At 38.6% G+C, this 288,358-nt stretch overlaps 3 protein-coding genes and 1 pseudogene across 5 annotated transcripts in view; all 4 read left to right on the top strand.

The window, feature by feature from the left end:
- The window catches only part of OSBPL11 (oxysterol binding protein like 11), a 91,964-nt gene extending 77,544 nt beyond the window's left edge, over positions 1 to 14,420 (top strand). For both annotated transcript variants that reach the window (XM_024754761.1, XM_024754760.1), the window contains exons 12-13: positions 8,043 to 8,196; positions 12,718 to 14,420. In XM_024754761.1, coding sequence (XP_024610529.1) covers positions 8,043 to 8,196; positions 12,718 to 12,783 — 220 coding nt within the window. In that variant the 3' untranslated portion in view covers positions 12,784 to 14,420. The remainder of the gene's footprint in view (positions 1 to 8,042; positions 8,197 to 12,717) is intronic.
- A 10,600-nt stretch (positions 14,421 to 25,020) lies between these two features.
- Positions 25,021 to 84,553, top strand: SNX4 (sorting nexin 4). The gene is made up of 14 exons (XM_024754766.1): positions 25,021 to 25,180; positions 36,560 to 36,681; positions 41,729 to 41,864; positions 41,942 to 42,091; positions 42,556 to 42,603; positions 49,518 to 49,573; positions 52,942 to 53,014; positions 58,911 to 58,972; positions 69,570 to 69,635; positions 73,357 to 73,446; positions 77,230 to 77,329; positions 79,125 to 79,270; positions 80,543 to 80,657; positions 83,403 to 84,553. The coding sequence occupies exons 1-14, from the start codon at positions 25,040 to 25,042 to the stop codon at positions 83,448 to 83,450; spliced, it is 1,353 nt and encodes a 450-aa protein (XP_024610534.1). The 5' UTR covers positions 25,021 to 25,039; the 3' UTR covers positions 83,451 to 84,553.
- Positions 84,554 to 96,092: 11,539 nt separating this feature from the next.
- On the top strand, positions 96,093 to 98,058 carry LOC112406090 (nephrocystin-1 pseudogene; annotated as a pseudogene).
- Positions 98,059 to 152,338: 54,280 nt separating this feature from the next.
- On the top strand, positions 152,339 to 278,702 carry ZNF148 (zinc finger protein 148). 2 transcript variants are annotated; one of them, XM_024754737.1, is made up of 9 exons: positions 152,339 to 152,606; positions 183,209 to 183,289; positions 191,285 to 191,420; positions 200,957 to 201,305; positions 227,577 to 227,702; positions 236,750 to 236,873; positions 238,069 to 238,152; positions 271,008 to 271,126; positions 271,451 to 278,174. In XM_024754737.1, the coding sequence occupies exons 4-9, from the start codon at positions 200,973 to 200,975 to the stop codon at positions 273,047 to 273,049; spliced, it is 2,385 nt and encodes a 794-aa protein (XP_024610505.1). In that variant the 5' UTR covers positions 152,339 to 152,606; positions 183,209 to 183,289; positions 191,285 to 191,420; positions 200,957 to 200,972; the 3' UTR covers positions 273,050 to 278,174. The 2 variants fall into 2 exon arrangements, with proteins under 2 accessions (XP_024610505.1, XP_024610506.1); XM_024754738.1 differs by lacking the exon at positions 152,339 to 152,606 and adding an exon at positions 158,008 to 158,032 and having other exon boundaries at positions 271,451 to 278,702.
- Positions 278,703 to 288,358: the final 9,656 nt, after the last annotated feature.

The following is a 288,358-nucleotide window of genomic DNA, read 5'->3' as shown; positions in this document are numbered from 1 at the left end:
CTAGGCATGCTCCCCCCACTGATCCTCCGAGCCCCCGCGTGTCCTTTCAGGAGTGGGAACCCCTCCACAATTCCAGCCACCCCTCAGGTGCCTGGTGCTGTCTAGACTCTACCTTTCCTCCCCCCAATGCAACCAAAAATAAATAAATAGATAAGTAGATTTATTTTTAAAAAAAGAAGACTTTAAAACAGGTGCCCAGTGCTGTCTAGACTCTACTTTTCCTCCTCCCTTACTCCTCCCCTCATCCTACCTGGTCACTCGGGTTCCTCCCATGTCCTTGGGTGTTGAGGTCCCCCACCAGCATCTGCCAGGCACCCTAGTTGTGGGGAGATGCAAACTCTGCATCCTCCCCTGCCACCATCTTTGACTCTGCCCTGACTTACTGGTTTCTTAGTAGCATGTTATTTAATCTCCATGTAACCTCTTGTTTTTTCTCATTTCTCTTTCTGTGGTTGATTTCTAGTTTCATGATGTTGTGGTGAGAAAACATGCTTGAAATTATTTATTTATTTGCTTGTAAATTTATTTATTTTTTGGCTGCGTTGGATCTTCGTTGCTGCACGTGGGCTTTCTCTAGTTACGGCGAGCTGGGGCTACTCTTTGTTGCAGTGTGCAGGCTTCTCTTGTTGTACAGCACAGGCCCTAGGTGCATGGGCTTCAGTAGTTCTGGCCCATGGGCTCCATAGTTGTGGCTCATGGGTTCTAGAGTGCAGGCTCAGTAGTTGTGGCACACAGGCTTAGTTGCTCTGCAGCATGTGGGATCTTCCCGGACCAGGGCTTGAACCCGTGTCCTCTGCATTCATAGGCAGATTCTTAACCACTGTGCCACAAGGGAAGTCCTTCAAATAATTTCTTTACTCAAATTTGTTGAGGTTTGTTTTGTTTCCTAGTATGTGGTCAATCCTAGAGAATGTTCCATGTGCACTTGAAAAGAATATGTATTCTGGGTTTTTTTGGATGAAAATATCAATTAAGTCTAACTGTTCTATTGTATCATTTAGTATCTCTGTTATGTTATTAATTTTCTGTCTGGAAGATCTGTCCACTGATGTGAGTGAGGTGTTAAAGTCTCCCACTATTATTGTATTCCCGTCAGTTTCTCCCTTTATTTCTGTTAATATTTGTTTTTTGTATTTAGGTGCTCCTATATCACATGCATATATGTTAACAAGTTTAATATCCTCTTCTTGTATTGATCATTTTACCATTATGTAGTGTCCTTCTTTTTGTTTTTTTATGGCCTTTGTTTTAAAGTCTTCTTTTTTAAAAAATAAATCTACTTATCTATTTATTTATTTTTGGTTGCATTGGGTCTCCGTTGCTGTGTGTGGGCTTTCTCTAGTTGTGGTGAGCGGGGGCTACTCTTCATTGTGGTGTGCAGGCTTCTCATTGTGGTGGCTTCTCTTGCTGTGGAGCACGGGCTCTAGGCACATGGGCTTCAGTAGTTGTGGCCCATGGGCTCAGTAGTTGTGGCTTGCAGGCTGTAGAGCGTAGGCTCAGTAGTTGTGGTTCACGGGCTTAGTTGCTCCGCGGCATGTGGGATCTTCCTGGACCAGGGCTTGAACCCATGTTCCCTGCATTGGCAGGCGGATTCTTAACCACTGCGCCACCAGGGAAGTCCGAGTCTTTTTTGTCTGAGTATTGCTCTCCCCGCTTTCTTGTCATTTCCATTTGCATGAATTATTTTTTCCATCCCCTCACTTTCAATCTATGTGTGTCCTTTGCCCTAAAGGTGGTCTCTTGTAGGCAGTATATTATAGGCTCTTGTTTTTTTATCCAATCTGCCACTCTGTCTGTTTTTTTTTTCCCACTCTGTCCTTTTTTTTAAATTTTTCCTGCACTGTGCAGCCTGTGGGATATTAGTTCCCTCACCAGGGATTGAACCCGCACACTCTGCAGTGGGAGTGCGGAGTCTTAACCACTGGATCAACAGCAAAATCCGCATTGTGTCTTTTAATTGGAGCATTTAGTCCATTAACATTCAAGATAATTATTGATAGATATGTATTTATTGCCATTTTGAACCTTGTGTTCCAGTTGATGTTGTATTTCTTCTTTGTTCCTTTTTATTTTTGTGGTTTGGTGGTTTTCTTTTGTATTATGCTTGTGTTCTTTTTGGCTTTTGTGAATATATTGTATGTTTTTGATTTGTGGTTACCCTGGTTTTGAAGTATGTTAGCCTATTACTATATCTACTTGCTTTAGACTGGTAGTCATATAGGCCCAAACACAGTCCTTAAAAATAAAAAATATGCATTTTCTTACTCTCCTCTCCCATATATTATGATTTTGATGTCCTCTTCTACATCTTCATGTTTATCCTTTTGCTGTTCATTGTAGTTATCATCGCTTTCCAAAAAAAAAATCTTTTAAATCTGTGTACTGGCTTATTTAAGTGATTTACTTTCCAATTGTGATTTTCTCTTTACTGTAGATTCTTGCTGCTTTTCTATTTGGAGATGATCTGTCAATAGTTCTTTTAGGATAGGTTTAGTATTACTGTATTCTTTTTGTTTTTGATTGTCTAAGAAATTCTTTATCTCTCCTTCTATTCTAAATGATAATCTTTCTGGGTAGAGTATCCTAGGTTGCACCTTTTTCCCTTTCAAGACTTTGAATATATCTTGCTACTGTCTTCTGGCGTGCAGTGTTTCTGTAAAGAAATCAGCTGATAGCCTTATGGAGGTTCCCTTGTTAATTAACTGTTTGTTTTTCTCTTGCTGCCTTTAGAATCCTCTCTTTAACTTTTCCCATTTTAATTATAATATGTCTTGGTGTAGGTCTGATTGGGTTCATCTTGTTTGGGACCCTCTGTGCTTCCTGTACCTCAACAACTGTTTCCTTCTTTAGATTAGGGAAGTTTTCAGCCATAATTTTTTTTTTTTTTTTTTTTTGCTGTACGCAGGCCTCTCACTGTTGTGGCCTCTCCCGTTGCGGAGCACAGGCTCTGGACGTGCAGGCTCAGCGGCCATGGCTCACGGGCCCAGCCGCTCCACAGCATGTGGGATCTTCCCAGATCGGGGCACGAACCCACGTCCCGTGCATCGGCAGGCAGACTCTCAACCACTGCGCCAACAGGGAAGTCCCATAATTTCTTCAAGTACATTTTTGATCCCCTTTTCTCTTTCTTCTCCTTCTGGGATCCTTATTACACGTAGATTGGCATGATTTGTATTATCCCTTAGGTCTCGTATATTGCTTTCATTTTTTTTTTAAATTTGTCTTTCTGTCTGCTGTTCTGATTGGGTGATTTCCATTATTCTACCCTCCAGATCACTTATTCGTTCTTCTGAGTTATCCAGTTTGCTATTTATTGCCTTTAAGCTCAGCTTTTGTCTTGGCAAATGAGTTTTCTAATTTTTTTTTTGAGTTTTCTAATTTTAATTGGTACCTCTTTAATAGTTTCTAGTTCCTTTTTACAGTAATCTGCACTTCTATCTATAGCCTTTCTTAATTCCTTCAGTATTTTCATTCTCTCCTTTTTGAACTCAGAATCGGGTATACTGGAGATGTCGGTCATCTTTAGGGGAATTCCCTTGATCTTTTAATTGAGAGCGGTTCCTCTGCTTCTTCATTTTACTTGTATTTCTCTGACTGTGAGTTTAGGAGAAACAGTTAATCAACTGTGGTCTTGAAGGGCTGTTTTTCTGTGGGAGTGTCCTGGTGTAGCCTCTGTGAGTCTAATATTTTTGGGATAAGGGCTGTCTTTAGTATGTATGACTGCCACATCTTTCCTCAGTGTGTGTTGGCTGTTTCCCATTGATAGGGTGTGTGATTGTTGTGGTGACCAGAGCCTGCAATGGATGTTGAGCAGGGTCTCCTCTTTGTCACAGCCCTGTTGGGGGCAGGGCCTGCTCCCCAGTAGTTGGAGTAGACACCCCCAGATCTGTTTCTGATCTGTGGTATGAGGTAGGAAGGACTGGAGCGTGTCCTCTGGGAGAGGAGCCACTCAGTATTCCTCCGTTGGAGCTGTCCCCTAGGAAGTGAGCTCTGTGGTGTTGCCTGTCACCCATTGTGCAGGCTCACAGAGTACACTGTTTTTGGCACTGCCCTCAAGCCCTGCCTCAACCATGGGAATTCAGGCAGTCGGCCATCCAGGCCAGTTGGTCCCTCAGGCTCTGTGCTCACAAAGCCACTAGCACAGATCCATTGGTGCAGAACTGCTGAAGTCAGGCACCAGCACTGCCATAGTCGCACACCTAGACCCACCATGGGAGCTACTGAGTCAGCCCAGATCCCTGGCCCCACCCCTGGTGTGTACCTGCAGAGCCTGCAGCTGCTGTCACCAGACCCACCCTGGCCATGGATGCACCAGTAATCTTCTCAGATGTCCCACAGGCACTGAGTTTACAAAGCCACCCATAGCACGTAAATCTGCAGATTGCACAGCTGCTGGGACGCTCAGATCTCAGCCCTGCTTCTAAAGTCATGCAGTCCCTGGGCATTGGCTCGGATTTCAGCCCCACCTCCTTGTGTGGTTATGTGCTCCCAGAACTCATAGAGGCAGATCCATCCTGCTGTGAGCACACTGAGGATGAGGCTGCTATGACAGGCCCCACCCCTTCCTTTGCACGCATATGTTAACAATGGGGCTTCAGTGGCAGACCCAGGCTCTCCTCTGCACACCCCTGGTTGTGGCTTGGGCCTCACTCCTGCCCCTTCACGCTGTCTCTGTGTAGCTATCCCCAATCCGCTCCCCCGGTCTGTCCTCTGAAGCCTGAGTTTCAGCACCCAGCTCCTGCACACACCAGCAGACATGCGTCTTGGGCTGGGGAGTGCATGGAGTTGGCCAGGACCTTCTGTGCAGGTCTCTCTCTGTTCTGCATGCCACAAGCTGGCTACTGCACTCTCCTTCAAGCCTCTGAAACTCTCTTTCCATCCCGGCTGATCTCCCTGCCAGTGAAGAAGTTTCCCAGGGTGAGGGAACATTTCCTCTTTAACAACTCCCTCCCAGGGGCACAGGTCTTGTCCTGATTCCTTTTTTTTTTTTTTTTTTTTTTCTTTCGTCCTGCCCAGTTACTTAGTGATCTTTTTTTTTTAATGTTTGAATTTTATTTTTTTATACAGCAGGTTCTTATTAGTCATCAGTTTTATACACATCAGTGTATACATGTCAATCCCAACTACTTAGTGATCTTATTTTGCAGCTTTGGTTGTATGAGATCTCTGCCAGCATTCAGCAGGTATTCTGTGAGAATTTTTCCACATATAGGTGTATTTTTGATGTCTTTGTCGGGGGAGGTGACCTCCATGTCCTTCTATTCTGCCATCTTGATCTGGCCTCTACCTTTTGAACTTTTTGATATGTGTTTTCTGATTTCCCTTGTGGGTTTTTCTTTCTCTTATTTTTTTTTTTGGACTTGAACTTATTGAGTAATGTGTTGTTTAATTTCCAAATATTTGGAGCTTTTCCAGATATCTTCTCAGGATTCATTTCTAATTTAATTTCATTTTGGTAAAAGAATGTGCTTTGTGTGGTTTTAATCCTTTAAATTTATTGAGATTTGTTTTATAGCACTGAATGCATTCTATCTTGGTAAATGTTTTGTGTGCACTCGACAGGAATGTGTATTCTGTTGATGTTAGGTGAGACTATTCTGTAAATGTCAATTAGATCAAGTGGATTAATCGTATTTTTCTAGTCCTCTGTATCTTTACTGATTTTCTGTGCACTCTATCAGTTGAAAAGAGGTATTGAGATCAGTTACTGAAATTACCAATTTTAATGGAATATTTCTCTTTATAGTTCGATTAGTTTTTGTGTCATGTTATTTGGACCTCTGTTGTTTGGGCCATACACATTTAAGATTATATGTCCTTTCCTCAGGAATGGTAACACAGTTGTTGGAAACATCCTCAAGCTTCCTGGCAAATAGGAACCACACTCTGTTTCTCCAGAATGCTGACCCTGAAAAGATTGCACATCCTCTTGCTGCATTGCCCCCAGCCCTTGGCCATTATGAGATGATCCTCCATCCGTGGTCATAGTTCTTGCTTTGAATTCTACTTTAATATTAAAATTGCCACTTAAAAATATTATTGAGATATATTTTACACATCATAAAATTCACCTGTTTTAAGTGTACAATTCAGTGATTTTAGTAGCTTTCCTTAGTGGTACAGTTTTTACCGTTAATTAGTTTTAGAATCCTTTGATCCTCCTATAAGATCCTTCATGCCCATTGATAGTTAATCCCTGTTCCTGCCCCCAGTCCCAGGGAACCTACTTTCTATCTCTATAATTTTACGTTGTCTGGACATTTCAGATAAATGGAATCATACAGTATGTGATCTCTTATGCCTAGCTTTTTTCACTTAGCACGTTTTTGAGGTTCATTCATCGTACAACACGTATCAATATTTCATTCCTTTTTATTACTGAATAGTACTCCATTATGTGATACTACATTTTGTCTATATCCCTTCACCAACTGATGGACATCTGCAGTATTGGACTATGATGATTAATACTGCAGTGAACATTCTTGTGCAGATCTTTGTGTGGACATGTTTTCACTTCTCTTGGGTAAATACCTACGAGTGGAATTCCTGGTTTGTGTGGTAGTTTTATGTGTAACTTTTCAAGAAAGTGCCAAACTATTTTCAAAACTGGCTGCACCATTTTACATTCCTGCCAGAAACCTATGAAGGTTCCAGTTCTCTTCATCTTCATCAACATTTGTTATTGCCTGTCTTATTTAGTATGCCCATTCTAGCTGGTGTGAAATAGTATCTCATTGTGATTTTAATTTTCATTTCCCTAATGGCTAATGATGTTGAGCATGTTTTTATGTTCTAATTAGCCATTTGTATATCTTCTTTGTTAAAATGTTTGCTTATAAATTTCACCCATTTTTTAAATTGAATTGTTTGTTGTCTTATTGTGTTATAGGAGTTCTTTGTAAATTCTGGACACAGATCCTTTATTGGGTATGTGTTTCGTAAATATTGTCTCCTGGTCTCTTGCTCATCTTTTCATTTTCTTAATGGTGTTTATTTCAGTAATCAGTTTTTATTTGATGAGGTGAGATTATCAGTGTTTCTTTATCTTCTAAGTTTTATTGTGAGGTGAGAGCCTAAAGTCACCTTTTTGCATGTGGATATCCAGCTGTCCCAGCACCATTTGTTGAACAGACTATACTTTCCCCAGAGAATTGTCTTGGCAGATTTCTTTGGCTTGGAGTTTGTTGAGCTCCCCCCGCCCTGCCCCCGTGCTGTGCCTGCAAGCTCTCTAACTCGTCAGTTGGAGCACTCATAGGACCCCCTCATTCGTTTGCCTGCTCTCAGGAGTCACTGTCCTCTGCTGCCTTTTGTTTGACATCTGAAAACCATTGTTTCATTATATTTTGTCTGGTTCTATAGTTTATTAAAAGCAGGAGGGTAAATCTGGTGCCCATTATTTAATCACGTCCAGAAGCACAAGTGGTCTCTTCTATTTCAGCTTTTTAAAAATTTATTTCTCGGGCTTCCCTGGTGGCGCAGTGGTTGGTAATCTGCCTGCCAATGCAGGGGACACAGGTTTGAGCCCTGGTCTGGTAAGATCCCACATGCCGCGGAACCACTAAGTCCATGAGCCACAACTACTGAGCCTGCGCGTCTGGAGCCTGTGCTCCGCAACGGGAGAGGCCGCGACAGTGAGAGCCCCACTCACTGCGATTAAGAGTGGCCCCCGCTCGCCGCAACTGGAGAAAGCCCTCGCACGGAAACGAAGACCCAGCACAGCCAAAAATAAATAAATAAATTTATTTAAAAAAATTTATTTCTCCTTTTGCTTATTGTTTCCTAAGTTTCTTAAAAATAAAAATCTTGGTTATATAACTTGGGAAAATATAAATTACTTTTAATTTAAAAAGCAGAAGCAGCAGCATCTTGGACATTAACATCAGCAACATAGCGTCAGCATTCTTGTAACTCATAGGCATGAAATTTTAGATCTGATTCAGGAAATGTAATTTATTAAAATTACTGTTAATTTTGAGGGTATCAGTTCTATTTAATTATCTTTTTTGAAGAATGTAAAATGTGTGGTTTTCGGATTTCAGGCGATTGTGGAGAAATGTGACAGACTCTCTGAGGGAATCTGATATTGATAAGGCCACAGAGCATAAACGTACCCTGGAAGAACGCCAGAGGACTGAAGAAAGGCATCGTACTGAAACAGGCACACCTTGGAAAACCAAATATTTTATTAAAGAGGTACATGTCCTACATGTCTTCAGACTAAAACTCATTATCTACTTAGTGAGAACTTTAGCTTAGTAGGCTTTCTTGAATTATCACTTATATAGCTTTATTTCTGAAAATCGTCCAGCTTAACCATGAGCTTTTTCATGAGCTTTTCACAGTTTGTCAAAGTAGAATAGTTTACCAGCAGTTCAGATGAAATAGATTTGGGGATTTAGATTGGCCACAAAATACCGACATTAATCTTTAATCTCAATAACAGAATATGCAACTGACAATTTGTTGCCTTTTGTACCACAGTGAAACTCTTTGTTCACTTCCAGAGACCACATTTTAAGGATGCATGAAAAACTTAAATGGCTACACAGAGGATAGTGAGAAGTGATTAGAATCTTTGCATTGTTTAAGGAAAAAAGAGTGATGTGGGGGGTACTTAGGCTGGAAAACAGATAATTGGAGCCATTCATTATAACTTTCTTCAAATATAGGTTAGGCTTATCACGTAGAAGTTTCTTATCATCTCCAATAGCAGACTTGAGCTAGGCTCAGAGTACCAGGAAGCATTTTGAGCTTAACATAAGAAGGAATGTATAACAATAAAAAATATTCGGGTTCGTGTCCCGGCCCGGGAATATCCCACATGCCACAGAGCGGCTAGGCCCGTGAGCCATGGCCGCTGAGCCTGCGCGTCCGGAGCCTGTGCTCTGCAACAGAAGAGCCACAACAGTGAGAGGCCTGCGTACCGCAAAGTAAATAAATAAATAAAACAATAAAAATTTTTTAAAAATCCAATAATGACAAGTGTACATTTTATAGTAATGTGTTCCTCATCGCTAGACTCATGTAAGAGACCATGGCTTATGTAGAAGTGTTTAATTCACTAGTTTTGCAGGTAAGACAAAATGATTCCTAAAAGTCTTTTCTAAATTTAAAGGTTTTGTTTTATTTTGTTTATTAATTTCTGGTAGAACTCAGAGTAAGGTGAATAATGGACCAGAGCTGATGCCAAGAAAAGTTTTCTTGTCCATAGCCAAGTCTAAGGAAACTCATTGAATTTTAATATTGGTCTGTCAGGAAGAATCTAGAAAAACAGTTTGTGAATTTTGCATAGTTATTACCCTTAAAAGCCCACAGTTTATTGTAGTAGTTTCATTGCTTTAATTTTTCTCATCTTTGGGTGTGAAATATAAATGCCAACTGTTTTCTTTCTTCCTTCCTTCCTTCCCTCCCTCCCTCCCTCCCTCCTTTCTTTCTTTCTTTTTCTTTCTTTCTTTCTTTCATTTTGGCTGCATTGGGTCTTCGTCGCTGCTTCCTTCCTTCCCTCAGTTGTAGTGAGCGGGGGCTACTCTTTGTTGTGGTGCATGGGCTTCTCATTGCGATGGCTTCTCTTGTTGTGGAGCATGGGCTCTAGGCGCACGGGCTTCAGTAGTTGTGGCACATGGGCTCAGTAGTTGTGGCGCACGGGTTTAGTTGCTCCGCGGCATGTGGGATCTTCCCGGACCACGGCTTAAACACGTGTCGCCTGCATTGGCAGGTGGATTTTTAACCACTGCACCACCAGGGAAGTCCCCCAAATGTTTACATGGATAGGAATTCAAGGAAAAGTACTTTACATCTCTTCATTTTTATATGAAAAGATAAACCTTTGTAACTACTATGCAAAATTATAGTCTTGTAACCTTAGATTTTTTTTCATTTCAAGCTCATTAAGATAGCATACCAGAAGCAGATTCTAAAGAGGAGAATTTTTCTAAGGGAAGGCTTCTATAAATCATTAAAAATGAACTCTAGGGGCTGAGAGCAAGAAGCTGTAATGGGTAAAAGATGCAACCGATTTTAAAAGATAGGCCTCCTGGTTCTTGCAACTAACATGACATGTAAACATGCTACTTGTCATGTATTCTTTATTTGACAGATATTATTAAGAACCTACCACTTAATCCCTTTATTATACTTTGTGATGTTGGATAGACAGATGTAGAAAGTGATAGCAAGATAGGGCAGTTGTCTAATAAAGTAGTGAATTTCTTTCTGCCTAGATAGTCTTCACTAACTGCCTGATGAAACAGTAGATTGGAGATGCTGGCTCAGGTTTGGGCCTCTTTAGTTGGTAAGATGTAAGATGGCTTTCTAAATGGTATGCCATGACACAGTGGTACAACAATAGATGGGTTAGATTTGTGTCATATACTGATTGCCTAAGCCCATGGGGCCGTCGCGTCACATCCTGTGTGTGACAGGACCGTGGACTGTGCTGTAAGAAGCACCACAGAGTAGAGGTGAGGCTGATGAGGATGGTAGTTAGCTGACACTGGTACCACGAAGTTCATAACAACTTTGGCGCTATTGCCATCAGGTATGGCTCTTTGCTAAGAAGAATCCTACGTTATTGAAAAGTCAATTTTGTCTCCCCTGTGGTCCTAAACACAGTGCTGGGCACTTAGTAGATATTTCATACATATTGTTATGAGTGACAAGAGCTTTTCCACTTGTTTCGTACTTTCATTATTGCTGTCAAACCAACAGACCGGTTTGGAGTTGGCTTTAGTTAGATGGAGGAGTAGAGTCACTTGATATAAAAAGAGGAGGTAGAGTGACCTGAGAAAGTATAGATGAACTTAGAGTGTTTCTAGTATCATTTGATAATACCTACCTTCTTTTCCTGACCATTTCTCATTGACGTTTAATTTATTAGATCTTCCATTTCCTCCCTTTTGCGATTATCCATCAGGATAATTGGTCCATCAGGATCTATTGGTCATATCCTCTTGAGTGGATGTTTAAAATTGCTTAAGATGTATATAAATGCAAGCAGGAAGGCTTTTGCAGAATAATGGACCATATTGGAGTCAGATGTGCTAAGCTTGAACCTCAGTCATACCTTGGATAGTTTATTTACCACTTCTAACTTTGGTTTCCTCATCTGTAAAATGTAGGTAATTATATAGAAGGTGCACTGAAAAGAACTCTGCCCCTTCCTGGGTGAAGTTGGACAACTCATTTCACTTCTCGGAGCCTCAGTTTCTTCATCTGTGAAGTGAGATGGTCAGGTGGCACGCCTTAACTTCTAAACCTAGCATTCTGTAATGTGGTTAGGAGACATCTTTTGTGTTTTGTGATAATTATCAACCAGGTGATTTAATTTAAACAACATAATGGTTTCTGTTGTTAAAGAGAAATTATTCTGACACTTATTAAAAATGAAAAGGAAGACTTTATTCAAGAATATTGCAGTAGAGGAAAAAGGTTGAATTCAACTCTGAATGTGTTGATAAGTGGGAATTTATAGCCAATGGGCAGGATGAGGGAGTAGATGGAAGATGACTAAGAGGAACTTGGTCAGATGTCAAGGATGGTGGGTCGGGGGAGGCACATGATTAGATCAAAAGTGTGAGGAGAAGAGTTTCATTGGATATCAAAGATGAGAGAATTCTTGATAAACTAGTTCATCAGGATTTTTTTTTGCTGAAACTGAGTTTAGCAGGCCTAGGATGAGGCTTAGTCAAGAAGAGAGACAGAGGAGTCTAACTTTTAAAGTTTGGTCAAGGAGAGAGTCCTCGTCACTATGACCCACATAATTGCTGGGTGTAAGCCATTTTTGGAGTAAGGTAGGGTAAATATATATTTTTAAATATTTTTTTGAAGATTTTTTTTTGATGTGGACCATTTTTAAAGTCTTTATTGAATTTGTTACAATATTGCTTCTGTTTTATGTTTTGGTTTTTTGGCCATGAAGCGTGTGGGATCTTAGCTCCCTGACCAGGGATTGAACCCACACCCCCTACATTGGAAGGTGAAGTCTTAACCACTTGACCACCAGGGAAGTCCCTAAAAAATTTTTTTTAATGCAAATAAATTGAGGGCGATATAGGGGTTACGGACAGAGGTTCAAATCTGACTTCCTTCACCTAGTCACATAAACACTGAACTACAGTCTTAGCTACTGTGACCTCAGCTCTGCCAAGCTCTCACCCCAGTATGCTGCTTCATGCATTTGCTGCAGCACTTTTTTCCTCACTCGGTCTTCTCCTGTCTTTCTTTCACTCTTTGACTAACTTTATCTCCTTTTGGTATCCTTCTATTCACAGAAACCAGGGAAAACTAATAGGGTAGAGTCAGAAAAGAACTAGGAAACAATACTCAGATCCTAGAGATGCCAGCTGAGATGCAGAGAACAGTTCGTACCTTGGTGACCATTTCCTATGCTCCACCTGCTGTCTGTCACTCCATCAGTGGGGCTCAATCTGCAGCATCTTGGCAAAATTGGCAGAATTGCTACAAATGACTTCTGCAAAGTAAAATATTCGTGGAGCACAAACTAGGTCTTCCCAGACCAGAACTTCTCACCTAATCCTAGCTAAACCACACATATTTTTTGGTGTCTTAAGCACCGAGGCTTTTTCTTCACAAACTCTTGTTTTTAAATGTGAGAATAGAATTCCATTTCAATGAAGGCATTGCATCTAGTTTTGGTTACTGATTCTGAAAATAATAAAGGAATGGTTCTTTAATTTATTTTTCTACTTGTTTCAGGGAGATGCCTGGGTTTATCACAAACCCCTTTGGAAAATAGTTCCAACAGTACAACCCGCAGAGTGACACACACTATCTAAGACTCGACCAAATGAACTTCTCTATTTACCCTAAACTCTCTCAGAATGGAGTCATTGCACTGAGTGACCTGCTTCCTGATTGCACAGACTGAAACTAACTACACACGAATGTACCAATTAGGGCACCATAGAACTGCAGCAAGACCAAAGTGTTGAAGAAGCACGATGGACCTCTCACCAAGCCGTTCATGTGATGTGAGCAATATCATCTGAAGCCCTTTCACCTGAATTATTAGATGATTAATCTTTTATCCAGTTCCTGCTCCAAAAGCTAAGTTTGAATCCCCTCTTTTTGCATGGGGGCCGCAGATAAACACAACAGTGAGAACTCAAGTGATTTTGATTTCTTTGTAGTGAAAATTGAAGTCTCTTTCAGAGTTTGTGCTTTGCTTTCTGTCAGTAACTGAAGTATTCACTACTCTTACAACAAATCAAGAGGAGGAAGAAGATGACCCAGAAGTGGCTTCAGCCATTGTGCCTGAAATCAGTGTTAAAAAAAAAAGTCAACCAGGTTGTCATAACAAGGCATTCTGTTCCTTCAAAGAGACTGTGTGCCTGTGTCTGAGGAACTTATCCATTATCCACCTCTGTTAGAACTCTCTTTTAAAAAGTATATTTATAAATTGATTAGAATTATAACCATGGAGAATTTTTTCTTCTGAGCATTTTAATATACTTGAAAACAACATCGACTTGAAAAATTTCAGAGCATTTTTCAATACCTAGTTTTATTAAATATTATACTTGAGAGACAGTTTTTAAAAATGTGGTCATGTCAGTATGATGAGATTTTGGCCCTTCTCAAGAACTGAGGCATTAAAGAACAAGCAAATATTAAAAAATAAGACTTACTGTTTTCCTTACCTTTTTTTCACTTGTAGGTTAATATCCAATATTACGTGCTATCCCTCTGGATAAGTATGCTTTATCTTACCTCTGTTCACTCAAAATTTAAAACAACTATTCATATTTGTCAGTAATTCAGAAGTTATATATGTGACTAAGTGCATGTATGGTATGTTTTGTTTTTTTAAGGAAACGCAAATGCTGAAGAAACAGTATGAAATAAAAAGGTATCAGGAAAAAAGATATCAGGAAGTTATATTCAGGTACAGTCTTTTTTTTTAATAAGTATTTTATTGAGGTTGAAGAATTGCTGGCAATTAAAAGAATAGTGCTAATTATGGCTTTCGTCGTTCATTCAAGTATTTATTTAGCACCTACTTATGGTGCTCAACACTTGTTACTTCAAGCTACCTTAATTTTCCAAGAGTTGTGCCTTACTCTGTTTCTTCTGATGTGGTCTTCCAATCAGTGTGTGTAACATACACCTGTTATTCATCAGCCATTGTAAGTGGCTGTATCTGTTGCATCATCATAAGAAGCTTAAGCTTTGTGCTCTGATAAATTGTGTTTTATTGAAGGGGGCTAATAGGATGAAAACAGCAAAATAATAATTTTTTTCAACAAATTGTAAATTATAAGAAGATAATTGGTTAATATACAACCATTTTAATGATTCCCTTGTTCATTTTTGCTGTGAAATGCACTGAAAAAATCTCAAAATGAGTTATAGTTCATGTGTTGGGAAGATTAAAAAATAATAAAACTAGAGAACAATGATGCCTTTGTCTGTTTTATGAATGGAGAGAAATAGAAAGTTTATATTTAGCGGAGTTATTGCCCTGTTCATTCGAGAAGGACATTGATTTTAAATCCTTACCTTCAGGAATCTCTTAGGGAAATAAGGGAGTAAATTTAATAACAAGTTTTTAAAATTAAAATGTTATAATTTTATGACTTTTAAATAAACTGGAAATAGAGCAAGAATATAAAATGAAACTAGGGGTTTTTGTTTTGTTCTTTGAACCGTTTGAATGCCCATTTATTTCTTTGAATTTTTGAACCATTTTAAGAATTACTGAAATATGATTTTTAAAAATTCTTATTAAAAGTACATTTATGAGTAATTGAAATCTCCCCGCCTTGACAGGAGTGAAATAATACCACTTTAGGGTAACTGTTTTACCTTGTCCTTGTCTTCTTGACATCTGCTGCATCTTATTCACTTAACAAAAGGTACAGGCCTTTTCTGGTTTTTGTTTTTGTTTTTGTTTTGTTTTGTTTTTTAATCTACACCTTGTTAATATTTGGCCAGGGAAACAAGTCTTTGTAGCAATTGTATCTCTCTCTTTTGGGCCAAAGTTTTAAATGTACACTTTCCTTCTGGCTATTAGGAATTGTATGTTAAGAAGTCCAAGACTAGAAGTGAAAAGAAGAGAAAATTCTGGCCTTTAGATTGTGTTTTGGGAAAGGTATGGCATTTACATATTGATTCACTGAATTCTGCAAGTTGTAACCAACATCACCTCTAATACCTACTTGTTGCCAAAAATAAGAAGAAGAAGAAGAAGAAGAAAAGTATTGAGTCCCTTCACTCTACAACAGCCCTGTGAAATTGGAAAGTCAGGGATGGCTGTTCAAACTTTACAGATGAAGAAATTATTGCTCAGAAAGTTTAGTGCTCACTTCAACTCACTTAGCTAGACCTTAGTTCATTCAACAGATATCTGCTGAGTATTCCTTTGGGGCTGGGTGGTGCATTGGACTCTGATGTGGCAAATACTCTCCCTATCCTCAGAGACTTGGATGAGGGAAGAAGCTAAAACTTAATTCCTGAGAATGGGATGTTGACACAGGCAAGGCTGTTGGTCTTTCCAAATCCCAGAAAAGCATCAGTGATACCTAAGTAATGTGGAAGGCAGAGTTGAGCAGTGAGCTGAAAACAACAGGGTTGGTTCAAAGTCTGCATAAGAAGCCCCAAACAATGCATCCAGGTGACTAACCCTTGTTCCACCCTACAAGAGACTCTGGAGAGATTGAACCAGAACAAATTGGTTCTGATTGAACCAATTCAGATCTTTCAGCCCCTTCCCCTATCCCATTCCCAAAATATTGGCAGTCAGGCTTATACCCTTAGGCGAGAGATTAAAAGATCCCTTTTAGGAGAACAACTCCAGAAAAAAAAAAGTCCTACAATATATTTGAAGGGTCCACCAGCAAAAAGCTCAGCTGACAACCCTGTTAAGTACTTTACAGTAAAGCCAAGTCAGCAGTTCCTCCAACATAACCCTCCACCCTCTCACCAATACATTACACATATCCATCGTCCACCACACTGTATATATAGACAACATATCATGACTCGTTTTAATAGCTAAGGATCAGCAGACGTTTGAGGAAAGCTTCCAACATGAATAAAAGAGAGATCAACACAAACAGGAGAAAAGAAATTAGAGGAAGCAGATAATTCAGGAAGTCAGGGGAAGTAACTTCAGAAAAAATTAAATCTTCAGGCAGATGAGATGATATTGTTTCCACGAAACATTAACAAAATGCTATTTTTAAAATGGACTGTTCAGAGAACAAGCACAGGTCTTGGAAATTTAAAATATGATAGTTCAAATTAAATACTCAATACATGGTCTAGAAGTTAAGTGAGAAAAAGCTCTCAGCAAATAGAACAAAAGAATGAACAATGGACAATAGGAGAGAAATGATACGGAAATGAGAGAAGCAATCCAGGAAGTCTAACATGTAACTAGTGGGGATTCCAGGGAAAGAAAACCAATGGAAGGGATGATACTATTTTGATATATGAATACGTGTGTATGATGTGTATGTATATATTTATGAAAATTTCCCAGAGTAAATGATGGGAATCCATTTGAAATGCCATGAATACCCTGCACAATAGAGAAAAAATAAAAGCCCAAGCCAAAGCACATCACGGTGAAATTTCATAACACTAAAGATAAAGAGAAGATTCTATAAAGAGAATGGCATCAGCCTTCTCAATAATATCCCTGAAAGCTAAAAGACAAAAGAGCAATTTTGTCTAGCATTTTGTCCCCAGCCAAAAGACAAATCTGACATGCAAGATTTCAACAAACGTTTATGCCAGCATTTGCTTTTCTGGAAGCTATTAAAGTACATGCTCCAGCAAAACATAAGAAGAGGGAGAAAAAAAGCAACAACAACAGGAATTGGAGAAGATAAGAGATCATGAAAAACAGAAGATCCAACAGAAGAAGTCAAAGAGGGGCATCAAAATCTATCTCACTACAAGGATGTCATTGGTCTCAGTTCTAATGAAGTTCATATAAGATGAGAATGTTCTGTACATTGCAATACTTAATATATTTGATTACTTTATATATTAATATATATATCAGTCATCCGAATTTTAATATTCTGGGGTTATTCAGCTGTTCTTCATATGTTGGTGTTTCATCTCATGATCAGTTTTCTGAGAATGCACCACATATCAATGTTATGTGGACTACTTCCAAAAAGCCAGAATATTGCGAGTGGAATCTTGTTTTAGACCCATGGATCTTTCATCTTTTTAAGTTTTGTTAATGTATAATGGACTTAAAGTATACAATTTGACAAGTTTTGACATATGTCTCCATCCATGAAACATCCTCACAATCATGATAATGAAAATATTTATCATTCCCAAAAGTTTACTCTTTACACCTTTGTAATCTCTCCTTCCCACCTCTCCCCTCTCTCCACCTCTTTCCCATTTCCAGGGACTACTTGTATTGGTATCCTCTTATAAGGACACTTGACACTGGATTTAAGGCCCACCAGGATAATCCAAGACAATGATCTCATCTCAATATCCTTAATTACATTTGCAAAGACGCTTTTTCTAAGTAAAGTAACATTCACAGGTTCCAGAAGTCAGGACGTCACCAATCACCAGTGGTGATTTTTGGAGATCACCATTCAACCCACTACCTCACTAATCTGCTTTATGTCACATAAATTAGTTCGAGTTTTCTAGAATTTTATATAAACAATCAAACAATATGGTCTTTTGGGAGGGCATCTGGCTTATTCCATTCAATACAATTATTCTGCGATTTATCCATGTTGATTCGTGTATCAATAGTTTATTCTTTTGTATTGCTGAATAGGAATTCATTGTTTGGAATATACCACAATTTGTTCATTCATTCACTGGCTGATAGATACCTGTGGCTATGTCCCCAGCACCTCATCCCTCCTCAAGTGGAAAAGAAAAAACTCCCCCCTCCTCCACCCCTCCAGGCAAGGAAATGGCTGTTCCTGTGAGAGAGTTCACCTGGCCTTCAGAAGAAGCTGAATCAGGCACTCTCTGCCCCTCAGTCAGAGTTTGGGACCAGAGCTGTGTCCCAACCACCTTCTGCTACTAACTGGTTGTTAGCAGTGACTGTGGGCAAGTTGAACTGCCTCTCTGGGCTTCTCTGTCCTCATCAGAAAAATGAAGGGGTTGGATTAGAGGATCTCTGAGATAATATCTTACCTATGATCTCCAGTTTGGGTTATTTACACAGGAAAAAAAGAAAAAAAAAAAACCCTCCTCTGCCATTCCCCTCAGGGCTGAAGTTGGTGGTTTCTGGGATTAATCAGTTGACTCAGATCTCTGCAGTGTCAGCGCTTTTCCTTCCTAACAAAGGGGAGAGGTGAGGATGGTAGGGCGGCTCAGAGACACTCCTGGTAGAAGCAGAGATCTGACTGATTAGGGCCCAGCTGCAGACAGGGACACAGTGACTCCTGCTGCTTGCCTCTCAATCTCAAGGAAATGATTCTCAGGGTCCAAGCTGGGGTCCTCACAGGACCAAGCCCGTGGGGAAGGGGCTAGGGAGGAGGGCCCACCTTGGGATTGGGGAAGGGATGCAAGAGGAGACAGCACTGGCCAGCATTCCACCCGTAACCATTCTACCATTCTTACCTTCCCCCTTCCTTGCAGTTTCAGGGAGAATTCCTGTGTGAGGAGTTGCCTGCAGAAGCTGGATGGGCTTTCTTTTGGCCTGCTTGGTACAGTGAGAGCTAGGGTAAGCAGGCCTGGCTGGCTTTCATAAGTAAAAGTGTGGTTGGCTATTGTTTGTTTACTTGTTTTGCCTTGTATGCTGCGCCCCTCCCACTCATTCACTAGTTCAGCAGACCTATATGCTGAGTGCAGGGGACACAGAGACGTGAGGCATGTCCCACCCCATTCTTACTGCTGAGTTCATTAGCCCAGAAGAGGAGACAGACAGAGCTAGTAAACAAGATGAGAAGTGCCAGAACAGAAAAAAGACAGCCTTCAATGAAGAGGGTTAATGAGTATGTGGGAAGGAGGTCATGGAAAAATCCCAAGTCGAGAAAACAACCAGTCTAAACACAGGGCAAAGTACATTCAGTATAAATTTACTTACTTACAATTATTTCTCGTTTTTGGAAAGTCCTTTATTCTATAGATTCAATAAAAAGGGCAAAATAGTTTAGGGAGAAACAATTTAAAAGCTACCCAAAGGTCATCGGTCACAAAAGCGTACATCCCTTGCCTGTTTCTTGCTCACCTTTCTGAATGTGTGTTGCACAGGATGCTTCTCAGGCAGAGGGAAGATCCCAGATGCTGCTCCCTGTCTCCTGTGTCCTGCCCTCCCTTAATTCTGCTCCTGAGTGTCCGCATTCACAGCCATGCCCCTCCCCTTGCTTTGCTACCCTGGGAACCACTGCTCTCTGAGGAGGGGTTGGCCAGTTGGCTGAAGAAGAATATCCCCCTTAGGAGGGCTGTGCCACTGATAAATGACAGCGAAGCGTTCCCGTGTGGCAGTCCACACAGCATGGGGCAAATGATGCCAGAAGTTCCAAGTAGAAGATTCCATGCAAGACATAAATGTTTTAAACTGATTGATGGTAATTTAAATTTTCTCACAAATGCAGCCTTCCTCTCCCCCTTCCACTTACTGTCTATAAGAGAAACTTTAAATAAAGACACAGATAGGTTGAAGATAACAAAATGGAAAAAGATCTACCATGCGAACAAAACAATAAGCACTATATAGCTGGTGTGGCCATATTGATATCAGACAAAATGGGCTTTAAGAAAAAGAGTAGCAGCAGACAGACGGAGACGCTTCACAATGATAAAATACCAATTCCATTAGAAAGTCATAACAGTCATGAGTGTGTATGTACCTAATATACATCTTCAAAATACATGAAGCAGATGTCACCCACACCGACACTAAAATGAGAGATGGGGTGGGGTTGGGGCTGGTTGCTGGTCAAGGCGAAGGGTGTAGTTTCAGAGCAAGAACGTGACCTTCCCAGACCCTGGGGGGCCAGCCAGACACAGGAGGAGAATCCTGGGGAGGGGAGACAGAACCTGGGTGATGGGGAGCAGAGAATGGGTGTTACATGGAGTTTCTAGGCTAACACAGGAGCTCAGTAAATATTCGTTAAACTCATGACGAAATGGAAGCCTAAATCATGCTATTCAGATATAAGAGACTGAAGTTCCTCTGGCTGGATGAGGTGGGGAAAGTGTCCACCCAGGAGGCGACTCAGCCTTAGAGCCGCCCTGGCCGGTCACCCCTGCTCCTGAGACTTTTCCCACTGAGGCCCTCCCCCAGGGGGATGCTGGAGTGGGTATCCTTCTCCTGTCTGAATCAGAAGAACAGAGAGCATCTGTGTTGGAAATCTCCATGGAGTTGGCTTTGGGCTTTCCCAGACTTTAGCCAGTGAAGTGACTTTGCCTTCATAATCCAAGGAAATGTTCTTCTCTCTGGGTTTTCAGGTGAGGAATGAACCCTCGATTTCTGCCAATTGCCTCCTTTTCCAGAAGAATCTCTCTTCTTCCTCTCCCCCATCCAGATCAGCATGGCCCAAGAGCTTGGATACTGGGTATCCTATAAATCTGGGTTTGAATCTCAGGTCTTCCCCTTATTTGCTGGCTATGTGTCCTTGTCAAAGGACAAAGAAGCCTGCTTCTTCCTCTGTGAAATGGGGAAAATAATGCCTGCCTTGCAGGGGCATTTCATGAAAATGTATGTAAAGTGCCAAGCACATAAAAACTTCAAGATAGGGTGTCCAAAAGATGGACCCATTAAAAAGCTCGAGATACCGTTTCTTCTCCCACCCCAGGCTCTTAACATAAACACTAGTTTTGTCTCTTTATTAAAAAGAATTTCTTGGGAATTCCATGGTGGTCCAGTGATTAGGACTTGGTGCTCTCACTGCCAGGGCCCCGGGTTTAGTCCCTGGTCGGAGGACTAAGATCCTGCAAGCTGGGCAGAGCAGCCGGCCAGAGAAAAAAAAAAAAAAAAAAGTTAGCTTATAGGCAGCCCCAAGGGTAAGATGTATTATCTAGTGGATACAAATATCAATTTTTTTAATAATTAAAAAAAATATTTGGCTATGCCAGGTCTTAGCTGCGGCATGTGGGATCCTTGCTGCCGCGTTTGGGATCTCTTTTTTTTTAGTTGCAGCATGCAGGATCTAGTTCCCTGACCAGGGATCGAACCTGGTCCCCCTGCATTGGGAGCGAGGAGTCCCAACCACTGGGCCATGAGGGAAGTCCCACAAATGTCAATTTTTAAGAAATATATTATTTTGTAATAGAGCAGAGATAATTCCTCAGGTACTATCAGAGCTTAAATGAAATTTTCTGTAAATCTTCCAATGCCTGTTTAGCCTAAGGAAATAACTGGTTGGGTACTCAAAGATGTTATATAAAAGGATGGTCACTGCAGTGTTGTTTGTAAAAGTCAAGCTTAGAATCAAATTATAACTATTGAGGATTATAAGATAAAATAAGTTATAGTAATTTTTTACAATACAAAATTTTTTACAATTTTTTACAAAAGTGTAACCTTTAAGAAGATTCTGTAGAAATATATTTAATTGCATGGAAAGGTGTTCTTACTGTACTAAGTGAATAAAATAAATTATAAATTAGCATTGTAGTGTGGTTCCATTTTTATTATATATGTGCATGATATTTGAATGGATATATGTTAAATGTGAAGTGTTTATCTCTGGGTGTGGGAGCATGGATAGATTTTATTTTTATGCATAACTATCTTCTAATTTTCCCACAATGAACATGTATTATATGTATATGAGATAAGGGAAAATGAACATGGAATCCTTTTTATCCTTATTTTAGACCCTTCAACACCCTTTTGATTTTTCAAATTTGGTTTCTTCAAGGCCATTCTTAAGAAGATGCAGGAACAAAGTTATATCTAGGTGAATGACTTAAAATGGATATCAAAGGCAGTCTTTTTTAAAAAATATCTTGTTAGATATTGGTTTGTTTTGTTTTTTTTTTTGCGGTACGCAGGCCTCTCACCGTTGTGGCCTCTCCTGTTGCAGAGCACAGGCTCCGGACGCGCAGGCTCAGCGGCCATGGCTCACGGGCCCAGCTGCTCTGCAGCACGTGGGATCTTCCCGGACCAGGACACGAACCCATGTTCCCTGCATCAGCCGGTGGACTCTCAACAACTGCGCCCCCAGGGAAGCCCTTTTTTTTTTTTTTTTTTTTAACTTATTTATTTATTTATTTTTGGCTGTGTTGGCTCTTTGTTGCTGCATGCGGGCTTTCTCTAGTTGTGGCGAGCAGGGGCTATTCGTTGTGGTGCATGGGCTTCTCATTGAAGTGGCTTCTCTTGTTGCAGAGCATGGGCTCTAGGCACGCAGCCTTCAGTAGTTGTGGCTCGAGGGCTCTAGGGTGCAGGCTCAGCAGTTGTGGCACATGGGCTTAGTTGCTCTGCGGCATGTGGGATCTTCCCGGACCAGGGCTCGAACCCGTGTCCCCTGCATTGGCAGGCGGGTTCTTAACCACTGCACCACCAGGGAAGCCTCTCAAAGGCAGTCTTGAATTTTTTTTTTTCACACCAAAAAAGAGGTGTGAATGAAGGGGAAACAGATGTTCCTACTCTGTTTTAGTATTATTGTTCGTTTGGTTTTTTTTAGAAACCACAGATAGCACTGTGGCCTCCCCTCAGGTGATTGCTTTGTAAAGTCCCGAGTCCCCTTCCTTGTTCCAGTTGTTTAAAACAAGACAACAGGCCCCAAATGGAGTCACTTATGCTAACCACACATCACCAAACCGGGACTTAATATTTAACTTAATTATAGTTTCAGCTCTCCCCGAAATGGAATCTTAAACCAGTCAACCAGGAACTACTTGGTCAGCACTAGTGAGGTAATCTGTTCGTTAGAGCCCTGCCGTCCCCTAAAGGAAAGTGTCCTTGCCACAGCCAATACATTTTTTGCTAGTATAACTTCCTTGCCCCCATTCCCTCCTATAAAAGTTTTTCATTTTGTACAGCTCATTGGAATGCCTTTCTATCTGCAACATGGGATGCTGCCTGCTCCATGAATTGTTGAATAAAGCCAACAAGATCGTCAAAGTTTACTCAGTTGAATATTGTTTTCTAACACTACTCACTGCAGAGTGAGATGCTCAAGTCACCAGCACAGAGCACTTATCCCAATGGCTCTAGGACTTAGTTTCCTGGGTATCTCAAAACTGGGAAAAGGGCACAGGATAACAGATACATATCTGTCCCCGGAAAGAAGATATCTATTTCTCCTATAATAAATTAATAAAATAGTCTTCTGATTTAAAAATGGTTCCTGGGAATTCCCTGGTTGTCCAGTGGTTAGGATGCTGTACTCTCACTGCCGAGGACCCGGGTTCAATCCCTGGTGGGGGAACTAAAAAAAAAAAAAAAATTCCTGAGAATTTGCCTAGCACGGATATTCCCTGAAAAACTGATTGAATGCCTTTAAACATTTATTGAGTAAATGTCCTAGGTTTGGTAAGAAAAAAATAATAAAATAGGGTCCTTTCCTTAAAGGAGTCTGAAGCCTAGTTGGGGCAGACCGACATATAAGTAAATAACTGTAAAAAAAAAATATGAGAAAGGTCATAACCGATTTTTTTTTTAGCGATACACGGGCCTCTCACTGTCGTGGCCTCTCCCGTTGCGGAGCACAGGCTCCGGACGCGCAGGCTCTGTGGCCATGGCTCACGGGCCCGGCCGCTCCACGGCATGTGGGATCTTCCCAGACCGGGGCACAAACCCGTGTCCCCTGCATTGGCAGGCGGACTCTCAACCACTGCGCCACCAGGGAAGCCCCATAACCGATTTTTGAACAAAGTGATAATAGCACTTGGACATGATAACTTGAGGTTTTAGGGATGAATGGGAAAAATCGCTACCAAGCCAGAGGAAGTATCAGGAGGAGGAGAAAATTGTGTGTCACAGCTTTGAATAGCCAAGTTATTTGGGCAGAAAGATCAGTTTCTCTCCTTGAAAAATTGATGACCAGACTTTGTGTACAGGGTACTTCAAGGTACCACAGTCTGGTACACCCAGTGAGTGCTTCCCATCAGGGTACCATAGTGAATGCTTGTCTAGGAAGCAGGTTCGAAAATTCAACTGAGGTGTTTGTAGAAAATTATCAGATATCTCCAGGGCTGCAAGAAACACTTAAAATAGAACTCAAGTATGGCTTCAGCCAAGTGCTTAACTTTTCTCAAACACTTAAAAGCGTTACCTTTTGCTAATTGTGTTACTCAACCTGCTGACAATTTATGCGGCTCGGATCTTTCCGGGTGTGTTGCGGGGGTAGGTGGAGCGAGGAATGGAAAAAATAATGGCAGGCAAGATAGAGGCCAAGAGGGAGACGTCAGATTGCAACCTTCAATTTCTTTTTTATTTATTTATTTTTGGCTGCGTTGGGTCTTTTCTGCTGCCCGGGCTTTCTCTAGTTGCCACGATCAGGGGCTACTATCACACTCTTTGCGGTGTGCGGGCTTCTCATTGCAGTGGCTTCTCTTGTTGCCCAGCCCCGGCTCTAGGCGGGCGGGCTTCAGTAGTAGTGGCACAAGGTCTAAGTAGTTGTGGCTCACAGGCTCTAGAACGCAGGCTCAGTAGTTGTGGCTCACGGACTTAGTTGCTCGGACCAGGGCTCAAACTCGTGTCCCCTGCGCTGGCAGGCGGATTCTTAACCACTGTGCCACCAGGGAAGTCCCAACCTCCGATTTCTTTTGAGTTTCAATTTTTCTTTATGTGATCACCGACCTGAATGGTTCCAGTACCTACTCTGATCTTAACCTTCCTCTTGACTTTCTCTCTCTCAACCAGTTCTCCCGGATTCCTGGGTCTCCTGGCTTAGCAGCTGACCACTTCCCTTGTAGGTCCGCCCTTCTTTCCTAGCCCGATCCCCAATTTCAGCCCTCACCCAGGAGCCCTCTCTGCCTCAGCGGCAGCCGCGAGCGAGGCCAGGCCAGGTGGGGAGGCCGCATGCCTAGGGGGCGGGGCCTGGCAGCGGCCGCGGGTGGAGGGGCGGGCTCGGCTAGGCGAGGCGGCGCAAGCGCACTGTGTCCGCCGTGCCGAACCGCAGCTATGGAGCAGGCGGTTCCCGACCCCGAGCGGCGTTTGCAGCCTGCGACCCTAGAGCCGCTGGGCCACCCTGACGCTGGGCTGGAGTCTGCGGTCGGTGAGGAAGCGGAGGGGGCCCGGGACGAGGGCCCCGGGGACGGCACGGTGAGGAGAAGAGGCGGCAGAGGTCGCCCGGCCTGGGTCGGGGCCTAGCGGGCAAGGCTGGGCTGGTCTAGCCTGGCCGGGGCCGGTGGGCTCGGCCGAGAGGCCCCGCGGTGACTGGGAAGCGGGGTGGAAAAGTCGGGCCACGGGTGCAGAGTGGGGGTTCTGAGTAGGGGGCGAGCGCCGGGCGCTGCAGGACCACGGGAAGGGTGAAGGGGGCGCGGCGGAGGGCTTTCTGTGGGTGCGGCTCGGCGGGCGTGGAGATGGGGCCCGGGAAGCGCCAGGCTGGCGTAGGTGCGGTTTTCAGGGTCGGGGAGCCTGGGAGTTTGGACCTGAAGAGGAACGCAGATGTTTCTGGCATCTTGTAAGGGGTTGTGCGGAGAAGGCTTAACGGAGGCACCGTGGGCAGTGGCAGCGGTGTTTGAGAAGGGAGAGAATGGGGGACTTGCAGAACAAGTCTGGGGCAGTAAGGGTGGTTGGCTTGGTGTCACCATCAGGAGATGGAGCAAAGTGTTAGAGTCATGAAAAAGTACAAGTGAAAAAGATTTAAAAGAAAACTCCTTGTTTGACTGTAATTTCTTCATTTGGGGTCGGTGCTGTATCTCCCAGTGGAGACATGTCATGGATATCCCATGTATCTGCTTTGAGAAGCTCCTTTGGTAATTAGTGATTTTCATTTGCTTGAGGAAAGGAGAAAATGCATCAGTTTATATTTGTAATTGCTTTCATTCCGAAGTGTTTTCATGCATAATGCAGGATGAGTAGACCAGGTTGAACTGAAGCGATTCAGAAACTCAGTGGAGTACTTCTCATCAGACCACCCTAATCAGAGTGTGCATTGCTCGTCCATTTTGCTTCTTTTTTTCTGAAACAGGTGTTAGTGCTAATGCAAAACTGCCCATCCTTATGGTCAATGGATAAAGAAAAGTTAAAGTTGTTTGCTGACTGAAGCTAGAAAGACTTAACTAGCTAGGAACTTCAACATTGGAGTTGAACGTTTTGCCTACTTGGGGGAAATGTCGAGATATATAGGATAGCATGAAGACTTTTATGGGTGAATTTTAAGTTTTTCATTTAATTTCTTCCCAAATTCTAGAATTATTTGTGGAGAAGTCAGTATCTCATACGAAATGTGAGAAAAGTGTGTGTATTCTGTAGTGCATAAACTTGGCTCTTAAATGATTTGCTTTTTTAATGAAGATTCCCATCTGTGACTTAGTTTTTCTGTTCTCTTAAAAAGAAAAGAAGGGAGGGAGGGAGGGAGGGAGGAAGGAAGGAAGGAACTTTTATCGTGAAGTATACCATTAATGCAGAGAAGGGTCTCACAAAATAATTATCAGTTCCTTTGAAGCCTCCATATATTCTCCTGGGTTACATCCACTCCCTCCACCACAGAAGTAATCTATATTCTGAATTTTGTATTAACAATTCTCTAGCTTTTTAAAGACAATCTTATGGTAAGTGTCCCTAAACAATATGTTGTTTAGTTTTACTTGATTTTGAAATTTACATAAGTGGACTAGTTTTACTATGACTTCCTTTCTTTGCTCTATAATGTTTTGGGGATTCATTGAAAATGTAGCTTAGTTCATTTATACTCATGGCTCTTTAGTATGCCATTTTATAGATATTCTATAGTTGATTTCTCTTTTCTTCTGTTTACAGACACTGGCGTTGTTACAAGATTCTTGCTATTTCTAAGTTACTACTACCATGAACTTCTTCCTGCATATTCTTGGTGCAAATGTCTCATATAAACTTAACAGTGGAATTGCTGGATTATAGGGTGGTAGCATAGGATATAGGGTAGTAGGTAGTGCCAAATTGTTTTTTAGAGTGAATATACCAATTTGTGTTCCCATTGGTAGTGCCTCATGCTCTCTGTCCTTATCAACACTTAATATTTTCAGACTTTAAATTATTTGCCAATCTTGTGGATATGTGTTAAAGCAATTTTAGATTGTTTCCAAAGGTAAGAGTCATATATTTTGTTAGCTACATCATGAGTTTAATTTTGATTATGACTCATGATGAACATTTTGGTAATTTTTTTGTGAAAGCCTTTGGATACTTAATTAACTAATATGAAGTTGCAACTATAATATAAAATCCATTTATGTTTATTTAAAAGTGTTTATAAATATCTCATTAAAAAAAACCTATGTGTTCAGTTTAAGATATTTGAAAACCCAAATATGCAATTGTACAGTAAAAGTTGTAGTTACGCAGTATTACCTGACTCTTCAGTAAACATGTGTTGCAGGAGACCATTCATTATTGCCCAAACTTAAGAGTTCCTCAAACAACTCTGTAATTTAGTAATTTATAGAGATATAAGCCATTTGGACAAATATTTCAGAATCACCAGGAGTTTAAAAACACACATTCACATGCACTGTGTACGTTGTTCCTCCTCCTAAAAGATTCCCCAGTCTCCTCCTTAGAAGGTCTGCTCGTCCCTCTTCCTATCCCCTCTTCCACTCCAGTCCATCCCCAGTTGAGAAGTATTGCAGTAACCACAGCCAGGCTGCTACTGTTACTGGTAGATAGGAATGTGGTCTGGGCAGACATGTAAGTTACATTTGTTGTTTGTGCTAGGCACAGTAAGGCTCTACTTTTCATTTAATTTTCAGAAATTAACCCCCAAAAGACATATAAAGATGAGGAAGCAGAGGCACAGAGAGAAGTGATTTGGCCAAAGTCACAAGCTAGTCAGTGGCATGGCTGGGATTTGAGACCAGGTCTGCCTGGTGTTGATATCAGTGCCTTGTTCATTAAGGCATGCAGCTTCATTCCAAAAAAAAAAGTTAAAAATAGTCTTGTAAATTGTAAAATACTGTACTTAAAATTTTTTCCTTTAGTTAAGATTAAGTTGTTATGTTAAGAAGAAAAAGAGGTGTAAACGATGTGTTGATTTATCAATCAGTTTTTCACCACAAAGATACCTATGCAGATAGTGGGCAGAGATGGCAAAAAGCCTCATCAGCCTTATTTTTGACTGCACATTTTGGTTGGAGAGGAAATTGTACCAGTTGCCCTACACCTAGGGGTAGTGGAAAGAAGCACTGTCTAAGGGTTGCAAATCTTTTCTGGTTTTAAACGTCACTAATTAAGATTCTTTAAATTCTGTTGTAAACTCTTTTTCTGTATTCTCTTATTTTTCTTTCTGTGAGTCTTCATCCTCTTCCTTTCCATTGTCTAATTAGAAGTCTCCTTTCTTTTCATACTTTTTCCTTATAAGGAAGAGTATATTTTTTTTTAAGTATTGTCAGTTTTATTTAAAGTAGTTTAGAATATGAAAAATGAGAGATGAATTCAGTCTCCAAGAGAGTAGTAATTAGTCCTGGCAGAAGAGAGAGGAAATAGCAAGGGAATGGATGTAAAAATACTTTTTTAGGCTGGAAGATTCCATTGAGTTGGCAGTTAACAGTATTTGCTCAGAGAAGAACCACTGCCTAAGGGATGCATAATGATTTTTGTAGGGAGAGGGGTCTAGGCCTAGCAGTGCTGGTCACGGCAAGCAACCGATGCTTGAAAATGCCTATACACAATTAGCACCTTCACAGATTGGCAGCACAGAGCTGAGTGGAGGAGGCCAGAACTGTGGGGAAGGTTTGGGGCGTTTGTGGGTGAAGATGAGCGTTTGTGGGTGAAGATAACATGAAAAAGGAAAAGAAAATGTATAGGCATAGTTACAGAATTTATCAGTTCAGTAGCAGATAATTAAGTCATTCTCAAGAATGTTTTCCTCATTTTCTACCTTGGCAGCTCTCAGATTTTTTTGAAGGCGACTCACAGTACAAAATACATTTTTAGTCATAGTCAGTATACATATACTTGTATACATAAGCGTTGTTTCAGGAAACAATACTTAATCATTACTTCACGTAGTGCCCTCTTATATTTCTCTCTTCTTTTTCTTTTTTTAATTAATTAATTAATTATTATTATTATTTTTGGCTGCATTGGGTCTTTGTTGCTGTGTGTGGGCTTTCTCGAGTTGCGGCGAGTGAGGGCTGCTCTTCGTTGCAGTGCAGTGGCTTCTCTTGTTGCGGAGCATGGGCTCTAGGCACGCGGGCTTCAGTAGTTGTGGCGCATGGGCTCAGTAGTTGTGGCTTGCGTGCTCTAGAGCGCAGGCTCAGTAGTTGTGGCACATGGGCTTAGTTGCTCTGCGGCATGTGGGATCTTCCCGGACCAGGGCTCGAACCCGTGTCTCTTGCATTGGCAGGCGGATTCTCAACCACTGCGCCACCAGGGAAGTCCCTTCAGTTTGGGTTTGCCTGATGTTTTCTCATGATTAAATTCAGGTTATGCTGCTTTGGCAGAAATTGCCACTAAAGTGATGCTGTGTTCTTCTAATTGCTTCTTACCAGTCTGCACACGATTAGATTTGGTCACTTTTTCTGCCAGTCTTCTCCAATATAAAGTTACTCTTTTTCCCTTTGTAATTAATTTTTTGTGGACATAATTTTTTTTCTTCCAGTTTTATTGAGATATAATTGGCATACAGCACTATATATGTTTAAGGCATACAGCATAATGATTTGACTTGCAGTATTCATGAAATGAACATCGATCAGCTCATATAGATAGAAAATTTAATAAATAGAAAAGAATTTTTTTTTTCTTGTGATGAGAACTCAAAGGATTTACTCTCTTAACGACTCTCATAGGGGCTTCTCTGGTGGCGCGGTGGTTAAGGATCTGCCTGCCAATGCAAGGGACCCGGGTTTGAGCCCTGGTCTGGGAAGATCCCACATGCCGCAGAGCAACTAAGCCCGTGAGCCACAACTACTGAGCCCACCCGCCACAACTACTGAAGCCCATGCACTCTAGGGGCCCACATGCTGCAACTACTGAGCCTGCATGCTGCAATTACGGAAGCCAGTGTGCTTAGAGGCTGTGCTCCGCAACAAGAGAAGCCGCTGCTTGCAGCAACTAGAGAAAGCCCACGTGCAGCAAGGAAGACCCAACGCAACCAAAAAGAGAAAAGAAAACAACCCTCATAAATAACATACAGCAGTGTTAATTATATTTATCATGTTGTATATTCCATCTGTAGTACTTATTTATCTTATAACTGGAAGTTTGTACCTTTTGACTGCTTTCATCCAGTTCTTTTTCCCCCCATACCTCGCCTCTGGTACCACAAATCTGATCTCTTTTTGTGGGGACATACTTTGAAACTATGAAAATATCTTGTTCCTCATCAAAATTTCTCTTTATTTGTCTGTTTCATTATGGACTCATGGATTTTATTTTATTTTTTAAACTTTATTAAGGTATAGTTTATATACCGTAAAATTCAGCCATTATAAGTATATAAATTCAGTAATTTTTAGTAAATTTGCAGAGTTGCACAACCATCACTGCAACCTAGTTTTAGAACATTTCTGTCATTCCCCCAAATTCCTTCATTCCCCTTTGTAGTTAATCCCCCTTCCCACCCTTAGCCCTAGGCAACCACTGTCTGCTTTCTTTATTAATTTGTCTTTTGGGTATTTCATATAAATGGAATCATACACTCTGTTGTCTTTTGAGTCTGCCTTCTTATGTTTTTGAGGTTCATCCATATTATAGCATGTATTAGTCATTTCTTTTTGTTACTGAATAATATTCGATTGTATAGATACATCACATTTTGTGTATTCACCATTTGATGGAAGTGGGGTTATTTTCAGTTTTTAGCTATTATGAATATTACTGCTATGATGAATATTTATTCCTGTGCAAGTCTTTGTGGGGATATATGTTTACAGTTCTCTTGAGTTAGACTTGTAGGAGCGTAATTGCTGGGTTATATGGTAAGTTTATGTTTACTTTTTAAGAAACTGCCACTGTTTTCCAAAGTGGCTGTACCATTTAGCACTACCACCAGCAATTATGAGGCTCACATTTCTCCACATCCTTGCCAGCACTTGGCATTGTCTATCTTTCTGATTTTGGCCATTCTAGTGGGTGTGAAGTGGTTTTAATTTGCATTTTTCTAATGACTCCTGGTGTTGAGCATCTTCTCATGTGCTTATTGCCATTTGTATGTCTTCTCTGGTGAAATTTTATTCAGATCTTTTGCTTATTTTACAATTGGGTGGTTTTCCTTTTTACTGAGTTGTATATACGTGTTGTTCAGGTATTCTGGATACAAGTTTTTTCTTTTTTTAATCAGTTAATGAGATTCTTTCCCCCCCTAGGCTGTGGCTTTTTTCTTTTTCTTAATGGTGTCTTTACAAGAGCAAAAATTTTTAATTTTGACAAAGTCCAGTATATCAATTTTTTTTCTTTTATAGGTTGTTGTTTTGGTATTGTATCTGAGAACTCTTTGTTTATCCCAAGATCACGATGATTTTCCCCTTTGTTTTCTTCTAGAAATTTCAGTTTTAGGTTTTTTTTTTTGGCCATGCCGAGCAGCTTGCAGGATCTTAGTTCCCCGACCAGGGATTGAACCTGGGCCCTCGACAGCGAAAGTGCAGAGTCCTAACCACTGGACCACCAGGGAATTGCCCAGTTTTAGCTTTTATATCTGAGTACGTAAGCCATTTTGAGTTAATTTCTGTGTACTGTGTGAGTAAAGGGTCTACTTTTTTTTTTTTTTTTGCCTGTGGCTATTCAGTTGTCCCTGCACTGTATGTTGAAAAGACTCTCCATTCGCTGTTGACTTGCCTTGGTGTGTTTATTAAAATCAGTTGATCTCAAATGTAAGGGTTTATTTCTGGATTCTCAGTTCTGCTGCATTGACCCATTGATCTCTATGTCTGTCCTGCCAATACCTCACTGTCTTGATTAGTTTAGCTTTTCAATAAATTTTGAATAGTGTAGGTCCTGCAACTTGTTATTTTTCAAAATTGTTTTGGCTATTCTAGGTCCTTTGTATTTCCTTATAAGTTTTAGGAACAGAGTATCAGCTTCTACAAAAAAAAACCCTGCTGGGGTAAAGTATTTTTAAAGGAACAGTATGTTAGTATGTTTTATAATATTTCAAGCATGTCCTGTATGCGTGATGCTTCTTTGTCATTTGGACTTTATTATTGTGAAATCTAGGACAAATCTGGTCTTTATTCTTTTATAGTGGTCTTGTTTTTTATTTTTCTGCCTTAATCTTCTACTTAGGTTGCTTCCATGTCCTGGCTATTGTAAATAAAGATGCAGTGAACATTCTGGTACATGACTCTTATTTAATTATGGTTTTCTCAGGGTATATGCCCAGTACTAGGATTGCTGGGTCGTGTGGTAGTTCTATTTTTAGTTTTTTTTTTTTTTGCAGTACGCGGGCCTCTCACTGCTGTGGTGGCCTCTCCCATTGTGGAGCACAGGCTCCGGACGCGCAGGCTCAGTGGTCATGGCTCACGGGCCCAGCCGCTCCGCAGCATGTGGGATCTTCCCGGACGGGGGCATGAACCTGTGTCCCCTGCATCGGCAGGCGGACTCTCAACCACTGTGCCACCGGGCAAGCCCATATTTTTAGTTTTTTAAATCACCATTGAGAACTATGTTTGCTGTGGGTTTGTCATATATGGCCTTTATTTTGTTGAGGGAGGTTCCCTCTCTGCCTACATTCTGGAGGATTTTTATCATAAGTGGGTATTGAATTTTGTTGAAAGCTTTTTCTGCATCTATTGGAATGGTCTAGGATTTTTTTCTGTATGCTGAAGATATTTAATTTTCTAAATCATTATACGTGGACCACATGCCTTTCAGTTTGGAGCTGTAGAAAAAATTTTTTCAATCCAGAAAGGATTTTTTTTGGTTTCCTTTTTAGTTATACAGATTATTATCTCTGTTCTGTTTCTTCTGATTTCTTCTTCAAGAACTTCTATTATTTAAGCATTGGTTCTTAGTTTTCCTTTTTTTAAAATCATCTTTCATCATTTTCACTTTTTGTGGGTCTTTTTTTCATTACCATTTTGGGAGAGCTTACCATCTTACTGTTTTGATTTTTTTGCAGTGTCAGTTTTACAGCCTAGAATTCTATTTTATTTTTTGCTATTTATTTTTCTTTCTTTGCATTCTTATTCTTCTGAGTTAGCTCCATGCTCATCTCCATCTGCCTGTTTTTTGTTTTTTGGACTGTTTTAATTTTATCTTTTCCCCATAATTTGTAGTATAACAATGAATGTGATATCTTTTCTTTCTTGTGTGATTTAAATAAGATTAACTAAATGAGTGCTATAGATACACCAACTCTTTTCATCTACAGTCCTGAAAGTTGTTATATTAAGGTTGTCATTTGTCTTCATTTTGTCTTTAATCCTAAAGGACGCCACAGATGAACATTAGCTACTAGATGGTGAGAATTCCTCAGGCAAGCAGTGAACCACTGAACTCAGGCACCTTTTCCCAGTTATCTTCCCATTCCTAAGGACTGTCATTGTATTGATAGATACTCAGTAAATATTCAGTTATTGAATTAATAATTTCTTATTGTTCCTTTTATCACTGTTATCTGTTTTATGCTTGCTTGTACTGTTTCACTGTTTGCAACATTTTTAAAACTTAAAGTAGATTATATTCATTTTTACTCACTGAATTGAAAATAAAGAATTTCATCAGCCTTTTAAATATGTCCATCTTCTATATTTATTTGGTCTTAAGTTAGGTAGAAAGTAGTGATTCGCATATCAAGCATCTACATTTGGGATGTTATTCCTTTGAATGTAAGTGTAGGATGTGAGTGTAGCATCACTCTTTAGTGATGTTCTTTAATGAGAAGTCCACTTTTAATACATCTAAAATGTCATGTCTCACTAGCACACATTATAAATCAACTATACTTCAATTAAAAAAAATAATATATTATGTCTCTCTTTAAAACACAGTCCCGGTCCCATCTTCCAGTTACCAAGTTTATCCATTTCTCAATATTTTGAATGTGTCCTTTTAACAATTATGGTATTAGTTGTGTTATTCTTGGCATTGTTTGTACTTTAGTAGGACAGGATAAGCAATTTTATATCATCTCCCAAACCGTGCTGGTATTTTTGTATGCCAGTCTTTAGTTTTTATGATAGTTGATTTTATTCTTTTATTTTTTCCTTCTGTGTAATTGGATGGCATAATGGGGTAAATTTATGACTCACATGCATTATATTTTTGGCTGGGAAATAACTTGCTTTATCAGTTATGTGCTTCCAGAGTTCAGAGAATTTTTCACTGGAGTACGTGATGGTAAATCAGTGCTTGGCTGTGGGCCCAAATTTTTTATATGTATAATCTCAACCAGTGAGGGCTTCATAACCCTGACGTTGAGTGGTTTGTGCTTATGTAATTTTTTGAGCTTTCTTTTAATTGAATGATTTTCTCCTGTCTTATTTTCTCTTTTAGTACATAAACATAAAACTTATATTTTATAAAAGTGTCTTGTTTGACAGCAGAGTGGTTTTTGTTTTCGTTTTTGTTCTGTTTTGGGTTGGCTCTTCTCTGTCCTAATTTTAGCATTTTTACCTCCTCCATTTTTCTTTAACATTTTTGGCGGTACATCCTAAGTGTGTCATCTTTATTCATCACTGATTTAATTTTGTGTACTGTCACATAGCTTATTTTCTCTTCATAGTACACAGGTTTAATTTTCTGTATAGAGTATCATCATGGGTTTTACTGCATGCATCTTTTTCTTTAAACTTTTGGTGTATCCATCTTTTGACTTATATCTCTTCTTCACAGACTAACCCCAGTTATAATATAGTACAGAGTTTTTAATTAAAACCAACTGAACTTTAAAAGTGAGCAAGGGAGAAAAAAACCAAAGCATAGCAGTTATCGCATGGTCTCACTGTGTCTTTCTTGTTTAATTTGGAGTTACTTTGGATATATTCAAGACCCTTCTTCAGTGGCACACTTCCTACAGAAAAAGCCTGTGAACCACCTGTGATGTCTTTGTCATTTTCTTCGGTGCTTTGATACAGACCTTGGGATGATCTAGCAGAAAAGAAAGAAGTCTCCTGTTGATAAAACCTGCTGTCTCAGATAAACAAGGTCCTACTGTATATAGCACAGGGAACTATATTCATTATTCTCTAATAAACCATAGTGGAAAAGAGTATGAAAAAGAATATATATATAACTGAATCACTTTGCTGTACACCAGAAACTAAAACAAGTTTGTGAATCAACTATACTTCAATAAAAAAATGAATAAATAAATAAAAGCAATATTTAAAAATAAAATAGGAAAACCTGCTTTCTCACAGTGGAGCCTGTTAATCACTGCCAAGAAGTTTAGGCAGGGACTTCCCTGGTGGTGCAGTGGTTAAGAATCCACCTGCCAATGCAGGGGACATGGGTTTGAGCCCTGGTCCAGGAAGCTCCCACATGCCATGGAGCAACTGAGCCTGTGCACCCCAACTACTGAGCCTGTATGCCACAACTGCTGAAGCCCGCGCACCTAGAGCCCATGATCCGCAACAAAGAGAAGCCACCTCAGTGAGAAGTCCGGGCACTGCAACAAAGAGTAGCGCCTGCTCGCTGCAACTAGAGAAAGCCTGCACACAGCAATGAAGACCCAATACAGCCAAAAATAAATTAAAAAAAAAAAAGTTTAGGCAAATTTATGGTTAAATATGTGACAACTCCTGCTTTTTTTTTTTAACCTGCCTGCTAAAAATCTCACATTTTGCCATATATGTAGTATTTTATATTTGAGATAGAGATTTGCCTTTGGTAAAATAAAAAGATTAGATATCAGGGACTTCCCTCGTGGTCCAGTGGTAAAGAGTCTGCCTTCCAGTACAGGGGACGCAGGGCAACTAAGCCTGTGCGCCACAACTGCTGAGCTTGCGCACCTCAACTTAGCCTGCATGCTGCAAACTACAGAGCCCACGTGCTCTGGAGCCCACGCGACAACGAGAGAGCAAAACTAGAGAGAAGCCTGTGCATCGTAAGGAAGAGCCCATGCACCTCAAGGAAGGGCCTGCACGCCACAATGAGCACCTCAACAAAAGATCCCACGTGGCTCAATGAAGACCCGACGCAGCCAAATAAATAAATAAATATTAAAAACAGATTAAATATCAGTATTGAGCATCATTTGTCTTTGTATATAGTATTTTTAGATTTTTTTCATGTGTATTTCTGTATAGGTTTATTCTTGGTTACTGTGTGAAATGTCTACATTTTATCTTAATTTTTTTTCTTATAATCTTGCCTACATTTTAATAATTAATATGGCACTTGTTAAAATAGCTTCTGGAAAAGTTTAATGTGCTACAGTATGCTGATAAAAAGAGGCATGGCATTTGCTGATATCATTTAGCAACCCCTAGCAACTTAAGAGATATAAAAAAGTAGCCCGAAATATGTACTAATAATGGATTTTATTAAAATAGCTAGGGTGTTTTCAATATAATTTTAAAGGTTTTTTGTTGTTGTTCTTCCATTATTTTTATTCAGATGATGGAAAATAATTTTTGGTTGAAGAAGATAGAAATTAGTGTTTCAGAAGCAGAAAAGCGAACTGGGAGGAATGCCATGAACATGCAAGAAACATATACTGCTTACCTCATTGAAACAAGGTGAGTGATGAGAATTAGGCCTAGGTTTAGATAGAAAAAGCTTTGGTAGCTATTGATGCAAATTCTGTTGTATAATGGAATTGTTTACAGGTCATTGTCTTTTTAGGGATTTTTGCTGTTTTACTTTTTAACAGGTTAACAGGTGTGTCTTTTACTCTGGTACTCTTAGTAGCTAAGTTCTAATGTACTTGTTTTGGAGGGAGAGGGAAGGTTATTGGAATACTTTTGGGATCTGGAATGTTACTTGACACATGCTTTAGTGGAGTTCTTGTTGTTAGATACAACCCTTTTGTGATTTGGGGAAAAGTTACCAGGTTCTCAGAGATATATGAAGTATTAAGCGGACTTAAGTAAGTGGAGATGGTTAACAAAGACGTCTAGGAGGAGAGAATACAGTCTAAGTCAGTTTAGGAGAGTTGGGAGTTACAGAGAAATTAAAATCCCCCCTTTGCCCCTGCCAGCTGTGCAGCATGCAGGAGGACCTTAGTTCCCTGACCAGGGATGGAACCCATGACCCCTGCAGTGGAAGCATGGAGTCCTAACCACTGGACTCCCAAGGAATTCATTTTTAATCGTTTTTTTTTTTTTTTTTTGGTGAGAAATTAAAGTCAGTTAAAAATTGATTGAGACTGGAGCTTTAGACCTTGGGGTAAAATTGAAAAGATAAAATAAATCATGGTGTAATCGAAAAAAAAAAGGAAGAAGATAAAGTAGCTCATGGTGTAATCACAACTCACCAGAAAAGTCTTACCTCATAAGGAAGAAGTTAAAGGAATTAGATTGTTTTGTCTAGAGCAAAGCAAGGGAAGACTCAATTTATTTTGCCAATTATAAACAGTTTATGTAAAGACTATACTGACAAGGTCTTCTCTCTGTGGACTGAGCAGAAATACTTTCAATTAAAGCAAGTAGAGGGAGGTCTTGCCTGGTGGTGCAGTGGTTAAGAATCCACCTGCCGGTGCAGGAGACATGGGTTCGAGCCCTGGTTCGGGAAGATCCCACACGCCGCAGAGAGGCTGGACCCATGTGCCGTAACTACTGAGCCTGTGCTCTAGAGCTGCGAGACACAACTACTGAGCCTGTGTGCCACAACTCCCGAAGCCCGCATGCCTGGAGCCCGTGCTCCACAACAAAGAGAAGCCACCACAATGAGAAGCCTGCGCACCGCGATGAAGAGTAGCCCCCGCTCACCTCAACTAAAGAAAGCCTGTGTGCAGCAATGAAGACCCAACACAGGCAAAAATAAATAAATAAATAAATCTATTTGAATAAATAAATAAAACAAGTAGAGGGACTTCCCTGGCAGTCCAGTGGTTAAGACTCCCTGCTTCTGGTGCAGGGTGTGTGGGTTTGAACCCTGGTCAGGGAACTAAGATCCTGCATGCTGTGTGGCACAGCAGGAAAAAAATAAATAAATAAATAAATAAAACAAGTAGATATGAGAGAACTTTCTGATAACTTCTAAAATAAAACAATAGAACTACCAGACCTAGTTGATAAAGTGTTACAACCATGTTTTAATATGAATACATTAAAAGTTTTTTTTTAGTCATTTTCATTGGCTTTACCACACCGTCACCAAACTAGCCTTAGGGCTGAACCCTGTGCCATTTTCAGGGTTTTCTCCAGGTCTGTGGTTCTACCCAAAATGAAAGTTAAAATCATGGTGAAGGTTATTTAGTTTACAAATAATTCTGGTAATCCTTTCTTTAACTATAGTCTTCCTTCTTACACACACACATACATACACACACAACAAGCAACGAAAACAAAACAAGAAAAGAAAAAAAGAATCTTCCAAAAAGAAGAGAAAATTTGTGTATGATAGGAATTTGGGGAAAAGAACTAAGGTGGGTCTTTTAAAAAATAGATTGTTTTGGGGCATGCATATATACATGTATGTATCAGAGAGATTTTTTAAGGTAATTAAAAAAAATTATGGTCCCATGAGAGAGTTTTTTTTTTAAGTTAAATTAGCCACTTTAAAAAATCATACTTTAGGGGACTGCCCTGGTGGTCTAGTGGCTAACACTCTGAGCTCCCAATGCAGGGGGCCCAGGTTTGATCCCTGGTCAGAGACCTAGATCCCACAGTCATGCTGCAACTAAGAGTTTGCATGCCACAACTAAAGATTCTGCATGCCGCAACTAAAGAGCCTGCATGCCGCAACTAAGGCCCAGTGCAGCCTAAATAAATAAATAAATAAATCATACTTTAGAAATTCGTGGCTCTAACTTTCTAAGTAAATTCTTAAATTTAAAACTGTAAAGGATATTTTTATTTTATTCTATTTTATTTATTTATTTGGTTGCCCCGGGTCTCTTAGTTGCGGCAGGCAGGCTCCTTAGTTGCGGGAAGCAGGCTCCTTAGTTGTGGCTCGTGGGCTTCTTAGTTGTGGCTCGCTGAAAAAGGACATTTTTAGTATGTGCCTATTTCTTCACCCAATTGAACAATGAAATTAGCTGTTGACTAGTTTTACTGCTGGAAGAGACTTGATTTGAATAATCTGGAATGATTTATAGTTTACTCTTGACTGAAATGAACAGAGTATAATAATTTGAAACTTGGAGTTAGAAGTGACCATACACGAGTAATATAGCTAGACTCTGGATAAATATTTAAGTGGATCATCAGTAAATGTGTGGTGCACAAAAGGATTATTGAGTTGACTTTCACAATTGTATTTCATTTATTTTAAAACAGTGATTCTCAAACTTTAAAATGTATAGGAATCACTTGGAAATTTTGTTAAGCTGCAGAGTTTTGGGTGGGGTCCAGGAATTGACACATTTTAAGCAAAATTCCAGGTGTTTTTGAAGCAGATGGACCATAGTTTTATCACGTATAAAGGCTTTACATTTTAAGATAGTTAAATTTATCTGTCTTTTTTCTTTTATGATTTGTGTTTTCCCTCTCTTAAATTCTTGCCTACCCCACATCATGTACATATCCACTTTGAGAAACACTGCTTTTAGATAGATTATTTTGAAAGTACTGTACCCCTAAGGCTAACTTTCCTTCAACAACCACAGAACCCTGGAATTTATTAATTTAATCATGAAGGATTCTTGCTGTAATTCAGTATTATTCAGATAGTCTTGGACAATATGAGTATTATTGAGCCTTGATATTGACTAAAAGTTGAACTTTAACATATAGCTTATCTACCTACTCTTTGGACACAAGTAGAAAGTCCATTTAGCAATTGCCTATAGTGTTACAGTTTAATAGGCTAAGAATGAATAAGGCTAAAGTCATTGATTTTAATTTCTCCAGAGGTGTTTATGCTTTCCTGTTCATAGAGTATGAACCCTTTTAAAATAAAGTATACTGTACATAGTAATAGGTAAGAATTCCTCATTGTCTTGGGAGGCTATATGATGTCTTCACTTAATTCCTCTAATTTGTAAAACAGGGCTGATGATCCTATCTACTTTATTGTGAGGGTTAAATTAAATGTTGCATGTAAAACCAATTATGTGCTATTAAGTATTTGTTAAATGATTGGATAAATGGGGTAGTTTTGTGGTCCAAAGAAAGTCTTCCCTATGCTTTTAGGTGTTTCCAGTTGTTAGACCCTGCCTTTTGTGGCCTTTAAAACAAAACAAAAAACAAAATCAACTTGTAAAAGATCTTCTAACAACCTTTAGGTGTACTGCTTATAGGCTATATTTATTTGCTTATTAGCAAGATGTGGGTTCTGTTGGTCATGATTTTAAATAATTTGAAACTTGATATTAACCTAAGATATTTTTTCAGCTGAAGTTGAAAATCGGAATTAGAATAGTATTAGTCATAGCTAATGGTTAGGTCAACTCTTTAAAATGAATTATGATTTAATAATCCTATATCTTTGCCATGGGAGCCATTTGTACATTTTGAATTTCATATTATGCTTCCTTTTCTGTTTCCTTTCTATTATGTTTCCTTTTCTAATATATAATGCAATGAATAAATTTAGTGGCAAACAATATAAAAATTATTTTTTAAGTATAATAAATAATAAATTATTTTATTTATTTATTATTAAAATGCTTGTGTTGAGCATGACACAGTATATATATCTTCTCAAGACTTTACTTTATTCTAAGACTGATTTAGCCTCTGTGCCTTTATGCCATAACGTACAGATGCACACTTTGGTTATGTTTCTTGGAGGGCCTATAAGTTATTTTCAAGCAAACAATTAGAAAATGGGAAGGTTCTGATAATGTTTAGAAGACTAATGTTTTCTAACAGTGATTATGCTAGCAGAAATTGTAAATAGTCAAAATAATTTCAAATATTCTTTATATGATTTTACCCAGCTTTCCCCCAACTTGAACTTTTATATGGATGAGACATGGCATTGCCTGCAGCTCTTTATATTAAAGATAAGACTAGAATTGAATTTTTACATCCCTTCTCCCCACTGTTTCAGAGTTAATTGACATTTTGCTTTTGTGGGTTTTTTCAGGTACTTGGATGCATCTGATTCGTTTATAATGTTGAATCGAGGGTTTTTTTGGTGTCATCGTCTTTGGCATGAATATTATTCCCTCTTTGTGGCAGGAGTTGTTCTCTCATTGTGGCAGTGAAAAATACTTTTTCTTTAATGAAACACTGGCTAAGCCAGACTTTACTATATTGGAAAGCCAGCTGTTATACATTAACCAAATTATTTTATATTGAGGCTTTTAGAATGTTCCTAATATGACTATTTCTCTTGAGTTCAAATAGGTTTTCTATAACAGAAGAAAGTGGTTAGGAGTGAAAGCTTGGGAATCAGATGGATCTGAGTGCTCTACCCACAGATCTTTGTGATTGTAGGAAGAGCATATACTGTGCAGCTGCTTCCTCATCTGTGAAATGGGGACAGTAATCCCTGCTTCACCAGGTTTGTTGTAGGGATTAAATAATACATGAAAAATTCTCTACTCAGTGTCTGGTTCATTCAGTAAATGGAGTTATCAGTTTTAAAGGAATGGAGTTATCAGTTTTAAAGGAGGTCGTGTGCATGCATTTGTATTTTTAAAAAGCACTAGAAATCTTATTCTGTCTTTTTCAGGTCAGTTGAACATATTGATGGTCAGAGTGTCCTAACAGACTCACTATGGAGGCGGTATAGTGAATTTGAGTTGTTGAGAAACTACCTTTTAGTTTACTATCCGCATATTGTTGTGCCACCTTTACCAGAAAAAAGGGTAAGAAGTGAAATGGCAGTATAGTTCAGAAGTATTTAGCATTGAGACTATTCTTCATGGTTGTTTTGTTTATCTAGGCAGAATTTGTTTGGCATAAACTCTCTGCTGACAACATGGACCCGGATTTTGTGGAAAGACGTCGAATTGGTTTAGAAAACTTCCTCTTGAGAGTTGCTTCACATCCCATCCTTTGTAGAGACAAAATCTTCTATTTGTTTTTAACACAGGTATTTTTCTTTTATTTAATCTTCTAAAAAAATTCATTTGACTTGGGATCTTTTAAATTTTAAATCGTGGAGTGCTTATTCTTAAGGATCCTTTTGGAGCAGCTTTGTTAATTTATATGCATTTCGTGGTTTGTTCTGTTTTGAATTTCCAAAGTAAATTACATCATTCTTTTGGCTAACATTTTTATACTTAAAGATACTAAAGATGGTACTTTTGGGTATCACTTAAATGGTATCAGAATTAGCCTTTAGTTTTTTGAAGCCCAGGTCTATAAAATCTTGAGTCCATCTTTGGTAATCTTTTGGAATCTGGATTGTATGTTTAATTTTGCAGTGAAAGGAATTCTTTTTTAACCTTTCTCTTCCATCTCCCCTGAAAGAAGAACAGAACGATAGATATTTAATTTGGAATATTCCCTATGGGCTGTTGTGCAATGACATCTAAAATTAACTTTAATTTTTAGGAAGGTAACTGGAAGGAGACTGTGAATGAAACCGGATTTCAGCTGAAGGTAAGGATAATTGCATGAAATAATTTGTTACATTCCTTTACAGTTCCTAGCACAGTGCCATGCACTTAATGGGTACTTGCTGTTTATTGAATGAGCGAATATTGGAAATTGGCCTTGCATCTAATATCATTGGTAAAGTTTTTAAAGAAACAATGCAGTGTATTTTTGATTGGTGTAATTTTTGTTAATAGTGAGACTATAATGGGCATATTTATGAGTTTAGTTCTATTGGGAAAGAAGATTTTGAAGCAGTAATTTAGGTACAGGCTATAGATTTTTCCCACAGTTTAGTCATATTATACATTGTATATTTTTTTCTTCCCTCTGTCCTTATCACTGCCACTATCAGTGGTGCCCCCAAAATTGGTCACTCTATTAAATAGGAAAGACACTTCTGAAGAATTGATCTTGGGTTTTCCAGTCTTAGCAGACTAGAAGATGAACCATCAGTCATGCTTCTTCTGTCTACTGGGACATGGCCAGTTTTGAGTGGGCATAGGATTCATTTTGTATTAGCATCTGTTAGTAATACAGGCCTAATTAGATTTTGACCGCTTTTCATATTCGGTCATTAGAATTAGTGTCTGGGAATGGAACTGTTATCTAAAAATTAAAGAGCATGTTGGTCATAAGATGGCCACCCTAACTCCAGTCTGCTCTCCCTCTTGTTCCCAAAAGTAATTTAACACTGGTGCTTGCAGATTTTTTAAAGTTTTCATCTCTTGTGTAAACTGAATAGGTAAGAAGAAAAAGTAATATAAATTGATATAATATATAAATTGATCAACAATTCACATGATAATGCAGTAACAAAATTCAGTAGGTCTAGGCGACAAGAACAAAATGTCTTTACAGTAATTTTAAGAACACCCCCTAGAGATTTATGCATTGGTATATAGGTATTTTAATTTTAACATAAAAAGACAAGAGAAAATTTTTTGTCTGCACAGAAAATATAATCAAGTATCTAATTCTGTCATAAACCAATTTTAACTTATAAATATATTGTTGGCAGATAACATGAAAAAATTAGTATTTTCTTGGCTATAATTCATTATGGTGCTCAGAGAGAATGCTGGAATTTTGGTTTAGAGATGGTTTGAAATAACTCTAAACTTTAAAAAATTATTTATATTTTGATAGAATTTTCTGAGAACTAGTCCAAGATTTCTTAGGAGCCAGTAATAAAGAAAAGAGCAAACTAAAATATATATTTTTTAGTGATATCTCTTTATATAAAAAGAAAATTTTAAAAATTTTCATCGTTGATTTAGTCATTAGTTTAGCAACTGGTTATCAGTTGTTTGTCCTTAACTCAGTTTTTGGCCATAACTTGGGTGGCCTTGAGAAAACTCCTAAATTTCTCCATCCATATAGACTATGCTCTTTACGGAGTGCTTTGAATCTTGTGTGTAGGTGCTATTTAAGTGTTTAGATACAATGTTTTGTATTTGGGTAGCCTTACGGTGAAATCTTAGTTTCACTTTCATAAAATCTTTGAAAGGTAATACTCTGTACACAATAATTTGAAAAGTCAGAATTTAAATGAAATGGACCAGACATAAAATGTATGGGGAGAATTTGGAGACCCATGCAAGGAATTGGGACTTATTTTTAAAGAAGCAGGGTTTTTTAAAAAAATATTTATTTATTTATTTGGTTGTGCTGGGTCTTAGTTGCGGCACATGGGCTCCTTAATTGTGGCCCATGGGCTCCTTAGTTGTGTCTCACGGGCTTCTCAGTTGCGGCTCGTCGGCCCCTTAGTTGTGTCATGTGAACTCTTAGTTGTGGCATGCATGTGGGATCTAGTTCCCTGACAAGGGAATAAACCTGTGCCCCCTGCATTGGGAGCATTGAGTCTTAACCACTGTGCCACCAGGGAAGTGAAATGGGACCTTTTAGGACTACACATACACACACGTACGTGCATGCATACATACAAACGTATGTGAGGTTGTCCGAGAGATAGAGAGAGAAAGACACACAATTCACTTATCTGGAGGTCATGTATTTGGCAGTTACAACTAACCCAATCACAGTTGAAAGGGGGTATTTAGAACTGACTTCTGAGATGTTCAAATGGATGTAACATAGCTTACTATAGTACTTACAGATATACTTTGGTCCTTTCAGATAGTACCCACTTAATTTTTTTTTTTTTTTTTTCCGTACACGGGCCTCTCACTGCTGTGGCCTCTCCCACTGCGGAGCACAGGCTCCGGACGCACAGGATCAGCGGCCATGGCTCACGGGCCCAGCTGCTCCACTGCATGCGGGATCCTCCCAGACCGGGGCACGAACCCGTGTCCCCTGCATCGGCAGGCAGACTCTCAACTGCTGCGCCACCAGGGAAGCCCCCCACTTAATTTTATTATAGTTATTCAAATAAACTTGGCTATCTGTTTTCTAGGCTACAGCATATTAGAAGAAAATTTAAGAGGTCTAAAAGTGAATACTGCTGGAGACAGGCACACTGTTACAGTAGTGAAATTGACAGCTGAGCCTGCTAGTAAAGGATAACAGTGATCTGAGAGTCAGACACTGCAGTATGGAGGCCTCTGGCATGGGGCCAAATCCCCACACACCTATGTAACCCCTAGGGCTTCATTGTGTCACAGGTGAATTCAGTATTAGTTGTTTATAGTGGTTACCTTGAGGCTTCAAGAAAAGGTTGAATTGCTGGCTGAGTACTCATAATTCAGCGTTTCTTTCTTCTTTTTTTTAGCGTGGAACTAGTTTTTTGAAAAAAAAAAAATTTAATTCAGTGTTTCTTAAAATGTGGTCAGTTGGCTTCATGAGTCTCAATTTGCTGGGATTGTTTGTTCAAAATACTGAATCCTAGAGTTCATTCCAGACATATTGATTCCCACGAGCCTAAAACTTAAGAACCATTGCTGTAAGATGACAGATAAGAATATTTTTAGGGAAGATAATTTTAGAAGATTATCAAAATTGGTAAAAAAAAGAAAAAAAAGAAAAAAAAAGTTAGAACCTAAAGCAGTATCTTATCTGAATATCATTAACATTAAATGTTTACTATGTGCTTAAGCACTGTACTCTAATACATGGTCGTGTTTTTTTGCTGACAGTTGCCTCAGTACCTTTGAGGTTAGTTTAATATTATTCCAGTTTTTTAGATGAGGAACTCGAGAAAGTGACTTAATGGCGGTATAATGTTGATTGTTGTCAATTATTGTTTCAATTTGATCGCTGTCTACTTGAACTGGTCTACCCGACCGTGGAGCACTGTCCGGCAAGAAATCTCCAGCACACAACTTCACAAACCACTTTTGACACGTTCGATTAGTCACAGCACCTTCTCCATACACTGCACAAAACTTTCTGTGCGTTTCAGTTGCGTTTTTACCTTTCTTGAAATAATAAAGCATAATATGCTGAAAATGCTTTTTTCTTCCATCTTCAGTATTAAAATTGCTACACAAAAATTCACCAATTTTGTTGTCTTTTTTTAAATGCTTGCTGATATGACAGCTGTCACATACAGTCTAACAAAATTGTTTCGAATGAAGTTAAAGACAGCTAAGTGCTACTAGAGCCATCTTATGGAAAAGACCGAACAAAACTTTTGGCCCACCCAATACTTTATTATTTATTTATTTTAAAAAATCATATGGTATTTGTTTTCAGTTCCCTCTTTTTAAAAAAATTAATTAATTTTATTTTTGGCTGCGTTGGGTCTTTGTTGCTGTGCGCAGGCTTTCTCTAATTGCGGCAAGCAGGGGCTACTCTTTGTTGCAGTGTGAGGGCTTCTCATTGTGGTGGCTTCTCTTTGTTGCACAGAATGGGCTCTAGGCATGCAGGCTTCAGCAGTTGTGGCTCGCGGGCTCAGTAGTTGTTGCTCGTCAGGCTCTAGAGCACAGGCTCAGTAGTTGTGGCACACAGGCTTAGTTGCTCTGTGGCATGTGGGATCTTCCCGGACCAGGGCTCGAACCCATGTCTCCTGCATTGGCAGGCGGATTCTTAATCACTGTGTCACCAGGGAAGTCCTCCACCCAATACTTTAGTTTAAAGTAATATCATTTTAACTCAGTTCTCTCAGTAAGTTACTTACATGAAAGTAAGTGTCATCCATATGCCCAAACCTTAAATGATTTTAGGCTGACTCAGAAGAATCCAGAACCCTGTCTGTTGCTTGGAGCAGGGACTGCCAGAGAGATCTGGGCCTTTAGGATCTCTGCTAATCCTGGAGATTCCAAATGCTGGGTGCCTACAGACTGTCAGGTACCCTTCTAGGTGCTGTGGATACAACAGCGAATACGCTGGAAACATTCATTATCCCCATGTTCTTATGGAGTTTGTATTGTAAGTAGTTGGAGACTTTAAGTTAACATTTATTTAAGATACTTTGAAAGTCATAGGTGATATAAAGTGAAACAATCATTACTGTGAGAGATTATGACAGCAGGGATTTTTTTCTAGGGGTTATTTTGAGATAGGTGACAAAATTTATTGTTCAAATGGGGACACTTTTGAGAATAAAAAGGGGGTCTGCTAATAATTAGATTAGGGACAACAGGTGTAAGCCAGGACTGTCCTGGGAAAACTGCATCACATGGTTGAAGAGAGAACATTTGAGCTGAGACCTGAATAGTGAGGAACCTGCAGTGGAGTCAACCTAGCGGGTAAAGGAAGAATGTTAGAGAGAGGGCAAGCTGGTAATGGTTTACTAGACAAGGTTTGGGGGAAGAACCTGAAAATGAAATAAAGGAAAGACAAGGTCTAGGACAAGGAAAGTAAAGTATGTAATAGTAATTGGAAATGGAAGGAGAGGTGGGGATTAAAGAACATGGGAAAGGAAGTTAAGTTGGGGCTGTAGAATAGTCGGGGTTATTTTTTCATTCAGCCAATACTTATCGCATATTTTTCTTGTGCCAGGCATTGGGAGGCATTGGGGATACTGGAACGAACAAAGAAGATTAAAGTATTGTCGTGGCAGCCATTGTGCAACTCTAGGAGCCCCATTCACATTGTGCTTTTCTTGTGGCTCTTACATTCTAGTGGACAGCTAGGAAACAAGAAAACAACTCAGCGGATTTCAGATAGTGCTGTATTAAAGGAGATAAAGTAGGGTGGTATGAAACAATTATATAAGGGCTTCTTTAGATATTTAGTGGGGAACCTGATAAGATGGATGAATGGTAACCGTCAGATTTGGAACAGCCTAGGTAGGTGTTTAGAGATCTAGCTTTGGGGAGAAGTTTCTGATTTGATGACATTTTAAGCAATTTCTCTTATTATGGAATCTTGTGAAATGATGAGCAGGTTGAGTGGGGTGTTATGATGGACTGACCTGACAGAATGCTTGGTAAGCAAAGGTTAGGATGGTGATGGTTTACATTTTATATGCCTTCTATAGTGGTAAGATGGTAATATTAAAAGTAAAAAATAAATTAATTGGTAGTATTAAGTATGAGATTCAGAAAAAGATACACATGAAAATTTTCTTTTTTACTGATGGTTTTTATGTAATTTCATCCTTATTTAAAGAATCTCATTTGCATGTGACTATAAAGTCATTAACACGTTGATGTTTAGTGATTTGAATTCACTTAAAGAACATAAGGGAGTAATATTATATGCCTTAAATTCATAGTTGCTTTAATTGTAAGGACTTTCACATGCATTAGCTCCTTTGCCCTTGAGATGTAAGAAAGGTCAAGAATTGATAAAATACCCATTTTAGAAATAAGAGAATCCCCTGAATTCAATGATAAATTAAGCTTTAGATATTCTTGATAGCTCTTTGAATTGCTTTTGGTCTGAAGGTTTAGGAGGCTGGGTTTATGGAGTGGTGTATTTGTTGCATTTGTTTTTATTTCTTCAGCCATGTAATCTGGGGAGCCCTAGTAGTTTTGCTTTTGTTTGTTTATTATTTTGGGAGTATTTGTAATTAGGGCTTATAAGTTGGAATAATATAAAATATTCAAGCTGATTGGGATTTTCAAAACCAAACCACATCATGAAATTGATTACTGATTGAGCTACCTTCTATGAACTGTATCATTTTTGTGCCTTGGTCAGAAAAAATATATATATATATTTATTTATTTATAATTTTTTTATTTTAATGAGAACATATGATAAGAGGAGAGGATTTGGCTATATTAAGTATAAATTTATACAGTGAAATTATTATTTCATGTTGATCCTTCTGTCTCTCCTTTGAAATAAGTTAGGGTAGAAATAAGTAAAGGTAGTTAAATAGTTGTGTTGAAATATCTAGAAATAAGTAAAGGTAGTTAAAAAGTTGTAACATTTCCTGCCAGCTAGAAAGGAATTAATTTGATGTCATCTAGCTTGTTTTTTTTTGGCCGCACCTCAAGCATGTGGGATCTTAGTTCCCTGACCAGGGATCAAACCTGTACCACCAGGGAAGTCCTCATCTAGCTAGTTTTAATTTAGTACAGGCATTTCCATATTTCTTTATTTTCTAAAATACTGATTATGAAAATGAGAAAAACCAATGTACATTTGGTTTACATTCCACCTGAGAACGAATCTCAGTAATGCACAGGCTTCAAAGCAGTAGTTTTATTTAGTTTATATGTATAGATCATTGTTTTTCTTGATTTAGAGAAAAAGTAAACTACTTTTTTCACATGACCTATTTTGTTATAATATTGCAGAGCTATATGGTTGCTAGTGTACTGGTGTTTACAGTTGTTTTACTTTGGTATTACTGAATGCCATGTGTTCAGTTTAATTTATAAATATTTTTGTAGTGTTTTAAAAAATAACTACTAAACTGTTTTTTGGGGTATGTTTAATGTGTTTGACACAAATGATACGAAGAAAACTGTACTTGAGCATCTTAATTCTAAAGGGAAAATAAAACTGTTTGGATTTAAACCCTGAAATGTAATTGTATTAAGTGAATAAATTATTTTTTCCAGGCAGACTCCAGGTTAAAAGCGCTTAATGCAACATTCAGAGTGAAAAACCCAGACAAGTAAGGTTTTGTTTTAATAACAGTTACAATGTTGTTTTGAATGGTGCCTATCAATCTATTTAATTTTTCATTTCTGAATGTATGCACTTTATTTGCTAAATATTTTAAATAGTAATTCACGTTAGTGAAATCCTTTTACAGTCTAACACTGATTTTGAAATTTGGTAATTTAATTGGGATTAAGGTTGTAAGTAACTGAAGTTTTAGAAAATTAAACCACTGCTTTTTCCTAGAAGGATTTATTGAGTGTTGCTTAAGGTATCAGAAAAATGAGAAAAATAATTTAAATTTCATATAAAATAGTTTTTCTTATTAGACTTTGCTTGTCAGATATGTACAAAACTCAAGATAATATATTATTTATTTTAATAATAAACTATCTACTTTGAATAGCAAAAAAACTTGATAGTTGCATACTAGTATAATAATTTCGTGGAGATGTATTTATATGACAGTTACCTGACTTCATCAGTGTCACTTTGGTGTTTGTGAGAGCATTTCTATATTAAAGAAAACTGGTGTATTCAGAAATAACTTTCCTTAGGGTGGGATCTAAGTATTTAAGATTTGGTTTTGTTCATTCTCTGAATTTGGTGGATAATTCAGGCTCTTCATTATATGGACCTTTACCTGAAGCTTGCTTCGGCTATAACTTTCTAGGTAGAAATGTGCTTAGGTAGATGAGGCTTTTCCATATTTGGTGACTAAGTTTATGAGGTCTGTAAGAATTTCTCTAGTCAGGCCTTCAGCGTTAACTTCTACATAGTGTAAATTCTTAGCAGACAAAGGCCAAGTTTGCATAGTCTGATAGCCTATTGTGCTGGACTTTATAAACCATAACACATTAACATTGTGCCTCTGGTTTTTAGTATACATTTTGAATATAAAATACAAATAAATACTTTAAAGTTTGGTAATTAAGAAATTGTGATGGTAACCATTGAGGTTTTTATTTTATTTTTTTAATAGACTTTATTTCTTAGAGTAGTTTTAGGTTCCTAGCAAAATTAAGTGGGAAGTACAGAGCTCCCAGGTACCCTCTGCCGCTACACTTACACAGCTACCCCTAGAGATACAGAGCCACCCCCATTATCCCTTACCAAGGGATACCAATGGGAGCCACCCCCATTATCCCTTACCAAGGGATACCAATGGGAGCCACCCCCATTATCCCTTACCAAGGTGGTACATTTGTTATGATTGATGAACCTACATTGACTCATTGTTACCCTCTCGAAGTCCATAGTTTACATTAGGGTTTACTCTTGGTGTTACATGTTATATGGGTTTTGACTAATGTATAATGACATGTACGTGTCATTACAGTATCATAAAAAGTATTTTCACTGCCCTAAAAATCCTCTTTGCTCTGCCTATTTATCCTTCCCTCCCCATAGCCCTGGCAACCACTGATCTTTTTACTGTTCCCATAGTTTTGCCTTTTCCAGAATGTTGTATCATACAATACGGGGCATTCTCAGAAAGGCTTTTGCTTTGTAATATGCATTTAAGGTTCCACTGCGGTTTTTATAAGGGCTATAATGACATCCATGGTATATGAGATGTTCTCTAGGTTAAGAACTAAATTATGTCACCCTCCAAAAAAAGCTTTGGAAAACCTAAGCAGCAAAGTTTATGACATTGGTGAATGTACATTCATTAGAGGAGCATGTAGATGAGACAGTTTTTAAATTAATATTTAATATTATTGTTTTGTCAGTTGAATGTTTTTTAATTTAATGAAAAATATTTTGTCAACTGAATGTTTGTCTTCCCTTTTCTGACCTACCAGCTTTTCTAGATTGCTAAATTTTGTTTAATATTCTACATTATATATAGAATTTTAAATGTGATATGACCAATAACATAAACAAGGCAGTTTTTTGCTCCTAAGTTCTTGTTCAAGTATATAATTAATGTATAATTAGTAATAGAATTTGTTTGCCTTAAGTTTTAGATAAGAGAATTATCTATATCAGTCATTGTTGTAACAGATTTTTAATATACAGAATCCCTGTTCTATGTCTGTCTGGCCCAATAGATTAATTATTATTCATACCATTACTGAAATAGTTTATATCACTAAAATGCTTTAATTCCATTCTTTCTTAAAATGTAGAAAACCAGAAAGATTGTTTCAGAGGTTTCAAATGATACCTCTTCATGCATGTTTATTTTTATTCAAACTAGACTGTTAAAAGCAGTGAGGAGGAGGACCTTGAGTCTCTACTTTTTGTGGCAATACTTGGCTAATATTTAGGAGGTAGACTGAGTGAGTGGTAGAATGTATGGGATGAAAGAGAGGAGAAGGAAATACAGGTGGCACCTAGGTTTCATTGTTTAAACTGCTAGGGAATAGAGGAGAGAGATTTGATGGGATAGGGGAAGATAAGTTGAGCTTTGGATATGTAAACAGGTACAAATGTCTGCTAGTTAGTTGGCTTCATAGATATGGCTTTTAGGAGAGATTTGGGCTGGAGTTATATATTTGGAATTCAGCAGCATGTAGATTATAATTGTGAAGCTTTGTGAATAAGTCACACAGAGTGTGTAGATTGAAAGATTGGTTGTAAAATGGTTGAGAACCTAGGGCTGAATCCTAAAGAAGCCAGTGCTTGAAGGGCGTTTTCCAAAGTGTAATCTGAGGATTGCCAGCATCTGAATCCTGTGAATGCGTTTGTTATAAATTCAGATTCCTGAATTTATTCCTGTGTACAGTTGTGGTGGTTACTCATGCCCTCTTTTACTGAGAGGCCCTCAGTAGTGCTCTTAGCAAACACTTCAGGAGTCCTTTGCACACTAAAGTTGGCGGTATAAGAGATGAGTGAAGGGAGTGAGTCCTGCAAAGGAGACTTTAGGAATGACCAGAGAGTAAAAGGAAAACCATGAGAAATTAACACTGATGTCAGGGAAACAAATTTTTGAGGAGGGTGAGGTCAGGTGTTACATTGCTGGAAGAACGGTGGTAATAGAAGTTTCAGGTCTTATGGAGAACGGCAGACATCAGATTATAGAAACAAAGATTACTGAGCAGCATGAAGATTGTTAGAGACAATGAGTTTATGGTTGCACCATAAGATTTTCTTAGCACCATAAAGTTTTTCCTGTTTTTTTGTTTTCAAACTAACAAATATTATCTCTATCTCAGTTCCACAGTGTAAATTATGAAGTCTTTTCTTGGCTTTAAAAATATCTAGAGAAAATATGGTTATTTTGTTTTAGAACTTTCTGAGTTTGCATCGGTGTGTAAATGTTTAAGGCTAGCAAATAGTTAAATAGAATCAGTTTTATTATTCTCAGGAACTGCTATTTTGTCTTTCAGTTTTTGACTTTTCATGAGAAAAATGATGTTTTGTTTCCTGTTTCAGGAGATTTACAGAACTAAAACACTACAGTGATGAACTACAGTCTGTCATCTCACATCTTCTTCGAGTCAGAGCTGTAAGTGGTCCCCAAGAACTTTTTGACAGAGATTAAAAAGGAAGTGCTTGGGCTTCCCTGGTGGCACAGTGGTTGAGAGTCCGCCTACCGATTCAGGGGACACGGGTTCGTGCCCCAGTCTGGGAAGATCCCACATGCCGCAGAGCGGCTGGACCCGTGAGCCATGGCCGCTGGGCCTGCGCGTCCGGAGCCTGTGCTCCGCGGCGGGAGATGCCACAGTGATGAGAGGCCCACGTACCAAAAAAAAAAAAAAAAAAAAGGAAGTGCTTCTCATTTAATCGTTATGTTTTTAAGTAATGGAAGATATTTATGATGAATAACTGATTTTTATATTCAAATTTGGTGTGTTCATCACCTAAATTGCATTTTTTAAAAAAATGTGAAATGTTTTCTGGCGTAAATAACTGGAAGAATTTTAGCCTATAGTTTTCTCTGTAGTCTGTATATGGTTGTTTTGACATCTTATCGAAGGGCCTACCATTTCACTGTTGGAATATAATTAAGTGTGGGATTTTAGATCTACATATAATATCTTATTCTTTCAAGGTTTTTGTTTTTTTCTTTTTTGTGGTACACGGGCCTCTCACTGTCGTGGCCTCTCCCGTTGCGGAGCACAGGCTCCGGACTCGCAGGCTCAGCGGCCTGTCATTTTCTGTCATCACTGTTGTCTTTATAGCAACACTGACATTGTATTCTGTACTCATTTGTTAATTATCTCCTCTACTAGTGTATGTGAGCTCCCAAGAGCAGGAGTTTGTTTTCTCACTGTCAAATCCCTAGAATAATGCCTGACTCAGAGTAGGCACCCACTACATATTCACTGAATGGATGAATAAATGGATGTATGTGCTGACAGTTTTATGTTTAAAAAATCTTAAAAAGCAGTAACATAAATTACTTCTTGAATTTAATTATAACCAGCCAGGGAGAACTGGTTAGTAATGTATATTTGACAAGAAATATGACCTTTAAAGAAAAATGACCTTGTCATCAGAGAGCTTACAATACACAAGTAAGAGAATTCTGGGTATTGATACATTTACCCTAAACTTTATGAAAACAGGCTTCAGAAACTTAATTGACATAAAAGACAGCTTGAGCTCTTCAAAGGAAAGGCAGCACTTGTTCTGTGAGTGAAATTGAAATTCTGACTGTATGAATGAGATAAATGCCAATGGAAAATACAGAATAGCTAAAATCTTGATTGTTCTAAAATTAGGAGAAAGGCTGTTTAGTCATAGACAGTGACATAACAGTTAAAAATGGAAGGTTATAGTCCAACACTGACAGAAGCCTGCGAACAACACAGAAATCACCACAGTGAGGGCTTTTTTGTAGCATTCAGAGTGTCAGGAGAAGAAGGCTTAGACACTGTTTGATACAGATGATGAATTGTTAACAGACGAAGAGAAAATAGAATTATTTGGCTATCTTTTCTGACAAGGAGAATTCTTTTGAAAGTAGAAAAGGCAAAAAATAAATGACTAACAGGTTAAAGAGTTAATATTTAAGACGTCAAAACAGAACAACCAGAAAGGGCAGGTGGCCATAGACTGAGAGGAGCTGGATTTAGAACTTGTCTCTGGCATTTACCAGGTCCTTCAGGCAAATCCACTAACCTTTCAGAGTTTGTTTTCTTTGCTGGAAAATGGGAATATCTGCCTGGCACATAGTAGGTACTACATAAATATTTGTTATATGAATGAGTGTGTTATTCATAGAGTTGTGAGACTCAGATGAGATAATCTATGTTTTGTAAACTAAGACAAAAGGAAAATAATGCTAATCTAATATTTATTTACTGTTGTATATCAATCAGCCAAACATATTGTGTTATTCTTAACTAATTCCGATAGTAGCCCTTTGAAGGTAGGTGCTGTAACTGTCCCCATTTTATAGATTAGGAAGCAGAGGCAAATGAATTAAGTAACTTGCCTCATATTATACTATAAATAGATATGATGAAGCCAGAATTTAAACCTTTGTCTGACTCCAGAACCCATGCTCTTAACCACCTACAAATGGTATATTGACAGAGGACGTGAATTCAGGTAGATTGAGGGAGAAGAGAATTGATTTTCATTGAGCCACCTTGCTTATTGCCAGGTACCTTACAAATGTCATCTTCTTTAATCCTCAGTCATATGATGAGGTTCATTTCCACATTTCCAAGAGAATGATATAATACTAAGGTTAAGAGTAGTTTAATAAATGGCTCAAAAGTCAAACCCTAAAGTAAGAAGGAGCTGGATTTTTTCTTTTTAATATTTATTTATTTATTTTGGCTGCACTGGGTCTTAGTTGCAGCACTGGATCTTCGTTGCGGCACGTGGAATCTTTTGTTGTGGCATGCCGGCTCTTTGTTGTGGCTCATGGGCTTCTTTCTATGTGTGGTCCCTTGGCATGTGGGGTATTAGTTCCCTGACCTGGGATTGAACCCACGTCCCCTGCATTGGAAGGCATATTCTTAACCACTGGACCACCAGGGAAGTCCCAGGGGCTGGAATTTGAATTCACATTTGTCTTACTCCAAATCCCTTACTTCCTACAACCATATTTGCTGCCTCTTTAGGGGAAATCAAATTTAAAAGGGAGGGAGGAATGTTTAACTTTGCTAATACTCTAAAAATGTAAATTGAAATTATTGAGGCACTATTTAACATTTAATTTGTAGTCATATATAAAGATGGTAATATCTAGTGTTTGTGAAATATTTGGTGACAGTGGCATTGTGTAAAGTATTACATACAGTTCCTTTGGGAAAGATTTTGGCAGTAGTATCAGGAGTCCTAAATCTCATAATCATTGCCTCCTTAGGAGATAATTCAAAAGAAAAGCTATGTGTCCAGATTTTTCAAATAAGATTATCTAATAGACTGTCATAAGACTTTGTGTCCTTTTTAACATTTAACATTTAATCCCCTACTGCTTCAGTGAGGATAGAGAAGACAGTCTTACCATAGTTGCAAGTGATTCAGAACTGGGGAGGATGATAAGATGAGTCTGTCAAATTTCTTCTGTTGTCATATTATTTGCTAGGTGTCAGTCCTCCCCTGTCAGTTGTCAGATGATCACTTTTCAAAAAGAAAGGCTTGTCAACAGAATTGAAATTGAGTGGCAGTGTAGACTAAATCATTGTGTATAGCCCCCTTTACCTGGCACCATGATTCTTGCTTACCAATGACCACTGAATTAATCTGGTTTCAGGTTTTAATAATTCATGATTTATTTACCTGCCATTTTTGTCTTTACTTTTCTCTAGAAATGATATTTTTGGGTCTATAGTTTGTAATTTTTCCTCACTTCATCTTTTCTCTCACTGCCTGATGATCTAGATACTAATCATCTCATGTTTTGGTTGGCTAGAACAATTTGTTTCCATGAGTAGTTCATGCCAGAAACATTGCTGGTCCAGTAACAACTGCTGAGTGGCTCTTTGTTGCCTCATTCACCAATAGAGTAGTTCCTTGTGTGGTTGCTCACCTTTCTGGAGTCTGAGAACTCTTGCCTCTTTTTGTCATGTTCTGTGGACCAAAGTATTTTCCAGAGCTCTAATTATCATGGTAAAAGTTCCTTTTGTATCAGCTGCCAGGGGTGATAAAATTTAAAGAAAAAAAAACCACTTAAATACCGGGGATTCAGAAACTTTCTTTGAACAATTATTTTGTGTATGCATTTTGTATTTAAGTTGTTCTAGTTTTTATTCTTATGTGGTTATTTAACAAGTTCTTTCCCTCTCTTCTATACTTAATATCGTAGGTAGATGATAAAATGCTCAGCTGTCAGGAGGACGTTTGATCTTTAAAAGTATGAGGATCTAGGGATTTCCCTGGCAGTCCAGTGGTTAAGACTCCGCATTTCCACTGCAGGGGGCGGGGTTCGATCCCTGTTTGGGGAACTAAGATCCTGCATGCCATGCAGCACGGCCAAAAGAAAAAGGTACGGGGCTTCCCTGGTGGCGCAGTGGTTGAGAGTCCGCCTGCCGATGCAGGGGACACGGGTTCGTGCCCCGGTCCGGGAAGATCCCACATGCCATGGAGTGGCTGGGCCCGTGAGCCATGGCCGCTGAGCCTGCGCGTCCAGAGCCTGTGCTCTGCAATGGGAGAGGCCACAACAGTGAGAGGCCCGCATACCGCAAAAAAAAAAAAAAAGTATGAGGATCTGCAGAAGTTAGTACTCTAGAGTGACATTTTCCGTTTTATATTCTTTGGAATGCCATTCCTGTAACATGTTCCCTACTGCAAACCAACTCTCTCTCAGTAGTCCTGATTCGTATATAGTGTTAAAGTTCAAAAAAGTCCTGCAGAAAAAAAACCTGTTAAACATTTTAATCTCAGTATTTCCCAAACTTACTTGACAATGGAACCACTTTAAACAACCAACCAACCCTTTGACACTCTGTAGGGCTCTCAAAAAATAATTGGGAAATAACATCCCAGAGAAATTAGTTTAGAGGTCTGTGGACAGCCCTGGAAAGTTTCAGGCATAGTAAAGACTATGAACTTTGTCCTGAAATTGGAGTCTAGTACAGGGGTCGGCAAACTTTTTCTGAAGGCCAGATAGTAAATATTTTCAGCTGTTTGGGTCATATGGTCCCTGTTGAAGCTATTCAACCCTGCTATGAAAGCAGCCATAGACAGTGCTGATATGAGTGAGTATGACTGTGTTCCAATAAGACTACAAAAACAAGCTGTGGACCTGTAGTGTGCTGCCCTCTAGTCTAGCAGGTCAAGGAGAGATGGAAAACATTTTATGATCCTCCTACGCCTGCTCCAGGTTTTTACAATGTGGTTCATTCAGTTTAAGCTGAAGTATTGAAAGGTTTAAGAATTATTGTATGGTTAATGCCTAATTCCTCAAATTACTCATGTTTGAGTAAGGAACTAGAGGGGTTGAATGTAAATTCAGGGTTTACATTTGGAAATTATATACTAGGAATTCTTTTTTAGGGTTTTATGTGGGATTGACTTTTGATCTTCTAGTTCATGTCCATAATACTTTGGGGGAAAGTAAAGGAGATTACTGCATATGGTGTTTTATTTTGTCTTTTGTAAAATTTGTGTGAATGGCTAGGCAGTACATTATTTTGTTTTTGTAGTTTTTAAAAATACTTATTTCATTTATTTTAATGTTTGGCTGCGTCGGGTCTTGGTTGCAGCACTTGGGCTCTTTGTTGTGGCACGTGGGCTTCTCTCTAGTTGTGGCGCGTGGGTTTTTTTTTTTCTTTCTCTAGTTGTGGTGCATGGGCTCTGTAGTTTGCGGCATGCGGGCTCTCTAGTTGAGGCACTTGGGCTCAGTAGTTGTGGCGCGTGGGCTTAGTTGCCCCACGGCACATGGGATCTTAGTTTCCCAACCAGGGATAGAACCCACGTCCCCTTCATTGGAAGGCAGATTCTTTACCACTGGACCACGAGGGAAGTCTCTAGGCAGTACATATTTTATCTCAGTGACCTAAATTGTAATTCTACTGTTATTAAAATATCTAATGTTAGTTGGTTAGAAGGCATTAACTTGATAAAGTAGCACAGAGGTATATTGCCTGGGAACTTCCCTGGTGGTGCAGGGGTTAAGAATCCTCCTGCCAATTCAGGGGACACAGGTTCAAACCCTGGTCTGGGAAGATCCCGCATGAGCAACTAAGCCTGTGCACCACAACTACTGAGGCTGCGCTCTAGAGCCCGCGAGCCATAACTACTGAGCCTACGTGCCCTAGAACCCGGGTGCTGCAACTAATGAAGCACACGTGCCTAGAGCCCATACTCTGCAACGAGAAGCCACCTATATATATATATATATATATATATATATGTATTTTAAATGAGGATAAAATCTTTTTTTTAAGTAATCTTTATGTAACTTTGACTTCATAGCAATTTCTTTCGAATATTTATTCCAGAGAGTAGCAGACCGACTGTATGGTGTATATAAAGTACATGGGAATTATGGGCGAGTTTTCAGGTAAGCATTATGCAAACTATTATAATAAACAACAACTAGCTCTAATTAGCTTTTTGCCTAAGAACTATAATTCTTGAAAATACATGATTCTGGAAAGCAAAAGATTATTTTTTAAATGATGTCTTGTAGTAGTAGTCTTCAGACTTTTCACTGTAAAGCCTTTGTTTAAATAAAAAATAATAAGGGAGTCCAGTATATTGAGCAGATAAAAGATAAACTGCTCTGAAGCGGTGAGCGGTGTCTTTTACTTTCTTGGCAGAATGGCCAAGAAGATTCCTTTGGAAATCACTGTCATATAGAGTTAGCGATTTTCTTTTTCTTTTCTTTATTTGTGTCACTTTATAATTTCTGAAGGCTTTTGCAAGATGGATTTTTCAGTCTTGAGGTAATATTAGTGTAAATTAGAATATTTACTTGTGTAGATAACTTGCATATCTTGGTTATTTTTGAGCTTTTTCTTTTGTGAATTTTTGTGTGTGTTAATTATTTTAGTTGTGATATTTTAGAAGTTAATTATCCAAATCTTTTTGTAAGAAAAATGTCTTTGCTAATGTTCTAAGTCCTTTTGATTGAATTAATCAAAATAATTCATTTAACATATTTGAATAGGTAAGACATTCATATAGCACAAAATTCAACAGGAACAAAAGCTTATATAGTGAAAAGTCTCTTCCCTCCTGCCTGCCAACCACCCCGGTCTCCTCCTCTGAGGCAACTAATAGCAGTTTCTGAGTTACTTGTGTATCCTTCTAGTAACATGTAGCACCATAAATGTATATATTAACACACAAACAAATTCATTTCTCCCTCCCCCCCTTTCTAAAAAAATATTTATTTTTCAGCTGCATCGGGTCTTAGTTGTGGCACACGGGATCTTTCATTGAGGCATGCGGGCTTCTCTCTCTAGTTGTGGCACGTGGGCTTCTCTCTAGTTGTGGTGCACAGGCTCCAGAGCATGTGGGCTCTGTAGTTGTGGTGCGTGGGCTCAGTAGTTGCAGCAGACGGGCTCAGTTGCCCCTCGGTATGTGGGATCTTAGTTCCCTGACCAGGGATCGAGCAGGTGTCCCCTGCATTGCAAGATGGATTCTTAACCACTGGACCACCAGAGAAGTCCCCCCCCACCCCCATTTTTTTAAACATGGAAAGGGAGCATGTTTTATACATTGCTATGTTCCCTTGTTTTACTTTGCTTTTTTCTTACTTAAAAACAGCTCTCCAATATATATTGTTATCAGTAAATAACTGTATGGGGCTTTTTTTTTTTTTTTTTTTAATTTTTTGGCTGCATTGGATCTTCATTGCTATGTGCGGCCTTTCTCTAGTTGCGGTGAGCCGGGGCTACTCTTCGTTTTGGTGCGTGGGCTTCTCACTGTGGTGGCTTCTCTTGTTGAGGAGCACGGGCTCTAGGTGTGCGGGCTTCAGTAGTTGCAGCACGTGGGCTCAGTAGTTGTGGCTCATGGTCTCTAGAGAGTAGGCACAGTAGTTGTGGCACATGGGCTTAGTTGTTCCGTGGCATGTGGACCAGGGCTCGAACCCGTGTCCCCTGCATTGGCAGGTGGATTCTTAACCACCACACCTGCAGCGAAGCCCTTCTGGTGGTTTTTGATATACAGAAATACTCAATTTGTTAAATTCAGTTAACATGTAAGCGGTTAGATTTTCTCCTTTATAAAGTAATAGCCTCTGAGTTTTGTGTATATCTTAATAAGGTCTTCCCCACTATGGATTATAAAAAAATAGATTTTTCATTTCTTCTACATTTTTGTGGTTTTATAAATTTTTGATTCATATGAAATTTATTTGAATGTCAGGTGCGAGATATGGCTACATATTTACTTAATTTGAGTAACAGGTTATCTATATGTCTTGTTTGATCAAATGGAAGATGGGACAATATCAGCATTATATGATGTTTTTAATGAAGAGAAGCATATTAATATTGTGAACATGTAGACTCTTCATAACTACGATAGGAGTATATGTCTAAACAGGAATAATGGGAAGAAAGGCAAATTCAAGTCAGCTGCATGAAGAGCGACTTACCTGCTTTTAGATCTATGCGTGAGTCAGCCCTGATTTTAAGAATACTACTCAAACTGGAACTCTAGTTAAGCTTGGGAATATGCTCATATGATAATTAACGTAAATCAGACACTCTCAAAAGTAGTACATTTATTGTAAATAATAAATGGACTTGTGTTAATTTGAGAGGCAAGTGGATGAAAGGTCACTTGGCTGAATCAAATTGTAAAGAAAATTATTTGCATTAATGTCTCATGATAAATATTACACAGATTCGCCTTTCTGCTAACTCAGTAAATTAACAGAAAGTCATTTTACATCTAAAATATTTCATAAAAAGTGAGCCAAGGAGACCACAGGTGGTTGAAGTAATTTAAGCAGGTGATCAAGAGCCTGAACCAGAGCAATTGCCAGTAGGGACTATTAAGGAGACATAAATGACAAGATTTATCAATTGATTCTTTCAGTCATTCAGCACACATTTGCTGAGCTCCTGCTACCGTGGTGGGTGCTAAAGATACCAAAATTTCATTTGCAGGCAGCTGAATGATTAGGAGGATTGTGATAGAGAATGTAGGAAAAATAACAGGTTTGAGGAATGAATTAAAGGGTTCTGTTTTGAATAGATTGCATTTGATTTAAAGATTTTTATTAAGCAATTGGAAATTTGGATCTGCAGTGTAAGAGGCTGGTGAGAATATGAGTTGTATATAAAAGTTACATCCTAATAGAATGATATTTAATGTAGGGTTAAGGTGATAATGTTAGAGGGTTAGGGTAAGTCTGTGAGAGACTCAAGGGCGGAACCTTGGGGAATATCTGTGTTCAGGGGTCAGGCAAAGAAAAAGAACGTGAGGGAGACATTGGGAAATTGATGAGGAGTGCGCAGTGTCAAGCAAGTGAAGGGAGCACTTCAAGAAGTTGGAGTTATACTGTAGAGGAATTGAATTTAGTCGAAAGGAGCGGAAATGGGTGGGTAAACCTTCGGTGTTAATTTGGAGAGCAGTTTGGTTTGAGTGATATAATGCAGTGGTCCTAGGGATGACAGGAAAGGGTTAAGGAAGGAAAGACAGCAAGGTACTGATAAGTCTGTTAAGAAAAGTCTCTGAGGTTATTCTTGAAGGGGTATAGGGCCTCTTTGTGGTGGTGGTGGTGGCTTTTTGCAGGGGGAGCAAGGGTAGGAGGGTGGATGGGAGAGAAGATAGAGAGGAAGGCACAGAGCTGTCTTAAAGGAGAGGAGCAGTATGTGGCAGGAGGCCACTTTAGCTGGCCCCTGTCTTAGTAAAGCAGGTGTCTCTGCTGAGAACAGGTGGGTGATTCTGTGGTTAGGAAGCTTGAGGGGAGTGATATAGGGCAGTCTGTCTCAAACTAATGGAGAAGAGAGTTCTTAAACTGATACTACTGCATATCCTCCTTTATCTCCCCTTACCAGCTCCCTGGGGGATTGGCTGGAAGCAGCTGTGGCAAGTGCAGAATCTCTTTGAAGACTTGAGTTCTGTCAGTTTATTCAAATTTTACATTTTACTCTGTAGAGCATCCATGGTTATTTAAGCATATGTGTAACTTTCCCTGCCTCAAACTTAAAATCCGTTCTTCAGAAAAACTGTGCCATGCTTAGATGGCTTCAGATATCCAAGATGAAGTATCCCAGTTTGAGAAGCACTGATGAGGGTATCATTTAGGAATGTGGGAAAGGATTGCAGAGCAGTACCAATTGGTAATGAGTGTTTTTTATCTTTTCTTTTTGTTTCCTTTTTATTTTTTCATTACTCTTACGGTCAGTGGCACTACACTGACCATAAGAGTAATGAAAAAATCCAGGAAATTCCCTGGTGGTCCAGTGGTTAGGACTCGCATTTTCACTGCCGGGGCCTGGGGATTAAGATCCCGCAAGCCTTGCGGCGCAGCCAAAAAAAAAGAGTAATGAAAAAATCCAGAGCTTGAGAGTCACATAACTGGAAAAAAGTTTAATGTGTTTCTGTTCTTTGGTTTGGAATTTGAGAGGGGAAGAAATGTAAAGCTGATTTCATCAGCTTTGTCTCTTAATTTAAATGTTTTCTATATATATCCAATCACTTTGTAAAATTATGCCTTTTTGCTAAATGAGAGATTGAAGTGAGAGAATGGATTAAGAAAATGATTGAGCTATGAGTGGAAAAAGACTGTCAAAGAGGGAAGGAAAGGTGACAAGACTTAAACTTACTTGTAAGTAAGAAATGAGCAGGAATTAGATGCACAGAGAAGAAACAGGGAAGATTTTTGTAATATGTTCATGTTGCGTGTTGCTGGGTTTTTTTGTTTTTGTTTTTTAAAGTATGGGAGTTCATTTTTTGCTCTTCTTGAGTTCCTAGGCTTTTTGCAGCTTCCTCCTGGATATAGCACCTGATTCAATTTAGGACAGGCCAAAGGGTCATTCCATGTAGGTGCTTATAGGACTTGTCTATATGTTCACTAGTTTCAGGAACTTTTAAGATCTGCCTGTCAAGAATTGGACCAAACACTGTTGACTTGAAACAAATAGACTGCCAGATATTTCTCCAGCAAAGATTAGCAGCGAATTGCAGTTCCAGGCTGCAACAATGTCAAGGCTCATGCAAGTTCCCACAGGACAGGGGAAGGAGAAGGCTTTCATAGAGAGGAAAAGGAAGTTGGGAGGGCTAGAGTAAACAAAGAGTCTCCGTGGCTTTTCATTGGCTGAGACCTGGCCAGGAAAGAAGAGGAATCTTTCTTCTTTTTGGGCTCTGCTGTGGACACAGGGCATGAGAGCTCCGCCTTTTAGTCTTCCAACTCTATTTAATTGAGGTTTCTGTTTATTTTTTACAATACACAGGCAGGATCCACTCTGCAAAAGACTTAGAAAAAAGAGAGTTTTAAGTGCCAGTAACTAAAGTTTTTGAAGCAAATGAAAGCTGTCAGGAGCTAATAGCCTAAAATGTTATATTCTGTTAATTGAACGTTTTAAAATACTCATCTTAATTCATAGATTGTGAATCCATATAGAAGCAACCAAGGAAAAACATCTTTCCCAGATTCAGTTGGTATAATTCCTTTCAAGGGATTCCAGGAAACTGCAAAAGAAAATTTTTTCAGAGTCATGTGTAAACATGATCAGGGATATGCAAACCCTTGTCATATACCTCAGAGCTCAAAGACGCACAGGATGTATTTTGTTGAAGGATTCTATAATTTATTTTTTGGTCATGTGGTTGATGAGTGGCAGTGAAGAGCTTTTTTTTTTTTTCTTTTGGCCGTAACATGCAGCTTGTGGGATCTTAGTTCCATGACCAGGGACTGAACTGTGTACCCTGCAGTAGAAGCACGGAACCCTAACCACTAGACCGCCAGGGAATTCCCTAAAGAGCTCATTTGATTAAGAAAGCCAAAAAAAGGAAGTGAAGGTTGGGATTAGTAGGTAGAACACTCTGATGGCAGTTGATTCTAATCTCAGCTCTGCCTCTCATTGGATGCCTGACTTTTGAGTAAACCACGTTAGATCTCTGAGCCCAATTTTAAGTATCTGTTCAATTGTGGGGTTAAATGGGGAGAGTGATTTCCAAACCCTTTTTTAGCATGGAACTTTGTTTAAATGAAATGATATACGGAAGTATAAACAAATAAAACTTATTACTACAGACTTGCTTGGGGCTGGAGACTTTGCCTCACCTGCCTCTATCCCTGATGAACATCAGATTGGGCAGCTAAATTTAGTTCTGTACCTCTATTTTTGTTGTAATAATATTTTTATTCCTTTCCAGAGTCTTGACCCTTGGGCATTCTTGGAGTTCTTTCCTTTCTTTCTTAATGGAACTGTAAAATACTAGAGCAGGAGGAACCTTTGTGGTTTTATAGTTCAGATTCCTTAAGGTAGGAGATAAGGATGGACTTCAGATTCTCTGAAGTCTCTGAAATTACTTAAAGTTATTATGAAATATTGGCTATATTCCCTGTGCTGTACAATGTATCCTTATAGCTTGTTTATTTTACACATAATAGTTCGTACCTCTTAATTTCCTATCCCTATCTTGCCCCTCCCTCCTTCCCTCTTCCCACTGGTAACCACTTATTCGTTCTCTATATCTGTGAGTCTGTTTCTTTTTATTATATTCACTAGTTTGTTTTCTTTTAGATTCCATGTATAAGCGATAACATACAGTTCTCTGTCTGATTTATTTCACTAAGCATAATACTTTCCAAGTCCATCCATGTTGTTGCAGATGGCAAAATTTCTTTTTTGTGGCTGAGTAATATTCCATTGTGTGTGTGTGTGTGTGTGTGTGTGTGTGTGTATCTGTATATACATGCACATATATATACCACACTTCTTTATCCATTCGCCTGTTGGTGTCTGTTAGGTTTCTTCCATATCTTGGAAATTGTAAATAATGCTGCTGTGAACATTGGGGTGCATGTATCTTTTCGAGTCAGTGTTTTCATTTTCTTCATATTTATAACCCAGGAGTGGAATTGTTAGAGCAGGCAGTTAGCCAGATATGAGCAGAGAAGAGAGGCATGGGTCATATGACAGGAAACCATACATCTTGCAATGACAGGGTCCTAGAGGCAAAGAAAGGTGAGAACCTCTTATGTCTGAATGTAACTTTTTGCTCATTATACCCTCATTACAATAGAATTAGCATTGCAGCCAGAGCAGTACCCATCTTACACCTGACACCATGGCAGATCTGAGAAGACCAAGGACAAAAACAGCCCCTCCTCTCAGAAAGGTGGAACTTGGATGAAAGCCAGGAAGTTACCCCAAAGTCCCTCCCTCCTTGATGAATATTCCACCCATTTTCACACCCCGTATAACCAGCTTGCCAAAAGGAGCTAGGGGCAGCTGCTCTTCTGAGCTTGCCAGCTCTCCCTCCTGAGAGTATACTGTTGCTCAGTGAATCTTCACTTCGCTTACTTGGCCTCTGTGTCTCGTCTCTGAATTATTTCTGTGACAAAACAAGAACCTACCCTCCGGCAACAGAATTGCTGGATCATATGGTAGTTTTGTTTTTAGTTTTTTGAGGGCTCTCCATACTGTTTTCCACGGTGGCTGCACCAGTTTACGTTCCCACCAACAAGTGTACAAGGTTTCCCTTTCTCCACGCCCTTGCCAACATTGGGTGTTTGTGCTCTTTTTGATGATAGCCATTCTGACAGGTGTGAGGTGGTATCTCGTGGATTTTTTATTTTAATAATCTTTTTCAAAAAAATAAGTTTATTTGTTTATTTTTGGCTGTGTTGGGTCTTCGTTGCTGCACGCCGGCTTTCTCTAGTTGTGGCGAGCGGGGGCTACTCTTTGTTGCGGTGCTCAGGCTTCTCATTGTAGTGGCTTTTCTTGTTGCGGAGCACAGGCTCTAGGCACGCGGGCTTCAGTAGTTGTGGCACACGGGCTTAGTTGCTCCGTAGCATGTGGGACCAGGGCTCAAACCTGTGTCCCCTGCATTGGCAGGCAGGTTCTTAACCACTGTACCACCAGGGAAGTCTCTCATTGTGGTTTTGATTTGCATTTCTGTGGTGATTAGTAGTACTGAGCATCTGTATGTCTTTGGAAAAATGTCTATTCAGGTCTTCAGTCCATTTTTTAATTGAGTTCGGGTTTTTTGATATTGAGTTGTATGAGCTATTTATGTATTTTGGACATTATCAGTCATATCATTTGCAGCTATTTTCTCCCATTGCATGGGCTGTCTTTTTATTTTGCTGATGGTTTCCTTTGCTGTGCAAAAGCTTTTAAGTTGAATTATATCTCATTTGTTTATTTTTGCTTTTGTTTCCATTGCTTTAGGAGACAGATCCAAAAAAATATTGCTACGATTTATGTCAGAGTGCTCTGCCTATATTTTCTTCTAGGAGTTTTATGATTTCCTGTCTTACATTTAGGTCTTTAATCCATGAAGTCTCTGAAATTACATGGAAAATTTTGTTTGTGATTTTCCCTCCTTAGTGGAAAAGGTCCATAGTCTTCATCAGATGCTACAAAAGATTTATTACCCTCTTTGATCTGGTTCATCTGTGACAGTTATCCACCCATTAAGTACTTTATGATAGCAGTTAAGCCTCTTATAAAGTTGATGTTAAATCCTTCTATACTTTTTATTTTATTTTTTGGCTGCGTTGGGTCTTTGTTGCTGCGCACAGGCTTTCTCTAGTTCCGGTGAGCAGGGGCTACTCTTCATTGCGGTGCGCAGGCTTCTCATTGCTGTGGCTTCTCTTGTTGCGGAGCATGGGCTCTAGGCATGCAGGCTTCAGTAGTTGGAGGTATGCAGGCCCTAGAGCATGCGGGCTTCAGTAGTTGTGGCGCGTGGTCTCAGTAGTTGTGACTTGCAGGCTTTAGGGCACACGGGCTTCAGTAGTTGTGGCATGCGGACTCTAGAGCTCAGGCTCAGTAGTTGTGGCGCACAGGCTTAGTTGCTCTGCAGTGTGTGGAATCTTCCCGGATCAGGGATTGAACCCATGTCCCCTGCATTGGCAGGAGGGTTATTAACCACTGCGCTACCAGGGAAGTCCCTCCTTCTATACTTTAATAGTTCCTTGTTAATGGACCCCTCCTCTCCCTCCTCTCCCTCCTCTCCCTCCTCTCCCTCCTCTCCCTCCTCTCCCTCCTCTCCCTTCCTAAACTGGTTAACATTTTCTAGTTCCAATCCTCGGCATATACCTGGACCCCAATTAGAACCTTTTGTTTAGCAAATGCTTCTTAAATTGTAATAGGCATACAAGTCACCTGGAGAACGGTTAAAATGAATATTCTGAGTCAGTAGATCTGGAATGAGTCCTGCAAGTATGCATTTCCAAAAAGTTCCAGGTGTGATGCTGTTCATAGACCACAGTTTGAGTAGTCAAGGGCTAGACTATGTATATCTTGAGGGGAGAGATCTTGTGCCTAGTAGTAGTGGCTGATACATATAACCCAGTACATGTTTCCCTCCTCACATTTATTCATTTATCAGTTCATTCTTTCATTTTACCTACAACCTATAAATGCCAAGTATTTATCAGGCGCTAAATGACTTAATAGGAGTAAATAGATGATTAAGTGTAAGTCTTACCTTTCTTGAACTAGTTTTTAGTCTTGTTTGGTAAACAAAAGAATTAAATTTGGTTACCAAACCTTGAGTTGGTAGCACATTAAAAGGTGCTCAAAGATTAGATGGATGAAGTACCTGTGGAACATCCAATAGATAGTTGATCTGGACTGTCCATTAATTCTGTTGACGTGACCTATAGCTGTGTTAACTGTGATTGCTACATTACAGATTTGGCTAGTTATGCCTGTAATCTGCCAAAACCCCTAGACTTTGTTTTTCATGTGAAGAGCTGGGCTTTAGGTATGTTGAATTTGAAGTGACAGAAGTATATAAAAGCAGAGTTGTCTTGTAGGCATTGGAAGTGTGGCTTTAGATAATATAGCTAGAGATGTTAAAAATTCATTTTATAAACAGCAAAGCACTAAAAAAAGGTTAACTGTTGCTATTACTATTTTGAGAGTAAACATATGAGTAAAAATTGTCGGAAGGAGATATGTTTGTTTATGTTTGTTTTCCTTGACAGTTTTAAAAACCATGTACGGTTTTACCCTTCTAGTATTATAAGTGTATAATCTGATATTTTAAGAACAGTGTATAAAAACTACAGATTAACAGAACCATAGTGTTTTAATTTTTTCCCTTTTATGATATATACAATTGAAGGTGTTTATTATACATAGCAGAAAAATTGGAAACAATCTTGAATGATCAGGAACATGGTTAAAAAATTATGAGTTGCCATCTGAAATAATGCTGAGAACAAGTTATTTTAATAATGTGGGGAAATACTATTAATAGAAAGAGCATAATACAAAATTGCATATACTACATGATCTCAGCCATATTAAAATGAGCAAATAAAAAGAACTAGAAGGAAATATATCAAATTATGTCATCTCTTAGTATTTAGGATTTTAGATTTATTTCCCTCTTTATTATAATATACATATGCATCTTCCATAAAAAGGAATTTTTATTTCAAGAATTTTCACTGAAATGACAACAAAATGATCTGTGGTTTTAAGTAGACTTTGTCATGCAACTTTAGTGCAAGTTATCAAAGTTTTATGGTACACCTACTATTTCTGTACACTTTTTCTGTGACCTGTTAAGATAGTGACATGTAATCATGTGTGTTTATCAGACTCATCCATGTAGTAATTAAAAATATGCATGCCTCAGCTCTGTCCCCGAGATTCTAATTAAGTAGATCAAGAGCAGGGTAAGCATTCATAGTTTCTAAAAGCGCCACAGTTGATTTAAATAGGCACCCTAGCTGAGAAAGTTGTCTGTAAGCAGAAACTGTTTTGTATGATACTTTCTTTGTACTTAACAGCAGCAGATACAAACTTTTGAACTAATATGTTAAAGCCTTCACTTGCATTTAGTTGTTAAACTTCGGGGAAAGGAGCATGTTCAAGTCACAGAAAATAAATCCAAAATAGATACTATACATTGTTTAAAAGCTAGCTAGAAAACAACCTTGTAAAAGAGTCCATTTAATAATATTCCATATCTAATTCATGATGTTTTTGGTTTTATCTTTTTCTTCTTAGTGAGTGGAGTGCCATAGAAAAAGAAATGGGTGATGGACTGCAGAGTGCTGGTCATCATATGGATGTGTAAGTACCCAGAGAATTTAAGGTAGAACCTGAGGTGACATTAGTGGTGAAGTGTTAGTGATTCTTCTGTTCTTCTATTTTTATCAAGTTTGCTGGCATTTATATTGTGCTCTCTGTATATAGATTTGACTTAAAGAAGTTTATCTCAGGAATGCAAGATTAATTTAACATTCAAAAACCTTTCCGTTCAATTCACATATTAGCAGAGTAAAGAAGAAAACCCATGTGTTCATTTCAGTACATGTAGAAAAAGCATATCAACATCTATTCACAGTAAAAATTTTCATCAAACTAGGAATATAAAGAATTTTCTCAGTCTAAAACTTACAGGTAATACTGTACTTAATAGTGAAATATTGGTGTTTTCTCCTAAAATCAGGAACAAGGCAAGTTTGTCTGCTTCCACCACAACTAGTAAAAATGGTAGTAGAGGTCCTGGTCAGTGCAGTAAGATAAGAAAATCAAATAAGGTGCATACATCCTAGAAAGGAAGAAGTAAAACTCTCTTTATTTGCAGTTAACAGGATCTTTTATGTAGAAAATCATAAAGAATCAACCGAAAATATTATGGAATAGCTGAATTTAATGAGAATGCATGATACACAATGAATATATAAAAAAATTTGTTTTTACATACTAGTAACAACTGGAAAATAAAAACTTAAAAATGCCATTTATAATAGCATCAAAACAGAAGACTTACAGATTAATTTAATGAAATATGTGTAAGACCTCTACACTGAAAACTTTATATGTAAACATTGCTGAGAGAAAGTAAAGACCTAAATAAATGGTGAGACTAGACCATGTTCATAGATTGATTGGAAGACTCAGTAGTGTTAATATGACCATTCTTCCTAAATCACAGTCCCAATCAAAACTCCAGTAACTTTTTACTAGAAATTGATAAGCTGATTCTAAAATTTGTATGTAAATTCAAAGAACATAGAATAGCCAAAACAGTCTTGAAAAAGGACAAGCCTGGAATATATTACCTGATTTCAAGGCTTAGTATACAGCTATAGTTATCAGAAGGTATTGAGATAAAGAGATCAGTGGAATAGGTTGGAGTCCAGAAATAGATCCACATTTACATAGTTCATTTCAAGAAATGATTCTGGAATAACTGGATATCTTCATGCAAAAAAATGAACCTTGAGCTATATCTCACGCCTTACGTAAAAACTAATTCAATTTGGATGATACACATAAGTGTAAAAGCTAAAATTGCAGGTTTTATTTTAGTAGAAAACATAGAATATTGTTGCAACCTTCGAGTAGGCAAGATTTTTTAAAGCGGATATGAAAAGAAAAAAATATTTTAAAATGGTAAGTTGTTCTTCATCAAAATTAAAAATTTTGCTTATCAAAAGACACCATTGGAAGTGGAAGGAATGTGGGAGTACAGTTTTAGTTGGAGAAGATGAAAAGTTCTGGAGATGAATGGTGGTAATGGTTGCACAACCATATAAATGTACTTACTGCCACTGAACTGTACACCAATAAATTGTTAAAAAGGTGAATTTTACATTATATTTTACCACAAACGCACCATTAAGATAATGAAGAGGCAAGCCACACACTGGGAGTAAACATTTCCAACCACAATATATAAAGAACTCGTATAACTGAATAATAAAAAGACAAAAATATATTTATTTTATCTAAGTATTATTTTTGGGGGGGCTGTTATATAAGCTGACCGGCTGCTTTTCAACCATTTTGTTAAGTCTCCCTGCATTCTGTTGACTGGACATTTTTAGTATTTGCAAGAATTTGGGATTATCCCTTTACTTGGTTTATTTAAAATGTGAAAATTAATTTTAGTAATGATATCTAAAAAATCTTTACCATTTACCCTTTTCTACCCAAAGATGTGCTGCTTATCCCTACACTATGTTTCCTATCTTCAAGCCACCAATCTTCTTTTTTGTTTTCTTAACATTAACTTTTCCAGAATTGTAGATTTATGAACTAAAGGCAGTTTTTCCTACTGTTAACAATGATTCTCAAGATGTCTTTCAGTCACATAGGGGAAATTCCACACTCTAACAAATGTAAATTTATATTTACAGAATACATATTTTGCCTACTTTTATAAATACTGTAAACACATCACTTTTCAGTGAGCATTAAGGTCGATTTTTGTTTGTTTTTAGAATTCAGTAAACTTGTTTACTTGTCTACAGGAAGAGAACTTGGAGACATAAAATATATTTTTCTTTTATGCCCATGCTAGGGAATCAGAATTGATTTGAAAAAAGGATGCTTCTTATACCATACAGAAGTAGTAAATGACATAGCCCATGTCCTTAGGGAATTTATAATGTGATCAGAGAAAACCAACACAAGAGACATTTCTTTGATAAAATTTAAGTCCTCAATTTTTGATAAGAGATCAGAAGTAGAGTGATGACTAGGACTAAAGAAGTCTGGGAAGATTTCTAGAGGTGTTGAGATACGTATGGTAGGATTTGGAGAAGTAGTGTGGAAAGCCATCACATTTCTGTGCAACGAAAGACTCAAGGCCAGGAACAAGAGTGGCACGACAGTGAAGGGCTTGTCCAGATCAAAGCAGAGGTTGCTATTGAGAATTAGAATAAAATAAGGCTTCTAAAATTTTCTGTAATCTTTACTTGCTCGACTTTTCCTTTTGTAGCTTTGTGGCATTACTGTATGTAGTTGCTACCAGGAACACTAATGTACCAATTATACTAAACTCTTACTCTTTCTACAGATTTTGTAGCCCTTTCTGTAATATATTTGAACAAAAGATATTACAGTGCTTCTTAAGCTACCTTAAGAAGGACCCTTTTTTGTTTCCTTTGTTTTTCTATTTCGAAGACCTTGCTGATCAGAACACTTAGGTAAATTAAATAAAATTGTCATGGTAATTAAAGATTGCTGTAGGGGGGAGGGATAAATTAGGAGTGTGGGATTAACAGATACAAACTACTGTACATAAAATAGGTAAGCAACAAGGGTTTACTGTATAGCACAGGGAACTATATTCAGTGTCTTATAATAACCTATAATGGAAAATCTGAAAGAAATATATATATATAACTGAATCACTTTGCTGTACACCTGAAACTAACTAACATAATATTGTAAATCAACTGTACTTCAATTTTAAAAAGTCATTAAATGTTTCTAAATGCTTATTCTCACTTTGTGTACTTGCTTTTGTCACTCATGGGTAGCAAATGGTCTGCGGACCACACTTTGAATAGCCCTTCTTTAGAACTTCAGTACTTTGTGTCCTGATCAAGGTTACTCTATGCAATATTTTTTATTTTAAAAAAATGTTTTTACATCACATTTTTTTAATTCAAACAGAAAGTCACAAAAATTATAATCATCCTCATCAGTTCACTCAGTCCCATGTAATTAATTTTTTTTCATCTTGATCTTTTGTTAGCAATTTTATGAATTCATCAGTTTTCCATTAGAGTTCTGAAAATGCTTATTCATTCAGTTCAGCAGCATAGTCAGTGACCAGAAACCTGTACTTGTCAGTCTTTTCCTTGAATTCCTTGAAGATTATACCCTTTTATAGGAACATCATTTCAAAAGCATCATAATACACCCAGAACTATCTGTAAATGACAAAAGACTAAAAGTGACCACAGTTAAAGATTTGATGAAAGTTCATAATAATGCAATTGACAAGGAAATTTAGTTATTTCTGAGATATACATTTGCAATGTTTTTTAAATAGGTATGCGTCTTCTATTGATGATATTTTAGAAGATGAAGAACATTATGCAGATCAGTTAAAGGAGTATCTTTTTTACGCAGAAGCACTGAGGTAAGTATAATACATGTTCCAGATGCAGCCCTGTGGCTGGTCACCACTCATATACTACTCTAAAATAAAGATTTTTAAATGAGTTAATTCCCCCAGATATTGAATGAGGTCTCATTGTATTCCTGTGTGTTATAGAGTGCTAGACATAGCTGAGATGAGCCCTCTGCTTGAAGCATTATGTTGATAAAACCTGTTAGTCTCAGACTTCAGGTCTGTCTGTATGTTGTTCTACTTTTTCCAGTTTGAAGATTGGAAGCAAAGTACAGATTGAGTGTGTAGCATAATCTGTCGCTAGGTTGTGTATTACCATTTAAATTCTGTAATTTTTTCCATACCTGCATATTTTATCTCCTTAGTGAGGTTGTAAAACTTCTTAATGTCAAGTCAGGACTTTGTCTTCTCCTTTTATAGTATCTTCTACAGAGCCAAACAATTCTCTGGGAGATAGTCCAGTTTAGAAAAATGAATTGTTTTCCTATCACTTTTTTGGGGGCCAAATTATTATTATTTTAAAATTTGATTACAACCGATTTTGTTGGCATTAAAATTTTAAATTTGAATGGATATAAACCAAAAACCAGAAATTAAGTTTGGTAAAAATGGGAATAGGAGTTTTCTGGTAATTACAGATTAGAAGGCAGAAATCAATTTAGAGGAACATAGACAAACCCCATGTTTACAATGATTGTGCCACAGATTTAAACTGCAGTAGTGCATTAGTAAACTGTTCACACTGAGATCTTCACCTTGAGATTCGACAGCTGTTTCTTGAAAAATTATCTCAGTACCTTCTGCAAATAAATTGGCCTTTCATGTGCCTTAGCACGCTTAAAATTTCTCCATTGTATATATACAGAACACCTACCATTTGGGCAGGGCAAAATGCATACTTTAATAAAAAAACTATAATGTACCTCTCAAGTATGAACAATATACACGTAATACATGGTATACAGTATTTACAAAATATAAAATATAATACAAGCTGTTTGTAAATTTTTAAACTCATCTTTTGCCCTTGTATATTGCAACAAGGTAATTTTCCATTTCTGTACCACTGCTTTTCAAGAGTCCAGGGATTTTGGAAAAGCTGTGTTTTACATACATACTGGAATCTGAGATGTAAGTTTGAACTTTTAGGAGAGTTTTAAAGTGTACTGCCATCAACTCCCTATTTTGGTTGGAATTTTCAATGGTGCGTCCCATCCAGTGACTAGGAGGCTTTGGAAGAACACTAGGAGAAAGTGGATCACTAAACTTTACCCCAGCATAATTCTCCTTTTGGCTCACTTCAGTTAGAAATGATGATTTCTTCAAATGCTTATTTTTAATATTCTCAGTATTTTTAAAAGGCTTTTTTTCCTGCTTCTGAATTATATCAGATGAAACAGAATCCTGCCAAAAGTTATTTTCATTTCTTTTTGCAGAGGTGGTCTTGGTTAGTGGTAAGTTACATTTGCTTTTCTGTCTGTTTATCTTTGGTTGTTCACACAAGTGTATACCATGAACAAGCTGGCTGTGGGGAATGGCAGTTTTCTCTGATTTTCCCTTCTTTGATTTTAAAAGTACTTTCTATCATCTTGTCCAGTTATACATATAATACATAGAAGAAAATGGTTTCTGCCTGCCCCCTACTTTCTGTTTTAACAACTGCTTCAAGAATTTTACTGCCTTATTTCCAGTCACTTTCCTAGCTCAAGTGATCCTTATAGGAAGCCATGAGGAGATGGAAAGACAAGGTAATCTGTTAGATCACTGCCCTTTCAACACTTGTAATATGGTAGGGAAGCAGGACACAAATAGAAAGCCAGAGCACAAGGTAACATAATCCATGTCAAAAAGGGGAACTGCCAACAGAGCTCCCTGGTTTTAATAAAGTTCTAGAAAATAAAGGAATCTTACTAGGAGACAAGTACAAAAGCTCGCTTTTACATTATCACTAATATTACAGGAGAGCCATGGAATTGAAAGGAATCTATACAAAATTTAAGTAATCATGGTGGACAAATTTAATTTTTTGCAAGGCACAGCTAGATAAGCTGCAAATCTCTCAAACCAGTATTCTTTCAACAAATGTCAGTAACTTATTTTCATTAGTATTATGAAGGATTTTGAATATAAGTCAAAATGTTTTATTTTGATATAAAGGTTACTTTAAGTAATATAGCGATTTAATTACCGTTTAAGTTTTAATCAGTTTTATCCTAGTCCAGTGGCAACTGGGCAGCATATCATCAATTCAATTGGTAACTTTTCTTTCGAAAACGTCATCATTCTGGACACAAGTAATAAAACTACCTTCCATTAAGAAAGCCTGGCACAGTATACAGTGGGAATAGTTTAACAGTAAATGCCGTTCATCTGATAGACTAGCACAGAGAAGTTATCGCTTCAAAGAGGCAACAGCTCTGCTGTCGTTCCTGCCAACTTTCGAAGTTGAAAAGTACAGCTAAGTAGGTTGGCCCGGCGAGGAGCAGCGCCCCAGTTGGACTGGCGCCCCACACCGGGCACCTCATAACTCAGTAAAAAGCCAACTGGAAGTGGGCGGCTGCCAGCCCATGGCAAACCCCACACCAGGCAGCGAGAGACCGTATGCATGTCCTGACGAGTCTTGGCACTACCAACGGTCCCCTATCACTTTTAAAATCAGCCTAAGAATTCTGTTAATAAAACAGGAGCAATATTCCTTTAGTTGTTCAGTAGCTGGTATGAAAACATCACATTGTTAGCCTTTTTCCTTCTAGAGTTTTGAGTAGTAAGAAGTTACACTAAGGACTTCCCTGGTGGCGCAGTGGTTAAGAATCCGCCTGCCGATGCAGGGGACATGGGTTCGAGCCCTGGTCCGGGAAGATCCCACATGCCACGGAGCAACTAAGCCCACGTGCCACAACTACTGAAGCCCATGCACTGCAACAAAGAGTAGTCCCCGCTCACCGTAACTAGAGAAAGCCTGCATGCAGCAATGAAGACCCAGCACAGCCAAAAATAAATAATAAATAAAATAAATAAATAAAAAAACAAGAAGTTACACCAAGGTGTTTTCAAGTTACAGACCAAAAGAAAGTTGCTGAACACAGTGGAATTCTCTGCAGCTCTTAAAAGTTATAGAAAAGATTAATGTGTATTGATACAGAAACATATGTGTCTTTGGTATATAAATAGTTGAGAAAGAAAAGATGTAGAATTACTGGGGGTGGGTGGATATGTGTATTTGTAAATGCCTAGGTAAAGTCTGGAACGATATATACTATCTATTAACATGAATTATGTCTGGATAGTGGAACTGGGGAAAAGAGAGCATTCTTGAAACTTATTTTGTGCATTCCTGTATTAGAATCCTTTTTTTTCTTTTCAGTGAGCATGGATTACTTTTAGGAAAATAAAAACTAATAGAGGTTTCTAAATAAAAAGAAGAAAGCTTTGAGATAATGTCTTTTTAAACAATACTCAGTTGTTATGTGAGATTATAGCATTAGTTCCTATGTTATACAAAAGCTTTTTTTAAATGTATGTGATAATGGTGTGTTTATTGAAAAAAATGTTGCAAGTATCTGGAAAACAACCTTTTTTGTTTTAAGTATATATAAAGTTTTTATGCTTAGGTTCTGCTAGATTAAATTTTTGAGGTTGGGCTACTACATTTTAAACTTGAAAATTCTGTATATAAAAGTACCGACTGTAGTAAGACGTGGATGCCTCCCCTTTACCCCTGCAAAAAAATTTTTTAACACATTAATGGAGAAGCCACAAAAATTAAATGGCAGCACTTTCTTTCATCCCTAGGGCTGTGTGCAGGAAACATGAACTTATGCAGTATGATTTGGAGATGGCTGCTCAGGACTTAGCATCCAAGAAGCAGCAGTGTGAGGAACTGGCAACTGGGGTGAGTGGTGTTCCATTTAGGTCTCTGGTATTATTACAGCAAACCTTAAGTGGAATGGGCTGCAGGATGCCCGTAGCTTTTACAGGGAAATAATTTGTGGGCAACTTTATAATTCTTTTGTTTGTGATCTTGATATAAAAGGATGTAAGCCATTAAAACACGTATTATATAGTGTTGTAAGAAATTTTGGCAACATTGCTGTGTGTAATAAGAACCATCTCTTTTCTGATTAAGTCCAAGTGAAAAAACATTATTCTTTGGGATTGAAATAATAACCTTTGCCAGGTTTAATTTTACCTGGTATATTATAGAAATTTTAGTTAACTTTGAAAAACTTTGCCCTTTTAGAATCGGCGCCTCTCTCCTAACAGGGAGCTTTTTGTGTACTTTATTCTTGAATGCTTACAGTGAATACTTGTGAAGAAAATTCCTTATCTTATTGTATTGGACTTAGATCATTTTTATAATCAGCTTTCTACTGTCCAGCTATTTCATTGGAATAAAAAAGCCGTCATGGTGAGAGCACACAATCTGGAAGTAAAGAAGCAGTTACAGGGTTTCCCTGGTGACGCAGTGGTTGAGAGTCCGCCTGCCGATGCAGGGGACACGGGTTCGTGCCCCTGGTCTGGGAAGATCCCACATACCGCAGAGCGGCTGGGCCTGTGAGCCATGGCCGCTGGGCCTGCGCGTCCGGAGACTGTGCTCCAGAGCGGGAGAGGCCACAGCGGTGAGGGGCCCACGTACCGCAAAAAAAAAAAAAGGCAGTTACAATGCCACCATTTATGAATCATTTCATAGTTAACAAGTACTGTACTTGTGAAAGTGCTTGTGGGCTACTCACATAGAGATATGTGGGAAAAGACCTCTGACCATGAAACAGGTAGACACTGTCTTGATTTATTTTTAAAATCCAGGGGAAATTCCCAGTCCATTTTCAGGGAGCTTGGTTCTCTACTCCTAAATGTGTTTCCCTCAGTAAACTCCGGAGAATAAGGAAATGGTAAAGCAGTGAAGCTTGAGGCTTGGATTTAGGCATCCTGTTTTACTAATAGATACCAAGTTTTAGTGTGAGTTACACAGATTTTAAATAGTTTCTTTAGTTTATTTTCACTGTTGCCTGTTGAATTTTATCATTTTTTATATCACAGAGTAATTAGAAAAAATATCACTAACATAAAGAAGTAACTTGCCTAATACGTCACCTAGAAGTTTTCCATATGATGAAGAAGCTCGGTTAAAATTTTTCCCTTTTTGATTCTTCCATATTTTCCAGTGTTAGAAATCTTATTAGTTGCCCCCTGGTTGTAAGGCTTGTGTGGTGTTTTCTGTCTGAGCTAGGGAGGAAATGGCTCTTTCCCCTTTTTAGAAAAAAAATAATAACTGTGGTAAAATATCCAGAACATAAGATCTTTATCTTAACCAGTTTTAATGGTAAAGTTCAATAGTGGTAAGTACATTTACATTGTTGTGTAACCAACCTGCAGAACTGTTTCATCTTGCAAGATTGAAACTCTGTACCCATTAAATATCAACTGTCAGTTTCCCTCTCCACCCAAGCCCCTGGCAGTCACCATTCTACTTTCTGTCTCTGAATTTCACTACTTTGGATACCTCATATAAGTGGAATCATACAGTATTTGTCTTTTTGTGACTGGCTTATTTCACTTACCACAATGTCCTCAGGGTTCATCCATGTTGTGTAGCATGTGTCAGAATTTCCTTCCTTTTTAAGGCTGAATAATATTTCAGTGTATGTGTGTTGTTTATCCATTCATCTGTTTCTATTTCATTTTAGACCGTGAGAACATTTTCTTTGAAGGGAATGACTACCAAGCTCTTTGGTCAAGAAACTCCAGAGCAGAGAGAAGCCAGAATAAAGGTGCTAGAAGAACAAATAAATGAAGGAGAACAACAACTTAAGTCTAAAAATCAGGAAGGCAGGTAAAAATGCTGTGGTGTTTTAACATGGCTAGACATGTAGACTCTGTGACAGATTGTTTATAACCATTCCCAGCTTCACCAGTGTCCCTGGATGTAGCCTGTTCTTCTAAAATGCAGTGATTGAGTATTCCTAAGAAATTTGAGTAATCAAAAATCATGTTGCATAGAAACAGTTGTTTTAGTGTCAGGGAAAGAGGAAGAAGAACGTATCTAAGCTTCATAATATTATTTTCCTGTACTTTTCATGATTTCTGTCCTTTGCACATTCCCTCTGCCCTTTTCTGTCAGTTAAAAGCCTGATCATTCTCCAGTGCCAAGCTTTTGCATTACTTCTCTTGTGAAGCTTTCTCTTATCCTCACAGGCTGTCATAACACTTGGTTCATGCCACTATTGCATGGCAGTTTTGTATTGGGTGGTTGGTTGTCCAGTGTGACTGTCCCTGGCTAAATTACAAACCCTTCAAAGTCAGTGACTATGTCTCTTTCATCTTTATGTCCCAACACCTTGCATAGGGCTTGGAATGTAATTATTCCATAAATATTTTTAGAAATTCTGTTCTCAAAGGTCTGCCATGACTGTTGGGCTCGTTTTTCATATTGTTGTTTTCATCTGATAGTTGTTGAGTAGACCAAGGCAGACCAAGAGTGTATCACTGATTTGGAGGTGATTTTGTTAATTTTTAGAACTTCCGGCATCAAGTAAGTCAAACTAAACTCTCATGAATAGAGTTAAAAAGACAGTGGTTAAGATTCCACACTTCCACTGCAGGGTGTATGGGTTCGATCCCTGGTCAGGGAAGTTCCGCATGCCAGGCGGTGCAGCCAAAAAAAAAGACAAATTGCTCTCAGAATTTTAAAAACTGTAGTTGTCATTTAAAGTAAGCACATGATAAATGTGATACATAATCCATCTTGTTGAAAAGAATGTATGTTTTCCAGTGACCCCAGGAAGGCAACTTCATGTGGCATCTGTTAGGCTTATGTGCTGGTTCAGGGAGCCATTTACATCTGTTTTATGGGAATAATTTGAAGCTGGAATTCTTGTGGCAAAATAGAGATTATTAAAATGTAGATGAGTGTATGACTGTATGCTTTTTCTCCCACTGTAATTTTTAGGAAGAGAAAAAATAGAACTATCTTATACACGCAATAGCTTTTTCCTCTATATAGACAAAAACCCAACTCAAATGAGAAGTGGTTATTCAAATTTATAATATGTAGTTTACTTAATTTAAATAAGAATAATAATAATGACTATACCTTTTATTTCAGAGAATTTGTCAAAAATGCTTGGGCTGATATTGAACGCTTCAAAGAACAAAAGAACCATGATTTAAAGGAGGCCCTCATAAGCTATGCAGTCATGCAGATCAGTATGTGCAAAAAGGTAGGTTTTGGTTTCAGTGAAGGTACAAGTATATTCAGAAGTGCCTGCAAATTTCTTTAAAATCGGTTTCTTATTTGGACCAAAGTATTTATCATTTTCATTTTTAAGTCCATTCTTCTCCTCTTCCAGAATGTTCCCCAGTTTTTCTACTTAATTTTGAAAGAAGGGTCATAATCAAAATATCAATTACCGAGTCTCTACTCATCTAAAGTTCCAAATTTGTATGCCCCGTTTATAACTTGTATGTGAAAATATGTATGAACAACAGTACTTTGGTTATATGTCCCAGGGTTACTGCCCTTGGACAGGGCAGTACAGTACCATTCCTAACAGTGATATATACTTCGACTGGAAAATGGTTTCAGCGTTATTTTGGGAAACCGTGGCTTCATTATGGTTTGTTGTCAGAGTAAACCCTTCACGTAGTTGACATCTCAGTAGAAGGCAAGGACGTTGAAGCTTATTCTGGTTAAAATAAATGTTTTGGCAGTGATGGAGATCTTTCTAAAACGCTGTTGTAAGAACAAAATACAAAATATTCCTTAACCTCTTCTTCATAACCCAGGATCTGCCTGTGCGACCACCAGTCATTCCCGCGCTTTACATTTCTCTAGCACTTCGCAATTTATTGAGCGATTTAACATGCTTTATCTCAGTATATCACATAGTAAGATGGATTCCCATATTTATTAAGACATTCTTAGAGGGAAAAAAATCATACTCATACAAACACTCTTATGCTTTAATTTGTCCAAAGTTTGTATTTTCTGGCTTGGAACTGTCACTTTCTTAGCCCTTTTTACTTGTATGACGAGAAATAGCAGTAGACAACAAAGATGTTTTGAGACAGAAACAACAGACTCACACATTAGTCATTGGGCCAAATTTATAGTTATGCCTCAATGAAATTGTAAGTTACTTCATGTTGTAGATCTTGGGGTCACTTGAGGGAAGTTAAAACCATGACTGATCAATCTGCAAATGCTGATGCTTGAATATATTGTAGTCTGGGGTGTTTTTGTCTCTGCTGCTGTCATCCCATCAACTCCTGCTGCTGCTTCACATTTACCGTCTTTCTAATCTGCCTTTTTAACTCTTTGGTGGTCTGAAAGATCAGAAAACAAAGGTTTTTAGAGTGGTTTTGTTTTGTTTTATTCCTATAAAAGATTCATTAATAGGTTCCTGTGATCTCCCATTTGCTTCTTTTCCAAGAATGCAGATTTTGTGTAATGGCTCAAAGGACTTTCCCCCTGCCACTTTGCTTAGGGTGAGCGGGTTGAGGGGTGCTAAAAAGTAATCTCTGGATAAACAAGATATTACTGTAGGTATGTGCAGACACACTGTTGGGTATCTGGTGTATCCTGAGATACGTGAGATTAGTAAGAGTGTATGTTTACCTTATTTCTTAGGAACAGTATTACAGTGTTTCATGTTTTATTTTCTTGCCTAAGTGGAGTAGATTCTTATATATGAAAATCTACAGTGCTATTTTCTTTAGAAACTTAAAATTAAGTACGAGAAGTCAAGATAAACATCATCTTTTTTTGGTAAATGTGGGTATCTATATATTTCAAGTTATTTTATCTTTTTAGATTAAAAAAATTATACAAATAACATATATGCTCATTGTAAAAATTTCAAATAAGCCAGAAGCATATTAAGTAAAAATTCTCCTCCTCCTTCCCCAAATCCCTTTCTGAAAACCCAACACTGTTACATCTTCATGTTTATCTTTTCAGACTCATTTGTACTTATATAGTCATTTAGAAAATAGACACTTTCCTTTCCCACAAAAACAGGATTGCATTATATGTGCTAGTGTGTGGCTTTTGTGTTTTCATTTGCCGTCTTATGGATGTCTTACTGGGACAGTGCACATGAGATCTATCTTATCCATTCCACCAACGAATACTCCATTAGATACTACTTTATCCAGGCAATCGGGGACATTTTTAAAGATTTTTGTGGGGTTTTTTTTTTTTTTTTGTATTCCATCAGGGAGGAAAAAAAGCTAAAAAGATTAATTTTTTTTCCTATTGTTTGAAGCCTCAATAAATATTGACAAACTTTAATGCTTAAATATTAAAGAAAATATTCTTTCTTCATAAATTAGCAGTTATTGGCAAATATATATCTTGTTTTTTGAAAACATACGTTTATTTCTACCACTTTCTAGATTTTACTGTTACATTTTTACGAACATGCACTTTTTCCCAGTTTCAAACATGCATTTTTGTTTAAGCGTGTTAGTTATATTATAGCATATTAGTCTTTTGCTAAATTGCCTGCTATAACCATTGAAAGGGAGTTGATAACTTAGTACTTAATTATCAAAATATTGATTATTAGACTAATAAATTAATAATTCATTAATTTATATTTAATTATTAGACTAATACGTTTTTTCTTTTGTTTCAAATATTAGAGAACTTGTTTGGTTTATAAATAGAAATGATATGAATAGAGTAAATGAGTTTTTCAAAAAGAAGTTGTAGGAGTTCTTTCTGTTTTGAAGATAGGCTCAAACAAATGATTCTATTACTTTTTTCAAAAGTATTTGACATTGACTTATATTAGGTATTGCCAGAAGAAGTGTCCTATTTGCTGGACTTGTTAATTATCCCAAAAAGTAAAACTTAGCATACCAGTAAGCCAAATACTTGGGCTTTCAGAATTCTTCCAAAATCACATTTTAAAAGTTTTTTTGTTTTGTTTTTGTTTTTTTTGATTTGTTTGTTTTTAAAGGGAATTCAAGTTTGGACCAATGCTAAGGAATGCTTTAGCAAGATGTAATCCTGTGAAATGAGTTTCTCTTCAATCAAAGTGCCCCAAAACAGAAGCACAAGTAAATAAAAAAATTTAAGTTGCTACCAGTATACACAAAAATATAATAAGTTGAGTAAATTCAGCTTTCTTTAATTTGATTGTAGTGTTAATATAGCACAAAAGGGTGTATTTTAGTGAAGATTAAATATTATAATTTGAGGTTTTGGGGACTGGTGCTGATTCTAAAAATGTTAATTAGATAAAATATACCAACAAATTGTCAGGCTTCTGAACCAATGACTGAATATCAAGATGTTAGGTAATTTTTAGATGTTCGTTTTAGTGCCCACTGTTTCAGACCTGCTTATGTAGGGAGTTTTTTCCTAAGATTGAATTCTTATCTTTATTTGGTAAGACCCACTAATCTGTTATAGGGGGTTAATTTTCCTTGCCTTATAGTTGAGCTGTTTGGTTTGACAAACCTCAGCAGAAACTTAGTGTGTAATCTAAGAATTTCTTCCACATTCTTTAATGCCCCCAAACATTGCATACACTAGAAAATGCCTTCAATGTGTGTTTTACCAGAATTTTGATACTAGTCAAAAATTTTACACTGCCAACAAAGAAGACACAACTTCTCAGATATGTGATCTAGGAATTGGTATATAGCAAGGTTTCATTGAGTATGTTACATACAAGCATTAAATGCTCAGATAATTCTTAACCTCAGTGATGAGCCTAAACTGATTGACTCTGCTCGGCTCTCTACACATGGCATTTCAGGGTACAAAGTGTAGCATTTCATGGTATAAGATATAGGTAGTGAACATACGTGTTAGTATCTTCATTATTAACATTCTTTTTTATTGCTTGGCTGTAATTTTTGTAAAGATAAATTATATTGCTTTTGTGTGTGTGTGTTTGTGGTATATGTTTAGAAGCCAAGCACCCTTTGTATTTTGCTAGCTTTGCAGAACCCTACATGTGTACTCATTATTACTAATTACGTAAAAAAAGATTTCCAGTACTGTTCAGCATTTGACTTTTTTACATGTTTAAAATGTTGCTGAAGTTTTGTGCTCTTTGCCAAACTTATACAATAAATAAATGAAGTATTGTGTTGATTTTCATATGATTTTTGTTATTTTAACAAAGTACCTATTAGCATCTGATGCCCTATGGAAAAATAATATATGCCATATTATATTTTGAAGTGTTTAATTGTATAAATTTGTCTTATGCCAAAGTGTTGGGTTTTTAAAAAATAAGATGCTGAAATGATGTATGATTTTAAAAATTCTCCCTTTTTTTTTCAAAAAAAAGATAAAATTGTTAGAAGCAAAAGTCATCTTGATAGGTACACATTTCATTCCATTGAATTGTATCATCTCTTGGCTCATGAAATAAAGTAGCTTGGCCTTTAAAAATCAAAAGCCTTTTCTTCCAGCCTAACCTTAGACTAAATATAAAATGTATTAGATTTTTTTTCTACTAGCTAACTTAATTTGAAAAGGCCACTGATACCTATGTTTTAAAAGATGGTCTTCTCTGAAATATACAAATATTCACTTGGTTGTATGTATATTTAAGTAGGAATTTCTTGATGGGTTGATTTTGAAAGTTTCATTTGATAGCACAATAATTCCTTAAAAAAGAACTCTTAATGAAATTTTATGATGGAAATCATTTTTAGTACTATTCATAATAAGTATAAAGAAAATCTATATGCATTAACCCTTTTCTGTATTTAAAAACCAGAACTCAAAATGAATTATTTAAAGGGTGAGTTAGATCTCCAAAGATAAATATAAAAAGATAATATAAGCAATAACTAAAGAAAGAAGACTCATTACATAAATGTAAATACTTAGTAACAGAGGAAAATTTCATCTTGACGGTGTACTGGTGATGCAGTTAGTGTGGTCAAAGCATTAAAATTAACTGAAGTTATACCTAGCCTTCATTTACATCCAAAAACTTGATGAATGAGTCACTGGTAATTACAGCATAGTATCCAACAAAGGAACTGGGGATTCTTAAAATTCAAGCATCTTTAGAATAAACACACACCCAGCTTGGAATGGAATGAAAAACCAAGAGTTATGTAAGAGGAATGCTAGGCTTTTTATAGCCTTATAATCATTTTTTAGATATATATGCTTACTCTCCTCCAGGGTAGAATTTACTGATTCTCCTGAAAATTTTTCCCTAAAAAAATTTAGGAGTTTCTTTCAAGGTTTAGTAACCCCGAAAATTAAAATAACAAAAGGCCAAATCAGAAAAATTGTACTTGCTTCCTAAATTATATAGCTTTAAATGTTTATATATTTGAAAGGAAGGAAGGGACTAGGGGGGAAAGGAGCAAATTAAATTCAAAGTAAGGACTTCCCTGGTGGTGCAGTGGTTAAGAATCCACCTGCCGATGCAGGGGACACAGGTTCGATCCCTGGTCTGGGAAGATCCCACATGCCGTGGAGCAGCTAAGCCCATGTGCCACAACTACTGAGCCTGCGCTCTAGAGCCCGTGAGCCACAACTACCGAGCTCACACGTCACAGCTACTGAAGCCCAAACGCTTAGAACCCATGCTTTGCAACGAGAAGCCACTGCAATAAGCCCACACACCTCAACGAAGAGTAGCCCCTGCTCGCCACAGCTAGAGAGAGGCTGCGCACAGCAATGAAGACCCGACGCAGCCAAAATTAAATAAATAAATAAATTCAAAGTAAGTAGAAGAAAGAAATATTAAAAGTAAGAGCAAAAATCAGTGATACTGAAAACAGGTAAATCATAGAGTTAACACAGCCAAAAGTTCGTTCTTTGAGAAGAGTAATAAAGTTAAACCTCTAGCAAAACTCAGTGGAAAAAGAAAAAGCACAGATTATCCCTATCAGGAATGAAATTGGGGATGTTATTATAGATCTTACAGTCATTAAAAGGATAATAATGGACAAATTTTAACCAATAAATTAGATGAAGTCATCAAATTTCTTGAAAAATAATAGCTTTCTAAAACTGATATGAGACAGAAAATGTAAATAGCCTTATATCAAAGAAATTTATTATCAGAAATTTTCCTGCAAAAGAAATTCAGGTCCACATGGCTTTATTGGTGAATTCTATCAAATATTGAAGGAAGAAAAGCTTTAATTCTACATAACTTTACAGAAAATAGGGAAAAGGGAATACTTTTTGAAAAAATGAGAACAAGTATTACTCTAATACCAAAACTGGTGAAAGACATTTCAAGGAAAGAAAGTGACGTATCAATATATATCATGAACATAGATGCAAAAATCATTAAACTATTAGGTAATTGAATCCAGCAATATGTAAAGAGCATAATACCTTATGAGCAAGTAGAGTTTATTGCAGAATGAAAGGTTAGTTTAAAATTAAAAGTCAATAACTATAAGCACCATATTAACAGAATAAAGGAAATACTTCATGATCATTTCAATACGTGTAGACAAAGCATTTGACAAGATTCAACACTGATTCATGATAAAACTCAGGAAACTAGGAATAGAAGGAAACAGTCTGATAAAGGGCATCTGTGGAAAACCTCCAGCCATCATCATACTTAAAGTTGGGAAAGTTAAATCCATCACTAGACAATTGCCCTCTAGACAATATCTGTCCCCATTTCCCCCTCTCCTCCCACCAATGCTGAAATTCCTCTGGCTTTCTCCCTTCACCTATCTCCCTCCCCTATTGTTCCCTGTGCTCATTTTTCTCAGAATATTTGTTGAACCTTGAAGAAGATGGATCCCTCATTCTTAAAGCTCTAACAGGAAGTATGTTCACTTCCTGGGCACTCCACAAGTCCAAAAGGTTTGGGGAATCTGTTGATTCAGCAAATATTTATAAAATCATACCCAGGTGAAGGTGGAACCAGTTGATTCAGTAGCAAAAGTCCAAATGAATAAAACATCCTTTCACACACCTGTGTGATAGAAGCACCATCAGCAAAAGATACGGAGAAATTCCTAAATATTCAGTTGTTAAGGCCTTGATTTCAGAGGATGATAGCTAACATGCATTAAATCCTTATTACTACTACACCTGAAACTGAGGCACAGTGCAGTGATGTGCTTGCCCAAGGTCCCACAGCTTGTAGCTACTAGAGCTGGAGTTTAAATGGACCCCAGTAACATGGCTCTAGAGCGTGTACTTTTCGAGGCTTGTCCCTTTCGGAGGAGCAGAGACCTGGAGGAGACCCTCTGGGACAGACCCGTGAGGATGGGGGAGGGATAGAAAAGGTAACTTTCATCATACTCAAGTTGTAAGACATTTAAAAGGAAAATGTCTTGGGTACTTCTGGGAATGGGAGCAAGAAGGGGAAACCTGAGAGAGGGGCACGCTATGGTGAAATACTAGATTAGTTTTCCAACTTTAATGTGTTTGTGAATCACGTGGGGATCTAGTTAAAACACAGATTCTGATTTGATAGAGTGGAGCCTCAGAGTCTGCATTTCTAACTAGTTCCCAGATACTGTCAGTGCTACTGGTTACACTTTGAGTAGTGAGGTGTTAACGAAATATATATATTTATATAATGTGGAATATTACTAGCTATTAAGCCAGTGGCCTGGCCAAACATCTATTTTGGTACAGTTATTTAGAAAATATACAAAAATTCAGCAGTTATACAAAAAAAGGGAAGGAAGGGAGGGAATTAGGTAATACCAATTTCTTAGTACAATTTCAAGTTTGCAAGTTTATAGCAAAAGCAAATTTTATGTTAAGCTTTAATGATAAAGAGTATATGGATAATTATGCAGAAATTAAGATGGAAATTCAATAATATGGTAATAACAAAAATAGCATTAATGAGGCTTTCATCAAATATTGTAGATTTCCTATTAAATAACACTATAGTGATTTAGACTGTGCTTTGGGTTTATCTTTGTACCTTCTCAAAATTCCTCTAAAATGGCAGTAAGGAAAAAAATATTTTTTTGAGTACCATTAAAGACAAAGGAAACAAGAGACGCTGTGTACAAGAAATGTTCACAAAATTTTGGAAGATAAAAAGATGGAGGAGTATTCATTGAATAAGCAAAACGGTGGCAGCTCAAACTTATGTGCCTATAGCTGGGGCTACTAATGAGAAAGCAGATTTGCACAGCAGAATCCAAGAAAGACTCAGGAATTAGAGGAAGCAGGTACACTGGTAAGAAGGAACAGGTGTGGAGTTGGGTGTGGGGAGGGGCTGGTGCAAAGTCCATACGAAGAGCAGTTAGATGCCCGGGTGCAAAGTCCATACGAAGAGCAGTTAGATGCCGGGTGCAAAGTCCATACGAAGAGCAGTTAGATGCCGGGTGCAAAGTCCATACGAAGAGCAGTTAGATGCCGGGTGCAAAGTCCATACGAAGAGCAGTTAGATGCCGGGTGCAAAGTCCATACGAAGAGCAGTTAGATGCCGGGTGCAAAGTCCATACGAAGAGCAGTTAGATGCCGGGTGCAAAGTCCATACGAAGAGCAGTTAGATGCCGGGTGCAAAGTCCATACGAAGAGCAGTTAGATGCCGGGTGCAAAGTCCATACGAAGAGCAGTTAGATGCCGGGTGCAAAGTCCATACGAAGAGCAGTTAGATGCCGGGTGCAAAGTCCATACGAAGAGCAGTTAGATGCCGGGTGCAAAGTCCATACGAAGAGCAGTTAGATGCCGGGTGCAAAGTCCATACGAAGAGCAGTTAGATGCCGGGTGCAAAGTCCATACGAAGAGCAGTTAGATGCCGGGTGCAAAGTCCATACGAAGAGCAGTTAGATGCCGGGTGCAAAGTCCATACGAAGAGCAGTTAGATGCCGGGTGCAAAGTCCATACGAAGAGCAGTTAGATGCCGGGTGCAAAGTCCATACGAAGAGCAGTTAGATGCCGGGTGCAAAGTCCATACGAAGAGCAGTTAGATGCCGGGTGCAAAGTCCATACGAAGAGCAGTTAGATGCCGGGTGCAAAGTCCATACGAAGAGCAGTTAGATGCCGGGTGCAAAGTCCATACGAAGAGCAGTTAGATGCCGGGTGCAAAGTCCATACGAAGAGCAGTTAGATGCCGGGTGCAAAGTCCATACGAAGAGCAGTTAGATGCCGGGTGCAAAGTCCATACGAAGAGCAGTTAGATGCCGGGTGCAAAGTCCATACGAAGAGCAGTTAGATGCCGGGTGCAAAGTCCATACGAAGAGCAGTTAGATGCCGGGTGCAAAGTCCATACGAAGAGCAGTTAGATGCCGGGTGCAAAGTCCATACGAAGAGCAGTTAGATGCCGGGTGCAAAGTCCATACGAAGAGCAGTTAGATGCCGGGTGCAAAGTCCATACGAAGAGCAGTTAGATGCCGGGTGCAAAGTCCATACGAAGAGCAGTTAGATGCCGGGTGCAAAGTCCATACGAAGAGCAGTTAGATGCCGGGTGCAAAGTCCATACGAAGAGCAGTTAGATGCCGGGTGCAAAGTCCATACGAAGAGCAGTTAGATGCCGGGTGCAAAGTCCATACGAAGAGCAGTTAGATGCCGGGTGCAAAGTCCATACGAAGAGCAGTTAGATGCCGGGTGCAAAGTCCATACGAAGAGCAGTTAGATGCCGGGTGCAAAGTCCATACGAAGAGCAGTTAGATGCCGGGTGCAAAGTCCATACGAAGAGCAGTTAGATGCCGGGTGCAAAGTCCATACGAAGAGCAGTTAGATGCCGGGTGCAAAGTCCATACGAAGAGCAGTTAGATGCCGGGTGCAAAGTCCATACGAAGAGCAGTTAGATGCCGGGTGCAAAGTCCATACGAAGAGCAGTTAGATGCCGGGTGCAAAGTCCATACGAAGAGCAGTTAGATGCCGGGTGCAAAGTCCATACGAAGAGCAGTTAGATGCCGGGTGCAAAGTCCATACGAAGAGCAGTTAGATGCCGGGTGCAAAGTCCATACGAAGAGCAGTTAGATGCCGGGTGCAAAGTCCATACGAAGAGCAGTTAGATGCCGGGTGCAAAGTCCATACGAAGAGCAGTTAGATGCCGGGTGCAAAGTCCATACGAAGAGCAGTTAGATGCCGGGTGCAAAGTCCATACGAAGAGCAGTTAGATGCCGGGTGCAAAGTCCATACGAAGAGCAGTTAGATGCCGGGTCCTGGTCCTTTCAACGTATGCTTAGGAGACCACTGCACATCACCATGAAATTTCAGATGAATAAAAGTCGCCAGGAAAACATTTAATATAGAAATGCCATCAGAACAGCATCAGGCTTCTCAATAGCAAAATTTCTTGGATGCCAAAAGAGAATAGAGTAATCCTTCAGAATTCTGGAGAACAGTTATTTCCAACTTGACAGCCAAACTGTCAATCAAGTGTGAGGCAGAACAAAGACATTTTTGGATATGCAGTCTCAAAAAATTATCTTCCTATACACTCTGTCTAAAGAAGCTATTGGAGGGGCGGAGTCAAGATGGCAGACTAGGAGGACGCGGAATTGGCCTCTCGGCACAACTAGGGCACCTACCAGGCACCAGCGGGGGACCACAGACACCTAAGGGTCCCCTTAGGAGGAACCCTCAGCAACTGGGTAGGACAGGCAGGGTGGGGTGCAGTGAGGGGGAGGCGAAGTGGAGGCAGGACAGGACTGGCGCCCCTGAGGGGTCGCTGGGGGAGGGGAAGGGATCCCACGTCCAAAGGGGGAAATTGGGGGACCATTGGGAGGGCAGAGGATCAAAAGGGAGCATGGCCAGGTTTCCCCTGCCCACTTGGGCCCCCGGGAGTCTGCTGAGATCCCAGGCCTGATCCTCTGTCCATGGGTCCTGAGGGAGTGGGAGGGAGGGATGGGGAGCAAAAGTAAAGGCCGGACCTACGGGACCGGCACCCCGACAGGTGGCTGGGGGAGAGGAGGAGTTCCTACACCCAGTGGGACCCACCCACGGTTAGGGGTCCAGCGGGGATGGGGGAGACCGTGGGGGAGACAGTGGGGGAGGGGCGTGAAGGAATGGAAGGGAACGGGGCCAGTGCTTTCCCTGTCCCCTTAGGCACTGGGGAGCCTGTTGGTCTCCCGGGCCTAATCCTCTGCCCTTGGAGCCTCCCTCCTGCTGTGCAGAGCCCAAGCTCCACCCCTACACCCGTACCCAGGGCCCTACCTCTACGCTCGGAGACCCCCTCCAACCGTGCTGGGCCTAAACCACACCCAGACAACCTCACGCAGGGCCCTACGTCCAAACTCCAGAACTTCACACTCCAGAGGCCCTCCTTTGGACGTGCTGCCTGTCCGCTTTGGCGCAGGTCCTAAGTAGAGGCCCCGCCCCACACTTAAACATTGCCCTGCGTAAGCCCCTGGCCCCAAGGCCTTTTCCAGCTGCTTAGGTCCTGAGCCTAGGCCCTGCCCCATGCTCAAACGTCACCCCCCACCCGCCTAGGTCCCACCCACCCTAAACACCGCGCCTGCATAAGTTCCCCGCCACCTAAACTCCAACCCCCATAGCCAAGGCTTTTCTTTTTTTTTCTTTTTTTCTTTTTTCCTCTTTTAGACTGGGGTTCTATTTTACCTTGTTGATTCATTGTTGTTGACTCATTTATATTTTTATTTTTTCTAATCTTTTATTTTTCTAATTTTATTTTATTCTTTATACTTTGTTATTTTTCTGCTCCTTTTGGCTTGTTCCTTTACAAGTAATGAAATTGAAACTGTGATTAAAAATCTTCCAACAGGGCTTCCCTGGTGGCGCAGTGGTTGAGAGTCTGCCTGCAGATGCAGGGGACACAGGCTCGTGCCCCAATCCGGGAAGATCCCACATGCCGCGGAGTGTCTTATAGTTTTCTGCATACAGGTCTTTTGTCTGTATGCAGAGACATACCACTCATGAAAAGATGCTCAACATCACTAATCATTAGAGAAATGCAAATCAAAACCATAGTGAGGTATCAGCTCACACCGGTCAGAATGGCCATCATCAAAAAATCTACAAACAACAAATGCTGGAGAGGGTGTGGAGAAAAGAGAGCTGTCCTGCACTGTTGTTGGGAATGTGGATTGATACAGCCACTCTGGAGAACAGTATGGAGGTTCCTTAAAAAACTAAAAATAGAACTACCATATGACCCAGCAATCCCACTACTGGGCATATACCCTGAGAAAACCATAATTCAAAAAGATACATGTAGGACAATGTTCATTGCAGGTCTATTTACAATAGCCAGGACATGGAAGCAACCTAAGTGTCCATCGACAGATGAATGGATAAAGAAGATGTGGCACATACATACAATGGAATATTTATTACTCAGCCCTAAAAAGGAACGAAATTGAGTTATTTGTAGTGAGGTGGATGGGCCTAGAATCTGTCATACAGAGTGAAGTAAGTCAGAAAGAGAAAAAAATACCATATGCTAACACATATATATGGAATTTTGAAAAGCGGTACTGATGAACTTAGTGGCAGGGCAGGAATAAAGACGCAGATGTAGAGAACAGACTTGAGGGCACAGGGTGGGGGGGGGACGGGGAAGCTGGGATGAAGTGAGAGAGTAGCATTGACGTATATACTACCAAATGTAGAATGGATGGGTAGTGGGAAACTGCTGCATAGCACAGGGAGATCAGCTCGGTGCTTTGTGACCACCTAGAGGGGTGGGGTAGGGAGGGTGGGAGGGAGGCGCAAGATCGAGGGGATAATGGGATATATGTATATATATAGCTGATTCACTTTGTTATAAAGCAGAAACTAACACAACATTGTAAAGCATTTATAGTCCAATCAAGATGTGAAAAAAAAAAGAAGCTATTGAAGGATGTGGTTCACCAAAGCAGGAGCATTGATGAAAAATCAGGACAACATGGGATACAGAAAAAGAAGATCCAGCATAGAAGGGAGATGACAGGTACACCCAGGATAAGGTCAGAAGGAGTCCTGGGAAGGCAGTATCCAAAGGTGAGCTAGAGATGGGGAGCTCCAGGAGGCAGAACACCTGAGAAAAGTTGGAATTGTAGGCTTCTGTATAGATTTGACAAGTGTGGAATGTTGTATTTGGAGGCTATTGGAGTGGGATGTTTTAGCCGTAGCTAGAAAGAAAAATAAGCAATAAAAACAAGTCTTTTATAATATTCAGGAGAAAAAGAAATGTTTTGTAAGAAGAGAATCATAATCAATATACTACCTGGCTCTGAAGTTAAAATATTTACATGATTATAATAATGGAAATAGGACACTCAGCTTATCCAAACATGGTGCTAACAACTATAGCAGTTGTTTGGGAGGTCAGGTTAAGAGAGCAGATACTCATCTAGTATGTCTTGATAAATCAAGACATAGTACCAGAAGCATTGTTAAGAAATAGAAAGATAAATGTCCAAAGAAATGGCAAAAAGAATTGAAGGGACTGAGGAATGGGGAATAGGTGGAAATGAGGCAAGGGGCAGCTATTTTATACGATAAATCTTCTAACATTTTATTATGGAAATTCTCAAACATATTCAAAAGTGTAGAGAAAAATACAATGAATCTCCATGTACCCCTCATCCAGCCCTAATAATTACTGATGTGGCCAATCACATTTCATCCATACTCTCACTCACTATCCCATCTTATTTTATTTTATACCATAAACCTTTAAGTACTATTTACTTTTTTTAAAATTTATTTTATTGAAGTATAGTTTACAATGTTGTATTAATTTGTACTGTACAGCAAAGTGATTCAGTTAAATATACATTCTTTTTCATATTCTTTTCCATTATGGTTTATCACAGGAAATTGAATATAAGTATATACTATTTAATTTTTAATTGTTAATTAAATACCTGCAGATGATAGGAATAATATTTGTGAAAAGATATCACTATACACCAAACTGCTTTGCAACCAAAAGAAAAATAACAGTAATCACTACCTCAGACAACACGGCCCAATAGGAACTTTATCAAAGTTGGTACATGTACTACAGATATACAATGGAATACTACTCAGCTATAAAATAGAACAAAATAATGCCATTTGCAGCAACACGGATGCAACTGGAGATTATCATACTAAGTGAAGTAAGTCAGAAAGAGAAAGACAAATACCATATGATATCACTTTTATGTGGAGTCTAAAATATGGCACAAATGAATCTACCTACAAAACAGAAACAGGCTTACAGACACACAGATCAGACTTGTGGTTGCCAAGGGGGAGGGGAGGATGGAGAAGGATGGACTGGGAGTTTGGGGTTGGTAGGTGCAAACTATTACATTTAGAATGGATAAACGAGGTCCTACTGTATAGCACAGGGAACTATATCCAGTCTCCTGGGATAAGCCGTAATGGGAAAGAATATTAGAAAAAAGAATGTATGTGTATAACTGAGCCACTTTGCTGTACAGCAGAGATTGGCATAGCATAGCAAATCAACTATACACCAATTTTTTTTAAAAGTTGGTACATGTACTAGACAGCACAATACACTGGGAATGAATATGGACATGGGTAATGAAATTGACAAAAGCACACAGCTTCCCTCCAAATGTGGCTCGCAAAAGAATTTTAACTAAAAGTCAGAAGATGAAAACAAATAAGTATCAGGAATTAGGCTATCAGCAAAATATGGCTACAGCATACTGAAATGAAAGGGCAGTGTCCACATCTGCCCCTCCCCACTTATTAATAGATAATGTCTTAAAGTGATGGTTTCCAGTAACCACAGTGAGGAACACTGCATGGAGTGTAAATGCTGTGCTCCTTTATGTGACAAGATGAAGAAAGGAGAAATAGTGTGAGGCAGTAGCTAATTCAGAATATGTGTAATAAAAATGTAAAAATAATTCCTTCTTCCTCCTAATATATAATAAGCAGAGAAAAAGGCAGAGAATACACAATAAGCACATAAAGGCAAAAAAAAAAAGCCAAATTCTGTTTCCCCATCCCCACCCAGGGAAGTAAAAGAGGTCAAATCAAAGACTGTATTAAAATCAAGGATCCCATAGTATTATAAATGTAAATGTTAAAGGACATATCAAAGTTTCTTGTAGATTGTGAAATTCATATTTGACATTTCAAGAGAATGTTAAAATGTTTTTTAAAGTTAATATATGGAGATGGTTAAAAAATTTTTTAGAATGGTGCTAAAGGCCTATACATGAAAAGTTGGGTCGTTCTCTCTCATTTCCCATCCCTCAGTCTCCCTGTTCCTCTCCACAGAGGTAACCACTCTTGTTGGGTTCCTGTGTCTCCTTCCAGAAATTGTCACACGCATGTGCATACACCCCTGCACACACACAAAGGGGAGCATACCACGCACACTTACTATAGCTCGAAGAGGGCTCCGTGTCAATACATATACCTCTATCTCTTTTTGGCCATGTGGTATTCCATATAGACCATAATTTATTAGCCTCACATTGGTGGAAATGAGAGTGGGTTCCAGTCTGGGACCATTATAAATGATGCAATGAATTTCCTCATCTTTATGCTCATGTAAGAGTACGTCTGTAAGATAAACTTGGTGGGAATTTTTCAAAATAAAGTTTTATATCCTACATAAAATGGTACATAGTGTATTTCCAATGATGAGTGAACTTCATGTTCTAATTCCAGTTTGAGCATGTGCTTCACAAGGAAAAGTCAGCTCTTGGTTATCTATGAAAGGGTTGCCCTGTGAGGATTTTCATATAGCGGCTCTGGCTGAGCCTCCTGCTGCAGCACTGGTCAAAAAGGGACTGAGGCCGAGGCAGAGGAGATGCTGGCGAGGTGGCAGCACGATCCCCTCCAGTTCCTGCAGCGTCGCAGTCAGGAGCGGAAGCAGCAGCTTGATGATTTGCTTTCTGAGAGTCGACTGAAAGGAGCTCTAGAAGCCAGTAAAAGGCGAGATGTTTACCAAAGATGTATCCAATTAAAACAGGCAATAGATGAAAATAAAAATGCTCTTCAAAAATTAAGCAAAACTTATATTCTCTCACAGGCTGATGAACCTGCCCCTGTTGGGAGTTACAATCAGACGAAAGAGGAGGAACACAATCTTTTGGATAAGCTTACCCACCAACTGCAGGAACTTGCTGTGTCCAGAAGTAGAGAAAATGTCGCTGAAACTGGGGCGCTTACTGAAGGAGAGGACGATGACAATTCTGCTGAAGAAGATGAAGAAGAAGAAGATGAAGAGGCCACAAGTGGAGAATACGTTGGAGATTTTATGGCTCAGCAAGTCGGAGACATTACATTTAAGAAAGGGGAAATTCGCCTTATAATTGAAAAAAACCCTGATGGTTGGTGGATGGCTAGAATGCCAAAGGAAACAAAGGTCTTAGTCCCAGAACAGACTTGGAGCCCTATAATAAAGAAGAAGGCCAGGAGTCTAGTGAAGAAGGGAGTGAAGAAGATGTAGAGGTAGAAATGGCAGAAGGAGCAGAAGTTAAACAAAGAACGGATTCTCATTGGCGTGCAGTCCGAAAAGCCATCTCAGAGCAGATTAACACCGTCGACGTATTGACCACGATGGGAGCTATTCCTGCCGGGTTCAGGCCTTCCACCCCCTTCCAGCTTCTAGAGCAAGGGGATCAATTTCGAGCAAGTTACTTCTTACAACCAGAGCTCACTACTTCACAACTGGCCTTCAGAGATCTAATGTGGGATGCTAAAACGGGTTTCCTTGATTCTGACCCTCTGGAGCTGTAAGATGATTCCTCTCCCAGGAGTGAGCATCCAGGTTCTGAGCAGACACGTGCGCTTCTGTCTGTTTGACGGCAATAAGGTTCTGAGCAACACTCATACAGTCAGGGCCACGTGGCAACCTAAGAAACCCAAAACATGGACCTTTTCTCCCAGGTTACTGGCATCTTGCCCTGCTTGCTTGATGGTGACTGTTTCATCAGGTCCAATTCTTCTTCTCCAGATCTTGGAATATTATTTGAACTTGGAATTTCTTATATTCACAATTCAACTGGTGAAAGAGGAGAATTAAGTTGTGGCTGGGGGTTTCTTAAACTTTTTCATGCCAGTGGAATTCCTATTCCAGCAAAACCTTATGAACTCTTCTTGAATGGAGGCACCCCTTATGAAAAAGGTGTTGAAGTGGACCCTTCAGTATCCAGAAGGGCACATGGTAGTGTTTTCCATCAGATGATGACGGTGAGAAGGCAGCCTCAACTTCTAGTAAAACTGAGATCTTTGAACAGAAGATCAAGGAACATGCTAAGTCTACTGCCGGGAACATTAATTGGAAGTATGTGCTCCGTTCATTTGTTGGTATTTTATTGCCAGATTCTTGGAGATGTGCTCCTGAAAGACAGGATGGGCATGCACAGTGCTGATTTAATTAGTAATCCAGTGCTGGCCACCTTCCCCAAGCTCTTGGAGCAGCCCGACATAATGGATGCACTCGGGAGTTCCTGGGCTGAGAAAGAGAGTACATTAAAAAGATCGGAGAAGAGAGACAAGGAGCTACTGAAGGCCGTGTTCCTCCTGGTTTACCACGCCGCGCGCTCCCCCTCCTCCACTCCGCGCTCCTGCCCGCGTTCTGGTGGGCAGAGGAGGAGACCGAGGCTGCCCAATGGAAGGTCATCGCCGACTTGCTCAAGCAAAACCAAGAAAACGAGGGCGCCCTCCAGGCTCTGCTGTCACCAGCGGGGCTCCATGAACCTTTCGGCATTTCAGAGCAGACCTATGACTTCTTGGGTGAAATAAGAAAGAATGCAGCCTGACAGCGGTGCCCCTTGACCTTCCACTTCCTGCTGAATCTGATAGACCCTCCATGACAACCTGCATCGCGTGAGAAAATCAGAAGAAACTGTCCCATCACAACTTAGGCTTTATTCTTTTTTGTTCAGGCCACATTCTATAAGAAATATTTATCTGATAATTTGAATATGTGTTAATACAATGAAGTAAATTTTTATAAGGAATACTGTTATATCTAAATTTAAAGAGAATTTTTTTTCACAAACCAGCTAACAAATTTGTTTTGTTTTTCTTTTTCTTTTTTATGAGTATAGTTGATTTACCATATTATGAAAGTTTCAGGTGTACAATATAGTGATTAACAAGTTTTAAAGATTATACTCCATTTAAAGTCATTAATACTGGCTATATTCCCTGTGCTGTACAATATATCCTTGTAGCTTATTTATTTTATACTTAATAGTTGTGCCTCTTAATCCCCTCGGGCCCAGCCACTCCGCGGCATGTGGGATCTTCCCGGACTGGGGCACGAACCCGTGTCCCCTGAATCGGCAGGCGGACTCTCAACCACTGCGCCACCAGGGAAGCCCAATATATACACTCTTTTTTATATTCTTTTCCATTATGGCTTATCATAGGATATTGGATATAGTTCCCTCTGCTATGCAGTAGGACCTTGTTGTCTGTCCATTCTGTATGTAATGCCAAGTAACAAATTTAAGTTAACTGTATCTATAGATTTGTATGAAAGCAAGATTTTATCAAAAGCTAAATTTATGACTATTTAAGAAAGTGAAAATGTAATCCACAGAATAGGAGAAGATATTTGCAAATGATATATTTGATAAGAGTCTAGGACCCAGAATATATTAAATATATGATTTTGCTAATAAACTTTGTGTTGTGAAATGTAGGGGAAATCAGAAAAAAATAAAAATAAAAAGGGACTGAGAGTGGGAAGCAGAGTGTGTAACCCAGGGAGCGGCTGATGCAGGAATGGAGGTGTATCCTAGCACATCCATGTCTAATTAGATTCCCATGCTGGTTTTAAAATAATTTGGCAATGACCTACTATTTAGAACTGCCTACATTTTACTCATCCCCACCCCCCACCTCTGCCCACAAGGTGAGCATAGCCATATTTTGCTTGTTCAAAGGGAAAAGCTATCAAAAGTACAGAAAGGTAGCCAGCAGCACATCGAGGCTACAAAATGACAGATTCTTGTCAGATATCTGAGGCCGGAAACTCAGGGCCATCCCCAGGCCAAGGGGCAGCATGGGAGCCCACTGAAAATTGCTGTGGGCCAGTGTGGAGGTTAGGACCTTTCGGTGCCTGTCCTGGCTGCCCTGCCCTTTCTTTCCCTACTCCTGAGCTGCCAGTTTGGTGGGGGGCAGGGCGGAGAGAGGGAGAGAGAGAGTGATTTAAGAGTTTCTCCAAAGAACAGAATTATTGTGAGAACAAATTAATACTGTACAATCAACCACCTGATGCTCAGAGAGGCCAAATGAAGGGTAGATTCCCTCTGGAGGCATCAAGCGGATAATGCTTCCCAGAACTGCTAAATTTCAAGAGAATGGTGGAGAGGTGTATTTTCTGGTTAAAAGTGGGGATAAGAGCCAAGGCATTCATTCCCTTGAAATCAATTCCTGATCTTTCCTACTGACTATAATAAATGTCAGTAGAAGTGAATGAATTTTCAGTGGTGAAATTTATGACTTGTTAATTAACATAATGGACTTTCGTTGATCTCATTAGTGGGAGTCAAAATTTGAAAGAAAGAAAAGTTAAGATTCTTGGGATTCTGATTCATGGAGTTTTGGGTGGGGCCTGGAAGAAAATGTGCATTTTCTAAAAATGTCCCAGGTGATTCCGATGAGCAACCGAGTTGAAAACACCTCATTCTAAGGATAGAGGCAAATGGAAATGGTAACCATTTACCATTTAGTTATAAACGACACATTCCATACCTTCCCTTGCCTTCCAGATGTGGTTGGTAAAAATGCCGCCCATAAAACTTGAAGCCCTTTCCAATATGGTCATGGATGTGGTGAAGAGTTCACTTCAGGACATGTAGAGCTTGGTATGCATGAGAACATCTAGGTGGAGGTGACCAGGAGGGAGCTGGATGTACAAGTATGAAGCTCTGGAGGAATCTTGGCTGAAGATGGGTTTGGGAGACATTAGGAGATAGATGGAATGAACAAAGTCACTGAGGGGAGCAGGCTGGATGAAAGGAGACCCAAGGATGAAACTCTATGTGCGGATATGGTCGTGGCCATTGTAACTAATCTTTCTTCCTTCTACTTACATTTTCGTGAAAACTCAACTCTATTTCTATGCTAAGCTATATAGCCCTTGCCTTTGTGTGTGCCTTTATTCCAGGCTCCGAATGCCCAATTCTTTCAACCATCACTCAGTGCTTTCCAGACTCCACCCCACCTGAGCTGATATTACATGGGAGCCTCTGGTTTGAAGTATCCCTCTCAAAACTTAGGACGCAGAAATAAGTATGACCCTCCAGAGGCTGGCCCAGATTAAGCAGGAAACAGGAAGACTGCTCATTGCTGGTGTTGAGGCACCATAAGTTCCCATCAGCAAGCTGAAGCGCACCACTGTGAACTGGGGTATCGTCCCTGTTTCCCTTACACCCCCAAAGATGCTCAAGAACCAAACCTACATTTTATCATGTAATTCTACTTTTATTTTATTTTTTCGGTCATGCCGCGCATCTTGCTGGATCTTAGTTCCCCGACCAGGGATCGAAACTGTGCCCCCTACGGTGGAAGCATGCAGTCTTAATCACTGGGCTGCCAGGGAATTCCTAATTCTCCTTTTCTTGATTCACTATATATTCGTATATTTTTGAAGAGAGAGAGATCACAAGTTTCTCTACATATATGTATCTCTGTAGGTATCTGTAGATACACACATGCACACACATGTGAAGGACTGGCTTCTCTTAGGACTTATTAGCATATCAAAAATGTTGGTCAGGCCTGATAGAAACACCAGTGTTCCCCCTGTGTTGATTCAGGCAGGTGGGGATGACTGAAGAACAGTGGACCTATTGCCCCAAGTCCTGGTGGCAGCCGTGAGACCGTGGGTAACCATTAGTCAAAAATCCATTTCACCTGCCTTCACTAGTCAAGGTTGTCTAGGAAAGGCTTGCACGTCCTCCGCGCAGCACGTAGCCGAAACAATAACGTTTTTGCCCGACTTGCTTTCCGGGAACTTGGAGTCAGCTGCGTCTACTCTGAGCTGAGCTGGTCCTGAGACTGGACGGACTACCGACCTTTCAACTGGGCATGCGCGAGTGTCCACTCGATGACCTTTTGACGTCAGAGGGCCGGAAACTCCGCCCTCAGGTGGAGCTAAGCGCCTCCATTTTTCAACGTATTGATACCTGTGGCTTGGATCCGCCTGCGCAGAACATGGATTACCTCACCTTTTCCCAGTCACCTTTTTTCTCCTGTTCCCCACACCTCGGACCGCCAGGTATCTTTATTTCTATCCCATAAATGCCCCGAGCCCCTTGTCCGTGGGAAGGCAGGTGTGAGGCGTGTTTTTCCTTCTGCTTGGCTGCCTAGTGAATAAGCGCTGTCGTTGCTGTAAACCTCAGCGTCTCAGCATTTTGGCTTGCTGCGTGGGGCGCAGAGCGAATCTGGTACCTGGTTCGGTAACAGCCCCTTGTGAGGTCTAATTCCCGGTCTGTGGCTCAGTGAGCCCCACTTCTGATTCCTTGCACCTCTCAGCAGCCCTGGTAAGTCAATGGAAGGGACGATATCCTTTGATTAAGAATTTGCTCAACTGACCCTTGAAATAGATCTAGTTCTTTCAATGATAGGATCCCAGAATCTTCAGCAAGAAATGAGCTTAGAGATGATTTCCCCTCTTTTTAAAAATGAGGAGACATAACCAGAGAGGGGAAGTGACTTGCTCACAGTCACACAGCGGATTCCCAACTTCCTTTCTGTATTCTCCCTTCATATTTGTCTCTTGAGCTAAAAGGGCTGAGTGGCTTGCCCAAACCTCTCTTGGCTATCATATCTCACCACTTGCTGAGTAGCCAGGGACGGGGACTGAGAGGGGGATAAGGCGAGGTCCCACACCAGGTCACGGGGGCACATGGAGAGTGGTTTGTGGGGAGGACACGGGAAAGCAGTTGGCTGAATGAATGTTTGGGATGAACACTGGCTTTCCACCACGCAGGGGCTTTGGACAGTTACTGTTGCAAACACCTCTCGAGTTCCCTCCTAAACCTGAGCCTGTGTATGTGACACCTTGCTGGGGTGGGCAGGAGGCCAGTGATACCTGTGTTTAACAGGTGGCCTGAGCCCCGGAGGATGACGGGTGATCTGGGTCACATAGCTGGGTTGGACCAGGCCTGGAAGTCTTGGCTCCCACTTTGCGTGGCCCAGCCTGCAGGCCTCTAAGGCTCTTTAGGGGTCCCCGTAGGCGATGGACAGAGAGTTTCTTTGGTGGTTGGCGGAGCCGCAGAGTCCTGTGACCTTCCCGCTCGTGGTGAGCTCACCACGCCTGCCTGACACCTGAGCTCTGGACGGCTCCTTTTCGGGCCCAGCTCATGTTTCTCTCTGGGGGACATGCCCCAGCTTGGAGGTAACTGAAGACCCCCATCTCTTGTTAGAGGCGGAAACTGAACCATAGCTTTTGGTGGGGCCTGGATATTCATGAGAGAGCCTCTGCCTGGAAGCAGGCTGACTGAGAGAGCTTGGTATTACAGACACCAAGGGATGCTCTCTGTAGTTCCCTGAGCTCACTTGCTTTTGTTTGCCTCAGGACCCTCGGACCGGCGACTTCTGCCTGAGGCAGGCTCAGCTCCCAGCCCCATCTTATTTATCTGGAGAACTGTCTTCACAAATTCATCTTAGCCATAACCTCCTGTGGGAGATCTTCTCTGAGTTCCAAACAAAGAGCATCTGGCTCGCTATCCTCACCAGTCTTAGAATTTAGCATCAAGTACTGATACTGCTGGTTTCTCTGTGTGTGTGGTCAAGTCTGCATTTGAAAAGGACATGTTTTCTTCAGCTGTATGGTGCAGTGTTCTATGCAGGGTTCTTATTAAGCTTCTAAATTGTGGAGTTCAACCCTTCTTCCTTACTGATTTTTTTTTTTGTCTGCTTGATCAACTACTCAAAGAGGTGTATTAAAATTTCCTACTTCAATGTTGAACTTGTCGATTTCTCCTGATAGTTTTGTCAATTTATGCCTTATACAATTTGAAGCTGTCTCATTAGGTGCATGAAGTCTTCTAATTTTTATCTTCATTTAATTGAAACTTTTTATCAGTATGTTATGATCCTCTAGTTCTAATTATATTCCGCACCCCAATTTATATGATGAGATTTTTCCCTTAAATTTTGAAGGACTGCATATGGGTAAGCCACAATTGAATTAACTAGTCCTCTATTATTGGACATTTATTGTTTTTAATTTTTCACTGTGATGAGAATCTTTGTGTACAGCTCTCTCTGGGTAGAGTCCTAGTAGTGGAATTAAGAGGTCAGGTGAGTGAACATTTTAAAGGCTTGTGATATCTGTTGCTCCTTCACGACTGTTGATCAAATTAGAGTTTTCAGCGTGGAGTCACCCAGTTGGTTGTGGTTGAGCTGTGTGTTCTTAAAATCTTTCAGTGTTTTCGGCCTGGTCTTTTTTTGTCAGCTAGGCATCCCCCACATTTGTGGACACTTGGTGGACAATAAATATAATTTATAACTTTATTCCTGTTACATTTCCCCTGTTAGGTTTGGCCCAACATGCCAACATCTCTCAGCCTCTGATTCAGCCGCCAATGCGGGGGCCATGCCTTCCATAGCTTCACTCGAGTCAGAATGGAAATGAGGAGAACAGAACCCCACGGGGATATCAAGTTCTTTCCCAATACGACTAATGAATAGTTTATTAAACATTTACTCTGCACTAGGCACTACACATACGTTAACTCATTGGATCATCACAAAATTCCCCCAAAGCCGGTATTATGGTCTCCACTTTAAGATGTGGAAATTGAAATTCAGAGAGTGGAACTCTGTCGAACTGGTCATCCTGCTCTGGGCGAGCGGAGCCAGGATTCCAACCCTGGGCTGGGGTTCTGGTCTGTGACCCAAATGGCCAGCCCCGCGCTAAAGGAATCCACCACCAGGTGGCAGTAGAGCCAATGGGCCCAGGAAGGACCTCTTGGTGGAGATACGAAATCAGCCACAAACTGCATTTTCTTCCTATAAAGTAGCACTGACTCTTATTGACATGCTTAAAACTAGATTATTCAATAAAATAAACATTAACCCAACAGGCACATTCCTCGGGGTAAAACGATAATAAGGTAAACAGACCTTTGAACGTGGACCTCTCTAGCCCAGATTTCATCAGTATGATTCCTCAGGGGGAAATCTCCGCTCCTAACTTATCTCCCTGGCTTTCCGCGCACTCCTTGCTGCTTCTGCCCCCTGCATTCTCCACCCGTAGCAGTAATCTAGGCTTTGGGGCCATCCTCAGCTGGGAGAGCCTATCAGAATCTGGGGCAAGGATATTAGAGAGGGGAACTTGATGGCCCAAAAGCCCTCCTGGGGATTGGGACAGTCCGGTTTTGGAGAGAATTCTCAACTCACCATCCAACCACCCACCCTTCCACCTATCCAGCTTGTGATGGAAGATGTGCCTCTTTCTGATCTAAGAGTCTACAAACCCCTCTCATTTCGTCAGTCTCCCAGTCATGGTTTGAGATTTTTCTGCCTCCTTTAAAAGAAAAAGGGTTTTATACTTTCTTTTTAGAGTTCCTGAACAAGCATGAGGGCTTTGCTTGCTGCTTTCCCCCTCTTGCCCAGCAGCATCTCTTTCAAACCCCTCGAACAAGCACACATTTGTATTGTCTAACTGTGTCTATCCTTCAACAGAAATAGAACAGCAAAAGGATTTTTTTTTTTTTTTTAACATTCTGCCACACGTGGGTTCTGCCTAGATGGTCCAGGGTTGAACTCCAAGCCCGCCTCAGCAGTGTCCCTTGCTGCAATCTGACTGCTCCCAGTGCCCTGTCCTCATGCTTGGGGGAGGGTCTCTCTGCTCCACAGGCAGAGTTCCTGACTGTCACAGGAGTTAGGGACCTCTGGGTGGGACTGATGCTGGAGAAGCAGCCAGGAGTGGAGCTCTAAGCTCCACCTTTTACAAGTTCTGTGATTTGGGGTAAGTTACTTGAGTTTGATGAGACTTGGTTTCCTTGGTGCAAGGTGGGCATAAGTATAGCCCCTCCCGTGCAGAAATGTTGTGTTTGGTACAATAATGCATGTCAAGTGCTTAGCACAGTGCCTGGCACACTGGGCTAAGTGTTTAGTACTGTTGGCTATTGTTCAGGTAAGTAAGGAATGGGGATAGCTCATGGAACCATGGAACGTCACTGCTGATGGGCCCGTAGGGATCAGGCTACGCTATGGTCTGAGTGTTCATTTCCCCCCAGATTCATATGTTGAAATCCTGATGCCCAGCCTGATGGTATTAAGAAGTGAGGTCTTCGGTCCTGAGGGTGGACCCCTCAGGAACGAAATTAGTGCTCTTATAAAAGAGAACCCACAGAGCTCTCTTGTCCCTTCCACCATGTGAGGGCCCAGAAAGAATTGGCACCTGGAAGAGGGCTCTTACCACAACCTGAGCCTGCGGACACCTGATCTTGGACTTCCAGCCTCCAGAACTGTGAGAAATTTCTGTTGCTTATCAGCTGCCTGGTGTGTGGTATGATGGTACAGCAGCCTGAATGGACTAAGACAGGATAGTTCTCTCAAATAACAGATGTCTTGCTTTACCAACTTGGATGAAAATAAGGAACTATTTTTTAAGGCCCAAATAAGCGATTCCAAGCTCCCAACATACAACTTATTAAGAATGTCTCCCATTATTTTTCAATTTTACCTCAGTAAAGCTTAACAAAAGGTGTCCTCCCGATAGTGAGTCTAGAGACCTGAGCGATTCCCGGTTGTGGTCACTTCATGTCTGAGAAGATAAAGAGGCCAAAGGACCCTTCTCCATGCGTCCTGCCTCCCAGGCCACAGCTGTTTCTCAGGGCTCTCTCTGCAGGTTATGGTCAGCTGGGGCTGGCCTGGGCTCCCATGGCGATGGTGTTTCAGAGATGGAGCTCTTTGAGTTTCTCCACACAGCTTATATCCAGCCTGGGCTAGTTCTCCCCAGAGCTCTGAATCCTCCAGGGGTTCTTTGAGTCCCCCTGGAAGCTGGAGGCTGTCCCTCACTGCAGCCGCCAGCAAAAATGAAATGGCAGCCCAGTGATGCTGTGAATGCCCCCTGCACTCCACACCCACACCGGCCAGCCCCAGAGCTGCTTCCTGCCCTCCCGACATCTCCAAGCCGAGTTCCAAAACCCCCGGAGGAAGGACTTCCTCCCCGAGTCCTAAGATCATAACAGCCCTAGATTTCTCTTCTCAGCAGCACCTCCCATTTCCTTCAGCAGAAACTACCATCCTGTTGCTCCTGTATTTAGGTGCGAAAACTGCAGCCGGCTGGTCAGTAGGCAGGCCCACATGTCCTGACGCCCAACGTAGGGCTCTTAGCCCAAACCCTAATGGGCCTAGGTTCGAGTGGAAAAATTGGGAGGAACAGATAGGGGTCAGGGGTCGAGAACAGGTCAGTTAAGTCAGGGCACTGAGGGGAGCTGTGGGGGTGGGAGTGATGAAGGGGCCAAGGCCCACTGGATGCTGATATTCATTTTTGGTAGAAAGGTCCCTCAAGAGCTGTGCAATTAGGTGCTTGATGAATCAGAAAGAGTATTTTTGAGGATGAGAAGGAAATACCCAGTGCTGGCTTATGGGCTGTAGGGCTGTTGTAAAGACCAAAACCAAAACCATGAAGTCTGGGGACTGTGAATTCCACTCATTTGCATGTGAGCTGCCATTAATTTGTAGATTGAATTTGGGACCCTAACAAGGAGCACATAAAATTAAATTAAGTAATTAGTGCTAATGTCCGCAACTGCTCTCAGGACAATTACTCAATGAGGGAGCGGTGAGAGCCTAAGAACTTTAAATTGGTTCTTCTTTTCTTGGTCAGTGGTAAATGCGGAGCTGCAAAAAGCACAGAAACAAACGTGAGCATACCACCACCATGCCAGAAGCCCCCGCGTGGATGGATGGGGTCAACACGGAGTGGTCAGAAACCAGAAATCCCATCAGTCCTGACCCAGGTAGGGCCTGACTTCTCTGCACTGGCAAATTGTAGACCCTTTCCCCAGGATACTGTTCCTTTTTGAGACCAGGAGCAGCTTGGGACGCCTGGCATCAAGGTGCTTGCGTGCAGGAGAGATGGAGGAATTCATCCAGCTTGGGGTACATGTACCTTGGGGTTGCAGAGTGGGGCATCCAGGCTGCTCAGAGCCCTTCATCCCAGACCCTTAGAAAAGAAATCTAGAGAAGCACCTGTTGCTCTAGGTGCCGGCTCCTCCTTCCACCTTAAGGCAGTGGATCTCCAAGTGTGGAGCCTGGACCAGCCACATCAGCATCACCTGGAAACTTAGAAATCCAGATTCTCAGCCCTACCCCAGACCTACTGAATCACAGACTCCACGCAGCTGGTTGGGTCAGCACCCTCCTGGTGGCTTTGATGCATCTTCATGTTTATGAAGTTCTCCCCTAGGGGATCCTGGGATGGTGGCAGCTTCATGGCTAAGAGTGTGGCCTGCGTTCCAATTCTGGCTTTGCAGTGGCTGGGCCTACGGTGAGGCTGGGGTCACCTTCGGGTAGATTGTAAGAGGGCCTGGCTCTCTGGTGCACCCTGGCTCTAGCCGCCTCCATTGACTCCCCCTATTCCCAGCCCTGTCTTCCCACTGGATAGGTGTGAGACCTTGGACCCTAAAGAACTGAGTTCTGGTTTTGTTGTTGTGAGGTGGGGCCCTAGGAATGTGCATTTTAAGAGCTCCCCAGTTATTCTGATGGTCAGCCAAACTTGGGGATTACTGGTTTAACATCTATGAACCTCAGTTTTCTAACCCGTAAAGCAGGGTCATAGTATCTGCATCGTGGGGTCGTTGTGGGGATTAAATGAAACAGTGCAGGGAAAGCCCTTAGCATCCGCCTAGCATGCAGCAAGTTCCCAACAGTGGTTGTGAGGGAGGAGTTCCTGGGTCACCATGTGGGGCGCTGAAAAGGCCTCAGGGCATCCCAGCAATTCTGTGATCCTCCCAGTCGCCTCAGCCTTTCTCCCGCCTGAATTTTATCCTGTGGGGGAGGGAAACCATGGTTAACCCCTCCCTTACCAGGAGTCTGGCCACTTTCCAGTAGAGGAGCTTCTCTTGTCCCAGAGAGTGACGATCTGCAGAGGCCTGGGGTGCCGCGGAGGGCTCTCTACTGTTGAGTTGAGACTTGAGTCAAAATGAAAGCAGAGACATTGTGGATTACCAAGTAAGAGCAGATGTGCTTACACTCTTGGGCTCATCAAATTCTCCTAAAAACGGTGAGGCAGGCATTGTCATCTTCCACATTTCACAGATGAAGAAACCGAGCTGCAGAGATGTTCACCTGCTCCGAAGCCCAAGCTGGTTGCCTTACACAAGTGGTATTCAAATTGTGCTCTGCAGACCCCAGGCCATTTATGTTGCTTTAGGGGGATAGGAGCAAGGAGAGGTGCCCTGGCCCAGCTTGGACGTCCCCCTCCCTCTTCAACTACAGCATAGCTTTTGACTCATTTGGACCTTCAAATAGGACTCTGCCAGGATTTCCTGCCTAAAAATTTTTTAAAAAATCACTGTTGCATCCGTCTGCTTGAAGACTCCCACCGTCAGTGTCTGCCTCAGCCAGTCCTGGACCCAGTGCCACAGAATCTGAACGTGAGGTTTTTTGAGCCCCAGCTTTAACTGAGGAATTAATATGAACTGTAGTAGACATCCGTGTGAGCGTCAGACAGAATTCCCATACACTTTGACCTTATAAAGGAAATTTTAAAGTGGTTTCGCAATTCCTCGGGTAGATCAGGGATATGAAAATGGGTTAGAGTGTGTGGAGAGTGGGTAATTTGCAAAGAGATTTTCTTGGAGAGATCTGTTGCCATGCTGAATCCCCCATCCTGCCATCTACTTCACCTCAAACTTAGTGAGAAAGGCTTCCATGGGGCTACTTAGAGAACTTGCAAAGCATTTCAGTTACCTATTGCTGCAAAACAAACCACCCTAAAAACTAGTGCCTTAAAACAATAATCACTGATTTGTTCACATTTTTACAATTTAGACCAGGCTCAGTGGGGACATTTGTCTGTGCTCCAAATGGCTCGGTCATCTGGTTGGCAAGTTGGTGCTATCTGATGGCTGGGAGTTCAGCTGGGATTGTTGGCTAAGGGGCTCAGTTCTCCTCCATGTGGCTGCCTGGGCTTCCTCACAGCATGGATGCAGGTACCAACAGGGAGGAAAGGCAAGGTGCTAGTCTTCTTAAAGGATGGGTCCAGAACTGGCTGAGTCACTTCCAGCTGTGCTACTGGTTAAGCAGTTACAGGCTAGTCCACACTTAAGGGGGCGGGGTAATAGATTCTACTTCTTGATAGCTGAGTGGACACGCACATAAAGGGAAGGGAGACATTGGTGGCGGCCACCTTTGGAGACAGTGGCCACAAGACCTCTGGAGTTGAGGGGTGAATAGGGGCCCAGGGTCTGATTCCTTTCTCTGGGGGATGACAGAGAGATGTGCTGACTTGGGTCTTTGAGGCAGAGCCAGGACCTGGCTGGTGTCTTAGGATCATCTGGGACTTCATTAGAACTAAGGGGATTGTGAGTGCTTCCCATGGATCAGAAGTGGGCCAAGCAGAGGGGAGAGGCTCTGGGGCCCAAGCAGCAGGAAGCTGGAACTAAAGGTGTCGCCAGTGACCATTTAGGATACAGATGAATCACGGGGGAAGGGAATCGTAGGAGAAAGATCTAGGGGTGGGAGTCTTGGAGCACCTGCAATTGAAAGTCAGCTTGAATTCCCTACCAACCCAGAGAGTACCAAGCTGTCTAGCCTAGTGGCATGTGACCTTACCTCATCTGCTGCCCTCTCCCTCACCTGGTGATGATGGAAACAGCCGCTGTGGGGTGGGGAGGAGAGGGGATCGGGTTGGAGGAAGAAGCAGCCTTTCCTAGAGGCAGCAGCACCAACTGCAAGCCTTGGCTGGGAGAGAGGAACAAGACTCCTTTAAATGAAGAGTGAAGGCTGACTAATATATAACTACAGAACAAGAGTGACTTTCTGACCTAAAGTACTGCCAGGCTCTCTCTTCCCTAAAACTGAGCACACGCAAAATCATGAGGCCTGCTGAATTTTCATCCTGTGGCAGAAGAAACGTTTTACCCACTGAATAAAATGTAAAGGCTAGTGGGAGACAAAAGAAAGTTCAGTTGGCTACAAACTGTGCTTGTTCCTCATACAGGTACAATCAATGATTGTGGCCACAGCAAACCCTGGGCCCGGGTTGGAACTGTGCCACAACCCTGTGGTCCAAAGGCCACAGTGTAGAGCAGGCAGAGCACTAGGTGTTGTGCAGGATGTTTGTTCCTGTGACCTTGCTTTGCAGCGGGGAGAGGCTCACCAGAAATTTCTCCCAGATCCTGGGGAAGGTGGTTTTCATTTCCCTGCAGGGCCTCAGATCCATCAGATAGAGAAAGTATCTCCAACCCTTCTGGACCTCTTGTCCTGGTCTGGAGGTATCTTCCATCTCTGTCTGCCTCAGGCCTTGGGTCTGGAAATGACTACACCTCCCTCACAGATATGACCTTGGCACTCATGGGCCAAGATCTTCACATTGCCTGGATTCTTGGGCCGCTGTGTTGACAGCTCTGGTTTTGCAGTCAGGCAGATTGGGGGTAGCTGGTAGGAACAAAATGCTGGATACATTAATAGGATACAACCCAGAGTTTCTAGGTCTGCTCATGAGACAGACTCTCTTGTTGGGGAGGGGGCTGGACCATGTGGCTCTCTTCAGCTACTCCTGCCTCCCATTCCATCTTTCCCCTTGATGCTCTGACCCAAGTGTGGATACATCGCCTACTCTCATGGTCTGGACCTCTGAGACAAGACTAGCCCATTCCAACAGGTTTGACCAAAAGCTTAGGCCATACACATGAGCAATGGACACAGAGAGGCCCCTCTTTCTGACCCTAGACCTCCCAGTTCCACAGGGTGGACACCACCTTGGCCCCCAAGGTCGGAACAATGAAGATCATAGAGAAAAGCGGATTCCCCACTCCCGCCTGCCCAGGGCTTCATTTTAAGTGAAGAAGCTCTTCTTCCCAGAGGGGATTAGCCCTGGGAATGACATCATTTCAAGGAAGTCTGGATATTGGGCTTCCCCTTCCCCATTCCAAGGGATTCCTGGATTGGGTTCAAATTATATTTTCAACACCATAACCCCAAGATTCATATAGTAAAGACTCATAAACACAGCAGTAAACCTCGGATCGAGATCTTGTTGAACTCTTAAATGGCCAATGAAATCTCCTAGGATTCTTCCAGTCATTAGTACTACTCACCAAATGTTTATGCTTCGTCTCCCAGCCACGTCTTTTGCTTTGAAGTTAGGTGTAGGCTTGTGAAGTGGTTTTAAAAAATCCACATGTTCTTTGATACTCCCCCCTTCAGGAGGTAGAGCTTAGCTTTGCCCATATAGCATGGGCTGGAGTTAATGACTCACTTAGAAGTCTCTGATTTCTGAGACTAGGTCCTTAAAGGTTTTGTGGCTTTTTCTTGGACTCTCTGTTGACTTGCTCATTCCAGGGGAAGCCAGCTGCCATGTCATGTGAACACTCAAGGAGTACTTTAGAGAGTTTCATGCGGTAAGGACCCGAGGCCTCCTGCCAACAACCAGTCCTAAGCTGCCAGACGTGTGAGTGAGCCGCCTTGCAAGCAGATCCTCCAGCCCCTGTCCAGCCTCCAAATGCCTGCAGCCTTGTGCGAGACCTGTGGCCACAACCACCCAGCTAATCAGCTCACAGATTCCTGACCCTCAGAGTCTACATGAGATCATAAATGTTCATTGTTTTTAGCTACTAAGTTTTAGGGTTATTTGTTATATGGCAGTTGATAACTAATACACCTGTGATTTGCTTTGGCTTATGAAGAATGGACAGAAGTGTCACGTGTCATTTCTAGGAAGAAGCCCTTAAGAACAAGGTACACGCCACTGTGTTCTTTTTCCAGACAGGTTCCAAATGGTGACAGCTTCATCAGTCTGGCCCTGGAGTGAGGACCGTGTGTGGGTCAGCGTCCAGCAGGGGAAAGATGACATAAGCAAAAGGGGAATTGAGGAGAGTTTAATGAAGGGTCTGTCCACAAAGGCTTGGGCAGCCTTAGCAGAAACCAGCGAAGGATGGTGAAACATCTCAAGCCAGCGTTACTATCCCCAAGCCTGAAGAGGTAGGGGAGGGAGGAGTTGCCAGAATTTGGTGAGAGCTGTAACTGTAGGAGGGCTTCAAGCAGGACTGTAGCTTTCTGTAGAGAAATGCAGCCACGCCAACCAACAAGGAGGCCTCTGGAGGAATGAATACCCGACCTTACCTCCTCTGGGTCTTCCCATTGGCCAACACATGTAGTCTCAAATATTGGTTTTGTCAGTATTTAAATGACTCTTTAGAAGTGGTACCAAACAGTTCTATCTGTTAGCTCTTTAGGGATACAATTTGTAGCTTACTCATTTTGCTAGTTCATTGAGAGGACATTTTTCTTAAAATAGCTGTACTGCTGAGGCCATTCTGAGGTTCTTCTATGGAACAGGTGGCCAGCATCTGCTTTAGATACTTTTTCACAATGAAATATTTTCTTCCTTGTTCAACGGAGCTTTCCAGATGCCTACTGGCCTACCCCTGGCCTGCACTCTATGAGTCTTGCTCTTGGAGGTTGTGACCTCCAATTTCCAGAGGATACATCTTTTTCTGAATGATCTCGGGCCTTCCATAAACACATATGATGGCCCAGCCCATTCCTAAATCCATCTAGAGGATTTGCACAACACCCCTCCCCGCAGGGCTGCTTTAGCTAACCCTAGGCTTGTAAGATCCAGGAGTCCTAGGCAGAGAAAGGGCCAACTGAATAGGAACGAGCTTATAAGAAAAAAGACTCAACGTGCAAAATTCTTAGAGTGTGCTTGCTCTCACAGAGTGGCAGGTTGGAGATTTCAAACCTCTCCTTAGAGCCTCATTTTTCTAGTGAGATTAGCCCCGCCAAGTGTCCACCACCCAGGCATCTCCCCCCTAGAATTTCAGGTAGGTCACGATCATGAATGCTAGAGATTAAAAGATCCTTCTTGAGAAGTGTGTTGGCCCTTGCCTAATGTGGTCACTGGATGTTTGTACCTGTGTAAAACAGTGGCTGAGCAGTAAGTCCAATTCATTTATGTTCACCAGCTAATGTCACTTTAAAAAAAAAACAACACAAAACCTGTCAACCAGAGTTTATATAGACCCTGTTTTCTGTACTTTAGAAGAATACATGATGTTCTGTTCCAAGACATCTAATACTGGAAAGAAGCAGTTTACTAATCTAGACTCTGAAAGCACTGGCCCAACATCAAATTAAAATAATGGTGTATCTGTGGGAGTGGGGAGGTCCAAGGCAGCTGGCCAAGGGATACTCAGATAGGACAAAAACAGCCCATCTTCTTGGAGCACCAATTTTGTTAGAAGTTTTAAGGGCGGGGGACACATTTTTACCTATAACACATTATGAAACAGACTGTAATTCGCATGGATTTTAAATATAAATTGCAAATCTTCAAACACATTTTAGCTTACAGCTGGCCTTTTTGGGCTACAACATCTCACCCACCTCCAACTCATATTCACTTGAGGGTGCTTTCATGGCAAAGCTGAAAAAGCACGGGATCTGAAAGCGCCTTGCTGGTGGTAGAGCTCCCCAGATGAGAGGAAGACACAAATATGACCAGAAGCCAAAATACCAGACCCCACTCTCATCTGTTTGCATAGATACCTTCCCCAGGTCAGGAGAGGATATCTGGCCGTGTGCTTTTATGCAAGTTCATGGAGAGCCCTCCAGGCCAATGGGTTTAACAGAATTTCTTTATAAACTGTTCAAAGATAGTAAGGGGTCTGAGCACCCAGTCCCAATGTGTGGCGGAGGGTGGATGTGGGCGTGTGTTTCCCCACAGGCAATTCTCCCCCACAGGCAATTCTCCCCCACCAGCTGGGTGTCCTACGATTCAACTCAATTCTGACACTGTCCACCTGGAGATAGTGCCAGATCCCACAGGTTAAGGGCTCAGTCCCGCAAGACGTCCCCTGCCCCTCCTGTGCCAGTCGCAAATCCAGTTTGTTATCTGTACTTCTGACCTACTGGCTATAGATTGGAGGTTCTAATAACCCCCACTTTGGGTTCAATCAATTTGCTAAAGGGGCTCACAGAACTCAGAGAAACATTTTACTTACTAGATCACCGGTTTATTATGAAAGGAACAGCCAGGTGGAAGAGATGCCCAGGGCAAGGCATGGGAAAGGACTCAGAGCTTCCTTGCCCTCTCCATCTCCCCCCATCTCCATGTGTTCACCAACCCCAAAGCTCTCCGAGCCCTGTCCTTTGGGTTTTTATGGAGGCTTCGTTACACAAGCATGATTGATTAAATTATTGGTCGTTGGTGACTGAACTCAGTCTCCAGCCGTCAGGGAGTAGGACTGAAACTTTCAACCCTCTAATCATAGGGTTGGCTCCTCTGGTAGCCAGCCCCCCATCTTCAGGTGCTTTCCAAAAGTCGCCTCATTAACATAAAGTCAGTTGTGGTTGAAAGGGATTTGTTACGAATAACAAGACACCCATTTCACCTTTATGGCTCTGAAGTAATTTCAGAAACTGAGGACAAGCAACCAAATACTACAACAAATGATGCTCTCATGCCTCTTACAACTCAGGAAATTCCAAGGGTTTGGGGAACTCTGTTCCAGTCTTCAGTGTCCCTCAATACCCATTATATGAAGATTCACATAAATTCCTGCTTGATTTTATTTTATTTATATATATATATATTTTTTAATTATTAGCTTTATTAGCAGTCAAAAAGGAAAGATTGGAATCCCAGAAAAATGTCATTTTTCTCTGGCATAATTATAGCAAGGACTGACCAAGCCCTTCCCCCTGAACTGCCCAGAGGATGGTGGGTAGGGGCTTCAGACCCTCCCACACCTGCTTGATTTTAGATCCCAGAAAAAAACTGCCTCCACAAAAGAATTACTCTGAATTCTTTGTCTTATTGGACAATGGAAATTATGTAACTTTATTGTAGTTCTTTCTGCTTCATTGCCAGACATCTTAGAACCGAATTTCTCAGGTCTTAAAACATGTCAGCTTTTTTTTTTTTTGCGGTACACGGGCCTCTCACTGTTGTGGCCTCTCCCGTTGCGGAGCACAGGCTCCGGATTCGCAGGCTCAGCGGCCATGGCTCACGGGCCCAGCTGCTCCCCAGCATGTGGGATCTTCCCGGACCGGGGCACAAACCTGTGTACCCTGCATCGGCAGGCGGACTCTCAACCACTGCACCACCAGGGAAGCCCAACATGTCAGCTTTGATGCCAGAAAATGCCTGCTTCTTCTGCTTCCTTCACATGGACTAGGAGCTCTTTCATCCTTATATGTCAGGTCTTGTTCTGTGTTGTAAACAGTCAGCCAGCTCAGGAAGCAGACAGGGCACAGATTTTAATGTAAATATTTTTTTTCAATCGGCATTTAAAGGGATGTGATCAATTTACAACCAAGATTCAGATACAAGACCAAAAATTATTAACACAGACAAAAAGATAAGCACTGAAGAGGAACAGCTGATGGATATTATTTTTAAAAAAGGAAAACCTATGCAAATTCATTTTGTTATAAATAATGCTGCAATGAATAGCTATGTGCATAATTCTCTGATTAGTTCTCTAAAGTGTATTTCTTTTTTTTTTTTTTTTTTAATAAATTTATTTATTTATTATTTTTGGCTGTGTTGGGTCTTTGTTTCTGTGTGAGGGCTTTCTCTAGTTGTGGCGAGCAGGGGCCACTCTTCATCGTGGTGCGCGGGCCTCTCACTATCACGGCCTCTCTTGTTGCGGAGCACAGGCTCCTGATGTGCAGGCTCAGTAGTTGTGGCTCACTGGGCTAGTTGCTCCGCGGCATGTGGGATCTTCCCAGACCAGGGCTCGAACCTGTGTCCCCTGCATTGGCAGGCAGATTCTCAAGCACTGCGCCACAAGGGAAGCCCTAAAGTGTATTTCTACAAGTGAAATTATGGCCCTTATGGTGTAACTATTTTCAAGGGCAAGTTAATTTTCTATGGGTATTAGGATATTTGGGGTCACAAGAGAGTCCGTACAGCACAGTGGCTGAGACTGTGGACCCCAGAGTTCAAATTCTGGTTCCACTGGGTTCCGCCTGGGTTCAGATTCTGGTTCCACTACTGAGTAGAATTAAAAGCAGGCTGTTTACACTCCAGTTCATTTTATGAGATAATGGTAAACACAATGGTCTACTCAGCAAAAAATAAAATAGAAAAGAAAGAGCAAGAACACATAAAAACTAGAAAGCATAAAACAAAATGAAAGAAGCAAACTCATATAAAACTATTATGAAAATAAATGTAGATGAGTTAAACTTGCTTGAGTAAAAGACAGTGATTCTCAAATTGGGTCAAGTGTCAAATGAGAGATTGGCTGCTTCCTCAACTTCAGATGACTCTTTACTGTGAAATCTGGTCACCACGCCCAACTCACCCCTGTCACTCACTGCTCTTGTCGTGTCATGTAGATAGTCACTAAATCCAGCATACTCTTTTCAGCCCTTGTCTTTCTTAACTTCTTGGAAATATTTGATGCTGTTAGCCACTCCCTTCCTCTCATCACAAGCTTTTTCCTCAGCTTCTATAAGGCTGCACTTTTTCCCCCTGGTTTTCCTCCTATCTTGTTGGCTTTTCCTTCTAAGTGTCTTTTTCCTTTGCCTATCCCTTCAGTGTTGGCGCTGTTCTTCAGGGTCTGCCCTAGGTGCTTTTCTTTCTCTCTCTACATATTCTTACTGTAAGATCTCCACCACTCCCAAACCTTTGATTACAACCCATATGCTGATGGATCCCAAATCTAGAATTCCAGTCCAGATCTCAGAAGTGATCCTGAGCTGCAAGTCTGTATATCCAATTGCATTTTGGCTATTTCCATCTGGGGATTTTTTAGGAGCCTCAAACTCAACATTACCCAACCAAACTCATAATTTTTCTCATCTCTTTCTCCCGATACTCGTAAATGGCACCACCTGGTTGCTAAAGTCAAAAACCTGGGATCCAGCTTTGACTCCCCTCTCTCTTACCACCCCTATCAAATGAATCAGCCTCTCCTAAATATTTTCCAGGTCCATTTGCTTCTTTGAGTCTTCACTGCCAGCACCCTCTTCTGGCTCACCACCCTTTCTTGCCTGGGCTATTGAACAGCTTCCTAAATGGCCTCCCTACCTTGAGTCATGCTACACTTCAATCCAATGTCCATTGTGCTCCAGGGTGCTTCCTCTAGAGCAAAAAAACTGGCCACGGAACACCCATGCTTAACATCCTTCAGTGACAAGGCCCTTGGTTACCTGCCACTGAATTTCTTTCGTCTTGAGTGTGTCCTGCTCTTCTCATATTCAGGCCTTTGCACGTGCTGTTCTTTCTCCCTAAAATATTATTTGCAATTCTTTTCTTAGCTTAGCTCCTCTCATTTGTCAGGTCTCAGATTAAATGTCACTTTCTCAGGAAAATCTAAAGTAGGTTAGGCTTCCCAGCCATGTGCTTCCTTATTACCATACAATTTCTCCACCATTTATCACAAAAGTGTTGAAATTTCTTACTTAATTGCCCTGTTTCCCTGTTGGGCTGCAAGGTCCATGAAGATGGGAACTGTGTCCATCTCTTTCACTACCATGCACCCCAGCATGTGCCCGGTAATAATCATTAGATGCTCAGTAAATAACTATTTATTGAGCAGATATACAAGAATGTGTATATCTTCACATTGCGCAGAATGGCAGAAAAACTTGGAAAACGCCTAATTTTCTGACACAAGAGGGTAAGTTCAATGGAGTATGACCCTTCATATGTTGAATTACCCATGCAGTCCAGTTATTAGGAATATTATGGTAAAAAATATTTAATGACATATGGAAAGATGTTTCTCATATATTATTAGGTGAAAACAACAGTATAATGTGTATAGATGTAGAGTCTGATCATATTCTTGCCCTTGTGTTTATGATTTTTCCCTTAGAATTCTTTATCTCTTGCATCTACCTTTCTATTTATTTTGTTCTTTTTCTTTTCAGCTTGTTTTCATCCTGTGACTATCTGCTCATGTTTTATGAAAGACATCTCTTCTTCCATCTTATTGAGGATGCCAAATAATTTCACAGTATTTTCTTTCTGTGTCCTGTAGCAGTCTGCATTTTCAGGGATTTGTCCCTTCCCCTTGTCCTTTCCCTTATTTAGTAGCATTTTTTCATGGACATCATTTTTCTTCTCCTTTTACTTACTTGGATTGAATGAAACAATGCCATCAGCTTGGCCCAACACTGTCTGCTTGGGAGATAATAGCATCCTTTTCTTAGATCAACAGCTTGAGAGGAGGTTGGTGTGAATGGTTCCCAGTCAAATTCTGAGTTCTAGGGGACTCTAGTATAGCTTTGCTCACTGAAGTGACATCTCCTTCAACACCTACCGCCTGGCTCTTTGATTCTGTGACCCTATATGGTACATAACAACTTCAATTCCTTTTCCACTAAAAGGAACCAGGGCTTCTAGGGGAAATGGCTGATTCTACGTCTGGATGGGAAATATACAAGGTAAACCTGAACATCTTGCCACACCAGATAGTGAGGATTATACATCAAAAGGATTCAGGAACCTATGTGAAGGGGCTTCCATTGGCCAGTGGTGGATAATTTGAGCATCAGTGAGGATAACTGCAGTGGATTGAAACACTCAAATAATTAAATCCATGCATTCACAATACCCTAGTTGGTCTCTGTGGGAGGATGCAAGACACCAACTCATTATTTTTAAAATTGACAAGAAATTAAGCATTATAGTGCCTTTCCATTTTTGGACTGTATCATGGAGAAACCAAATACAGATTGTGGGAAGTTTCTCTTTATAGAAGTATTACAGTTAGTAAATGAAGAAGGGTGGATAGAGTGAGAACCATTTTGCAACCGCCAATGTGATGATGCATCTAGGCTTTGACCATCAACAGCCACCAGCATCACAAAAAAGAGGAGCAACCAGACATTAAGGGACTCCTGGTGGAAGAAAGCAGCAGCACCTATAAGGTAGTCATGCCCCCCAAAAATCTGACAAACCTGATTAAGCCTCCAGATTCAACTCCTTTTTATAGGAAATTCAGAGGATAGAGGAGCATGCTAAGCATTTCCGCACCACCAGCATGAGAATGCAATCATCAAAATCCAGATGGTGGGAAACTCTGCCTGCTCCCTTCCACAAACAATTTGCCAGCTATTAAAAAATCATGATATTTATCAAACAATTGAAAACTTGAGCACTGGTTGGATTTCTTTGTAATAAGAAATTACATTAACTTGCGGGTGATAATGGTATTAATGTGAAAAAAGTATTTTTATAGACGAAATGGTATGATGTTTGGAGTCTGTTTCAAAATGTATGGGGATAGTGAATGGAATAGAAAAGAAACAAGATTGGCCATGAGTTGGTAATTGCTGAACTGGGTGATGGGAACACAGAGGCTATTATATCATTAGACTATTTTCCTAATTTTGCACATCTGCTATTCTCTATAATAAAAAGTTTTTAAAATTGCAATTATCAAAAAAAATTCAGTGAAGTAAACCCTTATACTTGACCCCCAGTAAACACTACCTCTGTCCTTATAGTATGTTAGAATCCTCCCAGTTCACTGGGACCTACAGTAGATCCCATTCCATCGCAGTTACATTCTTGTGTCAGCACCTATGGCTAGAATCAAGCCAAGTCAGAATTACCTTGAAAACCTTTTAAATTTCCCACAAAATAACAAATAAGCTGTTGTCTAGGTGCTTCGTAGAGTGATTCTTATGCACATGGGCATTTGGAAAAAGCTGAGAGAAACTAAAGGAAGATTCAATAACTTGGAATACTTTCTTCATGTGTTTTCCTGGACACCACTTTTTCTTGATTCTCCTCCTACCTGACTAGCCGCTTGCACTTTTCCCGTCATGCCGCTCTCCACGTTAGAGTGTCCCAGGGTTCAATTCTTGGATCTTTCTTTTCTATCTACCCTAACTTCCTAGTGAATTCATCGACTCTTAGGGCTTTAATTAATGTCTATAAACTGATGACTCCAGATTTCCATCTCTAGCCCAGAATCAATCCCTGAACTCCAGACTCATTTATCCAGTTGCCTACTTGATTTGTCCATCTGGGCATCTAATAGACATCTCAACATATTTGAAACAGAATTCTTTTTATTATTTATTTTTATTTTATTATTGTTTTAATTGAGGTATAGTTGATTTACAATATTGGTTTCAGGTGTACAACATAGTGATTCAATATTTTTATAGATTGTACTCCATCTAAAGTTATTATAAAATAATGGCTATATTTCCCTGTGCTGTACAATATATCCTTGTAGCTTATTTATTTTATGCATCATAGTTTGTACCTCTTAATCCTCCAACCTTGTCTCACTGCTCTCCCCTTCCCTTTCCCCACTGGTATCCACTAGTTTTTTTTTTCTTTTTCTGTGAGTCTGTTTTATTATATTCATTTGTTTGTTTTATTTTTTAGAGTTCAAATATAAGTGATAAGTGAGTCTTTTTCTGTCTGATTTAATTTGCTAAGCATAATACCCTCTACATCCATCCATGTTGCTGCAAATGACATTATTTCATTCCTTTTTATGGCTGAGTAGTATTCCATTGTGTGTGTGTGTGTGTGTGTGTGTATATATATATATATATATATATACCACATCTTCTTTATCCATTTGTCTGTTAATGGACACTTAGGTTGCTTCCATGTCTTAGCAATTGTGAATAATGCTGCTATGAACATTGGGGTGCATGCATCTTTTCGAATTAGTGTATTTGTTTTTTTCAGATGTATGCCCAGGAGTGGAATTGCTGGATCATATGGTAGTTCTATTTTTAGTTTTTTGAGGAACCTCGGTACTCTTTTCCATAATGGCTATACCAATTTATGTTCCTACCAACAATGTATAAGTGTTCCCTTTTCTCCATGTCCTCACCAGTGTTAATTATTTGTGGTGTTTTTGATGATACCCATTCTGACTGAAGTGAGGTGATATCTCATTGTGGTTTTGATTTACATTTCTCTGATGATCAGTGATGTTGAGCATCTTTTCATGTACCTGTTGGCCGCCTTTGTCATCTTTGGAAAAATGTCTATTCAGGTCTTCTGCCCATTTTTTTATCGGGTTGTTTGGATTTTTGATATTGAGTTGTATGAGCTGTTTATATATTTTAGATATTAACCCTTTATCAGTCATGTCATTTGCAAGTATTTTCTCCTGTTCAGCAAGTTGTCTTTTCACATTGTCAATGGTTTCCTTTGGTATGCAGAAGCTTTTAAGTTGAATTAGGTCCCATTTGTTTATCTTTGCTTTTGTTTCCTTTGCCTTAGGACACAGATCCAAAAAAAAATATTGCTATAATTTATGTCAAAGAGTGTTCTGCCTATGTTTTCTCCTAGGAATTTAATGGTTTCTGGTCTTTAAAATCCATTTTGACTTTATTTTTGTATATGGTGTGAGAAAATGTTATAATTTGCTTTTTACATGTAGCTGTCCAGTTTTCCCAGCACCACTTATTGAAAAGAGTGTCTTTTCTCCATTGTGTATTCTTGCCTTCTCTGTTGTAGATTAATTGACCAATGGTGTGTGAGTTTGTTTATTTATTTATTGGCCAGGCTGCATGGCTTGCCGGATCTTAGTTCCCTGACCAGGGATTGAACCCGGGCCCTTGGCAGTGAAAGCACAGAGTCCTAACCACTGGACCGCCAGGAAATACCCCCTGGGCTCTTTATTATGTTCCATTGATCTATGTGTCTGTTTTTGTGCCAGTATATACTGGTTTGATTACTGTAGCTTTGTAGTATAATCTGAAGTTAGGGAGCATGATACCTCTAGCTTTGCTCTTTTTTCTGAAGATTGCTTTGGCTGTTCAGGGTCTTTTGTGGGTCTGTATAAATTTTAGGATTCTTTGTTCTGGTCCTGTCAGAATTCTTGATTTCTGAACCTTCCGCATCTTACTCCTCCCACAGTGTTCCTCTTCCCTATCAATGGCACCAGTTGCTCAGGCCGAAAACTTTGAAGTTGTCCTTAATGCCTCTTTTTTTTGCTCACATCCAAAATTCATTCTTTCATTAAATCCTATTTATTCTACCTTTAAAATAGAACCAGAATCCAGTCTCTTTTTACTACTTTTGCCTGGATGATTTCCATAGTTTTGCAACTGGTCTCCCAGCTTCCAACCTTGCCCCACAGACCATTTCTTTTTAAACCTAGCAACCAAGTGGTCTTACATCCAATCATGTTACTCCTCTTGTCCAAATCTGCCCACTGTATCCCACATCAGAGTAAAACCCAAAGTCTTAAAATGACTTACAAAGCCGTTAAAATTATTGTGCAGTGAGCGCCACTACTTTCCATGATTCAACCAGCTCTCTGACCTTCTGTCTTGCTATTCTCTGCCTCCCTGACTTTGCTTCAGTCCCACCGACTTTACTGCTGTTCCTTGAATATGCCAAGCACACTGCCACCCGAAGACTTTTACCTTCTATGAGTTCTCTATCAGTTCTCTGCTCAAATGTCACATTATAACCTCTAATCACACATGCATACACAGTGCTCAGCACTCCCTCTCCCATTTAGCCCACCTTATCTTTTCTATAACACCTGTCTTCTGATATACTGTACATTTCTTATTTATTTATTTGTCTTCTCTACTAGAATGTAAACTCCCTAAGAAATGGAAATGTGTCTTATTCTTATGCTGTATTCCCACTACCTAAAATTGCTCTTGGCACATAGAGAGAGCCCCCAAATATTAGTTGAATGGATGAATCAGTGAAGGAAGGAAGAAGGATGTCTAGATGCAGATGGGTAGGCATGAAATGTTCAAGATACTCCTCAAATCAGCTGTGAGTGGGGAACGGGTGGGGAATTTGGAACATTCCTGCTTGTCTCCGGGTTTACTCCATTCTGTTTTATTATTAAAACTCCTCAGAAGCTGCCAGGTTGTGATAAGCCCTGTGGAGAAGCCCATATCTCAAGGAACCAAGGAATCCTCAGTCCGACCACCAGTGAAGAGCTGAATCCCATCAACAACCATGTGAGTGAGGGAGGAAGTGAGTCTTGTTGAGCCTGAAGAGTGGCCCAGAGCTAGCGACCCAGCTAAGCCATGCTTGGACTCTGACCCACAGGAACTGTGAGAAAATAAAGTTTTAAGCCCCTTAGTTTTGGGGGTAATTTGTAACACAGCAATAGTTAACTAAGACAGAATTTGGTTTAGTGACTAGACCAGAAATTCCTTGAAAGCAGTGACTATTCAGTGCTTGTCAGATGAGTATTTTTTAAATTCCTGGATGACTTAGAGTTTTTAATCTTTTTCTGTGTCTGCATGTATTTTGGGGGTGGGGAGAGTTCCATCAGGCGGCTGCTAACCAGGTGCTACTTTAAATGTAATGTCTGCCTCTCAGTCCTAATCCCTCCATCTCATTTATGTGAACCTCCCAGTGTTTGTGATAATGTGGACAGAGTGAAGTTTCCTAAACAAGTGATCACTTTCCACCCTGTATAAGATGCATTTTTCAAAGAGAGGGATAAGCACAGAGGGGATAATTATTATCAGTAACAATGCCCCCTTGATTAGAAATTGGAACGCTGCTCTTCTTAAAGCATTAAACTGTAGTGATTAATCACAGGTTATTGTTACAGATTGAGCTGCTCGAATATTTCCTTCTTCATTTAAGATGCACATCCTTAGAGGTGTGGTCCATAGGGAACAATCTTCCCAGTCTAAATAATACATCATAGAGTGGACTTTTCTAGAGCCACTGATGATGCTAGCTCCCAGGTCACCAGCATTTAATCTCTCATTTTGAATCTCAGCCAGAGAATGTGATAAATACAAGAGATCCAACACATGAACTATTGAGTGCAAGCACCTGATTTTTCCATGTGTGCGTTTTGATACAGGCAGTGCTTATACTGAGACATAGTGAATTCTTTTCATCAGAAAGCTGACTGAGCCTCAAAGTAAAAATTCCTTATTGTACCAGTCAGAGGCTCAGGGAAAACTGTTAGGCTCTGCCAAGTCACGTGGTCGGTGGCCAGGCTCACAGGGAAACTCAAAAGCAGTGGATGTGAACACTTCCCTTTATGCCCAGGCTGCTTCTGGGGGTGGGAGGATGATGTGAGAGCCCAGGAGAAAGGTGGTTAGGTCAGAATCTCTTCATTCAATCCCACATTCCATATTCCAAGAAATGATTTATACTCTGTGGGGTGTGTTCTAGGGCCCTGGGGATTGGGAGAATGCAGCTGCTTGGCTTTCCTCCCTCAGATTTGCATGCTTCTCCAGCAGATGATTGCTAACACTGGCAGGGCCGGACAAGCCTAGTTCTAATTTCTTGAGGCACACACACAAAAAGAAAAATTGTAAAAGATTTTCTAAGCTGCTTCTGAGGAGGAGGAAAAGGGCTTGGTGATGCATCATCCAGCTGGGCAGGGCAGGGTGTTCTATGATTGGTAAAACTGGAGTTATGCAAGGGTGTGAGGGGTCGGGCTTGAGACCTGGGGCACAAGGAGTGGATTTGAGAGGGGCCCTCCCTGGGGGTGCGGTCAGTCAGTACGGCTAATATCAGGGAATCCCGGAGTTGGGGGAGGCAGCTCTGTGGAGGGGTGCTTCTTGATGCTCAGGCTGAAGGGGGTGGAGGTTGGGGAACTCTTGGCAATGAAAGCGTTTGGGCTGGTCATTTAGAAGTAGATCTAAGGCTTCATATAGGTTGAGCCGTCTTTGTCTGTCCCTCCCTAAGTTAATGTGTAAAGTTGTCCAGAAGGTCTTCCTCTGCTAGTATCTGAGCATTTCTGTGAAGCTCTAGGGAAACCAGAATCTGGAAATAAATATTTTACTCATTTATTTATTTATTTATATAAATTTATTAAAATTTTTTTTTTAATTTTTGGCTTCGTTGGGTCTTCGTTGCTGTACGCGGGCTTTCTCTAGTTGCAGTGAGCTGGGGCTACTCTTCGTTGCGGTGCACGGGCTTCTCACTGCGGTGGCTTCTCTCGCTGTGGAGCATGGGCTCTAGGCGCGCAGGCTTCAGCAGCTGTGGCACGTGGGCTCAGTAGTTGTGGCTCATGGGCTCTAGAGCACAGGCTCAGTAGTTGTGGTGCACGGGCTTAGCTTCTCCGCGGCATATGGGATCTTCCCGGACCAGGGCTCGAACCCGTGTCCCCTGCATTGGCAGGAGGATTCTTAACCAGGGAAGTCCCTTTACTCATTTATTTTTACATAATATTGATAGTCTCTGGCATTCTCTCTGGGCCCTGATTGACATTTGATTCATTATCCATTTATACAACCGTTGAATACATTCCTTGAGTACCCCCTTCATGTCAGATGTTGTTTAGGCTTTGAGGTCACAAGGGTGTAGAAGACCCATGGGATCTGTGCCTTCATAGAGTTTACTTTTGTGCGGGGATGACAGGGATCTAGCAGCATCCAAAGGGATGAGTCTGCTGGCTCATCAACTTCTGTGGGCAGTTTTATTCCAATAGTCAGCACAGATGTGATTTCCCCAGTGGGTAGCTATTCTTGACTATAAACAGCTGTGAATCAGCATGTCAAAAGCCTCCTTAAAGCAATGCTGTCTTGTCTGAGACTGTGGAAGCTTCAGAGAAAGATGTTTTTGTTCAGGCCTGGGGAGGCTGTGTGTTAGCAAGGGGTACCCAAGAGAAACTCTCAAAACACCTGTAGGTGAGTGTAGCTTGAGCACCCTCCCCTGCACCGCCCCAGAATTTTGTCATTAGAAATATAAAAACATCCCTCAACCTCCACTCCACTCTCACTCCACCATCATAGTTGGGTCTAGTGGACCTGAGGCACGAGGTCCTCTGAGAGTCAGGACAACAGATAAAAAGAATTCATCCATTGATTCTGGAATGGTGTTTTGCAATATGATAACACTGTTAAGTTTCTAGAACGTAAGCAAACTGGCTTGCTCTAAAATGATGTCTGAGAGGAACATGGTTTAAAATGGCAGTTCTCAAACCTTCAAGAACAGAACTTCTCACCCCTAGCTGCGCACTAGAATGACCCAAAGAATTTAAAAAAATGACCGCTGCCTGACCCAATCCCAGCCCAGTTGGGAACCACTGCTGTAGTCTGCTCCAGACAGGAGGTGGGCTGACCTACCAGAGGACAAAGGTAAGTTAAACAGGCTGCTGGCAGAGGGACTTCCAAGCTCACCACTAAATTGGTCAATAGGTGTACATTTCAAAAGCCAGTTTCCAAAGTTCAAGTCACCTTTCTTGTGGCTAGAAACCTTTAAAATTGTAAAAGCAAATTTTAATTTCCAAAGCAGCTTTGAAGTTTGAAATTTAAAGCTAGCAAGCTGTGCCGTCCTGTAGAAGGGAATATTTTAAACTCCTGGAGAGCGTGTCAGAATTTCAAAAGCTAACAATAATAGGTGAAAGCTGACTGATGTCTAGTGTCAAACAGGCAGCAAGGTTTAAGAGGATTATAGTAACCAAAAACCTCTGGACCCTCTCTCTGTGTTCTCCATAGACATAGACAACTATGGAGTTGGAAGGCCAGCCCTCACCCAGCACACGAATCTTGTGTGGAACATCTCTGCTGGAAGGAACATGGCTGCTAGAACAATTTAGATAAAGAAACACTGTTTTCTAGAACAGTCTGAACCCCTTTAGTGTAGCTGAGTTAGTGTAAGAAAGGCACATCTTTGGGTTGGGCTGAAAGCAGCAAAGGTATCTCATCAGTCTCTAGGACAGCCATGTCCACTCCCCAAGACCTCTCTTCTGTAGCCCATGTCCTCAGTTTCTCTGACCATTCTGGGTGTAAGATGGCTTTCAGATCCCTCACCACTTGGTTGTTCTCTCAAGTTTGTCAATGTGCTTTTTAAACGATGACACCCAGGACTAAACACAGGGTATGAAATATCAGGTGCATCAAGTGGCAAGATTCAGACACAAGACCACCACAGTCCAGCTTCTCTGTAATTACAAGAGGAGGACGGGCCCAGACCGGGTCAGCATGGGGACTGTCTGGCATAGTCTGAGATAGACCTGGGAGAGGCACAAATCTTGGGTGACTATAACTGCGTGATCAGAGAAGGATGGACAGGATTTAGCACTGATTTGTACCCAAGGATTATACACAAATGCTACTTTGTAATTTTAGTACAATCACTCCTTTAATTTTCTTTAGTAAACATGTTGAAAATGTGTGGTCTGCTCTGTGTGGTGTCTTTGTAGTATGGGAAAAGGGAGGTCACAGATGGAAAAGAAGGAAAAGCAAGGTAGGAGAGTACTCCCTGTGCCCTGGGCAGGAAGAACCCTGTTGGCCGCTCTGGCATGTGGGCTGAGAAGTCAGAGGCTCTGATGTCAAATAAAAGTGATATGGGAGGACTGGTAGTCCCCCAGAGCTAGTGGAGTGATCTGGAAGGCAGGGGTGGATTGAGACCAACAGTGGGTCTTGGTGTTAGTGCCCTGTCCCCTGCCAAGAACAGTGGGAAGCTCAGTTCAAGGAGAGCGTGGAGGAGGCGAGGTGGTGCCTAAATAGATTCACCAAAAGCCACTTTTCCTGGAGAAGGAAGAGGACAGTTATCTCACGTCCCTTGCACCCCTGTTTCCGTCTCGTGCCAGAGAGTCTGGGCTTTAAAGAATGCTTCAAAGAATGTCTTGTCTTGGAGAGAGACAAGTTAAGGGAGATTTCCAAGGGTAGAAAACCAGAGGCAGCTTTGTCCTTCAGAAGGTAAGGGCTGCTTGGGGAGCTGGCAATCTGAAGGTGAGGATAAAAGCTAGCACACTGTTTCCTCACGTTGGAACCAGAAAGAGGAATTGTTATTAGAAGTGAGGGAAATCGTTGTGCTTGCTTATAATTTCTTCAATTGTAGTAGTTGAACTTGGAGATTCTCCCTCTACAGTGAAGGTGTCTGTGACTCACCAACAGAATGGGCTTGTTTCAGAAAAACCTCAGGGCAGGGTCTCAAGTGGTCATGTGGTTGGGACCATCCTACAGCAGGAGGCTTCTGAACCCATGTTGACACCAGCGCAGGCAGCAGCCACTAGCACTTTGTCATTTTTGTTTAGTCCTCAACACATTACCACGTACAATAACTTCATGATGAAAGACTTTCTGATTTTGTGGGGACTTGATGGCTGATACAGCCACTTCTGATCTGATTTTCTCCTGTTAATTTCACCATCTTCCTAGAAGTAATCTCCTGAAATACAAAGTAGAGATGATGAACAATTAGCTGTAAAAACTGAGGGTGAGGGAGAGAGGGGAGGGGCAGTTTCCTCGTCTGAAATATCTGGATTCTTGAGTTCTGACATGGCTGGCCTGACATCTGAAACAATATGACATTATGGCAATTGGAAACAAATACATGCAAAGAACTTCCATGGAAGGATATTTTCCTCTTGGGGAAAAAGCAGCCTATTTTTGGTGCTATTTCTTTAAACTGGAAGGAGTCAACATTTAGCCAGAGTGGATCCTCACGAGCTCCTCTAACAGCGCAAACAAAAACCTGGATAGATATTGCCTAATAATATCCACAACATCTCAGAAATTCCAGGGGACGTATCCTTCTCATGTTTTAGAGAAGAAGGAAGCAGGTTTGGAAATGGAATCTGTTGAAACGAACGTCAGCCTGTAAGGAATTACGCTGCTTGAAGAGGAATTTAAATGTTCTGGCATATGCAACTATTCAGAGTCGTGAAATGCGTTTGTTCATTTGCTTATTCACCCATTCATTTATTCACTGATTTAACAGATATTTATTGGGGGCCATCTCTGTATCCACAGTGTCTATTTGGCTTTCCAGGTGAGAAGGAGCTCTGTGTAGGTTTCTAACTCTGTAGGAGAGCGATAGTGCATAGTTACTAATGTCCCCCTGAGAGACAGGCGACAGGACAGTAGACAAGCACATGAGGCATCACCCTTACGTTTTGTAAGCTCCTGGCAGCCTTCATATTGGGAAACACACAGTTTTTGTTTTTGTTTTTTTTTTGCGGTACGCAGGCCTCTCACTGTTTTGGCCTTTCCCGTTGCGGAGCACAGGCTCCAGACGCGCAGGCTCAGCGGCCATGGCTCATGGACCCAGCCACTCCGCTGCATGTGGGATCTTCCCGGACCGGGGCACGAACCCGCGTCCCCTGCATCGGCAGGCGGACTCTCAACCACTGCAGCACCAGGGAAGCCCTAGATCCCCCACTTGTACAGACCATCTTTCTATTCTGCTACTCCTCAAACTCCATCTCTTTTCTCTATTTCCAGTGACCACTAATCTTCTCACATGGTCCTTCTTCCTCTCTATTCACTGCATCCTCTCCCTGTGAACCCTCTACAGCCCACTAGATGAAACTAACTGCAAAGGTGACCAGTGACCTCTGTGGTAGAGAGTTGTGTCCCAATGTCTGTCATCTTTTTCTTCCTTTAGAAATAGAACCCATCAGTTTTAGCTGAGTACCAAACTTCCCGGCTGAAGACTGCATTTTCCAGGTTCCCCTGCAGCTAGGTGTTGCCAGGTTCATAACTTCTGGACCATCCCCCTGAAAGGAAGGGGTACGTTTTCGATGAAGCTTTTGACCTTTACGCTGCCTGGACTGTGGAGGGATGACAGGAACCGTACTTTTAGACCTGAGATAATGAGAAACCTCATGCACTAAGATACGATGGTGGGCCATATTAGCCTGGAACTGCTTATGCTGGACTGTTACATGAGGGGAAAGTGTGCTTCGCACTGTTATTTTGGCCTTTATTACAGCAGCCAAGTATGTATCCTTCAAGAATAACCCATACCTTCATCAACACAAGCTTCAAAGTATCAATTCCAGTGTCTGTTTCTCAGGCCCCACCCTTGTTGATCTCTCTGCAGCACTGGGCACTGTGGATGACCTATCTTCCTGCAACTTCGTCCTCCTTGCGCTCGCCTAGCTTTTGCACAGTCCTGCTTCCCTTCCCATCTCTCTGATTGTTCCTTCTTTGTCTACCTCTGTGGCTTTCCCTTCTCTATCCCTCCTTTCACCATGGTTTTCTCCACTGACTTTCTCCTCTATATTCAGTGCCCTCCTTTGGAAAGCTGATCCCAACTGCTAATTGCAATCCTTTCCTCAGAATTTACCAGCACTGCCTTGGTCTGCCTTGTGGACAGGTGCAGATACTTACCACACAGTGGTATGGTGTGATGGTTAAGAGCACAGGCTCTGGAGCCAGACTGTTCTGTTTGAGTTCCAGTTCTGCCACTTACTCATTGAGGAATCTTGGGCAAGTTACTTAACCTCTCTCTGCCATCACTTCCTCAAGGATGAAAGGAAGATAATAAGAGTACTTATCTCAAAGGGCTATTGTGATGATTGAATGGGTTAAAAGTTGTGCAGCTCCTAGAGCAGAGCCTGGCACCTGGACAGTGCCATGTAAATGTTAACTCTTGTTGTTGTTGGCATCACACCTGAGGACACAGGTCCCAGGCCACAGGACCAAGCTGTGGTTGGCCCAGACGTTACCTCAGAGTCACAGTCACTCATGGTGCTTTGGTGGCTAGAAACATGATTGGATTTCTTCGCTTGCCTGGATTCCTGATCTCCTCCCTGCCCTGGTCTCTGGAAGTTACAAGATAGTTTTATTTCCCTTTGTGTCAATGACTTTTGACACCAGTCTCCAGTCCTGGCCCTTCACTGGAGCTCCAATGAAGGGGCTTAAATTATCCACGGCTGTGGCACCTGGAGCCCATCCTTCATGTCACTGTCAAAGCTGCCTGCGTGGGTTCTGCTTGGCTGTTGGAATCATAGGCCTTGTACTGTGGGGCTGATTCATTGTGAGAATTCCCATACACTACCGAGCATTTTCACTGGGAAGTTTCTCTTTCCTTCTCTCGGGTAATTATGGTTGTCAGACTCATGTGGATTAGTAGGGAGACCTAATTCTAGAATCACACTGACCCTAATAAAAATCCAAGCTACTCCACTAGCATTGGGGAAATTAACTCTTCAGAATTTCATAACACTCAGCCCACAAGTATGTTAAGTAAAAAAAATGGGATGCATTCAGGTAATGCACATAGGGAACTTGGACATAGGAGGTAGTCAATACATTTTTTCCTCTTATTTTAAGAATAGCATTTATTCCATTTACTTATTTATATTTATATTTATTTATAAATATTTATATTTTCCCGTTAACCTTATACGAGAGGCTAAAGGGTTTGACGTTGCTTGTGCCCTTCTCTGCAGGAGAAGCTCACTCTTAGTGGGTTTGCTAGCAGTGCACTGACTCAAAAAGTTTAACGTTAAACGAATGTATTTATATCAGGCTGATCCCAGAAATGAGTTTAAGTGACCCTTTAATAAGGATTGGCCTGCTTCCTTCCCCAGCCATGCTGTGTTGAACAAGTGGGGTGGTCAGTTTTTCATCTGACTGTACACAGAGCCAGCCCAGAAGGAGCTTTCCTTTTTTTTTAAACAGGAATTGCTACTGAAAGGTACGTCATTGCCATCTGGCTCTGGTCTTTTATGCTTCTGAAGTCCCCTAACTGATGCAGTGGTGGAGAAAATAAGTAGTTGTCTGTATAGCCTGCCTCTTGGAGGGGGAGAAGAACAAGCATAGAGCTAAAAAGAAATCAAGTATGTTCTTGGTTCTCTCCCCAAGTAAGACCTTGACTCCCTTAATAAAAATAAGCTAGTGCCTCCAACATTGGCAGTGGAAGAAGATTCCAAATATTATGTGGGGTATACTTATACTAAAAATTTATGTGTTGTTTATCTGAAATTCAAATTTAACTGGGGATCCTCTATTTTCTCTGGCAACCATAACTAGGAGAACAAGGAAAAGTGGTGATGGTGATGGGTTCCATGTGAGAAGAAGGGAGGGCAGGACAATGTCCACTTGGTGAAACAAACAGAATTCTTGTGGACAGACGATTTTAGTATATGAAGCGGCATGCTGTGGCTGGGTTTGAGACTAAGGCACTGCGCCCTCAAGAGCTGGTGGGGCTTGGTTTTCTTTCCTGCTTTAGAGAGCGTGCCTGAGGGAAGTCTCTATCACCCCACTGTCCTCAGAGAGGGAGACTCTTCAATCCAACCCAGAGCTGTTTGTTCTTTTTTTTTTAACATCTTTATTGGAGTATAATTGCTTTACAGTGGTGTGTTAGTTGAGCTGTTTGTTCTTTTAAGAGCCTTCTGAGAACCAGAACATTGAGGGGAAAAAGAGAGATGCAGTGAAATGCCTAAAGTATAACCTAATCTGGGCCAAATGTAGCCCACAGCATCCTAAAAATGAGACACGTGGGCACCTCCAGCCTCTAATTACGCAGTGAGGATGACGCAGATTGGCTGCAGTTCTGGGTTGCTAGAGTGTACAAAACCAGACGTTTCTTTTCTTATGGGAAATGGGGAAGCAGTCACTTTGGTGATGGTGGGGTGGAGAGAAGGCATGCATTTAATTCTCGTCAGTATAAACATGTTGTTTATTTCTACCCAGCTAATATAGTTTATGTGAGATTTAAAGCATCCAAAATCATCTGTATGTTAAAACATGAAGTCAAAACAAAGGAACTCAACATTGCTAGTTATTAGGGAAAATGCAAATTAAAAACACAATAAGATACCACTACCTACTTTCGAGACTAAAATTAAATTATAAAACAAAACAAAAACTGACAACATCACGTGCTAGCAATGCAGAATGACACAGTCACTTTGGAAAACAGTTTGGCTGCTTCTTACAAAGTTAAACATACACTTACCACAGCACCCAGAAGCCTCACTCCTGGTATTAAACTTGTCAGTTACAAGGGAAATAAAAACGATGTCCATAGAAATACCTGTATGCTAATGTTCACACCAGCTGTGTTCATAATAACCAAAAAATTGGCAACAATAAAAAGTTCATCAATTGGTAAATGGATAAACAAACTGTGACACATCCAAACAATGAAATACTACTCAGCAATATAAAGGACCAAGGCTACTGATGCGTGCAAAAACATAGATAAATTGCAAAATCATTATGTAAGCAAAAGAAACCAGACTCAAAGGCTACATGCTCTACAATTCCATTTATATGATGTTTTAAAAGAGCCAAACCCCCCAATAGGTACAGAAAGTAGACCAGTGTGGTGGGGAATTTGTACAAAGGGCTATGAGGGAATTTGGGGATGATAAAACTGTTCAATATCATGATTGTGTGGTGGTTCCACAATTGTGTACATTTGTCAAAACTCATTGAACTGTATACTAAGTAAAGGATGGTTTTACCCTATGTAAATTAACTCAATAAAACTGACTTTAAAAAAAACCCTCTAAGGTATTATTTTTATTAGGATATCATTATCAACTATGTTTATGTGATCTAATATTAGAATATTTACTATGTGTCAGTCACTATGCCACATATTATATATTAGATGATTTTAGGTATATACATATAAGATGATTATACATACGTATGTATATTAGAGTGATTATTAGCTGAGGAAACTAAGGCTCAGAGAGGTTAAGAAACTTGCACAAGGTCACAGAATGGGGTAAGTGGAAGAGCTCAGATTTGAATCTAGCTGTGTCTAATTCCAGAGCTTTCACACCTTGCTGTTCTAGTTCAAGATGTAAGCATAATCAACTCATATATCTAGCCAGAGTTTCTCAACCTCAGCACAGCTGACATTTGGGGCTGGATAAGTTTTTGTTTTGGGGGATTGTCCTATGCATTGTAGAATGTTTAGCAGTGTCCCTGGCCTCTACCCACTAGATGCCAGTAGTGTCCACTCAGTTGAGACAACCAAAAATATCTCCAGATGTTGCCAATTGTAACCTGGAAGCAACCCCTCCACCCACATTGAAAACACTGAGATTTCAGGGAGACTGTCTCAAAGAAAGACCAATATGGAGTCACTGTGAATACTGAAGATCCAGAGAAGATATTTGGCGTATTTGGGTAGCTGGGGCCCTGACTTAATTGGAACATTTGGGTAGTGGGTGAATACTCAGAAGTTAATTAATTCTACGTAAAGTCAGGCACAAAAATATATATGCACGTGGACATAGAAACACAGGATGAAACCATAAAGTTTCATGATAAATACTTATGTCAAAAATGCATGTTTTTCCTCCTATAGTCACTGTGGGGAGCTTTATGCTTGTGCCAGAGGTGCTTCATTATCCAGGGTGGTGGTGGGGCTGTCCTTTGGAACTGCTTCTGCTTTGAAATCTCTACCCATGGCAAGTCTTCATCTTCTGGAAACAACTAGCAGTTACCAAAAATGGAGAACAAGGTAGACAACCAAATTAGGTGATTATGTGTTTTTCTCGAAAAGCAGATGTGACCACGAAGTAATAAGATTGATCTTTCTCTGCAAAGCTTGTTCAATGATTGTTGTGTGTTTGGTGGTTTTGTTAAACAAATAATACCGTAATAATACTAGCTACCAGTCACTGAGAGTTTACTATGTGCTTCGTAGTATGCAATATTCATTTCATTGAATCATCATAAGAACTCTGTGATCTATCACCATATATAAAAATTAACTCAAAATGGATCAACAACTTAAATGTAAGAGCTAAAACTGGTAGAAAACATAGTTGCCAATCCTTGTGACCTTGGATTAGGCAATGTTTTTAAAAATATGACACCAAAAGCACATGCAATAAAAAAAATAATAAACTGGACTTCATCAAAATTAAAAGCTTTTGTGTTTCAAAGAACACTATCAAGAAAGTGAAAAGACTGTCACAGAATAGGAGAAGATATTTGCAAACCACATATTGGATAAGGGATTAATAGAAAGAACATATAAAGAACTCTTACAAACCAACAATAAAAAGATAAATAAACTGATTTTAAAATGGGCAATGTAAATACACATTTCTCCAAAGAAGATATACAAATGGCCAATAAGCATGTGAAAAGATGCTCAACATCATTAGCCATCAGGGACATGCAAATTAAAACTACAATGAGATACCACTTTACACCCAATGGGATGACTGTGATAAAGAAGACAGACAATACCAAGTGTTGGCAAAGATGTGGAGTAATTGGAACCCTCATACATTGTTGACGGGAATGTAAAATAGTGCAGCTGCTGTAGAAAATTTGGCAGTTCCTCAAAAAGTTAAACATAGAGTTACCATATGACTCAGCAATTCCACTCCTAGATAGGTACCTGAGAGAAATAAAACATATGCTCACAACAAAAACTTGTACAGGAGTGTTTATAGCAACAGTATTCATAATAGCAAAAAAATGGAGACAATCCAAATGTCTGTCAACTGACGAATGGATAACCAAATTGTGATACCCTCATCCAGTGGACTATTTTTCAGCCATAAAAAGGAATAAAGTGGGCTTCCCTGGTGGCGCAGTGGTTGAGAGTCCGCCTGCCGATGCAGGGGACGCGGGTTCTTGCCCCGGTCCGGGAGGATCCCACATGCTGCGGAGCGGCTGGGCCCGTGAGCCATGGCTGCTGAGCCTGTGCGTCCGGAGCCTGTGCTCCGCAACGGGAGAGGCCACAACAGTGAGAGGCCCGCATACCGCAAAAAAAAAAAAAAAAAAAAGGAATAAAGTATAGTTATTAATACATGGTGTAACATGGATGAACCTTGAAAATATTGTATGATTCCATTTATAAGAAATGTCCAGAATAACCGAATACATAGAGGCAGAAAGTAGATCAGTGGTTACCAAAGAATGGGAGGAAGAGGGAGTGGGGAGTGACTGCTTATGGTTATGGGGCTTCATTATGGGATGATGCAATGTTCTGGATTAGATAGTGGTGATGGCTGCACAACCTTGTGAACATACTAAAAATCACTGAACTGTACAAAAGGGTGAATTTTGTGGTGAGTGAACTGTATCTCAACTTGTTAAAAAGGACTCTGTGAAGTGATTACTATTATTACCTCTTTTTTACATAACAGAAAACTCATGTTCAGAGACAACAAGTTATTCTAGGTGGCTGAATAAAATGTGAAAATCCGGGCTTCCCTGGTGGTGCAGTGGTTGAGAGTCCGCCTGCCGATGCAGGGCACGCAGGTTCGTGCCCCGGTCCGGGAAGATCCCACATGCCGCGGAGCGGCTGGGCCCGTGAGCCATGGCCGCTGAGCCTGCTCGTCCGGAGCCTGTGCTCCGCAACGGGAGAGACCACAACAGTGAGAGGCCCGCATACCGCAAAAAAAAAAAAAAAATGTGAAAATCCCCCTTTGTACCTCCAAACACTTAGCAGTTTGGTATATTTACTTTTAGTCCTTTTTCATGCAGTCACGTGTGTGTGTGTGTGTGTGTGTGTGTGTGTGTGTGTGAGATATAAATCTAAATCATGTTATACCTATTGTCCTACACTTTGCTGGCTGTTTTATTCTGTTTTACTTTAGAGATCAGTCCATGCATATTCATGTAGAGAGAGACAGAGACAAACACAGAATGAGAGAAAGGAGTTCCTTAGTATTTCATAGAATGAATGCATCGTAATTTATTTAATCATTTCTCCTACTGATGGATACTTCAGTCCATCCATTCTGTAAGCAATGTGTTTATTCCCCAGAGTTCTATCCTTTCTGGTCTCTCCATTCTCCCTGGATTCTCTCTCCTCTTCTGTCATGTTACCTGCTATCCAGTGGTACCTACTCAGTACTTTCATTAGACAAGAGGGTCCTGCCCTGGACTGTGTACTTTGGAGATCCTTACATATGCAAATACATACAATGTAAGTTAATTGAGGACTACCTGAGCACCTTTGTCATCCAGAATCCAGCAGTCAGCACAGGTACAGTGTGACCCATATCTTTAAACATCTACTCTACTAATACTGTCCAGGTCTCAAGGAAATACTTCTCCACATCTCTTGCCCTATGTTCCTAAAACAAAAGGCAGCTACCTCTAAATAAGTGCTGCTGACATAGAGATGGGTGCTGCTTCTGAGTTTGAAGAGGATTTGAGCAGGGTAAGTATTTAGACAACTAACTGGTCAAATCCTTCCTCTCAGACTGCGTGAAGTATAAAAGATTATTGCATGACAAAGTGTCTCCCAGTAGGAGTAGAAAATGGATGCTGAGCCTCCATTTTCTTGCTTCTCTTCATGTTCTAAATCCTGATTCTCCTATTACTCACACTTGTTGCACAGAATGGCAGAGCAGCATTTTATAATATTAAACAATAATATTGTTTAAAATTATATATCCTATTATTTAATATAGCCTATTATTTTAAATTTGTATGTATGTAGGTCTAGGCATAACATCTGTGAAGCTATGAAGATAAGCAATTCTTTTTTTTCTTTTTTTTTTTTTTGTGGTACGCGGGCCTCTCACTGCTGTGGCCTCCCCCGTTGTGGAGCACAGGGTCCGGACGCGCAGGCTCAGTGGCCGTGGCTCACGGGCCCAGCTGCTCCGCGGCATGTGGGATCTTCCCGGACCGGAGCACGAACCCGTGTCCCCTGCATCGGCAAGCGGACTCTCAACCACTGCGCCACCAGGGAAGCCCAATAACCAACTCTTTACATTGGCAACCAGATGGACTGTGGTAAATTGTTTGCAAAGATAGCTGCCAGTAATGCTTCCCATTCCTGTCCACTCATGGCATTTCTCCCATCAAGAAGTGGAGTCCATTTCTCTCCACTTGAATCTGGAATGACCTTATGGCTTGCTTTGACCAATAGAAAGTGGCAGAAGTGACTATGTCCGTTCAGGGCTTAGGCCTTAGGCCCAGCAGGTTCTGCTTTCCAATTGGGATCCAGCCACCATGTAAGGAAGCCACCTTCCTTCAGACCACTGAATGATGAGAAACCATGTGGAGAGAGAAGTCCCAGTCTCCAAGCCACCCCCTCACAGCCCCAGGCATGTGCATGAGGTCCCCCTCCAGTTCCAGCTGAACCTCCACATGACTGCAGTCCCATGAAGAGCTCAGGAGAGACTAGGAGAAGAACCAGCCAGCCAGTCCACAGAATGGTGAGAGATAAGAGCTCGTTACTTTAAGCTGCTAAGTTTTGAGATGATTGGTTATGTAGCAAGAGATAATGAAAACATGAATATTGCTAGAGTTGCTAATAGTTTCATCCTTATAAAAATATTTAATAAGATTTAAATTGTCAAAAAATTAAAACTTTCAACTTTAAGTAGTTTTGATTTAAATTGTTGATATTCCTTCATAGTAATTTGTATTTTGCTTTTCAATTTTAATAGTTTTGAATAGAAGAAAAAGAATTTTTAGAAATGTACATGAAAAGCAATTAAAAATTTTTTACATTTGATTTACATTTTAATGAAAATTTATTAAAAATTTTGGGTACTTTGAATACAATTACATTTACTGTTTAACCCTTTGAATCACTACTGTCAATTGCATACAAGTTATGTGAAAATCTTCATTATAACATTATTGAAAATTTTGCTAAAATGAAGGCATGAAAAATAAATTTCATAAAGGAAAGGAACAATAATTTATGAATTACATATATATTTTATGACTCATCCCAACTGCTGACCCATCAACAGATCTCCCAAATCATCAGCCATTTTGCCAACCTGCAGGCATATAAAAACCATCTCTTTATAAACATTTTTAAAAATTTTGTCATTATAAAGATATATTTGTCATGGTAAAGGGAGACGGTGTATTTTATTTAAAAATAAGTCAGTTTGATTTATAACTTTTAAATATTTAGGTCCAGGTATGTGCACTCTTGCCCCAGGCCCTGCAAATGTTAGGGGCAGGCTTCTCTGCCATGACCTTCCCTTCCACCATCTGAGGTATATGTTCATTTGCCTACGAGATAGCTCCACCTGTTTGCCTACTAGAACTTCAGAATCAGCTTGTCCAAAACTGTCACCTTTCTCTACAAAACTTCCTCCCTCTTTTGGTGATTTCTCTGTCACTCAAGCTAGAAAGTCATCCTGGATTTCTTCACCCAGTTACTCTCCCTTAACTTTCTAAATAATTCTCTAATCTGTCCTCTTCTCTCATCTTTATCACACCTACCCCAGTTTGGGCCCTGAGGGGTGGTATCATCTGGAGCAGTGCTTCTCAAACTTCAGAGTTATCTGGAGGGCGTGGCATGTTAAAACACAGATCACTGGACCCCACCCCCAGAATTTCTGATTCACTTGGTCTGGGGTGGGACATGATAATTTGCGTTTCTAACGAGTTCCTCAGTGACGCTGATGCTGCTGGGCTACACTTTGAGACCCACGGGCCTAGGGGTTGATTTTAAATTTTGCTCCTCTTATTTACTATGTGAACTTGGGCAAGTTACTTAGTTTTTCTAGGCCTGTTTCCTGTTGTATAGCATGGTATAAAAGTCTTACAGTAATAATAAACACTTACAATAATCCTGGACAAGTAAGACCTTATGAATGATAGTTACTGTTGAGGCCCTCATCATCTTTCTCCTGGAATCACTGCCGGTCTTCTCCATCCCTTATAAAACCATCTGAGTGATTCGTCTCTCTCTCTCTCGGCCCACAGTCTCTTCCTTTCTATCGATGCCTACCCAATAACATTTCAACACATTCAAATCTCTTCCAATTTTTAAAAAACCCACAATCTGGCTTTGACGCCATTCTTTCCTCCTGCCATCCTATCTCTATCCTTTCCTTCATATCTAAGCATTTGAAAGAATTGTCTAGGATAGCTGTCTCAACTTCTTCCAGTCCATCAGAGTCCACAGACTCCTAAGCCAGCTCTCTCTAAAATAACAAATGGCTTCCCAGGAGATTGCCAACTCTCCTGGACCCTTGATCACGCTACAACATTTAGTACTGCTGACACATCTTCTGTAGGAGGCAGTTTCGAAAATGGATCCCAGGGATCTCCACCTCCTGGTTTCACTCCCTTTTGCGATCCTCTCCCCTTGTGTGTGGGCTGAGCCTAGTACCTTTCTTCTAAAGAACAGAATAAGACACAAGTGAGATGGGATGACATGGCACTTCTGAGATTAAGTTATAAGAGACTTGCTTGCACTTTTCCTCGGAGCCTTCTTGCATGTTTGTTCTGTTGACGCAAGCTCCCAAGTTGCGAGGTGCCCTAGGGAGAGACCCCCATGAGAAGGATCCAAGGCCCTCATCCTAACAGCTCTTGGAAAACTGAATCCTGCTAACAACTGGACAGTTTTCTAACAGTTTGGAAGAGGATTTCTTCCCAGTCAACCCTACAGATGAGACCACAGCCTTGGCTAACAGCTTGATTACAGCCTTGTAAGATACCCTGAAACAGAGGCCCTAGCTAAGCAGCGTACAGCTGACCCCCAGGAAGAGTGAGATAATAAATGTGCTTTGTTTTAAGCCACTATGTTTTGGGGTAAGTGTTACACAGCAATAGATAACTAGTATATCTTCCTTCTTAAAACCAGTTTCCTGGGTTGGGACTTCCCTGGTGGTGCAGTGGTTAGGACTCTGCGCTCCCCGTGCAGGGGGCCTGGATTTGATCCCTGGTCAGGGAGCTAGATCTCACATGCATGCCACAACTAAGAGCCTGTATGCCACAACTAAGACCCAGTGCAACCAACCAAACAAATAAATAAATAAATATTAAAAAAAAATTTTTTTTTTCCATGGACTTCCACAACCCCCAGTTTTCCTCCTAACTCCCTATCTCCTCATCCTCTCTCTCGTTCATTGGCTCTTCTGACTTTTCAGCTCTTACCTCCTTCTGTTTCTCAAGGTTCTTCCTTCTCTACATTTTTCTCTCCAGTGTCACCCATTCAAATGCTGTCTATAATCCAGGGACTCTCAAATTTATACCTCTGGCTCTCTTGAGTGCCAGGCCCATGTGTGCAACTGCTTAAAGGTCATTCGCACCTGGATGTTGGTCTCACAGACTTAGTATGTCTGAAACGGAACTTGTTATTTCTCACCAAATCTCTCATCCTCCTAAGATTTAAGCCTCAGTGAGCATCCACCCAGTTGCTCAAACCAGAAACCTGAGAGTCATCTTTCATTTTCTTTAGTCAGATATTTTTTGGAGCCCCTACAATGTGCTAAGCAGCGCTCTAGGCTCAAGGAGAGTTTACAATCTTGTGAGGAGAGGGACAATGAAAACAATAAGTTTTATGTATGTTATATATTTTTTTATATATTATATACACAACAATAAATGCTATCAAGGAAAAACTGAACAGGCAGGGCACTGGATGTCATGGAGAGTGAATTGTAGTATCAGATGGGATGGTCAGAATAGACCTCATGAAGGAAGCGAGGACTGTGCTATATGAATAAATATTTGGGGGAAGAACATTTCAGGAAGAGGGACAGCTAGTTCAAAGGCCTTGCTTGACCAGGAACTTAATTGGACGGTTTGAGGAACAGCAAGGTGGCCAGTGTGGCTTGAACAGAGAGAACCAGGGGAAGATTATTAGATACGAGGTCAGAGAGGTACCCAGGCCTAGATCATGTGCATCCTTACCGGCCATTGTAAGGATTTTGAGTTTTACTCTGAGTATAACAGGGAACAACGGGAGGGTTTGGAGTGGAGAAATCATACAATCACTCTGATTAGTATATTTAGAATAGGCTGTAGGGAAATCATTCTTCTTCTTTTTATCTCTTGGCCCCCAAATCTTTTTATTTTTCTCACTAAGCCCCTTTTATTTTATCTCTTAAATATATCTTGAATCCATCCAACCTCTCTTAATTTCTGTTGTCACTACCTGAGTCAAACCAACAACTTCCCTTATTCACTCAATCAACTAATACTTGTTGAGAAGCTACTATGTTCCAGGCACCATTCCTATTCTCGGTGCTCGGGACAGAGCAGTGAAAAAACAGCCTGTGTGGAGCTTACATTTCTCCCTTGGATTTATAGCTTTTAAAAACTAGCCATCCCTCAAATTGTCTTATGTATATATTTGGTTACGTGTTCATTGTATCCTCTCCTCACCAATGTGTAAATCTTGTGAGATCAGGGACATTTTCTGTTTTGTTCACCAACTATATTTTCAGTGCCTAGAACAGCACTTTTCAAATAAGATGTGCTCAATAAATACCAGTTGAACGAATGAACAAACTACTGCAACAGCCTCTTAACTGGTCTATTTCCAGTGGCTTTTAAACTTCCTTTGAACTCGACTCACAGGAAGAAAACCATTTTACACTGTAATTCAGTGAAGACACACACATGTATACATGAGCATAATATATTTAAAAGTATTGATAGTGTGAAGCTGTCTGATATTATTCATTCTATCCTATTACGTTTCATTAAAAAAACCCTGCCAGTTACAACTTTAAATTTGATTTCATAATCCTCTAATGGAATTTAATCAGAAGTTTGACAAACACTGCCCTGATGCATTCTCCACAACCAGAGTGTTGTGTCTAACTCAGAAGTCATGTCCTGTTACTTCCCTGCATAAAATCATTCAAAGGCAATCTGTCGGTCTCAGGCATTTCTCCCAAACGTCAGTCTTTTATGGTTGTTCATGTACCAGTGATAATATGACATATATAAAAATTTGTGTGAATTGAATCACTTTTGTCCCTCAGCCTTACCTTGAGCAATAATGTAATAGAATATGTTGGATACATGCATTATATATTTTCTAATGCATATAAAATTCATTAGCTACCAAAAGAAGAAACACTGGATAGCACACCATCTAAAATCTTCTTGCTCACCACCCAGCCACACTGGGGAATCCTGCTCTCGGGATAAAGGTCAGATGCCTCAGCTTAGCCCACGAGGCACTCTGGAGCTGGCTGGTGCTTTCTGCTGCAGTCTCGTTTTGTTGTTTTTTTTTTAACCACTTCCTGCGCTCATTCATTCTGAATGACTGGCTGGTCCCCAGAACGCACCAAGCTCTCTCTGGCTCTAGGACTCTTTACCCGCCATCTCCTTCCTCTGCCCAGGACTCCACCAGAACCCCAGCCTACCTCCTTTCAGGTCTTGGCTTCAGTCTCATGTTGGGAAGAGAAAGCTTCCCTGGCGGTGGGGCTGAGCTATGTCCTCCCAGGAGGCTGTGCTTATCCTGTCTAGACGGTATCATTCTCAAGTGAAGCGGCTTCTTCATGTGTTTTACTCCAACTGAAGGCGGTGAGCTCCTTTTCGAGGGCTGGGGGAAGAGTATTTTATTTACCATAGTATTTTTAGTGTTTACTATAATACCAAATATTCAAGAGTGATTTGGTCGATGAATAGAAAAACAAATATATGGATTTCTCAAGGAAATGAATATCACTAACACTCAGCACATTGCCCGATACATGCTAGGCATTCAAAAAATGTTGTTGGGCTTCCCTGGTGGCGCAGTGGTTGAGAGTCTGCCTGCCGATGCAGGGGATACGGGTTCGTGCCCCGGTCCGGGAAGATCCCACATGCCGTGGAGCGGCTGGGCCCGTGAGCCGTGGCCGCTGAGCCTGCGCGTCCGGAGCCTGTGCTCCGCAACGGGAGAGGCCACAGCAGTGAGAGGCCCGCGTACCGCAAAAAAAAAAAAAAAAAAAAAAAAAAAATGCCCCCGATGTTAATGGTTCTGTGTTGACTTGAGGCTCTTCCCATGGACACCAGTTATTTGAATGTCATATCAGTCTGTGCTAGAGGTCAGGGGAGCACACATGCAGACTCAGATGATATGGGCCTTGAGGCTAATTGGGCTATCACTTTAATGGTGACCTTGAAACTTCTTTTCTTACAAACAAAACTATACCCCAAGTCAGCTGATTTCTGAGCTGTCCCCTTCCCCCTTTTTTCATAAGGGAAGAAGATAGCTTATGTAGCTATATAATCTTCTTTGGGAAAGCGTAAAATGGTTGTCTTTATGAAATATCAATTAGCAAATGAAAAGGTAAAACAGCCTGTTCCCACAAGAAAATTATCCACTTTATCACTGATGCTATCATTTCTGTCTGCTACCCCCGCCATAGATCACTTTCACCTAATTTTCAACTTGTATTTTTCTGTGCAGGCTTACTTGTTCACACTTTGTTCATGGAGTACGGAGGATTATTCTGCCATCATTTCAAGATGTGTGTGTGTGTGTGTGTGTGTGTGTGTTGGAAAGAATTTGCTTCAAAGCTTACACATTTCTTAATTACCAGGAGATAAATGCCTCTCTAAATGTGAAAGACCTGCATCGTGTTTGACATTTGTATAGAATTTCCCATGTAAGTTTTTAGATGTACGAACAAGGTGGAAAGTATGGTTTCAGTATCGGAATGATATGTGTGTTCCATCAGTGAGGGAACCCAAAGCACTTTCTGGCTACCTCTATGTTATCACAGCATATTATGCTGAAATTATCTCACTTTTTATCGCTCTCCTCTATTAGTCTAAGAGCTTCACGTGAGCTTAGACCACATCCTAGCCTTCTTTGAATACCAGCAGTTGTGTTCTTATGTAGCTGCATAATCTTCAGGAAAATGTAAAATTGCCTTTATGAAAAATCACTTTGAGAATGAAAAGGGAACACAGCCTCAACCCCAGCGCTCCGTTCTCGTGCATCTTGACCTTTCACCTGTGTCTTCCCCTGAATCCCTCCAAACCATAGTTATCTCACAGCTGATGAACTTTAGTGCAACCCAGGATCTCTTTTATCTCTTTTGCTGAGCCTTGCAAGTGGGCTTTTAATAAATGTTTACCCTGCACATTGACATGTAGGAAGACGGTCATTTTGGGGGAAAATCCTTCATTGTGTTGATCTCCACAACTGTTTAGCATCAGGGTAGTTTTAAGATTCTCCGGTAAAGCTGGAATTCTGACATGCTTTTAAAATTTAAATTATAAAAAATAGTAAAAACGAGAAAAAAAAATCATCTCCACATTATATCGCACTATCTGGCAATAAGCTAATGTATGAAATCTTTGAAAGGTGGAGAATGATAAAAGTTTCCATTTGCCATTCTTTCTATTTTAAGGAAACTCACAGTTTTAATACATATAACAGTAGTTAACTTGTCTTCATTCTGCTTAAACTTTGGGAAAGAAGAGGTAGAAACTTGATTTGCTGGTATTTGCTGAGTAGAAAATAGCAAGCATCTTTACAATAGATCAATTTTATCAGCCTTATAAATAAAATTATTCAGGTAAAGATTATTCTTAGAAATAAATTCTCTGAATAATGTTACATATCTTTTTCTGCAGCTTAGTTGCTTTTTTTTCTTTTTCTGGCTCTATCATATACCCTCTTTGTTCCCCACGCTAAACATTCTCCAAGATATTTTTCCACTTAAATCATTTTTCTGTCCTTGAATAATTTCTCTCTTGTCCCTTCCCTCAATCTACTTGTAGGAACTGATTTTTTGCCCCTATTGAATTTTATTTTTAGGAAATTTGGTTCAGCACCATCTTTAAATGCTTTTTAATAGTAATAATAACAACAACAATAGTATCTATAACACATAGAACATTTAACTATGTGCCAGATATTATTCTAAATAATTTACATGTATTAACATTTAATATTCTTAACAACTCTAAGAGGAAGTTACTATTATTAGTTTCATTTCCTAGATGGGGTACTTGACAGCACAGAGAAGTTAAGTAACTAAGGTTGCAAAGCTAGTAAGTGGTAGAGATAGGATTCAAACCCAGGAGGACTTAGTTTAACCACAAGGCTAACCTTTAGGTCCTGATAAGTTTTTATCCTCATAATGTTGCTTCATTTTATTTTTTCCTTTCCCACTGATATCATTCTGGCCCAAGACGTTATTTTCATCCATCACCATGTTCTTGCACCTCTTGACTTTCACTCATGATTTCCCTGGGATCCCTCCAAACAATAGTTATCTCACAGCTAATGAACTTTAGTGCAACCCAGTACCTTCCTCAGGCTCCTGAGAGGTGGAGGGCTGCTTGTCTCCCTAAACTCAAGAATTTTTGTGTAAACTTAATATCCAAAGTGGGAGTGAATAGGTCATTCATTAGCTTTAGCTTTATTACATAGCTTAATTTAAGTATAATTAATACCAAGAACTGCACATATTATGTGTACAATTTGATGAGTTTGGACATATGCAAACCCCAGTGATACTGTCACCACTGTTAAGGCAAGAGACATCCAGACTTTCCTTTTGTGTACGTTTCTCTCTCTCTCTCTCTCTCTCTCTCTCTCTCTCTCTCGTAAGAACATTTAACATGAGATTTGTCAGGAAAACAAATTTTGAAGTGCATAATACCGTATTGTCAACTACAGGCACTGTGTTGTACAGCAGATATCTAGAACTTATCTATCTTGCATAACTGAAACCTTATACCCATTAAATAGCAATACCCCATTTCCCCTGCCCCCCACCCCTCTAGCCTCTAGTAACCACTATTGTATTCTCTGCTTCTATGGGTTTGACTATATTGGATACCTCATACAAGTAGAATCATGCAGTGTTTGTCTTTCTCTCTTGGGCTTACTTCACTTAGCACGATGTCCTCCAGGTTCATCCATGTTGTTACAAATGGCAAGATTTCCTTCCTTTTAAAGGCTGAATAAGGACTTCTCTGGTGGCACAGTGGTTAAGAATCTGCCTGCCAATGCAGGGGACACGGGTCGAGCCCTGGGAAGATCCCACATGCCGTGGAGCAACGAAGCCCGTGCACCACAACTACTGAGCCTGCGCTCTAGAGCCTGCGAGCCACAACTACTGAGCCCATGTGTCACAACTACTGAAGCCCATGTGCCTAGAGCCTGTGTTCCACAACAAGAGAGGTCACTGCAACGAGAAGCCTGCGCACCGCAACAAATAGTAGCCCTGCTCTCTGCAACTAGAGAAAAGACCACGTGCAGCAACGAAGACCCAATGCAGCCAAAAATAATAGTAATAATAATAAAATAAATTTATAAAAAAAAAATAAAGGCTCAATAAGATTCCATTGTATGGTAAAGAAGATGTGGCACATATATGCAATGGAATATTACTCAGCCATAAAAAGGAACAAAATTGAGTTATTCGTAATGAGGTGAATGGACCTAGAGTCTGTCACACAGAGTGAAGTAAGTCAAAAGAGAAAAGCAAATACCATATGCTAGTGCACATATATGGAAACTAAAAAAATGGTACTGGTGAACCTAGTGGCAGGGCAGGAATAAAGATGTAGATGTAGAGAATGGACTTGAGGACACGGGGGTGGGGGGGAAGGGGAAGCTGGGATGAAGTGAGAGAATAGCATGGACATATATACACTATCAAATGTAAAATGGATGGGTAGTGGGAAGCTGCTGCATAGCACGGGGAGATCAGCTCGGTGCTTTGAGACGACCTAGAGGGGTGGGATAGGGAGGTTGGGAGGGAGGCTCCAGAGGGAGGAGATATGGGGATATATGTATACATATAGCTGATTCACTTTGTTGTACAGCAGAAACTAACACAACATTGTAAAGCAATTATAATCCAATAAAGATTGAAAAAAAAGAAAGATTCCATTGTATGTATATACCACATATTCTTTATCTGTTCATCTGTTGATGGATGCTTGAGTTGTGTCCACATTTTGGTCATTAGTTTTAGAATATATCAGTGATCTGGAAGTGCCCTTCAGATCTGAAGCAGAAACTGAGGGAGAGGTATCCTACGAAAAGATGGCCCACAGGAACAGGAAAAGCCATGTTTCTCTGGGTGGAGTGGGAATGACAAGATAAAGTGGATCAGGCTCCTGTGGACCTATCTCTGACAAGTCTATGAATTTAGAGCTTTGCAAAAAAGCCAAGTTTCTCCTTAAGGTAGAGGCAGCCTTGACAAATGGCTCATGCTGCAGGCAACCACATGGGAAGAGAATATAGTACTTCCCCATCCTCCTGAGCCTGAAAAGTCCAGGAAGCTTGGAAGACGGTTAATACAGGAGGTTCTGAAGACCTGGTGAAGTCTTTGGGGAAGAGAGATGGAAGTACATTCCTCTCCTAAAGAAGCCAGAGGGCCAAGACTGAAGAGAACTCATTCCAGAGCCAGAGGAGAGGAAAGAAGCCCTGGAAATCCCACCAGTTGGAGCAGTGGTGCCAGCCTTCCACAGGTTAGGCCTAATCAGATAAGATAGACTGGTGGCTGTAGGCTGAATCTGACCCACAGACATGTTTTGTCTAACATGCTTTCCTGTTTTACAGAAATTTAAGTGTTACTTGTCAACATTAATATTAGGGAGAGCTCACCCCAAAGTTCAGATTCCTGATTTCTCTTGATTTCCTGTTCTTCACATTCTCACTGGGAAATGAGTAATGTCTACGCCCTTTAGACTGGCTTGAGCCGCCTGGCTCTTTTGCTTGGCTTGTTAGGCATTTAAGTTTGCCACCTGTGCACTGCATCCTGAGCAGCTTATGTGTACCACTTCCCAAAAGAAATTTCTACACCTGCTTAATAGATGTTTCCTGGAGCCATCTCAAAAAGGGTGTCAAAAAAAGACATAAGCTATATGTACTTAATATTTCAAGAAACTTTATAACTTGAGTTGTAAAGTTATAGCTTGTAAAGCAAGAGTTGTGTTTCTCTGCAGTGATATGTAATGAAATCCTTCAACAAAAGGGGCCTGTGAGCTTGTTTAAAAACACACATGGAAAGTAGGAGTTAGAGAGATAGCATGCATCCTATGCAGGAACCAGCTATGGGGAGAGAGAACCTCTTTTTAAAAGGGAGAGAACCACAATGAGATACCACTACATTATTAAAATAGCTAACATAAAAAAGAGTGATAATACCAAGTGCTGGTGAGGATGGGGAGAAACTGGACCTCTCATACATTGTTGGTGGGAATGTAAAGTGATATAGCCACTCTGGAAAAGTTTGGCAGTTTCTTCAGAAATTAAATATGCACTTACTATATGACCTGTCAATCATAATCTTAGGTATCTATTCCAGAGAAATGAAAATTTAAGTTCACACAAAAACCTGTACACAAATTTTCATAGCAGTTTTATTTGTAATAGTAAAAAGATTGGAAACAACCCATATGTACCTCACCTGGGGAATGGATGAACAAATCTTGGTACAGCCATACAATGGAATACTGCTCAGCAATCAAAAGGAATGAATGTTTGATACCTGTCACAACAGGGATGGGACTCAAGGGCATTATGTTTAGGTAAAAACATCGTAAGTTTACATGCTCTATGATTCCATTTATATAACATTCTTGAAATGACGTAACTACAGAAATGAAAAACAGATTAGTGCTTACTATGGGGCAAGGATAGAGTAGGGGGGTTAGAAGCGGAGGTAGATTTGTGAATACAAAAAGGTAGGTGGCATGAGGGAGTTTTTTTGTGATGATGGAACAGTTTCATATCCTGGTTGTAGTGGTTACACAAATGATACCTGGAATAAAATTTCACGTGCACACACACACAAGTGTTTTTTAAAAAATGGTAAAAACTAAGTTCTGTAGTCTAGTTAACGATAATGTATCATTGTCAATTTCCTGGTTTTGATATCTTATTAAAACTTTATAAGATATTACCATGGGGGGAAACTGGATGAAGGGTAAATGGGATTCTGTACTATTTTTGCAATTTCTTGTGAATCTTTATTTCAAAATAAAAATTTTAAAAAATAAAGGAAAGGAAAGTAGGCTGAATGCCTAGGACTGGTGTTGGGGAGGTGAGCAAGAGGAGCATGAAGGAGGCAAACTGGGCCTGAGAAATAGTTCCAGAAGTTTAACCTACCAAAGGCTTAAACTTGCTCCCAGTCATCACTTCTGCTGTCACTATCTCTTTAGTGCTCTTTATTCTGACCATGTTAAGACAGTTGTTCCTCTGTTGTTTCTTAGTTATGGTGCTGAGCAGAGAACTAGATCTATTCCTGATGATAAACCAATCAACCTCAGCCCACTGGGTGTAATCTCCAGGACTTCAACCCTTTTCAGTTATTAGTTTTCCTATTACCTAATATTCAGAGTCTGCCTCTTTGCTGTCAGAGGTGTTTGTTTTTTTTTTTTTAACATCTGAATTTGATGCCATTGCAGATGCTAGAAGTTGCCAGAAGGCTGTCCTCCAGATAACTGTCCCTTGCTCTAGCTTGTATCAATGTTTTTTTGCAATTAGCATTCAGAATATGCACTGTCATTTTTTTTTTTTTTTTGCGGTACACGGGCCTCTCACTTGTTGTGGCCTCTCCCGTTGCGGAGCACAGGCTCCGGACGCGCAGGCTCAGCGGCCATGGCTCACGGGCCCAGCCGCTCCGCGGCATGTGGGATCTTCCTGGACCAGGGCACAAACCCGTGTCCTCTGCATCGGCAGGCGGACTCTCAACCACTGCGCCACCAGGGAAGCCCCTGCACTGTCATCTTATTAAAATTTATATGTTTTAATGGAGAGGTGATTGTGGAGCTGTAGTTTACCCTTGCTCTTCTTGGTTACCCGTGGCTAAATTAAGCTGAACCTCTGGGCTTCTTCTATTTCTAAACAGGCATCACAATTTACTAAGGTTAATGCCTGGGGGAACATTAACCTTGCAGACACTAACCTAATTCAGTGCCATCACAAGTGCATAATGCAGGAATTTGGAATTTTGCCAAAAAGCACAATTCAAATGAAGATTCAGTTGGCAAGGGGTGGAAAGGTGGGTGTGGATAAGGGAAGAAGAACTCCAGAAATGGTTATATAGATATTTTAATGCCTTTCCTTTCCCTCGCCTCTCAGAGGTTATGTTTAAGTATTGCAGAGAGATGCTAAATAAATCTTCAGACTATTATGAAGAAATCTTAATGAAGGTGTTCATCCCATGGTACGTTTCTGATGCTCATAATCACTCAACATTCACTGAGCATCTATGTTACATGGCTGACCTTGTGCTAGGGTGCGGACACAAAGATGAGAAATTGTAAGCCATCGCAGTATGCATAAGCACCTCAGGGCGCCCAATAAATGTTAGTTGAATGAAGGCACCATTAAGGAGGTCACGGTTTGGCTAAGGTCACTTAAAGGGCCTCCAAGTGTTGAGACATTAATTGTTCAATTCCAGTTCCACATAGACCATAACCATGTCTTTTGCCATACAGACTGAGAAGGTTTGGGCCCCTGGTGAAGTGAGGGGGAAATACCATGCAAGATCTTGCGCAACAGGGTCCAGGGCCGGATTTCTTGATCTTTCTCTATGCTCACACCCTGCATATGGTTGCAGACACTTAACCGGGTTTGCTAGTTTCAAGAGCGCTGTGTTGCCGCTTCCGGAAAAGGTAGCATTTGGGAGGGTGGTGGTCAACGACTGGAGGTCGCAGGGGAGAGGACTGGGGAAGAGAGGAGAAACGAAAAAGCCAAAAGATTCTGAAAGATAACCTTTCACTTAGGTTCCCGCCCCTTCCTTTGCCCCGAGCCTGAAATGCACCCGGCCACCGAGTCCTCCACTTCTCAGAGCGATAAGCACTGATTAAAGCTGAAGGCGGACCCCCGTCTCATAGACATTTCCTCAGTTCTGGTCTTTTTCAAATTGCCTTCCTCCCAGGCCCAGCCCGAAGGGACCCCGCGGCTCAGGGCCAGCTTCCCCGGCCACACTGGGCTGTTGACACGCAGGCGCCGGAATCGAAGCCACGCTGGGTCTTCCCAGCCTGGTCGCCGGCCCATGGAGAGCCGGAGCCGCCGAGCGCTTCCCCTTGTGCGGGGCTTCCCACAATGCACCGCGCCGGCAGTGGCGGCGACCGCGGCGGCGCTCTAGCCGCGGCATGTCTGCGTCTCTACTGCTCTGGGAGGAGGAAGAGAAGGAGGAAGAGGAGGAGGAGGAGGGGGAGGAAGAGGAGAAAGGCGCAGGGGTGGGAGCTGCTGCCTTGGGTTGGGGGGTTGAGAAAGGATAATGACGGGGGTGGCTGAAGCGAGAAGGCGGCTTCCGAGGCCTGAGGCGGGTGTCAGAGGTAGGGAAGGAGGTGGGATGGTTGCACAGGGTGGCCAGAGGGTGCTGGGTGTGGGTGTGAAAAGCTTAGGAAGACACCAGGTCTCTGATCACCATGCCTGGTGCAGTGCTTTATGCACCGCAGGCCTCAGTCACTGTTGCTGCCTGAATGTGTTCTTTGGGAGAAGGGAAGGGCAGGGGTTGGAGAAAAGAGAATCCTTGCAGGAAACGTAGTGGGAGCGTGCACTAGGAGAGAGCCCGGAGGGAAAGATGCCGGGTAGGTGGAGGAATGCAGGGGGTGGCTGTGGAGGAGTCTTGAGGATTCTGGGGGGGTGTTCATTGTGCAGATACATTAGGTATTTCGTTGTGGAAAGAACTGAAGCGTTTCTAAGGAAAGAAAAGAAGGGATATAAGGAGTTTCCCTGAATAGAAAGGGTAGGTTTGAAGCAAGAGGGAGTGCTAAATACTGGAGAATATGAAGAGAATGCATGATAGAATAGACAGATGTAGCAGAATTAATAAGTGTTGGCCCAAGGACTAAAGAGTTATTCCAGATGGGCCAGGATGGCCTAGTTCCGAACCTGTTTGGGCTCTTCTGTAGATGACATTCGGTAAGTGCGGGTACCGGCAGTGGTTGGGGTCACTGATAATTAGACCTTAGGCTGTCGTTTGGTCTGAGACATTTTAGACCTGCACGAGTGAATATGAGAATCTCTAAAGCAGACCTTAAGAAAATGCCTGGCCTACAGGGATTCTCTAGGCCATGGAGTTTAGATTTTAGCAATTTTGAAATATTATCACTTACCAGAGGCTGGGTGAACTCTATGCTGGCAGATGCTGGAATGGAAATTACTTGACTTGGCGGTTTTCTTCACTGCCCAGCTTATCTGGTCCAAGAGAACTGTTGCCATATTATGCAGCTTGGGTTGCAGTACACAGGGTTATAATTAATGGTGGGGAGAATCCATGCTTGGTGGCCCTTCTTTGGAGACTCGATTTGTAGCTCAGATTAGTCTAACTGACTGGATTAGTTCCATAACCCTGGGGCTGGTGGGAGATCTTTTGCCATTCGCTGTCCCTGAATGGATACTCTCACTGAGGCATGGTGGTATTGAAGAAAATACATCAGCCTACAAAGTGTGGGCCTGCAGAATGGAGGATTAGGATATCTGTTTTGGTCTTAAGTTGCAAGGAGGTCAGGACTGGTTGTTTTGAGGTCTAGGAGAACCTGAAGAGACTGGATGATTCTAGAGCCAGGTTGGAGGGAGTACTAGCATTTCCCTATCAGGAAATGTACCCAGGCTTTTGGGTTTGCTGAGCTCACACCAGACTGGATTTTGAAGAGGGAACTCTGGGCTAGAACCATACCCTTAAAATGTATCTGAAAATTAGGCACCTTTTATATTATTAAGAAAGACTATATACACATCACATTGTTATGTTAATTAATTAAACTGAAGAGAGGGTAGTATGAAAAACCCTTTTATGGATATAGAGGGTGGAGGGATTAAAGGCGAAGACAGAAATTTGGGGGAGGGATGGGAAAATTCAGTCATTCATTCTTTCAGCAAATAACTCTAAAGGAGAATAATTTAGCATTTGAGTACATAGGGGCTTTTATTAAAATTTTTCTTATAGAAATAATCCAGGATTATTTTTAAAAGGTTTGGAAAACTTTCCATGTCAGTACATTTGGAGTTATTCGTTCTTTTTAAGGGCTTCAATATATTACATAGTAGCATGTACCCATTTTTATTGTCATCATAGTATGAAGAGGTCTGTTTTCCTCCCCCTCTTTGGCACTGTATATTATCAGTTCTTTTAATTTTTGTAAGTTTAATGGATTTAAATAAAATATATCATTATTTTTCTCTCCTTTAAATTATATGAAATGATACATGTACGTAATTTAAAAAATTGTCCTGAGGGAGCTTATAATGAAAAGCAATAACCCCTGTCTCACCTGTCCATTGCAGTCCCACTTTCCAGAGACTACTTTTAATCATTAATTTTTATAATCCTTATCATGCTTTTCTCTAGGTCTCCAAGTAATATGCATGTACTCTTATTTCTTGATTGATCAAAATGATGTTAAAAAAGGAGTCAAGAGACTTCTTACTATGAGTGGAAAGGATTTGTGTCACTGTCATTATACCTTTTCTCCTTTTCAAACTTTGATAGTTACTATTTTAGCTTTTTAATTTGATGTCTTTATATCTTAAATATTCTTAAAGAAAAATATTTAAAATTAGACTGGAAAAACTGGGTGATATGATTAAGGGAAGTTTGATGGATGGACCTTTAGGAAAGACTAGGTTGTAGGAAATAGCATCTTTGCAGCGTTAAGTGTCGCTGGTTAGAGGTGAGGAGAAGTTGCTTGGCAGTGATAGTTGTTCATCTTGGAAGTAGTTACCAGGTCAACTGTGCAGAATTCTTTGACAGTCTTCAGGAGAGTTTTAGTGTGGGGAATCTGGGAATGGATTAAAATGATCCTTGATTGTTCTTTCCAGGCTTCTGTGACAATTCTTATGTTAAGGAAGGAATGGATTGGTATGAATATGTGTTTCTTCTTTGTGGAGGAGAGAGGGAGGGATGGGGAAATTTGATAAGACGGAGAGAAGGATGAGGGACAGGGTATGATGGAGATGGTGATAATTTTGTGGGAGGCTGAAGAAAAGGTAAAGAATTCTGAGGACATTTTGATATGGTTGACTGTGAAGGAGATTTTTACAGTGGTGAGACAGATTTGTGGCAGTCTTTAAGGAAATTAGCATATTTAAGTCACTAATAAGTTGGGAATATGGTGGAAAAGAGCATGCTGCTCATGTATTATGATAGATTCATAAAATATTGGTTTTTGAAATTTGGTATGAGGTGCAACGTCCCTGAGTCAGGGTGACAGATATTGGGAGTATAGAAAGATGTTGCTCCTCTTTTCAAGAGTCTTGTTTAAGTAACCCCACCTCTTGAGAATCTTCCTTACTTTGAATAAGAGCAGCATTCGCATGTTGATTATATAGTGCTAAATCTTGTATTAGTTTATGAGAATTATTTCTCTTTGTTTTACAAATGGTAGCTAGATTGTAACCTGCTCTAAAGCGGAGACTTTCCTTAATCTCTGGGAAAACTCACAACAGCTTTTTTTTTTTCAATCAATTAATTAATTTTTGGCTGTGTTGGGTCTTTGTTGCTGTGTGTGGGCTTTCTGTAGTTGTGGCGAGCGGGGGCTACTCTTCCTTGTGGTGCTCAGCCTCTCTCATTGTGATGGCTCCTCTTGTTGCGGAGCGTGGGCTCTAGGCTCATGGGCTTCAGTAGTTGTGGTACATGGGCTCAGTAGTTGTGGCGCACGGGCTTAGTTGCTCCGTGGCATGTGGGATCTTCCTGGACCAGAGATCAAACCCGTGTCCCCTGCATTGGCAGGCGGATTCTTAACCACTGTGCCACCGGGGAAGTCCCAGCTTGATTCTTAAGTGCTTAGTAAGTACTTGTTGAATGCTTGATAGAAAGTAGTGTTCACCATTACTGATGGTGGTGGGACTGTGTGAAATTGCTGAGCACTATGGAGGTATTGCAGACAAAATTGTGTGTGTGTGTGTGTGTGTGTGTATGTATGTATTTGAGATAGTGAAGGACAAAGGGATATCTGACTGGGGAAGGCCTTTAGATATAAGGGAAGGCAGAATGGATTAGAATGGAACTGGAACTATCCTGCAGAAACACCTAATGGGTGGGACCAAAGGTTCTCTTCTAATCTGAGGCTAGTTTAATCTGAGTAAATCTGGTCTGGAGCTGGGGGCTGGTTTAATTTGGATTTTCTTACCTTAGGCCTAAATGACTGTTTAGAGATCTTTAGCTGTTTTAAGAATCTGTCTGATTTAATTTGTTTTTAGAATAATAAAAAAGTGTTAGATGAAGTTTCTTCCCTCAAGGAACTTATGGTATTTTTATTCTTTTAGGGAGAGAAAGACATTTGTGAAGTAATTCTATAACAGTGTAAGATTTCAGAAAATTGATTTTTTTCTTTTTTCCCCACAGTTCCCTGGCTCTCCCACAGTCTGCGTTTTCCCCACAATTCTCCATTCTTTCCTAAAATTCCCTGTCCCTTCCACTATTCTTTTTCCTCCCAGAATCTGCATCTCTTACAACTCCGCATGTATCCCAAAATTACCTTTCTTGCCACTCTATCACAATTACCCCTTCTTTCACAAAATTACCCCTTCTTTTACAAAATTACCCATTCTTTCTCCAAATTCCCTATTATATTCCACAGTTCTTTCCCTCCCACAATTGTTTCTCTCCCACATTCCTCCCATCTCTCCCACAATCCTCCATTCTCTCCCACAATCCTCAGTTCTTTCAGAAAATTGATTTTTTAAAACAAGTATCAAAAGTGTACAGTACCTCCAAATGAGAATTTTTGTATTTTGGTAGTCACTTTCAGTACTAGTGTTCAAAACATTTTTCGAACACCTTTTCTGATTTATCGTCTAGCACATTATATACAGTTTACTTATATATTGAGTACCTATTGTGTGCTCTTGAGGGGAGGGAGTCTATAAAGGTGAGTAAAACATGGTCCCTATTCTCTAGGAGTTCATAATCCCTCTAGGATGGCACAGTTACAAGTAATGCAAGGCATAATGTTATTCTGAATGGTCTCATTGGTGACAAATCTTTTTAGTTTGAAAGATGTGATTTTTAGAAATGTTGAAGATCTGTCAGTATCAAGTAACGTGAATAAAGAATAGTTTTGGTTTAAATTTAGTTAGTCACAGAAATGGGGATGATTTTTTTTTTTTAATTAATTAATTATTTATTTTTGGCTGCATTGCGTCTTCGTTGCTGCGTGCAGGCTTTCTCTAGTTGTGGCGAGCAGGGGCTACTCTTCGTCGCGGTGCACAGGCTTCTCACTGCAGTGGCTTCTCTTATTGCAGAGTACGGGCTCTAGGTGCGCGGGCTTCAGTAGTTGCGGCTCATGGGCTCTAGAGTGCAGGCTCAGTAGTTGTGGCACACGGGCTCTAGAGCACAGGCTCAGTAGTTGTGGCACACGGGCTCTAGAGCGCAGGCTCAGTAGTTGTGGCGCGTGGGCTTAGTTGCCCCGCGGCATGTGGGATCTTCCCAGACCAGGGCTTGAACCCATGTCCTCTGCATTGGCAGGCGGATTCTCAACCACTGTGCCACCAGGGAAGCCCGGGATTATTTTCTTGATTGACTTATTAACTAACTTTGGAAAGTACTCCCAAAGAGGAATTTGGAAATATTTTGAACAGTGGCAATAGCTTCACATGTAGTTAGTTAGGTACTAGATGAATTTTGGTTAAATGCATCAGATGGTTGGGTAGATGGAGTGAATAAATAAGTGGTAGCCTCTCAAGGTAACTATTTTAAAGAGGACCACACTGATTTTAATATGTAAATAAATTCTGGCTCTGTTAACAGTTCATTACGGTGAACAAGGTAGTTTATGATTAAGTTCCCACATGAGTTTTACAGACAGTAAGTGCTATAGGAGTTCAGAGAATGGAGAAATGAGTATTGGCTAAGGTTTGGGGAAAGGATTTAAGTGTACCGTACTTTAGCTGGATATTTGAAAGGATTTCTTAGGGATCTCAGGAGAGGAACTAAATTGCTCCAAATTTCTCTTGCAGCCCTAGAATGAACCTAGAGTCTGGATCTATTTTTGTCTGAAGGCTTTCTGCCTATTTCATTTTAGCTACTCCTACTGGTTGGTTCCTTTTCAAATTCACCTTTGCTGGGTAGATTTTGAGCCCCCTGAAACAACTGGTGGCGGGGGGCAGCTCTATTTCCGTCTATGTCTAGTATAACTTGTAGTTTTTCCTTTTTTGACCCTGTACCCCACAAATGACTTGGTCTCTGTGAGTGAAGAGTATGAGTCAACTCGGCTCTGTTTCCTGCATGCTTTTCTCAAAGTTGCTTTCTGAATTACAGGATGGAATAGACAAGAGAATTGAGGACATGTGTCCAGTAGACACATGCTTGTTGAATAAATAAATGAATGAATGAGAAAGTATCTGAGGTAATTTATCTAAATTATCTATATGTTTTGTTTGTTTCAGTTTGTTTATTCATAACCTACCTTTTTCTACAAAGGGTTTAATGGGGCTGACAAAAATATGTATACCATAAATGAATTGAAATAACTGAAGTCTAGTTGAAGAGAAAATGAAAGAAATATCTGTTTAAAGAGTATAAAACCTATCATTATGGATGTTAGAGAACTAAGAATAAAGTGCAAGATAAGCATTGGAGAAGGAAAGGTGTTATTTGGTGGGAAGTATGATTCTGAAAGAAGAAAAAGGTTATTGATATATGACAGGTTATGATTAGAGGAAAGCAAGGGAAGATTGAAGGTAGAGGATTGGAAATGGCTAATTTGGGGAGGAAGATGGTAAGACTGTTTGAAGGATGAGAGTTTCAGAAGTTTGGAATGTAGTGGAAATTATTTATGATGTTAATTTATAACTGAGGTTTCAGAAAATAATAGGATGAGTTTTTTTAGTCAACAGGTAATGCACATTTGTTCTATGCACAAGCACTGTTAGATGCAGTCAGAGATACATCCTTTGGGATTTATATTCTAATAGAGGGGCTGGACTTGAGCACAAATAACTACACTATGATCACAAATGTATTATGAGAAAAATAATGTTACTTAAGTTAAAAGGTGGGAAAAAACATTTGATTAGGGGAAAACCTGGGACTGCATTTAGTAGCATGGAAGTGGCATTTTAGCTAGTCTTTGAAGGGATGGACAGGATTCTGACTGGCAGAAATTATTAGAAAGCATTCCAACCCAAGGGATTAGCAAAAGCAAAAGCATGGAGGCGAGAAGCCAAGGAGATGTGAGGAATAGTGAGTTGGTTTTAATTTTTTTTTTTTTTGGTTTTAATTTTTTTTACTATGATCCACAGTAAGGAAAACATGTCATACCTTGACCAAACGTAGGCATGTATGAATGTTTGTGTATATGTATAAAACAAAAGGTTTCAATAACAATAACTGTCCTTACCATGTTGGATGCACTCTATGTTTTCTATTATTCTGTTTGGCTAAAAAGAAAAAAAGAAAAGATGGCTGTCACTCATTAAACTGATTTCACGATGAACTAAATAATTGATCATAACCTGTAGTTTGGAACACAGAGTTCATGAATAGGGCATACTTTGATAAAAGATAGGAAGGCTCAGTTGGGGTTGGGTTGAAAATGGATGGCCTTGAAAGCTAAGCTGAGTAGTTTGTATTTGATGTGACATAGTGTTGTGCTTGGTAAGCAAACAAGCTGGGTTTTAGTTTTGTCCCTTCTATTTACCTCCACTATGATTATGGAGAGAATTACTTCCTTCCTGAGCCTCAGTTTTCTCATCAGGAAATTGATAATCATTATACCTTCTGGCAAGGGTTGCTGTGAGGATTAAAATATGTTAGTCTAGGATTTAAAGCACGCGTAGAGCTACTGAACTCTTTTGAGTAGAGAATTGAGTCAAGGACTGTATATTAGATACCTTAATCTGACAATAGCTATACCATACAGGATAGATTGCGGGCAGTGTGGTGGTAGAGTATTTGCAGGTGAGAAGCCCAGTTAGGAGGCTACAGGAGAAACTAAGAAGGGCTTGAATTAGTTTGATAGCAGGAGGATTAGAAATGAGGGGGTGGGATGTGACTGGATGGAGAGAGGAGGGGAAGATGACTAGAAAATTAGAGTTGGGGAAAGAGTCAAAAGGCAGCAACTGAAATTGGGTTACATCTTTGGGTAGTTTGGTAGGGTAGATTAGAATAGATAGTTATAGTTTCTTGCATGTAGTAGGTCCGCAGTTGTTTGCTGAATGATTAAATATGTAAGGTGAGGAATGCATTGTGAGTGAAGACAGCAATAGATAGGTTTGAGAAGGAGGGTTTAGATTGGAGGGTGCTTTTGATGGTCTGCCAGGATTTATTAATTCAGGAAATATTTTTGTATACTTACTGTGTGCGAGGTTCTGTGGTAGGCAGTGTGAAGGATACACATGTATATATGACATAAACATGTTCATATTCTTCAGGAGCTTATCCAGGGACAAAAATGTGTACACATATGTCTATGACAGAAGTACTATGGCAGGTTCAACTTTGTGGATGAATTGGTACGTAGCTTAGAGCTTAAAGGATAAATAGGATTATAGTAGGCATGATGAGGGTTGGCATTCCAAGAAGAAGGAGTGATATGAGTGACAATGAGAAAAATTCTGGATATGCTGAGGGATTGGTGGTCTACATTAGCTGTAATTTAGGGTTCATGTTGAATGAATGGAGGAGAAAATAAAGCTGTAAAGTAGACATCTAAAAATCCAGACCAAACTGGTTTTTAAAAATTTGTTGAGAAATAACTTATATAGAATGCTCTCCAAGGGGGGAAAGTGGAGGGGGTGGGGTGGTGGTGGTGGTGGTATGAATTGGGAGATTGGGATCGACATATATACACTTAATATGTATAAAATAGATAACTAATAAGAACCTGCTGTATAAAAAAAATAATAAAAATTCAAAAAAAAAAGAATGCTCAAATCTTAAGAGTACAGGTTAATTTTTTCTTTTAGCTTTACATTGATGTAATCACCACCCAGTTCAATACAAAGAACATTCCCAACATCCCAGAAGGTTTCCTCATGTGTCCCCTCCAAGGTGATCTCTCCTTCAAACAAAAGTAACTACTATTCTGACCTCTATCACACAGAGTAGTTTTGTCCGTTTTTGAATTTCATATTAGTGGAATCATACTTCTGTGTCTGGTTTCCTGTGCTCACCATATGTCTGTGAAATTCATCCATGATATGTGCAGCAGTAGTTCATTCTTTTTCATTGCTCTGTGGGGTTCGTTATGTGAATATACCACAATGTATTTATCCATTCCATGATTGTTGGAAAATTGAGTAGTTTCTACTTTTTGGAAATATAAAGAGTTTTAACTTGACTCAGTATGTAGTGGAGAGCCACTGATGATTTCTGAGTGCATTTAAGAATACTAATCTGGTGACCTGTTTTGTTTTTTTCTCTGTTTTTTGCAATGAGGAGAACCTAGTAACCAGAAGACTATGACAGAAGTGTGAAGTGTTGAGAATCTAAGTTGGGATAGTGGTAGTGGGAATAAAAGGAAAGGGATTGATGTAAGAAATAGTTCAAAGAAAGAATTGAAGGATTTGATGGCAAATGGGCTTTTGGGAAACAGTGAAGAAAAAGAGAAAAAGAAAAGTTAAGGGAAACTCCAGGACATTTAGTTTGGATGACTGTGAGAATGGTGGTGCCGTTAAAAGAAATTATTGGATCCATTAGCAGAACCATTTTGGTGGGGAAGAATGGCTACTTTGGTTTTAAGACACATTGACCAGTATGTGAGGCACCAGTGGAAGTATCTAAGGAGAGTTATCTAGCTAGGGTTAAAAATATTGGCTTCGGCTGGGGAAGGAGTTCCAGTGGAGATTTGGGAATGTGTACATAGAGTCGGTAATTGAAGCTACTAATTCTGGGTTTGGTAGGGCGCTGATGGCTGTAAAATTATCTGGATTAATGATTGAGGTGTTAATTGAAGCAATAATTGAAGAATTTAGTGTAAAAGCAATAATTATATATTCTAATTTCTCAGGAATAAATTAGATTGTAGCAGAAGGCGATGGTTTAAAAATTATTTTGGGGAGCTGGGGGGGAAGATATCCATATGAGGATAGAAAATGTAGAAACAGGGTAAGGGATGAAACCCTGAGGGGGAGAGAATTGGAGATAGCTCCAGGACAGAACTTGGGAAAAATACCCACTCTTTGCGCTAAGAAGAGGACTAGAAATCACTGGAGAGAGAAGCAGCAACTACAGAGACCAGAGTAGAATCATGTGTTACAGTGATGTAAATCAAAGGAGGTAGTTCAAGTGTCATTGCCAAAGAGAGGATAAGAACTTGGGTGTTGGGGTCATAGGATTTGGTCATGGAATTGTTTTTTGGTCTTCAAGAGAGCAATTTGGAGACCAGAGTGCATAGGGTTAAAGGGCTAAGTGGGTTGGGAGAATATGGAAGCATCGGCTATAGGAACTGTATTAAATTTATTTTAGGAAGGAGGAACAACTCTTTTTCCGAAACTGAAGGCAAGAAGTAACATGAAAAGATACAGCATGTTAGAAGCTATAAAGAAGATTTGATTACAGGTGGAGAAGTTGTGATCTGAGGGAATTTTATGGAAGAGATCGAGTGTTTGATGAGATTAAGAACTTAAATATGAAACTGATTTGGATTAGTCAATGAGATGGAGAGTTGTATTTAGAATAAGTCAGTTGTAGAAGATTTCATAGGTTTCTGGTGGCGCTTAACACCTAGTGTGTGGGTGGGGAAGAAACAGGTGGTGAAGGTTGTCTCTCTTTGGGGAGATGCACGGTGAATGTAAATGGAACGTCATGATATTCTGGAGAGGGCAGTATTAAAATGGCTGATGGACAGGTTTAAACTGTGTAGGGAGATAAGTGAAGCCAGAAGGAGGTGAAGAGCAGGTGTAGACCTAGAAAATAAAGTAGTTGTGGTTAAAAAAAAAAAAGATCTCTGAAGTTACAATCCTAGTGGTACAGCACTTCCAATTGATGATCTGTTTTCAGTATATATGTGTGGGTGGCTGAAGTGCAGATGAAGGTTTTCGGAGTTTAGGAAGGTCAGCGTGCAGTTCTTCAGCACCTCAGTCACTGAGGATAATGGCTGAATATGGGACAAAGTAGAATTGAAGTCTTTGGGGAAAGAAGGTGGGAAGGATTCTGGAACCTGGTAGGTGTTGCAGATGGAATGGTTTGAGTAATGTGAACTGCAAAGAGATTTTTTAGTGATAGAAGAGCAGCGGGAGTGGCCTTGTGGAACAAGAAGAAGCAGTTAGTGCTTTTATCAAGCTGAAGGAGTAGGAGAATGGATAGCTAAGTCCTGAGAAGCAGATTGTTCAGGAAAAGCCAAGCTTGAGATAAAATGAGGAGGTATCCAGACAAGAGATGATAGTGATCTGTTGTGGCATGGTGATGGAGATAAAAAGATGGATTTGTTACATTCACCAGTTCTTTAAATTTTTTATAAATAAATTATACTTGCAAAATCATTTCCATTCATGTGTAGTATACCGAGATAAATTCAACTGAGAGATATTCGTGGATTAGAAATGAGACAATGAAAGAAAAAAAATGGTGAGGTGGAGGTGTACTAATATGAAAGGCAAAAGACAGGGGGTAGTTTGTTGACATAGAACATGGATAAGCTGATAGGAGCTAGTAAATGGATAGAAATGAATGAGGAGGTTGGAGTTGCCCTGAATAGGAATAAGAGTAAGCTGAAGAGGACAGTGAGTAGCTTGTAACAGAGAAAATATGGAGAAAACATAATGCTACCTAGGAAACAATGCCAGGACCCTATTCCATCTCTGTGCATGTAAGGACAATCCTTGCTATCCTTGATGTTATTATAAAGGTGATAGTATGTCATGCATAACTTTTTAAAAAAATAACATGAATGATAGAAACATTGAGATCTTTGATCTCTACTTCAGTGCCTCAAAACCACATCAAACTTTGTTTGCAAAAATTGTGTGGTGATAATTTGTATATGTAAAGAGGTTCAGGTAAAAAGTGGAAAGAATGGGGTGGATGGTAAAAGGAGGTGTCCTAAGGGATCTAAAATGGCTTCTATAGTTGTTTTTCTTTTTTTTTTTTTTGGCTATGACTTTTATCTCATACATTTCTTAGTGTTCTTAGGAGGGTGTCCTGCTCTGTTTTTTCATTTCATTTATTATCTGTATAGCTATACGGTTCTAAATATTCTTTCTTATTTCTAGTTATTTATCATTTATTGAACATTTCTAAAGGAGCTGTCATGCCAATTCCAAAACCAAAATATGGCTAAAACTTAAACATTGCTTCTTTTTTTGTTTTGTTTTATTCTTTTTAATTAATTTATTTATTTTTGGCTGTGTTGGGTCTTTGTCGCTGCGTGCGGACTTTCTCTAGTTGCAGCGAGCAGGGGCTACTCTTCGTTGTGGTACGCAGGCTTCTCACTGCAGTGGCTTCTCTTGTTGCAGAGCACAGGCTCTAGAGTGCAGGCTCAGTAGTTGTGGCGCACAGGCTTAGTTGCTCCATGGCATGTGGGATCTTACCAGACCAGGGCTCGAACCTGTGTCCCCTGCGTTGGCAGGCGGATTCTTAACCACTGTGTCACCAGGAAAGTCCCTGTTTTGTTTTAAATCTTCAGCATTATCACCTCAGGGCTTGAAACCTTCATCATCTTCCATTGATGGTGTTTAAGACCTAAACCAGGCCTCTTATCCATTGGCTTGTGTCTCTGCTATCAAACTTTAGCTTGTCCAGTTACATAGTAGCATTGATTTTTGTCAGACTTTGACTTCTGGCGACCTTTCCCTTGTACTATCAAAGACTTGACTCTCAAGTACTTACCTAACTGCTTTTAGAGATTCTCTATTAGTGCCTCGCTGTGGTCCCAGCAACTGGCATTTTAAACCATTAAGGGAAAAATACTGTATGCTTCAAATCCTTAGTATTTGCATTATATTCTTCACATGATAAATGAACTCTTTCGACCTCTGAGCAAATAATACTTTATGACCCTCCCTGTTCAGATCAGGGTTTTTGATGTTCTTTCACGTTTCTGAGAGAGAGCTTATTTAGTGGCAGTGAGAAAAATACGACAAAGCACAAAATATATAGTATTGGTTTTCCATCCTATTGCAGCTTTGCTTCAGAATTAGTTCCAAAATCTAGCCCTGGGTCATTCATCTTTTTTTTTTTTCTTCCTCTTCCTTTATTTCTACATTTAGTCAATCACCAAATTTAATAATGAAGGACCTATGGAGACCAACCAGAGCTTTGAAGGCCTGAGACAGCCCAGGGATGTCGCTTTATTCAGTTCACAACTTTGCTGTAATCTGCCAATAGTCTAGAATTGTTTCTGGGCCCTGCCTTAGACATAGCTAGGCCTTGGTGAGTGGGAGATATTCTGAATATTTGAGTGGATTGTGTGGGTTAGACTAATGATGGATATCTTAAGGAAGGTGTGAGGAATGATTATTGTAGAAGTGGAGACATTATGTTTTAAAATGGTACATTAATTTAACATAGATAAATGACTTAACGAGACGGGGGATGGATGCCTGAAAATCTTGGTTGGTGTGAAGGAGTTTACCTTGTAAATTTGAGAGGAGCCAATATATAAGGGATTAGAATGAAATACACACTTGATGTTTTGCAGGGTCCCCTATATACTTGTCAACACATACATATACACCTGCATGTGTAGATACATATAATGGTAGAGATAATGTGTTAATCTGATTAGGTTCTGTAATTAGAGTCTTTGGGGAAATGTGTGGTAGTCTTGTTACGAGTGATTCAAATGAATTGGTAGAGAATATTTGGAAAGATCATTAAGTTATTGGGGTATGTTTAGGAAATAGATTTTTCAGTGACTTTGGTGGCCTCTGGAATAGGTTCACAAAATTTGAGGGCAATTTGGAGCAAATTTGTGTGTTAAGTTGGAGAGTGTTAGCTTTGAGGGAATGTAGGAACAAACAAAAAATGCAGTATTTGAGAAAGTTATTTATGAATTGATTTGGTAGATGCTGATAAAATGATAGAAGTTACTTGTGGAGAGGTTTTGTATAAAGTGGGAGGTGTAATGGAAGGGATTTACGAGAAAGCTTGTTACTATTAGAAAAGTAAATTTCAAAGGGGTAAAATTGGAAAGACGGTTTAGGGAAGATTATTCTTTTGGGAAAATGTGGCTCATAGGTTGAAAACAGGAAGGCAAGAGAAAACTAAAATGAGTAAACTAAGGTGTAGAAAAGTAAGAGGAAGAGGAAGGATTAAAGAAGAGGTTACTGAAAGAGATTTCTTATTGTAAGGAGTGTTCTGTTGGATACTACTTTTGATAGTGGTTCGGTAAGGAAAGGGCCTTACATGTCCCACGGTACGTAGGGAGGAATTTTACCAAGGATAATTAAGTATAATAGTTTTATTTCCTGAGAAACCCGGCAAGTAGGGAGCCCTCCGGTTGGGAGACCAGGCCCTCCCGGGCGGGATTTTGCCGGCGCTCGGCTCGGCGGCGGGCGGAGCTGAGCGGGTGGTGGGCCCAGAGCAGCCGCAGCTGCCTGCGAGCGCGGCCGAGCAGAGCCGAGCCGGGCGGGGTCGGTCCAGTGGGCCGCGGGCCTCGGGAATCCGTGCACCCACGGGCCCTCGGGGGGCGCTCCAGCAAGTGAGCAGGCCCCGCGCGGCGCGATGGGGGCCGGGAGGAGGGGCTTCCATGAGCGCCCGAGCAAACCTCCGCACGCGGCTCGCACGGCTTCCTTTTGTTGTGTGTACGTGTGTGTGTGCGCGCGCGTGCGTGCGTGAGTGCGCCTGTGTGCAGGGAGGCGGCGGAGCAGCGCCGAGAAGCTGGGGTTTTTCCTGCCGGGGTGGCTGGCGCGCCTGGGCCACGGCGGGCGGTGGGGCCTTCCAGACACCCGTCTTCCGGGTCGGGGCCCGCGGCGCGGTCGGGGCCGCTTCCCCCAGCGAGATGGCAAACTTTGTGAGTGGCTTCTCGGCGGCTAACAAGTGTCTGCCTGACAGCAGGAGCCGACGGACGTTAATTGACACCCTCCTTTCCGTCCTAACCCTGTTTTTTTCAAATCTTATATTGGACTGTATTGTGTTTACAGTTTTATGGTGTGCGAAAAGGTCAGACGGGTAACTTGGGTCTACTAGACAGTTTTTTTTACTTGGTATCAAGAGCAGAAAATGTACGCTTGTATCCGTATATTGACGCTACTAAAACCTGCATGTTTAGTGGTAAGAACAGTCCTAAGGCCTTTCCAGAATTAGTCTGTAAGGGCAAACTTTGGCTCTCCAGACTTTGTGAAGCACTTATTAGAGTGCCAGGAAAGAGCTACTTGTGTAGTAGACTAAAAACTAGATAGTTAGGAAATGCAAAAGTTAAAGCCCTTCCCAAGAGCTTGAATTAAAAACAGCTTTTTTTGTTATACGTAATTATGATTTGTGTAGTTTGCATATAGAGTTTTACACAATTGGGCATGGCGTGATTAAAAACAGCGTTTCTTATTAATTTTATGAAGGGCAGTTGGTAAAGGCACCACACAGTTTTGAAATTTCAAGTATGTTAAATGTTGCTATAAATAAAATCCTATTCAGATTTTTAGATTTAAGAAATCTAAAAATACGTTTGCAGTTGTCCTTTGGGTGCAGAAGGAAGTCCTGGGTTTCTCGGTGCTTGTTTCTGGGCAGATTTTCAGTATTGTCAGCGTGAAATGGGTGTAGAACCTTAACCTGAGTGAATAATTTGCTTGAGATTACCAGTCTGTTTGCAGCTGGGAATAGACTCTGGGTCTCTTATTCCCAGTCTGGTGACCTATCCAAGAATAGACTAAGGAAACTGGGTATTTGTCTGTTTGGTGGAAAATATGGCTGAGTTGATTTTATAGTGAGTATTAGAAGAGTCAGAAAGTGAATGTGTGAACGTTTAATCTCTGTTGTAGCATTTAGATGTATGTAGTTTCTCCACACTGAATGTCTTTGGCCTTTATTTAAATACATAAAGGACTTGAGGATATTCCTCAGTGTTACTTTTCATGGCATTTTGTAGCACATTTACATTTGATTAAAACAGATAGATGCTTATTGTATTTAACTGTGGGGAGATGTGTTTTTCGTGTGGGTATTTTCAGTGTTTGAAGAATACACTGAAATACAAGTTAGTTGGTAACTTGAGAATGTTTAGCCTCCTCACAAAAGCTAGGGAGAGGAGGAATTATGTTAATTTCATTAATTTCTGATTAAAAAACCTTCCTTTGGCCCTCTTTATTGAAGATGTTTACAAAGGTACAGATGGAATACCTGTGAATTTTCTCCTCTGCTTTATATACTGCTATTTTCATTATTATCACGACATTAGCTACAATTTGTTCATTCCTAGCCTTTCTTATGCCTTTCCTCCTATGTCACAAAAACATTTTCTCTTCTTCCTCCTTCCCATCTCCAAAGAACTCTGGAAAATTTTAATCTAATACAGTGATTCTCCAGGAGAGGTGGTTTTGGCAACGTCTGGAGACGTATTTGGTTGTCACGCTGGGGGGATTCTATTGGTATCTAGTGTGTAGATGCTAAACATCCTCCAGTGCGCATGGTAACCCCCACAACAAAGAATCATCCAGTGCAAAGAGTTAGTAGTGTTGATGTTGAGAAGCCCCGATTTAATTGTTGAGAATAATATTCTGCCTATGAAAATGATTTGTAATGTAATTGGCATCTGTATATCACATCGGTTATAAATCTTTTCTCAGAGTTGTCATTAGAATGATCATGGGTAAAAGGTTAGAAAGTATATTTTAAAGCATCAGTACATAGGATTTTGGAGCTGGAAGATTAACAAGTATAACTCTTTCCTGGCGGTCCAGTGGTTAGGACTCCGTGCTTTCACTGCCGGGGGAGCGGGTTCGATCCCTGGTTGGGGAACTAGTATCCCGCAAGCGGTGTGGCGAGGCCAAAACCAAAAACAACAACAACAACAAAACACAAGTATAACTCTTTCAGTATGTAGATAAGGAAACCAGAGTTTTAGAGAGATTGTGACTTACCCCGAGGTCCTACAGATAACGTGGAGTTTAGGTTTCGTTATTTCTATTATAATTTAATTGTAATTTACTTATTTAATTAAAACTAATTTTAATTATTACTGAGGGAAATGGTATTTTATCATTTTTGCTTGATAAATTTAAATAAGCTAAAATTTAAAAAATTGCATCATGGGAATCTCAGTATCCACTAAATTATTGTTACTTTTTTCAGATTCGCACATTGTTGAATTCTTTAGCATGGTTTTGTAACCATTATAACCTTTTCAGCATCTGCTTTTATAAAAAAAAGTTTGAAAAATTAAAAAAGACCACATACAATTTAAAAACAAAACAATTGGAAGTTGATTATGATACTGTAGGCAACATGCAAATGCAAACCCAACTGGAATTGTTAAAATGTCTTAGGGTGTCTTGAACTTAAGACATCTGTTCTGTTTTGTGAGGATCACTGTAATGGTCCGTTACTGTGCTGATTGTAAATCTATTCCATCAGGATCCTTTTGGTTAATTTTAGAAAAAGATATTGGAACTTTCAGGTGACATGTAATTGGGTGAAATATAAATTGGGTATTTAGATTTAAATTGGGTATTTCAAATTACGTGCTTATTGTCAGAAAGAACTATCAGTGGAGTTCTTTTTAAGTTTAAAAAATTTTTTCTGTGGTGCTACTTTTTAAAAATGAGAAAAACAAGTAGGACAAAAGACTATATGAGCAAAGATTTCTTCAAAAATTGTTTTATATAAGAAATTTATTTTATAGAAAAAATTTTAAATGCATATTAGCAAAAAGAGTAAAATCACTAACTGGAAGAAGCTGCTGTTAATATTTTGATATGCAGCATGTTATATTTCTGTTAACCTTTTAATATGAAAAATTTAAAAAGGTGAAAAATACAATAGTATTATGAACCTCTGTATACCAGTGACCTAGCCTCAACAGTTAGCAGTTAACGGGCCGTCTTGTTTCATCTGTATCTCTGCCCTCTATTTCCCATCTCACATAATTAAAAAAACAGCAACAACTTTATTTTGAAATAATTATAGACTCAAAGGAAGTTGCAAAAATAGTAGAGTCCTGTGTATACTTTACCCAGCTTCCCCCCAACAGTGACATTTTCTAAAGCTCTAATAAGACATCAAAATTAGGAAATTGACATTAGTACACTACTGTTATCTGAATTGCCAAACTTAATCAGTTCTCACCATTTTTAATCCTAATTCATTTGTGTGTTTATAGTTCTGTGTGATTTTCTCCTATGTATAAATTCATGTAACTACCACAACAGCGAAGATACAGAACTATTCCATCACCACAAAGAAATTGCTACCCTTTATATTTGCACCCTACCCCAAAATCCCTCCCTGTCCCCTGGTGACATATTTTCCATTTCAAGAATGGTTTATAATGGTATATTAATACATACTTTGTTTAACCATTCAGCTGTTGAAGGACTTTTGGTATATTCAGTATTTTGCTATTAATAATAAAGTGGTTATGAACATTCATGTACAGGATTTTATGTATAAGTTCTGTGAGATAAATGCCCAAGAGTGAGCTTCCTGGGTTGAATGGGAGGCCATGTTTTTTTTTTTTAATTTTATTTATTTATTTTTGGCTGCGTTGGGTTCTTGTTGCTGCGTGCAGGCTTTCTCTAGTTGCGGCGAGTGGGGGCTGCTCTTCGTTGTGGTGTGTGGGCCTTTCATTGTGGTGGCTTCTCTTGTTGCGGAGCACGGGCTTCAGGTGCGTGGGCTTCAGGAGTTGTGGCTCATGGGCTCTGGAGCGCAGGCTCAGTAGTTGTGGCTCACGGGCTTAGTTGCTCTGCAACATGTGGGATCTTCCCAGACCAGGGCTTGAACCCGTGTCCCCTGCATTGGCAGGTGGACGCCCAACCACTGCGTCACCAGGGAAGCCCCCATGTTTAGTTTTATAAGAAATTTCTAAACTGTTTTTCAGTGTGGTGTATCATATTACATTCCCATCAGCAATGTAAGAGATTTTCTGCATCCTTGCCAGCATTTGTTATTATTGCTATTTATTTTAGCCATTTTGATAGGTGTATAGTGATATCTTACTGTAGTTTTAATTTGCATTCTCTAATGATGTTAAACGTCTTTGTGTGTACTTATTTGTTGTCTGTACGTGTCTTTTGCTCATTTTTTAATCAGAATTTTTTTTTTAACTTTTGAGATTTGAGAGTTCTTCATATATTTTAAATACAAGACCTTTGTCAGATATATGGTTTGCAGACATTTTCTCTCAGCCTATAGCTATGATAAGCTACATCTTCTTAAAAAGGTCTTTCACAGGGCACATTTTAAAAAAATATTTTATTGAAGTATAGTTGATTTAAGTGTTGTGTTAATTTCTGCTGTATAGCAGAGTGACCCAATTATACACACACACACATATATATATACTTTTTCATATTCTTTTCCATTATGGTTTATCACAGGTTATTGAATATAGTTCCCTGTGCTAGACAGTAGGACCTTGTTGTTTATCCATCCTATATATACTAGTTTGCATCTGCTAATCCCAAGCTCCCAGTCCATCCCTTCCCCACTTTCACTCCCCCTTGGCAACCACAAGTCTGTTTTTTATGTCTGTGGGGCTGTTTCTGTTTAGTAGATATGTTCATTTGTGTTGTATTCAATATTTTAGATTCCACATATAAGTGATATCATATGATATTTGTCTTTCTCTTTTTGACTTACTTCACTTAGTATGATAATCTCTGGGTCCATCCATGTTGCTGTAAATGGCATTATTTCATTCTTTTTATGGCTGAGTAGTATTCCATTGTGTATGTATATCACATCTTCTTTATCCATTCATCTATCGATGGACATTTAGGTTGCTTCCATGTCTTGGCTCTTGTAAATAGTGCTGCTATGAACATGGGGTGCATGTAATCTTTTCACATTATAGTTTTTAAATTTATTTATTTTAATTATTTATTTTTGACTGCATTGGGTCTTTGTTGCTGTGTGTGGGCTTTCTCTAGTTGCAGTGAGCAGGGGCTACTCTTCGTAGTGGTGTGCGGGCTTCTCATTGCAGTGGCTTCTTTTGTTGCAGAGCATGGGCTCTAGGCGTCCAGGCTTCAGGAGTTGTGGCTCGTGGGCTCTGGAGCACAGGCTCAGTAGTTGTGGCACACAGGCTTAGTTGCTCTGCAGCATGTGGGATCTTCCTGGACCAGGGCTCGAACCCATGTCCCCTGCATTGGCAGGTGGATTCTTAACCACTGCACCACCAGGGAAGCCCCAAATTATAGTTCTGTCTGGTTATATGCCCTGGGGTGGGATTGCTGGATCATATGGCAACTATTTTTAATTTTTTGAGCAAACTTCATACTGTTTTCTATAATGGCTGCACCAATTTACATTCCCACTAACAGTGTAAGAGGGTTCACATTTCTCCCCACCCTCTCCAGCATTTATTATTTCTAGAGTTTTAAATGATGGCCATTCTGACTAGCGTGAGGTGGTACCTCATTGTAGTTTTGATTTGCTTTTCTCTAATCATTAGTGATAATGAGCATCTTTTCATAGGGCACATGTTTTTTATTTTGATAAAGTTTGGTTTATTTTCTTTTATGGAACATGTGTTTGGTGCCAAGCCCAAGAACCCTTTTCTTTAGGTTTGAAGGATCTCTTCTTTTTTATTCTAAAAACTCTATAGTTATATGTTTACATTCATCATCCATTTTGAGATAATTTTGTATGTGGTTGTGAGGTTTAGGTCTAGACTCTTTTTTTGGCATATGGATGTCCAGTTGTTCCAGCACTGTTTGTTGAACAGGCTATCTTTCCTCCATTGAATTATTTTTGCCCCTTTGTCAACTAAGAATTCATTTCATAGACCAGTTCATTTATTCTATAACCAGTTCATGGTTATAGAACTATTCAGATTATTGGTTTCATTTTGGTTTAGTTTTAGTAATGTGATTTTGATAAATTGGTCCATTTCTTCTAAATGTCCAATTTAAAAGTATAAATTTTTTTGTAGTATTCCCTTATTATCTTTTTAAGTGCTGTGCAATCTTAGTGATATCCCTATTAAAATCTTGATATTGGTGATTTGTGTCTTCTCTCTTTTTATTTTTATTTGTCATGTTAGAGGCTTTTAAAATTTTTGCTTCATTGATTTTCTCTGTTTTCCTATTTTTAATTTCATTGATTTCTGCTCTTCATTGTTTCTGTTTTACTGCTTGCTTTGGGTTTATAGTTTGCTTTTTTTTTTAAAGTTTCTTGTGGTAAGTAATTAGGTTATTGATTTGAGATCTTTCCTCTTTTCTTTTTTTTAAGATTTTTGTTTATTTTCTTTTTTTGTTTTTTGGCTGCATCGGGTTTTAGTTGTGGCAAACGAGGTCTTTGTTGAGGTGCGTGGGATCTTTCGTTGCGGCGCAGGTTCTCTCAAGTTGTGGCGTGTGGGTTTTCTCTCTCTAGTTGTGGTGTGTGGACTCCAGGGCACGTGGACCCTGTAGTTGTGGCGTGCGGGCTCCAGGGCGCGTGGCCTCTGTAGTTTGGCTCAGTAGTTGTGGTGAGCAGGTTTTAGTTGCCCTGTGGTATGGGATCTTTAGTTCCCCAACCAGTGATCGAACCCACGTCCCCTGCACTGGAAGGCAGATTCTTTACCACTCGACCACCAGGGAAGCCCCTCCTCTTTTCTAATGTAAGCATTTAGTGCTATGAATTTCCTTCTAACTACTGGTTTAGCTGCATCCCACATATTTTGACATGCTGTGTTTTTATTTTCATTCATTTTTATGTATATATTTAAATTTTTTCTTTGAGATTTCCTCTTTGACCCATGGACTTTTAAAAAGTGTTCTTTACTGTTTTGTGTTCACAAATTTTCCTGTTGTCTTTGTTACTGATTTCTAGTTTCAGTCCATTATTGTCAGATAATGTATCTCTTGTATTATTTCAGTTGTTTTAGATTTGTTGAGGCTTGTTTTATGGCCCAGGATATAATCTGTCTTCATGAATATTCCATGGGTGCTTGAAAAGAAATATGTATTCTGCTTTCGTTGGGTGGTGTATTCTATATATATCAAGCTGACCTTGTTGGTTGGTTGTGTTAATACAGTTTCTCTGCTGAAAAAAAAAAGAGTTGTCATAGCTTTTCCATTCTTTTACTTTTGATGTACGTTACTGAATTTCTTGTTAGCAGCATATAGTGGGGCATTTCAAAAATCTACTCTGCCAGTCTTTCTTGATTCGTCTGTTTAGACCATCTGCATTTAAGGTAATTATCGATAAATATTAGCACTTAAATTGCCATTTTATTATTTGTTTTTTGTTTTATTTTCTCTGGTTTTCATTTTTTTGTTTCTCTTTTCTTGCCTTCCTGCAGATTACTAGAACATATTTTAGGATTCTATCTTTCATAATTTGTAAAAGATTTATTTATAATGTTTTTGAGTCTGTCTTGGTATAGTTTTCGTAGTGGTTGTTGTAGTTATTACCTAATGTATATATGACTTATAACAGTCTCCTGGTATCAATATTTTACTATTCAACTGAAGTGTGGAAACTTTACTTCTCTTTTACCTTTTTACCTTCTTGACTTTTAAATATAATTGTTTTAAGTATCAGTAGTAGTATAATTTTTGTTTCTGTCAGTGAGTATGATCTAGAAAACTAATGATGGAAAAGGTATCTTGTTGTGTATACTTGTATTTCTATTCTTTTTCTTTTTTTACACATTTGTTTATGTTTAAAATTACTTATTTATTTTTGGCTGTGTTGAGCTTCATTGCTGCGCGCGGGCTTTCCCTAGTTGCGGCGAGCAGGGCTACTCTTTTTTGCAGTGTGTGGGCTTCTCATTGTGGCAGCTCCTCTTGCTGTGGAGTATGGGCTCTAGGCGCATGGGCTCAGTAGTTGCAGTGCACGGGCTTAGTTGCTCCATGGCATGTGGGATTTTCCCGGATCAGGGCTTGAACCTGTGTCCCCTGTATTGGCATGCAGACTCTCAACCACTGCACCACTAGGGAAGCCCCTCTATTCTTTTTCTTGTTTGGAAAATTTTCTTCAGCCAGTCTTTATGGGTAGGGTTGCTAGTGACATAGTCTTTTAGTTTTTCTTCTTTTGAGAACGCTTTAAAAAATTTCTCCTTTGTTCCTTGCTGTGGTCTGAATGAATTCTCCTAAAATGTAAATGTTGAAATCCTAATGCCCAATATGGCGGTATTGGGAGTTGCGTCCTTTAGGAGGTTGTTAGGTCATGGGGGAGAGCCCTCATGAATGGGATTAGTGTTGTTACAAAAGAGGGAGCTCTTTTGCCCCTTTTCTGCCATGTAAGAATACAGACAAAAGTCTGCAGTCTGGAAGAGGGCCTTCGCCTGACCATGTTGGCACCCTAATCTTGGACTTCCAGCCCCCAGAACTGTGAGAAGTAAATTTCTATTGTTTGTAAGCCATCCATTTTGTGGTGTTTTGTTATGGCAGCCTGAATAGACCAAGACATTCCTGAAGAATAGTTTCACTGGGTATAGAATTCTTGGTTGGCAGTTCTTTTTTTTTTTTTTTCTAGCATTCAGAAAATATTCTGCCACTTTTTTTGGCCTCTTTGGTTGAGATGAGAAATCTGGTGTCATTTCAGTTGTTGTTCCATTATAGGTAATTTTTGTCTGGCTGCCTTCAAAGTTTTTTCTTTGTTTTTAATTTTTGAACATTTAATTATGATGTGTCCTGGTGTAAATTTCTTTGGGTTTATCCTGTTTTGGGTTTGTTTAGTTTTTTGGATCTGTAAGTTTGTATTTGTCACATATGAGAAGGTTTTTGCCATCTTTTCTTCAAATACTGTTTCAGCCCCTCTTTATTTCTCCTCTGTTTCTGGGACTCCAGTGATAAGAATGTTGGATCTTCTGTTATTGGCCCACAGGTTCCTAAGACTCTGTTAGATTTTTTTTCAGTCTTTTTTCTCTCTGTTTTTCACATTAGATTAATTCTATTTTTCTGTCTCAAATTCAGTGATTCTCTTCCCTGTTATCTCCATGGTTGTATTGAGCCTATCCAGCAAGTTTTAAAGTTTCATGTTATAGTATTTTTTAGTTCTGTAATTTTCTTTTGCTTCTTTTTTATAACTTCTGTTTCTTTGCTGAGATTTTCCATTTTTTTCACGTGTTTCAGGAGAACTTATAATTACTTGTTGAGACATTTTATTATGGTGCTTTAAAATCCTTTTCAGGGCTTCCCTCGTGGCGCAGTGGTTGAGAATCCGCCTGCCAATAAAGGGGACACGGGTTTGTGCCCCGGTCTGGGAAGATCGCACATGCCGCGGAGCAGCTGGGCCCGTGAGCCGTGGCCGCTGAGCTTATGCATCCGGAGCCTGTGCTCCACAGCGGGAGAGGCCACAACAGTGAGAGGCCTGCATGCCGCAAAAAAAAAAAATCCTTTTCAAATAATTCCAACATCTGACTCATCTCTGTATTGGCCTTGGTTGATTATCACTCAATGTTAGGATTTTCTTGTGTCATTTTCTGTGTTATATATTACGTTAGGAGGCTCTGGTCCCTATTTACATTTTTTATTTTAGCATGCGGTCACCCTGTTTAGGTTTAGTGTATAGGTCTTGGCCCACTTTTATGACTTTGGTTCTAATGGCAGTTTAATTTTCAGAGCCTTTGTGGTTGGCTTGGTTTATCTGATCCTGCTGGGGCTCCCACTGGTCCTTACTGATGCTGCCTGAGAGAATAGAAGACATGGCCTCCTATCAGGCTTTTGGGTGTCTCTAAATGGGAGAGGATTGTGGTAGGATCCTCCTCCTGGTACCCACCTCAAACCCCCAATTCTTCCCTGTCCCCATGTCTCTGGGTGAGAGGGAGAGTCTTGGCACAAACTGAGATGCTTGCACTGGCTGGGTCCCTGAGTTCTGCCCACTTGCCTCAGTATTTCTAGGTGGGAAACAGGAGTTTCAGGTCATGTGGCGATGGAAGAGTTGCTTCCCCTTTCTGGTCTTTGTTGTTGACTGGGCTTCCAGTTGATCTCCCTTGCTTGATATTGTAGAGGGACGCCTGTTTAGTTTGGGGGAGGAGTGTGACTGTCTGGCCTACCTTAGGAAATGCCAGTCTGGGTTGCCTTCTTCTGTTGGGTCTGGGGACATAAAACACTCTGCTGCTTTTCTGTTTCTAGTCTTGGAGTCCCAAACTGGTTAGCTGCCTGCTTATCAGTTTTCATAGTTTTCATTCAATTGTCTCTGGTGTTATTCCCCTAGTTTAACATGGTGTTTAGTGAAGAGGGGCAGGGAAAAAGAGAGCTATGCCATCTCACCTAGGCTGGAAGTTCAGATTCCTTACTTTTTGTGAACCTGCGTCATCTCTACCCAGCGGGTTGTTTCAGCTTTGAAAATAATGGTTTATGGCCATGTGCTTTGTGAACTTTTAAGCACAATGTTTGCTTCAATTATAACCCACAGTATTGGACCCCTAGGAAGGTTTTGGAAAGTCAGTCATAACCAGTTCAAGAGGGTGCCAGGGAATAGATGCATGCAATTTACTAGGCATCTGTCACGTAAACAGAATTTTGTAGTATAGTTAATTAAAATGAAATTGTGAATTCTGGTATTTTCTTCAAAGATGTGTTTATTTTATGGATAATTTGTATTTAAGGTATTTAATAATTCTAGTAATATGTAATAGTATTTTAATATTAGTAAATATTTTTCAAAACAAATATGGAAAATCTTGTATTATGCAGCCAGTTTAATATGTTTCTAATTCATAGGTTGAAAAGGAAAGATAAAATGTCCTGCTTTTTACATTCCCTAGTTTTCTAATTGAGAGTAAATTGGGCCCAAATAAGAAAATGTCTATTCTACATTAGTAGAAGCTAGTGCTTCTAAATGATGAGTTAACTTGTTAAATCAACTACTACTGTTTATTTGGCTGCCCCGTGCAGCATGCAGGATCTTAGTTCCCTGACCAGGGATTGAACTGTGCCCCCCTGCAGTGGAAGCACAGAGTCTTAACCACTGGACTGCCAGGGAAGTCCCATCTACTACTATTTTTAAAAAATCTCACATATTACATGAATTGTTCAAACTAATATAGTTACTGCAGTTACAGAGAAATCACTGGGCTTCTTTGCAGCCACTTCTTGAGGTACTCTCAGATTGACTCTGATGGCAAATCTTAGATTTCTAATCAGATTAAAAATCATTTCTTTTATGTGTGGACACACCTCTACATTGTGTCTAGTGCCTTATGTGATTCTGGGCATGTGTTTTAGAGGAGATAAGAATGACTGATTCTAGTATTGAATAAGATAAAATTGTCAGAAAATGAGCTTTTTAATGGACCATTTACATGTTTTTAAATGAGAGTAATTATATTTCATATTAGAAGTAATAATTCCAGTTCCCTCTTATTGTTTTTGGTTTTTAATAATATATTAACATGTTTTTATTCATGAAGAATTGACACTTAAAAATAAAATTTAAATAGTTAAACTTTAATTTTCAAATGGGTATTCCTATAATCTTTTCTAGGGTTTCCTTATTATTACAGTAGGATAATTTTTGTGTTATGAAAATCAGATGAATTTAATTTTTTGTTTATTTACATGGTAACTTACTGTAGATAGCATTTTAATTTCAAAGTTTATGTTCATTGATCTTATCCTTACTTCAAAGATGTGTATTTATTTATTTTTGATTCTTAGAATATTGTTAAGAGTAACATTAAATGTATCAATATTTTAACTTGGGAATGACCTTTCCGGTTGTGCTATGTTAAAGTAGACATTTATTTGGAGGCAGAGGATCTGGTTGAAGTCTTTGCCATGACAGGTGTTGTGTAACCATGGGTACTTAACCTCTGGAACCTCAGTTTCATCATCTATAGAATGGAGGCAAACACTAATACCTGCCTAGGTAATTGTGTGTGTAGGGCGTGTCCCGTGAAATGTGACACTTGAAAGCACTTTGTAAACTGTGAAGTACTTTTATCAGAGCATGCTTGTAATGTTTTTGAGGAGATCATTTGAAAATTGACCTGAGTGATCTTGATCATCATAGTGCAAAATATTTTATGATTATTTACAAAATTGGTATGTATTCAAGTAAAAATTCATGTAAAAATAAAGCAGCTTTTCCTTGAGTTTAGTGATTTACTATTCTTAAAAACTAATTTCTATTGGTGAATTTGGGGAAGGATTACATAGTTGCTTGATAGTTTATCATCCCCTCTGTGATAAGTTTAGCTTTTGGAAGGTGTCTTTCCTCAACAGGTGGCTTGGATTTAAAGGTTAGGTTTGTCTCTTTAGTGGTTTATAGTCTAAGGATTTTCTAAAAATGCTTATACTGTTGTGTTTTCTAACGTGGGTGGGGAGTTGGTTTCTTATTTGACACATGTTTACTGGTTAGGTGATTTGAAAAGGCCAAGGGCAGGTGAACATTTTCAGTTGGTGCCTTTATTTTACTCACTTTGGCCAATTTTTTTTTTTTTTAATGGTGAAGGGTTTTTAAAAAACTTTTAAAATTTATTTTATCTGTTTATCTTTGGCTGCGTTGGGTCTTTGCTGCTGCACGTGGGCTTTCTCTAGTTACGGCGAGCGGGGGCCACTCTTTGCTGCGGCCCACAGGCCCCCGATCGCGATGTCCTCCCTTGCCACAGAGCACGGGCTGTAGGTGTGCGGGCTTCATTAGTTGTGGCATGTGGGCCTAGCAGCCGCGGCTTGCGGCTCCAGAGCGCAGGCTCAGCAGCTGTGGTGCACGGGCTCAGTCGATCAGCGGCATGTGGGATACCCCCGGACCAGGGATCGAACCCACGTCCCCCGCACCAGCAGGCAGACTCCCAACCACTGTGCCACCAGGGAAGCCCACGGCCAGCATTTTAAAGAATTTATTTGATTACCCCTTTGTAGGATTTTCTTTCTTAACCGAGTGGGTTAACTACATTGGTTGTGAAATTTTTTAAGATTTTGGCTTAATTTTTGGTGAAGGTAGAAATGGAAAATTGTTCTAGAAAGACCTGGTTAGGGGAGTTTCTGGGGTGGGTGGTTTGAATTTTTGGAGCTTTCATTCCTCCTTAGGATAGATCTGGTCATGAAAAGTACACTGTGAGTTCTAACAACTTTAATTGTCACAGCAGGTAGTGTAAATTAAAAGAACACATATGTCTACTTTGTTACTGTGTAGAGATTCTAAACATATTCATAGAAATCTCTTGCCTGGAACAAACTTTTTTCCTTTACCTTTGTCTTTTTTTAAAAAAAAAAAAACATTGTTCAGAAAGCATTATTAAATCACAAAAGTAAAACTAATGTAAAAGTAGAACTTATGTAATTACTTTCAAATATGATCTAGTTAAAAGACGCTAAAGGACTTGAAGCATTTTTCCTCTCAGATTCTTAAAGCCATGGTAGTGATGAGGAGGAGGAGGTGATAGCACAGTAGATTGTGGAGAGCCTGCTAAACCATTATAAAGACTTTGGTTCTGCCACTTACTAATTTTATAACCTTTGGTGAGTTACTTAACCCTTCAGTTTTTTCTTCTGTGAAATGTGAATAATATTAGCACCAACCTCATAAGTTTGTTTTTTGTATTAAGTTAGTTAATATCTATAAAGACCTAGGAACACTACTGAGCAAAGTCCAAAGCATGTGGTATTCATTTTATTCTTAAATGTGGAGCCAACATAAAGGTCACTTCTTCCTTTTCTTTTGGAAAGGTAACAGAGGGAGAATTAATTGATCCCTGCCTTGATTTTCCTATGATAAATTGCTTAAACTTCAGTTATAGCGCTTAACACATTATATTATCAAAACTAACATTATTTCTTGTGTTTTCCATTCTTGCTAGATTATGAACTCCTTTGGGCAGAGACCATGATATTTTATGCATGTCTTAGGAATCTTAGGTAGTGTTGCATATACATATCAGTTGATCAAAAATGTTGATTCAGTTAATGACAAAAATGTTGGCCTGAATAATTGATCAGACCACCTGCTGGTAAATACATTGAAATCCTGCCAGTCTATCAGAACTAAATAATGGACAGGTAGTAGCTAACGGTCCCTGAAAAATATTTCATTTATTTTTTTCCTTAATATGTATTTTGTCTTAATTTGATTATTATACCTGCACAAGTGGTTATTATTATTATTTTTAAATAAATTTATTTTATTTACTTATTTTTGGCTGCGTTGGGTCTTCGTTGTTGTGCGTGGGCTTTCTCTAGTTGCGGTGAGCAGGGGCTACTCTTTGTTGCGGTGTGTGGGCTTCTCATTGTGGTTGCTTGTCTTGTTGCAGAGCACGGGCTCTAGGTGCATGGGCTTCAGTAGTTGTGGCTTGCAGGCTCTAGAGCGCAGGCTCAGTGGTTGTGGCACACGAGCTTAGTTTCATCACGGCATGTGGGATCTTCCCGGACCAGGGCTCGAACCTGTGTCCCCTGCATTGGCAGGCGGATTCTTAACCACTGTGCCACCAGGGAAGCCCCTGCACAAGTGATTATAATCAGGGAATAATTAGCCAGCAAAATCTTAAATTAGAGGAATTGCTAAGCAGGAATATTCAGTTACTCCTAAAGTAGGGGAAGTGGGGCAGGGAAAGAGGAAGATCTTAGCTGATCATTGGGTGGTTGCCCAAGTAACTTTATACCTTTCTTTTTGTACTTACAGGGTCTTAGTTTCCAGCCTGGTAGATTCTTTTCTTTTCCCCATTTTTGGTGGAGAGGGGTGGTAGAGGAGAAGGAGGGACAGAGACTTGGAAGGATAAGTGAAATTGGTAGATGATGCTAAATGAATTAGGTTTCCAGAGACAGAGACTATGTGGCAGGTGAGTTAGGGGGAATTGTGGGTTTCCATGGTAGAGGAAAGGTTGTGATGGGAAAGACATTCCAAAATTTCTGTTTATAGATTTGGACTTTCAGGTTATATTATTTTGCACATTTGGGGGATGTGTATATGTGGGAGTGAGGCATGCTGCTTTTTCCTTCTTCACTATTTTTGTTTCCTTCTCTTTTAACATACCTAGTTATAGTCTTTGATGTGTGACAGCCTTAATTTAGAGCTTTCAATAAAAAGTGATGCAAGGTGAGTAGGCTTTTTGTGAAAATGTTTTCAGCAGAATATTAACGTTTCAAAAACGTTTGTCCAGCTGTATATGTTACCATTATTATGTGATGACGTAAGTAATAATGTTTTGATTGTGGACTAGATAAATCCAGTCAACTTTAAAAGACTCATAATGTAATACCAAAGTTGCTAAGTCTAAAGACATTTTTATTTCCCATATATAGACTTTACCATTTCTGTTCAACTTTACTCTATTCCTGTGAACTGTGTTAGAAATTCTGAAAGTTGAATACAGTAAATAATATAGAATGGTGATAGCAGTGTAGTGCAGATACAGTTTTATTTTACTTCAACTGTTTTTGTGTCTACCACAATAATATAGTTTTATGGCTTTTATTATCTTTTTGGTACTAACACTGTAGAAAAAATATATTTAAAAGTAGTTTTAAGTAATTGAGAGGAATGGCATATATGCTCTTTTGAATGCTTGGAAACAAAACTTTGAGGCAGGCAATTAAGAGCTTAGTAGAAATAAATTATTTTAAATAGATTTTTTGTTCATAACTAGTTTAGCAACAAAGCTACTGACTGGCTAAGGACTAGAAAATGCTGAATTATCAGAAATGCTGTAATGTTTGTAATCCCTTGATAAAATTGTGTAAACACAGGTTAGAATTAATATACTTGGTTATTTTCTGAAGATTTAGAGTCTCTTTAATTTTCCTGCTGTTATATTTATACCTTATTTATTTGCAGGGTATTTATTGAGCCCTAAAAATGTGTTTAGGCTATTATATAAAATGCTTTTTTATTTCTGAATAAAAGTTATATTTGGCCTATTCTTTGTTTCTAATAAAATTTTAGCTTTCAGTCCTCATTACCTCCATTTCATATACCAGGAAAACATATCCCAGTTGCAGGAAGAAAATTATATATGTCTGATATCAATGCAATACCAACATGGAGTGTTAATTTTCTGTATTAGTCTCTGTTAAAAGATTGATTATAGACATTAAAAAAATATTTATGGACCATTTTAATATTATTAAATATCTTTGCCTTGAAAATTTTAAACATTTTTGTATTTTCAAAAGCTATATTCTTAATATAATTAGACTTTGAGCTCAGGGAAATGTTACTTTGGGATTTTAACAGGAACTAGTACTATTTGAGTAATTGAGGACATCAACATATGATTTTAGTGAAATACATTTTGTGCCTTCCTTCCTGTTTTAAGTTGTTTATGATAATTCTAGTTTATTACCCTGATTTTAAAGAAATCCTAATCCTCAGCTAGAAGTTAAATTTGAAAAGTCCAGTTAGTGTCTGGGTCATTTCTTTTCTTCATGATATCATTCAGCACTGATGGGTCATTACAGTTGAACTAAGTGTTCTAAGTGAAGTAATTTTATTTAATCCAATAGTATCTACCATGGAAAGAATTTTGTCCGATTTAGCACATTTTGATATACCTATTTTACCTGACTTTAAGAATATGTCTAATCCTGATTTTTGGGGGGATATAACCTATATTTTTTTACTTTTATAGGATAGAGGGAGGAATCAACAGCTTGGAAATTCGGCCAAGTGATCTGGCGGGATGGGCATTTGCCTGACCTATTTTGTAGAGGTAATCCAACCCTGTTTTACTCAACCTCTAATTTTTTCCTGTGATATATGCCCATATACTTGAACATGAACACACATATCATAGCTGTTGGGTAGTACTCTGCATTTACTGGACATTCCCTTTTTCTTTTATACTTGCGTATATATAGCGTGAATATTACATATACATAGCATGATATCACTATATACAGATATGAACATTTATACATTGGAAAGAATTAATGTTATTAGTTCTGTATGAAGGCCATTATCTTTTCTCACTTAACAAGATTACTTGCATTTCTCTTTTTTTTGGCTCAGGTTCCCTTATTTTAGGAAGAACCATGATCCTCTCCTGTCTTGTTGGGCTATGTTGGTACATATATTAGACCTTGCTTTTATCTTTCAAACAAAGTGAAAAAAATTAAGTATTTCACAGTTTTCAGGGTATTTACATGTTTGTCAATGGCACATAGTCTCATGTCATTATTAATGATCATAAAAATTCAAAGATTCTCATAAATTTTGTTTTGAGAATTCTTTTAAAGCGAAGGTGTGAAAATATTAGCAGTTTTAGTGGCCATATTTTAAGATTTCGTTTAACACTTCTCACTTCTTACCCAGGTTTATTATAAGAGGAATATACACTTATGCAGTAGAGAATGTTATAATGTAAAAAAATTTTTTAAGTCTTTTCTTATTCCCATTTACTGATAACATTTGTGTGTGTGTGTGTGTGTGTGTGTGTTATCATTATAGACATTTTCCATATATATGCAGAAATTTATATGTATACCTATATTTACATAACTTTTATAAAAATGAGATCACACCATACATGTTGTTTATTATCAGCATGTCTTTTTTGTTGTTAGCTTCTGTATCTTTGCATATCATTCCTCTTATTTCATTCTGTGTAGTATTCCTATATTTGGATGTACCATAATTATTTTAACTAGCCTCCTATTTATGGATATTTAGGTTGTTTTTTTGCAGTAATAAATGGGAATATAGTGAATATTCTTGGATACATCTTTGCACATATTTAAAAATACATTTGTAGTATAAATTCCTAAAGGAAAAATTGTTGGGTCAAAAAGTGTGTACATTTAGTAATTTGGTGGTTGAATTGCCCAACTAAAAAGATTGCCCCAACATCAGTAGTCTGGGAAAATGGGAATCTCTTTATCTCTTTGATAATATTAGCTACTGTCAGCTTGTAGTATTTGTCAGTTTTTTGTTGTTTAGTATTGCTTTTCAAAATTTCATTGTGAGTTTGAGCATTTTTTTCCCCATTATTATTGGCCATATATATATTTTCAGTGATCTGTTTGGTCATGCGTTAGGCAGATGGTTTTTACTCAGTTTTTGTTTATCTTTTGATTTTATTTTTGCCTTGTTGACGTTTTAATTTTGTATGATTGAATTTAGAGATCTTTTTCTTCAGGGCTGGGGTGGGGGTGGGGTTTCCTGTGTAAGGTTTAAAATAAAAGGTCTCCCCCACTGATTGTAGGACTCGTTTTCCCCTCCACATTATAACATCTCTGAATGACATGAATTGTTGGCTTGTCATGGTTTGGCATTGTTTTTTTCTAAGTGACAGAATTAGTTGTGTTTCTTATGATTGGTAGTTTTAGCTTGGTAGTTTTATATTCAGTGAACTTGAAAAGTTATATGGGTTTTCTATTACTTTTTATGGTTTAAATTGTTTAAAATCTTGATTTATATTGAATATATTCGGTATAAGCAATAAATGTAGAGGTCAGCTTTACTTTTTTCCAGATGGCTTACCCTTTGTCCTCATTCCCGTTATTGAATGATGCATTTCTTTTCTACATATTTGAAACGCCACATTTATCGTATACTGAATTTCCATGGTTTTTTTTTTTTTGCATGGGGGGGATCTGTTCCTGAAATCAGTTCAGTTCATCTGCCTGCTTGTTTTTTGTACTGAGAATTCAGTAAAGGAACTGCTTATAAAATCAGTTATACATAGATTTTTTAAATACAAATAGTAGAATTAGGGCTAATAAAGGAAGAAGATGTATACATTCACAGTAACAACTAAAAAGATAAAATACCTGGGAGAAATCTACTTGAAAAAAACTTTAAAACTCTACTGAGGGATAGGACAGAAAATTTGAATCAATTCAGATTTTTTTTAAACATTTAAAATTTATTTAATGATGTATCTATTTTATTTATTTATTTTTGGCCACATTGGGTCTTTGTTGCTGCACACGGGCATTCTCTAGTTGCGGTGAGTGGGGGCTACTCTTCTTTGTGGTGCGTGGGCTTCTCATTGCGGTGGCTTCTCTTGTTGTGGAGCATGGACTCTAGGTGCACGGGCTTCAGTAATTGTGGCTCGCGGGCTCTAGAGCGCAAGCTCAATAGTTGTGTCACACAGGCTTAGTTGCTCTATGGCACGTGGGATCTTCCGGACCAGGGCTCGAACCCGTGTCGCCTGTATTTGCAGGTGGATTCTTAACCACTGTGCCACTAGGGAAGCCCTCAGCTCAAATTTGTAACACGGAAGATGTGATATAAAGCTGTCATTTCACTATAGAAATATAATTGATTTTTCTTTATTGATCTAATATCTTGTGCCTTTGCTGAACTTGTTTATCAGTTCTCAGTGGCGGTGGCCTTGCTGAACTTGTTTATTTGTTCTCGTAGCTTTTTTGTGGATTCGTTGGGAAATTTCTACATACAAGATCACATTGCTAGGGAGTGAAGACAGTTTTATTTCGTCTTTTCTAATCTGGATGCCATTACTTGATCGATTGATTTCTTGGTTGGTTGGTTGATTGATTGATTTTGCCTGCTCTATTTTACTAGCTAGAATCTTTAGTACAATCTTGAATAGAAGTGGTGAAAATGGACATCCTGATTTTTAGGAGGAAAGCATTCAGTGTTTAACCAGTAAGCATGATGTTAGTTTTTAGTTTGTTTTTTTTTTTGTAGATACCTTTTATCAGTTTGAGGAAGTTCTCTTCTAGTCTTAGTTTGTTGAGATTTTTTTATCATGAGTAAGTGTTGAATTTTTTCAAATTCTTCTTTGTTTATTGAGATAACCATGTGGTTTGTGTCCTTTAGTGTTTATTGAGATAACCATGTTTATTGAGATAACCATGTGGTTTGTGTCCTTTAGTCTCTTAATATGGTGTATTACATTAATTGATTTTCAGTTGTTAAACCACCATTGCCTTCATGGGGTAAATATTACTTGGTCTTGGTGTATATATATGCCTTTTTTTAATCTGTTGCTAGATTCAGTTTACTAATATTTTGTAAGGATATTGTATCTATGTTTATGAGAGACATTGGAGTATAGTTTTCATGTCATGTCTTTATATCAAAGAAACTCTAGCTTTATAGATTGAGTTGCAAAATGTACCCTCTTCCTCTGTTTTGTGAAGGAGTTTGTGAAGGATTGGTATTGCCCCCTTAAATATTTGATGGAATTCATCAGTGAGGCCATTTCTTTGTGGGAAGATTTTAAATACTAACTCAGTTTGTTATGTTCAGATTTTTCTGTTTCCTCTTTAATTAGTTTATGTGTCAGTAATATATGTCTTTTTAGGAATTTCATAAAAGTTGTTTAATTTATTGGCATATATCTGTTTATAATATTCCTTCCCGTATAATTCTTTTAATTTTTGTGAGGTCAGTGGTAATATGCCTTCTTTCATTCCTAATTTTGGTAATTTGTGTTTTTTCTCTTTGTTGTTGGTTAGTCTTCCTAAAAGTTTGTAAATTTTTTGGATCTTTTTTAAAAAAACAAGTTATTCTCTATCTTCCTGTTTTGTATTTTATTTATTTTTGCTCTAAATTTTCAATATATTTTTCAGCTTGCTTTAGGGTTTAGTTTGCTCTTTTCCTTTTTAAAAATATTTTAATTAATTAATTGATTATTTATGGCTGTGTTGAGTCTTAGTTGCAGCATGTGGGATCTTCGTTGAGGCGTGCGGGATCTTTCCTTGTGGTGCGCGGGCTTCTCTCTAGTTGTGGTGTGCAGGTTTTTTCTCTTCTCTAGTTGTGGCACGCAGTCTCCAGGACATGTGAGCTCTGTAGTTGTGGCGTGTGGGCTCCAGAGTGTGTGGGCTTTGTAGTTTGCTGCATGCGGGCTTTCCAGTTGAGGTGTGCGAGCTCAGTAGTTGTTGCACACGGGCTTAGCTGCCCTGCAGCATGTGGGAACCTAGTTCCCCTGACCAGGGATTGAACCCACGTCCCCTGTATTGGAAGGTGGATTCTTTACCACTGGACCACCAGGGAAGTCCCCTAGTTTACTCCTTTTCTGATTTATTAAAGTGGAGGCTCATGTCATTTATTTGAGACTCCTCTTTCTTAAGTACTGCTCGAGCTACATCCCATTGATTTTGATGTGTTTGTTTTTGTTTTCATTCAGTTAAAAATATTCTCTAACATCTCCTTTCTTTTAATTTCTTTTTTGACCCATATGTTATTCAAAATTGTGAAGTTTAATTTCCAAACACTTGAGAATTTTCGTTTCTAACTTAGTTGATATCTACTTTAATTGTGTTATGGTTGGAGAACATACTTTGTATGACTTCAGTCCTTTTACATTTATGAGACTTATTTAATGGCCTAGCATTTGGTCTGTGCTGGAGAGTGTGTACCTGACAACAATATGTATTCTGTTGTTTGCTGGAGTTTTCTATATGCCAACTAGGTATAGTTGGTTGAGAGTGTGGTTCAGATTTTCTATATGTTTCTTAATTTGCTGTATAGTTATTCTGTCAATTATTTAGAGTGGGGTATTGAAATCTCCAATGCTAATTGTTGAATTTTCTATTTTTCTTTTTAATAATGTTAGTTATTGTTTTATTTTTTTAGGGCTCTTCATTATTTTAGGATTTATAATTATTATAATATTTTCCTAATTTATTGACTGTCATTTTGAAATATCTTTCTTCATCTCCAGTAATATTTGTCTTAAAGTCTGTTTTGTCTAATACTAATATAACCGTGCCATCTGTTTTATGGTTACTCTTTCCATAGTATATATATCCTTGTTCTGCATCTTTTTACTTTGTCTTGAATTTAAAATGTGTCCCCTTTTTGTTTTTGTTTTTTTTGCGGTACGCGGGCCTCTCACTGTTGTGGCCTCTCCCGTTGTGGAGCACAGGCTCTGGATACACAGGCTTAGCGGCCATGGCTCATGGGCCCAGCCGCTCCGCGGCATGTGGGGTCTTCCCAGACCGGGGCACGAACCCATGTTCCCTGCATTGGCAGGCGGACTCTCAACCACTGCGCCACCAGGGAAGCCGTAAAGTGTGTATCTTGTTGACAGCACATAGTTGAATCTTGTTTTTGTCCAATCTGGCAGTCTCTGCCTTTCCATTGGGCTGTTTAGACATTCATATTTAATTATGGACATGGTTGGATTTACATTTGCCATTTTGCCATTTGTTTTATATATGTCTCTTATGGTTTTTGTTTCTCTGTGCTTCCTTTGCTGCCTTCTTTTGTGTTAAATGTTTTTTAGTGTGCCATATTAATTACTCTATTGATGTCTTTTCTAAATATAATTTAAGATATTTTCTTTGTGATTGCTATGGTGTTTACATTATACATTTTAACAGTTTGCTTAATATTAACACTAAGTCAGTATCAGGAACTTTGCTCCAGTATAGCTCCATTTTCTCCTTCCTCTATTGTGCCACAACTTATATATAAATAAATAAATAAATAAATAAATAAATAAATAACATTCATATATGCTACAAACCCAGCAATACAGTGTTATAACCATTGCTTTATAGATTCTTATATTTTTTAAAGATGTTAAGAGAAGAAATGAAAAAAATGTATTTTATAGAGTTTTTTAGTTTAACCCACATATTTACCATTTCTGGTGTTCTTTTCTTCCTGTGTATTTAAGTCTGGTGTCATTTCCTTTCAACTTGATGGACTTCCCTTAGTATTTCTTGTATGACAGGTCTGCAAAAAATTCTCTCAGTCTTTGTTCATCTGAGACTATGTTTATTATGCCTTCATTTTTGAAGGGTAGTTTTGTTGCCTTCTTGATTGACAGGTTTTTTCTTTCAGCACTTTGAGAATGTGATCCCACTGTCTTCTGGCCTCTGTTGTTTCTGATTGAAAGTCAGCTGTTAATCGTATTGTGGTTCCCTGCACATGCTGAGTAATTTTTCTCTTTATGCTTGCATGATTTTCTCCTTGTGTTTAACAGTTTGGCTATGATGTGTCTAGGTGTGTCTCTTTGTAATTATTCTCCATGAGATTCATTGAACTTCTAAGACTCATAGATTTGATTTCTTCTAAAAAATCAAATTTGGAAAATTTTCTGGTGGTGTTTTATTAAAAAAAATTATTTTCCCTGCCCTTTCTCTCCTCTGGAACTCCAGAAATGTTGATAAGTTGTTCTCTGAGGCTCTGTTCAGTTTTCTTCAATTTTTTTTCCTCACTGTTCTTCAGATTGGATAGTTTCTACTGATATATCTTCAAGGTCATGTATTTTCTTCTGCCATCTTGAATCCTGTAGTAGATTTTTTGTTTTAGTTATTATACTTTTCAACTTCAGAATTTCCATGTGGTTCTTTTACATAAATTCTGTACCCTTATTGAGAATTTCTTATCTGTTGATTGTTTTCATAATTAAAAAAAGTTAAAGATGGGTTCTTTTTTAACATGTCTATAATAGATGTTTTGAAACCTTTGCTTAAACCAACATCTGGGGATGCTCAGAAACTGTTTGTTGTGATTGCTATTTTTCATTAATGTGGGTCACATTTTTCTTTTCTTTCTTTCTTTCTTTTTTTTGGTACACCTTATAATTTGTTGTTGAAAACTGGGCATTTTAGATAACATATTGGAGTAATTTCAGATTGTGACTCCCTCCCTGCCTGCCCGGGTTATTGTTACTGTTGTCATTTTGCTATTTATTTATATATGATACAATCCTAGTGAAAAAAAATTCTTTTTTGAGCAAGAGTTCATCTGCAAAAGTAGACATGTGTGAATATGCAGGAAAATTCTGAAATGAAAGGATACTGAGGGGTAAATAGCTCCATCAGAATTTAAAGTTTAAAAAAATATGGATACAGTGTTGAAATGTTTTAAAAAGTGAATGTATTATACTTTCTGAAGTACAAAGATGGACTTATTACTGGTATGTTTTAGGTGAGAAAGACTATTCTTATTGCCTTTGCACCACTGTAAAAACTGATACAAAATCGTAAGGTGTGTCATATCATCTGGTCTCCAAGCTTTCTGTGGAGGAGTAAATACAAATTATTCTTAATAGGTAGGAATGTAGTATTTTTAAAAACCTCTATGGTAGGAAACTCCATAAACTCTTTAGTCTGTTACTGGGTTCAGAAATACTCACTGACAGGAAATTTTCTTCTTGTGTATAGCTTATGTTTTTCATTTTAATTTTTTGGGGTATGGAACATAGTCTCCCTATGATTATTCCCATTTTTGTCAGCTTTTCTAGTCAAAGATGACCTTGGTGATCATATTTCTGTAGGTATTTAGTATGATTTTACAACTGTAGTCCTTTCTACTGTGAATACATGTACATTCTGTACAGGACTAGTTCTGTTTGTTATTTTTAAGGCCTAGAATTGTGTTTGCTTCTCTCTTCACTTCATAGCCTTTACAAAGCAGATAAAAATAGTGTTATTAAGTGAGTTTTTAATCACTGATTTCTCTTTTGTAAACGTGTAGGTCTATAACCTTCTGAATCTCCTTCAATATCCCATGTCTCTGAAGTTGTACACTCCAGATCTAGGCAAATTATTCTTTACAAGGCCAGGGTTATTTCACAGTTACTACTTATCACTATCGTATTTTCCCAGTTTCAGATTTAAAAAGAAGTCATTGCACTGGTTATTCAGGCATAGCTCACTATTTACAAAGAGTGCTCACTTCATTATGCATACCAGTTTGTCCATGTTATATTTGTACAGTATTTTTGTCTCAGTAAGTAATGTGTTTTGTTTGTTGTGTTTTATTTTTATTTTTTTTGTAGGAATTGGATGGCATAAATGATTGAAGTGGTATTGAGGGTCTCTGAAGCCTATGAAAGGTAGAAACTCAACCATGATTTCTTTTTCAACTCTACAGCATTCCCTTCCTTGAAGTCTTCATTTTTACGTTAGTCTCAGGTAACTTCAATACTTATTTTTCATAATCATGAATAAGTAAAATTTTCAAATATGAAACCTTTTTTTTGGCTGCTAGAATTTCATGTTAAGTTTGTATAATAGTTTCTTTATGTTGTAGTATTTATATCTGGAAGAAACTTGGGATTTAATATTTTTTCTTGAGAAAACAGTGTTAAGAGAAAATTGATGAGTAATGATACAGCTTTGGGTTTTAAGTTTAGCCCAAGAAAATATGTGTAGCTTATTATGTAATCTTAGGTGAAATTTAAGTGGGAAGGTTTTTCCTTCTTTAACCTTTTTCTTCAGCAGGGTTTATTGCATTTTTCACTCACCTGTCATAAACGCATACATACCCACATTAAATTTTCCAGGATTTCCAGGGAAACTATTTTCATATGTGGGAAAATTAGACCTATTAATCAAATTTAATGGTGTTTGGCATATAATTTTTTAAATGTGAAAAAGCATATGTTACTGTACCTTTGTACATATTGTATGTTTTCCTATGCTAATATAAGGAAGCAGTCATGTAGATAATTTTAATAATCATTTATATTAAGTATTAGTTATTCTATCTTGTGGTCCAAGAGGGTTACCATCATGTCTGCCAACAGAAAGAGGGAAAAGGAAGAACATTTCTTTTCCTTTTAGGAGAGTTGTGTATATCATTTCTACTTATGTCCCATTGGCTTTAACTGTTACATGACCACAGCCAACTGCATGGGAGGCTGGAAAATGAGTCTTACCTAGGTCATTGTGTGTCTTACTTAATATTTTATTATTGGGCAAGAAGGAGAGAACAGAATCTGGGGGGATAGCTAGTTGTCTGTCACATTAGGGTTTGTCAGATTTACTTTCCATTTATCTAGTTGGACTAACATTAAAATATAAGTTTTAAATATTAAGACATATTAACTCTTGGCCTGTGACAGTGCTTTGGAAATTGTTTTGAGTTCTGAGACAATTTTAGTTTTGTGAATAGTCATCATGGTTCTTTGATTAAATACTGCTGTCTTGATGTCATAAGGTGGAATAAGGTCTTAAAAGTTAAAAGTGACTTTTGAGATAATTCCTCATTTTGTTTCACTGCCATTAGGTTGAAATGGTTTGTTTAACATTTTAGAGTCTTAAGGCAAGGATGAGGGGCTTGGGTGAGAGGATCTTTTTAGCTACACATAAAGCTAAATGATGTGTAACTGGTTCCTTCTAACTCTAAAAAAATCTATTATTCTAAATGTTTAGATCTCATCAGAACAACTTATTCCCAAAGACATTATATACTTTATATTTTTGTAGATGAAAAATATTTCATTGTAATTACATTATATGGTTCTTGGTCTGTTGTAAATACTGTATTTTGAAACAAGTATCAAATATTGTATGTTTCGATTAGAGAATTTATTAAAGGGTTGGAAATTAGTTGTCAGTTTTCCATCATATTTTATGTCAATATCAACATATATTAACCTAGGTACCTTTTTTTTTGAGACTTGAGATAACAGTTAGTTTTGGTAAATTTTGTATACTTGTATCGAGTATTTATATTAGGCCTATTGATTTAACTTTATTAGAAAATGGTTAGAAGACATTTTCGGTGTTTTTGGCGTTGAAGGCGATGAACGCATTTTTAGTTTTATTTTACTTCACAAATAGGGTTTGTATTGTGAAGTGAGAGCATTTATCCAGTGTTTAAAAATTAAAATTTTGATTTAAATAGTTAACACTTTTCTGTTTTGAAATGAGTCTTGGTTATTACATAGTACATATTAAAAATAGCTTAGTGTGTAGGGAAGTTTAAGAAGTATTTTTAATGTTTCTTTTAATTTACAAAACTGTAGAAAATTTATAGTTTCCTAATAGAGTAAGTATTTTTAATACGAATGTTTGAATTGTTGGTATTGGCATAAAATGAGATGGATGAAACATCTAGATCTAGCAGAATGTAGGGTTCTGTTTTGCTTGGATCTTTTTTACCTTTTCCCTTTCCCTCTCCTTTTAAAGATAAAATATAGCTGTTTCTCAACAAACAGTTGCCATAAATTTGATGTCTTACCATTTCTAAATACCACTAATTTCTTGTTGTTGCATTGTTTTAGGAGACTGGTGATGAGTATTTGGAATGGACAATATGCTTAGATTCTGCTTTATTTGAGCGGGGCATTGGGCATATAGAGATGCCTGTTAACTTTGGCTTAAATATTTATAAATTATTTTTCTGTGGTTAAAAAACGATCACAGGTTTTTATTTAGTTGTCATATTGTGTAAAGTGATTTATCTTAGTCTGTAAATTCTCTTATTAAACATCTTTTATTGTTGCTAGCACTAATAAAAAAGGCCTTTTTGTCTAGTTGCCATTATTGTAAATGATGCTCCTATTAGGATGTTTTGAATAGTAACAATTAAAAATCAAAGGGCATAGTTTACAAAATATGCTTTATAGATGCAAAATGGTAGTTATACAAAGGTGTATCTGAAGGGGTTTCTGAGTGTAGAGTATCCCTAGATAAGAGCTAGATTTTGTTTCTAAATTAGAGATGAAGCAGTTTTTGCTTAGATCAAAACTATACTTTTGAAGGATGAGAGGGAATAGAAAACTTCTGAGGAACGACAAATGGCAGATTGTTAAATCCATTTTGATCATGGGTTTCTTTGTAATACCAATTTGACCTTGAGACTGATTGATACTTGTATTTCTAATGCTGATATTTGTAAGGTGTAATTTCTCACTGACTACATAGGTTAGAAATATTAATATCCAAATTAATGTAACTGGCATCCTCCAGACAGCAAGGAGTTTGTTGAAAATACTTTGAATCAGAAGTAATTTGTGAAATCTAGCTTTTTTTTTTTTTTTAAATCTGTTTCAGGTTCCTTTGAGTACTTCTCCTTAGCCTGTGAGTGAAGTTTCTTTATAGATTGAATGGGTTCTGATACAAGGCAGGGTATTGATTTGGGAGAAGACTTTGAGTTGGAAATTACTCTTTTTATAGAAAAGAATGATGTTTAGGTTCCTAAGCTTGCCAACTATAATCTGTTTTGACTCATTTAGTTGAAGTTTTACATTATTCAGTAAATGTTGATGGAAAATAATATTACAGCCAAACTCAGTAAATAAAACAAAAAAGCAGTATCTTTAAGTGAGATATATTTTTTTCACACTTGAATGCAGATTCATTTAAAGGTGATAAAGTGGCAGATCAATATTCATGTACATTCTGAAGGGGAAAGTAGGTGCTTTCAAGAATATTAGAGGATTATGGCACAAGCCTTCAAATCTGTTTTCACTTTAAAACTTACAGCCCTCTTTTCTTTGATACAGGTATATCTTTAGCATAGCTCCTACATTTATCAGCCATATTTAGGATTATTTTTTTGATTTCCAAGTGAAAATGGGAAAGTAAAGGAAAAAGAAAAAGAGATTTTCCTAAAGTAACTTGGTAAAGGTTTGAAGAAAGAATGGAAGGATTAAGGGGGTATATGTGAACCCATGAAAAAAGAACGAGGAGAAACTTACTGAGCTGTGAATAATAGGTAGAAGTGGAATTTAGGAATTGTGGAAGGTGTCTATGCATGCTGAAGAAGAAAAGGGATTCTGTGTCACACAGAATTCTCCCATGGTAGCCATGCAATGGTAGCCAACTAAGGATTGCTTTACCAAGCCAAGCAGTGGTGACAGGGTGGCTTCAGAGTGGGTGGGTGAGAAGAGAATGAGTTCAACGAGTTCTTAGTGTCCAGGGCCTTTTCAAGACGGCTAGTACGGTATGGTAAAAAGTGCATTAAACGAGGTAAGTCTGTTTTCAAATCCCAGTTTACATGCTAGCTTTGTGACTTTGGGTAAATTCCAGTTTCTTCGTCTGTTAAATGGGGATATACTATTACTGTCTTGAGTGTCACTGTAAATATTAAGTGAAGTAACATATCAGTGTGCCCAGCGTAGTGTCTTACATCTGGTAGATCCTCAACACATGTTAGCTGTCTTTCTTCTCCAGGTTATGATAATCTCTGAATTTTATAATATAGACTCAAACCTATTAATAAATTTGGAAAGAAATTTTCCTTATTAATTGCATAGAATTCCCATAAAAAACTCAGTAAGCATTTTTAAGTTGAATTTCCATAATTTATAGAATTCCCATAAAAAAAACACAGTAAGCATTGTATAGTTGATTAAAAATGAGTAGTAGGGCTTCCATGGTGGCGCAGTGGTTGAGAGTCCGCCTGCCGACGCAGGGGACACGGGTTCGTGCCCCAGTCCGGGAGGATCCCACCTGCCGCAGAGTGGCTGGACCCGCTGAGCCATGGCCGCTGAGCCTGCGCATCCGGAGCCTGTGCTCCGCAACGGGAGAGGCCACAGCAGTGAGAGGCCCGCGTACCGCAAAAAAATAAAAAAATTTTAAAAATGAGTACTAATGCCCAACTTGTTCATATATTATGCTTCTGTTAACTTTGTCCTCTGAAAATATGAAAAAGCCCTGACTCAAAGCTTATTTACTCTATTTCAACTTATACAGATCTATAAAGCATAGTTTCTAATTGCTTGCACACAGTTGATTAGAAGCATTAAATTAGAAGGTCCAACAAGAAGAGTCAACTGTCTTTTCTGGAAGGCAGGAGAAAGTGATGGCTGATAATTTATATTCTCTTTAAGTACCGCATTGCCATTAGGCTTAAATGACTAGGGATTTCTTAATCGGCTGCAATTTGGATTACTTTCACACAGCTGAACCAAACATTTTTCAGTACGAAAGGATGGTGGGGGTGTGTGTGGGAGAGGGAGAATTGAATGGAGCAGAAAGCTGAATGTGGTCCCCTCAATATTCCTTTTACTATACCTTCTAGCTTCTCTGGCAGAGGGATGGAGATGAGGGAAGAACAAAACTTGAAAGGGGGAAAAGAATGCAGCATTTGAAGTAATCTGCTAAAGGGGGCTTTCAGAGAAATTGGCCTGAAGTGGGCCCCTCCCTTCCTTCCCTCTCTTACTAAGTTCTAGTTTTTAGCAATCTCTGTTCTGGGTAACTCCAGAAGGAGTGCCGTCTTACCTTTAGCTGAATTAGTTCTAGAACATCATTGTCCACCCTGTCTTGGATCATAACAGCTCTGCGGTTTTATATTCTTTGTCAGCTGCCCAAGGTTCCTTCAATTGCAGAATAATGGGTCATTTACAAGGAGCTCAGGGCGGCTTATTGCTTATTACTCCACCTAGTCCTTCTTTTTCCCCATTTGACAGAGGCTCCTGGGAATGCAGATTAGTTGTTTATTTTGTTTTTTCTTCCAGAGCAGCCTTTCATGTAAGTGACATGACTTAAGCATTCTTTCTTTGTTTCTCTCTCCTGTGTAGTATTCCTGACACCTGAATTTCCATTAATTGTATAGACATTTGGGTCAAAAAACAGTTGGCTTTTTGAAGTTTTAGCAGGAAGAGACATTTAAATATTCACATGTTAGTGCAGATTGATAACATCAGTTTCCTTTCTTTATACTCAGCTGATCCTTCCTGAAAATATTGAAATTAGAGAAGGAAAGTAGCCTGTGTTAACTTTTGAGCATGGGACCTTTTGCTGTATTTGGGTTTTTGAATGTGCAGAGAAGCACATAAGAGCTTTGACATAGATCATGTAGGATTTACAAGGGGGAAAGTTAAAGATAGTAAGTGCATATAAGAGAGCTTCAAGGACAACAAAAACCATACTTTTCTTTATCATTTTTCTTAGGGTAGCTTTGTCCTTTTCCCATTTACCATGGGCTTAGTGAAATTAACTTTTTTTGTTTGAGAGCCTTGTTTATTTCCTGTCCGGCTTACTCTGCCCAGACTCTGGTTGAGGTGTGTGATACAAGTGGGGCTCACTTATTTGTCTATGTATCTTCTTCTTGATTTTTTTTTTCCCACTTAATATATCTTGGAAAACTTTTTACCCAGCACATATAACTACCTCATTCACTTTAATGGCTGTGTGTATTCCAGTGTATGGTTGAATCATAATTAATTTAACAAGTCTTCTATTATTGGATGCTTAGGTTGTTTCCAGTCTTTTTCCATTAAAAGGTCACACCAGACATCCTTGTACATACATCTTTGGTTAATTTTTATGACTAAGCACATACATAGGATTGTATATACTCCTGGCAGTGAGGTTGCTGGCTCAGTGGTACATACAGTTTTCATTCTGGCAGATTTTCCAAAACTAACTTTAAAACCTTGTCAAAGCAGAGTTCATTGATACTGAAATCTGTGTTGAAATCTTTGTATTTTCTGGTATTTAAGGGAAATTGTCTCAAGAACAGTTTTTAGGCTAGCCAGTAATTTGAAATATATGGCTTAATTTGGGGTCATAGGAATAAGAAACCATATGTAACAAAGAGCGATTCCTTTTTCTGTATATATGGCCTGTTTTCGAGAAAATTTTTGAGGAGGTCAAGTTTGCCTTCATTAACAGTATTTCCACTTCCTGTTTTATTTACTACCTGTATATTGAGGTGTGGTATCTTCCTGTTCCAAATCCCTCATTCTGGCACTTTTTTGCAAACTTGCCTTTTTCCCCCCAGATATTCTCTCTCTCCAAAGTACTTTGACTTCCTCAGTACTTACTGTTTCAGCCTGATGTTAGGGATAAGGTTAGTTTAAAAAAATTATGTTTTTATGTTTATTTTAATAGGCATATTACATATTAACACAGTATTATAGGTATAGTTTTAAATAGTATACATGTATTAGGATATGATAAATTTTAAAAAATTGATGAGGTGCATGGCAAAAAACATTGGAGATGAGGACCTCTACTTAACGGAACTATAGACCTTGCATTGGGTTAGTAAGCCAGTTTCAACTTCAGCTAATTTTTTAAAAAAAGTTCTGTCCTAGGTCAGTTTGTCTAATGTCTTTTATTAATGTCTTCTTTTAATAACTACTTCTTTTACTTCTCCCGTATTCTTTAAAAGCTTCCAAGGGTGTGGGTTTTTTTTTTTTAATAATGATGTATGTGGCAATAGCAGATTTCACAGCAATAAGGAGTGGCTTTGTGTATATATACGTCCCTTTTAAGTTGGGGGCTTTCCAAATCCTTTAGGAAAACAATAAACAGAAGAATATAATTGATTTGGTAAGGATTTCCAAAGAAATAAGCAAATTTTAACCCTAAGAGACTTAAATTTCACTTAGTTGTGGGATAGTTTATTCTCTAGAAATGTGATAAATAGAATATTTGAAGAGGACAGTTATTTGGTGATATGTTTTAAATGTTTGTCCTTTAGACTACTTAAAGATTTTGGAAAGAGAAATTAGATTCTTGTTCCTTTGTCCCATATGTATTCTGGACTTAACCATATTACCTGGTACCAGGGAAGACAAAGTTAGCAAGTATGAATGATATTTTTATTTACTTTGCTGTTTATATGAGCTGTTTTTTGAGCTGTACATTTAAGTAAAGTTTTCTCCCTAGATGATAACCTTAGTAAATGAAAGAGTATTTAAATTTCAGTAGTGTATTTGAATTTAACTGATCATTTATCTTACCTCTGAAAGCTATGATCAAAGTAGTAACCATTACTACCTGATTGATTTGGGAAAGAGGTGACTAAACTGAAACATAGTTAATGCATTTACTAATTGTGGGCCCGTCGTGTTGGGGGAGTGTGTGTGTTTATTTTGCACAATCTGATAAAAAGCAAACAGTACCAGTGTTCTGACATTCTTTGAGATGAAGTTTCTTTGGATTTCATGATTATTGTTATGCTAGTTCCTCAAGTAACACAATGGAGTGCGAATTTTACAGCAGTGAAAGTTAGAGGATTTAATATTGCCTGTTTTTTCTATAATAATGGAAAAAATAAGATAATGTAATTATTTAATAGTGTCTAGTTCTTATCGTGACCTCTTAAATTTATTTAATCATGTGCAACTGTTTAAGAATATATTAGTAATGAAAATACTACTTTTTCCATTTTAACAAATTTAAAAGCATTTGAAAGAATAAAATTTTATTATAGAAAGTTTTCAAATTAGAGATAAATGTAAATATGAAAAAAGCCTGGTAATTTCACCACCCAGTGGTAATATTAATATTGTTAGCATTTTCAATAAATCTGTGTACAAACACATATTTATACACACATTTCCCTTAATATCAGGCTTTTTCCCCAAATTTTCAAATATTTTTCAAGAATATTTTTTGACTGTATGGATATTTTTTGAATTCCAACAGACTTTAACTTTTTACTGAAGCATAAATTCAGTAAATTTGAATTTATTTATTCTGGCAGAAATGTATGCATATCACAGAGATATACATCTTAAAATTTTACAAAGTGAGCACACCTGTGCAATCAGCATTCAACTCAGGAAAAACATTGTCAGTTTCCAGACCAGGTGCCTTTTCCTACCTCCTATCAACAGCCTCTTCACCCAAGGATAGCCATTTTTCTGATTCTGTTTTTAAGAAAAACATTGAGGTATAATTTATATACAATAAAATTCACGCATCCTAAGTGTACGATTCAATGATTTTTAGTAAATTTACTGCAGTCTAGTTTTAAAACATATGTATGAATATAATTTAACCAGTTTCATTTTGTTGAATATGCAGTGTAATTCCAGTTTTTCACTATTGAAGTACTGCTATAGTGATTTTCCATGCATATCTTTATATGTACTTCTGATTTCATCAGGATAGGTTCCTAAAAGTAAAGTCACCAGTTCAAAGAATATGTGCATTTTTATGGCTTTTGATACATGGTACCAAATAACCTTTGAAAACAGTTGAACTAATACACTCCCACTGTCAGTAGATGAGTGTCTTTTTTTTTTCCCCCTGCCACCTCAACGTCAGGTGTATTTTTTTGTGTGTGTGTGGTACGCGGGCCTCTCACTGCTGTGGCCTCGCCTGCTGCGGAGCACAGGCTCAGGACGCGCAGGCTCAGCGGCCATGGCTGATGGGCCCAGCCGCTCCGCGGCATGTGGGATCCTCCCAGTCCGGGGCATGAACCCGTGTACCCTGCATCGGCAGGTGGACTCTCAACCAGTGTGCCACCAGGGAAGCCCAAGGTGTATTTTTTAAGAATTATTATCAGTTTGGTGGATAAAATATGGTTTTAATGTTCATTTCTTTAATTACTACTGTAAGTGAATATTATTTTATATATTTAGTGACTATTTCTAATTTTTCTTTATGATTTGCCTGATACTGTTCTCTCAGTTTATTTCTTAATGTTATTTCTATTTTTAAGATATTTTAGTATATTAAAGGATGTGGATCTTTCTGGTGTTACAAATACTTTCCCCCAATTTGCTTTATGTCATGCTCATTTTTCATAATGAAATAGATTAGGATTTTGTGTCGTAATGTCAAAAACAAAAATTTGTGTTTTACTCTACCAGCCTTTGGAAATTTATCGTGGTAATTTTTAAATTGGAGGCAATATTGAATTATATGAATAAAACTTTTATTAAAGTGTGTACCTTTCATAATTTGAAATTTTAAAAATTCAGGTAGACATATAAAACTAATTTATTATGCTTTGTTGCCAAACTTGGTCTTTCTAGGCATTTATACTTAAGCATGAACATTGACGACAAACTGGAAGGATTATTTCTTAAATGTGGCGGCATAGACGAAATGCAGTCTTCCAGGGCAATGGTTGTAATGGGTGGAGTGTCTGGCCAGTCTACTGTGTCTGGAGAGCTGCAGGAGTCAGTTCTTCAAGATCGGAGTATGCCTCACCAGGAGATCCTTGCTGCAGATGAAGTGTTACAAGAAAGTGAAATGAGACAACAGGATATGATATCACATGATGAGCTCATGGTCCATGAGGAGACAGTGAAAAATGATGAAGAGCAGATGGAGACACATGAAAGACTTCCTCAAGGACTACAGTATGCACTTAATGTCCCTGTAAGTAATTCCTTTATAAGATACTAAACTTACAGTTAGAAACATAATTAATTTTGTATTAAGTGATACAAATCATTGAAGAAATTTCAGAAAGTGTTTAAAGGCTGAATATAAATAGTTCAAATGGCCATTATTAAATAGATATACTAAATATTGGTAAAAATCATAGTTGAAAAGGCAAAATTAAGTTTTGATATTACATACATTTCAGAAACTTATCTTTTCTGGATAACATTTATTTATCTATTTATCAGGGTTACCGTGTATTGAATTTTTGTGTGTGTGTATTAAATTTTAAGTGCTTAATTTTAAAAGATAACTTTGTTTCAACTTCTGGATTTCTCCTTAAAGAGTAGAAGGATTGAATCTGGAGCACAGCTAGAAAAAGATTGTACACTTGAGAGTTTTTCCTTCAAATTCTGTAACTCTTGGCAGTTCCTGCCATCTTTATTTTTTTTATTATCTGTAAAAAGGATATCAGCTCTTCAGTCTGTTTACCCTGGATGTCATAGGTCATCACCTAAGGTACTCCCTTGTAGGCACCCATAACTTTTTTTTTTTCAATTCAAACGAACATTTATTGGGCCCACATTAAACGGGACATGATGAAGAGATTACGAGATGTCTCTTTTCTGTCTGTGTACAATTTCTGCCACTCTTTCCTCAAGTGGGTACATCCTATGTCTCAGTCTTTGCAATTATTCAAGCACCTATAATGGAATGGTAGGCTTGTTCAGAGGCTCAGAATCCTTTTAGGAAGTTGTAGTTAGCAGAGCGATGGTCACAGCTAATGAGAACTGCTTCATTTTCTAACAAAAAAACAAAAACAGTGAGCTGGACTCGTTGCTTCCCATTGAAGATGCTGGGCTCATCTGGTGCTTCAGTCACGGGCTCTTTGGAATAACCAGCAGTGACATCTTCATAATCTTTACTCCATAAGTTTTCTGTGTGAAGTGACTCGTTATCAACTCTGGCCTTAGTGACTTCTTCCTCAGAGCTGAAGGTGTTTAATTCTACATTAGTAGGTAATGCGAAAGTCTGTGTGTTCTCCAAATACAAGTCAATGGTTGTTTCTGTATCTTGGTCACTGGTCAAGTGTAGTAGGACAGTGGTTGACTGACTGTAGGTCAGTGATGAATTCTGGGAGTAGTGTGGGGTAAGTCACAGCCAGGGCAAACCAGGCAGAGAGGAGCAGGACCTTCCTGAGCATGGTGCTGATGCTGGCGGGGAGTGTGGGAGGCTTACGAAGGTAAGGAGGCTGAGTGTTTTTCTTTGCCTTCTTGTATCTTTATTTTTACCTGATGACCAGCAAAGCTACAACTGTAATGTAATCCTCTTCTATTGTTTATGTGATATTAAACCTGGATCCTTTCAGTACTTCTGATATACTGTGCTTTTTCTTTTGCTTTAGGACCTTTGTATATCCTACTTGTAATATTCCCCTCAGTCATAGCCCCTCCCTGTTTTTTAACCTAGTTAAAACTTCATCATCAGACTTCCCTGGTGGCGCAGTGGTTGAGAGTCCGCCTGCCGATGCAGGGGACATGGGATCGTGCCCTGGTCTGGGAAGATCCCACATGCCGCAGAGCGGCTGGGCCCATGAGCCGTGGCTGCTGAGCCTGCGAGTCCAAAGCCTGTGCTCCGCGATGGGAGAGGCCACAACAGTGAGAGGTCCGTGTATGGAAAAAAAAAGAACAAAAAAGCTTCATCATCATCAGCTTGTCACTTCTCTCTGGTCTAGGTGTAGTTGCTGCAATAGGGACTTGTTCACTGTCTGTGTCTGTGATAGATTGTAGGCTCTATCTATGTATGACAGCATGAGTTTTGTCTTATTTTCTATTATGTCCCAGGTGTTGGCACATGGTGTGAATGAATGGATAACTACTTACAGTTGTGTTCTAATACATGTGCTCACGAACTTTTACCTAGTCCATTGCGATAGCCTTTTCCTTTTTCAGCCTGTTGATGGTGATGGATTACATTAATTAATTTTTAAATGTTGAATCAGCCTTGCATACCTGGAAGAAATTCCACTTTGTTGTGGCTTATAATTCTTTTTACACATTGTTTGATTCAGATTACTAATAGCTGTTGAGGATTTTTGCATCTGTGTTCATGAGAGATTGGTCTGATTTTTCTTTTTGCACAATATCTTTGTCTGGTTTGGATATTAGAGTAATCCTGGCCTCATAGAATGAGTTAGGAGTATTCCCTCTGCTTTGGTCTTCTGGGAGAGTGTAGAGAATTGGTATAATTTCTTCCTTGAATGTTTGGTGGAATTCACCAGTGAATCCATAGGGCCTGGTACTTTCTTTTTTGGAAGGTTATTAATTACTGATTCAATTTCTTTAATAGCTATAGACCTATTCAGATTGTCTGTTTCTTCTTGTGTGAGTTTTGACAGATTGTGTCTTCTGAGGAATTGGTTCAGTTCATCTAGGTTATCAAATTTGTGGGCATAGAGTTGTTCATAGTATTCCTTTATTATCCTTTTAATGTCTATGGTGTCTGTAGTGATGTCCCCACTTTCATTTCTGATATCAGTAATTTATATCTTCTTTTTTTCTTAGCCTAGCTAGAGGCTTGCTGCCTTTTTTTTTAAAAAAGGATCTTAACAGTTTTTAAGCATATGGTATTACATACAGTATCAGCATACAGTTAACTATACTCACATTGTTGTACAGTAGATCTCTAGAACTACTGTACAACTGTTGCATCTTGTAAAGCTGAATCTCTATACCCACTGAACACCAATTCCCCATTTTTACCTCCCCCCAGTAAAGACTTACTAATTTTGTAGAGAACTAGCTTTTGATTTTTTCTCTTGATATCCAGTTTTCAGTTTCATTGATTTCTGCTCTGAGTTTTATGATTTCTTCTGTGGATTTAATTTGCCATCTGCCCCTCCAGTTTTCAGTGGTGGAAGTTTAGGTGATTGATTTAGATCTTTTCTGATATATAGAAATGGCATTCTAATATAGCATTCAATGATATAAATTTCTCTCTAAGTACTGCTTTCAGTGTCCCTCACATTTTGATAAGTTGTATTTTTATTTTCATTTGGTTCATTTTATCTTTTAATTTCTTCTGAGACTTCTTTGATTCATGTGTTATTTGGAAGTATGTTGTTTAATATCCAAGCATTTGGGGATTTTCCAACTATTTTTCTGTTACTGATTTCTAGTTTAGTTCTATTGTGGTCTGAGAGTGTTTACTATATGATTTTCTGTTCTTTTACATTTGGGAAGTTGTGTTTTATGGCCCTGAATGTCATCTGTCTTGGTGAATGCTCCATGTGAGATTGAGAAGAATTAGTGTTTTGCTGTTGTTGGATAAAGTAGTCTATTGATTGCAATAGCTTTTTTTAAAAAATAAATTTATTATTTATTTTTGGCTGTATTGGGTCTTCATTGCTGCACATGGGCTTTCTCTAGTTGCGGTGAGCAGGGGCTACTCTTCATTGTGGTGTGCAAGCTTCTCATTGTGGTGGCTTCTCTTGTTGCAGAACGCAAGCTCTAGGCACTCGGGCTCAGTAGTTGTGGCTCGCGGGCTCTAGAGTGCAGGCTCAGTAGTGGTGGCGCATGGGCTTAGTTGCTCCGTGGCATGTGGGATCTTTCCAGACCAGGGCTCAAACCCGTGTCCCCTAGCATTCGCAGGCAGATTCTTAACCACTGCACCACCAGGGAAGTTCCGCAATAGCTTTCTTATTGGACTGATTGTAGCTTGACCCTTATCCAGTCTGTATTTCAGATGGTTCCTGTAGTGATCTTTCCAAAACGATATTTATACTTATCACTCCCCTACCAAAACTTTTTCAGAGGTTTCTTATTGCTAAACAGCTGAAATGTATTTTGCTTGGGCTGAAAGGGCCTGTGATCATGTTTCTTCTTATCTTATCCAGCCCCTGTGTACAGTGCTTCAAGCCCCTCTCCCCGCTTCATACTTAAGTACATTGAAATTACACTAGTTGCCAGGTCCAATATGATTTTTTCTGTTACTTCTGTACATGTTGTATATACCTGTAATATTCTTTGTTTGGCAGTCTACTGTTTTTCACTTCTCAAAACTTTCTTTTGTGTAATTTTCATTATAGTAACTAACTTATTTTTCATTTCTTGGCTTGCAGGACCGTGAGGTCTCTTTTCTGGAACCTCTATTTTAACTTTGTGTTCTCAATAACTGGGCTGTTCGGATCGGGGCACGAACCCGCGTCCCCTGCATTGGCAGGCGGACTCTCAACCACTGCGCCACCGGGGAGGCCCAGTCAGATATTTTTTGAGTGAAAGAAATTTTTTTTAATTGAGAAAAAGTTTAAATTGAAATGCTGTGAGATCCTAAGTTTATAGTTTAGAGTTTTGACAACTGCATAAACTTGTATAGCCCACAAGGCATCAAGGTACAGAATATTTTCATCATCCTAGAAAGTTTGTGTTTCTTCCTGGTCAGTTCACTCCACAACAGTTGTTGTGGGTTTTTTCCCCCCATCATAGATTAGTGTTGTCCTTTGAGAACTTTATGTGAATGGAATCATATGTAACTCTTGTGTCCAGCTTCTTTTTTTTTTTCCACTATGGAATATCAGTTTTATTTGAAAAAATTCTAATACAGAACTGAATAGGGACTTCCCTGGTGGCACAGTGGTTAAGAATCCGCCTGCCAGTGCAGGGGACACGAGTTTGAGCCCTGGTCCCACATGCCGCAGAGCAACTAAGCCCGTGTGCCACAGCTACTGAGCCTGAGCTCTAGAGCCTGTGAGCCACAACTGCTGAGCCCTTGTGCCACAACTGCTGAAGCTCATACTCCTAGAGCCCATGCTCTGCAACAAGAGATGCCACCGCAATGAAAAGCCCTTGCACCGCAACAAAGAGTAGCCCCCAGTCGCCACAACTAGAGAAAGCCTCTGCGCAGCAACGAAGAAAATAAGTAAATAAAATTTAAAAAAAGAACTAAATAGCTGTAACATCAGTATTTTTCACATAGTTTTTACTTATTAATTGAAAAGTAACTGAAACAATGTAAAATAATAATTGCTTTTCCTGTGGATAAGTATATTAAAAAGTAACATTCATCTTTACAAAGTGTGCATTCCTATTGTGTTATAGTATAATACCACAAGTTAGAGATTGATTGAGGGTTTCATTTCTCAGGTGTTGGTACTGAACACCTCAAAGCAGTAGTCCATTGTGATGTATTTTAAATTAATTTTCAGTTGCATTAGAATGAGAATGATGACTTGGTTATTTAGTTGTCACACTAATGAAGTAGGTATTTTACAATTTCTTCTCCAGCTTCTTTTGCTCAGCATAGTGTTTTTGCAGTTTTTCATGTTGGTTGGGTGTATAAGTAGTTCATCCCTTTTCATTGTTGATTAACATTCTGTTGTTTTATTATCCTAAAATTTTGTTTATTTATTTCCTTCTTTATGGTTATTTATTATCTCTAGTTTTCAACCTTTATGGATAAAGCTGCCATGAACATTGTTGTGCAAGTCTGTTTTCATTTCTTTGGGTACATTTTTATAGAAGTTAAACTATTTCTCTTCTGTTTTCATTTTGTTTCATCTAGTGTCTGTCTTTGCATTAGTATTACTCTTTTATTTTAAATTAATTTTTGTTGGAGTATAGTTGGTTTACAATGTTGTGTTAGCTTCTACTGCACAGCAAAATGAATCAGTCATACATATACGTATATCCCCTCCCTTTTGGATTTCCCTCCTGCATCGGTATTGCTCTTGATAGCTGTATTTTTTTTAATATAAATTTATTTATTTGTTTGTTTATGGCTGCGTTGGGTCTTTGTTGCTGTGTGTTCAAAAATTTTTCAATATGTAATTGTTCATAACTAATATATAGAAATGCAGTTGATTCTTTTTATATTGACCATGTATTCTGTGATCGTGTTATATGTACCTGTTAGTTCTAGTAAGATTCCTTAGGTTTATTCATAGTCCCTATTATCCATAAATTTTACATCTTCCTTTCCAATCTAACTTCTTTTTTCTTCCTTATTGTATTGACTAGGCCTCCAGTACAGTGTTGAATAGAAGCGGTAAAAGTAGACATCTTTGCTTGTTTCCTGATCTTTAGGGGACTGCATTCAGCTTTTCACCGTTAAGAATTATTTTAGCTATAGATTTTTCTTAGGTGATCTTTATTTATTAGGTGGAAGAAGTTTTCTTTCTAGTTTGTTGAAATTTTTTAAAACTATGAATGGATGTATAACTTCAATATTTTTTCTGCATCTGTTAGATGATTATATGATTTCCCCCCCCTTTTAAAAATAAATTTATTTATTTTTGGCTGCGTTGAGTCTTCATTGCTGCACACGGGCTTTCTCTAGTTGCGCCAAGCGGGGGCTACTCTTCATTGCAGTGTGCGGGCTTCTCCTTGTGGTGGCTTCTCTTGTTGCAGAGCACGGGCTCTAGAGCGCAGGCTCAGTAGTTGTGGCGCACGGGCTTAGTTCCTCTGCGGCATGTGGGATTTTCCTGTACCAGGGCTTGAACCCTTGTCCCCTGCACTGGCAGGTGGATTCCCAACCACTGCGCCACCAGGGAAGTCCCTCCTCCCTTTTCTTAATATAGTGAATTTATTGATTGATTTTCAAATGTTAAATCAACCCTGCATTCCTGGGATAAACCACACTTGGTCATGATGTGTCATCTTTTTTATAAGTTGCTGGATTCAGTTTACTAATTTTTTTAAAAGAATTTTTTTGTGTATGTTTATGAGGGATACTAGTTTTCTTGCAGTCTTTGTTTTAAGTATGCTGGCCACATTAAAAATGGGGTAGGAAATAGTTCCTTCTCTGTTTTCTGAAAGAGTTTCTGTAAGATTGGTATTATTTCTATCATACATATTTAGTAGACTTCACCAATAAAGCTAATCTTTGGCTGAGTTTTCTTTGTGGGAAAGTTTTTACTTCCAAATATAATTTTTAAAACATGTAAGGCTACTCAGATTTTAAATTTTATTCTTTTTTTTTTTTTTGCGGTACGCGGGCCTCTCACTGTTGTGGCCTCTCCCGTTGCGGAGCACAGGCTCTGGAAGCGCAGGCTCAGCGGCCATGGCTCATGGGCCCAGCCGCTCCACGACATGTGGGATCTTCCCAGACCGGGGCACGAACCCTTGTCCCCTGCATCAGCAGGCGGACTCTCAACCACTGTGCCACCAGGGAAGCCCTTAAATTTTATTCTTGATTTAGTTTTGATAAATTATATTTTTCAAGGGATTTGTTCATTCTTCTGTTTTTTAATTGAACAAAAATATTTATAATATTTTCTTAATTCTTCTATTGTCTAAAGGATTTGTAATAATTTCTTTTTTCACATTCCTGATAGTGCTAATTGTCTTTTTCTTGATTAATCTGGGTAGAGGTTTATCAGTTTTACTGGTCTCTTCAAAGATTAAGGTTTGGTTTTATTGAGCTCTCTATCGTTCATTTGAACTTTCTTTCATCTTTACTCTCATTTATTTCTTTCCTTCTGCTTACTTTATTTTTAATTTGCTCTTCTTTTCGTAGCTTCTTAAAGTAGAAGTTTAGATGACTGTTTTAGACCTTTCTTTGTATACATGTAGGTGTGTGTAACTACCATGACTCTCAGGATACAGAACATCATACCAAAGATCTTCCTGGTGCTACCCCTCTGTAGTCACACCTCTTCTTGTTACCCCCACCATTCCTAACCCCTGGCTATCCTACCCTAATCTGTTTTCCATCTCTAAAACTTTGTCATATTGAGAATATTATATCATGGAATCATATAGTATGTGACCTTTTGAGACTTTTTTTTTCACTTAATGCCCTTGAGAGCCATCTGAGTTGTATATATCAATTCTTTGTTCTTTTTAATTATATAGTAGTATTCCATAGTATGGTTGTACCACAGTTTAAACATTCACTTATCGAGAGGCATTTTAATTGTTTCCATGTTTTGGCTATTACAAATAAAGCTGCTGTGAACATTCATGTGTAGGTTTTTGTGTGAACGTAGGTGTACATATCTCCAGGATAAATACCCTATCATACCCCTGCCACTGGATATAATCACTCCTAACATTTTGGTGTATGTTCTTCAGTGCTTCTTTGATATGCCTACCATGCATAGGGTCATGTTGCTTTTTATGTATTCTTTCCATTTACCAGCACTTTTCTCAACTCCTTACTCTTCTAAAACTTCTTAAATACCTGCTTGATATTCCAAATTTTGGATAGTCCATAATTGAGTCCTGTTACTCCTAATAGACGATGATAAATTTGAGTCCCTTGTGAGAATGAATCAATGAAAAGTTGTCTCATACTCTATACCAAATGGCAGAATTTAGGATTTGTGTAATATTGCTTTATAGTAGTACATAACAGATGAGACATTTTGTCCCTTACTTACTACTTATGCATTCCTGCTGATAAGGCAAAGTGGTGAAGGGCAGGTCTTGGGATCATGAATATACATTTTTGAGTTAAATAGAGGGCATTGATGTAGAACAGTATGATCCAGGTCCCCCAGAATGTGAAAGCTTAAGCTACATGGCCTTTCATCCTTTCTAGATTGTGTGCTAAAAGTCTTTTAAAAATAGATATTGAACATATAAGTGCTTTTTCCTTTTATTTGCTCATTCTCTTGGAAGTCACAAAGAACTTTATTTCATATTAACTTTTTTTTGTTAATTCAAAACAAAAAGTTGAGTTTTGTGTTTTCTTAAACTGTTAATAACGGTTTAGGTTCTGTAGCCTATGTAAACACCCTATTGTTTCGTGACAGTTGAAGTAAAAGTTTTTCATTTGAGGTAACTGCTGGTTTTCAGGATTTATCTTGACTGTACTACTCTAAATCAGTCACCCAGCTTCAACTCTGTGGCTCTACATTTTCAACAGCAGTCTGCAGTCTGCAGGCCAACCTTTTTTTTTTTTTTTTCGGTACGCGGGCCTCTCACTGTTGTGGCCTCTCCCGTTGCGGAGTACAGGCTCCGGACGCGCAGGCTCAGCAGCCATGGCTCACGGGCCTAGCCGCTCCGCGGCATGTGGGATCTTCCCAGACCGGGGCACGAACCCGCGTCCCCTGCATCGGCAGGCGGACTCTCAACCACTGCGCCACCAGGGAAGCCCCAGGCCAACCTTTTTAAAAAATATATTTTATTTATTTATTTTTGGCTGCGTTAGGTCTTCGTTGCTGTGCGCGGGCTTTCTCTAGTTTTGGCAAGTGGGGGCTACTCTTTGTTGCGGTGCGCGGACTTCTCATTGCGGTGGCTTCTCTTGTTGCGGAGCACGGGCTCTAGGCAGAGGGGCTTCAGTAGTTGCGGCAGTCGGGCTCAGTTGTTGTGGCTCGTGGGCTCTACAGCGCAGGCTCAGTAGTTGTGGCGCATGGGCTTAGTTGCTCCGTGGCATGTGGGATCTTCCTGGACCAGGGCTCAAACCTGTGTCCCCTGCACTGGCAGGTGGCTTCTTAACCACGGCGCCACCAGGAAGTCCTGCAGGCCAACTTGTGAATGTCCGTAGTTTGCTCATTAGAACTTTGTTTTCAAAGATGTTAGAAATTTGAATTAAAATGAGCTAAAACTAATATTTCAGTTCCTCAGTTGCATTAGCCACATTTCAAGTGCTCAGTAGCCACATGTGGTTGATGGCTTCTGTATTAGCATAGATAAAGAATATTTCCATCATTGCTGGAAGCTTTATTGGATAGCACTGTGTTAGAAAGCTTCTCAACTCAAAAACTAAATCTATTTCAGAAATTTGAAAAAAAGTATTTAGCTTATCCTTTTAATTCTTACACCCATAGAAGAGGGATTGGGAACTTTATGGTCTATATTTTTCCAGTTTGATATCAAGTATGTTGAAGAGTAAAGGACATGTTTGTATTGACAAAATAGAGCAAACTGTCATTCGTAACGATATATGCCACATTTGTTTTCTAGAAGGCTATTGGATTGTACTTGAAGGAAAGAATTTTATAAATTAGGAGCTATAAAAAATCATGTTCGAGTCATTTGATGATATAATAAAGTGTAAGGTATTCCTGAAAAAATATACTTCAGCGCTTGTGTAGGTTTTTAATTTTAGTCATGAATTTGTGCTGTAAAACAGCATGAATAAAATTGTAGACATCCTTTTATGCATTTAGTATTTATGATTATTTTGTTTAATGGTCTAGGAAACTCAACTTATTTAGCCCTTGCTTTAAGACCTCTCTTTTGTTTTTAGCTTTAAAATTGCCTTAAATCCTGTCACTAGTTTAAGGAGAATTGTATAAATATTTCCCCAAATACATGTTGCTCCAGTCAATAAAACTCCAATACGCTGTTGCTAGGAATTTTAGTATATGTCCTGTAATGAGTGACTTTTCCTCTCCTATTTAACAACAAAAAAAATAATAATCATTTTATCCATGTCACTGATTTTAAGATACTTAACTATTTTTGCCACATATTTTATACTCTGTTTTAGTTGCAGAATTGTATTACATTTATTGGTAACAAATGATCTTTCACAATCATCCTAGAAGGTGACAAGTCTGTGTGGCTCTATTTATTTGCTTAAATAGTCATTGGTATGATATGTTTCTTCCTCTCTTTCTGGCTAACTCCCAACTTGTTATCCCTATGACCTGTATACTTTTTCAACAAAGTTATTTATTAGCTGTAGCCAGTTCTTATTAGCATTGTATTTCTTTTAAAGTTCATTTGGGGGATTCAGAAGTAATTTTATGTTCCTTGCAGCTTGGGTCCTTGTCTTTTGAGGCAATTGCATTGGCTTTTATTGGGTCTGTATACTTAAAGAGGTACTCCCCCCGCCCGCATTCAAATGCTTTTTACTTCAGCATACTCTTCGGCTGTCATTTTCAGAAACACATTTATTAATTTAGCTCATTTTAAAGAAAATATATGGTAATTTATATCAGTTCTCTAGGGTTTTTATTTTAAACAAGATTTTACTTGCTTATATGGCGCTTAGAAAGTGTCCTATTTGATAGGAATCAATATTTTAGCAGAAAACATGGAGTGAGTAATCTTGCTTTATAGTTTTTCCTGGTGAGAGTCATATTATTGCTTATTGTTACTGATTTCAACTCACCTGGCAAGTTGATGAATCAAGGTATCTCCACTAGTAGGTTGTTTTAGAGAGCTAACCCAGAATGGTCTATTTTTCAGTATCCTCCAGTGCTCGTAAAGTTGTTGGACTCAATTTATCTTTTTCTTTTCCCCTTAGGTGGACATAAATTGTTAATAGAAGATTTCTTTTTAGATTCTTTAATAACATAGCCAGTCTCCTAACACTTTTCATATAGTTCTGTCTGATCTTTGATGTCTAATTGCTTGGTTTGGAATTGTGAGATAGTGGTACTGAATGAGAATTACACTCTTTCTTACATCAAGTAGTGCCCAGATTGTAAATCATTATAGACAAGGCTGTGATAGGGTCATTCTAGCTAGATCAGTCTCAGAGATGTCTACTTGGGGTTTTTTCATAATTGTATGATGAAGTTTATTATAAAAGGACTACATAGTCCTTATAAAAATTAAAATAGTATAGAAGAGAACAAAGAAAAAAGTAAAAGTTCCTTGTTTCCTACTCTGATTCCAAAGAGATAACCACTAATACTGATATCCTGGAAATTTTAAATTTATAACAAACGTACAGAATATGTGTCTGTATTTATTTCTATATAATGTGTTTTGTAAATGTATATCTTATGAAAATATACATTTTGTTTTATACAAATTAGATGTTATTTTTATATACTTTTGAAATTTGCATTATTCATTTAATAACATTTTGTAGAAATTTCCATGTTATTGCATATAAAGCTTGCTTATTTATTTTAATGAATGATTAAATGACGTGCCTTATTTTATTTAACCGCTCCCCTATTGATGGATATTTGTTATTACTAGATTTGTTTGAATGAAATAATGATGAAAGGATCATGCTTATATATATAGATATCTATATACACAAGCATGTTTCTTGTATCTATCTATATGTCTACATATTTGTAAAGCTCTTTCTCTAGGTATATGTCTTTTTATTGAAATACAGCATTCATACTGAAAAGTGCACAAATTGTAAGTCACGAATTTCCTCAAAAATGAACATACATGTGTAACCGATACTCACGTTAAGACATAGAACATTATCAGTATCCCAGAGGCCCTCCCCTTCTTGTATCCCTTTTAGTCACAACCCTCCTCTAATTCCTAAAGATAACCCCTACCCAAACACTTTTATCATGGTCAGTTAGCTGTACCTGACTTTGAGTTCAGTATAAATAGAATCATGTACTATCTACTCTGATGTCTGATTTCTTTGTTTTACATTTTTTATGAGGTATGTCCATGTTATTGCATAGGTAGTTGTTTATTCTCATTTCTGTATAATTGTCAGTTTTGTGAATGTATCAAAATTTATTCATTCTAGTATATCTAATATAATAGCCATCTTGTTTCAAGATGTTGGCTATTCTGAAAAGTGCTCTTTTGTTTTGGCTGTGCCAAGTGGCTTGCAGGATCTTAATTCCCCGACCAGGGATTGAACCCCGGCGCTAGCGGTGAAAGCTCTGAGTCCTAACCACTGGACTGCCAGGGAATTCCCTGCTGTGTATATTCATGGCTGTGTCTTTCGGTGCATGTGCACACTCATTTCTGTTGGTTTTATGCTGCTTAGGATTGAGTTTGCTGGGTATGGATATGTTCAGCTATAGGAATTTCTGTCAGAAGTTTTTCTCAATGGTTTTGCCAATTTATACTAATTGCTCTGTATCCTTGGTATCTGTTAGGTTGCATTTCACTGATAACTAATGAAATTGAGTGCCTTGCATGTTTACTGACAATTTGGATATTATTTTTTTGTAAGGTACTTGTTCATCTTTTGCCCATTTTTCTATTAGGTTGTTTCTTTCTCTTACAGATTTGTAATAGTTCTTTATATATTTGTTGGATATATATATCAATTAACTTTTCCACTCTTCCACTCTGATTTGCCTTTTTATACTCTTTTGATGAACAAAAGTCAGTGTTAATGAAGTTCAATTTATGTCTTTTCCTTTTGGTGTTTTGTGTATCCTATTTAAGAATTCTTTGCCTGCCCCAAGGTGATGAAGATATTTTCCTTTGTTAACTTCTAGAAACTTTGATTTTCCTTTTCTATTTAGATTAACAATCCGTTTGGAATTGATTTTTGCTGATGATGTGAGTATAGGGATCAAGATTTACTTGATGGCTTTTTCTTTTTTCCAACTCACCCATAGAAATGTTTTCAGTTTCACGTTGCTGGCTTAATGTTTCATTTCTTAGAATAACTTAATACATTAAGATAACAATGAATAGATTTTTCTTTGATTAATACTAAGGATTTGTACTAAGACTGGACTTAATGTCTTTTTAGGATTATAAAGTAACACATGTTTGTTGAGAAAATGTAAAAATTTAACTATAAAGAAGATAATAAAAATTGCTGTAATCTTACTACTCTAGGATAATCACTAACATTTTGTTGTTAGTATTTCCTTTTTTTGTTTGTTTTCTGCATATGTTGTGTTTATATAAAATGTGCTGCATATGTATTTGTGTTTGTGTAAAATTGTAAAAATATATTTATCAACATATTTATCTATATCATTTAACCTCAAACAATGAACATCTCACTATGTCATTAATATTAATCAAAAGTAAGATTTCTAATTACTGTATGTCATATAGCTGTATTGTAATTTATCTCACTCTTTCTTTACTGGGTATTAGACTGTTTGCACTTTATTTATGATCGTAAAGAATATTGTGATGTTACATGTAGGCATTGTTGTCATGTGAGATTATTTCTTCAGTATAGGTTTCTTAAGACTCTTGATTATATACTGGCCAATTTATAGTCCACAAATGTTGATCAATTTATTCTCCCTCTAGTAGTGTATGAGATTCCCAATTTAATGTCTTTTTAAATGATCTGGAGTAGGAAATGTGAAATATAATTTCCAGATTTGTACGTGATATTGAGAAAAAAGGAAAACAACTGGACTTGGTCTTGGGTTGGGAGTGGAGAAGAAAATTAAAAGACGTCTTTAGATGGGAGACTGGGATATAATACAGCATATTGAAAGGCACGGGGAAGAAAGAAAGGCACGGAGTTTGGAAGGAGGTTCTGGTGTGAAAAAAGGTTTTATTTTTAGCAGTATTGAGTTTTAGATAATAGGATGTCTAAGTGGAGATGTCTGTAGAAATTGGTAATCTTCTATGTATCTAAGCAATTACACATCTGCAGTTGTGTAATAATAATTAATAACCGTAGATATTTATTCAGAACTTGAAGGTTTTCAGGGTGCTTTTTATGTAATCTCATTTGATTTTCTGATGTGTGTAAGCTGGATATTATTATACCACTAATAAACAGATGAGGAAATGATTATGATAATCAGTAACATCAAAAAATCAACTATATATTGCTATGTACTATAGTTGATGCTTTACCTATATAATCTCTTTTAACTCTACAGAAGTTCTGTGAGGAATATTTCCTCCATTTATAGGTGAAGAAAGTTCCAAATGATTAAATTTTAGTTGTTTAGCCTCACACTGCTAGTATCACTCTTTGGGATTAGATTGTATTTCTTTTAACTCCCAACCTATGCTTTTTTTATTTTTCCATGCTACTTATGGAAGCCAAGTTTACCAAATAATAATTGGAAGAGAAGGGATTGAAACTCAAGTCTTAACGCTTCAATAAATATTGTTGACATTTTGTCCACTTTATTTTTTTTTAAATTATTTCCTTTCTCTTGAACCACTAGAAGTTCTTTCCACATTTTGGCAGCAACCTAACTATAGTTTATATAAGGGAAAATGAAATATGTTTGTGTAAAAATCTTTTTGAATAAGTTTGATTAATTTAGATTTTTAAGAAGCAGTTATATTGTGTTGGCCAAAAGGTTCATTCATTTTTTTCCGTAAGATGGTCTAGTAGCACTAAGTTGTCTTTAACTTCATTCGAAACAGTTTTGTTTGATTGTATTGTGACAGCCGTCATATCAGTATGCTTTTTAAAAAAAATATCAAAATTGGTGAATTTTTGTGTAGCCATTTTAATATTGGAGATGGAAGGAAAAAAGCAACATTTTTGGTGTATTATGCTTTATTATTTCAAGAAAGGTAAAAACCCAACTGAAATGCAAATGGGGAAGGTGCTGTGACTGGTTGAACGTGTGGTTTGCGAAGTTTCCTGGAGATTTCTCCCTGGACGATGCTTCTCGGTCGGGTAGACCAGTTGAAGTTGATAGTGATCACATCAAGACATTAATTGAAAACAATCAATGTTATACCAAGAGGGAGATAGCCGACATACTCAATATATACAAATTAAGCTTTGAAAATCATTTGCACCAGCTTGGCTATGTTAATCACTTTGATATTTGGGTTCCACATAAGTTAAGTGAAAAAAACCTTTTTGACTGTATTTCCGCATGCGATTCTCTACTTTTTTGGGGAAGCTTTTTGGGTTTTTTTGTGTGTGTGTGGTATGTGGGCCTCTCACTGTTGTGGCCTCTCACGTTGCGGAGCACAGGCTCCGGACGCGCAGGCTTAGCGGCCATGGCTCCCGGGCCCAGCCGCTCTGTGGCATGTGGGATCTTCCTGGACCGGGGCACGAACCCGTGTCCCCTGTATCGGCAGGCGGACTCTCAACCACTGCACCACCAGGGAAGCCCTGGGAAGCATTTTAAAAAAATTAACTAATTTATTTTTGGCTGCGTTGGGTCTTCGTTGCTGGGGGCGGGCTTTCTCTAAGTTGTGGCGAGCGGGGGCTACTCTTGGTTGTGGTGCGCCTGCTTCTCATTGTGGTGGCTTCTCTTGTGGAACACGGGCTCTAGGCATGCAGGCTTCAGTAGTAGTGGCACGCGGGCTCAGTAGTTGTGGCTCTCGGGTTCTAGAGCACAGGCTCAGTAGTTGTGCACGGGCCTAGTTGCTCCGAGGTGTGTGGAATCTTCCTGGACCAGGGATTGAACTCATGTCCCCTGCATTGGCAGCCAGATTCTTTTTTTTTTTTTTTTTAACATCTTTATTGGAGTATAATTGCTTTACAATGGTGTGTTAGTTTCTGCTTTATAACAAAGTGAATCAGCTATACATACGGCAGGCGGATTCTTAACCACTGGGCCACCAGGGAAGTCCCACGATTCTCTACTTAAACGTAATGAAAACGTTCTGTTTTTAAAGCAAATTGTGATGCACGATGAAAAGTGGGTACTGTACAATAATGTGGAACGGAAGAGATTGTGGGACAAGCGAAGTGAACCTCCACCAACCACACCAAAGGCTGGTCTTCATCCAAAGAAGGTGAGGTTGTGTATATGGTGGGATTGGAAGGGAGTCCTCTATTATGAGCTCCTTCCGGAAAACCAAGCAATTCATTCCAACGAGTACTGCTCCCAATTAGACCAACTGAAAGCAGCACTCATCGAAAAGCATCCAGAATTAGTCAACAGAAAACGCATTATCTTCCATCAGGTTAATGCAAGACTGCGTGTTTCTTTGACGACCAGGCAAAAACTGTTACAGCTTGGCTGGGAAGTTCTGATTCATCCTCCATATTCACCAGACATTGCACCTTCAGATTTTCATTTATTTCGGTCTTTACAAAATTCTCTTAATGGAAAAAATTTCTTGGAAGACCGTAAAAGGCACCTGGAACAGTTCTTTGCTCAAAAAGATAAAAAGTTTTGGGAACATGGAATTATGAAGTTGCCTGAAAAATGGCAGAAGGTAGTGGAACAAAACAGTGAATACGTTGTTCAATAAAGTCCTTGGTGAAAATGAAAAATGTGTCTTTTATTTTCACTTAAAAACTGAAGGAGGGCTTCCCTGGTGGTGTGGTGGTTGAGAATCTGCCTGCCAATGCAGGGGACACGGGTTCGAGCCCTGGTCTGGGAAGATCCCACATGCTGCGGAGCAACTGGGCCCGTGAGCCACAATTACTGAGCCTGCGCGTCTGGAGCCTGTGCTCCGCAAGAAGAGAGGCTGCGGTAGTGAGAGGCCCGCGCACCGCGATGAAGAGTGGCCCCCGCTTGCCACAACTAGAGAAAGCCCTTGCACAGAAACGAAGACCCAACACAGCCATAAATAAATAAATTAAAAAAAAACAAAAACTGAAGGAACTTTTCGGCCAACCCAATAGTAATGGAAATAACACCAGATTAAGAGATACGAAATCGTGGTTTAAGTCCTAGGGTTGAAATCCAATAGCTTGGGTAAGACACTTACCTCTGTGAAGTTTTAGTTTCTTTATTGGTAACATGAGGATAAAAAATAATTCACAGATAACAGTAAGTAGGATCTCTGTTGCTGGATTTGGAAGACTTGGGTGGAAATTTTTGTTTCCCTTAGGCAAATAACCTTTCTCAGCCTTAGTTTTCTTATTTGTAAAATGGGATGAAAATGCTAACCTCATAGTCTTACTGTAGGATTAAATGCAATAGATTATACAGGATAGAGACCAAGAGCACCCCCCTCCCTCCCTGCATGCCCAACCTTTGTATCCTTAGTACCTAGAACAGTGCCTGGCACATAGTAAATGTCAGATAAATTATAGTTACTATGCTGAGGAGGCATCACAAATTTGTAGAACACCATATAAATGCTGGGTTTTTAAAAAATTTATTTATTTTATTTTTGGCTGCATTGGGTTTTCATTGCTGCTCACAGGCTTTCTCTAGTTGTGGTGAGCAGGGGCTACTCTTCATTGCGGTGCGTGGGCTTCTCAATGCAGTGGCTTCTCTTGTTGCGGGGCACGGGCTCTAGGTGTGTGGGCTTCAGTAGTTGTGGCACGTGGGCTCAGTAGTTGCGGCTTGCGGGCTCTAGAGCGCAGGCTCAGTAGTTGTGGCACACGGGCTTAGTTGTTCCGCGGCATGTGGGATCTTCCCAGACTAGGGCTCAAACCCACATCCCCTGCATTGGCAGGTGGATTCTTAACCACTGCGCCACCAGGGGAGCCCCTGGGTTTTTTGTTTTAATTGAAGAGTAGTTGATTTACAATGTTGTGTTAGTTTCTGGTTTAAAGCAAAGTGATTCAGTTATACATATATATGTATATATGTGTGTGTGTTTATATATATGTACATATTCTTTTTCACATTCTTTTCTATATTCTTTTCTCTGTGCTATACAGTAGGATCTTGTTGTTTATTTTATATATAGTAGTTTGTATCTGCCAATCCAAAAGTCCTGATTTATCCCTCCTCTGCTCCCTTTCCCCTTTGGTAACTGTAAGTTTGTTTCCTATGTCTCTGATTCTGTTTTGTAAATAAGTTCATTTGTGTCATATTTTAGATTCCACATATAAGTGATATCATATGATATTTGTCTTTCTCTTTCTGACTTACTTCACTTAGTATGATGTTCTCTAGGTCCATCCATGTTGCTGCAAATGGCATTATTCTGTTCTTTTTTTATCGCTGAGTAGTATTCCATTGTGTATATGTACCACATCTTCTTCATCCATTCATCTGTTGATGGACATTTAGGTTGCTTCCATGTCTTGGCCATTGTACTTAGTGCTGTTATGAACATTGGGGTGCATATATTTTTTTGAATTATAGTTTTTTCTGGATATATACCCAGCAGTGGGATTGCCGGATCATGTGGCAACTCTATTTTTAGTTTAGAAAAATTATAGAATAATTTTTTAAAACTTATTATGAAATAATTTTAGATTTATGAGAAAGTTGCAGAAGTAGTACTGAGTTCACATAGTCTCATCACCCAGCTTCCTCTAATATCAAAGCTTATGCAACCATAGTACAGTTATCAAAACCAGGAACTTAATATTGGTAAAATACTATTAAATAAACTACAGACCTTAGTTGAATTTCATCTGTTTTTCCACTAATATCCCTTTTCTGTTCCAGGATTCAGTTCAGGATTCCATGTTGTATTTAGTTGTATCTTCTTGAGTCTCCACCATTCCATGACAGTTGTTCAGTCTTTGCTTATCTTTTATGACCTTGATAGTTGATGAGTATTGGTTAGTTATTTGTAGAATGTCTCTTAATTTGCGGCTGCCTGATGTTTTCTTTCTTTTTTTTTCTTTTTAAAATATTTATTTATTTGACTGTGCTGGGTCTTAGTTGCAGCATGTGGGATCTTCAGTTGTGGCATGTGAACTCTTAGTTGTGGCATGCAGATCTAGTTCCCTGACCTGGGATTGAGCCCAGGCCCCCTGCATTGGGAGTGTGGAGTCTTAGGCACTGGACCACCAGGGAAGTCCCTGCCTGATGTTTCTTATGATTAGATTGAAGCTTTCATTTTTCGACAAAATCCACAGAAATGTTGTGCTCTTCTCAGTGTATCATATCAGGGACTATAAAATGTGGGTGTATGTCTTATTACAGGTGATATTGCACTCTCAGTACTTTGTTAACGTCATATCTGCCAGTTTTTCCCTTAAAGTCACTTTTTTCTTCTTTGTAATTGGCAAATATCTTGTAGGAAATAGTTTGAATCTGCTTAAATATCCTATTTCTACTGAAATTTTTTCCTACCTATTTAAGCGTCCATTGGTGGATCCTGCCAGTTGTAGTTATTAATGTAGTGTTTGCCTAAATGTGAATTTGTATTTTCCTCATTCCTTCTATATTTATGTTAATTGTAGCTGTCCCTTCTCTCCATTTAAAAAAATTATTTCCATTTATATCAGAATGGATATTGCCTTATTCTTTGAGTTATAATCTGGTAATATCATTTTTTTTTTTTTGCTCAAGTTGTTTCAGCTTTGCCTATTGGGAGCTCTTTCAGACAGACCCTTGTGTCCTTTTGACATGTACTCTAGTTTCTGGCACCACAAGATGTTCCAAGGTCATCGTATAGTTTTCTTTGCCCAGCTTTGAAATCAGTTGCTTCTCCAAGGAGCTCCATTTCCTTTTGTTTGGATAATGTATTTAGAAACTAAGTTTTGGATGCTAGTTGTGTTGGATTTCTTTGCTTCTTAGTGATCTCAGCCGACAGAGCTAGGCAGTACATGTGTGTCTACTAACTCACACATGCACACACGTCTATACTAATTTCTTTATGTTAGTTGGGCCCAGGCACCTGTATTGAAAGAAATTGAATGGAGAAAAGGGAGGGAATGCAAAATATAGTTAAGATGTATCTAGCTCAGTGGTTCTCAAAATTTCTGGTCTTGGGGACCCCTTTATTCTTAAAAATATTGAGGACTCTTAACAGCTCTTCTGTTGGTTATATATATCGATATTTACCATTTTAGAAATTAAAACTGAGAAATTTAAATTTTTATTTATTTATCAGTAACAAATCCCATTACATGTTAACATATTTTTAATGAAATATAACCCTTTTATAAATAAAAAATTTCGTGAGAATGTGTTTTACAATTTTGCCGCTATATACTCATAAGAGGAGAGTGGAAAAAAATAGGTATTATAATGGAAGTATTTTTGACCTCATGGAGCACCCCACTGGAAAGTGTGTCAGGGATCTTCAGAAGTCCCTGGACGAAACTTTGAGAGCCACTGATAGAGGTGTACTAAAACTCTTACAAAATAAAGGTACATATATAGTAGAAGGATGGATGCAGAAGAACTTGTGTGAGGAACAGCAAAGAACTTAAACCATGATGCTATAGAAGTTAAAAGAATAGAATTTCTGGGTAGGTTGGGGGTGGTCAGCACTGTTTCAGGTAAGATAACTTGATTTGATCACTTCTTCCACTTCATCTTATAGTTATCTAAATTGTAAGATGCTGATATAGCAACCAAAATGCAAATTTATAATGAGAAATATTATAGAGAAGTACACTAGAATGTTTGTTGTGAACTGTGGGTCCCTGAACCTTTTCAAAAGCAAAAGATAGTTATGGACTTTCTCAGACCCTGACAAATGTAGCTCCTTTCAGAAGTTTGAATGCAGTCGGGTCAGGCAGAAAGGGAGGGTTATGGGTCATGATTCACATAAAGGCCTGTCCATCAATGTGCTGCTTTTCTTCCTGGCCCTGTTCTGTAGCTTCGTGAGCTTGGAATTAGAAATATTCCTGTTGACTGGTTATATGTAACTGTTCTTTCCAAAACCATCCTGGAAATAAACACGCATACACACAGAGATATATTCTTGGTGTTAAATTTCTCTTTTTCTGGACTCCATGAATACTTCTAAATATTGCTACATTATTTAGGCAGTATATTTGCAGTACAGTTAATTGTTTTATATCTTTCTTTTTACATTTAAACACTTGTAGTACTTGTGGTCACTTTGATTCAATTTGTTTCCTAGGCAGTATTTTGGAACCATTTCCTTCTAGCGATAGTTACACATTCTTCTTATATGACTACATACTGTTTTTACTCTCAGAATAACCATTTCTCTAAGTTTGGTGGCAGTTATTTTGCCTATATGCTTATTACTACAGATTATTCTTTTGAAAAGTTTGGCCATAAGAGGAAGGAAGTTGCTGGAAATATTTTGGTCCACAAGAATTTATAGGGTAAATTTAAGCGTGCTTTTAGGCAGAGAAGTAGTTGGTGAAGTAAGGGAGATTATTTTAGAGAGACAGTGAAGCTGCAGAGCCTTAGAGATGGGTGGTAATGGAGTCAGTAGCACAGAATATAGAGGAAAGCACAAGATGCTTTCTTTTTTCTTAAACAGGGGTGGGAAGATGAATGAGAATACCTAAAAGAGAAATTGAAAATTGAAAGGAACATATGGCTCCAGAAATGGGGAGATGGTAAGAACAGATACTTCTGCCAAGTGACCTAGGTCTTTTCTGTAAAGTAGATTGTGTAGAATCTTGAAAGCTGAGCTGGGGAGAGTATAATTGATATTATGGGCAACAAGGAGCTATTGTAGATTTCCTCATTGGGGAAATGGCAAGAAAACAGTTTTATATTAATTTATTTGTGAAAGAATACATTGGTAGATGATAATGCCCTAAAGTATCAAGGTTGATAAGGCTACTTTGAATGAAATGCATATGGACGTAGGATATTGAGAATGAAGTGAAAGAAGAGTCCAAAATGATTATAAGGGGTCACCTTGTTTGGGAGTTAGGGGTAGACCAAAATTTGCAAACGACATGAAATGTTCTTCACATACTATGTCTAGCAACATTATTTTAGGTATGTTTAAATTTGTTACATCGCTTAATAACATTATTGAGTGTGGAAGAAAGTTGTTGGGAAGAGTAGCATGTTTGGAAGAAAAAAATTAAAGGGGGATAGATATAGTTGCAGTTATTTCAGATCTCATGAATTTCTCCATTTGGTTCCTGCCCTTATTCCCTGTATCATTCATTTAGATTGAGCCAAATATGTGCCATTTTATTCGTTTATTAGTGTTACTTGTTTTGTTTTTTTTTCTAAGGCATCAAAACTTCCCATCTCCATTTTAAGACCTTTGGAAAGGAGACCTTGTCATAGAATGTGTTCTCAGTATCTGGTATTTTGCTCTGTACATACTAGAATCTCAGTAAATTTAAAGCTTCCATTGTATTACTTTAGACTGACTGAATTTAGCATGTAGCAGGTACTTAATAGCTGTTGAATGAATAAGTGAGTGAAAGCTGTTATGAGAAATACAAAAGAAGACTATCTTATTTTCAGATACCAAGATAAGATACAGGTACATGAAATAGTGAAATATCAAAGACATGAAATAAGTCCTGAAAAAGAAGAAATCATTCTGGATTCTGGGCGTGATTTACTAGTGATTAGAATCAAGGGAAAGATTTTTTCAATATAGAGAGGCCTCTTTATGTTTAAAGTTGGGAGAATAAAGAGAGAGTGATCAAAAATTAGGAATACCTCAGTATAATTAGGAGATATATATTAGAACTAGCAAGAATGAACCAGCTTGGGCAGTGGAAAGGGGTGAGGAAGCATGGGCTCTGCCTCTTGATAGGATGTTGGGGAAGAAGTTAGATGAATATACAAGGTAAATATGACATGGGAGTCATGCCTGATGGCTTACCCAGTCTCAAAGTGGAGATCCAGAGGGAGCTTTGATCAGTGGATGAGCAGGGGTCTTAACAGCTTCAGGTGGAGAAGCGTCTGGGTTTAGTGAAATCTTATGAGAGAAGTATGAGTAGGGTGATTGACAATATTGATGTTATTTCTGGTTTGGTAGTGAGAAAAGCATTGAAATTCAGGCTCTCAAATGTAGGCAGGAGGTTGTACATGGGACTAGGTGAAATGGTAAAGATTAAGCTATGGGGAAGAAACCAGAGGTTTTTCTTGCCTTTGTTTTTTAATCTGACATACTTCCTAGCCTGTTGATTTTCTTGATGTTCCAATGAATGTTTCAAAAATCCAGCAAACCTGTCTTTTCAACTATCACACATCTGCAAATGCCTGCTTTGATTAACTATACTTTGTTTTATTTTAGGTGAAAAGTAACACTGAGTACTTGATTTTCTTTTAAAGATAGTTCTCAAGGAAATAGTAGGGAACTTATAGATGAATTGTTGACTCTTTTGTCATGCTTAAGAAGTTTACATGTTTTTATAGATTATTGTAGTCTTTCTTGGGCCAAAGAATATTCATTTTCCCAGACTTTTTGCACCTCATTCTTTCTAGTTGCCTTGTCATTTTCATACCCATCTCTTTATGTTTATGGATTTACCAACATCCTTTCTAAGCACCTTAGGCTGGGCCGTATACTTTAGTGTGTGGTTGTGTTATATGTAGAGATTACTTTGTTCCATTTATGAGTGATAAGCCTGTTGGACTGTTCTAAACATGTAACTTGCTATGTGCCTCTTGGTATTCACAATGCTTTGATTCATTGATACTTCTAGGTTTTGGTCTGTGCTTTCATAATGTTAAAAGTGTACCTTATATTTGTCAATGCTAGTACCAATATGATCACTTTCCATATATATGAAAATAGATAAAAGGTTCAGATATATGAATTAATGTTTTTCACTGTGTGCACATAAAGGTTCTTCCCTTGTTTGTGAATAGCTTCTTATTGAAGAACCTATTTGTGAATCTGTCTTACACTCTACTCGACACTTTTGCTGAAAAAAAGTTGGTCTCATTTTTTAAAAATTAATTAATTAGTTAATTTATGGCTGCATTGGGTCTTCCTTGCTGTGCGCAGGCTCTCTCTAGTTGTGGCGAGCAAGGGCTACTCTTTGTTGCAGCACACGGGCTTCTCATTGTGGTGGCTTCTCTTGTTGCGGAGCACGGGCTCTAGGGGCATGGGCTTCAGTAGTTGTGGCACGTGGGCTCAGTAGCTGTGGCTCGCTGGCTCTGAGCCCAGGCTTAGTAGTTGTGGCGCACAGGCTTAGTTGCTCCGTGGCATGTGGGATCTTCCCGGACCAGGGCTCGAACCTGTGTCCCCTGCATTGGCAGGCGGGTTCTCAACCACTGTGCCACCAAGGAAGTCCCCGGCTCTTTCTTACTGCTGCATGCTATGTTTTCATGGTTTCTTTGTAATTTATAAGTTGACAGAAATGTTGGAACTACTTTTTGCTGCAACATAAGACAGAGCAGTTCAGCAGCTGCTTAGTCTGTTGTCATTTCTCCTTGTCTCATACCCAGTTTCAATAGTTGTATTTCAGTAAACATCACTTCAAAGATGGTAACGTGTCTGTGTTCCAAAGCCTTGTTGGAGGTGACCTTACCATTCTATTTTATGTTTCAAATAATTACACCAAAAGAAGCCATAAGAATGGTCATTAGTACGATTCTCTAACCTGATAGAAAGAATTATTAGCTAAATAATCATTTATAGTCATGTTTTTATGCCTAGGTTCTCCTTGATTTGCAATTTTCACGCCCCCCACATTTCAGGAATTTTTGAAAACTTCCAGTTCTTTATTTGGTTAGTTTGAAATTCCTTGCTTATGTTGCATCTCCCTCGTGAACCCCTCTGCACAGCTCTGTCTTCCAGCTTTACACTATGAGTCTGTAAGATGTTTATAACCTTTTGCACCCCCTTTTTAAGTGTATGTTTTGAAAATGTAGCCATTAGCACATTGTATTTCCTGGACTATTATCAAGATTTTTTTAGAAGCTTATAAACAACAGAAATTTATTTCTCACTGTTCTGGAGGCTGGAAGTCCGTGATCAGGGTGCAAGTATGGTCGGGTGAGGGTCCCCTTCCAAGTTGCAGACTTCTCGTTGTGTCCTCACATGGTCGAAGAGTCAAGGATTTTTAACGTATTTCAGAGCTTGTTGAGTTGAAAGTTTCTTAGTTTTCCAAGATACTCGTGTTTTCATTGCAGGGACAGGTTGGAAATGTAGCACAGCAGGATGACTGTGCGCCATCAATTCTGATGAGAATTGATGCTACTGTTAATGATCATAGAACCTCCATATATTTTTTAAATTAAATTTTTTTTTATTTTTGGTTGTGCCAGGTCTTAGTTGCTGCTCGCGGGCTCCTTAGTTGCGACATGTGTGCTCCTTAGTTGTGGCACACGAACTCTTAGTTGCGGCATGCACGTGGGATCTAGTTCCCTGACCAGGGATTGAACCCACGTCCCCTGCATTGGGAGATGGATTCTTAACCACTGTGCCACCAGGGAAGTCCCCATATTATTTTTTAGGACATGCAGCTCTTCACATTTGTGAGAACTGAGATCTAAAGATGAGATAACATTGTTGACATCTTAACATTCCTTGTTATCATGTAGCTAGAATTGTGTCTTGTACATAGCAGGGGCCTAAAACCATATGCAGTTCTATAAACACACATTTGATGATGGTTGTAGAGGCCAGGAAAATACTGGCTAAGATATTGCCAAAAACATTGAACTTAAAGATAATTAGATTTTATTGTTAGTTTATCATTCCTTTTTTGATGAGATTACCTTTTAGAATTTTGTGTTGTTTTTGTGATGTTTTGTAAATTGAGAGAAACCCATCATGAAGTCTGAATACCCCTTTTATCCCCCAGTATTTTATTGATTTTGGAATTTAACCTTTTTTTGTGCCTTTAACTTTAACATCAGTTTCCTTAAATGTGGGAGTGAAATTGTGTGCTCACTTCTCCTTTATTCTGCTAGGTCTTAATTATCTTTTCCCAGGACATTTTAATCTTTTTATTTCCAGATAAATTTTTGTAAAATCCTAGTTTATTCCCTCAATTTATATACTGTTGATTCTTACATATCAATTACATATTAATGAATTCTTCAACACACTCTTTACTTGCACACACAAATAATCATTTTGGGAGCACCTGTAGGTAGGTTTAGCAAAGGATTAAGCATGCAATGGCTTTTTGTCACAATAGACTTTTTGTTTATTTCTAAAATTGGCTTTTTTTTTTTTTTAACAGATAAGTGTAAAGCAGGAAATTACTTTTACTGATGTATCTGAGCAACTGATGAGAGACAAAAAACAAATCAGAGAGCCAGTAGACTTACAGAAAAAGAAGAAACGGAAACAACGTTCTCCTGCAAAAGTAAGAGAATATTTTAAGGTGGTGGTTCCTAACATATTACTCCCATACAATTGCTTAATCTTATTGGCAGGAATCTGGCTGGACCATAGGCAACATAAAAGTCTCATATGGCTTAGTAAAGTTGGAATGTTGCATCAGCTTCACCAGGAGAAAGGAAGGGATGCTTGCCTGAATAGAGGTGGTGGGCCACTGCTTTAAATTTTTCCACTTCCCTTTCACCGTGTTTTTTGAAAACAAACTTTTCTTACCCCGTGTCTCTCTTTTCTTTAAAAACTAACAGGTGGTATGCAGTGCCCTTGCTTCTCATTCATATTAGTTTTACTTATGTTAATATATGGTTTCAGGAAAATTCAGTATTGATTACTCATTAGGAAAAGGTTGTGTTGATAACTGTGCTAGAATAGACTGTAAGCTCCACGAGGGCAGGGACTAATTTTATTCACAGCTATATCCTAAGAGCCTGGAATAGTAGGCCTAAGGCACTCTCAATAAATACTGTGGGTGAATGAATGGATTAATAAATAAACAACTAACCCGTAAATACTATTAGGAATTGCCTGCCTTTTTTCCTTTTCAGTACAGTAGTAGTTGACTATATGTAGCATTTTGGTATTCCAGGGAAGTCTTTGAACTCTGTATAGTATAATTTATATCTTTATAGTTATTTTTCATCTTTTGTTTTCTTCCCTTGTATAGTGAAGAAGGCTTTTTAAAAAAGATTTTATAACATGACCTTTTTATTTTGAGGGCTACTTGTTTTTGTATTTGTGATTTAAATCATAATCATCATCATCATTTGTATACTTTTGGACTCAGATGGTGTGCTGAACCCAGTTTGTACTGGCTTGCCAGAGCTGATTGCTGAGTTTTCAGGAATTTTGCAAGCTGGTGCTAAAACCATTGGTAGCTTGAAATTAGGCATGGTGAGAATATTTACACCATGGAAATCAGCAATGCAGCCCACTGACTCCTTAAACTGTTGTTAAACATTTACCAACATACCACTGCTTTTAGGATATATAAGCGTGGCTACTGTTTGAAAAATATAGAGACTAAAATAACCCATAGTTACATTTCCTAGAGATGAATACCTTAATTTTCTGCAATATTCCCTTTCTATTTTCAAATTTGTGTAGATTGTCTGAATTTCCTGATTTGTAACTTAAAGAGTATGTAAGCTATTTTTAAAGTTATTAAAGATTTTTTATAAAGATTTTATTACCTGCATACTGAATGTATTATTTTTTGATATATCACATTATATTCAGTGATTGCTCTGTTGTTGGAAAGTTGTTTTCTCTTTGCCTTCATTTTAAATCATGCTGCTCTTGAAATATTTGTGTATGGATCTTCATGTACTACTAAATCAAAGTGCGTGAACTTTTAAAAGGGTTTCTTTAAAAATAAATGAGTACATAAGCAAGGAAGCAAGCAAAATAAGTAAAGTTTCTTGATAATGTTACTCCTTCCAGAAATGTTGTATCAGTTACATTGCTACCTGCAGTGGACCTAAGGTGTGTTTGTCCATACTCTCACCAGCCTTGAGTATGAAACTTTGTTTTTTTTGTAGCTTAAGATGGGTGTCTCATTATCGTTTAAATTTTAATTTCTTTGGATATTGGCCATACTAAAACTTGTGTTTTTTTTCATAATTATTGACATTTTATATTTCATGTTTTGTGCTATCCCTTTATGCCCCCCTTCCGTTCTTCCCTTTCTTTTCTTGAGGTTAATGTTTTTCTCAGTGATATATGAGACTTTTAAAATTTTACATTAATGAATACATCAAGTTCTTTGAGGAAAAAGTTAATTTCTAAAATTGAGATAGTGATTATGTTACTTTGGGTTCATTGCTGATCTATGGGGAATCTATTTCAAGTCTTTAAAAATAATATATGTAAGTTGTACATTTTCCTTGATGTTTCATTGCCATGTTTTTCTGATACTATTCTTGAGTATAATTCTGAAATTCTGACTAAAACTCAGATTATTATCTTCTAGTAGGGTGTTATTTGGAATCTTTATATGATCTAGGTAGTACAGATCAGATTTTTACAGTTTAAGCCATTTTTCCTTGTCTAATTTCAGATAAAGTCATTTATAATGTATTATCAAAATATTTCTAAGGACATTATTTAAATAGTTGTATATATATCTGTGTAGTTGCTAGATGAAAGATTTGGCCTATTCTGAGTGTATTGTATATAAGAAAATGTTTTGGGCAGTCTTTTTAGAGCAGTTCTTAGGAGGCTGAAATGACTGGAAATAATATATGGCAGACATGGATGTGAGAATAACAAAAACAATTATTTTTAGATTATCCTGACCTGTTACATGTAATAGGACAGAGAATGGTTGTGGTCTGTTTTTAACACTGGTCTTGCAGTGTCCAGATGAGTGGTTTTGTGTCTGGAGTCTCAGAACTTTGAACATGTGTTTAAATATTCACACTTCTGATTTTTCATTAAAGTAACTCTCCCCTTTCTGTATGAAGAGAAAGAAAACCTTATCTCATGTTTATAAATCAATGTGTTGCTTGTTTTAAATTCCTTAAAAACAGCTTTAAGTTTCTCAATTAATTGTAATGTATTATGCTTAGAGGACTCTACTCTCTGGAAACACTTTTCCCAAATCTTGGATTTTGCCATTGCTAATATTTTGAGTATATGTTACCATTGTGTCCTGTTAGATTGGGGATCTGTACAGGAAGTATCACTGAAGTTATCTTATGGACTTTTAGTAAAAATATTAGAGCTTACACATCCATGTAGACCTGGTCCCTTCCAACTAAGCTTTGTGGTGAGAAATACTGTAATGTTATGTCATTTTTAGCTGCCATGAATTTTAAGCAGTAGTTGCTTCCTGAGCCTTTATCATATGGCAAAGCTTAGTCATCTTAAGGTAGATTTGACACTTGAAAATTGCCAAAATACGTTTGGCAGCATGTCTGAAGAAGAGGGTAATCAAGGTAGGGAATGTTATCTTGATCAAGTTATTTGATACTGTCATGGAATAAGTTGTTTTATGAAAGCAAATTTTCTATATAATAAAAACTTGTCACTTTTAAATGTTTAATTTTATTTTAACCACTTAGTTGGAAATCTTTAATATGTTGTTTTCTTTTAAAACATAGTACATTTGAACATAATTCAGCTTTTAATGCTTTGGGGTTGATGTTGTAAACATTAAAGAAAAAATCATACGTATCATAGTGAAGCCCTCTGGGAAGACTGAGATGTTAGGGCTTTTTTCCCCTCATCCTGAAAACTCCTGACTGCTAGACTTTAAGAGTTTTTTGACTGCTTATAATTGCTTCACTGTCTCATTCCTTAATGATATACTATTCATTTTTACATTGCTGTACCTATGTGGCCACTTAACATCACCTTCCATTGCCCCTTTGACTCTTTTTTTGTTTTGTTGTGGATTAGGACTACAGAGAACTAAAGTTATTAGAAATGTATGAAAAGTTTTAGTAGACTTAATTCAGTCTCAGTGCATTCATGTTAGTGGTTCTTGTGGCTCTGCATTAGATCACCCATAGGTCTATTCCAGTTATAAATATGCAGGCCCCATCCTCGGAGATTCTAATTTAGGGGATTTCCATTTATACTAAAAGAGTCCAGGGTGATTATGGTTTACTTTTTTTTTTTTTTCTTTTTAAAGATCACCTAGTCTTTTTTTGTTGAATTTATTGTCCTGACTTTAATGTCATGTCCCTGCAGTACTTGGCGAGGTCAATTTTCACCCTCTTTTTATTGTTCTTTGCAAAACCTCACATAAAATAGTCTACCCTTCCACCATATTTAACACTATTGTAAGAAATGAAATTGCTTTCCTACTATTCTGGTTCATTCTCTTTTAACACTCTTTGCATACTAAAAAGGTTGCTCTCAGCTTTTCTTGTTTTCCAAACTTTATAATAACAACTATTTTTATAGTGCTCTTACACACACTAGTATGTGCCAGGCACTATTCTAAACACTTGATATCATTAACTCATTTAATACTCACAACTCTGAGTACTGTTTTTTTGTTTTGAATTTTATTTTATTTATTTTTTTATACAGCAGGTCCTTATTAGTCATGTTTTATACACATCAGTGTATACATGTCAATCCCAATCGCCCAATTCGTCTCCCCCACCCCCGCTGCTTTCCCCAATGGTGTTCATATGTTTGTTCTGTACTTCTGTGTCTCTATTTCTGCCCGGCAAACCGGTTCATCTGTACCACTTTTCCCAGCCCCCCTTTTTTTTTTTTTTTTTTTTTGGCTGCGTTGGGGCTTGAGAATCTCAAGTCTTAATAGTAAAAGTTTCTGGATAAATGAGGTATTACCACCCGACTTTGCTATTGACTTATGTGAAGTAGGTGATGACGTTTTCCACCACAGAAGGGTTTTATGAGGATTGTTGAGTTAACATTGATGAACTCTAAGAATCCTTTTCAGTAAAATATAACAATATTATCTTAATCCAGTATTATATATGCTTTATAGGTCTTTTCAAACTCTTTAGTAATAGAATGAGGTAGAGCAGAGTGCTTTTTGATTACCTTATTCTGAAATGTATCTCCTTTTTCATTCTCTTAGCAAATAATTTGAGTGCCTGTTATGTGCCAGGATCTCTTATCAGGTACTGAAGAAAGGAACTGGGTTTTTTGTTATAACACTATAGGTGGTCTGAGTAGAAATTGATTTTTCAGAGTTATGCTGAACTCAGGAAGGAAGAGCCTATCCCACAAATCAAATAGATTATGAATTATATAGAGAATCCATTCCCAGCAATTTATTATACACCACTGGGTCCCAGAAAAGATTAGTGATTTTAGAATCAAAAAGATTCTAAATTGAGTGATTTAAAATGAGGAAAATTTAATTGAAAGAAGGAGAGAAATAGATATACTAGCTATTTGTCAAGCTTTCTCCTACATGTTAGCTTGATTGTGGAAGGAGTAGCCTTACGGTAAATAACTGATTGTAAGACTGGGGATGGAAATACGGAATAGTACTTAAGAGAAAAACGAAGAAGAAAATTAGTTTAAAAAAAAAGTATTAGTATTTTATTTATCTAATTTCTCCAGGGAATTTTGTATTCTGGGTAAATAATTTTTCCACAGAATCAAACCCTAATTTTAAAAAATATTTGTCTGTAAATCTTTCTTTTAAAAAATTCACATACTTCTTTGCCTGATATTTAGGAAATATGAGAGAAATAACCTTTTCTAAGGCTCAGGGTCATTCTGCTGAACATCAGTTATTGATATCATGTTATATGTACCATGCTTATGATATAGTGAATTTCATGTTCTAGCACTGGCAAAAGCTTGCCATTTAGAAATGAAATTTGTTAATAAGTAAAATCAAATGCTGAGAGACAGTAAAAATCATGGAGAATGAAAGAAAGTGACAACGTGAGGTGGGATATTAACGATAAGTAGGATGGTCAAGATGTTTAGGTGGTTATTGCTTTGGGCTACTGTGTTATTTTGTTGTATGTCTTTCGGCTTGCACTCTTCCATTTCTAGTTGGATTTGGAGAGTAAAGTGAACTTTAGATCTCACTCCACACCCTCAGTTGCAGTAAAACAGCTCATAATAGGTGAGAATTTTAAACTGTCTCCTCCAAATTGTTTTTGGGGTTTTGGTGGTTTAGAAATTGATTTAAGAATGTATGATAAAACTTATAATCATTAGTTTAAAATATGCTTTAACAATTTCAGTAGTACATAGTATACATAGAATGGGGAAAATCACGTCTGCCTTTTAAGAGAATAAAACTTTCTCACTGAGGGGTGTCAAGTTTCAGTTATTTGGTGGCAGTGACCCTTGAGGAGTCAAAAATCTCTAAATTGAATAGGCAGAGGTTAGTGCTTCGTTGGATGAAAATTGGTATATTATTTAACATAGGCATTGCTATGTATAGCTAGCTGGGAACAGATTTGGCTCAGAACAAAAAATATATGTGCTAATGGACCGTGAGGTTAAGAAAGCAGATTAATTGAGGAGTTCCATTTGGTATTGGAATATTCTACTGAAAAATTCTGTTTTAAACTTATGAAACAGTTAAGGAAAAAAATCAAGTATGCTGAGTATTGTTTAGACTATTACTAATTTCTTTACTCTTGATGAAGCCCGGCTGCTTGATCTTTATAACGTATCATATTTCTCCAAAAGCAGCAGTGACAGGAGTCAAGACAAATCATGTGGAGATATTATAGCAGGCACCTTAGGGTTTAAACTTGGAAATTTCAAGTTCTTCCGTTGTAATGGTGCTCATATGTTTAAGGGAAAAAGAAAAGCAAAAACATTTTATGGTACTAGTAGCAAGTAAGCCTGCCAATCTCAGGCAAATCCACTTACCTGGTAGATCACATTTTACTAAAAGATCTGGAAAGGATGTGAACAGGAAAAGAAACCAAGTCTATACCAAGGAAGATAATTTTACCTGTATTAATGAGCAATTTCTGTTCCACCAAGGAACTTTGTTCTTTACATAGCCATTTCACTATGGTACTACTTAGTGAATTTGCAGAAAGTTTTACGTAGAGTGGTAAGCTGTGAGGATGTTTGGTATGGGTAGTAGTAGGCAGCCATATCAACAGACATTTATAGAGTTTCACTATGATACCGTTTGGATACTGGGGTTATAGTGGTGAGTAAAACAGACAAGATCTGTCGGTTATATTTAAAACAGATTATAAATTGGAAGAGCCACTGGTGTTCTTCTGAGGCAAGATAATTTTCTTTTATATTGATACAAAGATGTGTGTTACCCCGGCCTAAGAAAAGAAAAAAATTAATATAAAATGAAATACAAGATGGCCAACAATTTGATTTTTGTGTCATTGAACTTATAAATATGCTAGGTTTTTCAGTCTGCTTATTCACAAGTCAGTGTTTGCTGTTTCATCCATAAAATCCACCTTGAATTAAGGCTTGAGTCCACAGTGAAAGGCAGCATTACCCCCAGTGCCAGAAAACAATGACCTAGAACTCCTTAACTCTTCATAAAAGGGCTTTGTATAGTCAAGGATTACATCCGTTTCACATTAAGTAACTTGGGCCGGATTTGTTCCTTACAGAGCCTTTCCTTGCAGTTGCTATGCCACAGAAAGCTATTGAGTTGCCATGTTTTTGGCACTTGGATCTTCTTATTTGTTATCAACATATGTGAAAAAATACCTGGTGCTATCTTGTTTTTATTCTGTTTTGTATAAAATGTTTAACATCTTTTTGTTACTTATTTTATGTTAGAAATATTTTGAATCATGTTTTAAAAGATTTTGTGGTTTTTTTGTTCATTTGTTTTACACATTGTTAGCTTGAATATTATTTTGTGACTTGGAGGGGTTGAAAAAATTTTAGACTGACTGACCAGAGATGAAACTTTCTGTTCTCACTGACTCTTCAGGAAGCTGTGACACCCACTTGAATTCTCCTGCCAAATGTTTCCCTCTGTGACTTTGGTACATAGACTTTGAAGCATTGTTGACCACATTGGCAGTTTGCCCAGAACCCACATGCTCTGTATAATTTGCATAATAAATACCGTTGATTTACATACAGTATAGGCTGAATTGTCTTCCTGAATTTAAAGTAAAAAAATTTTTTTTTTAAATTAAAGCCCTTTTTCCTTACTTACTCCCTCTTTCTAGGTTTTGGGAAGGGGGTCATAGCTGTGTATTTACAGGTCCTAATCAGTTTCCACAGGACTTTGTATTTTGTAAGATGTTTGCTAGATTTCTCTACCCTGTGTGGTACACAGTTTCTTGGCTCCCACTCTGTATGCCCCCACCTCCAGTACTGTTTCCCTCTCACTTGCCATATTCCTCCTGATCTTACCTCCTAGTTTTCTCTGCTTCTTATCTTCACATCATATTTTGTCATCTTTCTTCTCTCCTCAATAATGAAAAAAGGGATTATTTGTTATTTTCACTCTGCCATGTGTCTGGTGAGAAGAGGCAGTTTAAATGTTGCATGTTGGGCAAATGGTTGATAAACTGGAATACATGAAGCCCAAAGGTGAGCTTCTCTCTGGAACTGTCCAGACCTGGCCCAAGATATTCTCGACCACAGGAAGCACAGGCAGACAAGGTTGATGTCTTTTGTCACCTGTCTTCCTTCCCCATACCCACTCTCATTTATTAAGGAATATGCTTAACAATAGTTCAGTAGTCCTAGAATAACCTTAGGGGTCCTAAACTGAGCCAGACTCAAAATTCAGTTCTAGGATGACTTAAAAAGTTAGTTTTCTTTTTTTCTTCTTTAAGAAGAAAGAAAAAGGAGAACGTAATAAGTAAGTGTTTGTATGGTTCAGAAAAATGTTTTAAGTGTGTACAGTGTAAAACCTCCCTCCTGCCATACCTCCTATATGCCAAGTTCCCCAGCCATGACAACCAAGGTTATATACATTTTATGTATATCCTTCTCAAATAGTTTTTATGCATATGCAAACAAATATATATTGCTATATGTACTATCTTGTATACAAAATTAGCAAAATTATATACTAGATTCTGGACCTTGCTTTTTTTCTTAAGAATAAATCCTCGAGCTCTTTCTATGTAAGTATATAGAGAGCTTTCTCGTTTTGTTTTACAGCCACATGATATTAAATTGTATTCATTTTCCATGATTTATTTAACCAGTGCTATTTGATTGATATTTACGCCATGTCTAAAACATAAGACTTTTGTCCTGCATATGTGATATTTTTAAATTGAAAATAAAGCTATACTCACCCTAGCAGAGAACACTTAGGGACTCTACTAGACATCAGGTTTGGAGAGGAGGGGGCAGAGTGCTGAGATCTTACCTAACCAGCTTCCAAGGTTTTATTAGTGATTTTTACCCATACTGAGTCACATTGTACTTTCTTAAAATTAATGGTAACATTATTCTAATAGCCCTCTCAAGATTTTTAGGAAAAAATATTTCATAATTTCTGGTGACCATTGTTTGCATTAAAAGGCATTATCTGTTTTATAAATTAGTATTACGTTTTAAAAATTTCTTTCTTTTGTTTCGCCTTTTTTTTTTTAAAACCAGATCCTTACAATAAATGAGGATGGATCACTTGGTTTGAAAACCCCTAAATCTCACGTTTGTGAGCACTGCAATGCTGCCTTTAGAACGAACTATCACTTACAGAGACATGTCTTCATTCATACAGGTATTTCTTGAATTAAAGTGGGCTTATGGCCATTAAAATTATTATCTTTGCTATTTTCATCTTCTTGTAAATGTCATTCATTTCTAAGGCTTTAGGTAACCTGGCATTTCAAATCAGAGACTTCATAGGCCAGGATGTAAGAAGGAAAGCAGGAAAAACTTTAAATGAGAAAACAATTAGCATAGATGTGCAAAATTAGTCTTAACTGAATATTTATCTGGCTTAATGTGTTCTTTTTAGCTAGAGAAACAGTTAAAGAATGAACTATTAAAAGCCTGTCAGCATTTATTTTTCTATGTAAGATGTCCAGATGGAGTTTGAAATATGAATTTGGGAATCAAATATAAAAAAATAACATGAAGTTGTGGAGATCAGAACTAAAGACCTGATCACAGATCTTTGGGGAAAGATTACTAGACATGTACGTTGAGTTAAGGGGTGGGTAGGGAGACAGAGTAATAAGGTAGATTTGATGAACTGATAAAATACAGTGTTCCAGAAGCCCAAAGAGAATTCCAAGGAGGGTAGGATCAATCATAGCACAACCTTCTGAGAGGATAGAGAGAGACCTGAGAGCTGAGAACAAACCGTTAGAATAAATAGCAGGGAGATCATGAGTAAGCTTTTCAGAAAGCAGAGTATAAGGGTTAAAGGACAAGTGGGTGGTGAAGAATTTGAGACATAGGGTAGACTACTGAAAGGAAAGGCTCCAACAGAGAGGGAACGTTTGAAGAGACAGGATTAGTTTTTTTTTAAGGGGATGTTTAGAAAGTTCTGAAGGTTCTGGAGAAAATAAGTGAAAGGGCATAAAGTGGTGGTTAGCCAGGGAGAACAAGGTGGGTGGATCTTCCTCCAGATAAAAAGAAGAGATGTTTAAGACACACTTGGTAACCTGTAGAGTCCTTTCTAGCCTTGTGATTTTTAAATTCTATTTTAAATTGCTTTATTTATTTACTTCTTTTTCCCTTGAAAGATTTAATCTCATTTTTGTGAGGTTGTGAGAATGTGAATTTTTAAATCTTGGGGAGGAAATTGAGAGGATATAAAATTCTGTTAATGAATAGTATAAAAACTTTGTGTGGATAATTTGGAATTTCCAGAACTTGGGCTTCTAAGATTTCTCTTTCTTCAAAAATAGTAACTATAAACTGTGTTTTATCCAGTAACTAATTTGTGGATGTGAAATTATTTTAAGGTGAAAAACCATTTCAATGTAGTCAATGTGACATGCGTTTCATACAGAAGTACCTGCTACAGAGACATGAGAAGATTCATACTGGTGAGTGTTGCCTCCCTTACTAGGGTCATTAAAATTACCATGTCAAATATAGAGAAGAATTTTTAATAAGGAGCAACAACTTGTTGCAACTTTTGTCAGTTTTGTTTCTTAAGAGTATTTATCACAGCTTATCTTTTTTTCTTCCTTCAGTAAATCAGTGTTAACTGTAGGACTTGGCTTAATATCTGAGCCTAATAAATTACTTTGAAATAGAGTTTCATAATAGCTTAAAATATGTTTAAAGTGACAAATGGAAAGAAGTTTTTGTGAAATAGCTGTTTCCTTAGATGTTTAACAAGTTTAGAGTAGGTAACAATATCATTTGCAGTAATTAGCCAGGGGGATGAAGCAAAGTGCCTGAGTCCTAAAATAGCAATACCACTTTTTTCCCCCTTACAGTTTCATGTATATAGCTTACTATATCAAGAGAGTTATAATCTTATAAATTGTAAACTTCCAGTTTTTCAGTCAAGTTGTTAAAGATTTAGAAACAAATATTTTGGAAGATCACTCTAAAGGAACCCATACCTTTAAAAGTTGAGCCTCATTTTAGAGCAAACATTTAGTTGCATTTATTCTTTTTTTTTTTTTTTTTGACGAACGTAAAACCAAGTTTTATATGTAACCTTGATTTAGTAAACTGTCAACTTTTGACATCTCTAAGCATGATGAAAAGTGTTTCTTTAGAATTTATTTCCAGTATTTTGCCTTTTTGTGATGGAATAAAAGAGTTGGTAAATTTGTATAACTTTGGTTCTTACATTTAAATAGAATTGAAAATGATGGTGATAATATATGAATATTGAAAATATTAAGATTCTTCATATATCTCTATATTAAGTAGTCAAGCAAGTACCTGCCCAGTGTTGTTATTTAGATGTGTTCTCATGGTACCTGCAGTACCTGTGAAAGGGGATCTTTGGGCAGTTTGTCATATAGAGGAAGCAAGCTTTTCTGCCTAATAAACTTTCCTTAACTTTATTGGCCCCTAACAAACATGAACATGGCTAGTCTCCTAAATAAAACTTCAGCTGTGCAGCACATCTATATGCTTTGATGTTCTACTTTTCAAAGATCATTATGCACACCACCCATTTCAGTTTCTTAAGTAAACATTTTTCACCATTTCTAGACGGGAGTATACAAGGCACTTGGGAGGAAGAACAACGGTATTGATTTTTTTTTTTTTTTTAAGTCCTGTTATTTTTTTTCTAATATTCTATTTTTTTTTTTTTGGCTGCGTTGGGTCTTAGCTGTGGCATGTGCGATCTTTGTTGAGGCATGTGAGCTCTTTGTTTTGGCACACGGGCTTCTTCCTAGTTGTGGCATGAGCGCTTAGTTGCTCCGTGGCACGTGGGATCTCAGTTCCCTGATCAGGGATCAAACCCGCGTCCCCTGCATTGGAAGGTGGATTCTTTACCACTGGACCACCAGGGAGGTCCCAACTTTATTGATTTTTTTGTGACTTATAGGTAAATTTAAAGTTTATACAATAATAAAACCCAATCAGATAATGATAAATGAAAACAGTTAAAGGTTTTGTATGTTTTTAATACCTATTAGGTTTTGATGATTTAATCACTCATTCAACAAATTTTACTGAGCTGGCAGTATTTTTCATGTACCAGAAATAGGTAATAAAAGGCAGTTTCCTTGGAGTTTACCTTTTTAAAAAAAATTTTTATGGGAGTATAGTTGATGTACAACGTTGTGTTAGTTTCAGGTGTACAACAAAGTGAATCAGTTATACATATACATATATCCACTCTTTTTTTAGATTCTTTTCCATATAGGCCATTACAGAGTACTGAGTAGAGTTCCCTGTGCTATACAGTAGGTGTTTATTAGTTATCTATTTTATATATAGTAGTGTGTTTATGTCAATCCCAGTCTCCCAACTTATCCACCGTGCCCCCACCAAATCCCCTGGTAACCGTTTGTTTTCTACATCTGTGACTCTACTTCTGTTTTGTAAATAAGTTCATTTGTACCCCTTTTTTTAGATTGCACATACAAGCAATATCATGATATTTGTCTTTCTGTGTCTGACTTACTTCACTTAGTATGACAGTCTCTAGGTCCATCCATGTTGCTGCAAATGGCATTATTTTGTTCTTTTTTATGGCTGAGTAATATTCCATTGTATGTATGTACCACATCTTTATCCATTCTTCTGTTGATGGACATTTAGGTTACTTCCATGTCCTGGCTATTGTAAATAGTGCTGCAGTGAACATTGGGGTGCATGTATCTTTTCGAACTATGATTTTTCTCTGGGTATACACCTAGTAGTGGAATTGCTGGGTCTTATGGTAGTTCTATTTTCTTTGTAGCTTTGTAGTATAGTCTGAAGTCAGGGAGTCTGATTCCTCCAGCTCCGTTTTTTTCCCTCAAGACTGCTTTGGCTATTCGGGGTCTTTTGTGTCTCCATACAAATTTTAAGATTTTTTGTTCTAGTTCTGTGAAAAATGCCAGTGGTAGTTTGATAGGGATTGCATTGAATCTGTAGATTGCTTTGGGTAGTAGAGTCATTTTTACAATGTTGATTCTTCCAATCCAAGAACATGGTGTATGTGAGGGAGCAACACTCCCAAACTCATCCTACGAGGCCACCATCACCCTGATATTTTCAGCTTTTTAAGGAACCTCCATACTGTTCTCCGTAGTGGCTACACCAATTTACATTCCCACCAACAGTATAGGAGGGTTCCCTTTTCTCCACACCCTCGCCAGCATTTATTGTTTGTAGATTTTTGACGACGACCATTCCAACTGGTGTGAGGTGGTACCTCATTGTAGTTTTGATTTGCATTTCTCTAATAATTAGTGATGTTGGAATTTACATTCTAATGGGAGAGATACACATATAAACAAGCCGAGTGTAGTAAGTGTTGTAGAGTTTTATACAAAATGCTCTTGTGCCCTGAAGAAGAGCCAGATGTGCAGTCTTTTGAAGACTACATAGTGAAGGCAACAGAGAAAAACTGTGGGAGGCTCAGTTGAGGGGGGTGGGGAGAGAGAGAAAGAATGTGTGTCTGAGTCTGAAAAAAGATTTTCAGAACAATACTTGACTTATTGCGCTCTGCTGTTTTCTTTTCAGTTCTAGTAGTAAATTCTTTTTTACAGTGCTGGTCACAATTTTGTAATATTAGTCTGGAAAAATAATTATGCTAAGCCATGGGGTATCTTGGATTTCAACAGGTTATATTGGGTAGTTAATGTTTATTGAGAATTTACTAAGACTGGATATTGTGCTAAATGTTTTGTTAAATGTCTTATTCAGTCCTCAGTAACCTTGAAAGGGAGGCGCTATTACTATCCCCATTTTTTAGTTGAAGAAGAAGTAGGATGCACACAGAAGTTAAGAAACTTACCGAAATTTGTATAATCTAGTATATGGTGGAGGCAAGATTCCAGCTCAAGTCTCTGCGACTCCAGACCACACAATGTGAAATCACTAACTATGAAGAATGGGACTAGAAGCAGAACGATATCATTTGCCTTTTTGAGTTTTTCTTGCTCTACCAGTAAGCCAGTTACGGCTTAGCCTTCCTTGTGGGTTTAGTAACATCTAAAAGGGGTGGAAGCCATACTGTCTTGATTACTGAAGCTTTGTAGTATAGTCTGAAGTCAGGGAGTCTCATTCCTCTAGCTCCGTTTTTTTCTCTCAAGATTGCTTTGCCTATTCGGGGTCTTTCGTGTCTCCATACAAATTTTAAGCCTTTTTATTCTAGTTCTGTAAAAAATGCCATTGGTAATTTGATAGAGATTGCATTGAACCTGTAGATTGCTTTGGGTAGTATAGTCATTTTCACAATATTGATTCTTCCAATCCAAGAACATGGTATATCTCTCCATCTGTTGATATCACCTTTAATTGTTCTTTGTTTTGTTGATTGTTCTTTCATCAGTGTCTTATAGTTTTCTGCAGACAGGTCTTTTGTCTCCCTAGGTAGGTATATTCCTAGGTATTTTCTTCTTCTTGTTGCAGTGGTAAATGGGAGTGTTTCCTTAATTTCTCTTTCAGATTTTTCATCATTAGTGTATAGGAATGCAGGAGATTTCTGTGCATTAATTTTGTACCCTGCAACTTTACCAAATTCATTGATTAGCTCTAGTAGTCTTCTGGTGGCATCTTTAGGATTCTCTATGTATACTATCATGTCATCTGCAAACAGTGACAGTTTTTCTTCTTCTTTTCCAATTTGTATTCCTTTTATTTCTTTTTCTTCTCTGATTGGCATGGCTAGGACTTCCAAAACTTTGTTGAAGAAGAGTGGTGAGAGTGGCCATCCTTGTCTTTTTCCTGATCTTAGAGGAAATGCTTTCAGTTTTTCACCATTGAGAATGATGTTTGCTGTGGGTTTGTCATCTATGGCCTTTATTATGTTGAGGTAGGTTCCCTCCATGCCCACTTTCTGGAGAATTTTTATCAAAATGGGTGTTGAATTTTGTAAAAAGCTTTTTCTGCATCTGTTGAGATGATCATATGGTTTTTATTCTTCAGTTTGTTAATATGGTGTATCACATTGATTGATTTGCATATATTGAAGAATCTTTGCATGCCTGGGATAAATCCCACTTGATCATGGTGTATGATCCTTTTAATGTGTTGTTGGATTCTGTTTGCTAGTATTTTGTTGAGGATTTTTGCATCTATATTCATCAGTGATATTGGTCTGTAATTTTCTTTCTTTGTAGTATCTTTGTTTGTATCAGGGTGATGGTGGCCTCATAGAATGAGTTTGGGAGTGTTCCTTCCTCTGCAATTTTTTGGAAGAGTTTGAGAAGGGTGGGTGTTAGCTCTTCTCTAAATGTTTGATAGAATTCACCTGTGAAGCCATCTGGTTCTGGACTTTTGTTTGTTGGAAGCTTTTTAATCACAGTTTCAGTATCATTACTTGTGATTGGTCTGTTCATATTCTCTATTTCTTCCTGGTTCAGTCTTGGAAGGTTATACCTTTCTAAGAATTTGTCCATTTCTTCCAGGTTGTCCATTTTATTGGCATAGAGTTGCTTGTAGTAGTCTCTTAGGATGCTTTGTATTTCTGTGGTGTCTGTTGTAACTTCTCCTTTTTCATTTCTAATTTTATTGATATGAGTCCTCTCCCTCTTTTTCTTGATGAGTCTGGCTAATGGTTTATCAATTTTGTTTATCTTCTCAAAGAACCAGCTTTTAGTTTTATTGATCTTTGCTATTGTTTTCTTTGTTTCTGTTTCATTTATTTCTGCTCTGATCTTTATGATTTCTTTCCTTCTTCTAACTTTGGGTTTTGTTTGTTCTTCTTGCTCTAGTTCCTTTAGGTGTAAGGTTAGATTGTTTATTTGAGGTTTTCTTGTTTCTTGAGATAGGCTGGTTTTGCTATAAACTTCCCTCTTAGAACTTCCTTTGCCGCATCCCGTAGGTTTTGGATCGTTGTGTTTTCATTGTCATTTGTCTCTAGGTTTTTTTTTTTTTGCGGTATGCGGGCCTCTCACTGTTGTGGCGTCTCCCGTTGCGGAGCACAGGCTCCGGACTCGCAAGCTCAGTGGCCATGGCTCACGGGCCTAGCCGCTCCGCGGCATGTGGGATCTTCCCAGACCAGGGCACAAACCCGTGTCCCCTGCATTAGCAGGCGGACTCTAAACCACTGCGCCACCAGGGAAGCCCCTGTCTCTTGGTATTTTTTGATTTCCTCTTTGATTTCTTCAGTGATCACTTGGTTATTTAGTATTGTTTAGCCCTCATGTGTTTGTGTATTTTACGTTGTTTTCCCTGTAATTGATTTCTAATTTCATAGCATTGTGGTCAGAAAAGATGCTTGATATGATTTCAGTTTTCTTAAATGTACTGAGGCTTGATTTGTGCCCCAAGATGTGATCTATCCTGGAGAATGTTCCATGCACACTTGAGAAGAAAGTGTAATCTGCTGTTTTGGGATGGAATGTCCTATAAATATCAATTAAATCTATGTGGTCTATTGTGTCATTTAAAGCTTGTGTTTCCTTATTAATTTTCTGTTTGGAGGATCTGTCCATTGGTGTAAGTGAGATGTTGAAGTCCCCCACTATTATTGTGTCACTGTCGATTTCCTCTTTTAGAGCTGTTAGTAGTTGCCTTATGTATTGAGGTGCTTCTATGTTGGGTGCATATATATTTATAATTGTTATATCTTCTTCTTGAATTGATCCCTTGATCATTACGTAGTGTCCTTCCTTTTCTCTTGTAACATTCTTTATTTTAAAGTCTCTTTTATCTCGTATGAGTATTTCTACTTCAGCTTTCTTTGGATTTCCATTTGCATGGAATATCTTTTTCCATCCCCTCACTTTCAGTCTGTATGTGTCCCTAGGTCTGAAGTGGGTCCATTGTAGACAGCATATTGTATCCATTCAGCAAGCCTGTGTCTTTTGGTTAGAGCATTTAATCCATTCACGTTTAAGGTAATAGTATGTTTGTTCCTATGACCATTTTCTTAATCGTTTTGGATTTGTTTTTGTAGGTCATTTTCTTCTCTTGTGTTTCCCACTTAGAGAAGTTCCTTTAGCATTTGTTGTAGAGCTGGTTTGGTGGTGCTGAATTCTCTCAGCTTTTGCTTGTCTGTAAAGCTTTTGATTTCTCCTTGGATTCTGAATGAGATCCTTGCTGGGTACAGTAATCTTGGTTGAAGGTTCTTCCCTTTCATCACTTTAAGTATATCATGCCACTCCCTTCTGGCTTGTAGAGTTTCTGCTGAGAAATCAGCTGTTAACCTTATGGGACTTCCCTTGTATGTCATTTGTTATTTTACCCTTGCTGCTTTCAGTAGTTTTTCTTTGTCTTTAATTATTGCCAGTTTGATTACTATGTGTCTCGGCGTGTTTCTCCTTGGGTTTATCCTGTATGGGACTCTCTGTGCTTCCTGGAGTTGGTTGGCTCTTTCCTTTCCCATGTTAGGGACGTTTTCAACTATAATCTCTTCAAATATTTTCTCGGGTCCTTTCTCTCTCTCTTCTCCTTCTGGGAACCCTATAATGCGAATGTTGTTGCGTTTAATGTTGTCCCAGAGGTCTCTTAGGCTGTCTTCATTTCTTTTCATTCTTTTTTCTCTTTTCTGTTCCACAGCAGTGAGTTCCACCATTCTGTCTTGCAGGTCACTTATCCGTTCTTCTGCCTCAGTTATTCTGCTATTGATTCCTTCTAGTGTATTTTTCATTTCAGTTATTGTATTGTTCATCTCTGTTTGTTCTTTAATTCTTCTAGGTCTTTGTTAAACATTTCTTGCACTTTCTCAATCTTTGCCTCCATTCTTTTTCCAAGGTCCTGGATCATCTTCACTATCATTATTCTGAATTATTTTTCTGGACGATTGCCTATCTCCATTTCATTTAGTTGTTTTTCTGGGGCTTTATGTTGTTCCTTCCTCTGGTACTTAGCCCTCTACCTTTTCATCTTGTCTTTCTGTGAATGTGGTTTTTGATCCCTATCCATTTTTAAATTGTCAAATAAGTAGTAAGTCACCTATCAACTGAACCTCAAAGGTTGTTTGGTGAGAAGAACTACCAGTTCTTACAGGCTTTGTTTTCCTTATAGCCTCCCTCATCCTTTCGGGTCTCATTATACTGTCACCTCCAGTCTCCCAGCCCCCAAACCTATTGTCTTTTCCATTTGCAACATGGTTAAAAATCATTACTTGCTTGGCTGCTCTTGTTACCAGTAAAGAAATCTTCTGTGGCTTTTAAAAACCAGGAACCTAGCTTGATTTTGTTTTCAAATCAAAAAATTTTTAACTCAGCCTGGACAGGTTATTACTTAATTGTTTGGGCCAGCCTATGAAATACCATTTTAGGGGAGAGTACCAAGGCTGATCCCTGAACTTCTGGTTAAAGCTTTGTTCCTTTAGCCTAAGGCACTGAAACTGTCAAAATGCAGATATCCTTGGGACTGCTATTTTTGGCAATTATGGGAGATTTATATCTTTTGTGAATGTATTACATCCTTTACTTAGAGTATGTTTTGGGGATATGGGAGAGAAGGTGAGGACTTGAAGCCAGGGTTGAAGATAATCCTAATTGATCATTTTGGTTTGGGTCAGAATTACTGGTAAGGTATACAGCCAAGGTTGAACATTTGTCACTGGCAGATTTACTATGTGATTAGATACCTTTATCTAAGGTGTCTTTTCTTAGCATTTTTTAATACATATGTAAAATAAATGTTAGAATGACATATCTCCAGTTGCATGTTCTTTTCTAGTCATTTTGTTACCACTTTAAGGAAATGCCATCTTATTGCCACAGGTAGGGTGCTTTGGTTTGAGGAGTAAAGAACTTAAGTACAGTTTTCACTATTTTAATTTTATATTAATTTTCTGAATTCTTTTAAATAGTAAGCCACAGAATACTTATTCTAATATTGTGACTGTTATAGCAAATTATGGCTGCTTTTTTATAGTTATAGCACTTTTCATAATCTATTTTTTATTTCATTAGTAAAATGTTACAAAATTATTTCCATATATAGGTAAGTTTTTATAAAATGATTTTTCTCCCAAATAAAAGGGATTTTGAAAAAAAACCAAGTCATTCAGAATTATACATATTCATTAGGTTTCTTTTCCCACAATGTTCTTTTTTAAGGCTTTAGTTCTTGAATATACACAATTCTATAGATACAGATGTAGCAAGAAACAATTTAAAAATCTGTCTTCTAAAAATCTGTCTTCTAAGTTAGCATTCTTCACGCCTGAAAACATGCATTGATCTTCTTTTCCTCTTGACTATGACTTTTATTCACAACCATGTTAAATAGCTGAAAAACGCCATTATTATTTTCTTTTTAAACCAGTTGGGCTAGTGAGGTGGAGTCCGAGAGAATGTTGATTCACCCCTGACTAGGTTTGTTCAGCACTTTGTATTTCCTTCAGTATGGTTCAGTTATTGTCAAAAATTAGTTTACCTCTCATTACTTTGAAGCCCTAACTTAGAGTTTATTAGCCATAATGGAGAAGTCTTATTAAAAGAAAATGTTACAGACCTAGTTAAACTCTCTTTGTGGAGATGAAGGAACTGTTGGGCTACTGCAGTATGAGCTCCTTGCGTTCTGATTGCTGAAGCCAGACAGCACTGGCGTGGGCAGAGCTTGCCAAGAAAGATTAAGCAGGGAAGTTCAGATTGCTGTGACTGACATTCTCCAGTTTAACAAAACTTTCAGAAGCCAGATTTTTTTTTTCTTTGCAAAACTGTTAGTAATTCACATTAAAAGATATAACATAAAACACGTATAAAAAGTTTGACTATTTAACAAAACATCCCAGAGAAGATATAAAAGAAATCATACACATATATACATACATACCTACATATAAAACTATACTGTAACTTTAAAAAAATATTTTGTTTTGGGGGATAAGAGAAGTCATCCAGAAAACTCCATTTAAACGTTATACTTTAGAACTGAAATATAAAGAATCAGAGTCTTTAAAATGAAAATTGCATAGTTTTCAATTAATTGTAGGTGTTTTGTGTGTGTGAGTATCCCTCCCCCTCAAATCCATATACAGTGTTGTTAGTTTATAGTGTCTATAGTTAAAAGAAGAATGTTTACCATTTGTTTTGACAAGTTTCTAGTTTAACAAATTGGGAATCTCTTGAAGTGATCTCATTCTTGTTTAGGTATAATTATTGAATGGATCAACATGTGAATCACGCGACTCACAGTTTGACAAACTATACAAGTAGTACAGACAACCTGTGCTTTAGGGGTTCAGATAAAATAGACCAGTGAGGAGTCAGATTGGTGGCCCTGTGAGTTAGATTTAGTTCATATGTTACATGGGAGGCAAGTGTCATCACAGGAACTATCGAGCAGAAGCATGATGGAAGCCAGGACCAGGAAAAAAATCTGGGGTGTACTGAAGTTGGGAATCTTTGGGGAAGGATAGGTAGACAGATACACATATAGTTCAGAAACACACAGAGCAGCAAGTTAAAAATCAGGCAGACATGAAGCCATTAAGATCATTGCAGTGCTGGATACCAGGAGAAGCAGTGTGTCAGATTTGCTCGTTTAAAAGCACCAGGAAGAGGAAGGTACTTCAGGATAGTTAAAAAGCTAGAAATTCCTAGAAGTCATCATTATTATAAACCTAATAATACTGTCAGATAGATTTATTGAGTACCTGTTCTCTGCCAAGCACTGTATTAAACACAGTACTTAAATTATCTCACTTTATCATCAGCAGTTCTGTGAAGACGGTACTATTACTCCTTTTTTTAAACAGATAAGGAAACTGAGGGTCAAAATGATTAAGTAATCGGCCTCAATATACACACCTAGTTTATGACATAATTTAGGTCTTCAAAGTTCATGCCCTTAACCACTATGCTATTGAAAGAGTAGATCGGGCACCAGGAACATTTTTAGTTGACAAAAAATTTGGTTTTAAACATGGAGGTTTTTATTTTGTTCAGGTAAGAGCAGAGCCACTCCTGAACCTAGACTTATGGCTTGCAGGCAGTTGGGTATGTCGGAATGAGATGAAGTCTATGGATGGAGGAGTAAGAGGAAATTCCACCTGATGTGGAATGAACAAAGGCAAGATGAACAACATGTAGATGACCATTCTGAGTAGAGCAGAAAGGGGTGGGTAGAGTGGGAATGAGGAGATAAGAGTAGAAAGCTTGATTTTAGAATGATATTGTCAAACCTTGATGCCGAGTGAGGAGGTGTCAAATTTATCTTGTAAGCATTATTTTAAAACTGCATTTTAACTGCCATGTTGGAGGAATATTATTGTTTTGTGAAGAAAACTAGAAATTTGGCAAATGTGTTACTTTTTTGTTAACTATGTATAAGTAGTAAGAAAAATTATAGTTTATACACATAATTGCACATTTATTAATCAAGTTTACTTTCAGGTATTAAAAAATCTTTTAAACAAATAAAACAACATTGTTAAGCTTCATGGAATATATTATTACTTCATTTTCACCAAGTTTATCAGAAATAGGCAAAACTTGGAAACCACTGAATATTACAGTGAAACAAAGAAAATAAAGATTTCTGGACTTCAGAGCCTCTTCTTTGAGCAGTATAGGATGAACTAATTTTCAGAAAAAGAACTGAAAAGGGACTCCCAAAATTTAATTTCACACATAGAACTTTCTCATTTTTTAAATGTTACTTCTGACAGCAGTTTCTCATTTTTGATGTTTTGGTTTTTCTTTTTTTAACCGTTTTCAATTACTTTAGAAAATATGGTTAGTCTAGAATGACGTAAGTTTCTCTACTCTTTGCCTTGTTAGTTTGCCTTCCCTTAATGTGGCTTTTTCCCTGCTTCCTCCCCACCCCCCAAATTATTTTACATTCTGCAGAAGATGAAACTTTAAGATAGTTGAGTCTAGATCTGATGTTTTGTTTTACAAATCCTTTGGCACCATATTCTTTTGGAATAATACTCAATTACTTCCTTGAAGTCATTCCTTGAAGTCATACACCTTCAGGATTCTCCAATATTGAAGCTGGCTTTTCGACAACAACTACTACTTACTATTCCAGAGCCTAGTTGAGTGAATGACCAACATTCTTGCCTTTCAGATCTTGAATTCATTAAGTTTCAGATGTCTGGAGTGGCTGACAACACAGTTTTAAAATTTGTTGATAAAGTTTTTCATTTCACTGACTGACTTTGAATGATACTTTAGGCTCAGAATTCATATATTTTATTTGGGCCTTTGGTGGAAGAGTGGCTGACAAAATGTACCGTCTGAGTTGGACTCAGGCATGGTGAAGAAATTGGATTTAAAATATTTAGGGCAACCTAAATCTACTTTTCAAGGTCATTCATTTTAATTTTTCTGGATACTTTTAAGATCTTTAGATGTTGTTATCTCTGAAGAGTTTGTTTTAAAAAAAATGCCTGAAGTGTCATCATCATTTTCAACCCCAATTTGAATTTGTTGAAAGCATCTTGACATTCTTTGAAAGCAGCCACAATAATAATAACAGCTTCTGCATATTTTGTAGTTTGTTTTGCTCTTCTGTAGATCTTTTGGAGAGAGTCTAACTTCATGATACTGTTGCGAAGCAAATGGAGGTCATAGGATTGATATCCTAAGGCAGTACTAGGTACTTATCTATCCAGCTTTATCTCCCAGGGCTGCTTTTATGCTGTTTGCATTATTAGTCATTGATGCAAATACTTCTTGCTCTTTATTTCCTGTAGAAGTCTGACTTGTCTCCTCTTCCTAGCTATGTTAAAAAGCTGATAGACAAATTAAGTTTATTGTTCAACCCCCCTCCGCCCATATATTTTCACCCCTCTATAAATTCTTTACAGGGCTTAATTTGTTGTTCTTTACCTACATTTCATTATCTGTTTTGACTTTGACTTTCTAAGGGTGTTTAAAGAATTACTGCTTTCAGCGTTCATTTTTAGTTATTCCAGAAAATATATTCCGTCAACTCTTAATTTCCTTCGGGAATTGACCAGATTGACAAATGCAGTTGTGAAAAAATAAAATGATTACCAACACAAAACGAGCAACATATTTATTGCTGTTGTTTGAATAACATAGTGTTCTGTGTTGTGCTTACATAATAAACACTCTTCATCCTTAAAAATCAATCGGATATGTTCTTGCCTACTTCATCTAGCTTTTAGTTCTTTATACTTGTATAGAGGGGAGGGACATGGAGTCTGATCAGCTGAAACTCTGGAGTCTTGAGAAGGTCTAACTTTATTCCTATAGAAAAATAAACCTGTTATTAAGATACTTTGTTTTTTTATATGAGAATTGGGGGAAATGAACAGTGGACTCATGGGAACCTGGAACTGAAAGATCATTTTAAAAGGTTAGGATTCAGTGACAAATGCAAGGGTTTTCCCTTATGCGGAAGCCGTGGACATAAATATTAGGGGCTGACCAGGAGACATTTGAGGGGCTGTAATTAAGGGGATGAGACACTAATAAGCAAGGGTGAAGAGAACGATTGTTACAGTGAGTGGTAGAGACTACCTTACCAAAAGCATTGCTTGATGCTCTGCTTAATCACTGAGACTTCTAGATTATTATTTAGTAGGAGAATTTGCTCAGTGACTAATATTACCTAGGCTTTTTATGATATTAAGAAAAAGGTTGCAGCCAAGAGATAGACAACTATAACAGACTATTTTAGCAGAATAATAGCATTTTGGGTCATTTTTTCCCTTGTATGTGGTATTTTCTATTTCTAAGCTATTGCATTTGCATTGTTTTTATGTCTTGGATGAAAGTTCTTGAATAGTAAATATGTCCCTGAATATTGTGTATAAACTTAAAGTTTGCATTAAATCATTAACTGTACTGAATTGAGTTGAAGCTACTGCTCTGTAACAGTCCTGATTTATTTGCTTAGCAGTGTTTGGGTTTTAGATTAATTAATTAGCTATTAAATTTTTTTCCACTGCAGGAAATTAACTTCTGAAACAAATCCCAATCTTTCTTTTTCTCCTTCATTGAAAGAATTGCTTTTATAATGAGATGATGAGGGTCTGAACTTACAAACAAGACATTGAGACTAGAAATCGAATGAAATGGCTATGAAAGACATTTCAAAGGAAGAATAAATATAGATGAAATTTAATAACAATTTAAACAGAAGGAACTAAAGGAGCAAAACTAATACAGGGTAGTGATTTTAAGCTCTTCTTGTGGAACCCTGGGTTTCAAAGGAAATCCTACATGAAGCAACATCAGTAGTCAATTAAAAAACAAGACAGATGATTTCAAGTGGTTTCTTGGCTCTTGATAAGTTGACAGATGTTACCAATACTACTTAGTTGTTATTTATTCAAGGAGACAATGCCAAATTTGAAGTGACTGAAGAATTAGCCTCTGTGGAACAACTATAGGCAGTATTTTCAAAATGGAATTATATACACTTTAAATGGTTGAATTGTATGGTATGTGAATTAGATCTCAATAAAGCTTTTTTTTAAAAATGAATACATGAGAAAACATTTCAATATAAATGTGACGTGGACTCCACTAAGATGTGTTGCAGCTGATGGTGGGAGAAATACGTGTGGAGCAGAAAAAAGTTTAGTTGGCCTAATTTACAAAGCTTGAGAAAATGTAAAGCATTTAAAGCTTATGGCTATTCATTGTATTACATGAGCAGAATTTTGTGGAAGACATTTGAATGTATTATGTGTCATTGAACTAGTAGGGTCAACAGCAAACTTCATTTGCTCTGGCAGACTTAACCGTGAATTTCTTTCTTATTGAACATCCTGACTTATTCTACTATACAGCAGTTTAATATCTTAAAATTGGTAAAGTTTTGGGAGTTTTCGAGTGTAGAGCCAAGGTTAAAATTTTTTTGAATGAAACCACTCTCAACCACTGTTATTTGAATACTGAAGAATGGCTTTGGAAAAATTAGCTTTTGCTGAAGACTTGAAAATGTTTCTTAATAAATTCATCCTAATATAACAAGGGGAAAACGGTACTTACAGTGACACTTCTACTGTGGCAAAGTCGTTTTGACAGCTGTTAATGTTGAATCACAAAATGCTGCTTTATACACTTTCCATTGTTGTTACAAGTTTCAAGAAGCACAATCTCTATTCCCACACAAATATGGGGCAGATCATTTTCCAAGTTCAGACCACACTTTGATCAGTTTTTGGACCTTGATGCACGTGCAAAGGAAATTTCCATATTTCAAAATTCATTAAATTGTGAACTTCACCTAATCTTCATTCGGAAGTAATTCATCTGTAATGTGATGGCGTGTTAAAAGACACATATCAAGAAAAGAATCTAATAGAATTCTATAAATCCCTTCCAACTGATGAATAGTTCTTAAGATTATATTTTCATGGATATCAGTACCTATCTTTGTGACGAAACAATTTCAAAGGTAGAATACTTGTAAAATCTCATAGCAGATTAGCATTAGCAGATAAACATTTGCAATTGACTTTGATGACAGGGAAATACTAACTTTGAATCCTAATTCAGCAAAATGCTACCACTTCCTTTAAAAAATAATTCCAGTCTTCTCATTAGTACATCTGTATGGTGAAAAATTGTATTCTATTGTCACCATCATTGTCATCATCAGTATTATTATCATTATATTTTGAATTTCACCAGTAAAATATTGGGTTGGCCAAAAAGTTGGTTTGAGCTTTTCCATGACATTTTGCGGAAAAGTCTGAACGAAGTTTTTGGCCAACCCAATGTATGGAAGTTGTTTTCTCTCATTGTACGAGTATGTATACAATATCCTTGATTGTATGTCTCTGCCCTTTTAGAACAAGTTTGCTGATCTCTGTAAAAGTTTATTCCTTGAACGTCCTACTCAGACTTCTGCTTTGTTGGTGATCTTGTCGTTCATTCTTCCTCACTCTTGGACTAGTGCTTACTAAACTTCAGTCTCCTCATGATTTCAGTTTCTCATTTTCCAAGCATACTTCCTGCTCATGCCTTCTAGTACTTAGGTTTCAACAATCTTTTGTCTCCACTAGTGCCTTCAGTCCAGTGATTCTGCCTCCTTTTCACTATTCCTGTTTTCCTCATATCTTCATTACTTTTCTTACCCAGTGTAAATTCTGTTGTCATTTATTGTAATCACTCCCTTGCTTACACTCAGACCTCTTGTATATAGTATTCACTTGGCTAAGTTACAACTTTGGGAAATTTATTAGTTTTTAAATTATTATTTTTGTAGAGTTCAATAGGTTGATCTTTTATTTGTTCTTCCAGTTTTATTAATTGACATGCTGTACTGTGTAAGTTTAAGGTGTACAGCATAATGATTTGACTTACATACATCATGAAATGATTACGGGAATGTTTAGTGAACATCTGTCATCTCATATAGACACAAAATAAAAGGAAAAGAAAAAAATTATTTTTTCCTTGTGATAAGAACTTTTAGGATTTACTCTCTGTGTCTGTGACTGTTTCTGTTGGTTATGTTTGTTTATTTGTTTGGTTTTGTAGATTCCACGTATAAGTGAAATCATAAGGTATTTATCTTTCTCTGATGTATTTCACTCTGGCAGGATTTCTTTTCTTTAATGGCTAAGTAATATTCCAGTGTATCTATATACCACATCTTCTTTATTTAGTAATCTATGGTTGGGCACTTAGGTTGCTTGTCTATCTTGGCTATTGTGATTAATGCTGCAGTGAATATAGGGATGCATATATCTTTTCAAAATATTAGTGTTTTTGTTTCCTTTGGAAAGATAGCCAGAGTGGAATTGCTGGGTCATATGGTAGTTCTGTTTTTAATTTTTTGAGGAACCTTCATACTGTTTTCCATAGTGGCTGCACCAATTTACATTCCTACCAGCAGTGCACAAAAGTTCACTTTTCGTCACATCCTCACCAACACTTACTGTTTCTTGTCCTTTTGATAATAGCCATTCTGACAGGTGTGGGGTGATATCTCATTATTATGGTTTTGATTTGCATCTCCCTGATGATTAGTGATGTTGAGTATCTTTTCATGTGCCTATTGGCCATCTGTGTCTTCAGAAAAAATGTCTATCAGGACTTCTGCCCATTTTTTAATCTGTTTTTTCTGTGGTCTTTTTGTTTGCTTGTTTTGGGGGGGTGTTGAGTTGTGTGAGTTCTTTGTATATTTTGGATATTAACCTCTTATCAGATAAATCTTCTGCAAATATCTTCTCCCATTCAGTAGGCCGCCTTTTCATTTTGTTAATAGTTTCCTTTGCTGTACAAAAGCTTTTTAATTTGGTGAAGTCTCATGTGGGAAATTTAACTCTTTCCATCTCTGGAATAAAACAGAAAGCTGTGCTTGAATTAGGAGCACTTTTAATTTTGAGTGGGCCCTTAATGCATACTGGAATTTATTTCCTTAGTCTGTTCATTCTACCATTCATCTAGATGGGGTCCATATTTCAGCCAGTGGACTAGTTCCACCTGCTGCCTGTTACTGTAATTAAAATTTTATTGGAACATAGCCATACCCATTCCTTTATGTAATGGCTGTGGCTGTTTTCTCTCTATAATAGGTGAGTCCAGTAATTGTGAGAGAGGTTGTATGATCCTCAAAGTCTAAAATATTTACTGTCTGATCTTTTACAGCTTTATGCTTGCCAACTTTTCTCCCAAACAGGTATTTCTTACTTTCTCCTTTCAATGAATCTCCATTTCCTCCTTCCCTCTCACTTTCAGCTGATTACTTGCTTCCTGTTTCACTGAGAAAATCAAAATAATTAAAGAGAACTTTATCCTAGTATCATATCTGTTCATCTGTGAGTTGGAAGGTTTTGATCTTTTGGAGGAAGATGGGTTAATAGTGATTTTATTTTGCAAAGTAGCTGAGGATTTTCCAATATTTTATATAGATAGGCATATGGATAGTTTAAATTTTCATTATTTTTTTCGTCTGAAGGGAAATATGTTTTGTTGACTTGCGACTTTCTTTCTTTTTTTTTTTTGCGGTACGTGGGCCTCTCACTGTTGTGGCCTCTCCCGTTGCGGAGCACAGGCTCCGGACATGCAGGCTCAGCGGCCATGGTTCACGGGCCCAGCCGCTCCGTGGCATGTGGGATCTTCCCGGACCGGGGCACGAACCCGTGTTCCCTGCATCGGCAGGCAGACTCTCAACCACTGCGCCACCAGGGAAGCCCCCATTGTTTTCTTAATAGACCTCTTGGTATCTTCCAAGATAACATTGCATTTAATTTTATTTTGATATACAATATTAACTTCATATTTCTAACTGTATTACAAAATAAAGAGTAAAATGGTAATGAAATACTTACATTAATGTATTTTCTGAAGTATGCAGAAATTGAAAAACAAAAATGTGCCAACAATATTACGCTTTATTTTTCTTCCTTATATATTTCAAAGAACAGTATGAATATTTTTTATATTTAGTAGGTAATAAAGTATTGTCACATAACATCTATTATCTAAAAACTGGTTAAACTGCTTATTTCACATAAATCAGTGTCAGTACCAAACGGAAGCACTAAAAGAATTTAACTTGCATCATATGGAAAATAAATTATCTTTGGGAAATATTTTTAGTATCTGACTTATTTTTTTTTTTTTTTTTTTTTAGTATCTGACTTATTTTAATTATATAGAATGTAATTTATCAGATTTGTGCTTCGCTTGCAACAATTAAAGTGCTGTTACCACATTATATGTTAAATTAATGGTGCATTCTCAGTAAGCAAAGACCCTTATTCATATTGAATAATCTAAAAGTACATAATGAAATTCATAGAGACCTGATAATATCGGAGAGAATAGGTATGTAAAAATGTAGAACTACTAGTGTAAAAGTGTATAGTTGTTTGGTACTAAGTATTAAATTTTAAAGCACTAAGGCAGTTTGCTTGTCACTGACCATTTTTGAGAGTAGACAGGAAATGGGGAAGAGAACAATCATTTCTAATTTTGAAAAGCCGGTGTCCTAGGTTTGCTGTAAAATAACCCAGACTCAAGGTGGCTTAATCCATTTGGGGATTTAGGTTATCAACGCTCACACACTGTTTGCTCAGAAAGAGGGTGAACCCTCTTTAAAAGAAGATAGCATTATCCAGAGCCTGTAAAATTTTTTATATACAGTGTTTTGCATTCAGTCAAGAATTTACAGTGCATACCAAGTGATAGGATGGAATCACAGAAAGGCAAGAGAATAAAAAGATAATAAAAACAATCTCTCAGGTTATCTAGATATTAGAGTTACCAGATAAGGGCTTTACAATTTAAACTGTGACTAATATGTTTAAAAAAATAATAGGGACTTCGCTGGTGGCGCAGTGGTTAAGAATCCGCCTGCCAATTCAGGGAACACGGATTCAAGCCCTGGTCTGGGAAGATCCCACATGCCTCGGAGCAACTAAGCCCGTGCGCCACAACTACTGAAGCCCATGCGCCTAGAGCGCATGCTCTGCAACAAGAGAAACCACTGCAGTGAGAAGCTCTGACCTCAACAAAGAGTAGCCCCCGCTCGCTGCAACTAGAGAAAGCCTGTGCATAGCAACGAAGACCCAACGCAGCCAAAAATAATAAATAAATCAAATAAATAAATTTATAAAATAATAATAATAGAAAAGACTCAGGAAATAGAAGAAAAGATGGAGAATTTTACCAAAGAATTGTAAGCTGTAAACAAGAGGCAAATGAAAATTCTAAAACTGAAAAATACAGTAATTGATATAGAGAACATAGCACATGGGTTTAATGGAATAATAGAGGCAGTAAAAGAGAAGGTTAGTGAAATGGAAGACATCAATAGAAAATATCACAGGGAGATAACCTTTCTTAACTGGGATATAGAAACAGTCATAATAGAAAAAATTAATACATTGGGTTACATTAAGACCCTTTTTCCCTTAAAGACACCATTAAGAAAGTGAAAATTAAGCCTGGTACGTATGTTCAGGATTCCTCCTAATCTATTAAGAAAAACACAGGCTAGTAGAAAAGCATACAGAATGTTGAAAAGACACTTAACACACGCCAAAAAAGGATACCAAGGTGATCAGGAAACATATGAAAGGGTTCTCAGTTTCATTAGCCACCAGGAAAATTACTTAAGATTGCAATCTGATACCACTTGTACACACTTCAGAATGGCTAAAATGAAAAATACAGGTGGTACAAAGTACACTAGGCCCTCTGTATCTGCAGTTCTGCACCCATGGATTCAGCCAGTCACAGATCAGAAATGCTCCATGATCTTCAGTTGATTGAATTCTGGCATCTGTGGATTTTGGTATCCAAAATCCAGGCATTCCTGGATCCAAGGGTCTCCTTGGTTACTGGATACTAAGGGATGACTGTACTTGCTAGGATGTGGAGCAGTTGGAACTCGTATATTACGCCGGTGGGTACGTAAGTTGGCACATCCACGTTAGTAAACTATCTACCAAGGCTGCACATCCACAGACTCTGTGATCTGTCATTTTCACTCCTAGTTTAATGCTTATGTAGTATACATGTATTCACCAAAAGACATGTACCAGAATGTTAAAGCAGCATTGTTATGAATAGACCAAACTTTCCATCGAGAGTTGAATGAATAAATTGTAGTACATTCATATGATGGAATACTAGACACAGCATTATAAGAGCATAACATTGAATGAAAGAAGCCAGACACAGAAGAATACATACTGTATGACTCTATGTGAAGTTCATAAACAAGGCAAAATGAATTATTTGTTAGAAATCAATGTAGCCATTACTAATGGAAAAGGGGTAGGAGTGCTTCTGCAGTGCTCGTAACTCGTAAGAGTAGTGTTCTATTTCTTGGTTGGGAGGTTCATTACACAGGTCTGTTGACTTTGAGAAAATTCATCAGACTATATTTATGTTTGGTGTAGTTTTGTGTAGGTATATTACATTTCAAGAAATTTGCTTTCAAAATATGGTGAGAGTACTTTCTGTGTACTTTTTTATGTGCTTTAAAATTTCCATAATAAGCAGTTAAGGCAGAACTGATCTCTGGTGTTGCGAGCATTTGTTTGCTTTTCTGTATGGCTGTTATATTCCAGTAAAAAGTTTACTTGATAATAAGAAAGGAAGAAAGAAAGAATTAGTTGAAATAAAATTTGCCAAGTGATGATAATTATTAAAACTGAGTGATGGGTACCTGAGGACTCTACCTTCTCTACTTTTGTGTATGTTTGAAGATATACATAAATAATAATAAAGATAAAATATAGGGACAGACATCGGATAATTGTTTGCCTGGAGAATGCGGAAGGGAGTGATAGAGGGGCAGGAGGAAGGGATTATAGAGTAACAGGAAACTGGTTTTAGGTAAATTCATTCTTATTATCATGGTGATGCTTTCAAAGGTGTATTCACTTGTGAAAATTCATCAAATAGTGTAAAAAAAAAGGAAGCAAACTTAGGTTCCAGCCATTCCACTACTATCATTTTCCTGGACATTTCCTGTCATTTCCCAACACTGGCAAACACTTAGTACTTGTGAAATGAATTGATGAAAGCCTGGGTGAGACTTGATGTATTATTGGTCCACAGTTTGGGATTGGTCTGAGATAAACCATGAGGTACATAATTTGGTACTAAAAACAAGGCCACCAGGGTTCAATACTGGGCCTGGTTTATTATCACGATGACTTTGGGCAGAAGTTTCCTAGCCTTGCTAAATGGGGATAATTTACTTGACAAGAATAGAGTTGATTTAAATGTAAGGGTACGCAGCAAGTGCTTGGTACATAGTAGGTGCTCTATAAAATTTTAAGATAATGACATAAATAAGATATATATTCTAGGTTGAAATGCTATTTCACCTGCATTTTTAAGGTCTCACTTTAAAAAATAGAGTGCTTGGAGCAGATCACTTCATAAATGTCCGTGGAACCTGTAGGGCTTGTTCATTCTCTTTAGCTGTTTAACTGACAACTGAATTCAAAAAAGATAGCTGCTGAAATCATCACTGATTATTGAGTCAGACTACCTGAGTCTGCTATGCTCCTTGTTAAAATTAGAGCATCTGCACTGTATTTCTGAAATGAATTGTACATGAAATAAAAGTGTAGGGTGCAGTTAATGTAAAAAGGCAAATCACTGTATTGTGACAGAACGGTAGAGACAGTCTTAAGGGTGGGCAAAAAGTAAAGGGCCCTGATTAGTTAGCTCTGGTTAGGAGAAGGGTTTTATTGTTGAACAGAGTATGTTTTTGAGAGAACGGTCCTTCACCCTTTGATATCCTAGTTAATTTAAGAAAAAAAAAAAAAGGATGAAAGCTGATAGGCATTTGTCCAGTCTCTTATGAAGACAAGCTGATGACGAGTTCTTTTCTTTTACGGGATGCAATATAAGGGATTTAATATAGAGTCTATTGATTTGGTTAACCCCCTTTTGTGCTTAATGTAGTCTTAACTGCTGAACTTTTGTTCTAGAGCACTTTTTTTCAAGAGGTAGCTGGAAATTGGGGGTTTATATATAAAGTTCAAAAACAGATGGACTAATTTAAAATGTCTACAAGTCAGGATAATGTTAACTTAGCTCACTGCTATTTTAAATCTATTTACATTTTGAGATTCTAACTTAAATTTCTTTTTGGTGGGGATATACTGACACCCATCTATCCAGCCATTTTACTAATTTTAAAAACATTTTAAAACCACATCTGTGGAAGATAGACTTGTGTGATATTCTGAATTAGTTTTTTAAATAGATAGAAAATAGTTATTCCACATTTAGATGGTGTTTACCATTAATTTATTACTTTGTCTTGTATGCCTAGGTGCTGTCATTGGGACATCAGTTACTTAGGGTTAATATGCTTAGATGTTAGCACCAGTTGTGTATAGGCTGACAGAAAAATGAAATGTGGAAATTGCCATAATTTAATGAAGTTCACTTATTTTCAGAATTAGGGCAGTGTTGTTTGTTTTTTTGGTTTTTGTTTGTTTTGTTTTGTTTTCTTCAAATGATTCCTAGGCCAACTTTCACATCTTTAAAAATTTGAACAGAGTCTGGGATGCTGCTCTTACTAGAGGTAATTGATCATTTTCAGTGTTGTCTGTCTCAAAGCAGGGGTCCAAACCTAATCTGTGGTCCAAGAAATAGTTCCCCACTTGTCATTTGCTGTTTCATCCTAAGGGAACCAAACCACTTAAAAAGATTACCCTGTAAATGTATAATTTCATAGCTCAAAGAAAAGAAAAAGAAGAAAAGAAAAGAAGCCCAGAAAAAAAAGAACTCTTTCTTCATTTTCTTTTGTGGGGGGAGGTGGTGACCCCAGTGTGTTACTTTGTCAGAGTTTCTAAAGTATAAAATGCAGGCATTGAAGTTTCTCCCTGACCTCCATGCTAAGGAAAAAAAACCTCTCTATACTTATAGAAAAGTGGGGTTTAAAAAATTTGCTACCCAGAAAAATTACTACTTTCATTAATTAACTTAAGGCCTTTTGGGTTTTTGCCAGTTTGATTTAACTGAGATGTCTTCATGATACTGTGGCAACTTCACAGTTTTTATTTAATAACCTAATTTGTACTTCATAGGTTGTGGTTTAGTCTCAGATGATTTCCTATAAAATATAGTTTCCTCTATAGTATATGGGTTCTTCTTAGACTGATAAATGAACTTTCTAACCTCCTATATGCCAAAGATATTCTTTTTAGTTTGTTTATTTTTAAAATTTTACTGTACCTTCATTGTATTGCAGAAAGTTTCCTTGTACTACCTATTTATGGTCACACCTTACTTCCCCTACTCCCTCTCCTCCATGATTAACCCCTGACAAACACTAATGTGTTTTCCATCTTTATAATTACGCCATTTTGAGGATGTTAGATAAATTTAATCATGCAGTAAGTGACCTTATTTCTTATATGCTCTAAAGTTTTAAGCAAATTACTGGGTGTGTGATTATGTTTCCGTGTAATTATTTCAGTAATCCTCCTTGTTTCCCGTTTTTCTGAATTAATTGTCTAGCCTAAGGATATTTTCATTTGGGATGTATAGCCCAGTCACTGGGTTTTAACTGTAATCAATATGTTAATATAATGATAATCATTTACCATCAACCTCTTTAATTTGTATTTTTAATAGCTAATATTTATTGAGCTATTAAAATGTGCTAGGCTTTTTCTTAAGCAAAGACAGGTTACTCACACACGTTACCTCATTTAACATTTGGTTCTGATATATGTTTTATTAATATTTTCACTTTATGGATGAGAATATCAAGTCTTAAGAGTTTAAATAACATCCTTAGTGTCTCACAGTTAAGAAATGCTGAGACCAGCATTATAACCTGGCTAGTCTGACTCTAAAACCTGTACTCTTAAGTACTTATAGTGCTTCTCATAATAATGAATGATCTTTTTTGGTTAGTGTAGTATTTATTATACTTGTAAATTTTGTCTGATCTCCCTTTTTTATGACTTATTAAAGATAGAAAATCCCTTGTATTATCAAGTATGTTTTACTAGGCCATGTGAACATTGTCATAGATACCATTAATACCTAAATATTATAGTATTTTATTATATATTATTAGATGTCATAATATCTAAATAATACAAATATTTTGACATAGATTTTATTAAGACTTCATTATTAAAATAATTGCCACTTTCATTCTGATTACTAAGAACAGTAGATATGATTTCTTGAGTGTAAAGCACTTTAGATCCACTATCATGACAAAGAATTGGTTTTGGGGAGGAGTTATAGGAGAAAATGATCCTGGGGAGGAGAAAAAGCATGACAGTACTAGAAATTGAAAGACCACTTTGACTAGGGCTCAGAAAGTGAAGGGGAGGGTTGTGAAGAAAGATCAGATATGAGAGGAAAAGGTAGGGGCCAGATGGTAGTGGACAGAGAGAGAGAGAGAGAGAGAGAGAGAGAGAGTGTGTGTGTGTGTGTGTGTGTGTGTTAATCCTAGGAACAGTAGGCTTTCAACGTGATCAGATATACTTAATGTTAACAAAATCTCACTGTGATGTAGAATTAGAGATGAGAGTGAATCCCATAGAGACTACTGTTAGGAGGATATTAAATAGTCTAGGTCAGGGAGTGATAGTATCTTGAACTTGGGTGATGACAGTGGAAAGTGGAAAGAAGTGGGCAGATTTGACAGGTATTTAGTGGGTAGAATCAGTAGGTCAGTAACATGTTAACTAGTTGAATATGGAGACGGGTATATAGAAAAGCTGTGCAGGCCTCTGGCTTGCAAAACTAGATGCCATTCATACAAAGGGGGAATCTGGATAAGGACTAAGCTGTGGGTTGACGATCACAAGTTTAGTGTGGGATATGATGAAGCATTAGAGATCCCTAAGTGTCATAGAAGTAGTTATGTTCAGTAGGCAGTTTGGATGTGTGGTCTGGGGCTCAAATTAGAGAGTAATTAAAGCTATGGAAATAGATGTTTCCCTTTCTGCCAAAGAAAAGAATATAAAAGGAGAAGATCAGGGCGCTTAGGAGGAAGCCATGAAGAACTAAAATATTTCATGGTTGGAGGGAGGAGAGTGAGCTGGAAGGAGCATCGAGAAGGAGCAGTCAGAGAGGTTGAAAGAGTATGAATGTCATAGAAGTCAAGGGAAAAGTGAATTCAAGGACAAAGAAAGGGATCACCTAAGTTGAATGCTGTTGAGAGGTCTAAGATAACTGAAAACATTTGGTTGTATTTGATAACCTGAAGGTGATTTACAAGAACCGTTTTGATGAAGTAAGTGCAGAAGCCAGATTAGAATGGTTGAAAAGGAAGAAGAGGATTAGTTGAAACTACCAAAAATGAGATTAATATATCAAGTCATATTGAGCTAGTTTATGCATAAAGCTTATGTCCATATGAGTTTCTTCTATATAACTTGCCCTAATAATTACCCACATTTTAAGTAAGAATTCTTACCCGTAAACAACTCAGTGTGTGCAGTGTCAGAGTTACCAGGGAGAAACACTGCAGTGGGGGAAAAGTGTGGTCTCATTGATAACCGTTAGAATTGAAACTCCAGGCTCCTTGGGTATTGGAAAATTATCATTAGTGGAACACCTTGAAATTGTTTCTTCTTCACCATGTTATTGCTTTCCAAAATTGTAAACAGTATTTACAAAATCCTTGGTATTTTTCATGTAAGTCTTTCCTGTTCATCTTAAAATCACTCAAGTGCCGTATAGATTGTCTTCCTTTTCCAGCAGAGGGTCTCTAGTCCTTAAGGGGAAAAACAATAACGGGATTTTCTCCTAAAGATATTTCACTTAAGTGTTTTTATGTTTCTTCAGGAACTATATATCAGCTATTTTATTTTCATTTCCATTCAAGAGACATACCAGAGTACCAGAGTTGGGAACAAGATACAGAGCACGTTATCACCGTTACTTTTAACAATATTTGAGAATAGTAGCCAGCAAAAGTAGGAAAAATATTATAGGTTAAAAATAACTGTATTGTTGTAAACTTGGAAAACCCATGAGAGTCAACTGAAAATGACTAAAAACCAGCAAATTCATTAAAATTGCAGAAAACCATATGCTTTGTACGTGTACACACACAGAGTAGAAGATTTAATGGAAGTAAACACCCTTTTTATAATATCAGCAACAAGAAATGTGGAAAATTCCATATTAGGAAATTATTAAAACACTACTGAGGACACAAAACAACCCCACCCCCACTTTTTTCAGTGAGAAGAGTTAACATCATAAAGCACATAAAGTGTATCAGTTTTCCATAAGTTAACATAAACATTTCAGGCAACTCTCCCTTCCCCCCACCACAGATACTAAGCTAATTCAGAAATGATTTGGAAAGTGGACAAACAAGACAAACCAGAGAAAAACAAAAGAACAGTGAGGGGGATTAGTCCTACCAAATGTTGAAGTATATTATAAAGTCTTAATAACTAAACCTTGTTTGTTCTGGCTTATGAATAGTCCCATAGAACAGAATAGAAGGTCTAGAAATAGACCCATGGAACTTATTAGTGTATGATTGTGATAAAAAATGTGATCAAGAAAAGATGAACCTTGCAGTAAATGATGTTGGAAAAACTGGATAGCCATCTGGAAAGACAGTTTTATCCATCACATTCTACCTCAGGATGAACTCCAAATGTATGCGATTTAATGTAAAAGATGAAACTACATACGTGTCATTAAAAATATGGACAGATTGGAACAGGAATGTTCTTTCTAAATAACACTCAAAATTTAATATCCATAAAATAAATGATTGATAAATTCATCTATGTAAAAATTAAAACCCCTCTTAGCCAAACAACTCCACCCCCACTATTTAAAAAAAAACAAAACAAAACTGGAACTAATACAGACAGATGACCAGTCTCTTTAATAAAGCTCTTATAAATCATCAAGAAAAAGATCAGCAACCTAGTTAAAAAATAAAAATAGGTGAAAGATAGGTGCAGACACTTCTTAGAAAATGACATGTAAGATGGTCAACGTCATACTGAAATATTGTTTTTTCACATATTAGATTTGTAGTCATCAGGAAGTTTAACAACATAGTAGTATATGGCAAGGTTATAGGGAAATAGTCACTCATACATGGCTGGTGGGGTACATATTAATATCTCCTGTGGAGAGCAATTTTGGCAGTGTATTTCAAAATCACAAACATATTTATTATTTGACCAGGAATTCTGTTTTTGAGAATTTATCCTACAGATGTACCTGCACATTTTGCATTGACAGGGTATATATTACAGCACTATTTATAACAGGAAATGTTTGGAAATAATAGGGGATTGGTTAAATAAATTGTATGTCTATCCATCAGTGAACGATATCAGCTGTCAGAACAAATGAGCTAGCTCTTTTTCTACTGATAAGATCTCCAAATTACTGAATCAAAAAAAAGATGCAGAACACAGTAAAATACGCTATCTTCATGTAAGAAAGAGGGAAAAATTACAAAAAGAATATGTACTTATTTTTGCTTATGCCTGTGTCAAGAAACTCTGGAAAGAAACAGACCCAAACAAATAAATGTAGTTACCTATGGAGGGGCAAAGATAAGAGAAAGACTTTTTCCTGTATATTTCTCTATATTGTTTTGATTTTGGGGGGGGAATCATTTAAGTATGTGAGCTAATCCATAAACAAACAAGGATCCTTAAATGGCAAAACTTAAAAAGTTTTATTCTGGAATGGCTAGTTAAAAAGGGAGAGAGAGAAGAAGAGGGAAAAAAATGGGAGAGGGAGAAAAAGATACAAAGAAAGATGGTAGAGTAAAAAAGGAAAATAAATACTAAAGCAGAACAAAAAACAAAGGATTAGAAATAAAGATAACAAAAGTGGGTAATCAAAAAATAAATGACTACAGAAGATGAATTTGTGTTTACATTCATTTCTGGCTGACTTAGCTGTCATAATTGTTCTATTTAGGGGACCGGGAAAGTGTTTTGTTTTAAGCAACAAAGGAACATTTTTACAAATTGCTTTTAAGGCATTAATGTTTGTTAAAGTAAATTTCTTTTTTTTTTTTTTTTAAGTAGATTTCTTAATGTTGCTTCTGGTTAAATAAGCTTTTAATTCTTGATCTTCTACTAATATGTAGCAAATAATTTAAGCACGATTTTTCTCCATTTAATTTATTTTGAACTTAATTGCTAGCTCCTTGTGGGAAGAAATCATTTCTCATTCACTTTGCATGGTGTCAGTTGTGTTATCATGCAGTATTAAAGTTGCAATTTTATTGAGATGTAATTGACAATATCAAAAAACCCACCCCTTTAAAGTGTACAATTCAGTAGTTTATGGTATATTCACAGAATTGCACAGCTATCACCACAGTCTAATTTTTAGAATAACTTTCACCATTCTGAAATCCTGCACCCCTTCCTCCCAGCACTAGGCAATCTTTACTCTCCTTTCTGTCTCTATGGATTTCCCTGTTCTGGACATTTCTTATGAATGGAATCATACAGTAGGTGGTCTTTTTTGTCTAGTTCCTTTCACTTAGCATAATTTTTTAAAGGTTCATTCATGTTGTAGCATGTACTTCTATTACTTTTTATAGCTAAATAACATTCCATGTGTGAAAATACCATATTTTGTTCATTCATTAGTTCAGGGACATTTGAGTTGTTTTTATTTTTTGGCTATTATGAATAATGCTGTTAGGAATATTTGTTTTTGTGTGGAAATAACGTTTTCAGTACTGTTGGGTATATGCTTTGGAGTGGAATTGCTGAGTCATATGGTAACTCTTATGTTTAACATTTTAAGGATCTGCAAAATTGTTTTCCAAAGCAGCTGTACCACTTTACAATCCTACCACCCAAGTGTGAGGGTTCCAGTTTCTCTACATCCATGCTAACCCCTTCTTACTGTCCTTTCTGTTTTAACTGTCCTATTGGGTGTGAAGTGGTTTCTCATGATACTCATTTCCATTTCCCTAATGAGTAGTGATGTTGAGCATCTTTTCATGTACTTATTGGCTATTTGTATATATTCTTTGGAGAAATGTTCATTCAGATCCATTACTTGTTATTAAATTAGTTTGTCTTTTTATTGTTGAGTTGTAAGAGTTTTTAGCATACTGGATATACATCCCTTATCAGACATATGATTTGCAAATATTTTTTCCCATTCCATGGATTGTCTTTTCACCTTTTTAAAAAAAACCCATAACTTGAAGTTTATCATTTAATCATTTTCAAGCATACAATGTAGTGTAGTGAAGTACCTTTATAACATTGTGTAACAAAATTATACACAAACAAAAACCTGTAACCATTAAGCAGTAACTCCCTTTTCCTTCCTCTGCCAGTCCCTGGTAACCTTTATTCTGCTTTCTATCCCTGTGAATTTGCCTACTCTAGGTATTTCATATAAATGGAATCACGAAGTATTTGTCCTTTTTGTGCCTGTTTTCTTTCACTTAGCATAATTTATTCAAGGTTCATCCATGTTGTATCATATATCAGAATTTCATTCCTTTTTATGGCTGAAAAATATTCCATTGTCTGTATATATCACATTTTGTTTATCCATTCAACACTTGGGTTGCTTCCATATTTTGGTGGTTGTGAATTATGCTGTTGTGAGCATTGGTATACAAATCTCTGAGTGAATCCCTGTTTGCAGTTCTTTAGGGTATATACCTAGGAGTAGAACAGTTGGCTTGTATGGTAATTCTAAGTTTAACATTTTGAGGAATTGCCAAACTATTTCCCACAGCAGCTACTACAGCATTTTCTCTTTTTACTTTCTTGATAGTGTCCTTTGAAGCACAAAAGTTTTTAATTTTGTTGAGGTATATTTTATTTATTTTTTGTTTGTTTGCTTGTGCCTTTGGTGTTGTATCTAAGAAATCATTGCCTAACCCAAAGTCAAGATTTATTCCTATATTTTCTTCCAAGAGTTTTACAGTTTTAGTTCCCACATTTAGGCCTATGATCCATTTTGAGTTAATTTTTGTATACAGTGTGGGGTTGGGGTCCAACCCCATTCTTTTGCATATGGGTATCAAATTGTCCCAGTGTCATTGTTGAAAAGACTGTTTTTTCCCCACTGAAGTCAGTCGACTATAAATGTAAAGGTTTATTTCTAGACTCTCAATTCTATTCCTCGATATGTGTGTCTATCCTTATGCCATTACCACACTATCTTACTACTGTAGCTTGATTGTAAGTTTTGAAGTTGGGAAGTCTGAGTCTGCCTACTTAGTACTTCTTTTTCAAGATTGCTTTAGCTGTTATGGATCCCTTGCATTTCCATATGAATTTTAGGATCAGGTTGTCAGCTTCTGCTTTGACCAATGTGGGGTGTATTATCATTTTTAACATTAAAGTCTTCCAGTTCATGAATATCATGTAGAATTAATTGAATTCTAATAAGTTCACTAATTTTCTCTTTTATCCTCTCTCACTTTTGAAGAATGACTTTAACTTCTGATCTTAATGAGCTCTATCATATACAGTCTTTATTTCAAAATATGCACCTATTCTTAAACTTCTTTTAAAAATAATACTTGTACTCTCCTTCCCTTTTCATCCTAGTTCTTCTGGGATCTTGTTATTTCGATTATTTACCATAATATTCCATTTTAGTTGTTTCCCACCCTTACCAATCCTTAATCTCAAATGGATTGCCTCCTATTACTTCTCACCTCCTTTTTCTCATTTCTTTCACTTTCAAACTTCCTAAATAAGTGGTCTTCTCTTCCAGCTTTTGTTGCTTCATTAGTTATCCACTTACTAACCCCTTGGACAAGTATCTTAATTTTTCTGGACTTGCTTTTTTGTAAAAATAAGTAAATTGGTCAAGATTAGTTGTATTAGGTCTCCATTCTAGCCTTTGGACTCTGGAGTCCTTACTCAGACTCCCTGTGTACAGAAGTGGAGCTGTTCTGTCGTGAATTTTGGGTGGCAACCTTAGAGCCATTTGCCACACCAGGATGATCCTTTGCAGGCCTCTGTGGAGCCCCCAGGAGCATAGTTTGAAGCCATTTCAAAGTCCCTTCGGCCCTAAAATTTGATAACTCCATAGCAATTACAGAAGTTGCAGTTCTTGAAAGTTTCAAATAATTTATTTGTTGCCAAATTAAATTGTCTTTTTAGGTACCAGTTCTCCAGTATATTTTATAGTATCTCAACCCTTAGTTGTTCTGTTATTCCTCACTAAGTTTTCTTTCCTTGGCTTTAATCTCATACACACAATCCCTTAAAGGGCTACTCAGCTTAGATTCTAACACAAGAAGCTTTCCCAGATCATACCAGCTCATAATAACATTTTTTCCAATTATAATCCACTGTAATAATCCTTTATGCCATTCATGTGGCCCTTAGAAGTTGCCCGAAGTGTTTTGAGCTACATAGAGATAATTTAGGCCCAGATTCTTACCTAAAGGAATGTAATTTAGTTAAAAGAATAGATTCGTACAAAATAATTATTGGAATGAAAGTAATGAGTGCCATTGGAGAGGTAGAGCTGAAGTTCTCTGGAAAGTTAAAGAAGATAAAGATGCCTTTCCTCTAGGGGAATAGGGCAAAGTATCCCAGAGGAGATGGGCTGGGCCTTGAGGGGAGTGTAGTACCTGAACACACAGAGGTGGACTGAGGGAGCTGCGTGAATCAAGGCAGAAGTAGGAAAGCATGAGATGGTAGGTTCTTCGATTTGGCTGGAGAAAAATGTTAAGAAGATAACTAGTGGGTTATAAAGTTATAAAGGTAAACCAGAGCTGGATATAGTTCTGTTAGTTGTTTCTTTCTTGTTTTCCCAATTATGTCATAAACTCTTTGAGGACAAGTAACATGTCTTATATTTTTATGGGTAGAGGAGAAGTATTAGTAAAGTTTTGCTGACTGTATGGAAGATAGAAACAGTGGTTTCCCAAACAAGCATTATTTAAGATAATTTCTTGTCACACCCTTCTATTTACTTAGGCTGTGGCTTTATCATTAAAAGCTATTTTAGATCTTCTTAGTTGTGGTTCATTAAAGCTGAGAAGTCCTTATGTGATTTAAAAAAAAAAAACTGGGGGTGGTGTGGGGGTCATGTGCCCAGTTAACAGCCCTCAATTTAATTCGCTCCCGAAAGGACATGAGAAATGCTGGTTTGAGTCGAGGAAAAGAGAATCAGGATAAACAAACATTACTTTTAAAACTTAGTCTCTAATTTAAGCTCTTCTTATGTTTTTTGTTTGTTTGTTTTTTCGGTACTCGGGCCTCTCACTGCTGTGGCCTCTCCCGTTGCGGAGCACAGGCTCCAGACGCGCAGGCTCAGCGGCCATGGCTCACGGGCCCAGCCGCTCCGCGGCATGTGGGATCTTCCCAGACCGGGGCACGAACCCGTGTCCCCTGCATCGGCAGGCGGACTCTCAACCACTGTGCCACCAGGGAAGCCCTCTTCTTATGTTTTAATAAATTAGATTTAAAAAATATTTTCCTAGGATTCAAATTTCATTTAACCACAAATATCTTTGAAAAGACACGAAGAATTAAAAAGGTATACCCAAGAATTGTGTTGGACTATGTATGGGTAACATTTTGTTTTTCAAAAATTTTTCTGAAATACTTTTTGTATGATTGAAAAAAGGATTAGAAACATCAGCCACTCTACTGAAACCCTGTTCATATTACTGTTAAGGTCCTGGTAATAATACCAGTCCCTATGGAAGGAGTATATTATGTACACATACAGTAAAAGGGAAATTGAGTATGCCTGCTTTCAACCTTTTCTTTCCAATGGCGTGTACCAGTCTCTTCCATTTTTACAAAGCAAGATATTCTTGACAAATTAAACTGGAAGATATGTTTAGTATAAGGGAGACTTTGGTCATTTAAAAAGAACAAAGTATGGCAACGTTCAAAAGCCATTTATTTAGAGGTTCTTGTGGTGAAGTAATTCATTATTTTACAGTATTTGTTTTGTTTTAAACTTTCTGTATCATGTGCTAGGTGAAAAACCATTTCGCTGTGATGAATGTGGTATGAGATTCATTCAAAAATATCATATGGAAAGGCATAAGAGAACTCATAGTGGAGAAAAACCCTACCAGTGTGAATACTGTTTACAGGTAAGATGTGGTTTGAATATTTTTTAAAAATCATTTTATTGTGGTATGAGTGACATTGAAACTCTTCTATCTGAAATTAAATTATAAAACAATTCTAATAAGTTAAGTTAGAAAATGTTACTACTAAAACTATTAGAAGAACTTCCTAACTGCTGTTGATTCAATTTGTAATAAACAGTTGGCTCAGCAAATTAGTTTGGAGTTGCTCATATTATTATACTTATATCTATCTTTATATTAATTCCGTTTTTTCTTTTCTTTTCTTGGTTGACCAAAATACAAACTAAAACAAAAAAACTCACTTCCGAACTTTGAATTCGACAGTATTTTTCCAGAACAGATCGTGTACTGAAACATAAACGTATGTGCCATGAAAATCATGACAAAAAACTAAACAGATGTGCCATCAAAGGTGGCCTTCTGACATCTGAGGAAGATTCTGGCTTTTCTACATCACCAAAAGATAACTCACTGCCAAAAAAGAAGAGGCAGAAAACTGAGAAAAAATCATCTGGGATGGACAAAGAGAGTTCTTTGGACAAATCTGACCTGAAGAAAGACAAAAATGATTACTTGCCTCTTTACTCTTCAAGTACTAAAGTAAAAGATGAGTATATGGTGGCAGAGTATGCTGTTGAAATGCCACATTCTTCAGTTGGGGGATCGCATTTAGAAGATGCATCAGGAGAAATACATCCACCTAAGTTGGTTCTCAAAAAAATTAATAGTAAGAGAAGTCTGAAACAGCCATTGGAGCAAAATCAAACAATTTCGCCTTTATCCACATATGAAGAGAGCAAAGTTTCAAAGTATGCTTTTGAACTTGTGGACAAACAAGCTTTACTGGACTCAGAAGGCAATGCTGACATTGACCAGGTTGACAATTTGCAAGAGGGGCCTAGTAAACCTGTGCACAGTAGCACTAATTACGACGATGCCATGCAGTTTTTGAAGAAGAAGCGATATCTTCAGGCAGCAAGTAACAATAGTAGGGAGTATGCGCTGAATGTGGGTACCATAGCTTCTCAGCCTTCTGTAACACAGGCAGCTGTGGCAAGTGTCATTGATGAGAGTACCACAGCATCCATATTAGATTCACAGGCACTGAATGTGGAGATAAAAAGTAATCATGACAAAAATGTTATTCCAGATGAGGTACTGCAGACTCTGTTGGATCATTATTCTCATAAAGCTAATGGACAACATGAGATATCGTTCAGTGTTGCGGACACTGAGGTGACTTCTAGCATATCAATAAATTCTTCCGAAGTACCTGAGGTTACTCAGTCGGAGAATGTTGGATCAAGCTCCCAAGCATCCTCATCAGATAAAGCCAACATGTTGCAGGAATACTCAAAGTTTCTGCAGCAGGCTTTGGACAGAACTAGCCAAAATGATGCCTATTTGAATAGCCCGAGCCTTAACTTTGTGACCGATAACCAGACCCTTCCAAATCAGCCAGCATTCTCTTCCATAGACAAGCAAGTCTATGCAGCCATGCCCATCAATAGCTTTCGATCAGGAATGAATTCTCCACTAAGAACAACTCCAGATAAGTCCCACTTTGGACTAATAGTTGGTGATTCACAGCACTCATTTCCCTTTTCAGGTGATGAGACAAACCATGCTTCTGCCACATCAACACAGGACTTTTTGGATCAAGTGACTTCTCAGAAGAAAGCTGAGGCTCAGCCTGTCCACCAAGCTTACCAAATGAGCTCTTTTGAACAACCCTTCCGTGCTCCATATCATGGATCCAGAGCTGGAATAGCTACTCAGTTTAGCACTGCCAATGGACAGGTGAACCTTCGGGGACCAGGGACAAGTGCTGAATTTCCAGAATTTCCCTTGGTGAATGTAAATGATAATAGAGCTGGGATGACATCCTCACCTGATGCCACAACTGGCCAGACTTTTGGCTAAAAAAAATGTGTAAATAATACTGGCACTTTAGAACAGATTAATCAAGAGTGGGGTTACTCTGTGTAAAATGGAGTGCTGTACAGATTTAAGAGCAATGCGTTAAAACAAGTTAAGCTGATATGAATAGCAAGATAATCCAATAACTGCATTTTGTTTGGTTAGTCAGCATTCTTTGAACTGCCTTACATGTTGTCACCTTTATAGAAGCAATGCATTACTTGTTTTAGATCAGAAACTTGCTATTCCACCTACACCAAGTTTAAAAGGAAAAAAAAAAAGACTTTCGCACAATTGTTTCCTAACTGATAATATTGTACATTTTTAGGAGATTAGTAATTGTGTGAAATTTACTCATACTGTTTCTAAGTTTTTCAGCATAGTCATGGCACTTCAGCAGGGAATCTGAGTATAGACAGAGTGAACTTAAAAGTTTAAATGTCAAGAGATTATGGCTTAAATAAATTAGTGTGTCCTATAGGGGGAAAAAAGGAAACCACCTTTTAAAAAGAATGATATGCCATATACCCTTGATTTTCATTTTGCATTATATTGACATGTTTTTTTTTGAGAAAAAAGTAATAAAAATCTGATAGTCTAAGACTCCACTATTTAAAAGCCTAATTACTTTAAAAATATGCATACTTTCAAAACTTTTACCAAAATACATAACTGTTGAAGCATTCACTTCTGTATGGAAGTATGCATATTGGTGTCAGTTTCTTTGTACAGTTGTACCTAGATATTTTTTATGATTTTTCATGTGCAAGTATCAAGGTTTTGAAGTTTTAGTAAAAAGATATTCTGTAGATTACATTCCCAAGAACATAATGCTTATACAAAATGTATATTCCACATTTTAAAGCTTAATTGTATTTTACTTTACATATACACTTCAGTTAACATAGAGCACTTAGAATCTATTTGGTATTTTTGATTTCTCAAAGTAAAAAAAAAAATTTAGATTTTTAGGTTTGATATGGTTGTGTCATAATCATCTCATAATTGAAAATTTTAATTTTTGGCAATAAAAGGAAATTGGATATCTTTGGAACTGTAAAACCTGGTTTAATCCTTCTCTTTCTAGAATCTTGGTAGATTGGATAATTAAACAGTATCCAGAGAAACTAAAGAAATGGGCATTTTAATTGCTTATTTTATCTTGAGTTACTTTTTAATGAACACTGCTCATTACAATTTTACAAACCAAGAGTGTTTACTAATTCTAGTAACTACAGTTTCTTTTTCAGCTAGATGAGTGATCGGAAACTTTTTGTTGCATTTCAAAATCTAAATAAACTACAGACTTTATCCTTATACCACGAATGTTTTTTTTTTTTAATTCTTTGTCTTAAAATAATACAGCATGGTACAATAAATAGTGCTTTTATATATATACATATTATATATATACTTTTCTAAAGAATGATGGTTTGAGTTACACATTGGACAGTTTTAATTTTTGGAAAGTAACATTAGTTATATTGATTTTATTATCCTGTTTAATTTCTTCCAACTTTTTGGTTTTTTATTTTAAATTTCCACCATCTTTGTCACAATGCACACGTACTGATACAGCACCAGTGATAATCTAAAATTAAAACCCTTGGAAGATGCAACTTAATGTTAATTTCCATTTTAACTTTTGTATTGGCCTTATAGATCTGCAGTCTTTGTTTCAGTATAGAATGTTATACATTTAAATTATTTTTTTCTTTTATTTAATGTTATCCCAAGACTGTTCTCATAAAGAAAGGGAACAAAGAAATATCTACCCTTAACATCTTTTGCATTTATTTTGAATATATGGTGTTTTTATGATAAGGAATATAAATTATGTTTAATATGGGTTTCCTCTACACTTTGGTTGTTAAACTTTGCTTGAAATATTTTCCCATTTGACAGCTTTCTTTGCTGCCAAATTTTTCAAGAATTTTAGACTTCTTTGAAGTAGATATTGAAGTTCTGCCATTATTGACTCTTAAGAATGGTGTGTCTTGCGTTGCACATTACAACCTCAAGAAGGCTTCATCCAGGCGAGATGTTAACAATGGAACTGTGCTCTCCCTAGGTATAGGCATTTTTGTTTTTCTCATACTACTATTGGATGATGGTAGGCATTTATTTTGTTTTTTTGTTTTTGTTTTGAGCCTGGTTAGAATTTCTGTTCTGTTGAGAACTTGGTACAGAATAAGGTTTTTTGTTTGTGTTAACATCACCAGCACAGTTTTTAGAATGTGGCTCTACTGCTGAGCAGTAAGTCAAGGAGGGAAGGCCTTTGAAAGTGGCAGTCATGCAAGCAGTTCAGGTGTTGCATTCCTGTGTTCACCACATTTCTTTACATCTACATAATGGCAGACTTTTCTACCACATTATAAGCATATTTTGAGATAAATGATACTTTGGCATAATTTACTGACTTACCACTTTTTAAGTATAGTCATTGCTCTCTTACTGTGAAATTCTACATGCCTACCAGAGTTACCTTGTATTATCATATGATAAACATCTCAGCAGTTTGGGTTTCCCCACTTTGGTTCAGAAAGTTACTTAATTTCTATCTGGGCATTAATAGAGAAAGCAAGTAGCCTTTTGTGCTGCTTTAAATCAGAATATTGAGGATATCCTTTTGCAATTTTTTTTTCATTTCTCTTGGTGAGCAAATTGTTCTAGGAAAACATACTCTTACACCCTTAAACTTGGCAAAGTGTGAGTGAGCTGTGCTTTCTTAGGACCTGTTCTCATGTTTGAAGATTGGAAACAGATCACATTAGTTGAAGTAATATCTCTTGAACATCTTCTAAAAGCGTGGTTTTTTTTTATATTTATTGCACACATATTTCATTTGGTTCAGAATATTTGAAGTGGCTCTTAAACTTGTTGGATCTACTTGAAGATTTTCTAGTTGATACCATAGAAATCCATCCTTTTAGCTCTGGCTGAGTGAGGACTGTCCATGGTTGGGTAATTTTTCTCGTTTTGAGAGGCAAAAGAGGCCTTGTGCTCAGGGTAGGCTTTCATTTCCACAGGCCAGAGAAACTTGCAAAGTGCCAGCTAGGTTAGATCTTTTGCCACTTCCTTCATTTTATTAATTTGGGTTTTTAAAGGGCTGTTAAAAAAAAAAAAAAAAAAAGCCGGGAAACTTAAAAGTAGGCATTACTGTAAAACTACATTTCTTAGACTTAGAACATTTTAAACTAGAACTCGTTTTTTCACAGTATATTTACTTGAAGAAGCACTATTATAATCAATGAGAAACTTTTTGACTCTGCAATTTAATTTAAACATTTTCCGTTTCAAATTGCTTTATTTCAGGGAAATAATTTTCCAGTTGTTTTTGCTATATTCTGCAAATAAAAAAACGTATGTTTCCTTTTTCACTTAAACTTTGGTAGGAAACTAAAGCAGACAAACATTTCTTGTTGTGTTTGTTGCTTTCTTTAATCCAATGGATAAAAAAGTAAAACCCTGTAAACATTATTTTATTTTTTTATGCAATACCATGCTGTAAATATGGTTCATCAAATAAGGATGTACCTACGATTGAATCTTTAATTCTGCACAGTTAGAGTTTATATATAAACGTGTCTTGACAATCAAGGACTTTTATGTGAGTCTTCCTTTATGATGTTTATTAATGTTATGCATTCCATTTGTTTTGAAGTGAGTACCAATGTGCTAATTTGTATTGTCTGAAAGTATGTAATGTTTTTACAGCTTGTTTTTAAGAATCTGTAAATATGTACAAACAAATCACAGTACTGCTTTATGTTAGAAGGCATATGATGTTGTACTGTATGTAAGCAATAATACATAGCAGTGCTAACTTTACAAGTAGCATCAGGAAAGTTCTAAAAACATTTCAGAGTTATTAATTATCTTTATTTCATTTAATAATGATTATCTTTAATCAGTTTTTATAAGCAAATTCCATTGTTCCTCCTATTGGAACGTAACACTGTTTACACAGCATAATTGAAGTTGCAGGGGAGACAGGCTAAATCTGCCTTCATCTGTACTCACTTTCACTAAGCATTGAATGGCCTTACCACCCTTCTGCAAGATGGAGGAAGACTGCAAAACTTAGTGCCCATCACACTGAAGGAAGGGGGTGTGTTTTTTTGCCTGCTTCTGTACTGCTACCTAACTTTGTGGTTTGCTTTGGATTTTAATATTTGTTTCTGTTTTAGATTCAAGCCCATAAGTTTTGAGGTGACTTCAGCTCCATTGTGAAATAGTTCTCTTCATATTTCATAGCTACATTTCAATAATTCTAAACTTTCTACTTTGATTTTTAGATACTTATTTTTCAACCTTGATTTCTCAGCTGATCAGATGAATTTATTCAACTTCAATACAAAGAAAGACAAACCTATTGTAGTTTGATTTGAGTAGATATTATACTGTACAGAACAGCTAACTATTTGAACACACACATCACTGCTTTAGAAATGAAACCGCCAATTTATAAATGTATATGACCTACATTTTATAGGAAAAATGTTTTTAAATGCTAGTCATTTATATAATGTGCTTTGAAGGATTTGCTAGTCCACTTCTGTCACTTTTTAGTACACTGGTATCTTTTATATGTAATGTATGCTTTTTATTATTGTAGCAGAGCATTTCAGTAGAAAGAATTTTGCAACAATATGGGGGAAATTTTTCATTGTTGGATTTGAATTATACTGGATTTTATCTGTGTAGTCTTACTTGTCTTTATTTTAATGCTGTCTGGAAGGGAACTTGTTATCCAAATAAAGCAGGTAACCTCATCTTACTTCAAGGGCATACTGTGTAGTGCTGAATTTAACCTGGAAATCTGATGATTTTGAAAAGAAAAACAAGTTTCTAAAAATTGTACAGAAGAAATTAAATGTGTAATGGAAATCCTGATGGTGGAGCACGTTGAATTTTCTGATACATAGTGTTATTTTCCTGGGATCCCCTATGCCTTCTTTGTATTTCAACTAATAAAGGAAAAACCTTGTCATTGAAACTGGTAGGATAATAGGATATTCTGAATATACAGTATTACTTTTCCTATCCCATTTTCTGACCCTTTCTCAATCACTGTAAATTTTATTTTCTATTTCCTATTGATAATTAAACATGTACATAATATAGACACTGTTGTATAGAATTGAATGAATTGGGTTGCTATGCTTGAGTGGGTAACTAAGTGGAAATATGGATACTGGGAATTTATGAAATGCCAGAACAAATTTATAGGAAAAAGGGGAGCATCATGCATGTCCTGAAAGGTCATAGCCGATGTTTCTTCAGCCCTCTGGGAAATCAGTGTGAAAGAACTACAAACTCAGTATCTGACACAAGTGGGTCTTTTCCTTCCCCACCTCCCCTTCAAATATATGAGCACTAAATTTCAAAGTACTCAGGTGAAAATTGCTTTGCAATGAAACTTATCACATTGAAATTTTCACTGTCAAATGAAAAGATATTTGTGATATTTTTAAATACAGACTTTCACATTGGTAGTCAGCAGCCTGGCAATTGAAACTCAGTAAGTCAGTATATTTTAAAATACATTTTACCCTCCAAACAGAATTGCTTTTAAACAATTGGGAGGATTTTTTGTTGTTGTTTAAATGCGTTTTTTATTGTCATTGTAAAAATAAAATTTTGCTTGACCCCATGTTATGCTGAATGAATTTGCTGAGCCTTTATAATACAATGAAAGTTTGTTTCATGCATAATCATGGAACACAGAAGTGTTCTTTAAACTGACCTATTCGTTTAGAGGTTTAATGAGTTTCACAGCTTCTGGCATTGTCATGTAGTTAACCTTGCCATTTGGAGTTTATAATACCATTTTATGTATTATGATACTAAAGGAAGTTGTTTTTGTTTTATTTTTAATTGAATTATTAGATAATTTATATTTGCAAATTCTGCATTTTAAATGTGGACACTGGCTGTTTGAAAAATAAAATCAGAATACAGTTTTATGAATAATTTCCTAGCTGAATTTTTCACAATATTCTGAACCAAATAACTAATGGAAAATATTTTAAAACTTTGGAAAGATCAATATTAAAAAGAGAAAAAGGATGTCTATATGGAATGAACAGTTTGTTACACAGATTGGGTAACAGCAGGGCCTTTACTGTAGCTTTGTGTAGAACATTATTCATTAGGCAGTTCTAAGGTGTTAGTCACCCAGTATTTTAGACTTGAGATAAACTTAACATAGAGCCAAGAATAAGGGCATAAGAACATATATGATTTTTTTTCTTTGTAGATACGATTCAATTATCATCATACATGGAAATTTTTTTTTTTTTTTCCCGTTAATGAAGATTTGTTTTCATCCATTTACCTCCTTGCCAGTCAGTCCCCCCTCCCTATCTTGTGACCAGTGGGACACATTGTAAGAAAGCTGTCTGCAGCTAGGAGTGCAGTTTGGGTCCTTGGGACAAATAGAAACTTACTGGCTTTTGCAGAGATTAGTCGTAGGACCCTGACTTTATTAGCATGGTGCTTTAACCAATTATACATAATAATACCACCTATAGTCTACTAACCCATTTCCTAGATCACACTTTTTCCTGAATGATTAGGAATGGTAGGGAGGGGGGTGGTGAGATACTCTACATGATAGTTCTCCCACCTTCTGAAGATTACAGAAAAAATTGAAGTCATTTGAATTAATGTTACGTTATTGAGTCTTACTTGACAATTTATCATGCACAAAGGGAGTATGAAGATTTTAATGATTATATGTTTGGACGGAATTTAAAATTTTTTTTCGGAGTGCTGCCAATTTTTCCCTCCACTTTGATGAAACTGATGATGGTATTGGAGTAAATTATATTCATTTGATGGATAAAGAATCAATGGAGCAGAAGAGTTTTAAGTGAACTAAAGGTAAATTTTGAGTCTCATGATTTTAGTTCTTTTATCATTTTCAGATGTCCTTAAAAGGACATTTATAGTAAAAACATTTTACGAACGCACTCATGCAGTTGTATATGCATACGGGTAAGAGCTGGGATGTGATACTGTAAATGCGAGTGACATTTTCAAAGTGATTTTTCAAAGTACTGGGAAAACTCAAGTTTAGAAATGGACTTGAATTGTGAAGTAGAGAACATTTGAGCCTTTGCGTATTTTATCAATTTATACAGATGAACTCTTAAAGTTGTAACTTTCTTAATTTTTCCTAGCTTATCCCATTGTTAATAAGATTCTGAAACGATGATGCCTGTGTCAAGGTGATGAAGGGGCCCAAAGAATGTATTATCTGTGATAGTAATTGTGTTTTCTATTGATCTGAATCCTTACTTGTGGGGGCATGGTATTCAGCATGGATCGCCTACTTAGTAACAGGCTTTGTGCTAGATGCAAATAATAGGTGGTTGAGGCTACTAGTGTCTTTATTTGAGCATCTGAAAGGTATCAGTTGCAGGATGCAGGACTGTACTTTAGGTTATTAAAGCAAATATTCAGCATTAAGATGTGTTGGGCGTCGTGCTGAGTAATTTATATGTCATTCCTCAACAAATGGGTAAGTAGTAGTATTCCTTATTTTAACTAGAATAGTTTTCTAGACAATTTTAATAAATTGGTTCCAGAAGATAGAAAATGTATACAAATACAGTGGAAATAGAGAATATCATTAAAAATTATCCCCTAATTAAAATATCAAACTTACGAATAGGATTCAAACCTGGTCTGTGGAAATGAGATAGTAGGCTTTGTTCAGAAGGAACTGACCTATTACAGAAATGGAAGATTAATACTCTGTAGGGATTCACAAACCTGAGGGTAAAGATGCATGAGAGAATCACTTACCCCTCGTTGGGGTTTGGAAATGGATGCTGGAGGATTCTTTCCTAGAAGTAGAACCAATGCTTTTAGTCATTTCTAGCACAGTCTTCATGAAACTGTATTAATATTATTTTAAATAGATTGAAATCATACACTACTAGTCAGTACTCCCAGATATGATTACGATACTCTCCGTGCCAAATAACTTCCACTAGCTTCTAATTATCCGGTATTCTCTTTTCCTTAGCCATTTCCTTCAAGGTGTTTAGGCCACTGTAAAATTTATCTTTAAACCTCCAATATGGTAGTTTTCCTTTGTTTCTTTGTGGGACCTTGAGCACTATCGTGTAACTTTTGTCATTGGCAATATGAGGGTTAAGACTGATTACTAGAGCACAAAATCAAATGTTAGGAAGAGGGCACAACCGAGTAAATGAGTTCAGAACAACTCGGGGCTCCACAGGAGGCCTTGGCTGAGAGCAGTTGTCCAGCACAGTTTGTGGAGGTGGCCCTCCGGATTTGGGAGCGGATGATGGCACTCGAAGGCAGCGTAACCAGTGCTGGGTGGGACAGCTTTAAATAAGCTGTGTGTGATTTTGCTGAGGATGTGAGACAGCAGGCGTAGAGTTTGGTAATATTCTGCATGGGCAGATAAGGAGCAGTGAAATAAGCAAGGAACTTAGACCTTCAAGTTCTGGCTCTACCTTGACCTGTGTAACATTGTACAAGTCACTTATCTTTCCTGAGTCTCAGTGTTTTTTTTCATCTGTAAGATTGGCATAATAAAAATCCCTATGAGAGTTGCTGTGACTATCACATCATTTGAGATAATTTGTAAACTTACAAAAGCACAAACAAATATTCCCTAGTTTAGATTTTAGAAGTAGCTCAAAGGCAAAATAGAGCAGAATTGGACAAATTTTGGAAGCTTCATTTCATGTAAAGCAGCACATGAGTAAATTCCTGACTTGCTGACATTATCTTTCAAAAGATTAAAGAAGATATGATAGGATCTGTCTGTCTGGATTTACTTGACCAGCAAAGAATAACTAGTTAGGTGGAAATGACAAATTTTGTAAATTTATGATTCCATTATCTGAGACCCTGGGAGGGATGGAGAACGGCATACGTTGCTGTGAATGAGAAAATCAGTAGACTTGCAGAGGAAGAAAAAACCATCTTCCAAAAGCAAGAATATATTGAACTTTTGAATCCCAAGCTATTGGTTAATCGTGAGCAGGGACCTGGCTGCCCACGAGGCCAAAGCAGAGTCATGGACAATAAGACTGGAGCACTGCAGCCAGCCTCACCCGGCGGGAGGGAGGGTCGCGTGTCTGTGTGAATGCGATGGGCCTGCTCCCTCACCTTTTCATCGTACATTTATTTTTCTTTCACCATTTCTGTTTGTTCTCTGCTATCTCCTTTGTTTTCTTCCTCCTGAATGGCTGTATGGCATGTGCCGTAACAGGTATACATCAATGGAAACAACTGACTGATGGTATGTGGTGCCTGGCCTTTCATACAAGTTAGATTTATTTATCATAAATGTTTTTTAGTATTAATATTTCGGGAGAATTCAAAACTGTTTATCAGGAAAAGACTCTGGGACTCCTGGATTAGTTTGTAGGCTCCTTGAGGGCATTTTGTTCCCAGTATAGAACCATGCCTCACACATAAGCAGATATGAGTGAATGAATGAACAATGTTATGGGGTAAAAGAGGCATTAGCAGTGACGATATTAGAAATGGTGGTGGAGATTTGATGCCATTAAGATGATGCTATGATTAGGGAGCCTGGAAATGATGGATTTCTGCACTCAACCACAAACGTCTAACAAAATCCCCAAAGGAGATGCTTGCAAGGATCAATGGCTAGTAGGAAACAAGGTATCTTCTCATGTGCTAGACCTGTTTCCCATACCCTCATGTAGAAATGTGCCAGAGTATGTGGCCAGGACTACAGGCCCCAGAGCCATTTCCTTCCCCTTGTCACCTTACAACGCTCTGGCTGCAGAGAAATGAGAACATCTCAATACATGAGAAGAGTGAAAAACAGGACAGCCAGGATTTCATCAATGAGCAAGTGGGTCCCAGCCCTTTCCTCACCCCAACTGCATAGGGACAAAGAACCAGGTCCACGTGTGTGACCTGTTAATGGAAAATGACCTCACTCAGTGCTGGGTGTGGCCCAATAAAGGTTCTATGATCTAATCAATCAGATTGGCAAGTCATGGAGGCAGGGCTTGTTAATATTCCTCAAATCCTTTTGAACCGCCCCCTCCCTTTATCACTACCACAGCCCAGGCTCCTTCAAGTTTCTGCACAGCGAGTCTAGGTGGCCTCCAGTACTTTCTCCAGATTAACGCCATGCACAAAACCTTCAGAAGTGTCTCAGTTGCTACTTGGGTAAATACTAAGCTCTTACCTTGGCCCTCATGGTTTTCTGCAGCCATTAGCCCACGCCTCACCTGCAGTGAGCCTCTCATCCTCTGCTTTCACTACTGAACTGCGTTCAGCCTCTCATACTTGGTTATGACCCTTTCTGCCACTGACACAGTTTTCTCTATTAACCTCCCCACCCCAATTTCAGCTGCAGCACCACTTTCTCAGAAAGGCTTATCCTGGTCTCCCTGATCAGGTCATAACCACCCGCCCCCTTGTGCCACCCTGAGTCTTGGACCACCCTGTACAGTTCTTTCCTAGCATGGTTGGCTATTTGTAATGATCTGCTTATTAGTGTGGGAATTTGACTTGGTTTTCTGCCTGTCCAGAGCCATCTTGCTCCCCATTGTATATCAGCACTGGGCACAGTTTGGTGATCAACAGATGTCTGGAGAATATAGTTAAAAGAGGGCATCCAGGCCCTCTGAGTTACACCTGAGGATGCCAAAAGAGCTTGCAGGTGGTGTAGAAGAAGCACTGCCAGGGAGTTTGAGGCTCTGTGGATAGCAGCTGTGGGACCAGAAAACTGGTCATGTGAATTTCACAATGGGAGGAAAGAAAGTGGATTTTGGACACGACAGATAGCTGAGTTGGATTTCAATCCCCAGCAAATTCTAGGGTGTTCATAACAACTCTGCCAGGTAGGCTTGAAAGGTCTTATCATTAACTCTGTGTTACAAATGAGGACACTGAGGCTGAGACATATTAAACACCTTGGACAAGGTCACATAGTGGAAGAGAAGATCCAGGACTCAAATTCAGACCTAAGTTTTCTCATCTAGACTCTTGAAGGTCTGTGATTGGGTCTTACGTATGTGATATTCAAACAAAGGCTGAATGCTAATTGCACTGTTGTCACAGTTCAGTAAGGCTGCCACTGTCATCCATAAAATAAACTGTACCCTGTTCACTAGGCTTCTCTCTGCAACCCATATTTTCTCATGGTCCCACCAGGTCCTGGCTCATGCCAGATGCCAGGTGGCTGATAGAGGGAGAATGCCTTTCTCTTGTCTGAGGGCAAACCCCCAGAGTCAACAAATAGCTTAGATCCTGGAGGAGAAACCTGCTCAACAGGAGCTGGGGACACCGGCAGCAGGACATTGTCGGCCCCTCCCTCCCCACTCAGCCCAACCAGGGAAGCCAGAGCAAGGCTTGTCTTCCAGGGGTCCTGTCCACACCTCTCTGGGAATGGAGAGCTCTCAGGCTGTGTGAGGGGCTGGTACCTCCATCAGGTTTGCATCTCCTGATTCACCCCCTTCCACCTCCCAGTAACACCTACGAGCCCTTCTGACTGACTTCCTTTTTGCCTCTGGGGTTCTTGGGAAAGCATTTTAAAGTCCAGGAAGAAGGAAAATATTCTTCTGCCTCATCTCTTCACCTGGTTTAGAGAAGTTGTGTACAGGAGAGAGGCTGGTATTGGAACTAAACCTGGTTTAGGTTCAAATCCTGATTCCTCAGAGCCAGCAAACTTTTCTGAGTGTGTGCAGAATATCTGTGATTTTTTAGAAGTCAGGCATGCCCCAGGGAGGTGCATCATAATGACCAACTAAAAAGAAAAAGATACATGTATTTTATATTACCTGTGTTCTCTGGGTGATATATTTCATGCTTTCTCCTTGTCCTTGAAGATTATAACTGGAGTAAGACACCAGTGTGGACAGGATGTATGCTCTCTCTCAGGTACCTTAAAGAAGGGGGAAAAAAAGAAACAAAGAAAAAGATTGAGCTAGAAATTCCACAGTCTTCAACCTTGGCTGTACCTTAGAATCACCTGAGGAGTGTAAAGAAAATACTGATGCCCAGGCCCCACCCCAGACTCGGGTATTTTCTTAAACTACACCAGGTGATGGTAAAGTACAGCCTAGGAGAAGACCACCAGACTAGCTGACCCACTCTTTGTGGCCCTTCTGACTCTGGTTCTAAGGCATAGGCAGTGAAATATGTTTTTGTAATTATACATATTTACATTCTGATCTAATGTTTTCAAACTGTTTTCACATTTCTATTTCTTGGACTTTGTCCACACTCTGATCCCTCCCCAGGGTTCAGACTTTCTGACAAATGAGGTCTTTTTTCAAGACATGGTCTCTTCTCGTTTTCGCACAGAAGGCAGTTCCCAGCACCAACCACTGGAAAGGAATGCAATGAAGGATCTTCTGTCTGCGGCTGAGCAGGGTAAGACACACAGAGCAACAACCTCACTATTGTGGGCTTCAACTCTAGCTGGAGTGGTTCCTGAATAGAAAAAAAGATGTGAGTTTAAGAACAACATTATGTTTTTTTAATATAATGGTACTGCAATAACAGTAACTTTGAACGATTTGAAATGACTAAAAATACTATGAAAGGAAGCAAAATATTTTTTACCTTGGTTAGATGCACTATGTATTTGCTATCTGTTGCTGAATAACAGATTACCCCAAAACTTAGTGGCTTAAAACGACAATAATTTATTATCTCTCATGGTTTCTGTGGTCAGGAATTCAGACAGATACCAGCAAGGGCAGCTTGTCTTTGCTCTGCAGTGTCTGGGACCTCAGCTGGAAGAATCTAAGGTTGGGGACTTGAATCATTATCTGAAGGCTTGTTTCACTCACATGTCTGGCAGCTGATGCTGGCTACTGGTGGAACATGTGGCTTCCCCATGTGGCCTGGGCTTCCTCACAACATGGTGGCTGAATTCCAAGGGTAAGTGCTCCGAGAGCAAGGAAGCCAGATGGACTCCCCACTGCCTTTATGACCTAACCTAGGAAGTCAAACAGTGTCATTTCTTCCATTTCTCCTATTGGTTGAGGCACTCACAAAGATGCGTTCTGGCTCAAGGGGAGGGAACATAGACTCCCATCTCTTTTTGAAGGAATGTCAATGTCGTATTGCAAGAAGAGCATATGGGATGGAATATGTTAGTGCAGTTATCTTTGGAAAATGCAATCTGCCCTACATTGCTTGTCTTAATTTTCTTACTCATTTTTTTTTGGATTCCTAAAATAACATGTGCTCATTGTAAGAAGAAAAATTCAATAAAAATCCAGAATTTGTACATTAAACTAGATTTCCTCTCCCATTTTACTCACTATCTCAATCCCCCTCCCCACTATTAACAAATTGATGTGTATTTTTCCATACAAACTATATACATATATGCACTTTTTAAAAAAGAACATTATTCTACAACATGCTGTTTTTACTCATTATTATGTGATGAACAAAGTTTCATGTTAGTACATATAAAAACACCTAATTCTTTCTAGTGCTGGTTGTCATAGTATGGCTGTACCATAACTTATGTAATCAGTCTTCTATTAGTAGACAGTTAGGATGTTACAATTTTAAAAAACTATTACAAAGTAATGATGCAGTGAACATCTTTGTACTAGGTCATGTAGGGTAGTATCTTAAAAATGGAATTGTTCTGTTCAAAGGTTATGCAGTATGCTATTTTTTGATACAATAAGAGTGGTTTTTTGTTTGTTTACAGTTAGTATCATTTTTATACATCTACATTAAGCAGGGTACACTTTTTTCTTTGCAAATGGCCAGGCTTCTCTAGCTTAACATGAAGCAAAGAAACAAACATTTGTTCTTAGGTGTAGAAGATGCTTGTAAGTTTCAAAGGGAACTTTTCATTTGTTTAGAAAATGATGAGTGACAGGAAGTAGGTGGGTATGAACAGAGGGGTTGATTTCCTTTTTTAATGTTTTTAGCTCGGGCTGATATGGAATGGAATGTGGATTCTTCAGAGTTCACATTGACACTTTGAAAGAGGCTCATCAGAAGGTGATGGCAAACTGGAAACCAGCTTGAGGCAAAAAAACAAAGTGTCATGTGTGACCCCAAAGTGAATAATAAAGATGGCACTACTACTCTCTGTACAGATGTAATACATGGACACGTAGTGGATTCCAGTAATATGCCCACCTAGCCATGCTTTGTTCACAGGTGGCTAATCTGTAATTTATCCTGGGGTTCTTTCCTCTTACAGAGATGGGTTATTAAAAACTTCTTTGCTGGGAATGAAGTTTTGACACATGCCACAACATGGATGAACTTTGAGAACATGATGCTAAGTGAAATAAGCCAGACTTAAGAAGGACAAATACTGTCCTATTTCACTTATGTGAAATAGGCTTGAAGAAGCAAATTTATAGAGACAGAAAATAGATTAGAGGTTACCACTGTATGGGAGTAGAGGGGTGTGCGGGGACTTATTGCTTAGGGGTACAGAGCCTCAGTTTGGGGTGATGAAAAAGTTTTGGAAAGAGCAGTTATGGCTGCACCAAATGGTGAATATAAATAACGCTACTGAATTGTACACTTAAAAATGGTTTAAATGGCACATTTTATGTTATATATATTTCCACACCAAAAACCCCACAAAAAACAAAAAACCCTTTGCTGGAGCAGGAGAGGTTGGGGCTCTGTCACTGTTCCCATGGCTTTGCCTTCCCTTTTGTTTTTAAAAGAACAACCTCTATTTTTAGGGATTTTCACACAAAGGCTCATGTGGGCGTGGGAAGTACTCCCAGCTGCCCTTCTGTTTCTCAGAAGCCCAGATGGAGGCCTAGCAAGTTATTTCAGGCTTAGGAAATATGCCAGATTGGAAATAGCGATAATTTAATCTCTCTGTATGTTAATTTCTTTTTATCCCTGCAAGCCGGGGACCCTGGAAACCTTACTTCACTCCCGCCCCTCCAAGCCGGTTCTGGGAATTGCTGAAGGTGACGAGGGTAATTCCTCCCCACACCTCAGCATGCCCGAGGCCACTTTCTTGGCAAAAGAATTCCACTTCCTGCGAGTCTGAGGGTCACCTGGTCGCGTGGCCGCTGCACTTTGGCTACTCCGGAGCGCAGTCACGGTCTCTTGTTCAGACGCTTCTGCACCTGTCCAGGGGTCTGCGGACCAGTGGGAGCCGCGGGCTCCCCCGCTCCCCAGCCTTTCTCACTCCTGCGTGCTGTGTAACGCGCAGGTCCTTAGAAGCAACTGCAGTGAGTAGGCTCGCGTCCTGTCCCCCTAATCCCAGGGCTGGGCACCTCAGCGGGGGTGCGGTGAGCGAGCTGTCTAGGCGGTGGAGGCAGTGGC

This window comes from Neophocaena asiaeorientalis, unplaced genomic scaffold, assembly GCF_003031525.2.
Source record: "Neophocaena asiaeorientalis asiaeorientalis breed wild unplaced genomic scaffold, Neophocaena_asiaeorientalis_V1.1 scaffold423, whole genome shotgun sequence".
Lineage (NCBI taxonomy): Eukaryota > Metazoa > Chordata > Mammalia > Artiodactyla > Phocoenidae > Neophocaena > Neophocaena asiaeorientalis.
This window is presented reverse-complemented; position numbering and strand designations above follow the sequence as displayed.

Excerpts from the sequence above, each read along its gene's own strand:
- SNX4 (XM_024754766.1), top strand. The coding sequence starts at position 25,040 with ATGGAGCAGGCGGTTCCCGACCCCGAGCGGCGTTTGCAGCCTGCGACC. Across the intron at positions 79,271-80,542 it reads TCTAAAAATCAGGAAGGCAG|AGAATTTGTCAAAAATGCTT; the intron begins GTAAAAATGCTG and ends CTTTTATTTCAG. Across the intron at positions 80,658-83,402 it reads AGATCAGTATGTGCAAAAAG|GGAATTCAAGTTTGGACCAA; the intron begins GTAGGTTTTGGT and ends TTGTTTTTAAAG.
- ZNF148 (XM_024754738.1), top strand. The coding sequence starts at position 200,973 with ATGAACATTGACGACAAACTGGAAGGATTATTTCTTAAATGTGGCGGC. Across the intron at positions 236,874-238,068 it reads ACATGTCTTCATTCATACAG|GTGAAAAACCATTTCAATGT; the intron begins GTATTTCTTGAA and ends AATTATTTTAAG. Across the intron at positions 238,153-271,007 it reads ACATGAGAAGATTCATACTG|GTGAAAAACCATTTCGCTGT; the intron begins GTGAGTGTTGCC and ends ATCATGTGCTAG.